Below are 265539 nucleotides of genomic sequence, written 5' to 3'. Positions count from 1 at the left end.
ACCAGGTTGATGATCTTCTCATTCGGGATCTGCGTGGCACTATTACCTTCAGCTTTTCTCTGTGTGCACTGCTCAATGAGGGAGTCAGTGATGTCTCGGATGTTGTTCTGAGAAGGGACAAGTGATACTGAGTAAGAACCCACGGTGGTATGAGCAAACGAGAATCTCCTTCAACGCCCACTACCCCATTGATTTTGCAAGCTAAGAAAACGAGCTAGCCATTGGCAGCAAGAAGACAAGTAACTTATTCATACCAAGCAGGAACTCATCTCTGCAGCAGGTGAGGCTCTCTTGAGCTCTTACCTTATCGTATGTCTCATAGTGCTCTTCCACAGCAGTCTTCAACAATTTCATGAATCTCTTGTTGAAATCCAGAAACAAATCCATGCTGCGGCTGGGGAGGAACCGGAGCAGCGGGATGAAGTCGGAGGGGTTCCCAACTGCAGTCGCGTCCCCAAACTGTTCAGCCACGTTCACCACGCTGAGCAGCTCCTCATTGTTGTGGTCGTAGCGTTTGCCAAAGCACATGGCACAGATGACGTTGGCCACCGACACCACCATGTAGCGGTAGGGGTCAAAGCTCTGCTTCTCCTCCATCAGCTGCAGGAGCTTGGTGACCAGGTAGCTGGCCTCGGAGGAGACGTGCTCCTCCAGGAGGCAGGTGGAGGAGGCCGTGGGGCTGGTGGCAATGGAGAAATTCTTCAGGGCGTTCTGTGCCAGCTTCCTGCGGGCTTTCCACACTTCGCCCGAGTCAGTGCTGAAGGCCAGGCTCTGTCCATCCGTAACGTGTCGGAAGCTGGGCAGATCGGGGCGCCCCATGAAGTCTTCTGCTTGCCTCACCAAGGCTTGCTTGATGGTTTCCAGCCCGCTGAGCACCACCACGGGCTGGGAGCCGATGGTTACCTCCATCACGTCCCCGTATTTGCGGCTCATCTGAGTGAGCACCAGGTGGGGGTTCTTCCTCAGCTCCAGCACGCTGCCCAGCAATGGGAGCCCACGGGGTCCCGGGGGGCTCCGCAGCCCCTTGGGTATGCGCTGCTGGTGGGTCTGGGTCAGCAGCAGGAGCACGCAGAAAGTGGCAGCTGCCACCAGCACCTCGGTGGCCGAGATGAGACCTGGGCTGCCCACCTGCACCATCACTTCTTCTGGCCCCATTGCCACCTGGAGGGAATGAAGGGGGAAGCGTGGTGTTAAAGTCGGGACTTGCAGGAGACACTTTAAACAGAGTAGAGAGCTGGAGAGAGATTTGGGAGAGACATTCCATGAGTTTCTTATGCTGACATAAATGCTGTCTCGATCCTACCTCCGTGTTCAGAGCCACCCGCACGCAGTCCTACCTGCAGGTCCTTGCAGCTGGGCAGAGAGAGGCAGAGGCCGTCCAGACCCTGCAACCACGCAGGATCCTCTCCGACTGCTGCCCAGCTCTGCCACGGGGTTTTATACGCACGTTCTTGGGTGCTTATCTGATGATCACATCAGTCAGGACTCGAAGGGTGGCTACCTATTAACAGAGGGGCTGTGTCCACCTGGAACAACTGTAGATATGCAAGCAGACGCTCTCCAGCTCTGGGATGGTCCAGAGCACAAGCCCTTCGAGCAGGGCACATGTGTCCCCATGCTATCGGTGGCGGGACCTCTGGCCTCGGGTTAACCATTGGCCAGGGTTGCGTGAGAAGTGGCTGGCGCGCTTCCCCTGGAGCACGGAGAGGAGTGGCAGGGCAAGGGGAGCTGCCAAGATAGGGCAGGGGACAGGGGCAAGGCTGGGGGGATCCCAGAGGGCTCGTCCCCCCCCCCATGTATGCCTCAGTGGGGCCACGTCGCATCCCTCCTCAGGGCCGTGCACAGGGCAGCAGGGAGGATGATGAAGTGGGACAAACTTTGGGGTTCTGGCCTCAGCTTTCATCCGGTCCTTAGAAAGTGTGGTGTGAATTTTACCCAGGTACAAGCTGAGCTAATGTTTAATAAAGGCTTTCAACATCTGGCCTGAGCGGGATCGTTAATAGCAACGCCTTGGGCTCATTAACGCTTGGCAAGAACAGTTACAAAACCCCCGCTGCTAAAAGCCGGCCCCGTAATTACACGCGCTAATGACGGGCACCGCGCAGGCATCCCAGCCCGCAGATGCCTCCCAGCCCCACGCGGGGAAGGTGCTGGTCATCACACGGGAGATGAGCTCAGACAGACGGGAAGCGCTGAGAAACGAGGCGGGGGGGGAAGGGAGGGATGTCACTGCACGGAAACGCAGACGGGGCGAGAGGATCCGAGCGCTGCGGGACGGGCGCGGGTACTCGTGGGTGATCCGTGTGCCTTGCACCCTGCCACCGTGTGATGTCTCCAAGTGGGGACACTCGCGGTGGCACTGCTGAGCCCTGCTCTGCCCTGGGGACACGGCTGGCACCGAGCCCCGTTACCCCCGACGGCGCCGGGGAGGTGGGGGGGGGGGCCTGATCCTGCACGGCCCCGGCGCCGCCCTGACCCCGGGCCGGGCTCCTGGACGTGAGGCCACCGCCCTGGCCCTTTAATAGCCATTTCCCACCCACACACCCATAGCGTGACAGAGAGTGACCGTCCCACGTTTTTCCCGGCCCCTTCGCACGCGATGTCCCCAAGGGCCTGGGGGTGGGTCCCCTTTGTGTCATCCCCCCCCCCCCAAAATAGCAACTCTCTCCTCCCCGCGGCCCCATGCTGTTCCCTCACCACCTCCTCCCCTCCTCACCTCCCCACCCCCCCGTGCCCCCTGGGGCAGAGGGGCACCGGAGGGCACGGTCGCTTCTCACGCGAACCTGGCCAATCTTTAACTGGGACTCGCCGGCCGGGAGCCCCGCGACGTGGGTCTCGTGGGGCAGCCACGCGTCCGGCCCCGAGGGCAAAGCGTGGGGAAGGGGATGGATCCGGGACCCCCACCTCGGAGAGGCGCGGCCGGCGGCGCGGAGCTCAGTGTGAGGAGGGGGTTCCGGCCGTCCCGCGTGTTCGCGGAGCCGCGTGGGGCTGCGGCTCCTTTAAGAACCTCCCCGGTAGCGTGACTGCGGGGACCGGGGCGGTGCAGGTTCCCAAACCTCCCTCCCGCTTCGCACGCGATGTCCCCCCCACAGCCTTCCTCATGGGACCTCCGGATCCCCCGCCCGGTGATCCCGCAACCGCCCGTGGCGCCGCGAACGCCCTCCGCGCCGTGCCGCCACGGCACCCCCCGCCCCGTCGGGGCTACCCGGCAGATGTCCCCCCCGCAAACCCAGGAGGGGTCCCGTGGAGGGAGGGGGGGGGTGGGATGGGGGGGAACTGTTCAAAAGTTTGGCCGCCGCAGTTCAGCTTCGGGTCACGTGATGGGAGGTGCCCCGGCCAATGGCAGCGGGAGGCGATGCATATAAAGCAGGCACGGAGGGACAGCGGGTACCTGGTGGCAGGATCGGGCCCCCGTGGGACAGCAGCACCCGGAGGTGAGTGCTCCCATCCCCAACCCTCCAGCATCCCACCTGCAGCCATCGCTTTTGGGGCAGCAAGGGGGTCCTGGTGGCTTGTGTGGGGCCACTGTCACCCCACAGTCCCATGCCCTAACATCTGGTGGAGGACCCTCCCTTCCATCAGCACTTTCTCCTCCCCAGGTTCACTTCCAGATGGCAGTGGAGCCGCAGGCAGCCATGGCGCAGGGGGGCAGCCCAGGTCTCATCTCGGCCACCGAGGTGCTGGTGGCAGCTGCCACTTTCTGCGTGCTCCTGCTGCTGACCCAGACCCGCCGGCAGCACGTACCCAAGGGGCTGCAGAGCCCCCCGGGACCCCGTGGGCTCCCATTGCTGGGCAGCGTGCTGGAGCTGAGGAAGGACCCCCACCTGGTGCTCACTCGGATGAGCCGCAAATACGGGGACGTGATGCAGGTGACCATCGGCTCCCGGCCCGTGGTGGTGCTCAGCGGGCTGGAAACCATCAAGCAAGCCTTGGTGAGGCAAGCAGAAGACTTCATGGGGCGCCCCGATCTGCCCAGCTTTAAGTATGTTTCTGACGGCCTCAGCCTGGCCTTCAGCACTGACTCAGGGGATGCGTGGAAAGCCCGCAGGAAGCTGGCACAGAACGCCCTGAAGATCTTCTCCATCGCTGCCAGCCCCACGGCCTCCTCCACCTGCCTCCTGGAGGAGCACGTCTCCTCCGAGGCCAGCTACCTGGTCACCAAGTTCCTGCAGGTGATGGAGAAGAAGCAGAGCTTTGATCCCAATAGGTACCTGATGGTGTCGGTGGCCAACGTCATCTGTGCCATATGCTTTGGCAAGCGCTACGACCACGATGACCAGGAGCTGCTCAGCGTGGTGAACATGAGCAATGAGTTTGGGGACGTGCTTGCTTCTGGCAACCCCTCCGACTTCATCCCGCTGCTCCGGTTCCTCCCCAACCGCACCATGGCTACCTTTAAGGACGTCAACACTCGTTTCAATGCCTTCATACAGAAAATCGTCCAGAACCATTACACCACCTTTGACAAGGTAAGAGTTTGGGTGCTGCTCTGCGGCAAACCTTTCCCTTGCTTTGCTGCTCCACTGCTCCTTCTCTTTGTCGTGATCCCATTCATTAACACCACTGAAAGAAGGCACAGAATTCAAGCTTTTGCTCTGCTTTCTGCCTGAAAAACTGAGCTGCTATGGAAGAAACCCATGTCCAATTCAGCCACTTGCAGGATGTGGTAGGGCTTATGGAGCTGCTGATTTTGCTCTAGCACATCCCCAGTTCTCCTCACCCTTTGGGTTGGCATTATTAACTACCTAGGATCACACAATTGGAAGGGACCCACAAGGATCATGGAGCCCAACTCCTGGCCCCACACAGGACCACCCAAAATTCAAACCATACCATCTCACTGCTCCTTGCTTCCCTACAGGCATTCACTGCCTCGTTTTCCCCATCCCATGTGTCCTGATGTCTCTGACCCTCTGGCTCTTCCCAGGATCACATTCGAGATGTCACAGATTCGTTGATTGGGCACTGCCAGGAGAAGAAGACAGGGGAAGATGTCCAAGACCAACCCTCTGATGAGAGCATCATTGCCGTGGTCAACGACCTCTTTGGGGCAGGTGAGGGCATGTCCGTGGGTGCAGCCCCATCTGCTGCTGGCAGATGGGATTGAAGCCTGGGGTTTTGGAGGGACCATGGGGTTCAGAGAAGATGGCTTTCCAGCAGTGGCTGGTGGTGGAACTGCTCCAAGGCAAATACTGGCTGCATGTCACCAGCCAAAGCACTGAGAGTACTGAGATCTGCAAATATCCTCTCACTTGTCTTCTTCTGGCATCTAAATGCTTTTCTTTTGTGCTTATCCAGGCTTTGATACTGTGTCAACCACCCTGTCCTGGTGCCTGATGTATGCTGCTTTGTACCCTCACATCCAGAAGAGGATTCAGGCAGAGCTAGGTGAGTTCCTCAGCCTGATTCCTCAGGCCTGAGACCTTCATCGAGGGCAGGCTCCAACCAGCTCGTCCTGCCCACACCCCACAGATCAGACCATAGGGCAGGAGAGGAGACCACGGCTGTCTGACCGAGGCACGCTGCCCAACACAGAGGCCTTCATCCTGGAGGTGTTCCGGCACTCCTCCTTCCTGCCCTTCACCATCCCACACAGGTAAGCACTGTTTGGGTTTTGTTCTTTTGGAGGTCACAGTGAAGCTGTGGGTCTCCTGTCAACTTCTTTCCCCCCCATGTTTCTTTCAGTGCAACGAAAGACACTGTGCTGAATGGCTATTACATCCCCAAGAACACCTGCGTGTTTGTCAACCAGTGGCAGGTGAACCACGACGAGTGAGTACACCAAAGCTTTGCTATCTGTGTGCAGCAGGCTTGCTTGGCACAAGGATCACTTAGATCCATCCTCACAACTGCATGCTGAAGCTGAACGGGTCATGAAGGCAACGTGTTGGCTGACAGATGCAGAAGGGGGTTCCCAGACCAGGTGTCAGAAGCTCTGTGCTACATGGGAACGTGTTTCCCCATATCCAAGCAGCAGTCCCTTGTCCGAGGTGCTGGGAAATCCCACAGAGCAGCCAGACTGGGACAGGCTCAGGAGGTTTTGCAGGGAGGATGCTGGAGGAGAAATCCCTCAGGTTCCCATCCTTCCTTCCTGATTCCTGTGCTCCTGTTTCAGCTGAAATGGGTGTCCTGGAATGACGTGCCCTGTTCAGTCATCCCCGTTATCTGTGCAGGCAAACACAATGAGAGTTCAAAGTGGAGGTTTCAGTGGGTTGAGCTGACAGGGGCTGACGTGCAGCTGGCACTCTGGATCAGGAACAGAAACTCAGCAGAGGGCCACTGCTTTAGGATGGGGAAAATGAGGCCTTTGTCTGCTGGCCCCAACACCTTGCTCAGGTCTCTCCTTTCTGCCGCAGGAGGATCTGGAAGGACCCCTCCTCCTTCAAGCCTGAGCGCTTCCTTAATGCATCTGGCACTGAAATCAACAGGACGGCGAGCGACAAGGTGTTGATCTTTGGCTTGGGGAAGAGGCGGTGCATCGGGGAGTCCATCGGGCGCTGGGAGGTCTTCCTCTTCCTGGCCACCATCCTGCAGCAGCTGGAGGTCAGCATAGACCCCAGCCAGCAGGTGGACAGCACCCCTGAGTACAGGCTGACCATGAAGTACAAGAGGTGCGAGTGCTTCCAGATGAAGAAGCGCTTCCCCACCAAGAGCTCTGCATGAGGAGGGGGGGAGAGAGCCAAGCCTGGCAGGGCCGAGGGCCCACACTCCTTGCATAGAGTTGCTCCCATTGCCACAATGCTTTGCTGCACATCCCTGGTCCATGCTCAGGGCAAGTGTCCTGAACTGTCTTCATGCAGAGAATCTCTCAGCATTGGCAATTTGCTGGTGACAGCCTTGCTACTAGAAATGCATTACAGCTGTCGTGCTGCTCACACATGAAGGAATTAGCTGTCCTCCTAACGAGAAGCCCCCTAGGAAACACCAAATGAATGAAAATAAGGGACACAAAGCAATAAAAGGCGCGGGAAAACACTTCTGGCTTCCAGACTATGCATTTGCTGCTTTTTGTTTGTTTGTTTTTATAGGTTTTTTTTTTTTTTGCAATAGATTTATGCATTATGACAAATAAAAAGAAGGGTTTGAGGACTGCAGGGCAAATCCTCCTGGACAATGGAGCATCAGTACCTGCTTTCTGTGTCCTGCATAGGGCTAAAAACTGTTTTCTAAGCTAATAAATATATGAACGTTTCTTGCATTTTGCTGATCTCAGTCCCCAGAGAGGTGGGAACATGAATCACGGCTCCAGCCTTAAAGGCTTGGCTGAATCTGGGTTTTTCCTACGGGGAACAGAATTAAGTGTTCACACTGACGGGAGCTTTGCTGTCCTGGTGGGCACTGGATCATGGAAGCATTAAGGCTGGAAAAGAGCACTCAAGTCCAACTCCAGCCCATCTCACCGTGCCCACTGACCACGTCCCTCAGTGTCAGACCTCCACGGCTCTTGAACATCTCCTTGCGGATCCTCAGGTCCGATCGACCACCGCCAGCGACTCCAGGCACCTCCGAAGGTGCGATGGAGGCGGTGACGTAGAAGCACTACAGCCACTCAGAACGACGAGCGTGCACTGCGCATGCGCCGTCCGTCGCTTAAACCAAGGCTGCGGAGCTCGGTACCACCGCGCATGCGCCTAGCGCGCTCTATCTCCTCCACTCATCTCTATGGTCGCCCGTCGGCGGCGGGAGCGGCGCTGTCGGGCGGGACAGGAAGTGACGTAATCCGGACGGCGCTGAGGCGTGGGGGGCGGCAGTGGCGGGGCGGGCGGCGATCGGCAGCTGCAGGTGAGGCGGGGCCGGGCTTCGGGGGCCCGGTGCGGGCTGGGCCTCGTTCGGTGCCGCTCTCAGTCGTTGCCGTCGCGCTGAGTCCTTCCCGGAGCCGTTCTGTAGCGTGGAGGGGTGGCTGCGGAGCGCCAGGCCTGCGGGGCCGGGAGTGGGGCCTAGGGCTCCGCGGGCCGCCGCTCGGTGCTCCCGGGCCGTGAGCCCTGCGGGGGGTTCTGCCCGGGGCGGCTGGGCCGGGCCGCTCTCCTCCTGTACCTCTAGGGTCCTCTCATTGCCAGCTCGTCTCTGGGGCAGGCGGGTCTTGTGCCTTCATTCTTCCATGAGCGCACCCAGCGGTTCATCCCGTGCCGCGGGGCTTTGCGAGCGCGGGTTGCTTGGTGTTCTGTATTACTTGGAGGAATGCGAGGTATCACTGACGTGCACCTGAACAGGTGGGGGAGTGGGAGGTGTCTGCTGGTTGTGGAGGGAGAATGTTAGACTGGAAGTTTGCCTTTCTGTGCTTGTGTCAACAAACAAGCGTGCTCACGTTTCTCACGTGTGATTGAGTAATTCATTGACTAGACATGGATTGCCTTCTTTACAAATGGTGTGCCCGTAAAGTATGAGAGTGAGGGCATCTGAGATCAGGAGTTCTCTAAGTTTGCTTGCAAACATGGTGATGCTTTTGTAGAGAGGGACTGCCTCCTTGGAAAGGATCCTTTCAAGGTGGTGATGTGTACCGAGCTCTTTGACTCCTTTACAAAAAGTATGAGAAGCTGAGAAAGGAGGAGCTGGACTCAGTTCTTGTGGTTCCCTTCTAACCTGAGATATTCTATGAGCAAAATGCTGGTTTTGTTGCAGATGCTCTGGGGTGTGTTATCTGTGTTTTGGAAGTGCTTTTTGTTGGCTGTCACCTTGGAATCCAGGCTTTGTTATCGTGGGTTAATATAAATACACAGAAATGAAAAAGCAATGAGGCTGTAAAATTCACAGCGTGGCGACCAGGTCTGGAGTTTGCTTCCCTATGAAGCATCCCACTTTAAATCTCCTAAAAACTCCTGGAAATGGGATTGTTTTTTTTCTTTTTTTTTTCTATTATTTTTTCCTGGTATCATGTGTATGTCCTCACTGTTTCTCATGGTTTTCTTCTTTCTGTCTCTTTTCTTTTTTGGGAAGCTCAGAACAGAAAGGAGAGAATTAAAGCACCTCTTAAAAATGTGGGATGTATTGATGTTAATCTCCCTAGGCTACGTCCTGAACTTTCTTCCTTCATGTTTTTTAGCACGTGACCCATAACCTGAGCAAATATCCCATAGAGGAAGGCAGATGTGTGCAGTGGTTAGTTTCTCCTGTGTGCCTGTCAGCTTTGTGACGGCAGCGAGACTGTCATCTTCATGTGGTGTTTGTCTGGAGAATAAAGTCTGGGATCAAAGGATGCGTTCAGCTGCTTCAAAGTGTGCTGATGCAAGTTCAGTCAAGCATCAGAACTGAGAGGGAGTTAGGTGGGACTGAAGGTGTAACCATGCAGCACATGTTTGTGTTTCCTGTGTTGTAGAAGTGCAGCTGCTGGAAAGCTGTGCAACTTTGTTTATGGTGGTAACCCTCCTGGCCCTGGGGACGGTGAGGAATTTTGTTCTGCACTTCAGTGTTGTTTTCTTTACCTGTCTTTTCCCTTAAAGGTGTTGGGTTTGGTTTCTGCACGCGAAGATCAGTGTTCTCACCAGTTCATACAAACTGTTCTCCTTGTTGTTTGTACAGAGGGAAGATAAATTCCCTGTTTGAAGCCACAGGGAGAATGTACACGGGCAAAACTGGATGCTAAACACAGTAATTGAAAGTTGTTTGTTGCAAAATCTGCTACAAAATGATTTCTTCAATTATGCAAAGGGTGATGTGGTTAAAGTCAGGCTACTCGGTAGGGCCCTGTCCTGAGGTTTATGCACTGGGTGTGATCCTCAGTGTCCACGTAGATGTTATTTCCAGCTCACAAAGAGGAGAGAAGCCCATGAAGCCAGAGCCTGGGTGGGAGCCAGCGTGTGGGGTGGGGGGTGCGATTGATGCTGATTCAGGTTGTCGTGTCCGTGTCTCCTCACAGCCAGGCCTGTGTCTCTTTGCAGCAATCGTGCACCAGAAATATGGCTACGGACTGGCTTGGGAGCATTGTGTCAATTAATTGTGGAGAAAGCTTGGGAGTCTACCAAGGGCGAGTGTCTGCTGTGGATCAGGTCAGCCAGACCATCTCTCTCACACGGCCCTTCCACAATGGGGTCAAGTGCCTCGTGCCAGAAGTCACTTTCAGGTTAGTGTCTGTCCCAGTGCCTCCTTTGTCTTTCCCAGGTGAGGGTTGGATGGGTGCTTTGGTTTGTTTTTCCTTAGAAGAGGCTCTTTGCCTTAAATCTTCCTGCTGCTTCTAAGCATCTTTGGATGAGTGGTGCTCCTGATGTTTCTGCTAGTTTGTGTCCAGGAGATTATTTTCTAGCTCTGTATGTATTGTGTATACCTGTTCTGCTCAATTTCTGTGTAGCTGTGGAGTTGGCTCACTCTTTAAAACTGCCCTCAGTTTGTATAATACACTTCAATAAAGTGTGGCGAGAGAGCAGTTAAAACTATTGCCACAGTACTATTGAATTGCACACAATTTTTCAAATCCAGCACCACCTCCTTTGTCTCTCCCTCATGTTCTTTCATCCTTGTAGGCAGGAGTTTTGCAGCAGGATGCTGGATGGGTGCAGCAGTGTGGCCATTCTCATGTGCTCCTTTCCACCAGCTCCTGGTAGCACTGGGGTCAGGAAAAGAACAAATAAATGTTGTTGTCACTGGATATTTTCTTGTTTCTGGTGCAGCTTTCATGATACAGAAGTGAAGTCTCCAAGTCACTGAGTCACTTTAAGTAAGATTAAGCACCGACATCAAGAGATCAGTGATTTTTTAATTTTTTTTTTCCCTGAAGAACTTGGATTTTGGAGGAGGAGATGGGTCATTGTCCTGTGTTTTTCCAGGAGATGTGTGAAAGTCTTCAGCAAGCACTTGCTAATTTTATGCTGTTAGTTTTGCATCCCATTTGGACACGTGCTTATTAAGTTTGAAATTGAAGACTCTAGCTTCTAATTTATGTCTTCAATTGGTTCAGATGGAGGTCTGTGTAACCACTTCTTCTTTGTTTTCTTTTGGCTCACACTGCTACGTTAGTTATATCATCCTCCTCCTGAAACAGCAAGTGCCAACTATGTCCAAGTGTGAATTGCACGAATTTAATGATAGCTTTATGTAGATATGGATTAAAAACAGCTCCCAGGCTGAGGATTGTTATCTAGAAACAGTTAAGTAAATATACAGTTTTGGAACGATCTGTGCTGGTTGCCTTTTTTTTTTTTTGCTTGATTGATTTCTCTTTAAGCTGGAAACAGAACCTCCTGAACAAAATCCGGGTGCAGTATAGAAATACTGAGGGTTTTATTTGCAATGAATGTTTTGATGTCTGGAATGTAGCCTCTTTGTCTGAGTATTAAATCCTTTTTTTCCCCCTCATATTTTCATCAGTAATGGCACCTGGAGAAACCCCTCACTAGTCCCCTGTACGATGTTGGTGGGTTTTGTTTGTAAAAGTAACTGGAATGCTGGATTTCTGAATGACTGGTTTTCTTTTCTTGTTGTTGTTTTTTATTTTTTTAGGGCAGGTGACATTACTGAGCTGAAAATTCTGGAGATTCCAGGGCCAGGGGACAGCAGGCAGTGTGGGGACCTGCAGCAGTCAGAAACAGGCATCCCTGGGGTTGGCTGCCAAGTGGGACCCAGCCAGAATGGCACTGGGAAGATGTTAAAGAAGCCCTTCTCCAGCAGTGCCCCGCAGAGCATCCCGAGGAGGACAGACATGAAGAATCAGGATATTATCATCTCCCCACAGCAGCAGTGCTCCAAGAGCTATATGGATCGGCACATGGAAACACTGACTCAGTCCAAAGGCTTTCGTCGTAGGCACAATTCTTGTGAGTATGTGTGTTCACCTGTGACTTTCCTTCTTGCCTGGGTTACCACTGCAACACGTGCCCTTGTTCGGCAAGAATATTTGAAACACAAGTTCTGCTCACTTGTTTTTATACTTGTGTTGCTGCCTGAAGGTCTGGGGAAGGGCAGGGTAGATGGTGAGGAGGGACTTAAGCTGTGCTTTGAAGTATTGCAAGTATGGATCGTCCATAAGTCTTGCACTTGTCTTAAGTTCCTTCGTGGTAGTGGTATGAATGTTCATGAAGCCACAGCTCTGTCCGTTTTAGCACTTGATCAGCTAAAAATCAAGAGCAGGATGGTTTCCTTGGCTTCTGCAGGGTATTCCACGTGGAGAACCCAGGGCAGTGTTTGTGTGCTGCAGACCAGCAGGTTGGGAGGGTTGCTGTGGAGCTTGTGATGTTTTTATTGGCCCATAAAGGCTGGTATGATCTCTTCTTACCCTTCTCTATCTGCTGGTGTGAGGTTAGAGGTTGGATTGAGAATAGGAGTGAACGCTGTAGGTATTTGGGGGACAACAGGGAAAGGACGTGTTTGGGCACACACAACCAGTGCTGAAGAACACAGCTGCTTCTCCTTATGGCATCCAGCCCTGTGGGCTGGCGTTAGAACAGCTTTTAAGAGGATGCTGTGAAATGTGAAGAGATTTTTATATTTTTGTTTGTCAACTGCAGTACAATTCTGCCATGTTTTACTGTTGTTTAAGCCTGTCTTTGTTCAGTCTGAAGAACAGCCTGTGTATTCTGCTTCATCAGCATCAAACGTTGCAAAAGATGGGACTGGATAATGCTGGTTAGAATTATTTCCTCACTCCTGTTATCTTTCCTTATTGAAAATGGCCCAAAAGACAGCCTCAGTTTTTCCTCTAGAAAGAACCAGAAACCAATTATGATGTGAAGCTCTTCTAGTTAAAGCATGTATAACCGTAGCTTGTTACAACATTGCCCTACGAGTAATCACAAATGTTTTTTGCTGTGTTGTTAAAAACACAAATTAACACGCTGTAATGAGAATGATGTAAAGATAGCACAGCACAAGAGATGCACTAGAGTTGGATATGTTCTTTCTTTTTTTTTTCTTTTAGAAAAGAAAGAAACCCAAGGTGGGCAGGGCCAATTAAACAGGGACATCAAAGGCAATATGTTGTCTGGAGAGGTTCCTGGACCTCTGAAGTCTACCTTCCCCTCACCAACAGCTCTGTTATTTTCTGAAACTGTTGTAACTCCTTGGTTTTCTGCTAGTTTAATCAGGTTTACAAGGTTTAACAGATTTGATTTTCTTGGAAGGACCACTTCTTAAGTTTTGTATTCACTAATTAATTCACTGATTGCTAAACAGTTAGTGGGAGGAGGAAGCCAGAATACCATGAGTGGAAGGCATGTGCTCCTTAATGAGCTAGCCATCTTCTGTTTTCCTTCTATCCCTAGTTATCTGCAGTAACTCCTGCTTTTAGTCTCACTGGACAGAGCCTGTGGCCTGATCACCTCGTGTAACAGCATCTGGTAGGTCTGGGGTGAGCAGTGAGGGCTTCAAACTGCTTCAACCCTCTCCTCCCCTCCCAAGAGCTTGGCAGAGGGTTGAGTTTTCTTTTTAAAACAGGTTGAGCAAGGTGCTAGGAGTAAACTGTTGTCTGCTTGGCTTTGTTTTCAGTTCAGTGAGGGAGAAAATTGCACTCTTAGCCTCTGGAATGTTAGTTGGAGAGCAGGCCAAATGATATATGCATCTCTCTGTGGTGGGATGGGGAAGGTGCTGGCCACACTAAGCAAGGCACGGATGGGCTGCAGTGACGTCTAGCACTGAAGCTGTGCCATGTCCATGCTTAATACAGCTCAGAGTCGGCCTTTTGCTGCCCTTTAGTGCACTAAATCAGGGACAGAATTCTGCCTTTGGAGGCCTTATGTGGCAGCAGTTGATAAGCACTGAGCAGCAGCACAGACTGCACAGCAGGGCTGCTGCTGCTGAGAGCTCCTGCAAGGGTCTGCCAGGAAGGCAGCCAACTTACTAGAGACTTTACATTTGCTTGTATGCTATACATAAAAGGGTTTTTTTTTTGTTTTTTTTTTTCCTGAGGCAGACCAAAAGCCTGGGAAGTATTGTTTGTCTTCAGAGGGAGGTGTTTTTCTGCGCAATGTCAAGCTGCCAACTTGATGTGTAGACGTGTGCTGTTCTCCTTGGTATGCTGCACACATATGCACGCAGAGCAGAGGCTCTGAGGGTGGTTCTGAAAAGAGCTGAGCTGAGTTGCTGTGGTTGATTGGCAGAGGATGGTATCAGGCTGTGGAAGCAAGCAGAGCTGTGAATAGCAGCTTTCGGAAAAGGGCTTGGGATAGTGTCACACCAGTGTCCTGGAAGGCACTTGGTATTTCTGTTAGCTCGAGCTTTCCCTTTCCTCCCCTTTGCCCAGTTTTTAGGCTCATTTAGGTAGGAGGCCTCTGCGACTCCTGTTAGTGGGTGGTTGTGCAGTCTATGAGAAGACAGCCTGTTGTGGGGTCAGCAGTTTTTCAGGGCTGGCATCTATCGGTGTGGATTAGAGAGCTGCCCAGCACAATGCTGGCACGTCTCGTTTTGATGAGGTATGGTCTTGGCTCCCATTCACTGTATCTGCAGGGGAGCCCGGGGAGCTTTCCAGCCATTGTTCTTGCAGTTTTTCTAATGCAGTTTTTCATTCAGTCAGCGTTTACACGCTGCTCGCATCAGCTGCCCCTGTCCCCTGGATCTACTGCACGCAGGGCTGCCCATCCCCACCGTTTGCTTTTTGGGTCAGCTGAGGGTAGGGGAGAGTTGTTCAGAGGAAAACCTGGCAGTGAGTGTAAGAACTCTTGTTGGGTAACAGGCCCAGACCGAGCTGCCATAACATCTGATATTCACACAAGAAGTGGGCTTGTTTTCTCACCGTGTTCAGTGCAACCTCTTGTTTATGTGAACTATGAGTCTCTTGATAATGGCTTTGACCTGTAGCCAGAGAAACATCTGGAGACTTTGCCTGTTGAGTTGGCCTGGATTTTTGTTTCTTGCTGTGCTGTTAGCAGCAGTGTTGGGTGCAGTGTCTGCCAGCTCCACACCAAGTGTATACAGTTTTGGAGCGATTTGTGTGTCAGCTTCAGTTTGGGAATCCTTCCTCTGGGGCAGAGAGTGAAAATTGTGTTAGTAAAAGCTTTCTCTTAAAACTGTGCATGGTGAATAACTGATTGCAGCTTGCATACTGGAATTCTTGCTAGGAAGCCTTGGCTTTTCCCTCTAAGTTATGTTGTTTCCAGGAATTCTTAAATTCTGCTCACTGCCCTTGAGTGGCTTCATGACAAAAGATATATTCCAGTAGTTTGTTCTCACTCTGTTATAAACGAGCTGTTGAGCCTCCAGCAGCTTGAAAATGAGTCTGAAGGTGAGCTACCTGCCTTAATTAGTAATAACATCAATTGTTACTGAGACTCTAGAAATAGAAAGTGTTGACAAAGTGTGGTGCTGCTGACAGCACCACGCAGTGTTGCTAGTTTCAGTTGCTCCAGTGTTTCACGCTGACCATTGCACTGATAACTGTGGCTTTGTAGTGGCTTTGTGCTATAGTTAGAGGTATGGTGAGGTTAGAACAAACCCTGCAGGCAAGTTAGCTGTGTTGCTGCAGGGACCTTATCTGTCTAACTCTGTGCTTGTAGGGTTGCTTGGAGGGATAGCTGTTTGTAGACTGGTATAAGCTGAGCATTCAGGCTGTTGCCCCAAGACCTAACCCGCAAACAGCCAAGTTTGTGCTTTAGGGAAAATGGTCCTTGGAGGGAGATGATTTTGCAGGGAATTAAGACTCCACCAAACCTTTGGATTTACAAGTAACTTCTGGACATTGTGAAGGCTTTGCCTGTTGAAAGTCTGTGGGTTGTTCTGTAAATATCCATAAATATTCTGAAGGTTTTTTCCTCACTAATTGTCAGTAATGTGTAGATCAAAAAAGAAACGTTTGCTGCTTTTGAATTTCTGGATGTGTTTGTCAAGGGGCAGATGTGTGCACCAAAGAGCACACTTTGTCATCTTCGTAACCTGGTGGTAATTTGTTTTGGTGTTATCAGACAGATTCTGTCTGTGTAGTCACTTGTATAAATTGTACTCAAGGGTGATTATCTTAAAATACTAGAGATGTTTGTCAAAGCAAGCTGTTACGGTGTAGTATCTGTTTCTCTATCTGTTAAACATTGTAGGTGATAACTGTGACTGCTGGAATTGGCCTGAAATATTTTCTAGTAGTCACAGATATAACGATGGATGTAACTAACAGATGAATGTTGTCTGGACATAGCTACATGTGAGTGATGTGCGTGATGTATAGGAGAACAAAGTGGGGTATGTTGACCTTGTCATTTTGTGTGGCTTTGTACCCTCCATCAGAATGAGAAGTTTTCTGTCAGCCTCACTTCAGAGAAATCAGGCTTTCACAATTACGATTGGAAAGAAGTCTGCTTAAACATGCAAGACAGTGAGTAAATAGAGTAATGTGGTGTGGATAAGGGAATGGAAATGCTGCTGTTGGTGGTAAATGAGAGGAGAAAGCAGTACTTCACATTCAGGGTTTTAAGCTCTCCTTTAAAGATCATTAGTAGGTGGCCAGCCTAGTTTGGAAGAAAACAACTTGTATTAGCTTCTGAAATTTAGGAAAACTAGTCTTGGGTCACATGCCTGCATGAACATGAGGAATAGAATAGAAGGGATAAGATAGTCCTAGGCCAGGGCTCTCTTGTTATCTTATCACTAACGTAACACTATCTTGAATTAAATGAGGAGAAATGCTTGGTTTACATACTGTGGTCAAGCTTGTCTTTCTAGTCTTGCCAAAGGAAAGTCCCTGGAAGTCTTTGTCCCGGTGCTTTCTCTTCTGTTTTCTGTTAGCTTATCTCGGCATGAGTAATACCAAAGATGAGGTCTGCAGGTGCTTTGAGAAATGAGCATCTCCTGGGTCAGTAGACTCCAAACACGAGCTCTCCTTTCTTACAAACCTTGCTTCTGTCTTTGTTTAGGGTCATCCAGCAGCCGCCATCCGAACCAGGTGACTCCAAAGAAGAGCGGGCTGAAAAACGGGCAGATGAAGAGCAAAGACGACGAGTGCTTTGGGGATGACATTGATGAAATCCCAGACACAGATTTTGATTTTGAAGGGAACCTGGCCCTTTTTGACAAGGCAGCCGTGTTTGAAGAGATTGAGACTTACGAGAGGAGGAGTGGCACTCGTTCCCGTGGGACCCCAAATGAAAAACCAGCTCGCTATCGGCACGATGAGAACATCCTGGAATCAGAGCCCATAGTCTACAGACGGATTGTCGTACCCCACAACGCTAACAAAGAATTCTGCACGGGTATGCCAGGTCCCTTCACGATAAGGGTGCAAGCTCTGCAGCTTTGCTGGGCTGCATCTGGTGGATCGTTTGCCCCTAAGGGTATCTGTCAGCTTAGCGTGATACGTTGACTGATGAAAGGTTGGAACTGTGTCTTGTGTCTGTGCAGCCTTTGTTTGCAATGTTTCTGAGGTCAGAAATATTGAGGTAGGGCAACGAGGTGAGTTTTCTGCAGTGAGGAGCAAAACTGAAGGTTGGATTTGGATTAGAAAGAACGGGAACTGAAGAGGATCCACTTGAATCCTGACTTTGATGGCAGCCGTGTCATAAATCCTAGCTTTCTTGGTAGAAGACAGGAGATTTCAAGTGTTTTTAATGCTGTTTGGGTTGTAGTTAATACATTTCTGTGTGGTTATGAGGAATTTTAAATGTCATTAGCATAAAAAGAAACAGCTCTGGCTCTCCCCATCTCTAATTCCCAACAAATGGCTTTTTATGTGGGCTTTAATTCCTCCCTGGTGTCTGATGTGCGGTCCTTGCTGCTGTGAAATAGGCTCTTGGATAGAGGTGAGGCTAGCATGATTAGCTGTCTGCCTGCAGGGGGGCAGCACTCCTGAAGTCTAAATGCAGAGAATGATTCCTGAGTTCCTAATCAACATCTGTGGGGAGGAGCAGAATTGCTCCTCATCTCCTGCTCACTGGTATTTTGTTTGTTATTTTGGCCAAGCGCCAAGGGTGATTTCTTGAGGAGCTGCTAATGTATTTGTCAATTGGGGATCTTTATATACATATGTGTCCGTGGAGCATAATGTTTGACTTAATGCTACACTTAGCCTCAAACTCTGTAACATTAGCCTACCTGTGAACTGTCTTCAGTTTGCAAGTGCTCAAAAAGTACACAAAACGTAGGAGTGAAGGAGCTTTGGCACCCCAGGGATGCTTTTCCACATCAGAATAAGATCATGCCAGATCTCTTTGCAGAGAGACACTAAATAGCTGTATCCCAGCAGTCTGTGCTCAGGTCCTTGGCCTGTTGTTCTTTCTCTGCCCAGAATTACTCCATCTGGGGTGTGAAAGGCTTGTCGGAAGGAAGCTGATTCATTTGCAATGATTTGCTGCTTTTCTGTAGGAAAATGTCATTTTTCTTACTGGTTCTGCTACACAGTGATCTCTTAGTTTTCCTTTTGTGGTATCCATCTTCCTGTTGATCTGCTATCTTTGACAACTTTAAGACTTCCTGAAGCCCGAGTGGTAGTTCGGTATTAATAGCTTCTGATGCCTCTTTTTCTTCTGCTTGGTTTAACCAATAACATGTGAACTCTGTGCAAGCTTTCAGTATCACTACAGCACCCTGTGGCTTGAAGCTCCCTATTGGCTGTGCTTTGTGTGAATAAGCACTTCTTCCTTTGTGTGAGGATTTTAAAGTTTGTTATCTGTCAGTTCATCTCCCAGCTGGCTTATTTTGGAAGAGACAGAGCCTTTACGTGTGTCTAGACTGAAACAAAAGCTAACCAATTGTTAGAGAAGCACTGCTGATAGGTTTTTCTAGAAGCATAATTCCTGGGGGTGAAAACTGTTGTGCTGCAACCAGCAAGCTTCAGCATGGAAATTCAGGGGGTGGAAACGAAATAATTTGCTGAACTCCATTGTTCTTTCCTATGGAAACTCTTGGCACCCTGTTTGCAGCATGCAGAAGGGAGCAGCCCTGTGAAAGCACTGCTGTTTTGTTCTGCCTCTTGGCAAGTCTGCAGAGGGAGAGTGGTGACCCTCTCCCTGTAGCTGCAGGGTCTTGCTAGCCTCATTAGCTGCTGCTGGGTGATTAGTCTCCGGAATGGAGTTCTGGATCTGTTTGGAAGAAAAGTTGTCATGTTACACAACAGGTATTGCCAACTACAACTCCCTTTCCACTGTGCTGTGTGGGGCACGTTCGCAGCCTTGCTAGTGGTACTGTGCATCTTGAGGTATTTTCCCCACAGAGGACAGTTTTCTTTGTGTTAGCTGAGGAAGTTTACTTTTGCTTGGGAAATGCTATCAGCTAGCTAGCAAAAGCTTTTGTAAACAGTTGTAAGTTGCCTGCTGTTCCTGGCTTTCCGTCGAGTGCTTTTTGCAGTGAGAAGGACAGAAGGGTGTTCAGTATGCTTGCAGCAATGATGGGCTGTCACTTGATGAAATCTGGATTTCTTTGTTTAGCAGCTGAAAGGGGGATGCTAAGCTACAGTGACTCAAAAAGCAGTAGTGCTGCAGTCAGCTCTGAGTGCCAGGAGCCCCAAATGCCATTATTTGATGTATCTGTGATAAGACTTTTCTGCTTCTGAATTTTCTTTTTAGAATTGTACCTGGACTCCTGAAGGGTTCTTTATTCACATAAAGCACTCTAGCTGTTTGCAAGAAGCACTTTCTAGCTGTAGAAGTACTTCAGCTTTTCTTTTTTCCCTTGGCCAGCCTTGAAGATGGTTGTCTTAAGAGCTCTGGCTGCTATAATAGCACAAAGTGATGCTGGTGGTGATTGGCAGGGAGCTAAATATCCAGCCCTTGTCACTGATCTGACTCTGGGAACTGGAATGTGTGGAAGAGGCAGCAAGTATCACAGAGGCGAACTGGTGGAGGGCATCTGCCCAGTGTTCTGGAGCTGAAGGGAAAGGATTATGGTGGAGGAAGTAGGGAATGAAGGTCAGGATCTGATCCAAACAAAAATGAAAACCCAAAGGTTATAGCTTGTTGGTTCTTTGTTGCTAAATAGTGTCCATTCCTGGAGCTCCACAGGTGAATCACTCCTGAATACTTAATAGTTGCCAGCTCCAGGGAATAAAGAGTAATTGATCTGAATGCTTACTATTATATGATGCTTAAATAGGGAAGTGCAACTATTCAACAGAAACCTGCCTCCCTGGAAGGGCAGGTTCCTGATCTTTTCTGTTAGGTGTAAGCTGTCTTCTTCCAAAGCTGTCTGGCTAGAGCTGAAATGCCCATTGGTGTGGACCTGTTTTTGTTCCACCTACAGGCTGTCAGCATCAGAGCTAGCTGTGTTCAAACAGCAGTGTTTTGGGATTGGGTTTTTCAGCAGTATTCACAAAGCCAATAATCTGCTGATATGTTGGAGCCTAGAGACATTTGTGGTAGAGTGGAGGATGCTGGTTCATCATCATTGACTGTTTAATAATCTCAATCATATCTGTGTCTCTAAATGGTTTCTTTTTGCAGTTCATCTCTTCTTTCCTCTTACCTTTAATTACATGCCACCTGCATACCATGGGTTTCAGTTCATGATGATTAAACTGGATGATTAATATCTCCCTTGTTTGGCCTGTGGCCATCAAACTAGGCTGACATTTCCCACGTGTCACGGCACCTTACCTTCTTTTCACACTGAGCAGGGGTTGTAGATGGATGCAGTAGGCTTGTAGCTGAAGTCTGGCTTTGTGAGCAGTGGGTATTGCTGAGACAGCACGCAAAGATGAGCAAAGAGGAGGGCTGTGTGCCAGATAGATGAGGTATTCCTTTCTTTCCCTGCAGTATGAGTGAGGCATTTATTTCTTTGTGCTTTCCCTACCCAGACTTCAAACTTGTCCTGTAAGGAACTCCTTTTCCATGCAGGAAGGAGATTAGGAAAGAAAACACGCTTCAGAGCAAATCAAGGCAGCAAGCTGAGCTTATGTGCCAGGGTCACACTGCAGAACTGAGGCTGTGTTCATTGTGGCTCATGACAGTGTAGCTTTTCTGTGCCACGTCCTTGGCTGACTCTTCTCTATAGGTTTCATCACTTCAGCCTGTGAATAACTGCCTTGCAGCTGTTGTGTGTGCTGAATGTTTGTGGGAACTTTGAGGAGTGCGCAAATGAAGTTCACCTCATACAACTGCAGGCGAAAAGAAAGGGCTCACAGGGAAAGGTTCTCTGTCCACCTGACAGTTTTCTTGCCCAGCCAGAGTGAATTGTGCGTTAGTACTGGGAGAAACAGATGGGAGCTTCATTCAAAGCTCCTGCAGAATTTGTCTCAAAACATAATGATTACTTTAAAAGCAATGATAATAATCTGGCCCTTAAGGTTGTTTTTGGAATAACGTGTAGGGCACGTAACTGTGTTTTCCTGAGTCTGCAGGCAGGTGGCTCCAGCTTTACACCCTTCAAAAGGCAGCAGGCAAGTTAGTAATATCCAACCCCCCTCGAGTGGGTGCATGTTACGTCCACTGCAGGTAACTGTTCTTGAGCACGAGCTGGGCAGTGTTGGACCCTGCTGCTCTTTACTGCTGGAGGGAAAGAGCTTTTCAAGAGACCCAAAGGCTAGTCTTATGTCATCAGTTCACGCAACTTGTTTTTAATTCTTCTGACAGCTGAGGAGCATCTGTCAGGGTAAAAGATGGAGTCTTCCTCGTTGAGCATCTCTTCTTGCCATCTCTGTTGTTCTGTCCAGCTGAAAATACAGGCATGGGACTTCTTCAGCAACGTAGCTCTGGGCTTGTTGGGGGACATCTTCTTTTGATAACTTCGGGACAGTCAGCTCATTCTTCCTGCTGGTGTGGGGTGTTTTCTCCTCCAAGCAGTGTGCATGTAGCATGGCTTAGGGAAGCTGGAGGAGGTATCTTGTCTGCAGTTGTCGTGCACTGGACAGTGTGCCCTGTACGCTGAACTTCATGTTTAATCAGGCTTCAGCAATCCTCTGCGTGTCACAGAACTGTTCAGGCTTTATCTGCCCTTTTTCTTTTCCAGGCAGCTGTAGAATACATTTATTTAATATTAAACGGCCTGAGCTAATTTCTTTTATTACCTTCATTACCAAACAATAAAGACGCACTGTCCAACCCAAACATAATTAAAGTTGGCAGGAGTTCAGTTCTCTTGCAGTAGTGTTATTGTTTGTGGGTTTACCCATCGCCTCCTTGATTGCTTTCTGTCAGAGTTTATTTAACTCCCTCGGCCTGGTTCTGATAAGCCAGTTGAACTGGTCGGACCTTGCGTGAGTGTGAAGAAGGGAAGTTCTCTTGGCATTGGAGTCTGCCCCTGAGAGGGAGCAATTAGGGCAAAGTATAGCCCAAGCCAAGTGCTAAACATGAGTTCATCCTGTGCCAGCAATTCCCTTTGCGTTAACCCACTGGGCACTGGCTGTTGTCTTGCTGATGGCAGAGGTGTGCTTCTGAAGCCTTGCGTTCTGAAGGAAGTGATTGAGAGAGGTGTAAGTGTTTGAAGAGGAGGCACTGGCAATAGCCATGCTGCACTGGATAGATAAGGAATGTGAGCTGGCTGTGCCACCCACCTGCTTTGAGGAGTTGGTGCTGTGTTTAGCAGGAGCTCTGGGAGTCACATGCTCCGTGTTAGCAGAGGATGTGGCTTGCCCCATGTGCAGCGACATCCTGACCTCGGGTCACTCGTTCCAAGTCCTCCCTCGAGCTTGAAAAACAAGACCTGATGATGAAGCAGGAATTGGAAAGGGATTGAACCTTGCGTGACTGTGGAGGCTGAGAGGGTGTGTGAACACGGGGCAGGTGCGTGACGAGTGGGACAGGCGTAGTGTTATTAGTGGCTGATGACTCCAAACGTTTGGCAGCTGCTATCAGGACTCCAAAATGACTTTGTGCATGCTCCCATGTGCACTGCGTGTAATAAAAGATCATTAGCAGAGGTACTTTAATGGGCTGTTAGCATGCAAGGTCAAGTGCTCGAACACGTTTGGTCCATCTGTGCCTGCAGGGCTGGTGAGCTGGGAGATGAAAGTCATAGGGATTCAGCCCAGCATCCAGTGTGATCTGCTCTGCAGGATGTGCTGCAGCCTTTTGCTGCTCTTACAGGAACACACCTGTGCTCTGAAAATCTCAGGATATGCAAAACCTGCTATTTCCGTTGTGCCTTGGCTTAGTGGTTTGCGTCTGGCACCCTGGGGAAATACAGCAGTACAAACGACAGTTCTTAGCAATTAAAACACACTGCTTTTCTCATTTGAATGTTGCAGTGGCTTGTTATAACTGGTCCTTATGCTGTTTTCTGCTCAAGCCTGTGAGTAACTGTTAGATTTCCTTTCTGAGCGGATGTGCACGCCATTGCTGCTCTGTTTTGAGCTGGTACTGCTGCCGACCGTTTGTGCTAGGCCTTCAGCATTTCTTAGCTTTTCTTACTGAGACCTCAACGTGGAAATCCTGCAAGGAATTCCCAGCAAAGCAAGTCTGCAGGGAGATGGAAACGTTCTGCCTTCTCTTCTCCTCTAAACAGTTTGCATTGCTGGGGCATAGTAGCTCTAATGTGGTTCTGCTGGGGTTGCTTGTCTGGCTTGGAGCAGTGCTGGTGAGTGAGCTGAGCAGAAGGCAGCGAGCTCTTCTTGCTGTGCTTCAGCTGTGTCCCTCCTGCACAGGGAGGGAGTTGAACTGTATCCCTGCACGGGGAGGGAGTATGTGGTGATAGAATGAGGGGAAATGTCCACAAACTGAAGTATGGGAAGTTCTGCACAAATGGGAACTTCTTCCCAGTGCAGTGATGGAGCACTGGAGCTGCACAGAGAGGTGGTGAAGTCTCCTTCTCTGGAGACGTTCAAGACTCCCCTGGGCATCTACCTGTGCAGCCTGGGCTAGGGAGCTGCTTTGTCAGGGGGGTTGGACTCAGTGATCTCTAGAGGTCCCTTCCAACCCCTACAGTCCTGTGAGGTGTGCTGCTCCTGAGCTGGGAGGTGGTTTAATATCCCCAGGGCTTGCAGGAGCACGTGTGCAAGCAGAAGAGCTTGTATCTCTGATCCTGCATAGGGCTAATTATCAAGCACAGACCAAAGAGGATGCAGTTATAGAGCTGTGGAGCAAAGCTAGAAGACAGAGTCTGGTTTCTGTGGCCAAATGTATTTGAGGTTATCTTGCTGGCAGTTACAGCAATTTTCTCACCTGATGTTTATGTCTTGTACTTCTTTCTCCACGTGCCTCGAGTAGCTATTTCTAATTTTCTCTGCTGCTCAGCACACCATCAAATGATGGCTGTGGCAGCCCATAGCTGCCTTTCTGTGGCAAGAAATCCTCTCTATTTCCAGAGGAGTATTTCCAGAGGAGTTTACTGCAGGGTTCTTTCTGCAAAGCCAGCCTCAGATCTTCCTGCTTGGAAAAGGAAGTGAACTGGCCTGAAGAGTTATTCAGGTTTGTTTGTCTTTCACCTGCTGATTCCATGTAAGCCTGCTGTGGAAGCGAGCGGGACTGATGGTGTAGCTGCCTGCTGCAGGCGCTGTTCTCATTGCTAACAAAACCTCTCTTGTTTGTTTTTCCCATGATCCACATGCTGGAGCATTTCCTGGCTCGCAGACCAGGCTGTCAAATGTCTGAGAAGAATTTTTTTCTATAGACTCTGCTCTTTCAGCTGCATCATTCCCTCGCTGCTCCAATGTATTCAGTGTCTGAAGGCAGATGGTGTGACACGGCACCACTGAGGCAGTGGGGACACTTAGGTGGCAAAAGGGGGGTGGCTTGCTGTGTTGTGGTGTGTGCACTGGAGCTAGGGAGCCAGCTGCAGGGAAGTGTAGTGCATCTGAGCGTTCATGGTGGGAGTATCTGGTTTACTGCCTCTCTTGTGGCTGAGAGGAGGCTGCCTCTGCTACTGACACTGTAGGGATAACTGTTCTGAGCAGACTAGCAACTGGCTGAGTGAGGAAAGTGTGTTCAGGATTGGAGACTTCCAGTATCCCTTCTCAGAGCCTGGGGATAAATCAGTTCACTGCAGCAGCTGGTGTGCTGCCCTTTGGGGTAATAGTTGCAGTGACTGCCAACAGAGAGCTGGCAAGATGCGATGCTCTCTGAAGGAACCTGGATTTTTGGGCTGAGCGGCCCTTCATAACAACTACCAGGGCTGTCAGGGAGAAAACAAGCAAAAAGTTTCTAGTTATGTTTTCCTCTTTTTTTTCTTCATTTTTTTTTTTTTTAAGCTTTCTCTCCTTATTTCTTCCTTAATTCCAGACTCCGGGCTGGTGGTGCCCAGCGTGTCCTATGAACTTCACAAAAAGCTGCTGTCAGTTGCTGAAAAGCACGGGCTGACCCTGGAGAGGAGGCTGGAGATGACGGGAGTGTGTGCAAGCCAGATGGCCCTGAGCCTGCTTGGGGGACCCAACAGGTAATGCTCATCCTGTCCACCTCTGCTGGGAGTTTGCCCTCTCTAAGATCTTGTCTCTGGGACCTTCTTCCTCTAAATAGGGACAAGTAAAAGAGGCTGAGAGCTTGCTTTTGAGGAGGACGTGATGTAGGTGCTTGCTATCAGTGGTCCTGCAGTCGGAGACAGCTGCCACCTGTCTTCTCTCCTTGAAAGGAAAACCTCATCCAGATGCCAGGCAGAGCTTCTTCATCAGCATTTCCAGCAGTCATGCAGACAGGTGTGAGGCTCAGGCTTCTGAAGTGGAGCCCTTACAGTAGCTTTTTTCTTTTTTCTTTCCTTTTCTAGGAAAGCACCAATTGAACATACCACCTCAGGTGAATGACTTGCTAAGATAAGGGCTTGTTTTTGGCTCTGTGTCCCAGCACCCGAAGTGTAATTTGGGTCAGAGACAAAGCAGAGCTGATGTTTTTCTTTCCATTTAATGGGCATTTTCTCAGGGAACTTAGCTTCCCACGAATGTAACCCAAGGCTGTTTAAACTGTTCCTGAATTTCTAATGAGCTGCCCCTTTATGGAAGTAGCTGAGCCTTTGCTTTGTTGTTAATACACATTTACAGTTTAACGATAGCAATAAAAAGTGGGCTAATGAAAGCAGAGTGCTGTTCTGCTCTTTGCAAGGCTGAGCTAGCTTTTGGACAACTAAGCTGAGAACATTTGCCCTTTTGAAAGGCCTCATTTGGTAGCAGGTTTGGAGTGCATTTGCCACTCTTTGCACAAATATACATGCTGACCTCTTTTTTCAAAGTGGTCTGCTCCTTGCCTGCGCTTAACATCGCTACTGATGTGACCAGGTAATTGCACATGCATTCTTATGTTGCTAGTAGAATGTCCAGATGATTCATTCTTGAAACAGAAGGCTCTGTGCAGGAGTGATTTACTTGCATTCCAGGACCTGACGGCTTGATTTAAAGCAGTGAGTGGTGACCTACTGGGCAGTGTTGACCCTCTCAGCTGAAAAACCCACTGTATGACTCACTTATCACTTATGCTGGCTTTGGAGCACTTATTTTTCACAAATTAAGCTATTAAACTATTGTGGTTTACACAGCATTGCCCTGCAGAATCATAGGGCCAGAGGGGAAAAAAGGCCTTCTAAAAGTAAAGTCGCACTGAATTCAGGCTTGCTGCAAGAGCAGTGGAAATGTTCCCTGCTTAGAAAGCACAAGTTGGCTGCGTGATGAGCCAGGGCAGGCTGGCACCAGCTCTCTGCTGTGGATGTAAAGAGATCTTGAAGGGAACCTGTAAGCGGAGCAGCTCTCTGCTGTCAGCCCTGCAAAAAGGTGTGGGTTCCTTTCTGTTCAGAGAAAGCGGAAGTCTTGCAAAACACCTGTTGATTTGCATCTTACTGACTTTTATTTTTGTGTTTTTTTTTTTTCCCCTTGCAGTACAAAGTTAGAAGACTTTGGGGTTCATTACCATTCCCCTTTTGTCTCCCTCTAGGCTGAACCCAAAAAACGTGCATCAGCGGCCCACGGTAGCCCTGCTGTGTGGCCCCCACGTGAAGGGGGCCCAGGGCATCAGCTGCGGACGGCACCTCTCCAACCACGACGTCCACGTCATCCTTTTTCTGCCCAACTTCGTCAAGATGCTGGAGTCCATTACCAACGAGCTGAACCTCTTCAGCAAGACGCAAGGCCAGCAGGTGTCCAGCGTCAAAGGTAAGTCAGGAGCAGCGCAGCTTGCAGCTCTCTGTGCTGCTCGGTTTCGAGCTGCCTGCCCGTGCCTGTAGCACCATCTAGCGGCATCCAGAAGCGTGCCTGGAGGCCGGTGGGTCGGCGGAGGCTGGAGAGGGCTGACAGTGGAGCAGTTGTGCTGGTACACGTTTCCGGTCTGAACCAACACAGAAGCTGCTGTGTGAAGCTGAGTCAGACCAGCCATTCTCTTAGGATAACTGCCTGCCTTGTTCAGCACACTGAAACTACAAGTAAATGAGCATCCAAACTGCTGTTTTGCGCCGTGCACACAGCCTTGCTGAGCTAGCTTTCAGAGCTCAGATCTTTGCTTACTCTAGAGCACACTGATCCTCTGCCCTCAGTTGTGAGAGAGCTTGTTTGTTTTTGTTGTTTCACCAGCACCTTTCTCAGACGTAGTTAATTTAAACTTTTTGGGAGCGACAAGTGCTCCAATTCTCACACTGCACAGTATATTGTGCTGTGGTTGTGGTGGCAGGGCTGCGTGCCTGTTAGAAAGCAGCAGTCCTCACACCAGGTGCTTTGTGAAGAGGTAATGCAGCAGGGGCAGTGTGACTGACAGTGCTCAGTGGGGCAGGCAAACAAACTGCTGTTCAGTAGGTATTCTCCAGAACAAAATGCTCTTTATTCAGCATGCAGACTGGAAGAATCTCCATTTTTAACGGAGAAAGAGAGGTCCCCTGCTTTCCTCAGCTGCCTGGACTGGAGATCCAGCTCAGTGGTGCCATCTGAGGGCTGTTGCAGCAAGTTACAAAGCTTTAAAATACTGATGGTGTCTTCTGCAGAAGGACAGCAGTAATAACCTGTGAGTCCAGGCTGCGTGCAACAAGACTGAGAGTACTGGAGACGAAAATGGGAAAGCCTCTGCAGGCAGCACAGCGTGAGGAGGGAAGGCACTGAGCCTTAGCTTGAGGTATTAGTCTGCTCCTTGCTGCTCACAGTGCTTGTGTTTCTTTCAGATCTCCCAGACACCCCTGTTGACCTAGTGATCAACTGCCTGGATTGTCACGAAAATGCCTTTTTGAGAGATCAGCCTTGGTACAAAGCAGTTGTGGACTGGGCCAACCAGAACCGGGCACCTGTCCTCAGCATAGACCCTCCCATAAGTGAAATGGAGCAGGGCATCGATGCCAAGTGGTCGCTGGCCTTGGGTCTGCCCCTGCCCCTGGGTGAGAGGGCAGGGCGTGTGTACCTCTGTGACATTGGCATTCCCCAGAAGGTCTTTCAGGAAGTGGGAATAAACTACCACTCACCCTTCGGCTGCAAATTTGTCATCCCCCTACACTCCACTTAGAGCCATGGAGACCTGAAGGAAAAGAAGTTCTGTCAGATAAGCTGTCCAGTGGAACCTGACTGGTAAACAGGCGACTCTAGCCTTAAGGATGTGAAGTTCTGGAGAGTTTCCTTCCAGAAGAAATATTATATTAAAAAAAAAAAAGTCATAAAATGAAACGAAAAGAAGGAAGCAAATGTAACTGCAAAGCTGTTTTCATTCTCTTGTGCCATTGTAAGAAGGAACACAGAGAAAAGTGGTATCTGTCCCTTGCAGGGGCAGCAGTTGCTGCCCAGACCTGCCAGGGGACTGTTTAACGTTGAGATGTGCACAGAAATGTTTTGGTACAAGTGATGGGTGGTGTTGAGACTTGGGATGCATTTCCCAGTCCTTCTGGGCAGACAGACCCAGCAAGGTGTCCTGGTGGGAGCAGCACCCTTGGGTTGTGTAGAAATAGCTTTGTTTTTCTTTTTCTTTTGCTGTTGTAGTGGGAGGGTGGATTTGATTTTTGTTCTGTTGGATTCCCCCTCCCCATTCTTTGCTCAGTAACACCAGGAGGGAGTTCCCTCATCAGAAATGGTGTCAGGAGCCAGAAGCTCTCAGGCAGCATGTGCTCCAGGAGCACCGATGTCCTCAGCTAGGCCTTATTTGCTTATGTATTCTGTTGGCTGTTTGTTTGTTTGGGGGAATAAGGTGTGTTATGGTAAAGAACTTTTCCAGAGCGTTGTTGTTTTTTCTGTTTTTTCCCTCCTTATTTCTGGCACAGTGAGTAACTGAACTGGGGGAAGCAGGGCAGCACTGCTCTGGCTCTGTGCTGTATGGTGCAGGTGATGTGTGGATGTACCCCCACCTCTGCCCTTGGTGTTTCTGGTATCCTTCCTATGCTCTGTGTGATCTGAGACTTCAGTCAGGCATCTGGCCGTTCCCTTTGGGCACAAAGTCTGTGCGTGAGGGTGGGTGTATGTGCACCTGTGTCGTGGCAGCTGGGAACCCATTGCTTTCCTGGCCTTCAGGAGTGCCCCTGAGGGTCACAGTGAGCTGCACAGCCAGTAGTGACAGGTGGGCTGCAACAGTCCTGTGAATACGCAGAGGGGAGGAATGGGTGTGGAGTCTGTGCCCACTGGGGACCTGGAGTGAGGGTCAGTTCTGGCTGAGGTGACACAGGAGACACCAGGCAGATGCCCTGTTCCCACAGAGGGGTCCTTGGCTCCCTTGCTGCTTGCTCCTCCTTCTCCCAGGGCCTTACCTGCCATGCAAGCTTTTCAGGCAACTGTGGAGGACTTCAGAGCTTCACATGGTGCCTTTTCTCCAGGGCAGGTGGGTTCTGTGAGAAGCTGAAGCACGAGGACGGCTGCCCTGTGTGTGGAAGCAGTTCTAGCTGTGCTGTAGCTGTGCTCATCCTGCCCGCTGCACGTTGGCCCCCGTGTGCTGTGCCTTTACAGATCAGACACTTCTTTTTACCTTCCGTCTGCACAGAACAGAGGCTGAGTGTATCAGGAGAGGTGAAGGTAAAAGGCTTTGCTGGTCGAAAGGAAGCAGATGAGGAATTAACTTGCCAGGAAGTGCAGATCTGATGCTGAATGTGGGGAAAGCAGACTTCAGGCCTCCCCTGGGGGTCTGCTTCTGGGGGCATTGAGGTCCATCAGTGATAACCATTTCTGAAGAGCGCAGGAGCGGGTGATTCCCAAGTGGCAGAAATCAAAGTGAGGTAGAAGGCTGGCTTGGCTCTGAGCAGGGATCTTTTCTGGAGCTTAAGGGGTAGAAGAAGGAAAGTGTGTGGCCACTGGAAGCAAGCTCAGGAGATATGTGAGTGCTACAGAGATGCTGCCCACCATTTGTGCAGCCTTAGCTCAACTAGAGCTGACGTTGGCCAGTACTGTGGGGATGACAGAAAGGGCTTCTTAAAATATGTTAACAGTAGAAGGAAATCCAAGAAATAACATGGGTTCGTTACTTGATAAGGATGGTTGCCTCACAAATGGGAGCACAGATGTTACCTGTATCTTCAACACTGATGATGTGCTCTGGGACCTCCGGAGCCCTCACTTGGAGGACTGTGACTGCAGGAACAACAAACTCCCAGCAAACCCCCAGAATAGTGTGGGATTTGCTACTCCAGATGGATCCCTAGAAGACTGGGACCCAATGGGATTCATCCCAGGATATCCCAAGAGCTGTCCAATGTCACCATGAGACACTTCATGTAAATCGTTTCTGGATTTCAGCAAAGCTTTTGGTGCTGTCTCTGGCAGCATCTCACAAAGTGCCTGGCGTACAGCTAGGCCGGTGTGTGGTGTGATGGGTGAGTGGTTGGCTGATGGGCTGGGCTCAAAGGGTTGGCAGGAATTGGGGTTATGGCAGGGCTCTGTTTGGGGTCTAAGGGAATGGTGTTGGGTTGTGTCAGGGAAGGGGCAGGTGGGGGTTAGGATGAGGGTCTGCACCTGCAGAGCTCACGGAGTGTTTGGACAGTGCCCTTAAAGGTAGGGTGAGATTTTTGGGTGTGCTGGGCCCAACAATCCTTGTGGCACCCTTCCAACTTGGGATGTTCTGTGATTCTAAGCCCTGTGTGACAGGGGGAACACTTGCCATATCTACCTCAGCAGGATGAAGGACTCTGCTCTCTTGGACCCTGGTTCCCTCAGGCTTCTTTTGCCTCCAAGGGCAAGGCTATTGTGCTGGGACTGAGCTTTGCTCAGAGCACTGACAGTTCCCAGGTTGTCCTGGCCTGGAGGAAGGGCTGAGCTGAAGCACCTGCCCCTCCTCAGGAGCACCTGCTTCAGCTGGTTCTGTAATAGCACTTCACAGGCTGTGGTTCTGACTCAGCTGCGTGGGGAAGGGGCAGCAGTGGCTCTTGGAAAAGCAGAGAAGCCTTGCACTTGTGTTTCTTATTTCCTCACTGGTTTCAGCTAGAGCTCATCTTTACCTGTAGAGCAGCATCTGAGTTAAAAGGGTGGGCAGTAGTTCCCTGGCTGTTGGTTTAGTACTTCCTTAGGCTTAGTCTGCCCTGTATTTTCAGTTCCCTTGTTCAAGAGTTTTGGTAACAGAACCTCTGTTTAAATTTCTGCTTTTCTTGTCTCCTCTGGGCTGGCTATTAAACTGTAGATTGTACACGCAGAGCAGTAGTAGTGCGGAAACATTCGAGGCTTAATCCTGGGCTCCTTTCCTGCTGCTGTGCCAGTGGCTGAAGCTAAATGCCCAGCAGGGCACTGAGCCAGGTGAGGACAGCTCAGCAGGGATGGCAGCAGGGCTCAGGCCTGCACTCACTGCTGCACGGCATCAGGGAGCACCGAGGCCCATGCAGCAAAAACCCCCTCACCTTTAAGCAAAAACTAAAGTGGGTAGTGCTATGTAACGGGGCATGAGCCCCCAGCTGTGGAAGAGGATTTCCTTTTCCTACTTGTGCAGTGTTCAGGGCACGACGGGGGCTCTGGGGCTGTGTGCTGCACTGTTAACCTTCACACTGCACTCGCTTTCTGGAAATGAGAGCACAGCTGGATGCTTGGCTGTACTTTCAGATACAAAGGTTTATTTGAGGAAGGAAGTACAGGTCTCACCTGCCTGAAATGCATCTTCCTTGCAGGTGTGTGCTGGAGCACTCTGCAAGACGCAGGAGGGCTGGGTCCCTCGGTTTCCTCCTTCCCTCACACTACCATTGCAACTCAAAGAATGCAACACCTTTTTTTTGTTTGTTTTCAGTGCGTTTGAGATACGTTTCTACCTTCACAACCATCATAGGAACTGTCTGTGAGTGCTGCTGTGGTCCATGTGCTGATCACTGCACTATGTCACTGCTCTATTCCGTTGGTGACCTATGTTTGTTAATGACTCATTCCTGCTGCTACTGCAGGATGCCCTGAAATAAAGTGCAGCTATTCACGTGTGCTATTCACTTGTCTGCTGTACTGCTGCAGCCTAATACTCCTGGTGGAACAAGCCTCCCTGCTGCACTCCACGGTTCAGAGACAAGGGCAGAGTGCAGGGTGAGTTCAGTGTGCCAACTCTCACTTTTTCCCCCTCCATGAGAGGAAACTGCCCTGCTTCGTTTCCTCTTTTTCAACAGCTCCAGGCTCTTCGAGGGGGGAGAAAAAGAAACCTGGAGTAAGAGAGCCCTGCACCTGCCTACAAGGGAAGTACCAAACAATAAGAAACACTTTATTTTAACTTTACAACATATAAATAGACAAATCTGTGCTTTCTGCTTTAGCTTTTTCATCACCTCCCCAACCCAGGGTTCATGTCACAGTGCCCCTCTGAACTCCTGAGAGCACTGCTTCCCTATGTACAGATCTAGCAGGCATCACCCCCTCCCCTGCTGTCATCTGCTCAGGTCCCGGCTGGTGCCACGACCGCACAGCATCCTTTCCTCTGCAGACAGGCCAGCAAAGAAGGGATGCAGGAGGGCTTCTGAAAACGTGATCCTCCGGGAAGGGTCAAACTCCAGCATCCTCCTAATCAAGTCAAAGAGTTGTGCGTGCTCCAGAGAGTCGTGCAGCATGTATGTCTGAAACAGAAGGGCGGGTGAGGCAGATGTAGATTCCAGTGCAAGGAGGGAGCAGACAGCAGCCCCTAGTTCTGAGACATAGAGCAAGGCTATGGCTGTCACCACCGCATCAAGTCTGGGGCTCTGTACCTCCTGCCCTTCCCCCAGTGCAGATCCCAGGAAGGGATGCCCACAGGGGCTCAGCAGCACCTACCCGCAGTGGCTTGCAGTTCTCCTGGACGTATCTCCCATCAGACGTGTTCTCATCCCATACCAGGTTCCCTTTGTGAAAGTATTTCTGCTTCCTGGAGAGAAGGAAAGAGGTGTTCAGTAAGGCTGCGTGGGTGAGCCCTGGGTGCATCCCCCAAACAGAGCAAGAACAGTGAGACCTGAAGACAGGACTCCATTTTCCCTAAAGCCTGAGGTCAGGCTCAAAACCAAAACTCGACAGAGTTTCCCATGCTTACACCTCCAGAGACAAAGCCTGGTGCATGAAAACAGCTGGTGTCCTGACTCCTCAGCCACCTGCTGTGGGAGCTGAGGTATGGGCTCCTACCGAGTCCTGTGGATCATATGAGATGGAATGGGCCCAAGGATCTTCTCCATCATCACAAGGTGTTCACGATTCTCATGGGTCTGCAGAGAGAAAAAAAAGCAACGGCGTATTGCTTCAGATCGTGGAGATCTGATGATGAAAGGTCTGTCTGCTACACGAGCACAGGGTAAGAGAAGCCTCAGTCTGGAATCTGAGAATCACCCTGGTTGGAAAAGACCTCCAAGATCATCCACTAAACCATGTCCCTCAGTACAGCAGTGTGCAGGCCCCATCCCTCCCTGCTCCTCTCGCTTCCCCAAGTCTTCACAGGCACAGTGAAGAAACCAAAAGCGGGCTGAAGCACATCCTTCGAGCAAGTCACGAGTACTCAAATTCTGAGTTTTCCTGTGCCAGTTTTAGTGCCCAGTCTGCCTTTCCCCTCGATCCTAAGTTCTAGCCTGTTTAGACACTAAGGATGTTTACTTTGGCCAGAGGGTGGTGACCTTAGCAAGAGTCATACCTGGAAGAGCGTGAAGCCACGGTAATACTCAAACAAAATGCAGCCGGTACTCCAGACATCGCACGGCTGTGCCCAGCCCAGCTCTGCAAAGAGAATAAAGCTAGCTTTGTGCTCCCAGCACACCCACTGGCTTTGCACTAGCTCCTGCATGGAGCTGAGGCTCCCGCAGCCCCGGCAGCACTCACCAAGGATCACCTCTGGGGGACGGTAGTGCCGGGTAGCCACGATAGTGGTGTGGTGCTCGTGATCGAAGGTGGCACTTCCAAAGTCTGCCACGCGGATGCTCGTGTTCCGGATGGATTTCTCCTCGCAGCTCTGCAAGCAAACAAGTCCTCAGTGCTTTTGATAGCTATCAGAGGATTGAGGTGGGCTTTCGGAGTCCCTAGAACTGCCCAGACCGCACTTAATCAGAACGATTACAGCTACGAAGCTCAGAGCTATTTACATCTCGTGTCACTGCTACAGAAAGCTGCTCAACTGCTGCTGCGGATTGAAGCCACTGAAACAGTGCCTTAAGGCTCTTAAAAGACACGGGAGAAAGAGACAACTTCCAATCTGTTCTTGCTGAACAGACTCTGCGGGACATGTACAGAACAGGGAAGATCTGATTTCTGCAGGGAGGGAGAGGCAGGCTGTTCCTGGTCTAGTCACTCCTTTTCAGACATAGCTCACCTTTTTCTCATTGTACAGAGTATCAAAGTCGGAGTTGACAAACAAGATGTTTTCTGGCTTGAGGTCAGTGTGAGTCAGCTGGTTGTCATGTAGAACTGTACAGGTGGGGAAGAGGAGAGAAAAAACATGTAAGAACCACACACTAAAGCACTCACAGGGCTCTGCCATCAGAGCACCAAGTCCAGTCACGTACTGGACATCTTCCTGTAAGCCAACTCCTCTCCTCCCTCCCAAAGCCCATTATGATGAGGCATGCAGCCTAGCTGTGGACTGAGAATGTCTGATAGAAAAGGCACAGAAGAGCTTACAGTGCTCTCCTCCATTCCTATCAGAAGGAAAAGAAAGCAAATTTCAAGACCACCACTCCATTCCTGCTTTGCTGTCCACAGAAATCAGTATCTTTCTTGCAAGGCTCAGCTAAGGAGCTAGAATTAGTCACGTAGTGGACAAAAGCCAAACCAGCAGGAGGACAAACAGCTGCTGGCAGCTCTGGAGGCCGGCCCTGTGTAACTCACATTTCAAGGCATGGCAGAGCTGGTAGGCCATGTGCCGGATCTGAGGGAGAGGGTATGGCTGGAAATTGTTCTCCTTCAGGAACTCAAAAGTGTTCTTGCCGAGAAGTTCAAAGGCGATGCACATGTGGCCGTGGAAGTTGAACCAGTCTGACATCAGGACACACAAGCTACGCACAGAAGACGACACGAGGATTAAGCATCGTTCAGAGACTTGACAGAACAGTAACTCTCCCAGCTGGTGCTAAGGAAAAGCTCTGAGCCAGCTGACTTGGAAGCACAAGAATGCTATGAGTACACACCCCTTCCCCACTGTGCTCAACCACCTTTACATAAAGATCCCTAATACTGCAGCTCTCGAGTCAGAGTTCAGTTGTGGTTCACTTTGCCTCACCATAACCTAGCGTGTCAGCTGTTAGGATCTCAATAAACAAGTTGCTCCAGAACATGGAGGCATGAGGCAGGTTTCCCCTGACAGGAGGGAAGCAGCAGGCGCTGCGCTCTTACAATTTGTTGTCCTTGTCCTTCTCTTTGATTTTCTTCAGGACGTTGATTTCCAGCCTGGCCGCCTCGCGGTACTTCCCAACATTTTTTATGATTTTCAGCGCCACCTGTGATTTGCCTCTGTAAGAGAAGAGGCAAAGGAGTCAGAACAAGAGCTGTTACTGCCTGCTACATGTGTTCTTCAGAGCCCCGCAGCAGCCCTTAGGGCCACACTGAGACACACAGACAGGCACGGGAAGGAGACAGCAAGCTTGGGATGAGTGACAGCGCACAAGAACCAACGGGGTCGCTGGGTAAGAGATTAGGTGTTCTGTCCTTGCCCCAGCCTTGACAAGTGGTTAAATACCCACAGAAATCTGAAGTGAAAGGCCGAAGTAACACCCGAAAGAGAGCTTCAGCAAGCTCTGCAAATACGCCACGTCCTGATCCAGCAGTCCCTAAGGTCACTGCCACTCCAGCACACACCCCAGCTGTGCCACGGAGCTCTGGGCAGGCAGGAGATCCCAGCAGCTCTGTGCTAAGCTGACTCTGGGGCTCAGAGCCAGATGAGAGGTTGGGAAGAGATCAGGGTCAAGTGTAATCACAGGAGAGGACAAAAAAAGAAGCGCCCTGGCACATTAAGAGGCCGCTTCCCCATCTGGCCAGCCCAGCCCTGGAGTTCCCTGCTTTTCTTTGTAGGGCAGTAGAGCAGCCTGTGCTGAAGCTCTCAGCTGCTGAACAGCGCGTTACAGCATTAATCTCACCACCTTCACAGCATCTGGGTTTGCTGCAGAGACGTTTGGAAGTGAAAGCCACCTACCTGGCGTGGTCTACGCACTCCACGACTTTGCCAAAAGTGCCTTCGCCAAGGCTGCCCACAATCTCATCTAGGAGAGAAAACAGGAGCGGGTGTGAACTTGAGGAGCACGGTGAGGGCTGAGGTCCTGCAAATCACAGCCATAAAGCATCAAAACAAAAACGTCTCTGGCTGCTACGCTCATTAAAACTCAAAGCAGCTATCGCCTGCCTCAGGACATTTACTGGTCAGTCCATTTATAAGCAGTAAACACTAGGAGACCCCTCCAGTACAGTAAGAGAGATCTCGTCTAACACGGGGATAGAAAGTAGAGGTAAAGTTTTACGAAAGGTGGCTGTACATCGCTCTTGAAGCCAATCGCCGATCCTGCACACCAGGTGGCCTTCCTTGTCATCTTCCACGCTCCTGCTGCGCTTACTGCTCTGCGGGCTTCTCTGTACGCACCGCCCCCCGCAGCGGCGTACGACCAAGCGCGCACAGCGGGCGGTTCCAAGTGGCAGATTGGGTTGTCATTCAAAGGTGGAGACGACGGTGCGTCGGTGGTTGGATTTTCCAGATCCCAGCATTTCATAAGGCACACAGCATATATAACGATAGGGATATTGCAAGGGACACGTCAAGACACAAACTAACTTCAAAAACAGAAAAGTAATCAACAGCTACAGGTACGTCAAGAAAAATCTCATTAGCTGCAGCGGCTCTAAGCAGGGAAAGGCCCCCTCTTATCTGCAGGGAGCTCCAGGCACCGGCTCGGGACTCGCACAGAGGAGCAGCGTCCTCAGGAGCACCAGAGGAGGCCCCAGAGGCACAAGGAGGAGGAGGGCTTTGCCAGAAGAACTTCATTTTTCTCTGCTGGCAAACAAGCTGGACAGGCTGTCCAGTAGAAACCAGAGTAGCAGTCGTCCCCCACGCAGCCTGCTCTCTTACACCTGGGCTGCCAGGTCACCAGCTCCACAGAGCATCCTGCCACTGCTCGACAGAACCAACGAGGCTGATCCTCCACCTCTACACCCGACCGGCTGCAAGCACATCTAGCGTTGCTCTTTTTTCCTCACGGTGCAATTTTAAGCCTGGAAGAACTTTAGGAACAGATCAAATGAATCCCCAGGGTGTGTTTCACTCCAGGTGTCCACTAAGGGTACGAGGTCACGTTCACCCCTGCTACTGCTAGCTTCTACTGGACAGCCAGCCAAACGTTCCCAGGAGGACCAGGGTCCGCAAGGAGAGCTGTCCTAATTCCTGACCTTTTCCATTTAGCCTCAAACACGGAAACAAAGCTCTACGTTTCCATGCCTGGGCTTCTATCAGGCTTGTCTTCTCTACCCCTTACCCCCCACTCCCATTCCAAAATGAGAAGCTACGGACCCCCAAAGGTACGCTGAAACAGAGAAGGGGGTAGAGAGGAGAGAGGACAGTTGAGAGAACTGTGAGACTTGAAAGGATTCAGATCACACCAACCCAAACCTGCACACTGGATCACCGCACACAAACCACACTGGGACATCTTATTCACAGCCCTGGCTTTTTCTAAGGCAAAAATTAAAAAGTCAGTGGGAAAGGAGTGAAAGGAGGAAAGCAACAGACCACCAGGAGTTCCAAGCCATGCAGATATTCACTATAGCTGCAGGGATCTGGTCTCGGTCACTTCATCGTAATCGTAGTTAAAAGCAACAAACGTGCACGATGGAAACTTCCCTCAGTGGACAGAAGTGAGGCAGACGTGGAGTCTGATACCTCACAGCACTTCCAAGACATTCAGGGGACAATCCTCCCTACCCCGTGCCAAATACTTCCACCTAATCCTCACAACGTCTCAGGAAGGAACACCTGTTCCATCAGAACTGGGGTGGAAAGCAGCAACGTTTTCAAAGCAAGGGAAGTCTGAGGACAGCTGCGTGGAGCCGGGCAGAGAGGACACGGGGATTCTCGGAGGGTGCAGGGCTCTGCTAAGCACGGTGGGACAGGGGTTAATAACCAAGGGCTAACAGCTCAGAAGAACAAGGCTCGGTACAGCTGGCTGACCTCGTTCGGAGCGGGATGCTGGCACTGACCCAAACCGACGTGCCCTCACGGGGTGCTCCGTACCACCACTGCATACCAAAACCCCCCAAGAGAAACGTGGACGCGCAGAAGTGAGGCCCCTGCTGCGAGTAAAGCCACACAGCTGTCAGCACGCAGCAGTCCAGCCGGCCTGGAGCCAGGGCTGCTCTGTCACAGCGTCACGTGTGTGCCACCTGAAGCCTTTGCTCATGCCCTCCCCTGGCTGTGGAGAGCACAGCTTGGTCTCCACACATATTACAGCTAAAGGGGCTGGGCTAGGAACAAAAAAACCCAAGAGCTACAAACGCTCCTGGCTTCACAAGACACAATTCTAGGGACTACAGACTGCACGTGATCAAAACAAACACAAAAATGGGATTAGAGGTACTCACCCAGAGTGTTCGCAGCTAGAAAGGGGGAAGCATGGTTAACACCTGACCAATCCTGAGCTCGTTCTGGATGTTACTCACCGAGGAGGCACTGCTACAAGACCTGGTCCTGCGTTTCCGGCAGCGGTGCTGGTGCTTCCTGTCGCGGTACTGCTCTCTGCCGCGGGATCGCCGCCAGCTCCGCGCGCGGGTCGAGCAATAGTCGGCGTCCAAGGACGGGCTCCGCTCTTCGAACCTGTAGGCGTCGCTGTCCCGCCGGTCTCTGTATCTCCTGTGGTAGGGCATCCTGTCATGGCTGCAGCACAGAGGACATCTGTCAGGCTGGAAAAGCATCGTAACAGTACCCCCCCCCAACCAGCAAACCAACGCAGCAAGCCATCACCAAGAGACGGAGGAGCGTGTGGGCCCTGCTCTGCTGCTACCCCTGCCTCTAGCCACAGCCAAGGCCCGCAAGCACGTAAGGGTGCTTCACATTCAGGCCTCCTGCACCCCAGCTGCTACGGCAGGTCTGACCAAGCAGCTTCCACTCAAGCCCTGCTTCCCACGCGTGCCAAACCACGATTCAGGCAGGCGCTGCTGCTCAGAGACATCCGAGCACGTTGGCAGTGACAAACATGAACGTTTTGGGCACGCATGTGGCCACACTGCTGCCATGTCACGCACCCAGCTGACAGCAACCACGGTGGTGGGTCACCCCGTCTCGGAGCGAGGACAGAACATCCCTCCGTCCACAAGGACAGCGACCGCTACCCAAAATCCCTCTGAGAGCTCCAACTGCACCTCAGGGCTCAGAAATCCCGACCCAAAGGGGAGCGGGCAACCTGCAGGAGCGGACCCATGCCTGAGGACACCGGGCCCGGAAGCTTTTCCCGTGGACGCTCCTCCCTTAGCCGGCCTTTCAGGCACGTTCAGGTTCACGTTGCCCGGGCGCCCGGAACCAGGGTGGGCAGGAGAAACGCCGCTTTCAAGTGCGCTCGTCTCAGCGCGGCTCAACGCCGGACCCGCTCCGCTCCTCACCTCCTGGATCGCGACCTCCTCGGCAGGTCCCTGCGGGGCGGGCAGCGAGCATGGCCCTCGTCGGCCCTGCTCCGGGAGCGCTTCCTCTTCCAGCGCGGGCCCCAGCAGGCGCCGTGCTCCGGGGAGCGGTACCTCTTGCAGTGGTGCATCTGCGGGCGAAAGGGGTTCGCTCAGCCCCCGCCGCGGCCCTCCGTCCTCCCACAGCCGTCGGACCGCCCCCGGGCCCCGCTAACCCGGCCCTCGGAGCTCTCAGCTCTCCTCGGGAGGGGTTCTCCCGCCCCCCCGGAGCCGTTAAGCCGCCCCCGGCCGCGCCGCGCCGCTCACCGCCGCCTCGAGCCCTCAACGTTCGGCGGGTGCGGCCCGGCTCGGCCCAGCAGCGCCTCGCTCCCGCTCTACCCCCACTTCCACTTCCGCCTCTAGCCCCGCCCCCTTCCGCTCCTCTCTAGCCGCCCCTCTCTATGGTCCGGAGGTTAACCCCTTGCGCGTCGCGGGGGAAATGGCGACTTCCTACTGCCTCCTACGGCCTCCTGCGGGCGCGGGCAGGAACGCCTCGGGGTGGGCGTCTGCTGCTCAGGGTGACGGCATCCCCCCCCCCTCCCGCGGAGGCGGCTCTGAGCCAGCTTTTGGCGGCTGAGCGCTGGAGGACCCCTCCCACGGGGGGATTTTGGGGGTGAAACCCCGTGAGGGTGCGCGCCCCATCCCAGGGCCCGACCCCCCCGCCCCGCAAAGACGCAGCTGGGTCACCGTGTGAAGAGGTAGAAGTTTATTGGAATATAAACATTCAGATAACGTGTAAGATAGAAAAAACCCAACAACAACATATACAGACACTTGTTGGAAGGAGACGTTGAGGTATTTATCCACCGCCTAGGCTATCACATTTCTTTTTTTTTTTTTTTATTTACTTAGGTTTTTTTTGTGTTTTTTTTTTTTTTTTAAACTTTTAAATAGGTAAGAAAACGAGTAGCAAAGGCTGCTGCCGCTGTTCGGTGACGACGCTGTGACCCAAATCCCTCCGGAGCGCCGCGTCCCAGTGCCCTCCTGGAGCCGGGAGTGGGGCAGCGCTCCCATCCCGCGGCCCCTTCTCACCCTTATTATTTATTTATCTTTTTTAATATATATATATATTTATTTTTGGCTGCTCGCTTTGAAACTTTCGCTGGTCTGGAGTTGGAAGAGAATTGAGACGCGCCCGAGGAACAGTCCTACCCGCAGCACCAAAACCCTGAGTACTATACAATCGCACGCGCTGAGTGAAATGAATGGGAGCCGGGGGCTCGGCCGGCTCCACCCGCTCCTCCGCCCTCCCTCTGCTGCTGGTTTCTAGAGCCCCGTCCCCACAGCCCGGCAGCTCAGCAGGGGACCCGGACACACGGGGGAAGCCGAGTGCCGGTGTCAAACCCGGGCCTGGGGGGGGTTACTCTTCACAGTCTGAACGCCGACCCCCGGCGGCGGCCGGGGACCGGGTTACGGTTGCAGCTTATTTTACTGAGGTATCTGTTACGCATCCCGACTTGGTTCTTTCCCTGAATTGGATACAGAACGATCTGTTAGTCCCTGTCTAGTTCCAGTCTAGTCGTGTAAAGCTTATCAACATTAATACTCTAGTAGTGTCGAAGCTGTTTAGCAGTTCAGTGATTCGAGTGCCTTTCTGTGCAAGAGAACACAACGTTAGCATGTGATACATAAGCAAAAAACACCCATGACTAACCTCTGCTCCCCAGGACCAGAGAAGAAAGCACGAGGAAAAGCAAAAAGTCCCCCAGTCCCACTCTCAGGAAACAGCCCCCACACCCAACCCCCATCTCCGAAAAAATAAAAAGAAACAAAAAGGGGAAATTAAAAAAAAAAACAACAAAAAACAAGAACAATCTGAACGACGTCAGCGTGGGGGATCCCCTCCGAGTGGACACGGTGAAATGCTTTGGGTCTGAGTGAAGAGCAGCTCCGCTTCCCCAGCACGCTGCTGCCCCCACAGCACGGACAGCACAACCCACCCCAGGACCGCCTCAGCCCTCCCCCCCAGGGTGGGCAGCGCTGAGCGAGCCCTGTGGCATAAGCTGACCCCCAGGGAGCACGGGCAGCAGCTGAGAGCAGCCCTGAGCCACAGCCCGGGGGGCAGGAGGGCCTTGGCCAAGGGTGCTGCTCCGCTGCCCCGTCCCAAAGCATTTTCCTGCGGGTTTCAGCACGTCTGTAGTGTGAGCAGGGCTCTGAGGAGTGGGAGAGGGAGTCCAACGTGAAGGACGCATCCTCTGGCCCAGCGGGCACCCGTGCCCTCCTTTCCCACCTCCAGCAGTGCTGTGCTACGCGCGTGCCCTGGGACGGGGCCGTCTCCCTGCCAGCCTAAACGATGGGGGAAGCCACTGCTCCTCAATTGTCTTTGGTGCTACGATGAACAAATAATAAAGCCACGTATTAAAAAAATAATAATAAACCAACGCAAAACAACGGCCGACCAACCGGGCGATAAGATATGCCAACACTTCCTGAAGAGGTTAAAAAAACAACCCGCAAAACAAACGGACAGACAAACCAACAACAGCAACAACAACAAAATCCAAACCAACCCCCAACAATAAGTACATATCTGAGGTATTTCATCTGCTCAAAAAACCTGACTGGGGCCCGGGAGGATGGAGAGGACGTCACCAGGGCAGGAGGGGAGGAGCTCGGCTCTGCTCTGCGGGATGGGGAATGTGTGGGGCAGAGTGAGGCCAGCTGGGCAGCAGCTCGTGGGCAGCCCCTGCTTGCTTTGTGTGGGGGGGGTGGAAGGGAGAGGGCGAGGAAGGGTTTGATTCCTCTGCTTCCCTATAGGTCTGGGCTGACGGAGCTTGGGAGACAAGGTCGAGGTGTTTAAAACTCGGCTGAAAGCAATGGCAGTAGGGAACAGGCCAGCACCAGCCAGGAGGACGGAGCAGCTGATGGAGAGGGCTTTTCTGCGTCTGTGGGTCAAGCGCAGCGGTGAGAAGGTCCTTCCCAGGTGGCCAAGACCGCAGAGAGAGGGGGAAGGAGGCTCATCGCATCTCAGGGACTGTGAGCAAGGACCGTGCAGCCCGAGGGGAGGACAGACGAGCACTGGGCTGTACAGAGCCCGAGGAAGAGAAGCGAGGAAGCTCTCCTGGCACGAGCCATGGGAGGAGAGGGGCGAGGCAGCCTGCGGGCTGCTCCGATTGTCAGCAAAGCGAGCCGTGCCGTGGCTCGAGGAGAACCCCGTTTCCCTGCCCCGATGCCAGCTCCTTCCACCTGCCTTGGTGACGTCTCAGCCATCTCTCCGCCCGCCGATCCCTGATTGAAAAACGCCAGGTGTGCCCCCCCCCCCCCCCCGAGAGGAACACAGCAAACCCCGGGAGGAGGAGGAAGAAAACAGAAGTGAAAGGGAGGAAGAAAGGGGAGAAGAAAGAAAAAGGCCGGACAAACAGGCGATGAAGAAAAAAAACTTGCTGGCATGGAAAGGTTTCAGCATCGTCATCGTGCCGTTGGCCAACCACCAAGCAGGTTCCTTGAGATGAGGTAATCTGTGCGACTCCTTCCCGGCTCGCTCCCCGCTGCGAGCAGAGAGGAAGAGCTGCCGGAGGCCAGTGTGAGACAGCAAGCTCGGCCGTCCATCAGAGAGACCAGCTAGTGGAGGGCTCTGCGCTGGGGGTTCCCCGCGATGAGGTAGGGCTGGGGGAGCAGTGGGAGCTGCTGCTGCTGCTGCACGAGCTCTGGGAGCCCGCGAGGAGGTGGACGACTGGCTTCTGGGCAAAGAGCACGCCTGCAGGGCACACAGAGGTAAGGGGGAGTTATGGGGATGCAGGGGGGGAGCAGCAGAAGGCGGCTGATGCAGCCCCGAAGGCTTTGTCCTCGTAGAAGGAGGCCTTGGAGGCAGATCAGAGTCAACGCTGACGTGGAAAGAAAAGCTGTATAAAAACCCTCCTCAAGAGCAGAAGGATAACAGTCCTTCGTGCTAGCACCAGACACAAAGCCCCTCCCCTGTATGAGCTGCACTTCTCACCACGTCCCATTTCCACACCTAGGAGCCATCAGCAGAACCCTTCTTGGGGACGGCTCAAGGGCACACTGACCACAGCAGAAAGGGAATGACATCACAGCAACAGCCCTTGTACAAACAGGGAATCGCCACCAAACAGTGCTCGAGAGGATTCCTCCATGTCAAAAACGCCACCGCCGGAGGGAAAAGGCATTCATTTTGCCTACCCAGCACCAAAGAAAGGGAAAAACCCATCCCCTGCTGAAATCTCCAAGCTGGACAAGCTGCGTGCTGTGCTCTGGTAAACGAGCACCTGGGGGTGTGCCACCCTCCCCACGTCCTGCAGCGTGCTCCCAGCCTGGCTGCCCACAGCCCCCGGGCAGCAGCCCCTCCTCACCAGCATAAATGGTGCCGTTAATCTCCACCGACATGTTGATGCTCCCGATGCCATTAGGTGACAAATTCAGCGCCGCCGCCGCCGCCGAGTCGGGTTTGTCTTCTTTCAAGAAAAGAAACACAGAGTTAAGGGAGCGAGAGGGCAACCATCCCACTTCAGCTCCAACGTGCTGCTGACGTTGTCCCTTTGATGAGGAAACCCCCCCCGTGACGTCTTATGAAGGCCTCCACGTGCTGAGGCGTGAACTGTGATCCCACTGCTGCCTGCAAAGCCCCTTGGGCCGAATTAACAACCCCTACCCAGAGAGAGCAGCCTGCGTGGGTGCTGAAGGTGGCCCTGCTCTTCTTCAGGGCCCCTTCCCCGGGGTGGGGACTCTGAGGGAGCTGCTTCCCATTTCCAGTCTGCTGGGGACTTCCCCCCCTCTCCTGAGCAGTGCCCAGCTTGCCTGGCCTTGCATCTTCATCTCACTGTACAATGAATAGGGGCCCCAGACCTTTAATTTGAACAGATCAAAAGCTTCTGGAACTGAAATCTTCCGAGGCTTTGCTGCTCAGCGAAGTGCAGCCCCCAGGACAGGTGAGGCAGCCACGGTATTTAATCAGCTTCTGCAGGCACTCTATAACAGCACTGATTCCTACAGCGTGACCTTTACGGGGTGACACCCCTTTCACAGAGCGCTCCAGGAGTGCACTTCCCAGGCCATGAATGCTGCTTACACCCGACCTCCTAACCCAGCCCTGCCTGCAGTTCCTTGCCTGCAGCACATGCTGGCAGACAGCACCTGACTGGCTAAAAGCTCAGGGATGCGTAGGGCCCCCTGCAGATCACCTTACCCTTGCCATTGATTTTGATCTTCATGGGGATCTGCCGTGCCATGCTGAAGAGGTTGCGCTGCAGGGCCTGCTGGACGAGCCGCTGCTCCTCCTCTGTCATCCGTGACACCTTCTTCTCCGGTGGCTCCCCAGCCTCCAGCCTCTCCCGCAGCTGCTCCAGGGTGGCTGTTCTTGCTGCCACCGTTGCCTGCTGGCTAGCCAAGCTCACTGGCACAGCAATACGATTTGGCATCGACACGGTCAAGGGCACGCCGTCACCTAGGGGGGGGGAAACATCGTTCACATCCCTCCCCTGAAGCAACTACACCGAGACTCATCCGAAGGAAATAAAGGAAGGAAGCGTGGTGTGCTGCCCTCACACAGCTCACCTTTTCTGACGGCTGCTGCTGGAGACACACAAGGGTTGCTGGTCCCGCTGCCCGGCGCGACGCCGATGATGGGGAAGCGGATCTTTGGGGGGGACAGGAGGGAAGGAGGCCCCGTGGTGGTGGGTGAGTAGCTGAACAAAGAGGAGCTGTAGCTGGGCCGTCTGCCTTCCCTCCTGTTGCCATCGATGGCGGCCTGAAGCTCGGCAGGAGAACTGAGGGATTTCTTCTCGCATTCGTAGGCATACAGGTACTTCATATACCTGGGAGAGGGGCGAGCACAGGCAGAGTCAAGCAGGTTTCTCACCAGACCTCTGCAGATCTGCAGCCTTTGTGTGCAGTGCTCGGTGCTGTGAGCGAGTTTGGGTGTGAGGTGCAGCTCTCACAGCTCTCAGCTGACCCCGAGCTTTAGGGAAGCACGTGGTTACACACTGCAACACCCAGAGGCAGTGAAGAATAGTCCCAAATGCCTTTACAACTGACTAAAATTATGAGAAGTTGGAACTCGGATCAGAGTGCTTCCATGCAAGGAAGGATAATGCAGGGGTTACTCTGTGCTACTGGGCAGCACCAGACTTTACAACTTCTGCTGCATTCTGGCACACAGATTTGCAGGGAACGCTGCATACCAAAGGCTCTAGAAACAGCAGGCAGCTTCCCTCCCCAGGACTCAACTAATAACTAAGAGTAACAGTAACTGAGGGGTAAGAGCTCTCAAGCAGCCCCCTCTCCCTGCTCCCCGTGCCAAGAGAGACAGAGCAACCTCAGCCTCCATCCCGCAGTGCCCAGCTCCTGCTCCCACCTCTCTGCTGTCAGACCCTCTGGACTCACTGGGTTCGAAGCGTGAACGCGGCACTGGTGATGGAGGTGGGCAGGTTAAGGCCTTTGGTGATCTCCCTCCAGATCTTCTTATTGATGATTTCCACCAGCCCTCCCTTCTCGGTCACCAGTTTGTAGAGCATGTAGAGATCCAGGATCTGCTTTGCCATGATGGGGATCCTGTTGATGGGAGTTCCTGCAAGGGAAGAAAACAAGGAGAGAGAGAAAATGAGGCTGAGAAGACTGGCAGGTCGGGGCTATTGATCTTCTTTCTAATAGGAAATGCAGGCAACTCTATTTGTAGCCTGACTCGAGGCCTCTCTATGGGCGAGTAAATGAGCCAGAGAAGTGTAGCTACATGGCACGTCCTTTTCATGAAGAATCCTTTCCTGTAGGCAAAGCAATTATCAGACAAATAATAACCTGCAGCTACGAGCGGCTGCTAAAATAGAAGAGGGGAAGTAGGGACCATTCAATCCCAGTGGTGAGGGAGTGGTCCGGAGGAATCATTTGTTACGAGCTCCCAGGGCTGCCTCAGATAAAATCTGTATAGCTGCTGCTCAGGAAGGGGCTGAGCTCGAGCTGAGCTGCTCGTGCACTGGGATTCTGCTCCCTCACCCCCAGTGCTGTGCGGGCAGAGCGATAGGAAACACCAGCATGCATTTCCCCCCTGTCCTCCCTCACAAGCATGGGGTGCTCTGCTCTCACTGAGCACTGAGCACCTCCATCCTCCCTGTCCTCCTCCCTGCAGCAGCTCTGGGATGCGTCCCTCCCACCCACCCAGCTGTGGGATCCCCACTTGTCGCAGGGCGGACGTTGAGGAAGGGACAGGACAAGGGACCAACGCTGATGGAGCGATCCTCAAGCGTAGCAAACACTGTCCCGGATCAAAGAGCAGTCCACCCGAGGTCAGCATCTTGCTGCCACAACAGCAGCAGCCGTAATGGACAATTATGGGATGCCCAACCCACAGGGGAGGCTTTTGCCACCGCTCATCAGCCGGCATTCGGTTAACGCCCCGGAGCAGAGCGGTTTATGGCCCTTATAAATGGGTTTTATTCGGTTTAGTGAAAAGGAGTTCAGCCAGCTCTGCAGATGTCCTTATTAGACACGTAAGTGCAACCTTTTTTGTCCTTTTTGAAGCCTACGACTCATCAGCTCACGGCACCGATTCCCACAGGTTAACGAGACGCCGGATGGAAGGACTCCCTCAGCTTCAGAGGGCAGCCCTCCATTTCACGACGACTCCATCAGGCAACATAAAGAGCAGCCCGGCCGGGCCGGCCTGCACGATCCCTCACTTCACATCCCTCACTTCACATCTCTCACGTCCTCCTTTATTTGCCTTCTGTCTAAACAATCCCCTCCATCAGCCACAAACCGCAAGCAGATCCTCTTCCTGCGTTTCAAATCCCAGCTCCGTGGGGGAGGGAGGACGTTTCCCAGTCGTTTAGGTCTGGCTCCATCCAGCCCGGCCCAAAGCAATCCTCCCGTTGCTGTGCTTTCCCCTCTGCCTCCATTTTGTCTCCTCCGTGCGTTAAGAGATTGCAGCCCGGTAGCGGTGTCATTTCAGACACGCAGAGGCGATCACGTTACCAGCACAAAGTCATCACTCATCAGCTGAGCCGCAGGACCCGGCACACCCAGCCCACCCCAAAGGCGAGAGAGGGGAAATGTTTATTTTGAAGGACTCCAGAAAGAGCCGGGAGCACTTCTTCCCCCATCTGCAGTCCCCTCTGTCAGCTTCTGCCCCAGCAAGGAAGGGTTGGGGGCACCAACCTCGGCACTGCTGGGGCTCCAGACCCCACGAGCTCACTGTATTCCACATCAACTTGGTTCGCTGTGTAGGATCCGAGTGCAAAAGCTGCTCATAGAGCCCCCTCCTCCCACAGCCCGGCGAGAAAGTCTTTATTGGAAACCCCTGGTGCTCCAACAGGAAAGGCTGCAAAACAAGTACCATGGGAGCAGGGGATGCTGAAGGCCAGCGGATCCTTTCACAGGCGGCCGCGAGGCTTGTCAGGGGCCATGATGGATTACTGTCATCTGGCAGCATCAGGATTAATGATCTGGAGGTCAGAGGGGAGAATTCCAAAGGGAAAGGTCAGCAGCCGGGGGCACAGTGGAAGACTTGTTGCCTTTTGATGGCAAACTCATTTTACTGTACTTTCCAGCTTCCCTCTACCCCGCCGGCTCAGCTCAAGAGGCTCTGAGTCCTCTTAGCACAACCCAACCACACCAGCATGGGGCACCCCTGGAAGGAATCAGCTGCAGGGGGGGACACAGTCTGCTCCCACTGGAAAAGGGCCGATGAGCAGCTGATATGCATGGGAGACCAAGAAGAGAGGGCTCAGACAGGTGTATCTGCTCTGCTGGGCTTGGAGATGGGAGACAGCCCCAGGGTATGAGGCTGCTGCCTCCAGACAAGCACCCTGCTAACAAAGGGGGGCTAAATGCCCCAGTGGTGACACGGAAAGGAAAAGAGGGTGTCATCCCAAAGGGGCTGGGTTTTCTGAAAGGAAAGGCAGCTGTAACTACGATTTGGATTTCTGGAGTAAGGAGTTTCCCTGGAGGAAGCCTGACTGTAGCTATAAACATCTCTGTCCTTCAAGGGAAGTAAGCAGCCCCTCCTGCCAAGCTGTTTCGCCCCTTTCAAAAGCTGCCTCTGTTTCAGGCAGACATAACAGGAGCCTACAGGGTGTACACGGATTGACTCGAATGCCCCGACGCTTGACAGGCTGAACGAGAACCTGATTTTCACCTTCCAAGAGCTCTTCAGGAAGAGACAGAAGATGTGAGCCCTGGATGACCTCGGAACGACTGTTCTGACATCTTCTGGCAGGCAGTACCTGAGGAAGAGGTGTTGAGCAGCCAGCACGTGTGGGCTCTGCTCTGCTGACAGCTACAGCCTAGTGCTGGAGCTCAGCCTTCCCTTTTATCTAAAAGGACCCCCACATTGCACCAAAGCCTTTCCCACCCACCCAAGCTCCATTCCCGAGGTGGCTTTTCCCCGCTCCTCATCCTGTCTTCACCAGACTTCAGATTCATACCAAAATCTGAACAGGCAGATGATGCTGAAAGGAAACTGTCAGCTCAGAGAGGTCGGACTGGATGATCCTGCTGATTCTCTGACTCTAACAGGCTCACAGAAGGTAAGTCCCCTCTCCTGCAGCTGAGCCATGCCCACTGCAGGGAGTTCCCCACCATCGAGCAGCCTAAGCCACGACTTGTCCTGCAAGCAGGAGACAAAGAGCAGTTAATTATACCCAGCCTGGAGCAGTACTCTTTCAATCACCTGCTCCAATGTACTTTGAGCGAGTCCATTTTTAGGTAAGGAACAAAGGAGGAAAGGCTCAAATGTTTATTCAGCAACATCTGAAGCTATATGGTGCGTGAACAGGCACAGTTCCTTTGCCTCAAAGCTCTATTTGTTGCTTTGAGTCCATCCTACTGGCCAACCCCCAATGAAAAGAAGAAGGAAAGGCACACAGAAGGGAAACAAGCTCTCCCTGCCCGTGCCACGCTGATATAATCTCCCTCCCCCAAAACTCATGGCATTGCCACAGCGGGCATTCGCACCTCCCAGTGGGAATGTCAACACCTGATCTGCAAGCCTGCAGACCATTAGACACTGCTATCAAAGCGGGAGCCAGGATAGAGGGTAATTAATCATGCTCTATTTGACAGGAGGCCCACTTCTTATCTGCACCCCTCGAAACACCATCAGTTTCTGCTTCCCTCCTCAATAAGTGAGGCTGACAGCAGCTCCTTATCAGATTTCAGCTGCTGAACTGGAGGCAGCCTAACTGGCATCCCATGCCCCTGCTGTATTCACCAAGGCTCCGGCCACATTAACCTTCCCCACTTCTCCATCCCAGATCTGGGATCCCACGGAGATTTATGCTCCTGTGCTGAGCTCGGCTGCTACTGGTACAGCTGGCTCCAATCTATCCATGAGAACAAATTTCTTCCCCAGATGTTGCACAGCCATGGTGGTGGCTTTGAACCCCGCAGACCAACTCAGTGAGGCAGAGAGGAGTTATAGTGGGGGAAATAGGGGCAGCTGGGGAAAACGGAGGTGGGTCAGACAGCCAGCACCTGGAGCATCTTCACGCTGAGCAGTCCCACCTTCTTCCATCCAGCTGCATATCTACAGGGTCATCTCTTCTGTGCTGAAACACCTCTGCTGGGCAACTGCTCGAGCTCATCAATCATTGCAGAAATAGGCTGTCAGATTTAGGGGGGAGGCCAGGAACACCCAAGAACCAAGTACCTGTATAAAGACGAGCTCTGGGGAGCTGGGATTTGAGACACAAACATGCAGTCTTTGAGAAGCTGGGGAAAGTGTTACAGTTTGACATCTCAATCTTCAGGGGAAGGAGGAACACCTTTGGCTCCATCCTTTGGTTCTGTACAGCCAGGGGTTCACAGATCCCCAAAGGGGAAGAGCTGGGGTGGGCTGGCACCAGGTTAACAAGCTGCAGAAGGAGCCACACCAGGCAACAGCAGCCCATCACTACAAACAGAACAAAAGTCTTGGCACAAGAAAAACAACAACAACAACAAAAAAAACCATAAGAGGACTGAATTTGCTTCTTATGAGGTGCTGTTTACAAATTCTAAGTTATCCTGAGTTTTGCTCTAGTGAAATCCCCCCAGAATAGCTCACGTGGGTCAGGAGCCCACAGCCCTGCTACGGCCACGCAAGGAACCCCTGCGTGGATCCAACACGAGGGATACGTATCCCTCAGGTTGGATATTAGGAAGCATTCCTCCTCCAAAAGAGTGGTCACAGGCACTGGAATGGGCTGCCCAGGGAGCTGCTGGAGCCACCAACCCTGGAGGCATTCAAGAATGTGGCACTGAGGGATGTGGTTTAGTGGGAAATACTGGTGGTTGGTGAATGGTTGGACTGGATGGCCTCAGAGGTCCTTCCCAACCTTAGTGACTTTGGAGAATTTCAGTCACCCAAGCCTGGCACAAAGCATTCCCTGCGATGGTCTTCTGTGTGCTGCAGAGGAATTTCAACTACAACACCAGCTCCCCCTAAAACTCAAGGATGAAAAGGTCCTTTAAAGGATGTACAGAGCAGTTTTGCCCATGCACAAACAGAAGAAGTCGGCCCAGCTGACCTAGAGCATTCAGATCAGAGCTCTGCAGATGCTGCAGCTGAGTTTGGTGCAGTGCATCGAGTGAGAATTTTCCACTGCAGAACATCAGCTGCTATTTAGGGAAGCATTTGCTGTGGCTCAGCATTAAGCAGGTAGCAGGAACAAAGGGCGCTGAGAATTTGTGTACTGATGTCTCATTTACAGAACTACGTCGCTTAATTCGGATTCCAAGATCTCTTCTCCAGAGGATGAAAAGAAGCAGCCTGCAAAACTGAATCAGCAGAGCGAAGAGTATTCCCTGGGCAAACATTTCATAAACTCCACTTGGCCCAGAGATAAAAGAATCCATCAGTAAAATGCTTTTGTCAATGGCCTGGATGTGTTGTATTTCCACATCTAAAATTGTGCGGACAGCAGACAACAGCAGGAAAACATTAAAACCACACAGCTGGATTCACAAAGCCTCTTCTATGTACATCTACATTAAAAAAGAAAAACCCCAACAGAATGGTCAAGCCATCCGGGAAAAGCAAGGTCATGCAGAAACCTTGAACAGAATTAGTCGAGCTGTATAATCAGAGATGTTTTACGAGGTCTTCACAAAGGCAGAGCTTCAAGTGAGCAGAACAGCTTCCCCTGACAGCGTGTCCCTTCCCCAGACCTGTTCCCAAGTGGGGTTTCTCACGTGATCAGTGGTCCCAGGGATGAAGCCCCACTGCGCTGGTTCCCTCCTGATCAGCTCAGCTTCAATATCTGGGGACAGAACCTACATATCACAGGGTTGACATCTACGTTTTTCTGCTCCTTGTCTTATCACACAGACATAAAAGAGGCAAAAATTGGTTTCAGAGTGCGTTCACAGGGTAAGAAAAGCCTGAAAGTGCTTTTCCACCCTTGGTGCTTGCCACCTTCTCACTCCAGCCAGACTTGTGCCCACCTGGCAGTCTGGAGTACAGTCCAAAGCACAACCACTCCTTTTGGAGGGCTGTGATATCGAAAAATGTGTTTGATGTGGCTGGGGGACCCACGCCCTGAGCACAAAAAGCTGATCCTGCACTGGAAATGCACAGATTCACAATACCTTTTATACCACGTGCATTTCAGAAACGTTGCCAAGTGATCAGCCACGGAGGAGGGAAGCCACTGCTGAAGCTGCTTCTCTTCACCTGAGGACAGAGAGCCTTCAGTGTGAGGCTGCAGAAGTGCTGAGGAAGGCACTGATGCAGCCCCCATCCCACTGAGCTGCACCTCCTCACCCCCTCTGCCCCTGCAATCCCAGGCAGGGTGAGGCCCGTGCACCTCGGCACACAGCAGCAACAAAGGAAGACTTACAGCTCCCCTCTCATCTCCCTCTTCCATCATTATTGCTGCTGAAGGGCCATTTTATCACTTGCAGCTGTGGTCATTCAGCGACAACCTGCTGTGCTCAGAGGCAGATGAGACCTGCACATTTGATCTGCATTAAGCCTGTTTCATGGCTTCGCTTTTCTGGGTACATTCCAAACAGCAGCACCAACAAGCAAACCTTTTCATCCCTCCAGCTGCTTGGGGGCTCCCGAAATCTGCCCTTTATCTTTCAGTTCAGCCACCCGAGCTGCCTTCTCTGTCAGCCCCAAACAAGGGACACTCCTCTGGAGGACAGCAGAACCCCCATCTTTACACACCAGCACTGTTTATTAGCAGAGCTGCTTTCAGACACAAGGTGCAAATAAAGCAGCTCTTCACACATACCAGCTAAGAAACACAGCACTTTGCTCTTGGGTGCAATGAGGCCTCGGCATTGCTCATTTTGGAGGGCTCTCAGAACAAGGCAGCTGTTCAGCCTGGTTTGTTTTAGGATGCTTGCTTGGCATGTAAAGGAAGGGGAGGAGAAATAAAGCCTTAACAGCACTTTGGGATAACTTTGCTGCAGATTTCTGAATGCAGCAGAATATAAGCTCACTCCCTGCAGTATTTCCAGACCCCCGGCAGCTCTCTGTGTCACCCCCACGTGTGGTGCAGCTCTTACGTTTCATTTCCAGCCCACTCATGAGAGAGAAAACAAGGGAGCTTCCACAAAACAAATACACTTGGAAATGCCCAGATGATTAAAAGCTCAACTCCTCCAGCGACCAGCTGGTGACAAGCTCAGCCCCTGCATAGGGAAGGTGTCAATTATAAATAATTAAAAGGTAATAGGAAAGAGATACTAAAGTATTAAGCAGATTTCTCTCTGGGCATTTGGTGGTTTCTATTGCTGCCAGTCACACCCTTCAGATTGTCTTGTATGTCAGCCATCCTCCCAGCCCTTACTTTATTATGTGAGCTCAGGTTAATGTTTGCAAGGAAACTAATGAAGCCTGCCTACGGCTCTGCACACCAAAGCCAGAAACATCACCAAAACCCATCTCCAAATCCTGAACGGCTTGGAAGCAAAAGATCCATGAGCTTTTTGGAATGAGATAATACAGAAAGGTCATCTGTCAGCTCCAGCTGTGCCAGGAGAGAAGGACACAGGCACGAAGAGCACGTGCAATAGCTGTGCCTGGATCTGCCCTTTGGGAGAGCCCTTCTGCTTGTGGGCTAGCCATCCACAGAAGGGGATGCAACCTTCAGAAGACCAGCTGCAAATAAGACTCCAGCTCCAGTCCAGCATCAGATAATAGTTTTTTCACACTTACTTCCCAAACTCAGCAAACTTTCTGGAAACAATAAAAACGGACCATTACACAATTCAGTGCTCCGTGTCAGGAGAAATCTTTGTTGGACGAGTTTGACTGGCTCGGCACGTCTGGAGAGGCAAAGGAAATGGCTCTGCAAAAGGATTTACCAGGAATTCACACACAGGTGATCCATGTTTCCGTGCACAGACACATCCTCCCAGGACAGCAGTAACAGGCCACCAGCCCACCTGAGGGTCCCCAACAAGACTCAGTGCTGTCCCTTCACACAGGCAGGGCCACACACGCTTGGGGCACTGACACGTACTGAGAACCATAGGACATTTCAACCAATAGAAGATTCTGAACCACTGACAAAGTTGATGATAAAACCACAAGAACAGGGCTGTCCTCAGCTTCAGGTTCTTTGTTTTATACGACACCACACTTCTATGCACTTCTACCAAGAACACTTTGTCATGAGGTGGATAGTTAAGAGAACAGGCGGTTCAGATAGTATGGTAGTCAGGATGTAGAATGAGAAAGATAATCATGGTGCGAGGGAATAATTGAAAAGGGATGCCAGGCTCCACCCCTTCTGGTCACACAGGTGCATTGCCTTCACCTGTGCTCCTGCAGCTGACTCAGTGCTCGCCTCAGGTTCAGGCCGTGATTCAACAGTTCCCATACAGGAGGGAACCAAAGTTTGAGGGTAGGAAGACTTCAGATAGCTCAGCTGAGCTGTTTCACACATGCACTGCCATCCCTGGAACCAGGAGAGACGCAAGGTGCTGACACCACCAGAAGGAATGTGAGAACTTCTTTGAGCAGTCTGCTCCTGCACTCAATGACACAGGTTTACTACGTGGAAAAGTGGCACGTTGTGAATCTAAAGGAAAACTTGGCTTCGTCTTCCTTTTTTTATTTTTTTCCTCAAGGCCTCAGATTGTGAACTCTATCTGGTGTGTGAACGCCTTCAACACTCAGCTTCCACACTCTGAAGCAGAACACGAGGTGTGTGACAGTGCCATCTGATTCTGTGGTGCCTCTTATTCTTGAAGGGGAGATCAGAGAACCCCCAGTGATACTCAGTCCTTGTCAAACTGGGTTTGTCGGGGCACCTTTGGTATTAGGTAGCAGTGGTGGAAGAGAAATAGCATCTGTGAAATTTAATTTCAGGGCAGAAGAATTCTCTCCTACCGAGCTCCTGATTTTCCAAAGTAAATATCCCAAGACTTAATATCCCCTGCCCTTCCACCTGCTCTGCAAGTTCAAGGCCCAGATTTGTTCTTTCAAATGCAGGAGGAAAGAATTCAGATTGCAGCAGTAATGCCCATTTTACTGAATTGAGTTCATATAAAAGCTCACTCACCCCTCTTCTGCATGAAGATGAAGAGGTCATCCAGGAACTCTTTCCGTTCAGGGTCACTATCCAGTTCATAAAGCTGTTGGGGGGAAATAAAAATGAAGGCACAATCCACAAGGAGATGGATAAAGTGACCACATTACGCTCCTCCAATGGGTCATCTGGTGTTTGTTCTGGGGAACACAAGGCAACCACAGGCAAGAAAGGATAGAGCTTTCCTGGAACTAGTATAATGCCTGGCAGGAAAAGCTCCTCTGAAATAAAGCCAGAAAGCCTCGATCTGAATAATCAGCCTGGCACCACTTTGCTGCAGAAATCATCTTGCCAAATCATTTTGCTTCAAAACCCAAGCACTTCCATCAGTTCCTTAGGAGGCTTATTCCAAATGAGAGGAACCATAGGCTGGCATTATCTATTGACTTTTCAGAAGGGGCAGGCACAAGAGTCATCTCCTGCACAGAAAATCCAATGCTCCCTTTATGAGGCCTCGAGGTGACAAGCTGGAAGGACTGTGGACAGCACTGTGAGATGATACTGCACGGGACAGAAGACAACACTGTAGGAAAAGCACCTTCTTGCAAGCATGGAGGAAGATTTTGTATAACTGCATGCAGTTTTTTTTGCTAGCTGTAGCTACTCTTGTGGAGCAGATCAACAAAAAAGCCAAGATTCACCAGGTGAATTATAGAGAAACTGAAATACACCAATGTATTTCAGTTTCTCTATAAGGGCTGCTAGCTACTCAGTACTCATCTAGCCCCAAAAATGAGGGGCTTCTTGGGTTCATTTCCTGTGGAGCTCTGCGCTTTCTCACACGCTGAGCTGTGGGAAGAAAACACACCACTGTACTTGCAGAGCAATTAGCTGCACCCTTTCAGAAAGTCAGCTCAGTTCAAAATGAATTCCTTGAGCTGATGTGACACATTGCTGCCACATTCAGATCTATTACCACAGTGCTAATCAGGCTCAAGAAACAAAATACTCTTCTCCCAGCCAGAGAAAGTACTGACTGAGATTTAAGGTGTTAGAAGTGCAGTTATAAAGGCTGAGCTCAAACTACATTCCAGCGATCAGAGGCAAACTAGCCCAGCTCTGCAGGCTTTCTGAGCAACAGGGAGGGCTCAATAGCCACTTTCTGCCACAGAACAGGGAAAGAGCACCCCCAGTCCCTCCCTCCCCCAATCCCCATGATCAGACTGACCTTGGCAAAGTCTCGTGAAATTTCTCTTCCTCGGCATCCATCACCTTCATCACTCCAGTTCACACTGCCGTTCTGGAAGCAGAAAGAAACAGAATGTTGAAAGAGCAGCTTGGGAAAGGCTTGGTGGACAACTCCAGAGAGCTTTCCAATGTGCATTTATGGGCATGAGTGTATGCAAAGGCAGGTAAAGGCTCAGGCACCCACACTCAACCCACAGCGGAGATCAAACAAACACTGAACAGAGGCACTGCTTTGGCTCTCCACATCCCCCTTTCTACCCAGTGCACACTGTGAAAGCCTCTGGTGACAGACACAGGTGTTGCCCAGCTATCCCTGCTCACACAGAACTGCCCCCTGTTATGCTCAGAGATGCCCTTCTGGCCTCTTCTTGCCTGCCCAGAAAGCAAAAACCTGAGCATGCCATAGAGAAGTAGGGAGATAACACAATGGGAATGCTTCATCCCATCCCACACCCTTACTCCTGGAAGCCTCTGAATATGAACTTCTCACAGAGAAATGGCGATCCAGCTTTGCTGGGTTAAGTTGCATTCTTCTCGGGCATTAGAAGGATTACTCTAGTTTGGCTTGTTCTGCTTGGTAATTCATCATCACCCTGAAACCAGGGCCAGGGCAGACCAGCAGAGGAAGGCTCTGGCCGATATGGCAGGACTGAGAACTTAAGAATGATCCTGAAAGCTGTCCAAGCAGCTTTAAACTATAAACTTCATATAATATGTGCTCCAAAGCCCCTTGAGGGAAGAGCATGGCCAATTGCACCTGGCAAAGAAGCTTAGCCTGTCCCCTATCCCGACGCATGCACAGCATCCTAAAACAAAACGAGCCACAGGTTCCAGCACAAAAATGCAGGTAAATTGCAGGGGCAGTCCAGTACCTGAAATCTTGGGAGCCATCTGCTTGAGACACATACACTGAATCAGAAAGATGAATAGCTCTCGTCAAGGCCGGGCAAAGCCACATCTCCCCCTTCAAAAAACACTGCAGTGAGCTGCCCTAATGCCTGCTGATTTAGTTTTAGCCAGTAATTCCTGCTGGAAAGTCAATTATCCAGCGAGTCCCATCAACTGAAAGATATTTAATGGGGGATTATTGCCACTTCTGTTATGTCAGCTGTTTATTACAGCAGATCAATTCCCAGCCCTCACTAGGAAGAGATCCGAGGACCATTTTTGTTCATGGGAGGATTCATCTGCATGTCCTTTGCTGGCAGAGATTAAAAACACTGGGTTTTTTGCTAATTATGGTAACATCCAGCTGCTCCTAGAACCCCGCCACCTTAATGCAGACCAACAAACCCACGGTAAGAGAAGAAGAGGCGAGCCAGCAGTCACTGTGCATCCCCAGCTGAGACAAAATTGAGACAAAACGGTTTCAGAGGGCTGAGCTGCTCTCTACTCAAGCATGCACATGGTCACAGGTTCAGAGGGCAATCCCACCTGTAGTGTTAAGGGCTACACGGGGTGCTCCAAGGGGCCAAGCTCTCATTTCCATTGGGATCTCAGGTCGTGCTGAGAGCTTATTCCATGACATTTAGGATGGGGACAGAGAAGGGATGGGAGCTTAAAGGAGACAATTCCCTGCTGCCGGTGGGTTTGAACTTGGTAGAACTTCAGAACTTTGCGTGGGATTACAAGACCCTTCAGAAGCTATTTGGCTCGTTTGCTTTGAGCAGTGGGTAATTAGCATAAGCCACGAGGTTGAGTGCTGATACACAAAATGAGCAGGACGCGTGCCCCTTACTTTCTGCATCCTCATTGCCTGAGAGCACATGCTAATGCTCATCATGAGCTGACTAGTGAAAGGAGCTTAAAGCTAGCCAAAGCCACTCACATTCTGCCATATGTCCAGAAAATTGCTCGAGATGGATATCACCTGGCATGACACCGAGTGCAGCGAGGTGAGACACGGTGGACAGCACTGGCATTTCCTCCTGTGACAGCTGGGACAGTTTGAAGGCAGGTTGCTGCCCCACATTAAGCTATCAGGAGAGATAAGGTGAGTGCTCCTCGCCCACCCTGGCATCAATCAGCATGGAGACAACCCGGCTGCCTTCCTACCCATCTGCTCCAGTACCTCCAGTCCTTCCACCTTGAAGCACTGCTGTCACAGGCTTAAATGGGTTAAAAGCACTCTCCCTGCAGTTATGTTGCTTTTAATACAGGCTAGAAAATGCTTCTGCCCCTCTCCACGCACAGCTCTGGGCTGCCAAGCCCCCCACGCTGCAGTTGGGACAGGTTTCAGAGCGTGGTGGCAGAGCAGCCAAACACTGGGCCAGCATGAAATGTCAGCTCAGCAGCCAGGGAATAAAGCCCTATTTATTCAGAGAGCAGTGTAAGCACAGGCAGACACTTTCCAAGGCCTCAGCTTTCATCTTGAGGATTCTGCATGCTGAAACCTTCAGGTCTGTGCAAAGCCTACAATCAAAGATCCTAAATAGGAGCAGGGCTCGGGGCAGAGACCTGAGCACAGCCACGCACGTCAGTCCCTACAGAGCCACGGGAAGGTACAGATGGAAGAGGGGCTCCATTTGTAGCATAAAACACATTTTGCACAGCAACAGAGCCTTCGTATCACACTTTGGTATCACGCTTCCTCTCCATTCTGCCTAGGAAAACAAAGTCACCCTTTGCCGAGAAGCCCTCCTCCGTCAGAGCAGCAGGAACAGGAGAAATCAATATATCCTCACAAGTCATTAAAAGACCTTTGTATAAGCCAGGCAATAGTAGCAGGAAGGAAAAAGCACTGCTCAGAGAGGCAGTTCATTCCCTAGGGAGAGCCCTGCCTCTCCTTCCACTGCTTCGCATCGAGGGAATTTGCTCATGTTTGACAAACAGCCATTTCCATCACACTTGCATCACAGCAGGCAGGATTGATCCCAAGTTTCTTGCAGGAAAAGGCAGCAGGAGCAGCCCTGGTGCACGAGCTTGCTGTCCTCGCAGAGCACCCCGCTCCTGGAGCTGGCCTGGGGCCACGCGGCGCTCCCCAAGAGCCTGCAGCCCTGCCTTCAGAAGCAATTATATCTGCAGCTATTTTAGGATTACTCCCCAACCACCTGGAATATCTTATTAGAGGGAAGCTCAGATGTCCACAGCGATTTTTGTTTCCAATCCCACATTCAAAAGCCAAGGTTTAACCCCTTCCTTCGAAGCCAGAGCTAGCGAGCAGATGAAATGGGAGCAACAAATGCTTTCCCACTTCATCCAGCACATTCCTTCGAGGGCAAAGTCCTTGAAAGCAAGCAGCCTGAGCTCCTGCTGTAGGACAGACACTCTCACATGTACCACCAAACACCATGCTCGGAGTATCGGGGCTCGCAGAACAGCTCAGCTCAGCCTACCAACGTTAATTAAACCACAGAGAACCTGCTGCACATGTAAAAGGAGAGAAAACCACCTGGAATGTAACACTAAGTCGTTGTGCACCTCCCTTGCTGCAGACCCGACACGGCTTTCAGGCCAGAGATCTGCTGAAATACCCACTCAGGGACTAGGCCAAATGTGGTGGGGAAAAAGAAAGCCCCTCCCCTACCCCCTGGGTTAACTGAAAGCACTGAGTCAATGAAAAGGTACAGGGGCAGCAATTTCAGGATTATCAGGGAATCCACAGAAATTCCTTTTGTGGGCAGAGTTAAGCCTTAGGAAGTGAAACAGATGCTGTTATAAAGAAAACTGTTGTACTACAAAACACTGATAAGATCGGGACTACTGCCCTGAGCTGCAAGTTCTCCAGCACGGAGAACCAGGGTGTAATTACTGCAGGCACAGGCTGCCTGGCAAAGCCCAGCTGGAACTGGAGCAAGCCCTTCCCACTGCTAATAACAGCTCAATTCAGCATCAGAGATTGCTTCTGAAAACATTTTAGCGATTCCAGGAATGGCACGGAGGATGGCAAAGCGGGGAAAGGAAAGACAAAGGAAGAATGGATGGAAGGGACCAAATCACCCCTTTACAAAGTTCCCTTTGTGCTCCCAAAACCTATAAAGCAGCAACACAGTTCCTCGCAAAACAGGAATTCACTTCCTCACCCGAGAGGAAGAGTGGGGCTCTTTGTGAACGACTCCAGCTCACGAATGCTCAGAGGAATTAACTAAAACCTAAGTGATAAAGTGACAAGAAGAGCTGTTCAGCACTACGTGGCCAAGGGAAGAGAAATTCTCACTGCCACGAGAGATCCTCAGGTTCACCACGAAGTGAGAAAACAGAAGTATGGGAGAACAACACATAGCAACTATTCCTAAAGATAAATATAGCGCCTGAACGGATCCTAAAACCAGTTATATCGTCCCCAGGATATAAATGAGCTCCCTGCCCTGCTGCCAAATAGAGCACAGCTGCTGCTGTGCATCCTAGCCTTGATGAACGCCACGGAACTGCCCTGTGAGATGAAGATCAGGGGCAATGCTCTGATGCAAGCTGTTCATCAGCTGCTGCCAGGAATGGAGAAGGCATGGGACACCCTTTCCCACTTACCTGCCAATCTAAGCAGGATGTAACTTTGCACCTCTTCCAAGTGTGTCCCCTCGAGTCGAGCTAGGATCAGCAATTAACTCCTGGACACAGAGAGGAAACATCCCCACTCACACCCCACCTCAGCTCTCCACAAAACCAGCCTCCAAGCCCCACATCTCAGCACCTTTATAGCCTGGGAGCTGTTTCTCTACAGCAATTCAAACAGACACGTGAGACTCCTTTCCAAGGCCGGCCACAGAAAAGGCCTTCCCCATTGATTTACACACAGCTCCATTTTCGTTCTGAGTACAGACATCCAGGAACAACTCATTTTGCGTGGCAGCACTGGAAGAAGGCCCTAAATCTTCAGTCACTGGCTGCAAACACCCAAGAAACCGAACATTTAACGCTGTCTGCTATTGAAGGAGACTCCATCCACCCCATCACAGAAAAGCAGTGCCCCTCATAAATGAAACATTCAACCCTGGATATTCCAGATCACCAAGAGGCGAGATGTGCTCTGTCTGAGATTCGACTTCTCTGTTCCTGGACCTTCACCCCCCTCTGGATTAATGAGTATCTCCTGAGCAAGACCTCGAGACGCACAACACTTGAGGCACATAGTTAAGGTTATGGAATCTCAGCCACTCGCTCAGTCCTAGAGCCTAGAGCAAAAGCCAAGCAATTATTTTAAGCTGACTTATCTTAATAAACGCCGTGACCTCTGTAAAAGTTTAGGTCAGGATTTTCAGGAGCGACCGGTGATTTCTGAAATCCGAACACGAGCCGACCCTAAAAGGAACAGACCACTGGGGAAACCAGCTGCTTGCTCTGCAGCGACTTACCTTGCTGCATTTAGGGAGGCGTGAAATGTCAGCTGATGCCTGAAAACCACGGCTTTGTTTTTACATTCCGAGGAGGAATGCAGGCACTAATGCGAGTGCTGTAATAGCAGCCTTGCAAAATGACCCGTGCTAGTGTTGCACGCCTGCCCCAAGGTGGGAAGGAGTCGGAGCGAGCAGCAGTGAGGCAGAGGCCCCAGCCCTGCCCCGCTCTCCGGGGTAACCAGAGCCACTGCCAAGCAATGTGAGAGCCTGCGGGATGAGGACCCCCACCCCACCATCTGCTACAAGCAACGTTTGCACCCGTGGAATTAAAAGCTCGTTTTTCTTCAGGGACAGACAACGTTCACAGCGGCCTTTTCGAGGAGGGCTGGGGCTGGACCTGTGTGAGCCTTGAGCAGGGGAAGGAGGGAGCTGAGCACACCCCCTGCTCGCCTTTCTGGAGTGGCTCCACTCCCTCGGTGTTTTGTGCTGATGGGATTCCCACCGCCCCTGTGTCATAAGCTGAGCCAGCTCTTTTGTCTGCCGGCTTGTTCTACAATTATTTACTTGGCCGTCCGGGAGTGAACAGAGCCTGACTTCAGCCCTCTGCCACTTTCCACTTTTTTTGCTGTTTTCACACATTCCGGGCAGTCTCCCAGCCTTATGCTTTCAAGATGCACTCTTCTCCAGTACGTGACTTTTTAGGAGAACGATTCACACTTGGAAGAAGCAGCAGGAGTGACTTTCTCCACTCTGCAAGCACACCACACACGCTCCCAGGCCAGGTCTAACTGGGAGCAGCACACACTGACTGGTCGTCAGCCTCCAGCCTCAGCACAAGCTTGAAAAAACAACTCAGGAATCATCTGGAAAATAAAGCAGGGGGGGGGGGCACAGGCACAATTTTGCTGCCCGAGTCAATCACTTTGATCAAAGACAGAAGAAAAAGCCCCCTGTCTTCAATGTATGCGCTTCAAATGCAATAAAAAACCTGAAGCAGGGCAGAATTCAACAGACTGTCTGCAGATGGGTGCACATTTTGTGTGTCATCCCCCCCCCCGGCCCAACAGCCACGGCAGCCCCCCGGCCCCTCTCGTCCCTCCCCCACTCTGATCCCATATACTGCAGTTAAATTTTTACTCCCTGGTATGCAGACTCCGCTGGTGAATGCAAACAAGTTTGATCTGCAATATTTACCCTCCTCAAGGTGAATATACTTCACCAGCATCATTAATACTGCCAGCCTCAGTATCAGCTCACTGTGCATCAGTTGTGTAAGGGCTGCTTGAACAATATTGTTACACTACTCCACATCTGCTGAGGGCAGATCTAGCATGCTTAGAGTCATTTGTCTTCCTGAACAGGGCAGGCATGCTAGGAGCCAAGCCTACCCGCTACGATTCACAGGACCCTCACAAGACAGGCGAGCAGTGCAACAAAGCACAATGACATACTTGTTGGCATCCGCCACGCCAGCAGTAAAAACAGCCACAAACCAATTCCAAGTTTATCTTTCAGACTGAGCCCCTAAGACCAGAGCCCTGCCCACCCTCCTCCGCCCAGAAAGAGGAAGCTTTTGTCAGCCATTACAATCCTGCAGATTCTGAAGCAGTTTCTGCGGCAACTGACCAACGTATCGCCCTCATTTTCCTACATCAGTGCAAACAAACTCCTCTTTCAGAGCAGCTCTTCAAGAAAACGTGGAAGCAGCTGGGTGCCTGTGCACCAGGATGCTCAGCCAGCACGCTCTGCAGCCACCAGTGCCCTTCACCTGCCACAAACATCCGTCTTGGAACAAGTCAACCAATGCAGGAACCTGCAGGCTGCAGAAAGAGTGGGGAGAAGAAGCACTTGGGGAGGGCTTTAGCAGCCTCTCCTCAAGGCCCTACCCGACAAACCCTGAGTGTGCAAGCTTTCAAACATTTATAGCCACCAAGGAGCAGCTCCAGCCTCTACACAGGGTTCACAAGAAAAACAGATCCCTTTTTGCCCATACAAACGTCTCTGGAAATCTGATCAAGTTAGCTCTGTAAAAACACACGAAACAAACGCTGTATTAACTGAAATACCTATTTCTAACAAAGGAAAGAATTATTGATCTCCTCCTTGCTACCCATAACACAACACTAGCCAGAAATCCAGCCGAAGTGACTGCAACCAGAAGCTTACACAAAGGGGTGACACAAAGTGTAGGTGAAATAGCTTGAGAGAGATCGCCAGGCAAACGTCTGCACAAAAGAACACCAGGCTCGCTCTGAATGGCAGTGAGACTGAAGACAAATGGGAGAAAAATCACAGCCCTCCCTCCACCTGTCCACACAGGCTCTTATAGATTCAGGCTGATTTATTATTAGCTAGAAACCCATGTCTGTAAAGCAAGCTGAGCACCTGAGACCTCTTTTTATGAGAAAACCTGGAAGAGAACACCAGAGAAGTCCACACATGCTCACTTCTCGCCTCTTTTCTAAGGCATTTCCAAATAGCCAACGCTTGTAACGGGCCACCAGGCTACGGAAATGCTCAGTCTGGCTGCAGACAGCCACTCGTATTACGAAGGAAATAAGGTTAGCACCGACCTGTTTGAGCTGCTCGTCCAATCTCCAGTTCTGGCGTCCAGACGGGGAGCTGGCATATGGCTGCTTAGTAGTGTCCTTACCCTGTTCTTCTTTGCCCTGCTGCCCCCGCTGGTGCCCCGAGGCCGGAATAGGATTAGAGGTAGAGGCCACTCTTTGGTTGTGGTGGGCAACTTTGGGAGCGTGAAAATACTTGAGAGCAGAGCAGGATTCTTTTCCAGTCACGTCAGCACCGTCCTCAAGATCTCCTCCTTCCAACCCCGTTTCCTCTTCCTCGTCATCTTCCTCCTCTTCCTCGTCCTCCTCTTCCTCTTCTGGCTCCGAATTCATGCTGCTCTGATCGAAAGCTCGCGTGGCCCCGGCTGCGGGTGGGCCTCTGGCCAAGGAACCAACAGCGGAGCCGCCCGCTGCCCTGCCAGATGTGGCTGCCAGCACGGCCTGCTGCACAGCCAGCTGCTGCGTGTAGAGCAGCTGGGCTTCTCTCATCTGCCTCTGCTGTCTCTCTCTGGAATCCATCTGCAGAGGAGCCTGCTGCTTCTGCTGCTGCTTCTGCAGCTGCTCGACCACAGCTTCCAGCTTCATCCCGCAGTTTGCATGGCTGGGAAAAGAGGGGGGTGGCTTTGGCTTTATCAGGATGGGTTCAAGCCCCGACCTTGGGAGATTGGCTGAATCTGAAAGATAGACAAATATTTGTCCGTATGAATATAAAATGCTTTCATCTTTTCCCCAGGAAGAGGATAAATAGAGTGCAAAGCCAATACTCTTTCCTGTGCAGGAGACCGTGAAACAATCAGCTTCATGTTTAACAGCCTCAGGCTCCAACTTGCATTCAATTTTCAGACTGTTTAATTGTATTTTCAAGCTGAACACATTTGCTATAACCTCACTATCGTATACCCCAAAGACAGCATCTGAAAATGCCTCGTCCCCATCCCGGCAGCTCATTTGCTGTCAGAATCCTCTTGTGCTAAGCTATTACTTATGAAATACTGGGTTTAACTGTAGGGTTTGCTCCTTCTGAAAACACTACCTTAAAAGGAGATAGCTGGGGTGATAATCTTGACCATATTTCCATTAAGAAACGTGCAAGGCCATCGCATACCACTCATCTCTGAATCCTTTTATTTCACTACTTTACTACGCTCACGATGCTTCTGATGTCTTAAATACTATTTTTAGCCACTGCTTTTCCCAAGGAGAGAGAGACAAGAGTGAAGGAGAGATCGCGGCAGCCTGAAACAGAGAAGCACAGAGCAGATCCTGCCCCTGGTTCCAGAGCTGCCAGAGCCCCCTGAGCCCTGCCAGAGGTTGCCTTTCAATTTTCCCAGCCAAAGGACCCCCAGATCTTTGTTGCGAGGCAGGACCAGGCTGCTCCTGGGCAAACACCACCGAAACACAGCACAGGGAGTGGCACAGCTCTGCTCTACAGCTCCCAGCCAGATGACTATGCCTTTATCACCAAACACTGAGAGCGGCCCATGCCTGCAGGACCTGCTGACAAAGATGGTCTTCAGGTTTGTTGTTTTTTTAACGTAAGGAGATGCTTGGCGGATCTCCCTCACTGCCCTTCAAGGTTTGTGGGTATCAAAATACAGCTGGGTGGGAGAAACAAAGGCAGGCAAACCACAAACAAGCCAGGGAGCCTCCTGGCCACCTCCCCCTGCGCTGTTTACAGCTAGCACCATGTCAGGCCAACCCAAACCAAGCACCTGAAAAAGACACTGCTCTGCTAACATCCATTTTCAAAACGGGTACACTTCTTAAAACAAATACACCAGCAGATGCCTATTGAGAAGCTTCCAGCCTCCCTTCAGTAACGTAAAGGCTTCTCCCAGGTGCTCTGAGGGATTGTTAAACTCATTCCTGTGCCACACGGCAGCTCCCTGACATGTCTGCATTTTTATCTCGTTCACAGCGCGACAGCTTGTGAATGCAACAACAGAGAGTGGATTAGCAGCGACAACGCATTACCCGGCAGCTGAACACGACCTTAGGCTTCTCAGGCACAATGCAGCACCTGGCCCAACCCCACGCTCACTCCCAGCAAAGCCACCAGGCGCGTGTTGCAAGAGGAACCATAAAGGGGGTGCAGCCCGGGTGCCTCATGGTAACGCGTGAGCCGAGCCTGGGCGAGCAAACACAGCTCGCGTGAAGCACGCCCTGGTATGCGGCCGCCCTGCGCGTCCCCGACCCGTGACAGGTTGCAGCAAGATTTATGCAGAAACGAGGGCTCGGAACCCTGCACCAAGCCGGAGTCCGGATGGGGAAACACACCCTAAACAATGGCTAAGTTATAGGGGAAAGCAGGCACCTCTAAGCCGAGGGGGAGACGCGACTCTGGAAATAAATAAACGGGAGGAAGCCGGGGAGGGCTATGGCGCGGCAGCATCGCGAGCTTTCACGCCCCATTTGAGGCTATTTGCCGACTTCCCGGCCCTCGGCGGGCCGAGGTGGGGGTGCCTACTTTTCAGGCCCCGGCACTCCGCCCTTTGTGGGGGCTCGGAGCGCTTGAATCACAGCCCCTCACCAGAGGGACCTGCCCGCGGGCCAACAAAGCCGGGGAACGGTCAACGAGCCCAGGGCACCCAAAACCCCGGATCCGATCCCCCCCAGAACAACCGCGATAAGCCGGGGCCGAGCAGCCCCACACAGCCACCGCGCACCAACGGCGCCCGGCCCCGCTCCGCGCTACCCGGAGACCTTCAGAGCCCAACGGCCGCAGCCCTCCACCTCCGTACCCCTCTTACCGCCCTCAAGACCCTCCCAACATCCCGGTGAGGCTCGGGACCGTTACCTGCGGTGAGCCTCGGGCGCGGCGGCCGCCTCGGCTCTGCCCGCAGCGCAGCTCAGCCGCTGCCCGCCCCGGGCCGCCCCGCCTCAGCCCGAACGGAAACGGCGCGCGGGAGGCGGTGCCTAGTAACGGAAGCGCTCGCCTCACTTCCGGGTCCAGACCCAGCAACAGAAAGGAAGGGCGCAGCCGGAAATGGAAAGAAAGAGGAGGGCGCGAGGGTGTAACGACAGCCAGTGAAATAGCGAGGCAAGCTGCCGCTTCCGGTTCCGGGGAGATAAAAGAGGGAGCGTGGGGTGGGGCCGGGCACTTGCGAGTGAGACAGCAGTCCGGTGGCGGCGGCGGTGGTGTGGTGCAGGTGAGGGCTGAGGTGGGCTCGGGCCTCGGCGTTGTTCTTCGCGTTCTTGCTGCTCTCTTCGCTCCTTTTAGCATTGGGAGCGTGAGAGGGGATGCTCTGAGCTGGGGTCGCCCTTTGTTCCCTCGGGTGTGGAGGGAGGGGCTGCGTCGCGTCCATGAGGGGAGGGAGGTGGCGGAGGGCCCGCTGCCCCTGGCGTCCCTTCCCTAAAGGAGGGGGATGGTGACTTATGGCTACGCGCTGTTCCTTTGTCTCTCATTCCTTTAGGAGCACGTTCCCAAATCAACGCAGTGCCTTTCCTAGTGTGATGTCTCTATCTCCAGTGCGTGGGGGTGGGTGTCAGGCCCCTCGCTCGATGTGACCTCCTCTTTGTCCTCTCTCACCACAGGCCCAATCATGGCAGATGAGGAAATTGCTGCCCTGGTGGTGGACAATGGCTCTGGTATGTGCAAGGCAGGCTTTGCTGGGGATGATGCTCCCCGGGCTGTGTTTCCTTCCATTGTGGGACGCCCCCGGCATCAAGGTGTCATGGTGGGTATGGGGCAGAAGGACAGCTATGTGGGAGATGAGGCCCAGAGCAAGAGGGGCATCCTGACCCTGAAGTACCCTATTGAACATGGCATTGTCACCAACTGGGACGACATGGAGAAGATCTGGCACCATACCTTTTACAATGAGTTGCGTGTTGCTCCAGAGGAGCACCCTGTCTTGCTCACCGAGGCCCCGCTGAACCCTAAGGCCAATCGGGAGAAGATGACCCAGATCATGTTTGAGACCTTCAACACCCCAGCTATGTATGTGGCCATCCAGGCTGTGCTGTCCCTCTATGCCTCTGGTCGTACTACCGGCATTGTCATGGACTCTGGGGATGGTGTCACTCACACAGTGCCCATCTATGAGGGCTATGCTCTGCCCCACGCCATCCTGCGTCTGGACTTGGCTGGCCGTGACCTGACTGACTACCTCATGAAGATCCTGACTGAGCGAGGTTACAGCTTCACCACCACGGCTGAGAGGGAGATAGTCCGTGATATCAAGGAGAAGCTGTGCTATGTTGCTCTAGACTTTGAGCAGGAGATGGCAACAGCTGCCTCATCCTCCTCCCTGGAGAAAAGCTACGAGCTGCCAGATGGGCAGGTGATCACCATTGGGAACGAGCGCTTCCGATGCCCTGAGGCCATCTTCCAACCCTCCTTCCTGGGCATGGAGTCCTGCGGCATCCATGAGACCACCTTCAACTCCATCATGAAGTGTGACGTGGACATCCGGAAGGATCTGTATGCCAACACTGTGCTGTCTGGGGGTACCACCATGTACCCTGGCATCGCTGACAGGATGCAGAAGGAGATCACAGCCCTAGCACCCAGCACCATGAAGATCAAGATCATTGCTCCGCCAGAGCGCAAGTATTCTGTCTGGATTGGCGGCTCCATCTTGGCCTCCCTCTCCACCTTCCAGCAGATGTGGATCAGCAAGCAGGAGTATGATGAGTCTGGCCCTTCCATCGTCCATCGCAAGTGCTTCTAGAGGGGCTGCTGGCAGTCACCTGGGGCGGCCCCACAGTGGGGCAGGCATGGGAGGAGGTGTTGCAGTCTTGTCCTTGGGAGCTCTCCCTTCAGCTTGGACCAGTATTATGACTGTTACTTATTTTACATTCTAATTTGTTGAGGTACTGAGTAGTAACATACAGTGTGTATTTTAACGGCCTTGCTCCAGTTTGGACCAGTTTGTGACTAGCTTTTTAGTGGAGAGGAATGGCAGCCTGCTGGCTGTGGTTCTGGGGCAGAAAGTAGGTGAGGAGTTGTTCACATTTCCTATGTAACACTAACAGGATGACACTAAAGTAGGTTTGTCACCTTTAGGTTTGTCACAACTGACTCGTTTGTAGGAAAACAAATAAACTTAGGCTTAAAAATGTAAGACTCTTTCTTGCTTTCTTTCAGGGTGGGTATGCTGCAAGGATTTGTGCGTATGAGGTCAGACTCAGCTCTGGACTTGAACTGTCTGCTTAGGAGTTCAAAACTGAAGGAAACAAACTGGATGACCCAGAGCGAACTGTGCAGTGTCACTGTGTGAACTGGCTGCATGCAGACCATTTTAAGAACTGTTAGGGAGGAAAAACTTGACTGGCATGCAGCTCTTGCAGCCCTTCTGTACTTTCATGGTAACTTGGCTTTATTTAGAACCTCTTTCCTGTCAGAAAAGTTAGCATGCTGGCACAGGTTTTGTGATGAGAGGAGCCTCTCCTTTTTTGGGAGAGGGTGACAAGATGCGGCAGCAAGTATTTCCAGAGCTTGCTATGGCAAGTTTGTGGTGTCCTACAGAGCTCCTCCTCGATAGGAAGAGCTGGGGAAGGACAGCGGGCTCTGGTTTGAGTGGTGACAGCTCACGTGCTTGCAGCTGTTGGTATGGGAGTTGAAGGGGAGGTGTCCCCGTGGGCTGCTGTCCCTATGGACAGGCTAGCTGGGAGCTTTGCAGCCTCTATTATTTTTACTTTTTGCTGGGCTCCTTCCCGGAGCGGCTCACCCACCCTCGCTCGTTCCCACCGGCAGCAAGTGATGCGGAGCTGCCGCGTCCCGCCTTTAAGCCCTCAGCCGGCCGCCCATTGGCTGGTTGTGCCACCTCATCCGCGAGCCGGCCAATCGGCGGCTTCCTCTTACACCCGCACCAAGCGGACTCCATTTCCCGATGCGCACCGCGCGTGGAGGCGCACTTCCGTTTCCGTCGCGGCGATGCCGGAAGAGGCTCAGTGAGGGGAGGCCTGGCCGGGCCGTGCGGGCCTCGCTCCGCTCCCGGGGAGACGTGGCGGCCGCCTCTCTGCGGCTCGAGGTGTGTGCGTGAGGGGCTGAGCGCTCGCGTGGGAGCCTGGGGAGCGTCGCCGTGCGTTGCTCAGGGCACCCCGGCGAGTGCGGGGCCTGCGGTTCCTGAGGCGCCCGGAGGGCTGCGTCACCGCGCGTTGTTTCCCTCCCTTTCCAGGCCTCCTGGGACCTGAGGTCGCTTCTGTGACCGGAGATGGCCGTGTCCGAGTGGCACATCGCGGTGAAGCTGGCGGACCAGCCGCTGGCCCCCAAATCTATCTTACGCTTACCAGAGACGGAGCTCGGGGAGTGCCCCCTGGGCGGCTGCAGCATCTCCCATCTCAAGCAGCTGATCACCGGAAAGCTGCAGGAGTCCGTTCCAGACCCCGAGCTCATCGGTAGGTGCACATGTCGTGGCCGGGTCCCGCCTTCCTCTTAGCGCTGCAGCCACGGAGTGTGGCTCTAAGAGAGGGGAGCAGACCCACACTCTGTGAGTCTTTGCCCTGGGGTTTTCCTGTGCTGCCGATCCAGACGTAGGTGGAGCAATATCCCCCAGGTGTCCTCAGTTTTTAAGGATCGTGGTCCTTTCCTGGGTGTGCTGTGTATGTTCATCTTTTTCATAGATCTGATCTACTGTGGCCGTAAACTGAGGGATGACCAGACGCTTGATTTTTATGGCATCCAGTCCGGCTCCACTGTTCACGTCCTGCGCAAGTCCTGGCCCGAACCTGATCAGAAACCAGGTGGGGAGGAGTCTGTGCAGGTTACTTTGTTTGTGAGGAACCACTGCTCTCTTCGATGTGTTTCTAGGAGATTGGTTTGGAGGTGGAACTGATCTGTTTGTTTGCACTCCACTGTTTAAAGCGGTGAATGGACATTACATTTATCTTGCTGATGGCAGAGGTACAGCATGAATCACATCACGATGCAGTGGGAATATCCCTTCCTTAAGTGGCTCTGACCAATCTTAGTGTTACTAGAGAATCAGAAGCAAAGTGTCTCGTTAGTACAGCTAGAGGCTTGCCTGTGCTTGACTACGGAGTAAAAATGTCCAGTTTAGAATTATTTCAGTTAATTTCCTTTTATGCATGTAGGAATATATATTTATACTTTTGTATGCCTGGAAGTTGGGAATGTGGCTGCAGCCCTTAGTGGACAGTTGCTTGTTAAGCTGTAGTAACAGCACTGGGACAGTTGTGGTCTGTATCCTTCCTTTATCAGACCAAGTGAATTCAGGAGAATTAAAGAATCATTGCTGCTACTGCAGCTAGGAAGTGTAAGGAGGGTGTAAAATAGCTAGGGAAGCTGAGAATCACATTTTGAGATCTGTTGTTTTTCTTCTCTCAGAGCCAGTGGACAAGGTGGCGGCAGTACGGGAGTTCCGTGTCCTTCACACAGCCCTGCACAGCAGTCCTGCCTACAGAGATGCAGTGAGTGTGACATTGCCATCTTGATATCTTCTGTCTGACCCCTCTCTGATGAAAGGCTCTTAGTGAAACCTTGCTGCGTGACACTGCTGATGCATCCTGATTTGTGGCAGGTGTTCAAAATGCTGGGGAACAAGGAGTCGCTGGATCAGATCATCGTTGCTACTCCTGGCCTCAGCAGCGACCCGGTTGCTTTGGGTGAGTTCAGGTGTGACTCAGAGAGGGTCTGGAGAAAGCCAGATAAGGGTGGCTTTAAAATAAAGCAAATACTTAAATGTAAGTTAAACACTGAACACTTTTTGAAAGTGTTTAGTTCCTGACATGTAGGGTGTGATCTCAGTCTCCTGCAGCCATGTGGGGTGAGCTGGGTGCTAGGCTTGATCCTGCCTTTAAATAGAGCTTTCTGCACTGGAGCACAGCCTGTGGGATCTGCTGGGAAAGCCCTGTGTCCTGGGAGGGTGGCTGTGATTTAGTCTATCTAAGAAGGCGCAAAAGGTTTCTGAGAACAATAATGGAGTATTTATGGTGTCCTTTCATGACTCATTTCCTGAAAAACACATAATTTGTTCTTTTTCCCATGGTTGGACTGGCTCCTGTGTGTCTTGTATCCTGTCTCTTATTGGTCGTGTTTCCTGGTCACTCTCAGGAGTCTTGCAGGACAAGGATCTCTTCTCAGTGTTTGCAGACCCCAACATGTTGGACACGTAAGTTCACATAAGCTGGCACAGTGACTAAGTGGTTCCTTTGTTGTAATATTCTGTAGGCCACTTCCCTCTGAGTGGGAAAAAGCATTCTGCTGTTGACTGCCAATACAGGTACACCAGGACAGACAGACATCTGGGGAGGAACTGTTCTTCCTCAGCAGCAGAAAAGAGGGAGCTGATGCTTTGTTAGGCACCTGTTGACTTAGTGGAAGGCAGGCTCATCCTTGCCTCCAGATTTGGTAGCTCTCAGCTCTGTGAGAGCATGTGGGAGATACGTATGATGGGAGGGCCAACATGGAGTTGAGGAGGAGCCCTGGTTTGTTTGGCCCTGTAGGGTGGTGCTCATGACTGGATAGCTAAAAGCAGTTATAAGGTGGAGATAGTGTTGGCTCAACTAGTGGGGACAGCTCTGCCATTTCTGCTGTAAGCTCTTTGCTAGCATCAAGCCACTCCTTGCTTAGTTTCTCTGTGTACACGAGTTTTTCTTCCACTCTTCCTCTCCAGGCTAATTCCTGCTCACCCTGCGCTTGTGAATGCCATTGTCCTCGTCCTGCATTCGGTGGCAGGCAGCACCCCACTCCCAGCCCCTGAGACCTCCTCCCGTGGAATGTCCTCTGGCTCCTACCGTGACATGCCAGGTATGTTCAGCCTGCAGCCACACGGATGTGGGGGGACCTGCAGAGATGGTGTGCTGCAGAACCTGCTACAGACAAAACTGGGCTGAAAAGGAAGAGAGGTCTGGGTACCTGAGCTGGGAATGTGCTTTGAGTTTTGATAGATTGCATTGAAAGAGGCTTGCCTGGTGCAGTTCAACCTCAGGGCCTCTCCCAGCTGCACGTGTGTCACCACTGTCGGTAGCAGATTGCTGTGGCCTCTGTTGTGCATAATTGTTGGGCCTGAACTGTCTTCTGTTGACCTGTTGCAAGTGAACTTGTTGGTGCTGAGCTTGGCTGTGTGACCAGACTCTCCAGAGGTTCTCATCTGGTGCCCGGATGCCTTTCTGCCAGCATCTGGTGTTCTGCATCTGCTGAGTCTTCTTTCTCTTGCAGGTGGTTTTCTGTTTGAAGGTCTTTCTGATGATGAGGATGACTTTCACCAGGTAATTCCGGGTTGGATTGGCTGTGACAGCTGTTTTGGATTTGCAGTAATGGTTTTAACTTTGTAGCTCTCAAAGACTCTAAAGGTTTTCTGTATAATCTCAGCAGCAACATGAGCATCTATGGCTCATTAGGAGCTCATTAAGATACTGTATTAATAATTGTGGTGTGCTTGAGTACTGTGCATGTTAGGTTCTTTCTGAGTGCTGAAATAGTCACAGCAGAAGAAGGAAGCAAAGCTCAGTAGCACTTGCCATTGAAGCAGACACCTTTTGTATTCAAACTGATGCAGAACCAGAGTTGTGCATAACTGATGTTCTGTTATTTCAGCAGAGGGCACTCCAGTTACAGAGCAATGCCTAATAGGCAGGTGTTTCTTTTTAAAAGCTCAGTCTTTGAGTTTCAAGAACTGCAGGGAAGGGATCCTTAGCAGTAAGCACACAAGCCAGATGTCAGTGGGATGTGGCCACTGACACCAGAGCTCTGTTTTCTCCATGCAGAGTGCAAGATCGACACCATCCAGCAGCACTTCTGGTTCCCGCCCGGCTTCCCTCGGTTACTCTGGGGCTGCTGGACCACGACCCATTACCCAGAGTGAGCTGGCAACTGCACTGGCACTGGCCAGCACCCCAGAGAGCAGCTCTCACACACCAACCCCTGGTACCCAGGTACAGCACCAGCTGGGGGTGTCCTCCTGCCCTGTAGAGCCAGCACTTGACTGAGTGCAAGCCTTGTGTGGACCCAGGTTTCAGCTGCAAGTGCTCTTCTGAGCTTTATCCAACTTGTCTCCTGCACTAGGGTCACTCCTCTGGGACTTCCCCTATGTCATCCAGTGTCCAGTCAGGAACACCCATCACCAATGACCTCTTCAGCCAGGCCTTGCAGCATGCCCTGCAGGCCTCGGGGCAGCCCAGTCTGCAGGTCAGTGTCTTGGCCTCTTTTGGGAACCTTTGAAAGCTCCTTATCACACTGCAGAGTGGAGATGGCTCTTCCAGCTACCTCCTGTGGCAGGACATTAAGCTGGAAGGGCTGTCGCTGATGAAGAGCTTTCTTTGGGAAGCATGATGGATGTGTGCAGAAGGACTGGGTGGAGATGGGAGAGACGGGCTGGTGGGTTTAGGGTGCTATCAGCAAGACTTCAAGCTTTCAAGACCTGTTTGCACGTTTAGAATTGCACTTGTGAGCTAGAGATATGAGAGAAATCAGCATGGTAGAGCAGGCTTTGGAGAAGGTTGGTTTTTTTTACTGCTTGGACTCTCGTACCTACCCTTAGCTTCTTTTGTTTCTTGTCTGTAGAGCCAGTGGCAGCCACAGCTTCAGCAACTGCGAGACATGGGCATACATGATGATGAGCTAAGTCTCCGGGCCCTGCAGGCTACTGGAGGGGACATTCAGGCTGCCTTGGAGCTCATCTTTGCTGGTGGGGCTCCCTAGCTCTGGGCAGGAGGGGCTGGACTGCTGTGTGGCACTGATATTCCTCGGTCTGAGGCTTGACCCCAGAGCTCTCTGGGGGATGGAGCAGCTGAGGTGGCTGCTCCTGTCCGTACAGGTGGGTTGTGTGTTCCTGTTTGAGAGCATGGGGCTAGCTGAGGACGTTTCCTCCAGCTCTTGTGCTCTCTCTTCAGCCTTCTCCCCCTTCTGGCCACCTCAGAGCTTTGCTCAGCTCAGAGGAAAACGCAGCTCTTGTGTTCTGGAAAGATGTAGCACGGTTCTTCAGTCTTAGATCTGGTGATGTACTGTTGCTGTTTCATTCCTGCCCACCTGGTGTGCCTCAGGCTATCTCCTTTTGCTGTTGTGGTCCCCCTGTGTTTGGCTGTATTAAATGGACTCTGTTCACTTGCCTGTTGTTTGGGTTGTGATCCGTGCTGTCTTAGATTCCAAATCTGCGAGGCAGTGCATGCTTGTTGCATCGTGGAGCCTGGAGAACATGGCCTGCCTGTTGTAGGACTGTTATTTCAGCAGAGGGCACTCTTCTTACAGAGCAAGATGCTGGCTACGTCCATGAGCTGCCAGAAGACCACTGTGGGGAGTGAAACTGATCTGCCCAGCCTTCCTCCTTTAGTTAGGCCTCTAAAGAACTCATTGTGCTATAGACCTTTGCTGAGAAGGTGTCCCGAAGAGCATCGCGTCTCCTTTTCAGCAGAAATGTTTGTATATTCCATTGTCTCGGGCAAGGCCAACGCAGTGCTGCAAGAACAAAGGTGCAGGAGTTCACGGCCACCACGAGGTGACAGTAGAATTATGACAGGCGCAAGACAGGGTCGAGGCAGGTGCTGAAGATTGCAGGGTGCTGCCTGTGACTCAGTGGGAGAGGTGCATTGTTTCTCATGCAGTGGGCTGGTCTGTTGGGGTTGTAGATAATATTTTCCAAGGTGTCTTCTAATTCTGGGTGCCATGTTTGAAGTTCCCTTCCCAGGAGCTGCCTCCAAAGGCAATCAAATGCACTTGCCTGTAATTAAGTCGGTGCGAACTGGGAGAAATTGGAGCCAGAGGTAGACCTGGCGTCACTCTGAATGTACCATTGAGACTGACAGAGCATGAAAATGGGAGCTGGTTTGCCTGAAATGCCACCACGTGATGCTAGGGAAGCTCAGAGCAGAAAATGGTCCCTTACCTTCAGGCTACCTGTGTTCCCCTCTAATTCCTTTCAAAGCACAACTGTTGTCTGCTGATACGATCTCAGCTGTCGCACAGCAAATGCTGGATTGTTCTCTCCAGGATGGCTTATTGACTGATAGAGTTTAATCCTGTCTAGAGGATTACGGCTCCCAGGAGGGAAGGGACTGTTTGTTTTTATTATTCAATATGTGGGGGATGAGATGTGATGAGTATCAGGCATCTCGTGGCTTTCCTAACTTGATACACTCTTCCTGGTTCCTGCCCTCATTACCTGCTTTGGAAACTCGTTCCAGATGATGACAGTCATTTTATACGTACAGAAACTGATTACTTTATTCCCATCCCTGCTCCTTACTTTGCTGGGGATGGGTAGCATATGCAGAGCACCCTCCCTCCCGTTCCTGCTGCGGAGACGAGCCGTGCTGCCAGCCCTCAATCCTCCCAAGGCTAACTGAGGATTAGCTGTATCGCAGATGTCGTGGCGATGTTGGAGCTGGGAGCCGCAAAGCTCCCTCAGACCTGCATGGGGCTGGCAGGGCTTGCTTTGGGACTGCTTGCTTGCCTGCGCCCTGTCAAGCCTCAGCTCAGTCTGGGAAGGGCTTGGGGCTGTCGGTGTCCCCAGATGGTCTTTCTTTTATCTTCCCTTGCTCTTATAATTTGATCACTTTGACTAATGCGTTGTCTTAAGTATCTTTTTTTTTCCATTATACGGGTTACTTCTGCTTCTCCCTGTGTTCCCAGAGAGTTGAGAATTGGCTGGACACTTTCCACGGAGAGAATTTCTATTTCTTTCACAAATTAAGTTACTTGGCTTAGAGTACCACATCAGACACATTCTTTGAAGCAGCTATAGCAGAGAAGAACTTGGCACTGATGTTGTTCACAACGCGATTGATGCGTGCGCTTCACTTCCCTCATCTCGCCTGTCTTTGCCTAGAATAGACGTGTTCAGCAAGCAGGCAAATTTAGAGCTGTGGGGAAGGGGGGAGAGGCTCTGCCTGGTCCCTGCAGCGCTCGTGATGGGGGAGGAGGAAGGGAAACTTTGATGCAGGAGGCTCTTGGAGGAGACATGCCATACAGCAGCTAGGTGAGCGCTGCTGTAATTGCTGAGCACCTCCTGCCTCTGTGCTTTGAGATGAAAGCCATGCTGTGTGCTCAGCCTCTTGTCTGAGCCTGTCCTGCTTCTTAATAGCCACTGGTGGAGCCTGTATCCAAAGCCAGCTATCAAAAAAGAACTGGAATAACTGCAGAATGCTGATGTTCATCTCTTAGAAAGTGGTTTTAGTTCAGACACTAAACTGCCAGTGGCTGGAGCACAACAAATTCTGTTTTTTAGGAGCAAACTGTGCTGTCTCACTTTCCTAATCCCTAGAGTCCTGCTTTAATGTCACTGCTCTGACACCTTTCCTCCTGTACCACCTTTCATCACCACATCTGTGCTTGGGTTAGAGGTGCATCCACTTTGCTGGGGCTCAGCACGTCTGCATCCTGCTTGTGTACCTAACCTCTGTCACGCACCAGCCGAGCATCTGTGGCCTGAGCATCATCCCTGCTGTGCTGCAGGAGCAGATGGAAGCTGTTTGCTGAAAACATTTGGCCGACCCGTTAGGGAGGGTGGAGGTCAGGCCATGGTCCCTGACGTAGGTTCTTTTCTGGGACTTTCTGCTTCTGACTTCAAAGAAATGCCTGGTTCAGTTCCCTCTTTGCCTCTAATGGAAGTGACAAGGGAAGCGGTAACAGTGGGTGTTTTCAGCTCTAACAGTAGCAGCTGTTTGGTGCTCCCATGTTTTGGTAATCTTGTTATTTGTTCTGGTGCTTGACCATCAATGCTGGAGTGTCACACACACGTGCAGGGGCTGGGATCAGCTCTTCACCACATGTGCCCTTCTTTGGCCTGCTTTGGCCACCTTCGTGGCTTTTCCACCACCTGCCTTGTTTCTCTTTGCCTGAGCCAGTCCTGAGCTGACTGTCCCTGTGGGTTCCAAGTGCTGTCATGGGAGGAAAATTTTCCAGCAAGAAGGTGAAATAGAGACAACAAAATCTCCCAGACTTCTGCTATACCCCAGCCCATGTGATGCCCAACTTCGTCTTCGTCTGCTTTCACAATGATGCTGGAGCCTTCCCACGTGTGAAGTGAACACAGCAAGATCCCTTCCAGGAGCAGAAATGCACATTTAAGGTATTAAGTGTTTCTGTGCTGACATCATGCTTGGGTGGTTTGTTGGATCAGATCTTAAACCTCCAGAGTTTGGAACTCTTCAGCTTTTCTGGCTTAATATGACTAGTTCTGGGTTGAATTACACTCACCCTTCCATTTTTCAGAATAAATCTTCCTTGCTCCTCAGTCCGAACAGGCTGAGTGTCCACTGCTTGCTGGGCTTATGTAGAACTGTGCTGCTAAAGGAACCCAATAACCAAATCCATGCCCAGCACCTTAAACCAGTCTCACCACCTTACCCTGTTCTATACACAAAGAGCTGTGCAGGGTCATACCTTATCCAGACTGCTCCCAGAGTATTTTTTCTGCCCATGGGACGTGTGGTGGTCTTAAATGAGTGTTTACTGCTTGCCATAGTCTCCTGACTCACTGATGCTGAGCCTTAGTGATGTGTCATGCTAGGAGCTGGAGCTGGAGGTTATTCCTAGTTGTGTGTGTCTGTCTGTTGTCCTCCCCACACCTAGATGCAGTGTGGGGTGTGTGCTTTGCCCCCCACAACTACACTGACGCAGAGTGTCACTGAGGGTGAGTTTCTCCAGTGCTGCTTTGCTCAGGATGCCTCATCTCCTGCACTGCTTTTGAGGGAGGGAATAACTTTGAGCACCCAGGCAGGAAACATTCATGTTTAAACAGCAGCAGGAAACTTGTCTATCAAATGCCTTGTGTACTGACGTTATTTATACAGGGCTTGGTAGTTTCCTGCTTGTTTTCAGCTTTGTTCTCAGTGACACTGAGGGGCCAGGAAATACATAATGGGCTGTAGCTTTTCTTCTTGAGTTAGCTTTGTGTTGTATGGGTAAGCTCAACAGCCTCGTGGAGGGGCAGGCAGGACATGGTGGCTGCCACAAGCTTTTATCGTGGATGCCCTTGGCTGTAACGAACTCCTGGTCTCCTTCTTTCTTAGGCAAAATTTCCAGGAAGAAAGGAAAGTTGTACTGATGCTGGGACCTCCTGGTCAGGAATCAGGTAAGAGTCAAGGCAGGTGACAGGGCACAGCTGACCCACGTGCCTGTGAAGAAGTGAGAGTCAGTCCCTTTCGTAGCATGAGTCAGCAGCTTCCTTTAAGAATGGCAGCTTAAGGTGGGGAGCAGTGCGGTTTTGAGCCTGTTTTAGTGAAAGCACAAATGGCCTGGAAATGGCATACCATGAAAAAATACTGCCTAATGTCTTCTTCCAGTTTTTAACTACTGGTAATTGTAGATCTGCTTCAGAAGGACACTTGGCTTTGGTAAAAGGTACAGTAGATAGAGTGGAACTGATGCATCCTTTGATGCCAAGACAGTGACTGAGTTACTGGTTTTGAACTTGAAGCTCCTTGGCTCAAGTCCTTTTGAACTGAGCCTGGTAACTTAAAAAAAATAAAATACAAAAAAAAACCTCCAGCTGAACAACATCAAAATTCCTTAGTAGTAATAATAATTATTATAAAATAGAAGAATCCCTATCAGGATGAGCCAAGGCTTTCTGAGGGGTGTTTCTGGGCATGATCTTTCTAGCTGACTTCTGGGTGTTCCAGGCTGCCAGCAAACGAAGTGGTTCTCCTGAAATCGTTTTGAGACTTCTCTTTTCCCTTCTACTTAAATAAATGCCTTGCTGATTTAAAAGCATGATCCACCAAGTTCTGCAGGGTGCATTAGCTCAGGTATTGAGTTTGAGGGAGAAGCTGGAGAGCAGTGGGATTTCACTGCAGGTCTGATAAAAGCATCAAATGGGCTGTGGAGGATCAGCACGTGTCCTCCTGTGATGGCCCACAGCATAAGAGCAGAGTGAGTGGAGAAAGGTGCGCACCAGTAGATTTCTCAATTGATCTGAGGCTCGGGGAGTTTCAGAGACAGAAATGGGGGTGTAAACAGATCCCACTAGGCTTATTTTATTTGTTTTTGGTAAACTGAGAGATTGCCGTGGTCACTGAAGCGACAACAGGTGAGAGCCTAGTCAGCCAGGAATGAAAATGGGTATTTAATCTTAGAGATTAGCAGAAACTGTTGGTAGTGACAGCAGAGCTCTGTAATCCCTCAGCATGTCACCTCAGCATCCTGTAGGGCAGCCTAGGAACTGTTTACCTCTGCTAATTGGTTTATTTGCAAACCCAGTTTCGGGGAAGGGAGGTGTGCTGGCTGTCCTGCTTTGGTGTGTTGCTGGCTGAGGTGCAACTCCCTGTGATGAAACGTTTCAGAACTTTCCCAAAGGATATGCAGTTAGGTGTAACTCAGTCATCCCGTGGATCCCGTCAGCTGGCAGGGCAATTCACGTCCGTTTATTCTTCTACCTCGTTTTCTTCCTCTACCCTTCCTTCCTTCGTCCCCAATGATGCGGTGCCGCGTCGGCTTCCTGCAGTTGCTTTCCCAAACGAGCTGTGTGGAAGCTTGGTGGAGACTCACCAACCAGGAAGCAGATGATGAATTCTCTGCGAGGTGGGGCAGATGGGAAGCAGGGGGGCACAGGCACTCTTCCCTTTCGCAAACGTTGACAGGTCGCTTTTGATGAGTCAGGCAGGTCAAGCATGTGGTGGGAACCCAAGCTGCTCCCACTCTCCTGCTGGAAGAGATGGCAGATTTCCCGTGTCTGGAGAGAGAAAGCAGAGCCTTCGTGCCACCAGACAGGCTCTGAGTTTAGAGCCGACGGCAGCACCGACACTTACCTTCTGCGTCACTTGGCCCAGGGCTGTCTAGCAGAGGCCAAGATAGGAAGGAGGATCATGCGATAGAACATCTTGGAGATCTCTCCATTCCTGGCAAGGCAGAAATCAATGTTTAGAAGTTCTCGAACACCAGAAGGTCAACTTAATATTTTTGAAGTAGTGTACTTTTCTGAGCAGCCTCCACATATCCTGTCTTCCTGATCAACACTGCTGCTGTTTTTCCAGCAGTGGTTTGAAGCGATTTCTTGAAGGCCGGGTGAATTTACATTGATTCCTCATGTGTAAACGAAAAATGTAGACTTTAAACATCAACACATATTACAGTAAGGGCTGGGGGAGCAGATTAGAGAGCGGGAACCTTAACTTGTGTGTAACTAGAGGATGTTGTGGGTTTAACATAAAGCTGTCTGGTAAGCTTGTGTATGGGGTGGTGAGTGACCCTTTCAGAGCAGAAGTGGGAATTGCTTGCCAACTGCTGAAACAGAGCCGTTCCTTCAGGAGAGCACATGGCACCACTGAGCAGAAATCCAGGCTGTGCCGGGAAGTGGAGGAGCACAGTGTTCAGGAACAGAAACATCAAGAGTTCCAGGTAAGCCCAACAGTCTGGCCATCAAGGCCCTTCGAAGAAGACAGAGCCATTAATATTTCAGTCTGCTGCTTTTATGGTGGAAGCCCAGCAACCTCAACAAAGCCACTTGTTTATTTTGATTTGAATTTCCTTCCAAATGGGAAGGGCTGTGCATTGTGTCAGTGTATTTACTGTCTGGTGTGACCTCGCCTTGAACGCTGTGTACAGTTCTGTGCTCCACAATGTAAAGAGGATGTTAAGGTCCTTGAAAGGGTCCAGAGGAGAGCAGCACAGCTGGTAGAAGGGTGTGGAGGTATGCCCTAGTAGAGTAGATGCTGAGGGCACCTGGATTGCCTAGTTTGGAGAAAAAGAGGCCTAGAGGGTGAGCTTTATTCTCTGTATCTCCCTGAGGAGGGGAAGTAAGTGGTTAGGTCACCATGTGTAATGGCACAGAGCTGCACTGGAGGAGATTGAGTGGGCATTAGGAGAGATTTCTTTACCATGAGGGCTATGAAACACTGGAACAGGTGTCCTGGGGAGGTGGTGGATGCCCTGTGCCTGTCAGTGTTCAAGAAGCATTTGGGTGATGCCCTCAATAATGTTTCAACTTTTGGTTAGACCAGAAGTCAGACTGTTGGATTTCATCTTTGAAGATCCCTTCCAACTGAACCGTTCTTGAGGCTTTTATGAGCTCTGCCAAAATCCATGTCCGAGGGGCATACACAGTCTTGGTAATCTGTGCTTGAGATGTGTATCTCATTCTGCTTCCTTTCATGCTCTGTCAGCGAGTTCTTACTGAGCTGCTTATCAACAGCACTGCTTGTTGATGTGGTTAGCATTCAGTCAGCTAGCTGCCTGACAAGTGTGTGCCTTTCCAGCTGAGCTCTGCTCAGGGGCTAGCTGAGGTAGGGCCTCTGCAAGCTGCTGGGGTCATCAAACAGCATCTTGAAGCAGTTGGCATGGAGTGTTCTGCCTGGGTGAGCCACTGGGATTTCTTCAGCAGGGAAACCTGTGCTACAGAAGAGAAGACACATGCCAGCAAGGGGATGTAGCTCTGCTGCTGGCTTCCTTTGGCAGGTGAAAGGAGTAGAGTCATAGAATGGTATGGATTGGAAGGGACCCTGAGGATCATCAAGTTCCAACCCCTCTGCCACAGCCAGGGACACCACGTAGGTATATTAAAGATGTCCTGGGCACATGATTACTTCTCTGGCTGATTTAAAAGTCCCGAGGGTGGCAATTGTCATGTGGGGTCATCTTTTCCTTTTGGTGACCTTTTCTCAGCCATAGATTTGGATGAGGTGTCCTTCAGCATTGTGGCACAGCTGAGAGCAGGGGGTATAGCAACAGATCAGCCCCCTGATCAAGGCCAGCTTGAAGAGCTGATGGAGGGTGGGCTTGGGTGAAAACGACATGCTTGGAGAGTGTGAAGCAATGGCAGCCACTTCAGGGCTGCAGCTTTGGAAGGTTGCCCCATTGGTGACCACCACAGTGCAATGAAATGTAAGCTTTGGGGTGGGGGGGGGCGGGGGAAATGTATTGAAATTGGAATGTGGCAGCTTGCTGTTAAATTATTACATTTGCTTCCTCTCAAGCTCAGTTGGTCTGAGAGCTAAGAGATCTGTAGATCAGCACCACACCCTGTTTCTGTCATCTCAGATTGCATGCTTGTGAATACCTGCTTCCAAAGGAAAGAGCAGCTGTGGCCTTCCAGGTTTCCACAGTGGTTATTTACGTTGTGTCCCAGCACCATGGGACATGGCTCTGTTCTGCAGCAGGGTCTCTGTGCCAAAACAGGCAGCCCAGAAGTCCCAATCTCATCCAGGGAGGGGCTGTGGAAACACAAGTGCACTGACAGTCTGGTGAACATCCTCAGCCCTTTGTGCCGTGTTCAAAAAGGTCCTCCTTTGTACTTCTCTGAAGTACATGGCTGATAACTGCCAAAGATAGAGATGCATCTGGTGAGTTTCTAGAAGAGGTGACACAACAGAGGGAAGATCTCACATATCTTTCACAAGGATAAGAGTGTTCAAGTGATGCTTATGCTGGTTTCTCTTGATGGCAAGATTTCTGTGGAAGATATGTCTGCATCCTAAGCCACACCACCTACGGAATGTTTTCTGGGTCATCCTGAGTACAAATAATGAGTTCTTGTGTGTTGTGTACCCGCATACCTTCTCTCCTCTAATGGGCCTGTTAAGATGCCAACAAAAACTGAGAGGTTTCATATAACAGATTGCTTGGATGCTTGTGGCCAGGGCATCTTATCTGAAGTAGTGAGTAAAACTGATCCTTTTGAGGAAAATCTTCTGCTTTCTGGTTTTTACAGGGTTCTTCGGGGAAGCTCCCTTCTGAGCTATTTTGGATCTGGGTGCTATGATCTGGCAAGACAGGAGAGAGCTGAGCAATGCAGGGGAAGGAGCATGAATCAAGCACCCGGAATCTGATCTCATTTATGCATTCTGGAGGCAGTGTGTGGCTGAGCTGGTTTAGAGAAGATCCCACATAAACAAACTTGCAGAGATGCTTGTCTGCTTTTGGGGTGTGTGCATGCATACTCAACACAGAGCAGTTGTGGCTGTATTCAGGGCACAGCTCCATGCTCAGCACTCCTTGCAAACCGATTCAGAGCTGGATTGACCCCAAAGTCAGCTTTGCAATCCCCTTTGCACTTCTCTATGCTTAATGTTCAACAAGGAGCAGCCAAGCACGTGGCATGCTTGTGTTCCACCACTTTTCTCATTTGCTGTGGGCTCCTTTGGTGAGCTGACCTGCGGACTCTGTATTTAGTGGTATGTGACCTCCTGGAGCCCGGGTGTGTGATGGGGCTGACACTATCAGCTGTGCATTTGGATCTGGTGCAGTTTACCTCCAGGACCCTTTACTTTGGGGATTTATCAGCCTTCTCCCATCTCCAGACAGGAAGCCCTGGTAGAAGAGGCACAGTATAGGGATGCTTGGTAAAGTGATGCTCTGCAAACCATCTGCTGAGTCTCCTGCTTAGTACAGGTGAATCTTAATTCAGGACTGCAGCATGGTTGTGCTCACAGGGTGGCCCAACCTGGCCTGGGAAATGGGCTGGTACCCCAAACTGAATGCTTCTAGGCTCCTGGGGGAGTTTGAAGCTGAATATTACATACAAAAGCATTGTCTTTTAGCTGTAAGTGGAAAAAGAGAGAGGCTAACAGCACATGGTAAGCTGTGTTAGGAGCGGGTAAAATGGGAACAACAAAAGGATTTACAGTTTTAATAAGGCAGAAACTCTCCCAGTTGATCTCTGATCAGAACCACTGGGTGACATTGTTGAGAATGGGAGCTGAACACTCATTTCCCAGCCCACCAACCGTGTGGGATTGTAAAAGACAAAGCAGATAATAACGTGTGCAACTTCGATAGGGTAGCCTAAATTTGGGGCAGGTGCATGATGCTGGGACTCCATTTATTAAGGAGCCAGTGTGGGTTGTGTGGATTTGGCTGTTGGCTGATGAAGGACGTTTCTTTTTCACTCCTGACTGCTGGAAAGAGCTTTAATGGACTACAAGTTCTTCTCTGACCTATGCTGCCAGAAGGCAAATGATGACAGGGTTGGCTGAGGGCACCGGGGCATCTAGAGAAATAGTCAACCTTTGTGGTGGAGCAGTGATCAGGAATCCCCATGTCTGAAACTGAGATACCAGAGATGATGTGTATGCCGTCCGCTCATTACCCAAGCACGTATTTGGTCAAAGAGAGAGATGAAACCCCTCGTCTGGGGTTGGTGGGAAATTCCTGCGGGTCCTTAAAATTCACAAAGCTGCCCTCTCATTGATTTTTTTGCTTCCTCCAGGATCCCCCCTCCGCAGTGCCACCATTCGGCTCCTTGGGGCTGCTTCAGTACTAACTTTGAAGAGCACAGCTGCCTCTCTCGTCCTTGCGAGTTCCCGCTGGGGCTCTCCTATTCCGCTCACGTCCGACCTCGCTTTCCTTGCTCGTGATTCCCTGCTCTTCTCATTAACAAACCTCACGGTGCTTCACAAAGGCTCCAGCCCTTCCTGGCCTCCCCCCGCGGAGAGCTGGGGGTCTGGCGAAGCCAAGTGACTTTGTGAGCGTCGGGGGTGGGTGTGCTTCCAGCATCCCTGCCTTCCGTGGGATGCGAGCGTCTCAGGGAAGGGAAATGGGTGCGCTGTGGCTCTGAGTGGATCTTGTAAGCTAACTCTCACGTTGCATTCGTAGCTGTGTGATTGCAGGCGACAGTCAGAGCGGTCAGGTGAAGAACGGTGAACGTAAAACAAGCAGCGTTGAGCCGTCATGCCTCGGGTATCTGTATCAGGAAGGGCACCGGTCTCGCAGTGATGAATTTGAGGGTCACTTTGTGTGTGATTAGGACTGGCCCTTTGCTGTGATCTCCCTGGGGCAGTAGCAGGGAAGGGGCTGGCACATGGCATTCGCTGCTGCCTTGCTGCATTCTCCCAATGGCAGAGCCGTCCTCTGCAGCGAGCTGTTCTCGCTGTGGTTAGCAGAGTGTGGCTTCCTGAGCTGCACGCAGCCTGAGAGCAAGACACGCTGCTGAGAAGTCTTTGCCTTCCTTGGTCTGCTTGTGTTTTCGTACACGCAGGTGCATTTTCATTCCGGTTTATATCAAGCTAAGCATTCCTCCTTCACCCTTCAGTGGGTTCATTTGCTAGCTTTGGTCCAGCTGCAGCTTTTCTTACAGAGATGAATGAAGCCATCAGACGCCCACCCTTCACTTGCAGAAGTTGAGGTGGAGGAGAAAGGGGGAAAAAAAGAAGAAAAAAAAAAAGAAATGCAGAGGTATACGGTAGTGGGGTGTATCTGTTCTGCAGACCCCGCCTTCGCTCTTCTCATTGGCTCTGCGTATAAGGCAAGCAATGCGGCTACCAGCCGCACAGGGCTGGGATCGCGGCTCTCTGCAGCACTGGCAATGGGCAGCAGGTCTCTGCTCGCCCTCCTGGTGGCCCTGGGTGCCTGCCAGCTGGGCACGTGGGCAGCAGGGCCCTCCAAGGTGAACCCCAGGATCGTCGTCACTCCCCGAGGTGAGTGCGAGCTGCTCCAGCGCTGCCGCTTTGCCCCTCTTCCCTTTTATCCCTTCTGTCTCTTCAGGGAGGACTTTTTGGCTCTCGTTAAATCGAGCCCAAGTCCCTGTGAGCTCTGGAGAGGCTTCTGGTGACCTCGATGGCTCTCGTTGAATTCTTTAGAGCCTTCTTCCTGCCGAATTCCCTTTGCATTCTGTGAGCGTTGCTCCGATCTGGCTGTATTAGCAGCGCCCACAAAGCTGCATCCAGAAGCAGGCAAGTGTAAGCTTTAACTCATGGGGAAAAAAAGCAGAAGTGCATTTGCATAAAACAGCTAATTTGCTAATGAACCTGATGTACTCAGCTGCACATGGGTTCTCTACCTAAATATTTATACAGCGTAACTATTCTCAGAGGGAAAATACGTACTGCTGCAATGGCACGGGGTTTAGCAGATAGGATCCGAGCAGAAACTGAACAAAGGGCTGTTCTGGAGGAGGAGGCTGGTGTGGAGAGCTGAAAAGAGCAGGGTAATGCTTGCTGGTTCTGTCATGTGCCTTCCCAAGCTTTCTGAGGCATACCCTCCAGGGATGCTTTAACAAAAGACCCCAGTGGTTATGGTGTTTGTGTAACCCCGGGGCTCTGCCGAGCTGCTCTGCAGTACAACAGCTCCACTGTGCCGACAACTTCAGAGGACGTGGATTTCCCTGCTTTATTCCACGCCATCTGTTGTTCTTCGGCCTGACGCTGCTTGGAGATGAGGGACAGCAGCAGAGGGAAGGGTGATGTCTGTGTGACCGGCAAGCCAAGGGCTGGCATGGAGCGTGGCTGAGGGCTGCTGCCACAAAACTAATGACTTACTAACTTTATCCCCTGGCAAACAAAGCAGCTGAGACATCGGTGCAGCAGTGGGAAGGAAGGTGTAGGATGGGGTCATGCTTTTCAGGGTAGAAACTTCCCCTTTCCTATTTAAAGGAAGGGAGAAAGTTGCGCTGCTGGTGCGTGGTGTGATGGCAGTGCATGTCCTGGAATAGACCTGCACTGAGAAGGAGGAGCAGGCTTGAGTTGTTGCATTTCCAGCCGTTCCTATGTGCTTGGTGCACACATGCCATATAGTCATTTGGCCTTTCAGTGCATCTGTGTCAGATGGTGGCTTTCTTAACTTGAAACAGCGAGGATCTGGCACTGAGAAACACGAAAGCCAATTAGTGCTAGGATGCTGAGAGAGGGGGAATCAGCTTGTGCTTCTCTCTTTACTGATTTTTTCATTTTTATTTTTTGGAGGAGGAAAAGGCCATGATTTCAGCGAGGGAGCCGTGCAGGCAGCTGCGAAGCAGGCTCATCGTAAGGCTGTGTCCTGCTGCACACACTGCATTTGCTCAGCATGACCCCTGCCCTTTGGGAAGTGGGTCTGCTCGGGGTGAGGCTGAGATGTGGCCGCGGGTGGGTGAAGAAGCAGGGCAGAGGGTTAAGGAGGGTGGGGTGAGGGGGGTGAGTGTGTGTGTAGCAGCCAGCACTGAGCCCTCTTCAACTTCCCAGTGCTCCCAGCACAGCAAAAGGCAAACACAGCAGTGTGAGCAACCTGCAGGGCAGCACACTGAGCAGTGCCTTGGCGGCGGTGAGGGTGCTGCACTCGCAGGGTTTTGTTCCCAGCTCTGGGTGGAGAGGAGCAGAGTGATGGTTGGGCTCCTCTTGCATTGCTGATGCTCTGAGTGGTGCAGCCTCAGCCCTGGGCTGCACGGGAGCTGCCGGCTCTTTAGCTCATTACATTTCTTACACGCCGCAGCCCATCGCTAGCGCCAGGTGTGACAGCTTCAAAGACACCTAGAAATGTTAGGACGCTGCAGGAGAATGGAGAAATTCCCTCCAGGAGAGAAGAGTAAGTGTGCAGCATCCGTCCTCAGGCTGCAGCCCTGGGGGAGAGGAGGGAGGTGGCAGTGGGAGAAGCTGCTGCCCTTTCATTTCTCAACCCCTGCCTTGCCGCCCTCATTGACACTCCCAGCAAATATAGGGAGAGCCCTGGCCTCACTGCGGGCAGGAAAACTGCTTTGCTGTTTCCCCCTGTGGCCCTCAAATGTCCAATTGTCTCAGTGAGAGATAGGTGAGGTGACATTGTGCGCTATCAGCAGAAAAAAGGCTGCTGGCTTCTGTGGCACGATCCAGAGCTCTGATGTGGAGACAAAGAAACAGCCTTGGTGATGGGAGCTGCCTGGCTTTAAGTGATTTTGCAGTCCTGGGGACTTGGACTTGCAGCACTGGGCTGTGGCTGGAACAAAGTGTTCTGCAGGTCTGCTTTTGTCCTCTTTCTGAACTCAACATGCATAAACCCAGTCCTGAGGCCTCAGACAGGGCAGCTGCTCTGCCTGTACTTTTCATCCCGGATTCAGGAAGGGGTGAGGAGGGGTACATTGTCCCCATACTGCAGCGTTTAGCAGCAGAGGCAGCGGGGGGGGATCCCAGGAGCTCCCCCTGTGCAGCTGGCTGTCTCTTGCCTGGTGCTGGGTAAGCAGTTATTTGGAGGCACGTCTGACTCTGCAGGCTTTCTTCCCCTTAGAGAAAGGGCAGAGCAAAGGGCTGAGCTCAGCTCTTGTCCACTGGTCATGTCCAGAGTGCTTAAGATCCTTTTTACTGATGAGGACCTTGGGCCTCCTTCCCGCATCAGATGAGCTGAGGTCTCTCTTGGTTATTCCTCTACCTCCTGACCTGATGAAGGACTATGGTAAATGATGGGGACTGTGGTAAATGGTGAATTCCTGATTTGTTGTAGCTTGCAGGGGGAAGCCTGGGCTGGTGTGGAGACAAACGTATCAACCTTGCACGCTATGTTCTTGATAATATCTCCTTTGATTTATTCTTCCTGTCCTTCTACCCAAACACTGGCTGGCTGGGCGCTACTTTGCAAAGGTGCCTTCCAGTCCCACACCGAGCTTTGCTGGCTCAGCTTGGGTTAGGACAGAGCCTGACAGTTTAATTATTCCCCTTTGACTGACAGATGATGCTAACGGGGGGGATGAGAGCTGGAGGGGTCCACTTCTGAGTCAGCGTGCATCTCACAGGAGGTGAGCGGGTTTTGCAGGGGAAGAGAAGGATTATACACTTGACCCTCAGCTGCCCTAAATGTGTAAACTGGCCCGGGGGGGAGGATGGGGGAACAGTTAGAAATGGTGATTCCTGGAAAATTCCCACACTGCCTTTGGGAACCCCTGGGCTCTGCTGAGCTGAGCTGTCTCTGCGTGGCCCTGAGAAATGGTGTGAAGGGAAGAGCTGGTGCTGGTGATGCCACAGACCCAAGGGTGTGAAGCATCTCGTAGGGCAGTTCTAAATGCAGCTCTCACAGCATCAGCATCTCCAGGGGAAAGCTTCTTGCTTTCCCAGCAGTGCTGTTTTCTTCTGCAGACGGCTCGTTTTCGCACGGTGGGTGCTGCTGGTATCCTGAGATGTTGGTTGAAAATATTTCTTGCTCTGCACAGATTGAAAAAGCAAAACAAACCAAACAAACCGAGCGAGTGAATCACAGCCACCTCTTGTTACAAGAGCGTGACACAAAAATAACAGGCGTGGGGGAACTAGGAAAAGTTGTGGCCACTTCAGTGCTACGCAGAGCTGGGAAAGGGGCAGATGAGGAGTGCTGACCAGCTCTGTGTCAGTTCTCGGGCAGATTCAGGGCTAGAATTAAGGAAAATTGGGCTGGGAGGACGTTCTGGCGGTGATGTAGTCCTGCCCGGTGCCTTGAGGCAGGATGAATTCAATCTCAACCTGCGTACGTGATGCTTTTTAAAGCAGCTTGTATCCAGAAAAAGGCCTGGAAAGGAAGAAATAGCTCATTGTGTGGCCAGCTCTCTCCAGTGGAGCTGCATCCCATGGTGTGTGGCTATTCCTGGTTGCTCTAGAAATAGGACGTTGTCCTCCTGTTCAATGCCTTTCACTCCCAGCTCCACCCAGTGTAGTAGGCTGCGTCTCGTGTGTGGTGGGACAGAAGTGCTGTCAGGCTGCTGAGCATCCTCTGCCGTTGCTGAGTTTCAGAGCAGCTTAAATCTGCAGCAGGAGGCTTTGTACAGCTCTTAACGTATTTAATATCGCTGCTGAAGGAGCTCTGGATCTCTAGTGCTATATAGATACCCGGTCCCAGATCTGAACCCTATCATCTTGCAGCTTCCTGTAGCTCTGACTCCACTTAGTCTGGGTTTAATTTTTTACTTATCTTACTGATGATGTGTGTGGTGGGAGGGAGAGAGGAGCAGGTGCTCAGGGAGCTGGGGGAGTTTTCCGGGTGAATGCATAGATACTGCCAAGCAGACAAAACCGTGGCTGTGGGCTGAGGATGGACGTGTGAAAAGTAGATATTGTGGATGTTTTGGTGATGGAGGTGAGCAGAAAGGGGCTGCTCTGCCAGCCTGCGTGGCTGAGACCCAGCTGACATTCATTGCAGGGGTGGGAACCTACAGCAGCAGGGCCGAGGGACACCAAGAGCAGGGTCCCTGTGCTGTGTGCTCCTTCTCATCTGCTTTGTGCAGGGAGCTGAATCTTTGTCCTTGCTCTGGAGCCTACATCTCTGTATCTGAGGGCACAGCTTGTGGCATCTCCTCACCTAGGGCAGGAGCTTGGGGTGGCAGAACAAAGCTCCGCAGCCTGAAGGGGATGCTCTGTTGCTGCGGGCTGCAGTGCTGTTACCAGCAGCTGGGAGATGGCTGCCAATTAATGGAAGAGGTAAAGTGGCTGTTCGCTGGTGCGTGCACACAGAGGTGCTTGTGATGATCTTTATCCCGGAAGGCTTTTTGTGATAACCAACCTCTGGAAGCTGATTTCCCTACAGGGAGGGGCAGCTGGGCTCTTAGATAGAGCTCTCCTGCTAAAAGCATCCTTTTGTTCCAGTTATTCTCGAGACCACGTCATGAAATTCCATAACCACAGGGCAAAGTTCCCCAGCTTCCAGCAGGAACGCAGCACAGTTTGGGACTGTTATTACAGAGAACAGCTTTGGGGAGTGAACAAAACCTGGCTCTATATTTAGCACCTGCAATCCGTGGGGTGCAGGCAGTTGAGGGAGGGAAGCATCCCTGCTTGATGTCTGTCCTTGCCTCTTGTAGCCGCCTCCCGGGGCACTCGGGATATCAGATTGGCTCAGAGGTAACGGGCTGCAGAATGTGGGGAGGGGGACATGCAGAAGGGGCTGGGGCATGGCAATAATTCATTGGCACGCCTCCTTCCCGCTGCCTCAGCATAAAGCGCCGCAGTGCCTGTCATGTAGTCATTTTGTGCTTAATTAAGAGGAGCCTGCCTTGCCTGGCTCAAGGCTTCTGAGGGCTGTGCGTTGCTGGCAGAAAGCTGGCGGAGGGCAGGAGCTTTGAATGCGAGGCTCGTTTCAGGTTAGGGGTCTCTCTCCTTTTATTGGAGGTTGGCCCGCTGCCTGCTCCAGTTCGGCAGCCCCAGGGAGGGGAAGGCGACTGTGTGGCTTACAGAAAGGCTTTGGAGCAGGTGCACCCCTGCCTGGCAGCTGCATCACCCAACGAAAAGCCTTTTCCTCTTTCTGCCCTTGCTCACCTCTGTGCTCAATAGCGCTGCCGAGATGCTTACCAGAAACTGGAAATCTGCTGTCTTTAGGGCCGTGTTCAGAAATCGCATTGGGCTGGTCCCCTCGTTAGCACAGCCCTTTGGGGCAGTTAACGTGGGCTGAGAGCTTCTGCAGGAACAAAGCACTTCATTTCCTCCGTGTTCTCTCTCCTCTCGATGGCATCAGTACCTCGAGGGCAGGCACCCAAGCATCCCATGATTTGCAGGGTCTTGGGGAGTCTGCCAAAGAGAAGGAGAGCAGCGGGGTGTGCTGGCAGCTGGGAATGCTCTTAGAATCATGCCGTATAATAGCTTAGGTTGGAGGGCATCTTCAACATCGTTTGTTTCCAACCCCCTGCTGCAGGCTGGCTGCCCCCCAGCTCAGGCTGCCCAGGGCCCATCCATGGCCTCGAGCACCTCCAGGGATGGGGCACCCACAGCTCGGGGCAGCAGTGCCGACACCTCACCACCTCTGAAGAAAGAATTTCTCCCTCACATCTCCTCTCTTTTAGTTTAAAGCCATTCCCCCCCTTGTCCTGTCTGCTCCTGTAAGAAGTCGGTCTCCTGCAGCAGAGAGGAGGGAGGTGTTAAGGAATAAGAATAGGGCTTGCTGCTGCTTGGGGGCTGTCTGAAATGGTTGGAGAAGGCTGTGAGCAGAGCTGAGTGCTGCTCATTTCCAAACTGCCTTGGGGGAGAGGCAGGATGAGAAATACCAAAAAGAGATCCGCCGCTGACTCGCTCTTGAAATAAGACACACGACGGGTGGGTTTGAGTAAACGTGGGCTTCCCAGCTGCACAGCTCCCTCTGTGCTTTCACACGTCTCTTGTGGGTGCAGCAGCTTCCTGCAAACACCCCGACCCCTTTGCAGACGTTTGAGGCTGCACATCCCCCCGTTACTTTCCAACCCACCACAAGGTGCCTTCGCTGCTGGGCTTAGGGGTTCACTCTGTCAAGTGTGATGGCCACAGATGGAAAACTAAGAGGCAGAGCAGCACGGTGTGAGCCCTCACTCTCCTTTGTGCTGCTTTCTGGAACCAAACTGCAATGTTTCCTACAGGAGGGAAGGCATGGAAAAATACTGTCAGGGCTTTTACAACCTCAGGCTGATGAGAAAGCACTTCATCTCCACTGGAAACTATTTTAGTTATGCTCTCCTTTCCAGGCACGTGCCTGATTTTGAGCTGGCTAAAGCAAAGGCAACGTGTTGTGGCTGTAATCTTGCTGGCCCATACCTGGCCAGTGCCCTTCTCTGTCCCAGAAAAGCACGAGGTATGCAGGAGTTGACCTCAATGGCATTGGTCTGACCTGTTTTTCTGGCCCCTGCCCTTTCCACACCACTCTCAGGCTCCAGCTGTCAATACTATCAGTGGTGCTGGGAGGAGGGAGAGGGGAAATGAGAGCGGGGCTGCAACTGCACTGCAGTGGTCCCCAAGAGAGAGAGAGCACAGAAGGATTTAAAGAGCAGGAAACACGTGTGGCCATGTCTGGTCCTGCTTCAGCAGAAGGCTACATTTTTAGCCCATCAGCTGCCTGCGTTCTGCTGCTGCTTCCCTGTAGCTCTGGAGTATTTTGGGAGACGGGGTAGGGAGTGCAAGCATCCTGAGAATGTATGTGGGGAGGGGAAGGCGGGCAGCACAAACTGCTTTTGCAATGCCTGCGGGGGGGAGGGGAGCTCTGAGGGTCCTCATCTTTCTGTTTTGCTTTCTTTTTTGAGAAATGGCTGATGTTGGAGCACAGGTTGAGCTGAAGTCCCAGAAAGCTGTCAGGCTAAGATCCTAAGGAGTGGGCTGCCTCACCAGCCTCGCCGGTTGTGACAACAGAAGCTGCTGTCTTTGGGTCACATCATGCGCAAAGTCACGGGGGAAGGAAAACCTAATCATGTAGTGGCTACTGCTGCTGTCCATAGGCATACTAACTCCTTCCAAACACCTCTACTTTGGAATTTATAGAGCCTCTAAAAATACAGCTTGGCTTCCTGCAGAGGCACTGGGAAAAGCAGAGCAGGGAGACGGGATGAGTTTGGTCAGTTCCTTCTCCCTGGTGCGAGAGAGTACACCGGGCTTGGATTGAATCCCACTCCCTGCCATTAAAGGAGAGCCATCAACGTGCCAAGTGCTGCTCATCATATGGATGTCAGTGAGAGGAGCTGGCTGTGATACTTCCTGATGCAAGGTGTGAGTAGTGCCTGAGCTGTGTCCGGGGTTGCTCAGCCCCGACTCACAGTCATGCTGTGAAACAGGTATTGGAGTTGCTGCTCCCCATGCTGCCAGCTGCGAGCCATGTATGGCTTTCCCTCCTGTGTCAGAGCCAAACCCTGTTTGTCCGACAGAGGTGGTGACGTACACGAGGTCATGGTGTGTTCAGTCTGCTCCAGGAGGAACAGATAACACCTGACAGGCAGGGGAAGCAAGGTGTGGTTGGAAAAGAAGGGAAGTGGAGAAGGAAGTGATGTGTGTGTGATTCTGGCAGGAGTGAGCTCGGTGTCAGACCTTACAGGCATGGTGCTCTCGCTCCTGGCTGTGTCAGTGCCATTCCCAAAGGGCAGAAGATCCCTATTGCTTTCTCTTTCCATTTGATTCAAGCTTTGTTTCAGTTCTTTGTCGGAAAATGCCATCATCAGAGCAGACTTGAACAACCCATTCTGTTTTAGGACAGCTCTGGAGCTCAAGAACAACACTCTCAGGCGTGCAGTCTCATTTTTAGGTCATCCTGTGTGGAGCCAGGGCTTGGGCTCGATGATCCTTATGGATCCCTTCTAACTCAGCATATCTTATGATTCTACTCTTATGAGTCTAACACGGTCCTCTCTGAGCAACTGTGAGTCCTAGACCCACAAAACCCCACGTGCTACCCACGCTCCAAGCTGTGCAAACCAGTGCCCCAGCATTTGGGCTCTAGCTACTGATGGCTCCAATGGCCTTCCTGCATCACACAGCAGTGAGGTGGGGTGCAGCATAGCTGAGTCAGCCCCCGAGCTGGGAATAAAGCGACTGTGCTGCGATTGCCTATAACGAGCCCACACACCCACACGGCTTCCCTAGCTGGAGCACTGCGAGCATCTGCTTGGAGATGAGGGCTGCAGGCTTGCTTCTTCCCATGCCCACAGCCACAGCTTGAGCTCTTGGCTCCTGCATCCATAGGTCCTCCAGCTCTTCCTCCAAAGCACAACGTGCCCACGCTGTGCCTGGTCAGCTCGAAGCAGAGTTTATTTAGGGTGGGTCTCATCTGAAGCATCCTCCCTGGTCCTTTCCCTCCTCCTCCATTACCTCACCCCTCATGCATCCCTGCGAGATGTGCTGGGCTCGCTCCCTCTCCCTCGTTTTTTATTACTATTATTCTTCAGTCTGCCTTGGCATTCCCCCTCTCGCAGGCAAAGCACAAAGCTGCTCTTTCTCCTATTCATTCCTCCGGCCTCGGGTTAGCATTTCAATTGACAATCCCGCCATTGATTTGCGTGCTGTCGGTTGGCTTTACATTAAATGCCAGGCGGAGAGACTTCACAGATTTAGCAGAGCTCTGGAAAGTTGCCTGGTGATTTTTCAAGCTCTGGGCTTGCTTCTCGTTGTCCCCTTCTTTGGGGACATGCTCTGGGCACCGTGCTTTGCCCTTAGCCTTTGGATGCCCCCGGCCTTGTCATCCTCTCTCTTAGAGCCATTTATACCCCAAACCACTGAGCTCAAACCCCAGCACTTTGGGGCAGAGCGAGGGCTGAATGCACCCAAGCACCTGCTCACAGAAACTCCTTTGCGAAGCTCCCTTCCAACCCAAATCAGTGCCCAACTATCTGGACTGTGGCGTGTATCTGGATTGTGTATTCCCAGCTCAGTGATTCAGTGCAGCCCCTGGGGAGCAGTAGAATAAATAGCATGTTGACGCCGACCAAATTATTGTTTTGGGCTTGTTTGTTTCCTGCCATTTGAGGAGAAGCATGTCCTTGCAAGGAACCAGGTTGGCACAGTGCTCGGGGACTGACCAGAACTTATGAAAGTGTTGTGAAAGCAAAACCACCCCAAACCCTCAAAGCAAAACCAAAGGTATCGTGATTGCAGAGGCATGTGTGTGCAGAAGGGCAGAGCTGGGGAGAGAATTGGGGAACAACAAGTATTCTTGTGGATCAGCAGCAGACACTGGGCTGGAGGTTTGTAGGAAAGTGCAAAGTGTGCTGAAGTGCAGCCAGAGCTGCCTGGGGTGGGTGTAGCTGGACTGGCAGCCTTCCTGCTTGTGGGGTCCAGAGTGCTGAAGCCCTCCTGCCACTGCCCCATGTGTCAAAGAGATGGGCTGGAAGGTGGTATAGGCCTCCTTGCTGTGTGCCTCCTGCTCATCTCTGCAGGGCTGCGTCCCGGGTGGCTGCAGGAGCCAGGCTACCCTACTGACCCCATTCCTCGCCCCGTGGAGGTGTGTGAGCAGCAGATGGGATCAAGAGAAAAACCTCAAACACTTGCCTCTGCAGGATCTTGGCAGGAGCCCCCGTGCTGTGTGCTCTGGGTAGAGAAAGCACTGGGCTGCTTGAAGATTGTCCTCTGCCTGTCCTGCCAAGTGGCCCTATAAACAGATAGGGACACGTGCTGCTGATTTATTGCCTGCCTGTGCAGGCAGCCAGCTCCTAAGGCAGACACAACCTTTGTCTGCAAGCTGTGAGCAGCAGCTCTTGGTAGGAGAGGCTCTCCTCTTTGGTAAAGGGAAAAGAGAAAGATGGAAAGGGAGAGCATTCCTGTGCAGAGGTCAGTCCTCATCTGATGCTATTCCCTGCATGTGGGACGAGGCAGATTCCAGCAGCATGGGACCTGGCACGGCTGCTCTGAGCTGCCAGGTGTGGTTGCAGCATCCTGGGCTGGTGCAAAGCTGCTGGGAGGGAGAAGAGGGCACGGGGTGGGGGTGTGCACACAGCTCTGCTCCCCGCCCTGCACCGCTGCATCCTCCCACACCTGAGCTGGCAGTGCAGAGAGGGGAAGGGGGGGTGAGTAGGAACTGGAAAGGCATGAAGGTGAAAGAGGAAGGAAAGAAGGGAAGGACAAGCAGTCCTTCCTCTCAGCTGGGCTCAGGAAGCTTCCCATTTGCAGCAACCAGTTGTGACACCAGGGCTCAGGTCTTGCAGCTCGCTTTTTGGCCACCCTGGGGACATGCAGCCCCGAGTATTGCAGTTTTACGTGCTTCCTTTCCCCTCTGACATCCAGGCTTTGGCCTGGGGGCTGCGTTTCCCAGGCTGACAGCTTCTGGTAGTGACTCTGAACACCATCCATCCCACCTCCTGTCCTTGGGGCCAGGACAAGAGCACAGCTCAGAGCCTGGGAGCTGCCTTCCCTGCCTGCCTGGCACCGTCCCATACAACCCTGTGTCCTTGCTTTTCTCATCGCTCATGCCAAGGATGCAGAAGGGAGTCAGTCAGCCTGAACTGGCTGCGGCTGCTCTGCAGTGGGCTGCACTTTTCCTAATGAATGTCTTTTCTGTGCTGTTCCTAGGTGAGAGGGAGTATAGGTTTCCCAGGAATGAGAAGTACCCGGTGTTCTACCATGAAACAAACAGCTCAAGCATCTACGTCGGGGGAGAGGGAATACTTTACTACTATAACTTTGCAACTACTGAGACCTACCTGGTAAGCATGCTCTGCTCACTGGTTTAAGCCCACAGCTGCATAAGGAAGCATTCAGTGTTTGTCTCACAGCCCAGGTGTTTGATACTTGGTACCTTTGCCACCAGCAAAGTCCAGGCTGAAAGTGTCCATTCTATGCCCAACCTGTCCTGTCCACCAACAACATCTGTATGTTTGGTGCCTGCAGCAAAGGGAAGTGTCTTGCCCTAACTGCAGGTGGGTTCTTTCCAGGCTGTGATCTTCCTGGGGTCTTTATTGCCCCATGGCTAGGATTGCCACATGGAGGACGTGTTCTGTAGCTTGGAAAGGGATGCTTAGACTCAGGTTACTGTGGAGTAGCTGTGTTCCCATCCCCTTCCATCATCACTGACCAGGCTGCCTCTTTTCAAAAACATCAGGCTTTGAATCAGCCTAGCACTGAGTTAAAACAACAGGAAAACCCTGAGGCAGTTAGCTTTCACATTCTTGTTCTCCTCAAACAAACCAGTCCCTACAGTTTATTCCCAGAAATATCCCTTGGTTTTGAGGAACAGTGGGGTTTGTGTGTCTGTCTTTGGGTATCCCCTGCTGAATGCTCACTCCTTGCAACAGCAGACCCTCTCCCAGAATCCTTTGGGGAGCAACCCAGGCTGTGCTTGGTGCTTCAGCTCTGCATCCCCCCTTCTCCACATCACCCCCAAGGGCTGAGAGACCCAGTCCTGCCACTCCCCAAGGGCCTTCACCTGGGGAAGAGGGCTGAGCTGCTGTGTTTATGGCCTTCTAACTGATGGGCTTGCTTTGCTTCTTGCTAAGACAGCAGCTAAGTATGTGGCACGTGAGGTTGAGCCCTTATTAGCTGTCTTTGAGAGGGGAGCTATTAAAGTGTACCTCTTTCTCTTTTACACCAGGTAGAGTTCCCTGTGGAAAATGAAGCCCAGTGTTTGAAGCCTGGGAGCCCGGTAGGTCCTACCTGTGGAAGAACAGCATATGTGGGTTGGAGGGCTCAGGCTGGAGGGCTGCTCCTCTGATTTTAACACCGATGGAAAAGCTGGCAAGCCATATAGCAGAGTGCTGATAGCACTGGAGCTGCAGGGCTGGGGTCTGCCTTTCACAGCTGCTCACAATCCTCTTCTTTCTCTTGCAGGAGGACAATAAAAATTTCATCACCTTAATAGCAAAGCATGGAAATAAGATGTTAGTGTGTGGGACCGGTGCTTGTGATCCCACCTGCTGGCACTTGGTAAGCTGGAGATCCTCTGCCCTGCTTTTCATGGTGTCTTCTCCACTGTGGGGGATGCAGCATCGTTTCGGAGCGGGCCTAAAGCTGAAACAGAGCTCAGGGGTCCTTGTTGCCCCCATAACAGCTGAAATCACAGACTGAGGGGTGTGAAGGGAGCAGAGCAAAGCACTTTTGTATCCCGCTGCCTCTGTAAAATTGTGCCCCAGTCTGCTCTCCCCCTCAGAGTGCTCTGAAATGCTGGCTCCCTCAGGCAGCTTATCATGACAGCATGGGACAGCCCCCACAAGCAGAGGTCCTTAGAAGCCAGGGGTGACCCCAGTCACCTCTGTGCTCTTTTGCCTTGGGGGGGGACTTGGGCACCTGCTTCTCCCACCCTCCTTGCCTTGCCCTGAACTGATTGCATTTCTCAGGGGCCGTTTCTCTCCTTCCCCAGACAGAGAAGGAGAAGGACTCTCCACAGGATGGCAGAGGCCTTGCTCCTTTCACTCCTGATACAAATTCCCTCGTCATCGTTGACTGTAAGTCTGGCTGCTCACATGTTTTGGGTTGCAGTGCTGCTGGTGATCTTGTTGTCCTGCTAGGACAGAGTATGGCACGAGGTTGTTTGTTCCTGTCCTGGAGAGGGGGTTGAATCTCTGTGCAGGAGAGGGTAGAGTGCAGTGGGAATGACATCATTCTCAAGTAACTGCACTGCTGTGGACCTGGTAGAGGGGGAGATGAGGCTCCCTTCCAGAGGCAGAACAGTAGTTATCCCTGCTGCTCTGTAAGCAAAAGGCTTGAGAGTGTTCCCTTAAGAGTCCTCCAAGCCCACTCAATCCTATGCAGGTACATCTGGGTTTTTTTGACCAGTATCCACCATCTGTGAGTCCCCTTCACCTGACCACGTGCCTAGATACCTCTTGGTTCTTGCTTTTACGCTCACAAATCCTTCTGCCCCTTCTGGAAACATCTAATTGCAAATGAGCCTCCCTCTCCCACAGATCCTAACATCTACTCCACCATCAAGAAAAGCCAGCAGAATGGCAAGATACCCCGTTTCCGACGAGTGAAAGGGGATGGAGAGCTCTACACAAGTGACACGGTGATGCAGAGTGAGTACAGGAGCACGGGATCGGCTGCCTTGCCCCACCAAGCAGCTTCATCTGGGGTCTGTCCCCCATGGTGTGGCAGGGAGAGACCCAGCAGCTCTCGGGGGGGAATTTCACACTCCTTGCTTCTGCAGCAAGACAACTGGCATGTGTTCCTCTTACTCAGGGGGAGGAAGGAGGGGATGGGGAAATGGAGAGAAATGGGCAGCAAGTCCCATGTCAGATGCTTGTTGTGTAAAGGTGCCCATCAGCTGGCGAGCAATGGTGGAAACAGGAAGAACAACTTCCATTCTGGGTAGTGACTCTTTCCAAATCCCCAGCCGGGTCATGACCGTGCAGCAGGAAGCTGTTGGGCTGCTAATGGGGGAAAGAACCCTCTTCAGATTCTGTAACCTTACTGCGCTGCCTTCCCCTAAGCCTCTCTGGGAAGATAATTGAACCCCCCTGACCAAAGACAAAAATCCAAATGACACCAAGCAGGACAGCAGGAAAAAACCCAAAACACCCAGAGCAGTGGGGTTGATTCCATGATGACACAGGACTCCCTGCCAAGGGGCCACCATATAACGATGCCCTGAGGGACCGTACTGGTGCTGGGGATGCCCTTTGTGGCAGCAGTGTATTAATGGGAAAAACATGACTGGGTTTTCCACACTGAACACAAACAATGAGGCAGCTTGCTCACTGAGGGAGCCAAGGCTTCACTGGGCTCTGAGGATTTGCCCTGCAAGGAAACTGGTGTGTGGTGGAGAGAAAGGAAAGGGAACCCATGGGAACATGGTGCATGAAGAGCTGTCTTTAGTGTGCTGTGACTGGTCAGGTACAGAGGAAGGCCTTAGAGCTGTCCTTTGCCCGGACCCACCAACTTCTGAAAGGTACATATTCAGGCTAAGGTTTTCTGACTGCTTTCTTCCCTTTCCAGACCCTCAGTTTGTCAAAGCCACCACATTAAGGCACGAGGAGCCTTACCAGGACAAGATTTACTACTTCTTCCGTGAGGATAACCCAGATAAGAGTCCTGAGGCACCCAGAAACATCTCCCGAGTGGCCCAGCTGTGTAAGGTACCCTGGGGACAGTGTATGGCAGGGAGGCAACAGTGTCACAGGGGTGGCAAATGGTTGTGCCAGCTCATCTGGTATTGTCAGCACACGAGTTGGCCCCTCTGGCTCCCTCTAGCCATGTCCTTTAGCCTTCCTGTCCTTGGGCTCCCATCCTGCTTGCAGGGAAGACAGCACTGTCCTATCGTGCTGGGATGTTAGAGATGTACAAGAGTTGCAAATATATCTCTGGAACAGTCCCCAGTTCTCCTCCTAAGGTGCCATACAGAACGGACTTTGTGTTGTTCTCTACTAAGCCCTGACTCCCTGTTTTCTCTCCACCCTAGGAAGACAAAGGTGGAACCAGTTCACTCTCTGCTTCCAAGTGGACCACCTTCCTGAAGGCCAGCTTGATTTGTGTCGACCCGGCCACCAAGGGCAACTTCAACTGGCTGCAGGATGTCTTCTTTGTCCCTGCAAGTAACTGGAGGGACTCCAAAGTCTACGGACTCTTCACGAACACCTGGTAAGGGTCTTTGTGAAACAGTGGATGCCTGTCCCATGGGCCGAGTCCTTTCCTTCAGCCCTTTGTTCTCTCTGGCAGGAACATGGGTGGAAAACAGCCAGAATGGACATGGGCAGCAAAGGTGCGACACGCAGCTGTGCCCCAGCCATGCCCTGGGCAGTGGCCACTGTCTCCCTGACCCTGTCTTTGTCTTGTTGCCCACAGGGGAAGCTCTGCTGTTTGTGTCTATTCTTTTGGAGACATTGACAATGTGTTTCGGACATCAAAGCTCAAAGGCTATAATGGTCCCAACCCGGAGATCAAGCCTGGGCAGGTGAGTGAATGATGAAAGACAGCCATGTGAAGCAGAGAGGCCTCCTGGGGTCCCTGCTCTGCTCTGTCAGAGGAGCTGGGGCAGGTGAGGGTCCCAAACAGCCACCTGAGAGCGGGGTGCTGGTCTCAGGCAGGACGTGGCCACCATGGGAGGGATCTGAGCTTCGTTACTGGAAACACGAGGAGGCTGGACAAAGTCCAACACCTTCATGGAAATAGAGGGGACCGAGGCTCTTTTGGACTTGACAAACAGGCCCCAGCTCTCACTTGAAGTTGAGGACAAAGCCTCTCATTGTGTTTGCTAACACTGAATTTTTGCCCGCACCGCTCTGCGGCCCAACCCTCCAACTCATGGTGCACAACTGACCTGAAAGCAAACAGCAGTGTGGGGAGAGGCTGTTCAAGGCTGGTGGGAAATGGCAGGGTCTGAATCTTCTAAGCTGAAACTTTTGCAGTCGGAGAAAGGCTGTTGGGCTGCCAGGTGTGCAGATAAGGTGTTTGCTGTGTGTTTTCCAACCTGCTTTTATGATCCCGTGTACCTGCACAGCAGCCAGCAGGCTCTTCCCAGTGGCAGGAGGCTCTGGGCTCAGCTGCACCGTGTTGATGATCCCGCAGGGATCTGCCTTCCTCTGACACAGTGCCTTTTGTTCCCTCTCGGTGCAGTGTGTTCCCTCTGGGCAGCACACCCCAAGTGAGACCTTCAAGATAGCTGACAGCCACCCAGAGGTAGAGGAGAGGGTGGAGCCCCTCGCTCCCACCAGGAGCCCCTTATTCCACAACAAGCACCGCTACCAGAAGATCGGGGTGCACGAGGTCTCTGCGAGTGATGGACACCGGTACACCGTGCTTTATCTGGCAACAGGTACTGGGAACCTGTGGGGTACCCTGGCTGCTTTCCCCTCAGCAGGAAAGTGAGACCCCAGAGCTACGCTGCTGTCAGCTTGACATCTGTCTGTCAATCGGACAATCTGCCAAGTCCCCGCAGAGCTAAATGCATCCAGAAGGCTGAAAGCAGACTGCCAGCTCATGAGATTTATGCTCTTGGGCAGCTTCAGCCTATAGAAAGTCTCAGGCTGTGTGGTTTTAGGGCAGAAGAGGGGTAGCAAGGCCCTCCCCAGATGATCACAGCCACTGGTGCTTCCTGCTGGTCCCACGCCAAGCCTGAGGTTTTGCTGGAGGCAAACGAGACAGCAGAGCAAAAGTCCTGTCCTCCATGTGAAGCTGGAGGGCTCAGTTGGAAGGGCTGCCTGGTTTCTCATGTGCTGTAGCTACTCAGTGCCCCTGCCCAGGTGTGTGGAAGGTTTTCCCTATGCCAGTGCTCTCCTTCCTGCCTTGTTGCCCTGTCTCACTCCCTCAAGCTGTACTGGTTTGTTTTTTTCCATCTGCTGGGGCTTGTTTACTGGCATGGAAAAGATGCAGACAAATCTTGGTGGCCTGGGTTGGAGCCCATGCACGCTCTTTTTGTTCTTATCTTGCTAAAAGCTTGAGCTAAATGTAGCTAATGCCTTCCAGACTCTGCAAGGGAGTTCTCTTTATGCTGCAGGGCTTGGCAGGACAGCTTCCCACCCATGCTGCAGTGGGTGTGGAGACACCTGGGGTGAGAGGAAAGGTGATGCTTTTCCCTGCCTGACCGTTCCTGGGGACCTGCCTCGCCTCCCCTGGCTGCACTGGGGAGGGGAGCAGCTACCTGGGAAAGGGAAACGATGAGAAAGCAAAGTGAGAGTAAGTGGTGAGATTCCTGATGCTCGCTCCGCCACGAGGAGAATTGCCGAGTTTGTGAGCTGTTGGTTTTTCTTACCAAAAAGAAATGGTGCAGCTGAGCAAAGGGGGCTTGGCCAGGCCTCGAGGGGAAGTCAGTTCTTCGTGGCTCTTGGCTGGGAGAGTGACAAAGCTCTGCTCTAGGAGTTACTGAAGGGTGATTTCCTAAGAAAATAATGCTGAAAAAGGTTCCAGTCTCCCCTGGGTGGCTGGTTTCAGGGGCACAGTTGTATCTGGCTCTGCAGAGTGGTATTGTGTGTTGCGGCAAGGGCTGAACTCACAGAGCTGGTTCTCTGCCTGGTTTCCCCACTCCTGGCTCCAGACCCTCTGCTTTGCCTTCATCAGGGCTCTCCTGTTTTGCTTTCCAGACAAGGGATCCATCCACAAGGTAGTGGAGCTGCCAGGAGGAGTGCATAACATCATGGAGCTCCAGGTCTTCTCGAAGAAGGACCCGATCCAGACCATGATCCTGGACCACGAGAGGGTAGGTCCGCAGAAAATAAACCAGTGGTCGGGTCTGTAGTTGTAAAAGCAAGCAGGAGGAAGGGACAAGGCACTTAAATACCAGCTCCTAGGCATGGAAGTAGCCCCCGGATGGGTTTGTGGGGGGAGTCCCCACAGCTGGGCCAGTGTCCTGGGTCACATCCCAGCACAGAGTTCTGCTTCCCCTGCAGATTCCCTCTCCTTTTCTGGCCTCGCTGGCAGATGAACTGTCAGACAACGCCAGTGCTCCATCCTGGGGGTGAAAACATTGCTGGCACCGATGGAGCAAATTTATTTATACCTAGGGCTGGTGAGGGAAGATAGAGAGCAAACAACATGTGACTGCACTGCCTGGAGAGCTCCCAGCCCTGCTGGTGGAATCCAAGCCGGCATCGCAGCGACTAAAAGCTGTGGGAGCATTTCTCCGGGGAAGCGCTAGACGTTGGCGAGGCGGCAGTGGGACAGGGTGCCGGGGGGGATCAGCCCTTCTGCTTTCCTCCCCGCAGGCGATGCTGTACGTGGGCTCAACGAGGAAAGTCGTGGAGATAGCCATGGACATGTGCGGGGTGTACCGGAACAACTGCGAGAGCTGCCTGCTGGCCAGGGACCCGTACTGCGGGTGGGCCGGCGGCCGCTGTCAGTCGGTTTATGGACACCGGTACGTGGTGCTGGCAGCTCGCTGCTTCTCCGTCCAGTTCAGCTGGATGGTTTGGCTTGGGAAACATCTTCAGCGTTCCCTTTCCTGGTTTTGAGACCGTGTTCCCGTCAGAGGCAGATCCCGTTGTGTCCAGGCAGTGCTGAGTGCCCTTCACAGCAGCTGCACCTCTTTGGGTGCTCTGCAGCACCCCTGCTGTGGTGGGGGGGAGAGATCAGTGGGTGCCTGAGCACCCTTTTCCCCTTAGAAGTGTGCACAGCTTCATTGCAAACACTGGTCCGTTCGCTTGCTCTCATACATGGGAATTAAGGTCTGCTGCTCGTGATGCCGTTCGAACTTTCTGATCCACTGCAGTCTCTATGGGCAGTTCCTCCTGTAGCTCCAAAGTGCCCCTTTCCTGTGGCACTGCGTTGCTAATGCTTGTTCCCATCTGCCAGGGAGGTGCGCCAGAACCTGGACCTGGAGCCGTGGCAGGGAAGGTGCCAGAAGGGTGAAGTCAAGGAAGGTATGCCAGGGGATTGAGCCATGCGAGGCAGGGTGACTGATTCTCAAGTGTCTGGGAGAGCTGTTACTACTCAGTCCTGGTGAACTCATTATGACTGTGTTTCCACTGAGACACCACACACAGAGCTCAGCTCAGAGCTATGCAGCGTGTTTGCTAAGTAAATACGAGGCATGAGCAGAATATTCGTCAGCCCTTTCGGTATGCAGTGCCATCATCGATACTCATGGCACCTTGACACAGATATCCCTTGGATAGGGGTGGCCTCAGTGACCCTGCCCAGCCTGTGCTGTGTATTGGGAAATCTCTTGCCTCCCACCCTCAGACATGCAGTCTGGCTGCTGTGCAAACATACTCAGCTCACAACTAGGCCTCCGTGTCCAAGGAGCTGTCAGCGCATCTGGAAACTTCTCCAGTGCTGTAAACAATCTTGCTTGGCCTCGTTCCCCCTCTGTGGTACTGTGAGGTCTTCTGAGCTGGCTGAGGAGGTTCAGACTATCGGGTGGTGTCCAGGGAGAAGGGTCCCATGGGCTGTCACTGGGTGTTGCCCTGCCATTATCATTAAATGGCCGTGTGGCGTGTCCCTGTCAACCCACCTGATCTTCCCTGTGGGTCTGGGGGGGCAGTGCGTGGCTCCTGGGGACACCTGTCTCATCCCACCCTTCCCAACCTCTTCCAGCAGACATCTACCAGAACATCACCGTCGTCCCCGTCGTCCCTTTCTCTCGCTACTACCTCAACTGTCCCGTCGAGTCCCACTATGCCACCTACAACTGGTACCACAACGACACCCTCATCAAGACGTGCAACAACACCCACCCACAGCCGGACTGCTTCTACTTCATCCAGAACGTGAGCCACACTCACTATGGCCACTACATCTGCGTCTCGGAGGAGGACGGCTTCAGGCAGGCTCTGGTGAAGGAGCACCTGGTGAACCAGCTCAGGTTCATGTCACAGAAGGGCCGGGCCACCATGACTTTTGCCTCTTGGCTGCAGCTGCTGCTCATGGTGGCGTTGGTGGAGCTCTTCCACTGAGCACGACGTGGCCACGTGCCCACCGTCCCGGCTGCTGCCACTCTTCCTGCACTTAACGTGGGGCGAGGCTCTTGCTCTCAGTCACTCCTTGGGCACTAACCTTCGACGGTCCCCAACGGGGGCCTGGCTCTGGGGCAGCAACTCTTCCATCTTCGGCCTCGGTGAAAAAGTCGGTGTGAGGAAGAGGCAGCTCCGGGGCCAGGTGGAGCAGGGCTTGGGGTCTGGGGTGTCCTGTCACACTGGGGACGTTTGCTGTACCCACGGGTGCAGAAGGACTTCAGCCTGCCCCCAGGCAGCTCCGTACTGGTGGTCCTGAGCTCGCACCAGGTGCAGACTTTGTTCAGGGGACTATGCAGATGTGCATGCACTGATCCTCAGGGCACGACGGCTCCTCTCTTTGGGAACGTGCATGAGATGAAGAGGAGGAGCCAGCCCTTGGCCTTTCAAACTGGTTGGCCTGTGCTTCTCTCCAGGATGTTGGTGGCTAAGAGGTGGCGAGCAGCTGGGACTCTCCTGGCGTCACTCGTGGGTCCCGTTCTGCTCTGAAAGGGTTTTGTTGTTGGTTCACAGAGGGCTGTGACGTGGGAGGGCAATGGGGAGCTAGCACTGGCAACCTGCAGGGAAGGGAAGGCACAAAGTTAGCGTTTTGCATGGAAAAGACTTGGAGGATGACTTAGCTGTAGATTTGGGGTGTGGGGAAAGACAGACCAAAGGGCCCTAAGATTTACCAGAGACTGGAAGGAGAAGGTGGGAGCCCCAGGAGGCCTTGGTGGGGGGGACATGAAACGCACAAATCCGCGCAGGCAGCTAGGGGCATCGCTCTGCGGGCAGCCCTGCTCCCAGTGCCCCTTTCCCACCGAGGGAGGGACTGGGCTTCTTCAGGGAAAGAGGAGCCAGGCTGTGGGTCTCCGTGCTCCACCTTCCCCCCCCCAGGAGCCACGTGAGGAGACAGGGAAGGGCCAGCACCCCCCCACCCCAGGCTCTGAGGCCTCCAAGCAAGATGAAACTGTGAAATACGGGATGCCGTCCCTGTGCCTACGTGCAAAGGGCGATCCCACACCTTGTCCGAGCCCTCCCCTGCCCTGTTGACTGCTGGAGCCCCCCCCAGCCCGGTGGGCAGAGTGCTGGGCAGGCTGTGCCGCCGGCCGAGCCCCGGGGTCTTTGGGCAAAGTGGAGGGGGAGGTGTAGGCAGAGCAGAGCTTCCGACTGCACTACGTTCCCACCCGACCCCCAGAGCCTAGCGTAGAGCTTCTTACATCTCTTCTCAAAGCACTTTAACTTTGTCAACTAACGAATACCTATTTATTATCAACGAGCAGTCACTGTACTTGTCTAATTCTCTAGCGTGGTTGAAAGCGGGCTCAGAGCAGAGAAAGGAGGGAAACAGAACTCAAAACAGCTACCAAATACAAAAAAACAAACCCTTTCCGAGCTGTGACCAAAGTGAGAATGTGATCATTGAAATAAAGAGTGGACAAGAGCACGTGGGCTCTGTGCTTCTTACTGGGCACGGTGTCCCTCCCCATCCCCGGCACTGTTCAGCCCTCCTCATTTCCCATGTTTGCTGCGGCCTTTCCTGCTCCCGTTGCTCAAAACGTCTCAGACCTTGTGAACGCTTTGAATGTCTTGGAGAAGAAGAAATTATGGCAGGATGTGGGCTCCGGGCTCCCCACATGGGCTGTGCTGGTGAGAATAGAGCTGCCAGGCACCCGTGGGTGCCGAGCTGCTGTGGCTGTGGCTGGAAGCCGCCTGCCTCCACATCAGGAGTGGCTTTTCCCAACCAGAATGTCTCAGGACCCTTTCTCCAGAGCCTCAAAAGGGGTTGAGGTCGCAGCATCGTTTCAGAGCTGTGTTTTAGGGCTTTTTGCCACGTGGTTCTCACCCCTGGACTCCTTTCCACGGGTCGGAGTGGGAAATACTTGGGAATTACCATCGCCCCAGTCACGGCTCGGTGTGGAAGGCTCCCCTGCCCTCTCTCTTCCTTTTCTCTCGTTCTGGGGTTTGGCAGCAGACGTCCCAGCAGCACCATCTGCGACGCCAGCACCCTGATGTAGGGAAGGAGAAGCGAGCCCGAGCTAAAAGGAGAAGTGTGAAGGCAGAAGGAAGGCGGGGACGGCCGAGAGAGAGAAACGAGAGCTGCAACACCGCCCTTTGGCTTTCACGTTCTTTGCCCTTCCCCACGGTCACGGAGCAAAGGGATGAAAGAGGGAGAACAAAAAAATCATTGAGCTTTTTCCTTCCCCCCCCCCCCACAAACCACCGGTTGTTTCCTCCGTGCCCCACGAGCAGAAAGCTGCTGGCTTGCTGAGAAAACACGTGGGGAGAGACTCGCCCCGGCTATGGCACATTGTTCCCCTCGGTTATTTCGGGGAGGTTTATTTGAATGTGGGTGGGTTTGCAGGAAGGCCGGGCACCGCGTCTCACTGCCGGCTTCCTGCCGTGCTATTGAAGGGCGGACGGATGCTGCCCATCCGGGACAAAAGATTGTGGGGTTTTCTCTCGTGTAGGGGCGTGGGATGGGGCTGGTGCCTGCTGAGGTGGTGGCTGCAGAGATTGTTTGTGCTGTGACCTCGGGCTCGCTGCAGACAATAGACCCAGGAAATCCTGCAAAGGTGAGGTGAGAAACCCTGCACAACCCGGCTCTGACTGCATGCCCTGGGCTGTGATGTGCACAGACCCAGAGGGACGGACTGCATACCTTTGGGTCCCAGGGATGCCACCTGAACCACTGAATCCCTTTGGGTACCACCTGCACTGACAGCATCCCTTTTGGGTACCATCTGCATCCACAGCATCCCTTTGTGTACCACCTGAACCTATAGCACCCCTTCAGGTACCTGAGAAACCACCTGTGCCTACAAGAAGTAAAAAGCCCATCAGAAAATGCTTCTCCCATTGACTTCAGGTCAGGGTATGGGTTGCAGGTTTGGAGTAGGGCAGTGATTCTACTTCCCCTATGATAAATCATGGCTCCCCCAGCGCTGGTTACTCCAGACCCCTGGGTGACAGTGGGGTTTTTCCACGCAGCTGGGTTTTGTGGGCTGTGTGGGCTTGAGGGTTTCACCCCCAAAACTGGGGTTTTCCCAGCATCTCCCGGCTGTGTAAAGTGTGATTTTGGGGGGAAGTGTGATGGGGTGGTCCTGAGTCATCCTGCTCATCGGGACACAGAGTGTAGGAAGCCCCGTGGGTGGAAACTGGCAGTGTAATGCCCATGTCGTGCTGGAAGCATCCTATGTAAGTGTCATGGGGAGGAACCCCTTTGGCAAGGGGTCCCACTTCTCATCATCAATGCCACTTCTCATCATCAAAACACACAGTGACAGCCCCGTCCCCTTAGGGGAAGCACCTCCGTGCTTTCCAGCCCCCTATTTGTCGCAAACACCCCAAACCACTGCATTTCCCGCACACAAATGTCACACAAAATGGGAACTGATCGTCCAAATGGCAAAGGGACAGTTTTTGGAGGGCCCATGGCGACCCGACGACGCGCGTCGGGGATGGGGACAGCTCGCCGTGCTGGTGGCAGTGGATGGGGCGGGTGCGCCCCCCTCTGCCCAACGCTGTGCTCAGCGGTTCTGCTCCTCGAGTGGAAGAAACAGAGCCCGAATAAAACTAAAACTCTAAAATATCAGTTAAGTCCCTGCTTCGGGAGCTCAGCAAATCGACGTCGGGTGACTGCTGCCAGCTGTCTGTCACCCCAGGAACCTCTCGGGGCCACCTCTGTAGGCTGTGCCCTGCTGGGGGGGGGTGTGTGTGGGGGGGGGGGGGTGGAATCAGCAGCCCCGCAAGCACATGCATCATTTATTTTGCAGGAAAAGCAAAACATTTTGAAGCCGGGGAAGCTTGTTTTGCTGTTGGAATGGCTTTTACTGGGGGTTGCACGGGGTGCCGACCAACGGCCTCGCGTCAGTGCGGGGCAGGAGCACGCTCCCCGAGTGCTGTCCCCCAAAGCAAGGCCACCCCGTCCCCCCATCCCAACCCTTTTTTGGGGCATTTCGCCAGCACTCGGCCCCCGTGACGTGCTGGAGGCGGGCAAGAGCTCCTCGCCTTGAGCTCAGGATTCAGGGATAAGAGCGAGGTCGCCCCAGCCGTGCGCTTGCCCTGCTCCCATGCTCGCCAGGGCTGCACCCGTAGTGGGCAGCTTTCAGGCATGCCGCTGTGCTGGAGGGATCCCAGCCCTCACGGGGGTCCACTGCCCATTGTCCAGCCCCCCAGGAGCTCGGCCCTTCGATCAGGTGCCGGGTGAATGGCGAGCGGGCTGGCTCAACCTGTACCGCTTCTGGCAGGAGGGCGGCTTCCACAACGTGCACAACATCATGGCCAGCAAGTTCCAGCGCTTCGGGCCCATCTACAGGTGGGGATACTGGGGGGAGAAGGGAGCTAAGGGGATGCCGAGCTGCCTCGGGGCCGTGGGGATGGGGAGGTGCGGGGTCCCTCCTCAGCTCACCCTTGTGGGGTCGTGACCGGGAGCAAAGTGGGGATTTGGGGAGGAGGAGGTGTCCCGAAGTTTGTGGGAGGTGGGGTAGGAGGATTTACAGTGCTTCAGGATGAAATCTGATTGTCTTCTGGACCTTGAATGGTGGTAGGGAGAAGCTGGGTGTCTACGAGAGCGTGAATATCATCAGCCCCCGCGACGCAGCCACGCTCTTCAAGTCGGAGGGGATGCTGCCTGAGCGCTTCAGCGTGCCCCCATGGGTGGCATACCGTGACTACCGCAACAAACCCTACGGCGTGCTCCTCAAGTGAGTGGGAACCCAAAACAACCACCCAAACCATCCCCAACAGGATCCCCGACAACGGTCCCACCAGCCACACTGTCCTGAGTGGGAAGCCCAAAAGCAAGAGCCCAGGGCTCCCTCACCACCCTCGTTGTCCCCAGGGTGTACCCCAAAGATGAGACCACTGGGCTCCATCTCCACCTGCATCGTCCCCAGTGGGAACCTCAAAGATGAGATCCCAGGATTCCACCATTGCCCACATTGTCCCCAATGGGAACCCCAAAACCAAGACCCCGTGGCCCTATAACCCCATGCACTGGGGATGGTGGGAAGCCGCAGCACAAGCAGGGGGATGGGAATGTGGGATGGGGACGACACCCTTGGGGACACCTCTGACCCTCGCGTGTGTCCCGCAGGACAGGGGAGGCCTGGCGCTCGGACCGCCTGACCCTGAACAAGGAGGTGCTGTCGCCGCAGGTGGTGGACAGCTTCGTGCCCCTGCTGAACCAGGTGAGCGAGGACTTTGTGAGGCGGGCACAGGCACAGGCCCAGAAGAGCGGCTGGGAGCGCTGGACGGCCGACTTCAGCCACGAGCTCTTCCGCTTTGCCCTGGAGTGTGAGTTTGCCCCCCCAAAAAAAAACCCCAAAATACATCTGGGATGGGGTGGTGGTGCCACCTTCCCCCTGACCACAGCTTTAGGGGTGCTCCTCCCCCAAAGATCTGAAGTCTTCAGGGAAGTCCTCTCCCCAAACAAGTAGGGAACAACTCAACATCTGATGATAGAATATCATTTTATGGCCAACCCTACTCAACCATGACGCCAAGATCCTCTCCGCTGGTCATAGCGGAGGGCACGCGGTGGGGATCCTGATGGGTGCCACGTTGCAGCTGTGTGCCACGTGCTCTATGGGGAACGCCTGGGGCTGCTGCAGGACTTTGTGGACCCGGAGGCACAGCAGTTCATCGATGCCGTCACCCTCATGTTCCACACCACCTCGCCCATGCTCTACGTGCCGCCCGCCCTGCTCCGCCACCTCAACGCCAAGACGTGGCGCGACCACGTGCACGCCTGGGATGCCATCTTCACACAGGGTGAGTGCTCTTCCTCTGCACCTCTCATGGGCTGTCCGTTGGGAACGGGAGCCTTAAGAGCTCATCTTCATCTCACATGCATAGAGACCTTCTCCCAGGTTCAGCTGCCCATCTTGGGGTCAGTGGGGCTGCTGTAGGGCTGCTAAATCTAGGAAGGCCATGCGGAGCTTGTAGGGTGGAGAGGTGGTGAGCATCCCATCAAGAGGAGCAGCAGACTCAGGGAGATGGTGGCACTTGGGACAAGCAGCATTCAGGAGGACAGGAATGGGGGCCAGCTGGTTTGGGGGCCAGCTGTCTCCCACCTGCCTTACCCACCCAGCCAGTTTTCAGTCCCAGTCTAAAGGACAGGCAGCTTTACTGGAAAAGCCACCGATTCGTGGCAGCAATGTACTAAGGTGCCATTCATTTGTCACCCTCATGGTGGCACTAAGACTTGGCAGATCGGATTTATGATGGGACATGGAGAGCTTAGAAAATCTTGGTCATCATAAAGATCTTTTCCAACCTGTACGGAAAGCCCCTTCCAACCCAGATGATCCTACAACTCATGGAATCACCCCAGCCCCAAAGCCCCACGGTGTCGGGCAGCACGCCGGCACTCAGCACCATGCCCCTGTATTTCCTCAGCTGACAAATGCATCCAAAACGTTTACCGGGACATCCGACTGCAACGCAGAAGCACCAAGGAGCACACGGGCATCCTCTTCAGCCTCCTGATGCAGGACAAGCTGCCCCTGGATGACATCAAGGCCAGCGTCACCGAGATGATGGCGGGAGGAGTGGACACGGTCAGCACTGGGCAGGGTGTGGGAGGTGGGAATGGGACAGTGCGTGGTGCTGAGCCCAGCTCTGCCCTGCTGCAGACTTCCATGACTCTGCAATGGGCCATGCTGGAGCTGGCACGGTCCCCAGGCATCCAGGAGCGGCTGCGGGAGGAGGTGCTGGCGGCCAAGCGGGAGGCACAGGGGGACAGGGTGAAGATGCTGAAGAGCATCCGACTGCTCAAAGCCACCATCAAGGAGACGCTCAGGTAGCCAGGAGGCAGCGGGCTGTGGGAGAGCACTCAGCTCCTTCTTCTCCCCGATTTCCTGCACGGGAAACCGGTGAGATGGATACCCCATGTGACAGTGGGATGCAGATGTCCCACACCCAGGTGACCCAATCCAACCCGCAGGCTGCACCCGGTGGCGGTGACGCTGCAGAGGTACACCACAAAGGAGGTCATCCTGCAGGACTACCGCATCCCCCCCAAGGTGAATCCTGGGCTATGGGGTGAGATGGGAAACTCCTCAGGCCCTTCCTCAGCCCCTTCCCTTTGTGCTGGGCTCTGAGCACAGCTGGCAGACAGATGTGGAGCACTGATGGGTGGCTGTGGGTTGGATGTGACCCTAGGGTTGATCCTTCTCCCCCAGACCCTGGTGCAGGTTGGTCTCTACGCCATGGGCCGAGACCCTGAGGTCTTCCCCAAGCCGGAGCAGTTCAACCCTGAGCGCTGGCTGACGACGGGCTCCAAGCACTTCAAGGGGCTGAGCTTTGGATTTGGGCCACGGCAGTGCCTGGGTCGCCGCATCGCCGAGCTGGAGATGCAGCTCTTCCTCATGCACGTGAGCACTGGGTTCTGGGGTGGGGTGGGTCGTGGAATCATCTGGGTTAGAAATGACTTTCCATTTGAGCTGGAGAAGACCTTCAAGATCAACCAAGATCCCCCAAGATCACCAAGCCCAACTGTTGACTTATCCAGCACTAAACCCTATCCCTAATTACCGCAGCCTTAGTGCCTCAGTCACAACCCTTAGTGCCACAGCCACGTGGCCCTAAATGCCATACCCATGTGCACTAGTGCCACATCCACGTCCCTTACTTTCATGCTGGAAGAGACCAGGGGCATCTCCATCCCCACCGTCCCCCATTTGCTTTCCCTTCCTCCCAACCCAGATCCTGGAGAACTTCAAGATTGAAACCAAGCGGGCAGTGGAAGTTGGGACCAAGTTCGACCTCATCCTTGTCCCAGACAAACCCATCTACCTGACACTCCGGCCCCTCCAGCACCAGCAGTGACACCCAGTGTCCCCAGATGGTCCCAGCTCGGGGACACGTCCATCAGCTCAGTACATGGAGCCCTGGCTCCAGCCCTGCTTCTGCCATGGGGGAGATGGTTGTCCCCTTCCCATTTTGCTTTGCCTCTGTTTTGCTCTGTGATTTCTGCACCAAAAGCAGCAGATCCTTGTTGCAAGCATGAATGTCTGGATGTCTCTGGGTGTCTCTGGCATCCTGCCCCGGGGAGACACCCTAGGGCAGCGGGTCCAGGGTCCGGGGTCTCCTGGGAGGGAAGGTGGGGTCTGGGAACCGTTTCTGGTGGGAGATATGAACACTTCTCAGGGTCTACAGTCCCACTCCGAGCTTTTCTTTCCTCATATCTTCTGGGGAATTTGAAGCAAAACCCACAGAATCTGGGTGGGGCCATCCCCAGCAGCTGCCAGCCCCACTGCAGGGTGTCCCCAACCCCACAGGATGCTCACCAGGGTGGTGGCATGCAGAAGGTGTGGGACTGAGCCCCCGAAGCCATGGTCCTGCTCCAGAAGCCTAGTGCCCAGCTCCTGCTTCTCCCGTGCCCATCTCCTAGCCGCCTCTTCCAGCTGCAAGGCACCACAATTAGGCTGCTCCAGGAGGGTACCCCTGAATCTCCCCCAAATCTGGGGGTGCTGGCGATGCCCACCTGCCTCTCCATCGCTCGCCCACGGGCTTGTGCCTCCTCTAGCTTGGCCAGGAGGGACAGCTTCTCTGTACCAACGAAGGTGTCCTGTGGGGGCCGTGGGGTGCTGGGGGGCGATGGGAAGTGTGGGGGCCTTGCCAGTTCCTCCCGCAGCTGGCGGTTCTCAGCCAACAGCAGGGCATGCAGCTCCATAGCTGGGGTTTCACCTGCAGGACGGAAATAGGAGGTCACAGGGGATGGGGTGTCTTCCATCCCCTCTGCACAGTCCCCGTGGTCCCTATGGGGTGGAAGGACAGGCAGGACAGATGCCCACCCGCTGGCTTCTCAGCACTCCTGGAGAGCTTCTCCTGCAGCATCCGCTCCATCACCCTGATCACCTGCAGGAGGGAACAGGAGTGCCCCCGTGTCTCCAAGGAGTGGGGACAGCTCATGGCAGTGGCACTCACAGAGGTGGGAAGGGGCTATGGGTCCCGCTGGCTCCCAATGCTCGGTGCCCCCACCCGCATCCCCAGCCCAGCTCTACTCACCTTCTCCTGCTGCCTCACCATCTCCTCCAGGCCCTTTGTCCTGGCCACCTCCTTCTGACACCGCCGCAGGGCAGCTTGCTGCTGCTGGTGGGCTTGCTGGAGCAGCACCAGCTCCTTCTCCTGGTCGTTCTTCTGCAGGAAGGAAAGGGAAAACCCCCAGGGACAGCGAGAAGGGTTGGGGGGGTCCTAGAGGTCCTGCTGGATGGCCCCAGGCTTCCACCTCATTCCCTCCCCATCCCCATCCCAGTACCCGGATCAGCTCATTCTGCAGCCGCTGCACGCGGTCCCTCAGCCGCCGCATCTCTGCTGTGCTGGACACCAGTTCTCCCTTCAGGGTGGCTGCAAGAGCCCATCCTCAGCACACAGCGGACAGCACAGTCCCCTCCACTGCACTAAGGAGAGGAGTCTCCTGCTGTCTGCCCTTCCCCAGCACGCACCCAGCCGGTCCAGGACCTCTTCCCGTGTCATGACATCCACGTCCTCATCAGTGAGCAGAGCATGGCCTGGCTCCTGACGCCCAGCCAGGCTGTGCCGTAGGTGTCCATTCTCCACCTCCAGGCTGGTGACACGCTGCTGCAGGGACATGAGGTCACCTGCCATACGTCTCAGTGCCAGGCGGTACCTGCTCACCTCCTGTCAGCACAGAGCACATGGATGGCACCCTGCCACCAGTGCAGGCTATGGCACATCCAGGATTTTTGCAACATCTCTTCTCCATCCAACCACCCACCCACCCACCCACCCATCCACCCACCCACCCATCCACCCACCCATCCATCCATCCATCCATCCATCCATCCATCCATCCATCCATCCATCCATCCATCCATCCATCCATCCATCCATCACTATCTCTATCCATCCACTCTTCCTTCCTTTTTCCCTTCCTTTTTCTTTCCTTTTTCCTTCCCTTCCCTTCCCTCTCACTCTCCCCTTCCTCATCCATCCTCCTCCAGTCCTCCACCCTTCCCCCCTCCTGCCTTCCACCCTTCTCTTCCATCCTGCACCCCCAAGCCTCCTCTTCCCCACCCACCACCTCTCCCTGCACCCCACAACCCCAGCAAGTCCTCCTGCAGCCTCCGCCTCATTTCCCTTTCCCTTCTTCTCACCCCCACGAGGGAAAATCAACTCTCCCACTCCTAAGGGCTGCAGAATTGCTAGAGCTGGGCTCAACCTCAAGCTTCCCTTTCCCTGCCTGTCATCCTCTGGGCTGGGGTCCATCATCTATGAGGGAAGCACTGTCGCTGGGGTATGTTTTAATGGACAGCATTGGCACTGGAGGGACAGATCAGGAGCAGGGATTTTCCCTTCCTGCTCCTCCTGCTTGGCCTCTCCCCGTGGCTGAGCAGGAGGACGAGGATGAGGATGATGCAGCTGTGGCCGTGGGATCAAGGGCAGCACGTGGCCCTATTCGGGTGGGGGGGGCCCTCCCAAGTTTGGATTTGTCTGGGTGGGCAAATAGCTTTGGGAGGACAGCATGAAGCTGCTGCATTTGCAGGAGCATCCCAATCCTCAACCTGCCCTCTGTTTGCAGCCCCTTGATAGGAAGTGATGGGTCTTTGGATGACAAGTTCATTTTTAGGGGGGAAGGGGGGGGAAGAACCTCTTTGTCCCATGACACTAGTGGGTGCTGAAAGGAAAATAATTGGCAGAGGGAGTGCGTGTTAGGAGGCAGCTGAACCTCCTGAATCCCTGCCAAAGCTCAGCCTTGAGGATGTCCTTCTGCAGCAGCCATGGGGGGGAGGGAAGGGGGGGGTCCAGCAGCACCGGGCAGCCTTGGGGTGCCAACGAGGCAAGGCCCTGCTCCTTGCATGGAGGAGGGATGCCAGCAGCTCTGTGCTGAGACCCATCCCCCCCCTCGGGTAGCAGGATCCTGGTGGTGTCACCGCTCACCCGCTCCTGGGGCACATCCTGGGACCTGTGGGCAGAGAGCAGGGGGAAACCGGGGGGTAACTCCCAGCTGGGACGCAGGGGACCCCCCCCCGCCCCCCCGCAGCATCGCTGTGTGCCCCATACCTCTGCTGCGTCCTGGGCAGGATGCTGGACACGGCGTCCACGGGCGGCAGGGCCACGGTGTCCCGGTGGAGCTGCGAGGGGACATCAGGGCCGGCGGTCTGTGTCGGCCCCGCTGAGCCGTGCAGCAAAGCGGGGAGCGGCCGCCACCTCCCCCGGGGGCTGTCCCCAACCTGGGGACCTGCGGGTGCCACCGGAGCGGGTGTGTGCGGTGCTGGTGGCATCTCTGCTGTCACCACAACACAACGCTGCCCTGCTCTTAGCAACCCGGCTGGGCTCCCTCCTGCGGCAGCACTGGACGTGTTCAGGGCTAAAATGCCGCAGTTTGTCCACAAAAGCCACCAAGCTCGGCTCGATGGCTGTCACCCCTCCCCCCCCCGCGCCCCCCCATGGAGCCACCCAGGTCCCCGTCCCAAGCCCCCTCTGCCTTATCTCCCTCTCCCAGCACGCAGGCAATCTGGTGGCAGGTCCCTTTGGTGCTGCCACCTCATTTCCATGCCTTGGATCTCAGCGCGCTCCATTAACTTCTGAGGGCTGCGACCCGCTCAGATCCACAGGCAGCAACACTGGGGTGGGCTGAAGCAGAGCTGGGATCACATCCCCAGGTGGAATCTGTGGGGTTTTCAAGCAGAGGATGGACCCATGCTTTGCTCCAGCAAGGGACATTTGCGTCCCATCTCTGCGTCCCCCCCGGCTCAGCAAACAACAAAAGCCAGTGTGGGTCAATGGAGACCCCTCAGTGCCTCATCCTGGAGTATGAATTTTTCATCACAGAGCTATAGGAAGCATGCAATTATCCTCTCCATCAATAATGCACGGCGACCGGAGACCCTTCCCCAACCTCTGAGCATCTCCCCCTGCCACCACCCACGTCCCCGTTTGTTCACCCCAGCACCCTGGCCTGTCCCACTAACAGCCAGCAACGGGGATGGGGAGCTCCCACAGCCCACACCAGGACCTCAGGGGGAGGGCAGAGTTAAGGGTATTTGCTCTCCTTTTCCCCTGTACACGCTTCCTGCCGTGCACACACACGTCTCTCCTTCCCGCAGGGGTCTGGGATGAAAGGCTGCGCAGCCACATCTGAAAGCACACAGGCTTTGAAACTCCCGCTGATTTTGAGTTTCTTTTCTTGCTTTTCCCCCTTCTTTTCCCCATCATTTACAATCCTCTGAAGCTTTCCCTGCGCGCCACGCCGTCCCCACACGCCTTTCATCCACCCCTCCCTCCCGCACCCCCTCCTTACTCCCTCCTTCCCCTGTTGGCTTAGGCCGAGTTTTGTGTTCTCTTCCCTCTTTTTATTTTGTATAGATTTACTTAACAAATTGCTCCGAGTTGCTTTGATTCCCCCATTCTGCTGGCATCGATTCCTCCCTTGGCTCTCACTCTCATCCCTACGCTCCCTGCAGGCTGAGGATGCCTCAACTCATGTCACTTGTGATCCCAGAGCTCACAGAGCTGTACTCTCCCCCCCCCTCCCCCCCCATCCCAACTCCGCCGTTGTTCTGACGAGGGGATAAGTGCAGATTTGCTTCTTATCGGAGCGAAATTGCTGCGGCGACTTAGGGAGATTAGAGGGGAAATTCCACTGTTTTCCTTTCTTTTCGGGAGTGAAAGCTCCTTGAAGCCTTCAGGAGGGAATTTCTCCTGTTCCCAGAGCTCAGAGCCTGACTCAGTTTCCCCACGCAGAGGAGCAGAGCTGCGTGGCTCTGCTGGTGTGGATGAGGCACTGAATCTGATTGAACCCAGGCTGAACTCGGGATCCGGGATGGAAAGGAGGAAGGAGGTGGGGAGGGGGGGTTAGCCTAATCATTGCTATTCAATTTGGGAGTTAATTGGATCGGATCGAAGGCGTTCATCTGAGCCGAGCCCCATTTAGAGAGGACGTCGGCTCCTGCTCTGGGCTGATAAGGCTGCGGAAGTGACGATCCCACGGCGAGGACCCCAACCCTCCCCCCCCATCCCCCACCTCCCACGAATCATATACGTGCATCCAGGAGGTGAGCACGGAGTGGCAATGGAAGGAGCTGCCCCACACCGCTCCTTTGGGGGCACTCCGGAGCATGGGGGGGGGGGGGGCAAGCTGGGGTCCCATCCCATCTATCTTCCTGTTTGCTGACGTATCGACCCCCATGTGCTGACACAGCTCGGCGGGGGCATCGATCCATCAACACCCGCAGCCCGGAGCTGTGCACTGGCGGTATGTTTTCTCAGCCGGGTCGGAGTCGGTCCCAGAGGGATGCGGGGAGCGGGGCTGGCACTAGGTGGCACTCGGGCTGCGGGACCGGCAGGGCCAGGGCAGCTCCGGCAGCTCCTGCAGCATCCTCACCCTTTGCTGCACCCTCACGCCCCGCAGCATCCTTTCACCTTGCAGCCCCAGCCCCACGCTGCGAGCCCAGAGCACGCACCTCCTTGTCTGGGCCCTGCATTGCTTTCCTTTCCCCCTGCCCCGCCGTAATTAAGGCATCCAAGGTGAGCCCCCCCCCCCCGGCACGCACAAGCCGGGGTTTGATCTCGGGGAGCAGCGGCGGGGAAGTGACAGCACTGTGATCAGCGCGGCCGCGCCGTCGGGGCTGTCATGTCACTGCCACCGCACGCACGCCCCATTAGTAGGGTGTCAGCCCCCATCGGCGGGGCTGTCAGCAGACGGCTGTGAGCCCCCAGCGCTTCGGCAGCACCCGATCCGGCCCCCTCCCTCCGTGCGGGGTGGGCTGGAAGCAGCCCCCGCCCTCCCCGCTGCCTTTAAGGCAGCACCCCGTTAGGTTGGGTGGGAATCGCTATAAAATGCCATAAAACTCAGTGGGTCGGAGGGAAAAATAAATAGCTTTTCTTCCTTTTGATTTGATGATATTTTTCTTTTCTTTATTGCTAATTCCCTTTCTGTTTCTTTCAACCTAAATTGCAGCCCTCCCCCCACCCACTGCAACACCCCCATTCCCTTGCAGCACACCCACCCTTTGCAGCCCTCCATTCTATAATGCACCCCCACCTCTTGCCACGCTCCCACCCCTTGCAGCACTCTCACTCTTTGCAATACTCCCACCCCCTGCAGCTCACAACGAGGATCCTTCCGAGCCTTCAAGATGCAGAATTCCTGCAGCAAGACCTCCAATTTACCCTGAGCATCCCCCCAGGACCTTTTCAGCCCCCCCCCCCCCCACCTCCCCCCGGCTATTGAACGAGCAGTGCAGAACTGTAAGGACCTGTTATGGCAAAGGCAGCTGGCTGCGGTGCGGGGAGGTATTAGCACCACGAGGGTTGGGTTTGAATCCCCCCCGTCGCCCCATTGATCAATACAAAGGGCTGGAAGGAGGAGAGCAGCTGCTTTTTTTTTTTTTCTCCTTTCCTCCGCAGCCGAAAAGTGGGAGATGGAGGTGCCTGGGGTCTAAAACCTAATGCAGCGATAATAGGGGAGAATTCGCTAAATGGATTCGGGATGAAGCGAGGAGATGGAAAACAGCGCGGGCGCGTATTGCCACGGGGGTGATGCTACAGAGCCAGGCGAGCTCTGCTTTTTTTTTTGGGGGGTGGGGGGAGCCCAGGGCAGCGGTGCCAGACTCTGCCGGCGGCCTTAATGTGATTTCCCTGCCCTCATTTCCCCTGCCCCGCTCCCGCCAGGCTGGCTGTGATGGACTCGCCGCTAATCCGGTTACGGGGGAAGTCGCCGCTAATGGAGGGAGCGAAAGGAGCTGCGCTTTGGGTATAGGGCTTTGGGTATAGAGCTTTGGGTAGAGGGCCGCGGAGCACCCCGGGGACCGTGCCCAACCGACTCGCCCTTCCAGTCCCCCCCCCCCTCCTGGAGGAGAGCAATCAGCCTCCATGCGGAGCGCTCCGTGCTCCCCAAAGCTCCAACAGCATCAGAAGCCCCGCAAGGACTGGAATCATGCAAAATGCAACAGTTTAGGGTCCTCCTGCAATTACCGGGGCCGGCGTCCAGCTGCTGCCCGGCCTTAGCTCGCTGCGCGGAGCGTGCTCTTAATTCAATTAGCGCTGCCCCGACCGCTCCCTCGGGGCCGGTGGGCGGCAGGCGACCAATTCCCCTTAACGAAGACGTTTGGCTGCTTCTGCACGGTTCTCCGTGCAGGAAAGGTGTGTGTTTGTGTGGGATGACGGTCAAAGCATCACCGCGGCGCAAGGAGACAGCGCGGCCCCGAAAAACCATTTACACTCGAGGGCTGGCGGTGCGTCAGGCACCGGTCCGCGCCTCGATGGCAGCAATTACATAAATTAAGCAGGTTAAGCAGCCTGTTGAGTTGGCAAAATAACAAGCGCTGGGTTATTCCTTTTCCTTCCCGACGCTGGGACCGCCGCGGGTTTGGGATGGACGTGCTGCAGCGGCAGCCGATGGAGCCGCAATGAACCAGCGAGGATGGCTAATAAATAGGGAGCGGCAAATAAAAAGAGGTGTTCGGTAACGAGGGCCATTAATCACGAGGGGTGATTAATTGACCCCCCCGGGGTTAATATCTCTACGTGCGCTTCGGGAGCACGCATCCCGCACCCGTGTGCCCTGCGAGAAAACACAGCCCGGGTGGGAAGGGAAGGAGGAAGAAGGAAGGAAGTAAGGAGGAAGAAGAAGAAGAAGAAGAAGAAGGGGAACCGCGTGGCCCCGTTTGTGCGGAGCAGGCTTAATTTTCCGTCCCCAGACTTTGCCCCCTCCATTCGCTAACGCGTTCCGGCCCAGCCTTTGATTTCTTTGTCTCGGATCTTTTGTTCCCGTTTATTCTCCGCGAGGGGACCTCCCCCGGCCGAGCATCCCGCGTTGGGCCGCACATATGGTCAGGGTTTATTTAACTGCGATCCGGATCAAAAGCCCGGCCGATCCGAAGCAGCCCGGTGGTTTTTGTTCCCTCCACCCAGCAATTCCCGAGGAGAGAGGGTGGGGAAGGTGGGGGGGGGTGGAAAGGGAGAGAGGATGGGCTCCCAGATCAAAACAATAATCAGCTAAATGAATTCCGCAGCATTTTCCCGCATGACTGCGAGTGATAATTTAGTGCAGCAGCCAGCTGGAAGCAAAAGGATTAATTCTGCACTTAGTGACACCCCTGTGAATAATTCATCAGACGCAGACCCCTTTTTGCTGACCCCCCCAAGGCCGGCAGCAGGGCTCCCCGGGGAGGGGGCAATGAAATCACCAGAAATTAACTTTATGGATATTAGGGTAGGTTGTTGGGTTTTGTTTTTTTTTTTCCTTTTTCAAAGGGGCTCAGGGCCACCACAGCCATCAGATAGATGGCTCGGGGCTGAGGGTGAGTGGGGTTCTCCCCATTTCCCCAGTGCTGACACACTTTCCCTTAGGGTCTCGGGTGAGGGCACAAATGGTGAACCGCCTCGAGCCAACCTACACTTAATACGGGAAGTTTGGGGGCTTTGCCATGGGATGGGATCGTTGCTGCACACTGTGTTGCTGTGCCAAGGGGTTCTCCCAGCCCGTCCCCATGCTGCTGAGACCCAAGGCTTGGGGTGTGCATGCAGTGCTCCGGGCAGTGCGGGCCCCCTGCAGGGCGTCAGAGCTGATGCTCTGATGCAGGCAGACGGCTTGGCACAGCCCTGCAGCCTGGGAGGAGGAGGAGAAAGAGGAGGAAGGGGCAGCCTTCGTCTACCGTGGTGCAGCCTTAAAGGCTGGCACGAGCGGAGATGGAGATAGCCAAGGAGGACGGGCTCAGCTGGGCAAGGAGGGGGTTAACCAGATGGGCACACATCCCCCTGCTCTTCGCGACCTTCCCCCCTCCCCAAATAAGCGAGGTGTCTGCTGCTGGAGGTGAGCACATTGTGCACAGACGCTGATGGGAAGGGACAGGCGCGGTGACACGCCGCGCTGGGCCACCGAGTGCCATCAGCACCTGCGCTCCTCCCAGCCCCGCATCCCCAGCACCCCGCGTGGGAGCGGGCTGGGGTGAGAAACCAACAATTATTGCAATGAATGAAAAGCACCGGCGGGTTTGATGGGAAATCGCAGCCTGGCGGGTGTCTCGGCGTTCGGCCAGCATCCACTAAGTCATATTTTATTTATGGGTTCCCCCGAACGCGTCGGTTCGCTTCTCAGACACGGAAAAAATAAAAACACGTAGGACGGGGAGAGCCACGTCCCCCTCGGGTGCTCCCAAACCCACACCCATCACTCAAAGCATCCCGTTTCCCCAGCAACCAGGGGTCGGGAAGCACTGAGTGAGTTTTGTTAGGTGTCCCGCTCTTTCTTTCGGGTCTCCGTCCCCGTGGATGTGGCACCCGTCCGGTGCCCCGTGGCACGGCCCTGTGCGCGCTCCCACGAGCCCCTCCTTTCTCTCGGCTCTGCCCCCTCCCCTCAGCTCCACAAGTTGACAAGCGCAAAGCGGTGCTTTTTACCGACAAAAAAAAAAAAAAAAGAAAAAGAAAAAAAGAAAGGAGCTGATGGAAAGCAAAACCGCCCTCTCTTTATGCTGCCATCAAGTCCTTCCCTTCCCCCAGCCAGACGCGAGGCACCAGCCTTAACTCCTGCTTGGCCGACCCTGGGCTCGGCCCCAGATAGCGCTTTCCGATGGGAGAATCGTTGGTTGGGACGTTTTGGGGAGCCCCTTCCCTTTGGGTGAACGGGAATAAGGGGATTTGGGATGCTCAGCCCCCACATCCCACCTGCTGGGCTCTTTGGGATGGGTGAGCGCCGAACACCTGACCCCGGCGTGCGCAGCCCCTTTTATCCAAAGGGCTATTGAGGGCTCCAGAGGCTAATTAACAGCAGTATTGATGAGGGGGCTGCCGGGAAGAGAGGAGATTGAATGTTAACGACCGCCGTCATTAAAGCCTGCGCGTAACAAGGCTGAGCAATAATTACCGCAGCCATAGGGGCTGCAGGCCCGGGTAATGCTTTGTTAGTGCCGTTTCCACCCTTGTGGCACGTCTTCCACATCAGGGCTGGTTTGGGGTGAATCCTCCTGCTTTGGGCACCTGTCTGCAGGAGCATCCATTGCTCACACCCTGACTTGGATGGGGACCAAGGAGGCTGAAGCCAAAAGTGCCACAAATGCCCCGTTGGTGGGACACAGCAGTGGGAAAGTGGCTGGAGGTGGCCAGATCTCCCTGTCTTCTTGTCAATGGGGTCGGTGGTCTCTCACTGTCCCATTGCAGCAGAGATGAGTTTAGCAGCCCCTTGCTGCTCCACTGCTGATGGGGCTGGTGGACCCTTGCTGCTCTGCGGCACCAGGGATGGATTTGGTGGCCTCTCATTGAAGCACGGATGGGTTTGGTGGCCTCTTGCTGCCCCATTCCAGAAGGGATATGTTCTCCACGTTCCTCTTGCTTCTCCCTTTTGGGGTGGCTGCGGCCGGCAGAGCCCACCTGTGGGATGTGGAGCTGAGCTGGGCAGCCTGGGAATTTACATGGGGCTGCAGGAAAATCAGCTCTCCAGTAATGAGCTCTATGGGGGATTGCTCCACCAGCAACGTGCTCGGCGTCCGAATGAAGCCAGGCCTGGGAGGAGGAGGAGGAGGAGGAGGAGGAGGAGGGTGAGAACTGCCTGCTCCGGGCCCCCTTCATTATAGACTTGCCTAAGGATGAGAGCATTCAAGAGCTGTAAAGTGGAGGGGAAAAAAAACCTTCCCAATGGAAGGGGCAGGGCTGTCTGCTGCCGGGGAACTCAGCAGCATTCAGCAGCGACCTTGAGTTTCTTCTCTCCCTGCTGAAGTGCAGAAAGGAAGAAGCACGGGGCTTTTCAGCCCGCATCCCGCTCCAATGGCAGCAGGCTTTGTGCCGCTAATTGCCCCGCACCCGCCAAGGTCGGCCCTGCGGCACGGTGATGTGCACGTGGGACAGGGTGGGAGCAGAGCAGTCCTGGGCACAGAGCATCCCAAACCCGTGCGAGCGGGGTTATCCCCATCCCTTTGCCACCACAATACAGGGGTGATGCTCCGGGTGGAGCCACCAGCTCCTTCCCATGCGGATAAACCCACAGAGGCACTCTGCCCTCTCAAAGCGAGCACCCTGACAAACAATCAGCGATTCCCTTCTGCCTTGCCTCCCTCACTATGGTTACTAAAAGGCCCCTCATGTGTCCTGCATCCCGAATCCCCCCCCCCCAACCCAACCCACTCCATCACTCCCCCGTTACCATGGCGATGCTGTGATGGAGCGGCACCGGGATGGAGATGGAGAGACGCGCCAACCTGCACCAACCCTCACGCTGGCGTTTAGGATATTGATGTTTAAATCTCCCGAGATTATCTAGGGGTAATTGGTTTATGGAAATAGAGACAACTTCTCCTGCCTGGGACTTACCAGGGCTGGTTGGGGGGTGGGGGGGAGTGGGAAGAAGCGGGCATGGAGGGGCCACATGGCTCAGTGTTTCTGCACAACAGCACACAGCAAGCAACAGTTTGCTCACAGAGCAGAGCCCCACAAAGCTGCTCCGGGCTCTTTGTGTAATCCCAAGCAGATAACCCAGGTGTTCCAGCCCCACAGCATCGCTGCACCCACCAGGTGCTGCCGTGGGGAAGATCCCCCAGCAAAATTTCAGCCCTCGCATCCTGCCCCAGAGCAGAGGGCTCTCCCCTCCCAACCCAAAGCTCAGCCGCCTAATTGCTTCCCCTGGCACATGCATTATGCAGTTCTCCTTGCCCGGGCGTCTTGTTTTATTTATCAAAAAGCTCTTTTATTTATTATGATGTCATCCCAAAACCCAAGCTGCCTTGCCCAGCGGATGCTTTTGACATCATTTTTGGCTTTCGATATTATGCACGCTCACTTCCCAGTGCACCACGTGTGGATTTACATCCCGGAGAGGAGCTCCCAGAGAGGTTCTCCCCTGGAAAAACACACTGTGGCCCCAAAGAATGCCTTATCCCACTAGACAGGGAAAAAAGTGATGACAGGTGGGTGATGGAGGCAACAGTACCCGCAGCTCCAGCGCGGCCCCACAGACCCTAACGGTGTGGGGAAGTCACCCCATTTTCCCCCCACATATTGTGTTTACATGGGCTTGGCAGGCATTGGGATTCCAGCCCGGCCCGTGGAGGAGGGGAGAAGCAGCCCCCCCATCCACACACGCACCCAATTAATTCACACCAGCTGATGCGACGAGGCGCTGAGAGGCTGCAAGCTGCTCCTCATGGCAAGAGGGACCGTCCCTCTGCTGCTTCACACCCAGGGCATGTGAGAGACATCCCCCCCCCCCCCCCCGTCCCCGTCCCCGTATCCCCGGTGCTTATAATGCACTGTAACATTTCCCTCCACCCTGCGGGCTGCTCACAGCCTTTGCGTGCAGATCCCAGCTGACACGTGGCTTCACCTCCCCGGTCCCTAATGAGGGGCTGCCTTGTCCTACCCTCACCCCCCCCCCCCCCCCATGCCAGCACCCCACTGTGAGCACGGCGCTGGCTTCAGCAGGGTGAAACCAAAGGACTCCCCATGGCAAGCAACCCCTCGTCTGCTCTTTTCACTGCCCAAAGGCACACAGGGCACGAGGCAGCACCTGAAAGAGAGAGCTCAGAGAGCATGGAGAGCGACTGGTGTCTGTTTTTGGGGCCATTTTCTCATGTTTTCCCTTTTTTTTTTCCCCTGCTCTGGATAACAGGTTATCCCAGTGCACATCTCCGCTGCCAACGCCTGCACATATTCTCCTGGAAAATCTATTGTATCGTACCTCTAAGCAACGGTTGCGGGGTGATAATTAGCAGTGGGTTTTAATAGGAAAAAAAAAAAATCACAAATGGTACAGCTCAGCAAAGCTCAGCACGGTGACAAGATGACTTAAAATAGCAGGTGTGAGCCATGCCAGGCTCTTCAAGCAGCACAGTGCCAGCCCCTGCCCCAGTGAGCCACCCTACAGCACCCAGCTTGGTCATCTGGAATGGGATTGTGGTTGGTGGGGTTTGCAACCTGAGGCTCTGGAGCTGGAGCATCACTGACTCCATGGCCCTGAATCCCTGAGTGGCTCAGGGACGGGATGGAGGGGCTGATGCTCACACGGGATGCTGCAAAGTGGGGAGGTGTGCCAGTGGTGTGGTGCAGAACGGGGTCCTGCGTTCAGCGTGGTCTGGGCTCCCCCGGAGCAGTGATTTATGAGCAGCTATTGGATGGCACAGCTTTATCCGCCTCCGGAGACCCCATAAAACAACAGTGGGAAGATAGACTGGGGCTGGTGCGAGCCCTCCTCCCCGATGGCTCCCCAGGCTCCTTTCAGCACGTTGCGAGGCATAAAGCTTTAACTGAGCACTGCTGTTTATGGCAATGGAGTTGCAGCGTGGCACAAGTGGGGTCGGGCACCATGTGGGGCTGTGGGGGTCCTGACCCCCCACAAAGTCACCGTTCTGCAGCCTATGTCACCCATCCCCTGCCCTCTGCAGCACGGAGGGATGGGAGGAGTGGATCTGGAGGGGGGGGAATCACGCAACCTTGACCCCGGTGCCACCCATCCCCGGCCCTTCCCGCTTCCTGCACCGCAGCAGGCAGCTAATCACATTTGGGGCTGCGAAATCTCATTTAGGCTCTATTAATGCCGAGTTGCATGGCACAGGCCCCGGCCTGTCTCCGATGAGTGCAGCAGGGAAGGCAATGCAGCTCCGGAATGAGCTCGGGGAGGAGGCCAAACCCAATTAATCCTGGGGGGAGAGATGGAAAGGAGTCCTCCTCCCACGTGCAGAGGGCATCCCTGGCCCAACGGAGCCCGGCAGCGCCGCTTCCTTCATTACCCACTGCCATTTTGCATCGGTGATGTCGCCTCAGGGGGACCCTGAAGGTGCTCATTAGAGATCACAGGGCTGTTTGGGCCCCCCCCCCCCCCTTCCCATCGCAGCCCTTTTCCAGGACAATCCCTGCCCCAGGCTTTGGGGATCCCTATAGGCCAACGTTTGCAGAAGCCATTTGGTTCCATTCCTGCGGCACAACTCCCAATTCACCTGGCACATGATGAGCGTGCTGGCAGCCCAGCCTCCCTCCCGCCCCATTAGGGGAGCTTTACACTTGCTATATTTGTCAGCGCCACGCGCGCGATTTCCTTCCCCTCTTCCTCTTTAAAACAGAGCCATTTTTTCTCTTTAACCCCATTTGCTTCTCTCATAAAGGCAGCCGTGCTGACAGTTAAAGGCACACAATGAGTGAAATTGCAGGAATTAGTGCTGGCAGACGCTGCTCGCTCCCGCACGAGGCGCTTCCCAAAGGGTTCATGCTTTGAGATGAGCAAATCGCAGGCCCGTTATCCCCACTGAGCCCCCGCCTCAAGCTCTTTGCTCCATTTGAGCTGAGAAAACACATATTGCTGCTCTGCTTGTACCAGATTCCTGACCTCATCTCAATCTCTACAAATGCAAGCAGGGTTTTGGCACCAAGAAACCCCCCCCAGCAGCCCAAGCACCCCAACGTATCACTTCCATACCATATTGGAATCAGAAAATCTCCCCCCTTCCATGCTTCAAAACCCATTTTGGAGATGAGGGGTCCAACCCTTGGGCTCCCCGGGAGTGGAACTCAGTGTGTGGGATGCTCAACGAGGGATGCCGAGCGTGGGATGTTGGGTGCGGGATACGGAACGTTGGGTGTGGGACACGCAATGCTAGGTGTGGGCTGCAGAGCCTCCAGAGGATGCCTTGAAGTCCCCAATGAACCCATCATCCTGACAGCCTTTCAAAGGCCGACAAATTGCTCGCCGGAGCGGCGTCATTCATCGCCCTGCCGGCAAAGTTTGTTTTTTCAGCCTCATTGGGTTTCCAGTGAATGGAGCAGCTCGCGGCCGTTCTCTTCAGCCCGGCGGTGGGATGACCCTGGCTGTCACCACGATGAGTGACACAAGGTGGCCAGGGCACAGACGGGAGACACGCGCCATCCATCACCCACTAACAGAGAGCTCAGCCCCAGCCAGGGGAAGACAGAAGCTTTTATCAGCAAGGAAAGCTTTCATCTACCGCTCAGCGAGATGGGACACGTGGCGTGCGCATCCACATCCCAGCTGCCCTGCCATCAGTGGGCAGAACTGACACAACTGTGGCCCCTAAAGCGGCTCCCAGGGGCCATATGCATGGGGAGGGAGGGCTGTGATCCCCGTGCCCTGAGAGCAACAGATTGCTGCAGCAGGATGGGCACCCGGCTGCCAGCTGGCCTGGCAACACACTTCCATGGGCTGGCAACCAGCTCTGCCTGCCAAGGAGAGCTCCGAAAGCTGGCATCTCCCCATGACTGGGTGGGAGGAGGCATCCCTGGGGGTGATGCGATAAGATTTGTACTCACCCAGCCCGACCGCTCACCCGTGTCATCGAGCTCGTGCCACACGGATGGCTGGAAATGCCCAGGCTGGGAGCGTGCAGCGAGCTGCCATGCCTGAGCCCTGGGACAATTAGGGACCGTCTGGCTCTGCAACGTGCTCGAGGTGCCTGAGCAGGCAGCAGAGCCTCTCACTTCGTGCCGAGGAATACATTAGCCACAGGTTGAGGGGAGATGAGAAAATTGTTCTCGCCGTGCCTTGGCCTTTTGGGAGGAGCTCAGCTCCCATCCATCAGCTCCTCTGGGTGATGAGGACACCAGCAAGGCGCTCCCCTTCCCACCCCCAGCTCCCTTCTGCCCAAAACGCTCAGCCCTGCCATAAGGATGATTTCAAGGGGAAAACAAGGCACCAGGAGAGGCCACCGCCCCCCCCCTTACCCTGCAAAGAGCAAAGGGCTCTGGCATTACCCCATCCCCTCCCTGCAGTCAGCTCTCCCCCGCCTCTCAGCTTCTAATTTTTAAATAAAACCCATCTCGGCAAATGCCTGCATGCTGACATCAGCAGCAGGTGATTGATCGCTGCTGAGTGCTGCATTCCCCCCAGGGGCCCCACAGCGAGGGGGGATTGCATCGGTGCTGCCTCAAGCCCCCATCCCACTCCTGTCCCTATCGATTGCCATCGCCTTTTCTGTCTAGACGTGTGCTGAGCAAACTCAATCAAGCCTCACTAATTACAGGTTCTGCCCAGTAAGTATTCCACTAATTGGGGTGGGAGGGCAAGGTGTTGGGATTTTGGGGCAGCCATGGGGATGGCTTTTGGGACTGCCATGGGGACAGCCATTGAGACCACCATGGAACAACCTTTGGGACAGCCTTGGGACGCAAGCAGAATGCTGGGAGGACCTCAGATCACAGGACCTGGCCCCATCTGCGTTTCAGCTTCCACGAGAGATGTTTTCACAGGTGTGAACCGCCCCTAGCAGAGATGTGCTCCCAGTGGGATGCCCCTTGGGCAGGGCCCATCCGCTTCCCTTTGTTTGCACAGCTTTTAGCAGCACGCCGCAGAGGTGCAGCCTGCAGCTTTACTAACGCTGACAGTTTCCAGAAGTCTCCATCTGAGCTGGGAGATGAAGTGTTCAAGATTTACAACCCCACATGCCAGCGGCTGGTATTTCACGAGCTGCTCACTGACACCATGCCCGGCTCCTCCAACCACAGGGCTGCGTTTTGGGGCTAAAACCCCAAAGTTTGGTGCCTCGTTTCCCACTCCCCACAGTGAGGTGATGGCCTAGGAATGGAGACTGGGACAAGAGGCACTGAGGTGGCTGTGTCCCATCACCGATGGCCCTAGCGTCCCAACCCAAGGTCTCAGCATCTCCTCCATGCCCCGTACTAACCTGTACTTCCCAAGTGCTTGGGTCCGAGCTGGATCCCGGCAAGGAGAGGTGGAAGCTCAGTGGTGGCTCCGAGGAAGAGGAGGAGGAGGAAGGCTGCTCACCCACTGAGTGACCCCGCAGCTCTGAGGAGCTGAGCACAGGGTCAGCCTGCGGCACCTGGGGATGAGGAGAGGACTTGGAGGGGCACCCCCACACAGCCAGAATCAACCCCAGCACTCATTATTTCAGATTTAATCATCCCCTAACCCCACACCTCCTCATAGCCCAAACCTTATAAAACAATAATAATAAGCATTACACAATAAATTCCTCCTATTACCAAACACTCCTGGAGCTCCAGCTGCAGCTGATGGGGACCAGGTGCTCCCAGTCTGCTGGGGGGGGGGGGGTTCTGCTTCTACAGGGTGCTGCTGCAAGGGCTTGTGTGAGGGGCTTTGGAGTGGCCTAAGGGGGTCACAGCTTTGCTGCAGGTCCCGTGCTCGGAAGGGAAATAGGGTGATGTGAGCTGAGGAATCATAGAATGGCTTGGGTTGGAAGGGACCTCAAGATCAAGTACCAACCTCCCACCTCTGACCCCAACGTTCCCTACCTCAGTGGGCAGCGAGTGGTAGGCAGACTCAGGTGAGTGCAAGGGGACATCAGGAAACAGCCCAGCTGGGGATGCGGGTGATGGGGCTGCGCCTGCTGCTCGGTGTCCCCTCTCCTGGGCATGGGGTGACAGCACTGGGGACGTCACAGGAGGTGACCGGTGCTCACGCAGGGCAGCAGTGAAGGCCAGGCGGCCGCAGTGCATGGCTGGCTGCTCGCTGCCTGCCCGCAGCAGGGCCAGCACCGCGCTGTAGTGATACCAGTCCTCATCCTGCCCTGCCAAGAGCTTCACACGTGGTTGGTCAGGCCGAGGGTAGATGGCAAAGAAGGCTTTGCCCACCCTCCTCCTCCTCAGTGGGGTCCCAGGGCAATGCAAGGCCTCGATGCGGAGCCGCACGTCGTGGTTCTTGTCGTTCTTGCAAAAACCTGATGGGAGTGCTGGGTCAAGCCTTGATGTCCCTTCCACAGCACTACTGCAGGAGCCTGCTCTGGTGCTTTGGAGATGAACTCAGGCTCAGCAGTTCACTGTAGAAGCAAAGGTCTGGACATGCTAAGGGGAAGGTTTCCAAGCCTTGGATCCCCCTTTGCCACGAGCCTATCCCTGGCCCAGAGGACACCATAGGGTTCCCCCTTTGCACAAGCCCATCCCTGGGGCAAGGGGTACTGTATGGGTACTGTTGAGCCACGTCCTGAACCACCTGAGGTGAGCACTGAGTCAGCCACAGGAGCACAGGTGAAGGCAATTCAGTGTGACTAGAAGGGGTGGAGTCTGGCTCCACCTCTCCCAGACCCCATTTAAGGACTGACTGCCACTGGGGAAAGATCTCTTTCTGGAGTTTGCTCCCTTTGGAGTTTTTTCACTGTGAGCCTGGGACATGGGCGAGCATTTCACCTCTTTCCAGTTATTCCCTTCCTCAGTGGTAATCTTTCTGGTTATACATCCGGACTACCGTACTATTTTGAACTGTTTATTCTGTTAACTATACAGGTGCCATGGGGTTCCCCTTTTGCCACAAGCCCCATCCCTAGGGCAGGGGACACTGTAGGGTCTCCTGCTACGAGCCCATCCCCATGGCATCCAGCATCTCACCTCTGGGCAGGGTGAAGGTGAACTTCCTCCTCCGGAAGGTGCAGATCTCCCCTAGGTGACTTTGCAGCACGGTGTCGGTGGTGCCAGCACTGGTGGGCACGCTGTCCCCATCCCCAATGCGCAGTCGGACACTGGTCCCACTGTCCTGCAGCAGTGGGTTCTCCACGGCGAGCCGCAGAGCGTAGCGGCCGCACTGGTTGAACTGGGCACTCAGCACCTCGAACTCGAAATCCAGTGCCTTGTCCTCTGCTCGGAGCCGCCAGCGCTGCAGGCTGGCAGGAATACGGGACTCGCCGGCCATGGGGATGAGGATCCTGAAGGTAGGGAGCTCCCGGAGCCCTGCAGCTAGCCCTGGGCTTGTGTCAGAGCTGAGCAGGCTCTGCTGGTGCTCCCACCTTTTTCCAGCAGAAAAACGCCTCGGGGTGCCCCTGGGTATGCGTAGGCTTCACATCTTGGCAGGCTGCTTTCAAAGGCGATGCAATGAAAGAAGAATCCTTGCCCCTGGTGCTGTGGGGAGATGCTGAGGGCTTTCCTTTCCCTCCCCAGGCAAGGACGGGGGCTCTGAGCTCTGGTTTGTTTGCAAGGGAACCAGGTAACGGCAAAGCGGTGGCTGCCTTCCAGCTAACAGCCCAGGATATCCAGGACTGCCTGTACAACAGAGCTGTGTGTGCTGGGTATGGAGGGCTCCTCTGGCCCTTTGCCCTGCAAACCCCAGGATGGGGAGATGGGAGCCCACCAGATCCAGTGAGGCAATCCTGTTCCTCCTGCTTCTTGGTCCCCATAGCAATGAGACCCTGGTGCCAAACCAGAGGCTGTCTCTTGGCTCATCCCCAAGGTAAGTTTTCAAGTGGGCTTGTGCATGGAAGTGACTCCCCATTGGGTTGTGTGACCCAAGGGAGGGGAACAGGGTGAGCACCAGGGATGAGAGGTGCCTGGACTTGCAGCTGGACTGCAGTTTAGGGCTGGAAGCTGTCTGCAGGTGGGATGGGAGCATTTGGGGGAGATGCTTTCCCTCTGCGCTGCTCTCCTCCAGCTCAGCACCATCACAAGGGTTGCTCTTCCCATACAGCAACTGGAGCTGAGCAGCCAGGGCTCAGCCCACTGGGGGGTATTTTGGGACTGAGCTCACGGGATGCTGGGCAGGGAGCTGGAGCTCTGAGTCCCTAGCCCTGTCACATCACATTCCCTGATCCCCATTGAAAATAGCACGTTCCCACAGCCTTTGGGATGCTTCCACTGAAACATGAGCCGGGGCTGCTCTAGCAGATGTCCCTTCTCCGAGACAGCCCGGCCATCCATACAAAAAAAACCTGCATTCCAGCTCTTCAAGCTTGAAACAACACAGCTATCCTGGGGAGTGGGCAGGGAACTCAGCAGTATGTGGGACCCCAGGGCTGGAGGCTTTGCTTGTTTGATGGCATGGGAAAGCGGGCACCTGTGGGGTGCCAGCCCCAAATCACCACCTCCCTGAATCCCTTTGGAGGTCCCTTGGTATTGGTTTATTTTTTACTCCTCATCTAGGGGGGAAAAAGTAAGTATTGGGGTTTGGGCTCGTCGTGCTGATACCCAGCACAACCCCATTGGATGCATTGCAGTGAGCATCCTGGGGAGGGTGGGGGAATGGGGCAGGATCCGGGGGTCCCAGGCACTGGGTAGGGTTTAATGCAGCAACAAGGCATGAAAATGAGACATCTCTGCCTGTAGCCCTAATCAGCCTGCCTAATTTCCTCCCTGCCTTGTGCAAACACATTACGGAGACACCTCTAATGATGGCAGCACCATCAAAGAGCAATTTTCCCGTAATTTCACCCAAGGCACAGTTTACTCAGGCAGCATTTCCCAGCTGCACCAGAGGCACACGTGCAGCCTCCATCATCCCACAGCAGCACGGGGGGGGGGGCGGGGGGGGGGGGGAATGGTGAACAGGTGCACGTGGCATGGCAAGCCCCTGTGCTCCTCCTCATAACAGCCCTGGGGGGATGGGAGGGGGACCCTCAGCTCTTGGATCCCGGCCGTGAGGCTTTGGCTAAAAATTAAGCGGAATCCTTCCACGCTGATTAATTTTCCCTTTGCTCCCTTGTCACGTGCCGGGGTTATTGGGGTGCTGCGAGCTGCTGTCCCGTGAGCTTGGTGGCTCCTGGGGGAGGTGGGGAGCACAGGCTGGATGAGGAGGGAAGAAAGGGATGAGCCAAATCCCACTCTTCCCCAGAGCGAGGTGTTCGGGAACCCCTCACCGCTGTGCTGGAATGCGACAAACATTCCGGTGGGAGCTCTGGGACGGTCACCTTTGTGCTGGTGGCCCTCTGTCTCACCCATCACCCCAACCCCAGGCTGCCTCACCCTGCCCGTTTCCAGCCCCGACACGATGCAGGATTGCACAGCGTCCAGCCCTTGGGCAGCCCCCGGGAGGACGCCTGCAGAAAACAGAGATGTCTGCAGCATCTTGGGTGGGCTGGCACAGCGCGGGGGCCCATTGTGCTCCCATTGCCCCCCCCCCTCCAGCTGCCAGCACAGGGGCTGGGGGAGGATGAAGGAAGCTGAGGGATGAAGGAGGCTGGCTCCGTTGCCTCCCCTCCCCGGGTAATCAAAGGGGGGAGCGCGGCACGGGGTTGGTTGCTTTTCATTTCCTAAACCCCAGGGTGGCCCCGAGCCAAGGCCTCCTCGCCATGGAGGGGATAAAGTTCCCGACGCCGCCGCCGCCTCTCCGGTGCGCTGAACTTTGTCTGCGGGATTGCACGGCCGCCACACCACGCTGATGCTCTGAGCCCCCGCATGGCCGTGCCCGTCCTCTAACCGAGCCGTGGGTCGGGAGCAGGTAACTTTTTTTTTGGGGGGGGAGGGGAGGGAGGGTCTTCTTTGGGTGGTTTGGCAAAGTTTGGGTGCTTGAATCCTTCCGAGCCGAGCGCTCGAGTGTGAGCGTTTGCGTAAGGAGCCCAAACCCCTCCAGTGGCCTTAAAACCAGCATCTCTCAGCCATCAGCAGGGCTCTGGGGGCTCTGCCCTCACCCCCCACCCCGGGTGCTGCTGCAGAGTGCTTGGCTGAAAACTCACAGCTTTTCCCCTCCGCTGCTCCCTGCATGAGCTGAGCGCAGCAGGTGCTGCTGTGCCTGCAGGGTTTCAAAGCCAAGAGGGGCAGGAGCTTCAAAATACTCCCCCCCCCCCCCAAGGCCAATTTACTTCTGAGCTAAACTGCCTGTACTTCTAAACACCGGGCTTCTGGGTCCTTGGTGAGCAAAGCTGATGGTCTCCAGGGTGGGTCGGCCCATGGATAAAAGGGGAGCACAGAGCTGGGGGACCCCATTGGGATGGTGGGTGTCGACAGGAGGGGATTTGGGACCTGTTGGATGTTGGGACCTGTCGGATGCGGCTGGCTTTGTGCCGACTGTTGGGATGGAAAACCATCTCTGCAGACCCCCATCTGTGCCCCACTGCTGGCGCAGCCCCCTGCCCTCCCCCTGCCCTGACAGGGGCTTTCCAGGGAGGATGAGGATGTGGGTCAGGGTGTCCTTGGTGACCCCAAGGAGGGCTGACTCAACCCCTCACTTCTCGGACGCGGGGGCTGAGCGGGGGCTTCCCGCAGGCTCCAGCCTTCGTCCATCAAACCCCTCCGTGTCCACGAGTTGGGAAAGAGATGGAAAACAAGCAATGGGGGAAAGCTGCCCTATTCCAGAAAGAGGATTAAAGTCTTCGAGCAGCTCTGGCAGCTGCTAAATCCCTCTGTAGGACCGAGCATCTCTCTCAGTTGTCCCCGTTGGGTGTCCTCCGGGGCCACCTCCCCGTGGGGACACGCGGCTCCTCCAGCCTCTCCTGCTTGGCAATTGAATTAGAGGAGATCTCACTTAAACAACTCCCCCCCGGCCCAAGCGCTCCCTGAACAATTGTGAAATGAGATCTTTATCATTTTTATTAAAAGCTGTACACAAGGCCTTGCCATTATCCCCGATAGGAGGAGGAAAGGGAGCTGGGGGGGGGGGGGGGAAGGGGGGAATTCCCTTATGGCTCCCCCTCCTCTGTTTAATTCATAGCAGTGGGATGCAAAAGCTCCCTGGAGAGTGATGGATGGTGGGAAATGAAGAATATGAAGGAGCTTTATTGAAGCCATCAATCCCTGTGACATTGTGGCGATCAAAGGCCCGGGCTGTTTGGGCAGGGGTTAGGTGGAGTAGCAAAGGCATCAGGTTTCGGGTAGAGGAGAGCTGGTGGGGTGGGATTTTGGCATGCTTGGCTCTGCCCATCCCATGGTGGCAACACCTCTGAGGCTGCTTCCTCCTGGCACCCTTTTGTCACCAGAGTTGGCCGAGCTGCTGTTACCCTGCTGCTGGGAGGGTGAGCTCGGAGGTGGCCCTGTAAAATGTGCAGTGCCATTTGGGGATGAGATCTTTCACCTGGAAGGCTGCAGCACTTTGACTCTGCGGGAGGGGACCCTCCAGGAGAGGAAAGTGTCTCCCCCAGGACTTGTGAGATGTTTGCGTGCTCTATGGGCTCCTTCTACCTTGTTAGGAGTGCTACATTCCTGGGAGGTGAGGTCAGAGCTGCTTCCCCATGCAGGCAAAACCAAGGGATGCCCGGGGAGTCGATGCTCCGGGGTGGGCTCCGGGGATCCGAGATCCCCATGGGGAGTGGGACCCTCACCCAGAGCAGATGGGAAGCACCAAGAGGATATCAACCCACGCCTTTGGAGCTGCTGAGCAGGGTGTTGGGAGTTCCTATGGAGCAGCTCTCAGCCCCACGGTCAGTTTGGTGACACCCTGGGCTGACACATGGGGATCGTGTTACTTCACTTAGGGTGAAGCCTTTGGGGAAGGGAAGGCTTCCTTCAGCTCTGCTGGTGCTCTGCTGATGGGGTGTACTTCAACTCTTTGGGTGCACTCAGCATCCTTGGGGCACAGGGACTGTACCAATGACGGCAATGAGCTGAGTCACAGAGCTGCAGGACAGCAAGGGAGGGTGTGGGGCAGCTGGGCCAAAATCATCAACACTGTGCAAAAAGGGAAAACAACAGAGGGAGGGAGGAACAAATCCTTGTAGCGTTTGGCACCAGGGCGAGCCATCCCTCACGATGAGATCGCTTTGGCTGGAGGCAGGTGCTGGGGCTCGCAGAGCCTGGTGGCCAAGGGACACAGGGGACACGAGCCACTCACCCATTTCATTCCTCCTTCACCCACACCCCCTGAACGTGACCCTTGTGCTGGTTCTGCAGCCCTTCACGTGGCCGCTGTGAAGCAACCCAAACAAAGGCTGTGTCTCTATCAGCGGTGAGGGTGGGGATGGGTGGGAGCACCCTGGCAGAATAAAGCCTCTGGGCTGCTTGCCTCCTGCCCCGTATTCCCAAGGGGACTTCCTCCCCCAGGCCCACCTCTCTACCTCCACCTTGACTCAGTAGGAAGAAGGTGCTCATGGCAGCCAACGGCTCCGGGGCCGCTCACGGCTCGCTGCTGGATAACAGCTTTGGGGATGACCTGGTGTCCGACTGGTACATCTATGAGACAGCAGAGCCAGCTGCTCCGCAGGATGAGTAAGTGCTGCGTGTTCCCCGTGCGGGTGCCACCTCCTCCTCTTGTCCCCCACGGACAGACACAGCTCATTGCATGAGTGGTTCCCTCATCCCAGTGATCTGCTCTGTAACGAAGCAGTGTCCCAGCCAACCCATCTGTTGAAGGTATCTAATCCTAAGGGCGTGCAGGAGAGCCTGGTGGGGTCTAGCCCAGCTGTTTTGGTGTCCCCTGATGATGCTGCGTCCCATACAGACCCCAAAAGCTCAGGATTTGATGCTGGTGAAACCTGAGTGTTTTGGAGCTGGAGCTACCCTCGAAGCTGCAATATCTGGGGCAGCAGGAACTGTCTGGTCTGTCCAAGGACAGCTGTTAGCAGAGGGAGAAAGGAAACCACAGAGCTCTTCTGGCAGCAGCCTGTCCTTAAAGCCTTCCTTGGCTGGTGGGGTAACTTTGGACATTTGCTGCCTGAACAAATCCTAAAGGGGAGCACATGGTCCGGGAAGGCCCTGGCGCCTACGGGGCCGCTCCCTGCTCTTATCTCTTGAGCTCAACCATAAAACTCATCTCGCAGGGTGACCTCAGCCCTGCTATCAGGGCTGTGTAGCAACGCTCCTTGAAGGTCTTGCACCGCTGCTGCCGCCATCCATGCACGCATGGAGCATCACCTCACTATCTCCCTTTCAGGACGCGGTATAACCCCAAACATTTTCCTCCTCTCTCCAGCATGTTTCCCAGCACCATCCCGGACTGCGACCCCACCATTTCCCCCAGGCTGTACCACACCTGTATGGCACCCATCTCTGTAAGTACCCATGCCAGGCCATGGGCTGCCTGCCCATTCAGGCCACACACAACCTGCTCCCACGTGGTTCTGCGTGGATGTCAGCGTGCTTTCCCTCTCCTGGCAGCTGGCCGTGCTGCTGGGCTTGTCCTTGCTGGTGAAACGCAGGCGTCTCCACCGGGGCTGCTGGAATGGCATCCCTGGGCTGCTCAGGTACCATGTCCCAGCGTCCCCATCGCCCTGCCCAGCTGGCATGGATCACGCCAGCTGCAGGCTGCCATATGTGGAGTGATGGGATGTCAGGCTTGTTTCTGCCTCACAGCCCAGCTAACTTCCTGGAGGAGGAGGGCAACCGAGGGCTGGTGGCCGCGGTGTTTGGCATCCTCTTCTCCTCGCTGTGCGTGCTGGTGCTGGATGCTGACCCTCTGCCGTTCATCACCCACTCCTCCCAGCACAGCAGGGGTAAGGTGGGCACCGACCCGGCCTCACGTGCAGCACTGTCTGGGCAACCCGTTCACTCTGGTCCCTGCTGAGGGCTCCTGCCCCCTCTGCTCCCTCTCCCCTGCAGAGTACTGGAAGATCCTGGCCTTGCTCTATTACCCCGCCTTCTACTACCCCTTGGCTGCCTGTGCTACCGTGGGGCATAGGGCCAGCTACCTGCTGGGCTGCCTGCTCTCCTGGTGCCACTGCGTGGTCCATGTCTGGCAGAAGGTGGACTGTCCCCAGTCGCCAAAGGTACACGTGACAACGTCCCACCACCGGGGTGGGCTGCTGGTGTGGCTTTGTCACCTCCCTGAAGGGGTGGCATTGAGATGTCAGTGCTCAGGTTGGGAACCCTGGGCTCGGTAGGGTCCGAACTGTGACAGATGCGCTTGTCTCCAGATATATAGGTATTACTCCATGCTCTCTTATGTCCCCATCATCCTCTGCCTCGTGGTCTTAAGTCTCTGGTACCCAGCCCTGCTGATAAGGAGCTTCACAGGGAAGGAGGAGACCACAGATAAGGAGGTAATGAAGGTCCATGAGGTGGTGGGAGCACAGGGGAGTCCCAGATGGGGCTGCAAGAACTGGGGTGCTCCCAGTGTTCCCAGTTTGGTTCCCGTCACCCTGCTGGCCCTCTGAAGGCAATGTTGCACACATGGGATGTAGCTCTGTTTATCTTGGTGGATTTGAAGAGGGGAAAATCCATCTTTGGAGTAAACTCCTTAGTGCAAGAGGCTTACGGCATCAATGGGTCCCATTCAGGCCGGACTGGGGTCGCCTTGTGTTCCCGGCAGGCAGCTGTAATCCCCAGCCCTTTTGGAAATGCCGGGCTTTGCTGGGTGAAGGAGAGGAGAAAACCTTCAAAAACAGCACTCGGCCCCGGCGTGGACCGAAGTGACCCCACTGTGGGCTGGGGTTGGGGGGGGGGAGCGGGCGATTTACTGCTGCTTTGCTGAAGGTTACAGGGAGAGGCTATTACAAGAAGTACCTCAAGGCCGTGCTGTCCAGGCGGCTGCAGAAGGGGAGGTAAGGGCAGACTGGGGATGGGGACAGCATCAGTGGAGCAGAAATAGCCTCATAGCCCTGGTTTTAACAGTAAAATAAAATACAAACCACGCTTGTCACCTCTTCCTTCCCCTTGCAGCTCCCCGAAGCTAGAGGAGAGCCTCCTGTCCCGGCTCCGTGCCTATCTGTGCTCCTACATCTACACACCTGAGGAAGGTAGGGCGTGCTCCCCGTGCGGCAGAAGCTCTGCAAACAGTCTGCATCCCCAGGGATGGCAAATGCCTTCCTTGGCTCCGGCCCCGAAGCATCTGTGCCATAGCAGCTGCTGCCTGGCACGTGCACAAACTGTTGCAGTTTGGGGTGGGGGGAGCTGGGGGCCGGGGCCCCCGTGGGGCAAAGGATGGAGTGGGGCCACTGGTGAGGGAGCACAAGGATTTAGGGGTTTGCAGGAAGGAAAACCCCTGTTTGTAGCTGGCTTCTCCCATTCACAGGTTTCCAGCTACCACTGAAGCTCATCCTGTCCATAACCACGTCGGTCATCGCTGTCTACCAGGTGACAGGGTTGGCCTGGTGGCATGGGGAGGCCGTGTCGTGAGTGGGGCAAGAGGGCCACCGCCATGTGCCATGGGGGCAGTTTGGCTTTGGGGATGGTATTAGCGTGCCTCGAGGTATTACCATCCTTTGGCTCAGCCTCGGCCCCCAGCACTGTGCTCGTAGGGCTCAGCCACCTTTAAGTCTTTAAGCCAACGCGGTGGCTCACGCGGCACAGCTCTGTTGCAGGTGGCCCTGCTGCTGCTGGTGGCCTTCGTCCCCACCATCCAGATCGTGCGGGCAGGCATGACCAAGGACGTGGTGGTGCTGCTGGTGCAGTTCGGGCTGGTGCCCTCGGAGAACCCAGGCATGCCAGGGGACATGGAGAAGGAGCTCAGCACCGTCAAGCACTACCTGTGGTCCCTGGAAGGTGGGTGGGGAGAGCATCCCAAATTTTGGAGTTCTCAAACCCAGATCCACCCTCCTGGAAGGAGGAGACAAACGCAGCTCGTGCCCAAGCCTGGTGCCGTGCCAGGGCTCCCTGAGCAGCTGCCTCCTGCCCAAGCTCCGCGCTGCAGATGCCGCTCCTTGGGCAGGCTTGGAGATGTGCTGGAATCGAGCAGATGGCCCCCGCTGCTGAGCAGGCACCCGGTAACTGAAAGCCCTGCGTGGGGCTGGCAGGGTGCCCCCTCCTCCATGGGGTGTTTGGGTGGCATTTCCAGAGTCACCAAGCCTTTCTCGTCCTCTTTACCTTTGCTTTCCTGCCCCGTTTCCATCTATCCAAGCAGACCTCCTTCTCCTTTCTTGCTTCCCACTGCACGGCATCCCAGCACGTTCTGCATGACTCGCTTGCTGCTCCAGCAGGGAGCTAACCCAGAGAGCATTCCCCTTACCATTTGTGTGGGGAACATTACCCTGCTGCCCCCCAATGGGGTGAAAAAGTTTCCCCTCATGTTGCAAAAGGGATGGCAAGGAAAACTGAGGCATGGTGCACTACTCAGGGATCTGTACACACAGCACCTATCCCTGTGTGGTGCTCCCTGGGAAATGCCTGCAGAGGGACAAAACCCCAGCTCCCTTAGGGACAAAACCCTAGCTCCTTGTCCTCTCCCTGCAGTGTGCTACGTGTGCTCGCTGGTGCTGTGCGGCCTGCTGACCCTTGCCATGCTGCTGAGGACACTGGTGATGCACAGGTAGGACCCTGTGCTCCCTCCATCACCCATGCCGTGTCCCTGTCCTCGTCCCCCAGCCCAGCACTGGCTTCTCTGCCCTGCAGGAACAACCTGAAGGCGCTGTACCAAGGGGCTGTGCTCGATGTCTTCTACAAAGCCCACATCCTCCGTCCATCCCGACAAGCTGTTGTCTGCTGGATGAGCTTTGCCAGCTTCCAGACAGCTTTTACCTGCCTGGGTACTTGTTTCTGGAGGGGGGGCTGCTATGGGGTGAGAAGAGGTGGAGAACCTCATTTCCAAGAGGGGACTTCATATTCAAGCAGCTCTAATCCCCTTTTCTTGCCCCATTTTGCAAAACTCCAGGGCTTTTGTTCATCAACACAATCTGTCCTTCAGCAGGGAGGACCAAATGGTGGAAGAAAAGGGTCTGGAGGGGGGGGGTGGGCATGATGGGGGGGGGGGGAAGTGAGAGCCGCCTTGGCTCCTGCCCAGATTCTTTGATCCACGAAGCTGTCGCGGCATCTTGCACAGAGGCCTGTCAGTCTCCTTCGAGCTCAGTCGTTGCCTCCCAAAATCCTTGCCACGGGGCTGTGAGGTGGGACACAAATCCCGCCCCGGGGCTCACCCCGATGCGATGCCTTGAAGCCCTATTTCCATGCCTCCGAAGCGGAGCAGTCGAGGTGGAGTGCTGCATCCGATAGCATGAGGAGCTGCCGCAGCCGCCGCTCTCGGCGTGATTTATGATTAGAAATCACAGCTCGGGCTGATTTTATGATGAGGCATCACAGCCACAGCCCCCGGAGATGGCTCCTCTCCGTGGGGATAAAGCAGGGCGCGATAAGAGAGGCTGAACTTGTAATTAGATCCCGCACAGAGCATTGTGTGCGGAGCAGGGGAGGCAGGGACGGCTCGTGCTTATTATGGGATTAAAGTGAAAGGCGTGCTCAGAAACAAGCACAGGGGTGGGAAGGAGAACAAGGACGGCTTCTCCTCCCTCCCCCATGACAGCTCTTTTCTCCGTGCCTCCCTCCCAGGTCTCCTCATCCAGCAAGTGATTTTCTTCATCTGCTTTGCTGCCTTCACCTTCCTTGTCGTCATCCCACTGCAGTCCGGCACGAGCTCACACCTCTTCAAAATCGTGAGGAACATGTGGTGAGCGCCCAGGACAACACAGCTGGGTGCCACAGCCAAGGTCATAGTGAGCTATGGGGCAGCTAGTGGGCTCCGGGGATGGTCTCCCCTCCTGCTATCCAACCTTTGATTGGATGACCTCCAGAGGTGGTGGCCTCAAGTTGCACCAGGGGATGTTTGCGTCGGATGTTATGAAATGCTTTGCAGAAAGAGGGGTAATGCGTTGGCACAGGCTGCCCAGGGAGGTGGTGGGGTCACCAAACCAGGAGATGCTCAGGAAAAGGGGTAGATGTCACACTGAGTGACATGGACTAGAGTGACCGCGGGCATGGCTTCATGGCTGGACTGGGCGATCTTGTTGTTCCAACTTTAATGATTCTATGATTCACCTTCTCCTCTGGCCAGGCCCTTCTGGCTGACCCTGGTGGTGGCTGTCATCGTGCAGAACGTGGCAGCTCACTACCAATTCCTCGAGCAGCATCCCCTGCGGAAAGAGCTGACCAACAGGTATGTGAGCTGTATGGAGCAGAGCTGCACAGCAACGCGGGCTTATGGGCTGCCATGTGTCCTCCACCCCAAACCCCCAGGCTCACGCTCCTTTTAAGGAGAGATGGAGACCCTACGTGTGCTGGAGGCAAATCTTGAAGTCCTGACCACACACCAGAAGGGCGTTCACATCTCTCTGTAGGATGGAGCCATCTCAGTCAGGGATGGTGTCGGCCAGGGAGGGAGAGAAGGGCGGGAGGTTTATTTTGGCAGCTTCCTCTGGTAGGGAAGGGCTGTGTTCCCTATCCTAGGCTGTTTGTGTTCCTTATTCTTCCTTCTCCATCCACAGACGAGCTCTCTACATCATCACCTATCTGCTGTTCCCCATCAATGTGCTGGTGGGGGTCCTGGCAGGGGTCTGGAGAATGGTTATCTCTGCCCTCTACAATGCCATCCACTTCTGCCAGTTGGACATCAGCCTGCTGAACCGCGGCGTGGAGACTTTTGACCCAGGTAGGGCACGGGGCAGCCCTGGCATGGGGAGCTCCATCAGCCCTAATGCGGACCTCTGTCAGCACAGGGCCACTTAAGCTCCCAGGGCGGGCATCTAGAGTTCCTCCATCACTTGCTGGGACCAAGGGTAGGTCCAGGTCCTTGTGTTGGCCCCACTGTGAGTTTCCTGTGGGCCATCCCCCAGGTTACCACGCATATTGCCACTACCTGAAGACAGAGGTCAGCCAGTCACACCCACTGATGAGAGCCTTCTGCCTGCTGCTCCTGCAGCCAACGAGACCGCAGGTGCCACCGGAGCCCCAGATGGGGGACCTGGAGGAGGGTGAGTTCCTATAACCAGGCCAGGGTCTCCCAGCTCACGGAACACTCTTCCCACCGCCTTCTCCTTCCAGGCCTCCAACTGATGCACACCAAGAAGTCACCGTCAGGTGGAAGCCGGTGGAAACGGAGCCGAGCACGCTGGTGGTTGGCTTACACTCTCCTCAACAACCCCTCGCTGATGGCCTGCCGAAAAAACGCCCTCTGCGATCCCACAGCCAACGGGGCCCAGCTCGGCCCCCCCAAGCCCTGACCTCCATCCCCTACCTCTTCCCTCCCACCCCATCCCACCTCCCATTGACTTTCCTCCCTGATGGAAGGAGGTTGGGCGCTCCAGTCCCTCTCCAGCAGTGACAGCACTGGTTTGTAGCTCTGGGGCCGTGCGGGTTGCAGAGGTGTTGACACAGCCAAGGTAAATGGGTCTAAGCTAGAGCTGGGAACGGAGGCTTGGTGAGACAAGCTAAACCCTCCAGCCATGCCAGAAGTCCTCTTAGGGTCACTTATGAGATGAGTCCACCGAGGTCCCCTCCACCACCACCATCCCCAGCATCCTCATGGCTTTTTCCCATTTTGTGTGCTCTGTTTTAGGCTGTGGGAGGTTGCAGAGTGGTTTGTTCAGGGCTCCCATAGCTCCCATCCTCCAGTTTAGCCTACTGGGGCTGTTCCTCCCCCTGCTGCCACCTCGTTGTGCTCCAAATTAGCTGTTCTCCAGGACCAGCCAGCCCCAAGCCCATAGAGCAGCATCACAAGTCCCTGGGCCGTGCCGAGCTGGGGAAGAACAATAAACCATATACCTCATTGCTACGCTCGGGGTGTGCTCGCTCTCTTGGTGAGGGTGCAGCACACCTGGGGACACCTGGAGAGGGGACACCGGGACGGCCACAGCGGGGTCTCAGAGCAGCACGGCACAGCCTCCATGCTGCCTGGGGCATAGGGGAAAAGGCGGTGGAAATCCCTGCAACTCTGCAGCTCGGGGCCATGGGTGGAGCTGCCGTTCTGCATCTGTTTACACAGCCTGCGGCTGCCTGGAGATGTCTTGGCTGGGATCGAGGTGAGAGATGACAGGAGGTGGCTTCGCTCTTTGTTTTCTTTCCCCTCCTTTGGCATAATCAGGGTGCCCCGCGGGTGAACTGAACCCTTTGCTGTGGCTTCTTGCCCCTGCAAGCTTGCTGCTTCGCATGCGGCCCTGGTAGGGCTGCAGGCGGGGGTCTGGCTCTGTCCCCACATGTCCCCAGGGCCACCATCCTCTTCCCACCCTCCGTGACATGCCTGAGCCTGCACAAAGTGGGTCAGGGAGCTCCTCTGGTGAAAAAAACCTAGAACACGGATGCGGGGAATGGAAATCTGCCTTTGCTAACAAAAGGGACGTGCTGCCATGGGCACGGAAGGCACCCGAGCGGGGTGGTGGCCCTGCTCCCAGACCCCACACCGTGCATGGGACTGAGCTGCCAGCCCTGTCCCCACACACATGGATGGGAGAACATCAACAGGGTGATGTGGCCATGGGGGTAAGCTGCCTCCAGAACGCAGAAAGGGCCCCATGAGAAGCATCACATCCCACAAAATGAAAGCGAAACTCTGCACAAGACATTGCCCTCCCTCTCCTGCATCACGGCCACTGTGTTTTTTCTGCCTGTAATGGGAACAATATGTGCGAGTAGGGGGTGTGCACCCTGCCTCCATGAAAGAAACCAAACAGGGCTGGAGAGCTTGTGCAGAGGCCCCAGGCTCCGACAGCTGCTTTACAGCTGTTTGCCTCTCTGCTTTCTCCTCCCTGCTTTCTTCTCCCTGCTCCGGTCTGTGAGAGCGAGCTGTGGGGGGCACGGAGGCAGCAGGCTGGTTTACAAAAGGTATTTATTGTGCTTGGTACACGGCTGGCAGCACAGCTTCGGTTACAAGGCTGCAGGAGTCTGCACGGCTCCCGCAGGCGCACGCTAGCAAAAAATGTGAGGGATGCTCGGCGGTCCCACCGTGAGCCCACAGCACCGGGGGCACCGTGTGGATGTCCCGCAGAGGGATGTAAGGCACTCTGGATAATTGGCTTTCTGCAGTCTCTTTGGTCTCCGTTCCCCACTGCTGAAGCTGTGGGGTTGAGCTGTGCAGCTCGGTGGGGCCGACCCGGCCCACGAGTTTGGGCTGGTGGTGAACGAAGGGGAAAACATCTGTGTTACAGCTGTGTGAAGCAATGAGGGTGGCAGGGCCTGGTCCTGGGATGCAAGACACCACGGACAGTCCCCCACCCAACCAGTTCCTTGCAGGAAAGGCTTTGCCTGCTCCTCAAACTGGCCTGATCCATGCCTGGTACTGTGCGCTCTGCACCTCCCCTACCATATCAATCACACACAGAAGCACCGCGCTGCCTCTGCCCCCTACAAGACCCCACTCCAAGGCTGCCTGTCCCTGCAGCAACAGCATGGTGTGGATCTGCCCTACATCACCCAAGCCCGCGTGGAGCTCTCAGCTCCAGCCCTGCCCCCCAAGTATGCAGACCAGCCCTGGGCTCAGCTCTCAGCCACTTTGGCTCCTGCCTGCAGTTCCAAAAGCTCAGCAAACGCGTGGTGCTATGTGAAGATAAATGATACAGAAAGAGGGGTAGCCCCGGCGCCAGTCTCTGCTCCCCTTCACCAGCCCAGCGTGATGCCCAAGGCAAGCAGCAGGGTTGCCAGCCTGACCCGGGGCACAGCTCCTCCAGCCGTGCCCTGCACCTCCCTCGGCACGTGGTAGACAATGACCAGCTTCTCCCCAACACCAATGGGGTCCGTCTCATCGCCCTTGTAGCAGCTCCGTCCCCCCAGGGGGCTCGCATGGGGGTCATCCTGCAGCAGGTCTTCAGCTGGATTCTCCGACCCGGCCAAGGCCACGTTGACCGACACCTCTCTTGTGCCCACGTCGTTGACGGCGATGCAGGTGTAGATGCCTTCATCCTCCTTGCTGAACTTGGGGATGGCCATGGTGCCATTCTTGAAGACCAAGAAGCGCTCCTGACTCTGTTTGACACGCCCAGATGGGGAGGGGCTCCCATCCCGCGCCACGTTGGGCCCATCGATCTCGACGCCTCGCCTGGGGGTCTGGATCCTCCAACGGATCTGGGGCAGGGGGCTGCCTGCCACGCTGCAGTGCAGGCTGAGGGTCAGCCCGTCGGGCAGCACCGTGTTGTCCAGCTTGGACAGATAGGTGAGCTGCACCGACGGGGCCACGCACTGCTGCGCCGGGATGTCGGTCACCGCGCGTCCCCGCAGCCGCCCCGGCGCAGAGCACAGCGTGGAACCGCCCTTGGTGAGGGACACCGAGGTGCTCTCAGCCCAGCGCTTGAGCCAGAAGAGCTTGCAGGAGCAGTTGAAGGGGTTGTTGAAGAGCTGCAGCTGGGACAGCGAGGGCAGTGGGTGGAAGGTGCCATCAGCCAGCGTGGTGAGCTGGTTGTCATTGAGCCACAGCGAGCGCAGCTCCGCCAGCGCCTGGAAGGCGTCCCGGGGCAGCCCGGCCAGCCGGTTGTTGTTCAGCTTGAGGATCTGCAGCCCGCTCAGGTTGCGCAGGTCCTGCCACGGGAAGGTGACCATCTTGTTGTGGCTCAGGTCCAGGTTCTTCAGCTCCACCAGCGTGGCGAAGGCGCCCGGCTCGGCACCGCCAATCTGGTTGTAGCCCAACCACAGCGACTGAACCTCGGGCACCTCGGCGAAGGCGCCGCGCCGCAGCCAGCCGATGCGGTTGGCCGACAGCGTCAGGATGGTGACGTTGGGGGACAGCCCCTGTGGCACCTCGGGCAGCTCCTTGTAGGCACACTCGGCCAGCAGGCGCCCGTTCTTCTTGGTGGAGCAGGAGCAGGGCCCCGGGCAGGCCAGCCCGCGGCACAGCAGCGCGGCGATGCCCAGGCAGCACAGCAGTGGCCCCATCCTTCCTCCTGGGGACAGATAGGGGACATCAGGGTGGCCATGGGAGTAAGCAGCATGGGATCTGTGCGTGCTTGCCAAGCACTAACAGGAATCATCCCTGCGATTATCCGCAGCGGTAATGGGGAATATTTGAAATAATCCCCACTCCGAGCAAGGCACGGGCTATGCCAATAGCTTTTGGCTATCTCCGTGATCCTAAACTATTTCCTTCCCGCTCCAGCTCGTCGACAAAATGTCCCCCTGCCCCAGGGCACTGTTTCCCTGCTCTAGGCATCCTGCATCCCCACGGTTTGAGGATGAAAGCTGTGAGCTCCGCGTTCCGCACTCCGCATTCCGACCTTCCCGCGCCTCTCCTAAAGCGCATCACCACCACCCTCTCTCCCACCCTCAGCCCTTCTCCCCTCGAAGCACCAACTCCGGGCCCCTCAGCCCTCCAACCAGCCGCCTGGGGGCCGCTGGAAGTCCTGACGTGCTTTCGGCTGCCGAGGGCAGAGCTAACTCCTTGCTGGCCTAGAGCTGCGGCCGCAGAGCAGCGCGCAGGCTGCGCTGCGCGGGTCCCACTGCGGAAGCAGTTAACTCAGCGAGGAGCTGGCAGCCAGACCCCCTTTGTCTCGGCTCCGTGCTGCTGCGGGGCAGGAGGGGAAAGGGTGATGGGCACCGAAATGCCGCACAACTATTTGATTATTTTGTAGAAGGGGGAGGGGAAGAGGTGGGAAGGAAGGGGGGGGGGGTGGTGTGAGCCGTGCTGCTGCAACAGGGTGCGCGCAGCGGGCCCCAGCCTGCAGGGAGAAGCCACTACCGGGGGCCTGGCGGCACTAGGGGGTCCCCTTCGGGGTGCTCCGTATGGTGCGTGCGCGGATCGGCCCCGCGCAGGATGGGTGCGCGCACGGATCCGGCCCCGCTCAGCACGGCCGCGCACCGCGGGTCCCCCCGCTCCCCATCCCGCTCCCCCTTCCCCCTCACTCCGGTTCCCGACAGCTCTTCCCGGGGCGGCCGTGGGGGGGCCCGTTCCCTCTCCCCTCCGGCCGGGCCGCGGTAGCCGGGGGCGGTGCGGCGGGCGCATACCAGCGCCGTGAATAACATCCCCCCCCCTCCCCTCCCCGGGCAGCCCCGGCCACCCCTCCTCGTCGCCCCGTCACCGCACCGCTGCTTTTCCGGGGACAGAGCGCCCGTCTCTCCCTGCCGCGGCTCCGGGCTGGCGGCTGAGGCTCTCCCTCGGCCCGCACCCGGCTTCTCCTCCCCCCTCCCGCTCCCCCGGGCCCTTTTGTTTTCCATGGCACCGACCCGCTCCAGCTTCTCGCCTCGCAGAGGACCGCAGAGAGGGAAAAAAAAAGCCATACACACACAGGAGGCCCCTCCTCCCCCCCGCGGCCCCACAGCTCCCGGCCCCAAAGGTCTGGGAGGGGGGAAAAGAGGGAGCAGCGCAAAGAGCTCCCAACCCCGTCCCTTCATCCGGGGGGGGTCGTCCCGGAGCACCGCTCCCAGTTCGGTGGGATACGCATCGGGGTACAAAGCATCCCTTGCTCTGTGCCCTAAGTGTCGTCGTAGTCGCCGCTCTCCCCACCCCCCTCGAACAAAATGGGGCTGCCGAACCCCGCAGGACCACCCCCCCTCACCCCCCCAAGCTCCGTCCTGCGGGGAGCTCCAGCGCTCGGCTGAGTGAGCTGACACAACCGAGGCCGTGAGCAGAGTTAAAAATAGTGCGGGGCGATGGGATTAGCGGGATCGGAGCGGGTCACTGGGGGGCTCGCAGCGGGACCTCCCCGTCCACCTTCGTCCCCGCATGATATCGGGGTCAAACTCACCGAGCTGTGGGGCCGAGCGTCCCAAGCTCGCACTGACCCCCATCTGCCAAACCCCACCCCCCCGCGGGCTGTGACTCCACCGTGGGGTGAGCATCTGATCACCATCACCCACGGGCACGTCCCGCTCCACTCAGGGCGGGTGGCACGGCTACGGGTTAATGCCTTCGGAGTGGACGAGCCACCCCGCTGTGCCCCCGTTAACCCTTTCGGGGCGGCACCGGCCTGGAGAAACGTCTATGGGATGCGGGGAGGGGGAGGGATGCGGAGCTCCGTCCTTGTGCCTGCGGGGACCTGGTGCTAATGAGCACCCTCCCGAAAAGGAGCAAATGCGGGAGCAATCCAGGACCGGGAGGCAGCTCGTTGCCGCGAGATTCCCTGTAGATGCTTTAGGAGGGGAAATCTATTACCCCCTCATTAAAGGGAGGCAGAAATGATTGTTCTTTTGCTGTTCCTCGTGTATTCCTAGGCACGAAACTCAATTAAAGTGTATCCGCAGATGGGGATTTGTCGGTGCGCGGTGGGGTGAGGGGGCTCTCTGCTTTACGCGTGTTTTTAAAAGCCGCTGCAAACACCTGGACTGTCGGAGCAGAGCCTTAACGGAGAGGATTTGGGGGATTCGGGGAGGGGGGGGTGGGGAGACACACCTCCTCCTGCCCCCTCGGTGCTTTGTCTGCCTTCATCCCGTGCCGTAGGAGAAAGATGCAGAGCCAGCAGAGCCGGACTTAAAATAGAAAGCCGCGCTCCGGAGCTGGAGAATCGCGTGGCTGAGGGAGGATGCGGGTGGATGCGGGGTGGGCTCGGGGTGGCTCCCAGTCCGCCGGCAACGGGGGCTGAGGGTTGCTCATCCTCTCCCACCCCCCCCACCATGCCTCTCCCCGGTCCCCTTCACGTGGGCGAGGTCGGCTGCAAGCTCTGCTCCAGATAAGGGAGGCAATCAAAGGCAGCCTTAAATCTTCCCCACGTAATCGTGGGCTTAAATCACTCGTGGGGCGAGAGCAGAGAGCTCCAGGTTCATAAATCCAGCCCGACGGCACCGGGCACCTTCACGGGGTGGGGGACAATTGGGGACCCGGGGCTGCAAAGCGGTGCGGGGATGTGTGGGTATGGGGACGCACACAGCAAGAGCGTGTGCGCGGGGAGGGGACGTGCGTGTGCTTCGCGTGAATTTGTGCTGAGCACACTCACCGTGCTTGTGCAAACAGCAGGCATGCCGCGGCTATCGCTGCTTCTCACCCGCGCGTGCGCTGCGTTTTTAATACGGTGCACGTCTATAGGGCGTTTTAGATGCGTGTGTGTGGATAAATATACCGTGTTCCTGCACGCTCTGTGCGCAGAAATAAGCACGCGTAGGCAGCTTTGCGTCTCTCCCGGAGCTGCAGGGCACAGCACCGGAGGGGGGGGGGGGGGGGGAGGGCACAGGGAGGGGGGTAGGGGGCCCGGCTGCAACCCCCACCACCCCTCCAAACAAGCACGGAGGCGGCTGCACTTTCAATCCCTTTTATTGAATCTTTCACAGACAGAAGGGCGCAGAAAGGCGCCCGCGGCTCTCTCCAGCCCCGGGACTACCCGGGGAGGGGGGGGCGGAGGATGATGGGGGGGGGAGAGGGGGGGGGAGGCGTCCCCTCTCCTCCCTATGGGGCTGGGGGTGGGCATGGACACCGGACCCCGCCCGCCCGCCAGCAGCACGGGCTCGCCTACGGCACAGACACTTGCTACAAAGCTACTCTACCCAACACACATCGACGGGCACCGGGGGAACCGGGGGAGGGGGGAAGGGGGAGGGGAGGGGTTGGGGCGAGGGGGTGTGGGGGGGTAGGTGGTCGGGCCGCCCCCGTAGCCCCGGAGCTGTCCACCCCCGCCGGGTGCTGAACGATGCCGCACCGGGAGCGGCGGGGAGGGCTGAGCACAGGCTCGGAGCCCGGGGAACGGTTTTGGGGAGGGGAGGGGGGTGAGTGGGATTTCGGGTATTTGATTTTCGCCGATCGGCATTTTTGTTTTTATTTGATATATATAATTTTTAATCCTCTTTTCGTTTTTTTTCGTTCTTTTCCTTCAAGCGGACCGAAAATAAGGGCAGAGCCGTGGGTCCGGGAGGGAGGGGGACGGGGAATCGTTGCGCCGCAGCGGCAACGGGGATCGATCTGAATCTAAACGGAAACGAAATTGGGGGATCAACGTCCCCCTCGCCCCCCCCGAACCCGAACCCCTTTCCCTTGGACCTGCCGCCTGGAGGAGGAAGAAGAGGAGAAAGAAGGACGCATGGGGCGGAGGGGGATTTTTTCCATCTCTCCCTGCTCCTTCCACGGAGGAGAAGCGGCAGCCTCCCCGAGGGGCTGGGGGGGCTGGGGGGCAGCGGGGATCGGGGCGGGGGGGGTTATTGGGGTTTCAGCGGGGACGCTGCCGGTAGTTCCCGTTGATCTCCTGGGAGATGGTGACAGCCTCGGCGCCCAGCGGCAGCTTGTCGCTGTACTCGGAGCGCACCTCAAACTCCTCGCCGTTGGCTTTGGACTGCGACTCCGCCATGGAGCTGGCTGCTACGCTCTCCTCCCGCTCCAGCTCCGTGGTCCCCTCGGCTTCTCCCCTCCTCCTCCGCCTGCCTCCTTCGTCATCCTCCTCCTCCTCCTCGTCCTCTTCCTCTGCATCCCCTTCCCCCACCTCGCTGGGGTTGTAATTCTTCTCGGACTCCAGGTAGGAGGCGCGGGGGTCGAAGTCGGCAGCCATGTGCTTCTCCATCTGGTCTGGGTTCTGGGCTTTCATGATCAGCTTGTAGGTTTTGCCCTGGTATTTGGAGAGGAGGTGGCACCACGTGGCACCCATCAGGGGGAGGGTGGCCAGGAGCAGCAGGAAGATGCTCACCACCACAATGATGATGAGAGAGGGGATCTCTTTTTTGGTGGTGAAGACCACTTGGACCTGGCAGTCCTCCCCCAGGTAGGTGAGGCACACCGAGTAGTTGGTGCCGGGCTTCAAGCCCTGGAACCAGTACGAGTTCACTCCTTCCTCGATCTTGGACCACTGCACCAAGGCGTGGCCACGGCTGCTCTCCTGGCACAGGTAGAGCATCCTCAGGTGCACCTTGTCGGGCTGCACGTAGGTGGGCGTCAGCTGCACCCGGGCGTCGCGCTCCGACACATCCAAGGCGATCACGCCCAGGTCGAAGGTGTGCTGCTTGAAGTCACCGCTCTGGTTGAAGGCATGGTTGGAAATGTATCTGCTGGTTGGCATGGAGCCACACTTCTTCTCAAAGGGAGGAAGCTGGAAGGGGACATTTCCATCTCCCGTGGGCTCCATCCCAGCCGCTGAGGATGGTTGGCTCTGCCGGGTGGGGCTGAGGGGTTTGCTTCTGTCATCAGATGTGAGCACGCTGTTCTTCGCTCCCTTGGCTCCAGGCTTCTTGTCACCTGGCTGTGCTTTGGCCCCCGTTGGGTCCCGGCCGGGCTGCAGTGGGTACTTTTGGGATCCAGCCACAGCCACATTGACCGAGGTCTGGTTGCTCCCCATTTCGTTGGTGGCCAGGCAGGTATAGGTGCCCTCTTCCCGCTTGCTCAGGTGAGGAATCACCAGCGTGCCATTCTTGAAGACCAAGAAGCGCTCAGGGTCCTGCCTGGGGGGATCCTTCCCTGTGCTCTCACTGGGGCTGCCGCTGAGCTCCAGGGTCTGGCTGGAGGTGCGGATCTTCCAGCTGATGTCGGGCGGTGGAGTGCCCGTCACGGCGCAGTGCAGCGTCAGGGTGAAGCCATCAAAAAGCTCCGTGGTGTCCAGGTTGGGGTAGTAGGTAAGCTGCACGGAGGGTGAGGTGCACTGTGTGTCGGGGATCTTCCCCACCGGCACCCCACGGAGCTGCTCCGGGAGGCTGCAGGTGATGGACCCCTTCTCCGGGATGGAGATGAGCGTGCTGTCCATCCACTTCTTGAGCCATTGGAGCTTGCAGGAGCACTCGAAGGGGTTGTTGTAGATTTGCAGGTGGGACAGGGAACTGAGCGAGTCGAAGATGCCTTCAGCGAGCGTGGTGAATTTATTGTTGTTGATCCGCAGAGACCGCAGGTCCTTCAGGGTGTGGAAAGCTCCTTGGGGCACCACGGCCATGTGGTTGTTGTTCATCTTGAGCAGCTGGAGGGCGCTGAGGTTGTAGAGGTCCTGCCAGGGGAAGTCCACGATCTGGTTGTGGCTGATGTCAAGGTTCTTCAGCTGCACCAGGATGGCGAAGGCGCCGGGCTCGATGGCTCGGATCTCATTGTGTGCCAGCCAGAGGGACGTCACCTGGGTCACCTCCACGAAGGAGCGCCGCTGCAGCGCCGTGATCTTGTTGGCCGACAGGCTGAGGGTGGTCACGTTGGAGGGCAGCCCGGTGGGCACCACCTGGAGATCCTTGTAGGCGCAGTCGGCGAACTGATGGGCGTACTTATCCACGCAAGCGCAGGGCTCGGGGCACGCCTGAGCTGAGCCCAGCAGGGCTGCCAGCCACAGCCACAGCGCCGGGGCCATGTCCCCTGCCAAGGGACACAGGGGCTGGGTGGGTGCCCACCCCGTTCCCTGCCGCCCGGAGAGAGGTGGCGGGGACTCGCCCCATTGTCTGCGCCCGGCCCCCCGCAGCATCCCCGCCCGCCCCCTCGCTCCTTCTCCTCTCGGCTTTCTTTCTTATTGCTTCTCCTCCCCCAGATCTCGTTTTCTTCCCTATTTTTATTCTATTTTTTCCGATTTCTTTTTTTTCCCCTGTTCTTTCTTTTTTTTTTTCTTCTTCCTCCTTCCACCCTTCTCTCTCCTCTTCACTTTTCTCCCTTCCTTCTCCCTCTACTTTTCCCCTTCGCTATTTCCCCTTTCCCCCGTCTCTCCCCATTTCCCCCCATTTCTCCCCGTTCCTCTTCATTTCACTCCCTTTCCCCCCACTCCCACCCCCAGCCCTACCGCACCGGGAGCTGACCCCGCACCTTACCCGCTCCTAAGTGCCGCTGAGCAACACGCAGCTCTTCTCCCCTCCGCTGCCGCTCCTCCGCATCCTCTTCCCCAGCCCCGTTCCCCGCAGCCCGGAGGCGCCCAGAGGCGACGGTGGGGGGCTCGGCGTGCCGGGGGCACCCCGCACCTCTCCGGTCTCGGAGCTGCGCACCGGAGCGGGGCCGGGCGGGCACTGGGGCTGCGGAGCCGAGAGAGGAGGGAGGAATTAGCATTTCTGCCAGCCTCCCCCTCCGCACGGCCGCCCCCTTCCCATCCCACCACCCACCCACCGCCGCCTCACCAAGCCCCGCAGCCGCTCGCAGAACCCGAAAATAACGCAAAGAAACGCCAAGAAGCCCCCTCCCCGGCGAGCAGCGGTAAAACCCGCAAGCACTCAGCATCAGCTGGTATGAGGTCTCCCCTCCTTCCCTCCCCACCCCGCTCCCGTCGGGGCAAAGTACAGAGCCGGGACGACCTCGCCCTTTGGGAATCGCCCGTGTTCTGGCACCGGTGCTGGAGGAGAGGGGGTGGGGGATGAGTCCAGACCGGCCGCTCCCCGGGGACTGGTCCCCTTTTGCGTAGTCCTGACTGAGTGGGGGGAGCCTTAAACTTGAAGGCAGACGTGTTCCCCCCGACATGGGGGTCTCTTCTCCCGGCCCTGCCCCTCCATGAGAAACACGATGAATAATTGATTTTGTTAGCGGGATCGATTCCTGCCTTCCTCCATCTCTCCCTGTGTTCCTCCATCCTCCCCTGTATCCATCCCTTCATCTCTCCCTGCATCCCTCCTCCACCCACCCCTCTGCCACGGGTCCTCCAGCCCTTGTGGCTCATCCCACTCCTCCTGGGAGCTCCAGGGGTGTGGGCTGTCAACCCGTGGGGCCTCACAAGCAAAGGAACATTCTCACCCCCCTAACCCTCCAAGCTGGGATCCCAGCCCCTCATCCACAGCCCACCCTGATGCCACAGGGATGGCATGCTCCCTGCGGGGGGGCAGCAGTTCAATGGGGCAGAGAGGGAACGAGCCTCACCCTTGTAGGGCCTCCAAGCCCCCCCAGCATGTCCCATCCCGGCACAAGTTTGAACCAGTCCCACCAGCATCCCCACCCTGCCCTGGTGAAGGAAACACGACACGTACCACGACGCTCCCACCCGAGGACGGACTCCGTTTTATTCCCCAGCACCAGCGAGGCCCTGACAACGCTCTTTCAGAAGCAGCAAAGCAGCTTGGGCTGAAAGGACGGCGGCGTGTCACTCCTCCTGCGCCCTGGCAGCAGATGGCCTCGGTGTGGCAGCAGCCAGCCCTGCGTGTGGGGACGGCAGCGGAGCCAAACAGCTGGCCGGGGCAGGGCTGAGAGCATCTCCAGCATCTCTGGCTGCGGTGGGGCCGAGACGTGACTCACTGCTTTCCCATCTCGCTGGCTGGTAGCCCAGCATGCCCTCACCCCCAGCGTGACACTCTCGCAGGCATCAGCAAGCTGCAGCTCGGGGAATTACGGCATCACAGGCTCGGAGTTGAGTTTTATAGGCTTTATTATTATTATTTTTTTTCCTGTGTTGCTCACTCTGAACGCCCAGATTGTCAGCTGGGATCTGGGCTCCAGGGTCAAGACGCGGGGATTTGAGGCTAGCAGGATGCTCTCAGGTGCATTAAAGTAGGTTAAAATGCCACAAGGATGTGGCCAGCACCAAGAGGATGCTTGCTTTCTGCTGCAGCTGCCGCCTGCTTCACTTTGCTAGCTCTTCCCGAGATGCCTTCATTCATCATGCACGAGGAAAAAACCCAAGTGTCCCAGATCTGGCTCCCAGACACATTTAGGGAGCGCTGGAGGCTGCACTCTGTGCTCAAAATGGGTCACAGCTGCACACGGAGGGATGGATGATGCCACTGCGCCTCAGTTTCCCATGGGGGAGAGGGCCTGGAATGAGATCAGAGCTTGGAGTTCTCCTCCAAGAGAAGACAGAGGTGTGGATGCGTGGATGGATGGATATGTGGATGGATGAGTGGGTGGCTGGGTGGGCAGAAGGACAGAGGGATGGGTAGGAGGATAGTTGGATGGAAGGATGGATGGATACATGGATGGATGAACGGATAGGCAAGCAGATGGATGGATGAGTACAGAGATGGATGGAAGGATGGACAGATAATTGGATGGACAGATGGATGAATAGATGCACGGATGGGTACATGGGTGAATAGATGGACAGGTGGGTGGATACATGGACGGATGGATGCATGGATGAGTATAGAGATGGATGAAAGAATGGACAGATAACTGGATGGATGGACGGATGAATAGATGCATGGATGTGTTCATGGATGGCTGGACAGACGGCTTCAGAGCTTTCAGCCTGCTCACACCACCTCAGCCCCAGACAGCTGACTTTTCATGCCCCTAAACATGTGAAAAGCTGTGCTGAGGGCCAGATCCTGGTGTTGACCAATGCAGTGGTTCCCATGGTGCGGGTGGGAGCAGCCTCCCAGCTGGAGGAATCACTGGTTCAGTGAGGGCTTGCTGATTTACAACCCCTAATGTCCGACTGCTGCCTGGAAGAATCTAGGGGAGGAACCCTCCCTATGCTGAGGCACTGGTTGTTTAAGGAAAAGAGCAAGTCCTGGGTTCTTCATCTTTTAGCCACATTTCATCTCCTTTCAGGTCAGGTGAGGGTATCAAGTCTGTGTGCTGGGAGCATGGCTGGGGGTGATATGGTTTTATATCATCCTCCTCCAAATATTTAACAGAACCCCGGCTACCCTATCCTCAGTCTTGGTGGCCCCTGGGATCTAAACCTGTTTTGCTGTGAAGAGATACACATTTAATAGAAACACCTAACCCAGTTAACCTCTTTCAAGCTCGCTGGAGCAAATACTCCCCTGCCTTGGACCTCCCCCCACCCTGGCCATCCAAGCTGAGTGATCTCGCAGGCTATAATCAAATGCAGAGGAACTGGCCCTTTGGCTCTAATTAGTTTTGCATGAGTGTTGGGGGAAGAAATCCATTTTCATAAACAGAAAGGATTTATGCCGCTCTTTCTTGCCTTCCTTTTATTTTTTTTTTCAACCAAGTCCCAAAGCTCTTTGCTGAGGGCTAGCAGGGAGTCGTTTTATGAATGGTTTAGATTGAGCAATGCATTATTAATAACAGCCAATCGGGCAAGCAGCGTATTATATATCATTTCAGGAGCTACGTTTAATTCGGGGGAGTTATTTATTGCTCTCACAAAAGAAAACCCTCTTCTTCTTCATACCTCGGCCTGAAGGTTGGGTGGAAGAGCTTGGGAGTGGGAACTGGTGGCACGTCGGGGGTCCCCTCCCCCCCCAGCTCGGGCTACCCGGGAGCCGGATGAGCGAGTTTAAAGACGGCAAATGCGTCTCCCGCGGACCATTGCCCCCGCTATTGTTTTACAAAGCTTTGATGGGGCCGAGTGACAGCCAACAGATGGGTCCGGCTCTGCGCCCGCCGGGCACAACCCTATAGAGACACTGGAGAATCCCCAGGGCGAGCGAGACGCGGATTCCCCTGCTGCAAAGGGAGGGGCTGTTGGGGGTGGTCCTGGCCAGCCAGGGTGCACGAGTGGGTGCACACGCGTGTGCCACAAAGCGCGTGCCCGAGCGGCTGTACAAAGGGGACATCTGGTGGCGGCTGTCCCGCACTGCGGGGAGAGAGGAGGAAAAAGGGATCGGGATATGGTCTGGAAACAACTTTATTGAATAAAAAGAAACTTCTGCACGAGGATACAAAAGAATAATGATGCAAAAGGAAACGCTGCCGGACGCTCAGCCTGCCAGCAGTGATGCTGCTGCTGGTGGTGGGGCGATGCCAGCAGAGATCCCATCTCACAGCCTCTCCCTGGCTGCCAGGCTGCAGCACCAGAGCTCATAGGCAAGAATTTCATCAGAAAACTGTTTTTTGTTTGTTTGTTTGTTTGTTTGTTTTCCAGATGGGAATAATCTTTCCAGAGATCTCTGTGATAATCTCTATGGGGCAACGGAGGGGCTCGAGCACCGCTGTCTTATGGAAAGAAGCGCTACCAGCGATGGTTGGAGCAGTTCTCCCTGCAGCAGTGTGAGGTTTGTCTTATCTGAGCACAGCCTGAAGCTTACGTAGGAAAAAACAGTTTAAAAAGTGGGGATCCTCCTCCTCCACATCTCCACCTCCATATGTCCAACTCCGTATCTGAGAGGAAGTCCTGCTCCTGTCAAAGCACTGCTGGAGGGTGATACCAAGGACGGTTTCAGGCTCCTATATCGTTTAATCCTTTAATTCATTCTCAGAGCTCGAGCTTGAGATATCTCTGTGTCCAGAGCTGTCCCTCTGACCCTGGGGATGTTGCCAAGTGGATCCCTGGCTCCAGGCAAATCTAAGGGGGCTTTGCTGCCTTCCAGGGCGGGGAGGGAGGTGGGCAGCTCAGCAAGCAGGGTGGTCTGACGTCACGCTCATCACTGTCTCCTCCTCACTGTCCTCCGAGCTGCAGATGATGATGCTGCCATCCTCTGCGGAGGGAATGGGATGGGGATGAAGCTCCAGAGGGCAGAGCCTGGGCTCCTGATTGCTCTCATAATGGAGGACCCCAAAATGACCCACCTGCATCCCGAGTGCGGCTCCTGCTGGCCTTGGAGTGGTGGATGTGGCCGTTGTGGCTCAGTGCAGAGGTGCTGGGCTCCCCTCTGCTGTCCCACTGGCTCGAGCTGGGCTCGCCGACATCCCTCTCCAGCTTCAGCAGCTTGGGTGAGATCTGGCTGCTCCTCTCCACGTGAGAATGGCTCCGCTTGGACCGCGTGGTGGCTTGGGACACCTGCACAGGGGACATCAGGCAACGGGGTGGCTCCTCCGGGTCCCAGAAGCTCCCGATGGGTGCTCCTTACCATGCTCATGCCCATATCAGCGAGGCTGATGGTGAAGGTGGGCACGACGTCCTCGCTGCTGCGCTGTGGGGGCTCCTCCTGCTGTGCAGAGAGCGCAGAGAAACGGTTAAGGGGAAGCTGGGAGTTGCTCTGTGGGATGGGGAAGGCATGCAGAGAGGGGTAGCAAGGAGGGACAGGGCACAGAAGTCTCACCAGGTTGTTCTCCAGGGCCACCTCCACCACGGGGACCGGCTGGGAAGTGCCACCTGCAAGAGAGAGGGCAGGGCAGCAGCCTGTGGTGTGGAAGGAGGGCCGAGGGGCTTTGAAGCCTTCAGGGACACACAGAGAGCGAACGGCACAGCTGTCCCATCATGGGGAACAGTGACGCAGGGTTTGGGCATCACTGTAGGGGGAAGGTGATGAGCACCGTGCGCTCGCCGGCCACCACATCTCACCTTGCAGCCCCTCGATGCGCTTGGCCAGCGCCTGCAGCCTGGTGTGGCACTCGGCGAAGTCCTCGTGCAGCACCAGCTCCCCGACCGCCACCGGCCGCTGCCTCCGCAGCTCCTCCAGCGCATCCTTGACGAAGGGCTGCATGTCCATCACCTCCTGCTCCGTGGCGTACAGCCCCATCTTCTCCACCAGCCTCTCGCCCGCCTCCATCCTCCGCAGCGCGGCCTCCACACGCCTCAGCTCCCCCTCCAGCTCCCGCCGGCCCCGCTCCTGCCTCCTCTCCACCAGCGCCAGCAGCTCCTCCTCCTCGTGCCGGATCAGCCTCACCAGCTGCTCCACGCGCTGCCGCACCGACTCCCGCACCGCTCTCCCCGCCGCCTCCAGCCGTGCCGCCTCCTCCCGCAGCGCCGCGTGCGATGCCTCGAAGCCGCCCCGCTGCCGCTCCAGCTCCTGCCCCAGTGCCGCCAGCTCGTCCCGCCGCCGCTGGATCTCGACGCGGATGTCGCAGTAGAAAGGTGAGTGCTGGGCGTCCAGCAGCGCGCAGGAGCAGCACAGCGGCTTCTCGCACTTCCTGCAGAAGATGCTGGAGAGGAGGAGGAGCGCGATGTTGGGACGGCGTTTCTGTCTCTCCCCCCTCCCCCCCCCCCCCCAGCTATGATTTCCCCTCCTGCAGGGATGCGTTGCTCACCTGGTGACGTGGCCCTGCTCGGTGTGCCCGGGGCTGGAGCAGAAGAGGCTGCACGACTTCTTGGTGCCCTCCAGGAAGCGATGCGCCGACTCGGCCCTCAGCTCCTCCACCTTCCTGGCCTCGTGGCTCCTCTTCTTGAAGAACCACTGGTGGTCCTCAAAGCAGCCCGGGCACAGGAACTCCTCGCACTCCGAGCACCACACGGCCGCCGCCTCCCGTCGGCAGCGGCTGCAGCTCAGCCCCCCATCGTTGATCCGCCGGTAGACGCGCAGCCGGGCCTGCAGGCTGGCAAACAGCACGTTGTCCACGTTGGGGATGCCGTCGGGCTGAGGGATGGGAGCCTGGCACACGGGGCACTGCCCCACGGGTTTGTTCTCGCTCAGGCAGCCCAGGCACAGCGTGTGCAGGCAGGTGAGCAGCTTCAGGTTGGGCGATTCCTGCCGGCAGCCCTCGCACAGCACGAATTGGAAGTCATCCTCCCCCTGCGGCCCGGAGGGTCCAGGAGCGGTGCCTGGCTCCTTGGAGGCAGCGGATGGCCCATCTGGGTGGGAGGAGGAAGAGGGAGAAGTGGGGCTCCCCACAATGGGCTCTGCGCGTTCGGGATGTTGGTTTCCAGGTTACACTTAGGGCACGGGGAGGATCCAAGTGTGCCAATGGATTTTTTCCTTTCACTTTTGCTCCTTCCGGAGCTTGCCGTGGGGGGACACAATGCTCAAATCGTGTCCCCGCCGCACGGCTCCCTAGTCCGGGGTGCTCCCACCAGCCCCGTCCCAAAAACCTCTCACAGCCCCCCCCAGCCCGTCACGGAGCCCCATACAAAGCAGGGTGCTCCTCCTAGCCCATCTCCCCCCCACATTTTCCGTACCTCCCCCCCCCCCCCAGAACAGTTCTGCACCCCAATTGCGCCCCCGTCGCTCCCACCCCACGCGTGCAACCCACCCGCGGAGCCCTCCTCGTGGGGGTCCCACTCTACCTATCCTCCCCCTTCCCTCCCCCCCCCGCCCCCAGCCCACCTCCCCCCGCAGTAAAAAGCGGGGACGGGGGACCCCTTTACCTTCTTGAGGCCCGGGGGTCCGGGGGGTTTCGGGGCTGCCGGGCATGGCGAAGCGCCGGGCCGGGGGCTCTGGTTTCGTTTCTGCAATCCGGAGTGGGGAGGAGGAGGAGCTGGGGGAGGGAGGAAGGCGGGATGATGGGAGGGGGCGGGACGGGACGAGGCCGGGACGGGGCACGGTGCCGCAGGGGTCCCACGTCCTTCTCGCCCCTTTCCTGTCATCCCCCTGCACTGGGAGGGGGATCTCGCGTGGGTTGGGTGCTGCTGGGGGTGGGGGGATGCCGGTACCCACAGGGTGATGTTATGGGGGGGGGGGGGGGATGCAGACACTCACAGGACGATGCTGCGGGGGGGATGCAGACACTCACAGGGCGATGCTGCGGGGGGGATGCAGACACTCACAGGGTACCACCCCCTTTTGTCGGCTGCCGAGATGGAGGAGCGGTGTTTTGTCGGAACGGGAAGGCCGCGTGGAGCGGGATTCGCTGGCAAAAAAATATCTATTTCCCTATTTCCGTGGGGCTGCGGGACCTTCCGGACGCCCCTTCCCCCCCACCGCCCCCCACCCCGAGGTATGTGCGCGGCAGAGAATGCGGTGCTCTCCGAGGCCGAGGGAGCTCTACCAGAGCAGCGCCCGAGCCGGAAAAACTCACCCCGCCGTGAGCCCTGCGTCCCTGTGCCGTCACATCCACATGACGGGTGGACCAGGAAGCGCCGGCAGCTCCCTCCTTCCTCTCCGCAGCATCCTCATCCTCATCTAGGCACCGCAGTGAGGATGAAACCCCTCGGCCCCCGGCCCGGCTGAGGCTCCAGCAAGGAAAACCCGGACAGCGTTGCTTTGTTGCAGCACGGCTGCTGGTTTTTATTCTCCCGGCGTTGCGTGTCTCAGCAGGGAGAGATGTTCAGCAGGTCGGGATATCAGGCTCTTCCCTTGGGGGATTTTGATCGCTTCCAGCAGTCCAGCATCGGGCTGTACGGTGCACAGAAGGGCTTCTTCTCCTTCGGAGCCGAAGCAGATCCGCTGGGGCCGGCCAGGAGTGCTGCAGGTGAGTCCTGAGCGTAGAGTGGAGATGCTGCTGTCCGCTCCTCCGGGGCTTCCTGCAGGGTGCTGTGCTGGCTGGGTGCTCTTACTTGGGGTTTGCTGGTGGGTGCACATTCCCTGTCCCCCTTGCAGACTCCTCCCAGGGCTGGCTGTCGTGGATCTGCCATGGGATCGTCACCTCCTTGGTCTTCCTACTGATGCTCCTCACCTTCCCCATCTCGGCCTGGTTTGCCTTGAAGGTAAGGGAGGAGAGCAGGTGAGGAGCAGGGTGACATCCCGTGCTCTGTGTGCAGGCAGTTCCTGGCGTATTATTGCTCAATGTGTCTCTGTGTCCCATCCCTCCCCCCCCCCCCAGATAGTGCCCACCTATGAGCGGATGATCATCTTCCGCCTGGGCCGCCTCCGTGAGCCGCAGGGCCCCGGCGTGGTGCTGCTGCTGCCCTTCATCGACCACTGGCAGCGTGTGGACTTGAGGACACGGGCTTTCAACGTGCCCCCCTGCAAGGTGAGCATCCCAATAGGCATCCCAAAGAGCCAGAGCCTACCCTCATGGTGAGCCAAGGAGCCCTCGGGCTGGGAGGCTCCCACACTTTGGTCAGTGGATGTTCCCAACTAGAAGCATCTCCAAAACATCAGCCCACATCCAAATGTCATTAACAGCTGGAAGCTCTCATTCAGGGTACCCCAAATGACCCCCTTAGTAAAGAGATGGGAGAGGGGACCATCCCTTGGTCCCATGCACAAGGCTTGGGGTGCAGCGGGGCAGACCCTGACCCCATCTCCCAGCTGATCTCCCGGGACGGCGCGGTGCTCTCCATGGGTGCTGACGTGCAGTTCCGCGTGTGGGACCCCGCGCTGTCCGTGCTGGTGGTGAAGGACCTCGTGGCTGCCACTCGTATGACGGCACAGAGCGCCATGGCCAAGGCCATGGGGAAGAAGAGCCTGCGGGAGATCCAGGGGGAGAAGCTACGCATCGGGGAGCAGCTCCTGGTACCCCTCGCCCCATGTCCCAACCAGCAGCACACTGAGCTGTGGGGTCTGTGGCCTCCCATCACCTCTCTTCCCTTCTCCCTGCAGCTGGACATCAACGATGTGACCAAATCCTGGGGACTGGAGGTGGACCGCGTGGAGCTGACGATGGAGGCGGTGCTGCAGCCCCCCCGGGACGCCCTGCTGGGACCTCTGAGTGCCATACCCCCCGTGCTGGAGGGCCCTCCCCCACAGCTGCCTGCCCACCTCCTCGGCAGCACAGAGGCAGGTAGGAGTGCTGTGCTGCGTGGTGTCCCCGCCGTGTGCCCCATAACCTTTGAGCCCAGGGGCTGTACGAGACAGGAGCCAAAGTCCTGCAGCTAGCACGGCCCCGTGAGCACAGCACAGATAGGATGGAGGTGGCTCAGGTTTGGTGTGGAGAGCTTTTAGGAGGGGTGGGCACGCTGGGAGGTGGCAGCGAGGTTTTTCCTCAGGTGCTCTGAGTCACGGGGATGGGAGGAAGGTGCACGTGTTTGCTCAGGTCCCTGCTCATTCCTAAGAAGGAAAAAAAAAGTGCTTTGTGGTTGTCAGATGTGTCATCCCTTCAGGAATCTCGGCTCCAGGGAGCTGGAGGGGACTGGTGGAGGCTGGGGGGAGGAAGTGCTGCGCTGGTGGGTCCGTGCGGTCCAGCAAACTCATTCTGAAGGTGTCCCCCCATTCCTTCCCTTTGTCCCAGAAGACAGCGTGGGGGCAGTGGGTGAAGTGGACCCCCCCAGGAGGAGGCCCAGTGCAGCCGAGCTGCTCTCAGCTGTGGAGCCTGTCCTCTCTGAGACGCTGGTGAGCCAGGTGGGAGCATCCTACCAGGTGGACATCATCCTGCCCGGTGGTGCCCGCAGCACCTTCTTCATAGACCTCTCCTCAGGTGGGGTCCTGCAGTGGGGTGGGACGGTGTTGGTGCCCTACGGGATGAAAATGTGGGCTCCCAGCTCACTCCTCTCCCTCTCACCCCATCTGTGTCCCACAGGCAGCGGGTGGGCTGGCTGCGGCATGCCCCAGAGCAGCCCTGACGTGGTGCTGGAGGTGGCGGAGGAGGACCTGCAGGAGCTGCTGCTGGGCGAGCTGCGGCCCCTGGCTGCCTACATGAGCGGGAGGCTGAGGGTGCAAGGCGACTTGCAGCTGGCTCTCCGCCTGGAGGAGCTCTTCAAGGCTGTGAAGCTGCACAGATAGAGCACGCGTGTCCCTGTGTGTGCGTCTGTAGGTGGGGGTCAGTGGGGACCTGTGCTCCCTGCGGGGTGATGGGAGGCAGGTGGAGATCTGAGCGGGGTGCAGGAGGTGCTGGCGTTGGTTTGTTTCTGCATGCGTGCTGTGTGAGGTCTGTCTGCGTGGTGTGCGTGGGGGCTGCGTCCAGCCACGTATCCGTAGCTCTTTATTTTGTCAGCTTCCTTTCCATCCCAATAAACACGCCCTGAGGGCAGCGACAGGCTGACGGGTGCTCCCTCCATGCCCTGCTGCACTGAGCCGTGCCTCAGTTTCCCCAGTCCTACCGTCCGCGCGCGGATGCTCAGCACCCAGAGTTTACAGCACCGGCCCAGGGTGGGGGTACCCCATCTGGAGGTGTCCCTCTTCAGCGAAAACCCTTTTAGGGCTGCCACCCCTTTGGTCGTGGTCTGCACTTGGCAGTGGTCCCGTAGTCACCAGTGGGATGAGGATGGAACAATACTGGGATGGAGAGGAGCCACCGTGCAGCCCCGCCCAGGGAAATGCCTTCCGGGCAATAGTCAGCATAGGGCCTGCCCCGGGGAGGAGTCTGCAGCTCCGGGAAACCGAAACTGAGCGGTGGGAGAGGAGGGGGGGGGACTCCTGGGGCTGTACCACGCCATGGCCGGCCTCGAACCCGCGGCCCCGGTGAGCTCCGGCCGACAGCGGGGGGTGGGGGGTGGGGTAGGGCGGGGGGAGGCAGCGGGATGTGCCCCGACGGGGCGGTGGGCACGGGGCTGTGCCGGGACCTGCTGGGGGGGGCTTTCATCCCTTCAGGCACATGGAGTGGGGGCGGTGGGAGTGCGGGGCGTCGGCAGGGAGGGGGGACGGGGTGGCAGGGGGGGCTATGGGTGCACCCCACCCCATCCCCAGCTCGTGGGTGCCACGCTGCCAGCGTGTGCTATGGGGAAGGGGAAGTGCTGAGTGAGATCCAGCACCACGCACGTAGGAAGCGGGCCGCTCACCTGTGCCCAGAACGGGGGTGCTGAAGCTCTGTCCCCTCCCTTCCCCCCACTCCCCCCTCCCCCACCACTCCAAGCCACTGGAGGACGACTTCCAGTTCGTGCTGTGCGAGGGCTGCCGGCAGGAATCGCCCAACCTGAAGCTGCTCACCTGCCTGCACACGCTGTGCCTGGGCTGCCTGAGCGAGAACAAACCCTTGGGGCAGTGCCCCGTGTGCCAGGCTCCCATCCCTCAGCCCGACGGCGTCCCCGGCGTGGACAACGTGCTGTTTGCCAGCCTGCAGGCCCGGCTGCGCGTCTACCGGCGCGTCGTCAGCGGGGCCGGGCTGCTGTGCGACAACTGCGGGAGAGCCAGCGAGTACTGGTGCCTGGAGTGCAAGGAGTTCCTCTGCACCAAGTGCTTCGAGGCCCACCAGCGTTACGTCAAGAGGGAGAACCACGAGGCCAAGAGGGTGCAGGACATCAGGGTGGGATCGCTGCAGGAGTTCCTCGAGGGCACCAGGACGACCGGCAGCTCGTCCTGCCCCATCCCGACCCACCAGAATCAGACTCTAAGGTAGGTGTCCTGGGCTGGGAGCTTCTTGTCGCTGATCTTTGGGCTCAGCGAGGTGGTTCTGCGGTCACGGAATCAGAGGTTCACAGTATGGCACAGGTTGGAAGGGGCCCTCGTTCCCACCCTGCTGTGAGATCAGCTCCCGTCCACAGGCTTGGGCCCCTCCACGCCCCTGCGCAGCTCCTGGCGAGTAACTCCTCACCTTCTCCCCCCCTCACCCCCACAGCATCTACTGCAAGCAGTGCTGCCGAGCGGTGTGCTGCATCTGCGCGCTGCTGGACGCCGCTCACAGCGGGCAGCACTGCGACGTGGGCACGGAGGCACGGCTGCGGCGGGACGAGCTGGCGGCACTGGGGCAGGAGCTGGAGCGGCAGCGGGGCGGCTTCGAGGCGTCGCACGCGGCGCTGCGGGAGGAGGCGGCACGGCTGGAGGCGGCGGGGAGAGCGGTGCGGGAGTCGGTGCGGCAGCGCGTGGAGCAGCTGGTGAGGCTGATCCGGCACGAGGAGGAGGAGCTGCTGGCGCTGGTGGAGAGGAGGCAGGAGCGGGGCCGGCGGGAGCTGGAGGGGGAGCTGAGGCGCGTGGAGGCCGCGCTGCGGAGGATGGAGGCGGGCGAGAGGCTGGTGGAGAAGATGGGGCTGTACGCCACGGAGCAGGAGGTGATGGACATGCAGCCCTTCGTCAAGGATGCGCTGGAGGAGCTGCGGAGGCAGCGGCCGGTGGCGGTCGGGGAGCTGGTGCTGCACGAGGACTTCGCCGAGTGCCACGCCAGGCTGCGGGCGCTGGCCGAGCGCGTCGAGGGGCTGCAAGGTGAGATGTGGGCACGCTGCTCCGTGGGGAGGGGTGGAGGCTGAAAGCTTGGGACCGTGAGCCAGCAGTGGCCAAGAACACCAATGGGATCCTGAGGTGCACTAAAAAGAGCGTGGCCAGCAGGTCAAGGAAGGCGATCCTCCCCCTCTGCTCAGCCCTGGCGTACTGCGTCCAGCTCCGGGCTCCCCGGTACAAAGCAGACAGGGATCTGATGGAAAGAGTCCCGGGGAGGGCTATGAAGATGATAAAGGATGTGGAACACCGCCCTTATGAGGAAAAGCTGAGAGACCTGGGGCTGTTCAGCCTTGAGAAAAGAAGAGGGGATGTGATCCACGTCTATAAATACCTATATGCATACCTGTGCAAGCTGGGCTGGGAGCTGCTTTGGCAGGGGGGTAGGACTCAGTGGTCTCTAGAGGTCCCTTCCAACCCCTACAGTTCAGTGATTCTATGTTTCTGTGGCGGTGATCGCTGCCCTTGCTCTGAGGTCAGGATGCCACACTGCTTTCCTCGCTGGCAGAGCGATGTTGGTCTCGCTCTCTCGGCATGCAGCCAGCCCCCGGCTGCAGCTGTAAGGGGAGAGACAACGGTGCCTTGGGCTGGGGGAGGTGATAGGCATCCGGCAGAGCAGGCAGTGGGCAGGAGGGGTCAGGGACATCCTCTCGAACAAGTGTAGCATGCACGCGTGTCCCTGGGCCCCGGTGTGCAGCCATCCACTGAGCGCTCTGTCCACGCTGTCCTCACTGAGCTCCCTCTCCTGCTCCCTTCAGCCCCGCTCCCCGCGGCACGTCCCACTGTCCCCCAGCAGGACACACCATCCGAGGATGACAGCACCCCAACCCTTGACCTCCAGCCTCAGCCCCACAGCCCAGGAGGAGATGCACCCCCCCTGCTGCCCATCCCCACCACGCAGCAGGATGAAGGAGCAAAGGAAGGCTCAGCATCGCCTCTCGGTGCCGCTGGGGATGCCACGTCTCCCCCCAAGAGCCTTCAGGCCTCCATGGCCACCCTGCAGGAAGATTTTGGCTTTTGGGCCAGGGCACACCTGCAGCACACAGACGAGCTGCTGGGGGTCACCACCTGCCTGCTGCGGGCTCAGTGCAGGCTGAACAAGCACCTGGTGTCCCTGTCCCACGGCGTGCGCACCATGGCCCGCTCCCTCAGTGCCATCGCCTCTTCCATGGGGACAGTGCTGCAGCCAGGACCTCAGGGCCCCCCATCTGTGCACACCTTACAGGACCCGCCAGACCTGAGCTGGCCCTCGCTGCCCTCCAACCTGCTGGGTTTGTTCTGCCCCAGCACCTCGCAGCAGAGTGAAGGGGAGCAGGGTCCTGCGGCATCTCCCCCCGCTGCCAGGCCCCCATCACCCACACCCCCCAGCCCAGTGCTGGAGGAGGAGCAGCCCAGCAGGGGCAAGCGAGACTGGAAGCACACTGCTGGCCTCAGGAAGCGGAGGAAGAAGTGAGGGGAAGCAGCGTGGCCTTTGCGGTGCCACGATGATACTCCAGGAGGATGCCGTGAGGAACGGGCTCCGTCTGCAAACCAGGACACCTGGGAAACCCATGGGAGATCCCTCTAGGGACAAAGCTGCCCGCCTCACCTGCTGTGCCAATAAAGTCCTCCTGGGCTGATCGTTTGTCTTTTACTGGTGTCGCAGCCCAAAAGGGCCCTCCTGAGAGCTTCCTAAATTGCGTCCCACTTCTCTCCATGTTTCAGCATGTCCATGGCCACAGCCCCAGCAGTGCTGGAGAGCACAGGAGTGGTGGGGACATGGGGCTGGTGGGATGGCATGTCCCCAGCTACCGAATCACTGTGCGATGCTACCAATGGCCTTTCCAGCTTGCTGGCACACATGGGCAGCTCTGCTGAGGTCAGCTGGGCGAGCAGGCATTTTACCAGGTCAGACTCACGGCTTGAGTTTGGCCTCTGCAGCGTCTCCCAGTGGGGCTCAGGGCTACCCACAGCTCTGGCATCCCCGTGGCAGCAGAGGGGACGTGGTCCCCGCAGCCACCCGCACCTCCTGCAGGGGGCTTTGCGACACCCATCGCTCTCAGACACCTCCAGCACTGCTCACCCTTCTCATCCCGCTGTGTTCTTGTTCTTTCAGAAGCTGCCCCTGCTCCAGCCACCACGAACAACTCCCACCAGGTGAGATTTGCTCTCTGCTCACACCCCAAGCCCTCCCGAGTCACAGGGTTCCCCACGACATCTCCAAGCACCTCCGTATTTATCTATTGACTCCACCTCTGCCCCCTGCCCCTGTTGGTCCCATCTCAGACCCAGAGTGTGCTATGGACCTGGGTTTGCTCACCAAAGCAAGGTGTGTGGTGGGACCATGCAACATCATGCCTGCCTCGGTGTCGTTGCCTCGAGGTTGTTGCCTTGGGTTCAAACTAGCAGCTTGTGGATCTTCAGCCTTTCCTTTGGACCTGTGTGGTTGTGCTCTGCTGGCAAAGGACATCCCTGGCCATGCAGGGATGCTCACTGGGCTCTGCTTTGCCCACTTAGGTCCCACTGACCTCCACCCCTGCCAAGAGAAGGAAAGACGAAGGCACCATCACGCAGCCATCCCCTGCAAAGATGATAAAGGTTGAGAAGGGTGATGACGAGTGGAGCACACCAGCAGTGCCACAGGAACCAAACAGCTCGCCCCAGCCCCGGCCCAGCTTTTCTGCACCCACTGTGGCTGACCCCAAGGAAGGCAGCTTGCTGAACAGCATGCCGGACAGCAGCGATGAGGTGCACAACTCAGGTAAGCGATGCTCCTGCAGGTGTCAGATGGATTCTGGGGGGTGTCAGCATCCCCAGAGGGTTTTCAAGAGGACACTCACATCCCAGTGCATCATCTTGTTCAGATGGTTGCTCCCCATCCACGCTGCTGGCTGGCCAGGGCACCTCTGCACAGCTGATGATGCTGACAGAGGGTCTGTTGGCCCTTGTGCTCACTGCAGGGTTAGACAGCTCAGTGTCCCAGAGGTGACGTGTTGTTTCTCTCTGGGCAGATGACGACCTTCTCAACTTGGGCAGCGATGAAGAGGACAGCATGGATGAGGAGTTGCTAGTGAGTCAAGATCCTGAGAGCCAAAATACCTCTGTCAAAACCCTTCAGTTCTGTGATAGCCCCATCTTTCCTGTCATCTTAGAGCAGGAAGTTACTTGGGAAGTTTCCAAGTGGGGCACTCCAAGTCCTTCAACATACAGTTTGAATAGATCCCTTTGGTCACTTCCAGGACACACGAGCACCCCAAGCTACTATGCTGGTTCTTCCTGAGACATTTATTAAAAGCCAGTTGTTTTCTCCTCCAGGATCCCAGTCTGCTAGACGATTTCAACGGTATGCTCGAGGACAGCACCAGCAGAGACAGCCCACACCTTCCCATCCACTTCCAGAACACACTGGATGTGGGACAAGGATCCGTGGTCTTCTTTGACCTTAAGATTTGGGGTAAGGCCCTACGTGGGAATGTCTTCTGCAATGAGTGTGCTGTGTTGAAGCTGGCTTAGATTCCCGCGCGTGGCATTGTTGCTGTTGATCTTTTTGGGTGGGCAGAAGTTAAGATGTTTGGTGAGGTAGTGGCACAGGCTGCCCAGGGAGGTAGTGGAGTCACTGTCTCTGGAGGTGTTCAAGAAAAGTATAGATGTGGCATTGTGGGACGTGCTCTAGGGTGGTCACAGGTGTGGAACTGCATGATTTTAGTGGTCCTTCCAACCTTAATGATTTTATGATTCTACGAACTTCAGACATTTCTGCCATAGCCTTGGCGATGTAAAAGAGAGGACAATCTCTTGAGCCCCTAAGAGATTTGCTTTCATGTTTTGAGAACAGGCAGGGGGCTGTTAAAGTCCAAGGGACTCAATGTTTTATTTCCTTGCTGAATAAGAGGCTAATTCTGCCCGTTCTTCCTCTCTCCTTCTCTTTTGCTTTCTCCTCATCCTCTCCAGAAAATGAAATCATTCAGATGGCAGTGGTTGATAAAGAGAAAATACTCTCAGTCCTCATTCAGCCCACGATATGTTTGCCCAACTCGATGGCCAAAACTAATGGTTGTGAGGTGGGCCTGAGGGATCTGCTTGGCCACCTCAGCACCATCCGTAGGCCCATCCTGGCTGCCTTTGGTTTCTGGTCACTGCCCCTTCCCACCCTCCTGAAAAATCTGACGGCCATGGGCAAGAAAGAGGAGTTCTTCTCCACGGTGTATGGCTTTCTGGATGTCCTGCCCCTGATAAAGGAGAAGGTCCCCAAGGAGGAGAGCTGCACGCTGAAGAACTTGGCCAGCAAATTGCTGTGGCGCGACCTCAGCAACTGCAGCACCATGGAAAGCGCCAGTGCCATGATGGACTTGTGTGATGTTCTGGAGATCGACCTGGAGAACAAACCCAGGCAGCTCCTCAGGCCTGCCAAGCTGGAGTCCTTCATGTCCCTGCAGCCTTTGCTGGACAAGAGGCTGCTCAGCTGGCCCTCGGCCCAGACGTTGGCTTCCCACGGCATCGGCCTCCCCGAGCTGCACGCCTGCTTCACGTGTGACCCCGCCGGGGGCCTCCGCAGGATGTGTGCCTTGGTCAATGCCCACCGGCATCCCTTCGAGAAGAAGGTCCGCCACCTCAGCAAGGTCAAGGCTTACTTCCAGCAGCAGCCAGCAGCAGCCAGCAGCGAGGCCTCAGCACACGGCTTGCTGGAGGCCATGAAGATCAAGAAAGACTGCTGAAAGCTATTCCAAGCCAAACCCACTTCATTATCCTGCTTGGTATGCAACCCACTTATGGGGTATGAACGCCCTAAGGGAGCACACAGGATGGTGCTCTCCAAATGCAGTGCCAGCCAGGGCATTGCTTGATGGTCTAATATGCTTAATTGCTCTTTCTGTGTATGCGTGCGGATGAAATACATCGGTTCTCTATTTTGACACCTGCTTCAAGTACGTTGCTTTACTCCCCATTGCCACGTTTGGCCTGGAGAAGAGGAGGCTCAGGGAGACCCTTGTTCAGTACAGCTCCCTGAAAGGAGGCTGGGCAGTGGTGAGCGTCGGCCTCTGCTCCACGTAACAGTGACAGGATGGGAGGTGGTGGCCTCGAGCTGTGCCAGGGGAGGTTCAGGTCGGGTATTAGGAAATATTTCTTCTTTGAAGGAGTGATAATGCATTGGTACAGGCTGGCCAGAGAGGTGGTGGAGTCACTGTCCGCCGAGGTGCTCAAGAACCGTGGAGCTGTCACACTGAGTGACGTGGTCTAGAACAGTCACAGGCGTGGGTTGATGGTAGGACTGGATGATCTTATTGGTCTTCCCAACCTTAATGATTATATGAATCTATGGTACCACCAGGGAAGCACCAAGGGGGCCTGCAGATGCCCCCCACGTGCACGGGCACACAGCCCCAAGCCCTCCTCAGCGTCCTGCTTGCACAAAGCCACATTCAGCCCCAGGTTACACTCCCAGCTCTTGCTCTCCTCCTCAAACCACAGCCTCTAGCACTAGGAAGCTCACAGGGTCACAGCCATGCCCAGAGAGCTTTGGTGCCCCACCTCCAGAGGTGTCCAAGGCCATGGACGGGGCCCTGGGCAGCCTGAGCTGGTGGGGGGCAACAACTCTGTGCAGCAGTGCCAGGGCCTCACCACCCTCTGAATAAAGAATTTCTTACTAACGTCTGACCTCAATTGAGCTTAAAGGCAATCCCCCTTGTCCTATCACTCACTGTTAGACCAATTAATAAGTTGCTTTTGCTTGTAAGCTGCCTTCAAGAACTGGAGGTCGGTAATGAGGTCTCCCCAGAGCCTTCCCTGAGCTAAAAGCAGCCAAGATAACTATCTACACCTGACCTGTAAACATTATCCCCAGTTAGTAAAGATATAAGACATCTCCAGACCTGAATCTGCCCTTAAATACTGGAGGGAGCGGGGGATTATAGCTTGAAATGCTTCAGAGGAAGGTCAAGACTTGTGCCCATCTTTCAGACAGGTCTTGCAGGGTGCATGGTCTGGAGGTGGGACACAGCCCCTTGTAGATCCTGCTCATTACCAGAAAAGACATTAAAAAGAAACGGCACATTTGACACCAGCTCCTCGTCAGCTAATTAACACCATTCCCAGGGGACTGGGTGCTGCCAATTACCTTTGATGGGAGGGAGGGCTACAAAAGGCCCCTGGGCAGCCCCCTACCCCTAATGCTGTGTTCTGTTGGGCAGAATGAGACCCACAAGCAGCCTGGGCTTTGCTCTTTTCTGCTGTCTCCTAGAGATGGGGGCTGCCTACAGCTCTTGGGGCTTTCTCCGAGGGGAGACAGAGCTGTGGGGGGCTCAGTCCTTGGGGCAGCCCCATACCTTCTCCCAGCCCTCCCCATGGGCATGGGTGGATGTGTCCCAGCTCCAGGCTGCGTCCCCACTGCACCCCGTGTCTGTGGGGTGCCAGGAGGCACAGGTGGTGGTCACGGTGCACAGGGACCTCTTTGGCACTGGGCGCCTGGTCCGGGCTGCAGACCTGAGCCTGGGTACAGCTGCCTGCCCGGCCATGGCCCAGAATGCTGCTGAGAACGTGGTGACCTTCGTGGCTGGGCTGCACGAGTGTGGCAGCACCCTCAGGGTAAGGCTGGGGGCCTTGGGTGGGGACTGGCACCTCATGTGCACCTTGGGGTGCTGCACAGCAAGGGATGCTGAACCTCTGGGTGTTTAACTGGAGAGTTCTGGCTGGCTTCTCCCTTTCATTTAGTGGGGTTGGAACTAAACCCATAGGGCTGCCAGCCCTGTAAGTGCTGATTACTTCTCCCCCCTGGGAGAAGCTTGGGGCTCCACACGTGTGGCTGGAGGAGAAGGGATCTTGGTAACTGGGCAATGCAACCCACCTCTCCCCAGGTCACCCCTGAGGCTCTCATCTACAGCACAAGCTTGAATTACAGCCCAGCCCGTGCTGGCAACCCCATCATCATCCGTACAAGCCCTGCTGCGGTTCCCATTGAGTGCCACTACCCAAGGTGAGTCAGTGCAGATGGGCACCGAGCCCTCCCACAGCCACGGAGGATCCTGACCACGAGCATCCCTCCCCAGGAGGAACAACGTGAGCAGCCACGCCGTCCAGCCCACGTGGGCACCCTTCCACTCCACCCTCTCCTCCGAGCAGAAGCTGCTCTTCTCCTTGCGCCTTATGAGCGGTAGGTTTGGGGTGGGGGTCTCCCCTGGCTGTTGGTGCAGGCCTGGCAGCCCTTGAGCCCTCGGGTGGGAGCGGTGGGTGAGGCACTGGAACCACCAAACTTCCATTCCAGATGACTGGAGCACCGAGAGGGCCTCTGCTGTGTTCCAACTGGGAGATGTCCTCCGCGTGCAGGCGGGGGTCAGCGCAGGGGGCCATGCCCCCCTGAGGCTCTTTGTGGACAGCTGCGTGGCCACATCCAGCCCACACGGGGGCTCCTCTCCCCACTATGCGTTCATTGACTTCAACGGGTAAGAGCTGCCCGTGCCCTGGTCTCGGGTCACCTCCCTGTGAGCGTTGGCTCCCAGCCACCCCGCTGAGCTTTGTCTGCACCTAGGTGCATGGTGGACGGGCGGCTGGACGATGCCACCTCGACTTTTATATCCCCGAGGCCTCGGCTAGATGTGCTTCAGTTTGCAGTAGATACGTTCAAGTTTGCAGGAGACTCCAGCAGCCTGGTAACAAATCCTTCCTATAAGCACTGACCCCATTGTTTAGATGGGGTCCAGCCTCAAGCGGTGGGGCGGGGCAATGAAGCTTTGCTGGGCCTGCCTTGAGAAAGTAATCTTGTAGAATCATTTGGGTCAGAAGGGACCCCAAAGGGCCATCACTGCAACCCCTGTGCCATGAACAGGGACAGCCACAGCTCCATCGGGTGCTCAGAGCACCCCCAGCCTGACCTCGGTGTCTGCAGGGACGGGGCAGCACCGCCTCTCCGGGCACCCTGAGCCAGCACCTCACTGCCCTTAGTGCACAGGACTTCCTTACACCCAATCTAAACGTCCCCTCCTGCAGTTTGAATCCACTTCCCCTTGTCCTACCCTAACAGACCACGCTAAAGGGTCTGCCCCCTTCTTCCCCTGTAGTAACATGTGGATGGGGTGTTACCACTTCTGATCTGTGATGCCCTGTGAACCCAGGCTCCCTCTTGGGGAACACTTCTGGGCAAGACAAGCCCCCTTAGGCTGCACTCGATGTTCTGAAAGCAGCAGCAGCATTTGGGGTGCAACAGGGAGATGGTGGTCCTTCCCAGTGCATGGGGAAGCCAAGTGTGCTTCTTTAAGGTGACTGACCCCATAACCCTGCTCCTTGTCCTCTCAGCTTTACATCACCTGCCACCTGAAGGTCTCCCCGGCCAGCCAAGCTCCGGACCCTCAGCACAAAGCTTGCTCCTTCCACAAACCCAGCGGCCTGTGAGTAGCTGGGATGTGCTGCTGGGCTGCCCGCCCTGTGCCCCGAAGCTCAGCGGGGTCCCTGCTGTAGGGCAGGCTGGTGAGCAAGCTCTCTTCCAGCTGGGCACCCGTGGAGGGTATGCGGGCCGTGTGCTCGTGCTGCGAGACACAGAGCTGTGGCACAGCACGTCACTCCCCGCAGCCCCTCGTCCCAACCCATGGGCGCAGAGGGCGATCCCGCAGAGAGCTGGCCCAGGATCCTACAGTGGGAGAAGCAGATGTGATGCTCGGCCCTCTGCTCGTCCACAGCCACCAGCAGCACCCAGCAGGCGGGGTGCCCTCTGCAGGTGGGTGATGGGGATGGGGCGTGGGCCCTGCTCTGCCTTTGAGCACCTTTGCTTTCTCCTCTGCAGGTGCTGGAAGGTATGTGGGGCTGGCTGCTGGATTGGCTGTGCTGCTCCTTGCTGCTCTGGGAGCCCTGGCTGCCTGCCGGGCACGCAGTTATCCCATCTGAGTCATGGTCTCAAGTTTTAGCTTCTCATATCCAGTAAAAAGTAAATTTCCCCTACTGTGGGAGACTTCCTGGGGGCTGAAGGGGGGGGGGCGTTCTGGCTCGTGCTGCCCATCTCATGGGTAAGGGCTGTGGGATGGGGGCCCTTGCTAATGGAGGCTGCAGTGGTGCAGGGAAGGCTTGGCTCTTCCTGGGCTGCAGGGAGACAGGAATTCCAGACCCTGTCCCAAGGACTGTTTATGCATTTCATCCAAGGCTTGCTGCATATAGATATGTATAAACAGTCCTTGGAGCAGGGACTGGAATTTCAGCCCCTGCTTTCCTTTCCCCCCCCCCCACCCCACAAAGGGGCTTTTCCTCTCTGCACTATGGAGCTGGGGCTGTTGCCAGCAGCTGGCAGGGCAGGGTGCTCTTGTCCCAAACCTGAGAGCAGTTGCTCTCTGCCAGGTGTGAACAGAACCCCTGGATTCTGTGAAGGGAAGGAGGGAGGGCTCCTTCCTGTGTTTCTTCTGCCACTCTTGACTTGCTGTACTGTTAGCAAAGCTCTGGCTTGCACCCATGAGTGGCCATTCCCCCCCTGTCCCCTCCTGGGCAGTGGTCCTGGCTGCTTCTTGGCGTGCAGCTTTGTGTTAAAAGCAGGAAGGACCTGTGTTTTCAACATTCCCCTTTGTACAGCAGGGGGGAAAAACGTTGCCTCGGGGCTTGCCCTGGGACTTTTGGTCTCTGCCTCCTCCAGGCTCTGTGCTTGCCCTCTTTGCTGGTCTGCGGCCAAGCCATCTTCTGCTTCCAATAAAGTCAGGACAGAAATCCCCCTTTCCTAAGACAAACAGCTCTGCAACTCTGTGCCTCCATGGGTTTCACCCTGCTCGTTGCACTGGGGCCCCCGAGCTGCCCCCTCCTCACCAGCCAAGGCTCCTGCCCTCGCCCCCGTGCTCCACAGCCGTTGTTTACTGATTCAGCAGTGCCTGCCCCTGTTATCTGCTGTCAGCCTGAGTGCCTTTGACAGACGTCCTCCCAAAGACAGAGGCTGGAATGCCTGGCATTTCTACGCAAGCACCAATCTCAAGGTATCTTAAACACAGAGAAGTCCTGGCCGGGCTCTGTGAGGAGGAGAACCAAAAGGAGGGGGGAAGGACGTGTGCCACAGCATGCTTTTTTGGAGAGTCGCACCAAATCCAGTAGGGTTTTTGGCTGACCAAAACTCCATCTGTTTCCCCAGGGATCAGCTGAGCCCCCTGACTCACTCTGCTGCCCCCCAGCCGAGGGCATCGCGAAGGCTGGGGAAGACATGCAGGCACTGAAAGAATGGGGCTGAGAGCATGTGGGGTTGAGTTTTAAGCAGCCATCCCTTTGCTTTGCAGCCTCAAGGTTTGGTGCTTAGCACAGGCTGTGATGGGGCTGGCTGAGCACGGCTGCACTCGTGCCGCTGGTGAGCAGTGGGATGCGTAAGGTCCCTGCTCGGGATGCTATGGAGGGGTCACAGGGCATCCGGAATGGCTCTGGGCAGGGCTGGGGGTGGCGGGAAGCCCCCAGATCTGACCCCCCCCTCCACATCACCTCCCCCAGGAGCCTTGAAAAGCCCCTTATCGCCTGGCACAAACCTAAACAAGCCGCTCCGTCCCCGTCTCCCCGTCTCCGGCTTCTGCTGAGTTTTCTAAACAATTCCCCCAAAGAGGCTGACGAGGATGTTTTCTCTCGCCTTGAGCAGCCCGGGATGGGGGGTACAGCACCCCGGAAATGACTCTGCCTCCCCATCCCTGCATGCATACCTCACGGGGGGTTGAGGGATATAAAGCACGGCAGAGCTTTCCTAGCTCCTGTGCTGGGCGAGCTGGCAGCAGGCGGGATGCAAGGCGGCTGCGCGGTGGTGCTGGGGCTCCTGTGCTGCTTGGTGACCCGGGGGGACTCCTACACGCCCTGGGACCTCTCCTGGACAGCACGAGGGGACCCCACCGCCTGGTCCTGGGGGGCTGAGGCGAACTCCCGTGCCGTGGCCGGCTCGCACCCGGTGGCCGTGCAGTGCCAGGAGGCACAGCTGGTGGTGACGGTGCACAGGGACCTCTTTGGCACCGGGCGACTCATCAACGCGGCCGACCTGACTCTGGGCCCGGCCGCCTGCAGGCACTCCTCGCTCAGCGCCGCGCACAACACCGTCACCTTCACCGCTGGGCTCCACGAGTGCGGCAGCGTCGTGCAGGTGAGAGCTCTCGTGCCCCGGGGGGGGTGCTTTCAGCTGGAGGCCTTCTGTGTTTTAGCCTTTTATTTCTCCCTTGCGTTTCCCGATGGGAAGAGACGGCTCTGGGCGGGTGGGTGGCAGGGGGAGGTCTTGCTGTCTCGCTGCCAGCTTTGTGCCCTATTCCTCACCAGGTGACACCAGACGCCCTCATCTACCGCACACTCATCAACTACGACCCCAGCCCTGCTAGCAACCCCGTCATCATCCGCACCAACCCCGCCGTCATCCCCATCGAGTGCCACTACCCCAGGTAAAGGCTCTGCATCCTCACCCCCCCCCACTCCCCCCCCCGGTGCCCAGCGGTGTCCTGATGCAGTCGCTTGCCAGGAGGGAGAATGTGAGCAGCAATGCCATCCGGCCCACCTGGTCCCCCTTCAACTCTGCGCTGTCAGCTGAGGAGAGGCTGGTGTTCTCCCTGCGCCTCATGAGCGGTACGTGGGACAGCTGGTGCACGCTGCTCCCATCACCTCCCTCTCTCACCCCCTTGTGTCACTCCCATGCTCTGCAGATGACTGGAGCACGGAGAGACCCTTCACGGGCTTCCAGCTGGGTGACATCCTCAACATCCAGGCTGAGGTCAGCACTGAGAGCCACGTCCCCCTGCGGCTCTTTGTGGACAGCTGCGTGGCCGCCCTGAGCCCTGACGGCGACTCCTCACCCCACTATGCCATCATTGACTTCAACGGGTGAGGCTGGGGGGGGTGGGTTGGTCACTGCGCTTGGGGGGGCCCAGTGGGATACTGACCCCCTCTCCCCTTTGCCTCATGTCCAGGTGCTTAGTGGATGGGAGGGTGGATGACACCAGCTCTGCTTTCATCACGCCCCGGCCTCGGGAAGATGTGCTGCGGTTCAGGATCGACGTCTTCAGGTTCGCAGGGGACACCAGGAACCTGGTAAGGCTGTGTGCTGTGTCCATCCCCAACACCCAGCCTGAGCCAGGCTGTCCCCAGGGAGAGGTCCCCAACGCTTCCCCTGCCCCTCCTGCAGATCTACATCACCTGCCACCTGAAGGTGACCCCAGCAGACCAAGGCCCAGACCCTCAGAACAAGGCTTGCTCCTTCAATAAAGCCAGAAACACGTGAGTATCTGCGGCACAAATCAGGGTGTTTTATGGCTCCCAACTCAGGGGCCAGCACCCAAGTCCCAGAAACGAGATGCAAACTCCTCCAGTGTGGGTTTCCCAATGCACTTCGGGGTCCTTTGGGCAGCCAACAAGTGGGGGTTGCCGGGGGTTTCCCACTCACCACTGACAGTGCTGCCGTCCTGCTCCAGCTGGGTGCCGGTGGAAGGCAGCCGGGATGTCTGCAGCTGCTGCGAGACGGGCAGCTGTGAGCCGCCCGCACTCTCCCGGAGGCTCAACCCCGTGGAGCGATGGCACGGCCGCCGCTTCCGTCGCGATGCCGGTAAGGTCCCGCTGGGCCTGAGGAGACCCGGGCGGGAGGGAGCCCGGCTCACGGCTCCGTCCTTCTCAGGGAAAGAGGTTGCAGCTGATGTGGTCATCGGCCCCGTGCTCCTCTCGGCGGACCCGGGAGCCGTGGGACAGCAGCAGGAGGGCGGTGACGGTGAGTTGCCGTGGCTGTGACTTCGCGGTGCGGCTGCCGCGCCCTGCTCTGACGGCTGGGTTTGGGTTTGCAGGTGCGGCGGTGACGGCGCCCGGCGTGGGGACGGGGCTGGCGTGCGTGGCCGTGGCTGTGGCGCTGGCTGGCGTCGGGGTGGCTGTGGGTATTGCACGCAAGGGCTGCACCCGCGCTTCGGCTGCAGCCTGAGCGTAGACAAGCCGTGAATAAAGCCTGGAAAGGACAAACTGTGCCGTGCCGTCCCTGTGCGCCGCTGGGGCTCTGGGGTAGCAGAGCCCTCCAGCTCCAAGACCGCCTCCAGCCTTCGGGATTGGAGGTTACCCGCAGTGGGATGCCCCGCCAGCGCTTCAGCCCCACCCAGTGTCCAGTTCTGCCCCGGCAGCTCTCCGTGGGGTGTGGTTGGGCGGCGCTGGAGGTGTCCACAGCCTCTGGGCACCACGTTTTAGGGGGACAGCAACTGTTTAAAGCGTCCTGTCTCCTTGCCCCGCTCGGGCTCTGGGGCTCGGAAACCATCCTGGTGCGCGCAGGGCTCTGCTACGCAGCGGAGGGTCCCGGCTGGGATAAATTCCCGACCTCCTCATGCCCCCTTAGCAACCCCGCACGCAAGCACCGAGTTCCCTCCCCTCGCTCTTCACGCCATGTGCGCCTTCATCGCTGTTCCCACTGACGCATCATCAATGGAGCGCCCGGGCACGCAGCTGCCGGAGCAGAGAGCGGCTCCGAGCTGAGCTCCGGGCCGGGAGGAGCTGAACACGGCAGCCCCGGCTCGAAGCAAAGCGGCGCGGGGCTGCGGGCGGAACGCAGCGAACGCGGGGCGGCTCCGCCCGGTGCGCGCGGGAACAGTGCGGACCTGAGTGAGGACTGCGGCGGGAAAGAGGTGGGCGGGGCTTCTGTGGGGGCGGGGCCGGCTGCTGCCGGGTCCCCGTAGCGGTTCCGGGTCGCGGAGGCGGAACCTGCGGGAGCCGAGCGGCAGCGCCATGGTGGGAGCGGGGCCGGTGGTGGGGCGGGGGAGCCCGGGAGGCTCTGCGGGAGCCGCGGGGCTTCGCCGGGCTCTGAGCGCCCCTTTCCTCCGCAGCGGTTCCGGTTCTGCGGGGATCTGGACTGCCCCGACTGGGTGCTGGCCGAGATCAGCGTCCTGGCCCGAATCGTTAAGTGTTCCCCTCCCCCAAATCTCGTCCGCCCCGGAGGCGGGCCTGGCTTTCGGCGGAGCCGGGAACGGTGCTGAGCCTGCTTCTCCCCGCAGTCCTCGGTGAAGCTGAAGTTAATCTGCGCGCAGGTGCTGCGGGAGCTGCTGGGAGAGGCCATCGACGTGAGTGCGGGGCCGGGAACCATGCGAGCTCCCAAGCCTCTGCTGCCGTTATAGTACTGCTCTACTATACAGCGCTCTAGTACCGATGGTGTGAAAGTGGTGTGTAATTAATTTGTACACGTGATTCTGTCCCGCAGTATGAGAAGATCCTGAAGCTGACGTCGGACGCCAAGCTCGGTGAGCCCTGCTGCTGGAGGTGGCTGCCCCCAGGCGTCCATGTGTCGCTTAGCTGAGCTCCCTCCTCCCTGCAGAGTCAGGCGATGTGAAGGCCGCCATTGCTGTCCTCGACTTCATCCTCTCCAGTGCAGCCAAGCACAACGTGGATGGCGAATCCCTGTCCAGCGAGCTGCAGCAGCTGGGACTGCCCAAAGGTGGGGCGTGGCGAGGGGGGAGGGGTCACAGGCAGCCCTGCAGCCACACACCTGCACCAGGGGCTGTCTGTCCCCAGGGCGCCCCCTGGCTGTCTGAGCCCTGCCCCGTTCCCTCCACGCTGGGGTTTGGCAGCCCCAGGGCTGGAGCTGGCAGCAGCAGGCGCTCACTGTTTCTTCCTTCTCGGGCAGAACACGCCACGGGGTTGTGCCGCTCCTACGAGGAGAAGCAGAGCTCTCTGCAGGACAGCCTCAGGGCTGGCAGCCTCCGGCGTGAGTGTCCCACGTGTGCTGCTGGCACGTGACCCTTAGGGGCAAGGTTGGCCCCTGGCAGGGCCCCAGCTGCGGGTTGGCTCAGATGGGCCTGGCCGAGCACTGACGCAGCCCCGCACCGCAGTGAGCCGCCTGGATGCCGTGTCGTGGCGGGTGGATTACACGCTGAGCTCCAGCGAGCTGCAAGAAGTGGGCGAACCACTGGTGCACCTTCTGCTCCGTGTGCAACGTGGGGAGCGCGGGGAGCCCGAGGCCGTGCCCATGGCCGTGTCGGCGGAGAAGTTCCGGGTGCTGCTGGCAGGTGAGGATGGGGTGGAGCCGTGAGGGAGCCCCGTCCCTTTGCTCAGGGCTTTCCAGGCCATCAGAGCGACGCTCCATGCTGCAGCCCCGCGTGGCTTCTCTGTTCCACAGAGCTGAAGCAGGCCCAGGCGCTGATGAAGACCCTCCTCTGAGGACGCGGCCGCGGCGGCGTTGTCTGCTAATAAAGTTTGGGAGCGACGCCCGAGCTCTGTCCGCCCCTTCCTGCCCGCGGGGCCCTCGGCCTGGCAGGCCCAGCGCTGCCGTTGCCATGGCGACGCGAGGCTGCTGCTCCCCTTGAGCGGAAGCGGGGCCAATATCACCGGGCAACGGGGCAGCCAATGGGTGACGAGCGGGGCGGTTCTAAGCAGCGAAGCAGCCAATGGGAGCTGGGGGCGTGCTCCACGCGATGAGGCAGCCAATGGGAGACGGGGAGCGCGTTTCACGTGATACGGCAGCCGACGGCACAGCCAATTAGAGGCGGGCGGGGCGTGTCGCCAAGCGACGCGTCGCGCCGTATCGCTGCCGTGTCGCGGCGGCTGCGTCGCGCTGTCGCGATGCCCGAGTGCCCGGAGCTGCACCTGGCCGGCCGCTACATCAACGAGGCGTGCGGCGGGCTGCTGTTCGAGGGCGGCGTGCAGCGCTCGGCCGTGGGCCGAGGCCCGGAGGTGCCGTTCAGCAGCGAGGCCTACAAGGTGACGGCCGTCTCCCGCGGCAAGGAGCTGCGGCTGACGCTGGCGCCGCTGGGCCCCGGTCCTTCGCAGCCTCTGGTGTTTCGCTTCGGCATGTCGGGCTCGTTCCGGCTGTGCGCGGCCTCCAGCCTGCCCCGCCACGCTCACCTGCGGTTCTTCACCCGCGAGAGCCCCCCCCGCGCCCTCTGCTTCGTGGACCCCCGGCGTTTCGGCACCTGGAGGCTGGGAGAGGCTTGGCAGCCCGACCGCGGGCCCTGCGTCCTGCTGGAGTACGCGGCCTTCAGGTAGGTGCCCGGCGCCCCGTCGTGGGGACGGGGACAGGAGGGAGGCTGGGCGATGCAGGGATGCATGCCCCGTGCTGTGTTTCAGGGAGAACGTGCTGAAGAACCTGGAGGATAAGGCTTTCGACAGGCCCATCTGCGAGGCGCTCTTAAACCAGAAGTATTTCAATGGGATCGGCAATTATCTCCGTGCTGAGATACTGTACAGGTGAGCTGCCACGCCCCCGGGCCCGCAGCGCTGCTTGCCACGCCATCTCTGCCTGCTGGAACCACGCTGGGTCCTGCACTCTTCCAAAGCAAAATGCAGGCTGCTTCAGGCTTGGGTGTAACAGATGGACTCTTTCAGGGCAAAGATCCCTCCCTTTGAAAAGGCTCGAACTGTGCTGGAAGCCCTGAAACAGCAGCAGCAGGTGAGGAGGAAAAGGTGGAGGATGAGTGGTGCTTCCCGAGCTGCTGTGCTCGGGGCCGGGAGCCCCTTCCCTTCAATGCCATTGTGGATTTGGGATCAGCAGTGGTGGCCCAGTTTCAATGCACGTTTGGTACCTTGCAGAGTTCACACAGCCCCTTCCCTCTGTCCCTGCTGCTGCCAGGAGGTGCTTGCTGCTCTGGACGGGTTTTGGGGTGTAACTTCTTACTGTTGCCACCCTCCAGCAGCCAGCCAGGTTTCCTAGCAGAACAGCAGGCGTTTTCCCTTTGTAGCAATGCTTTCACCAAGCTTCTTGTCGTCCTTGCCTTAAACACCCGTGTCAGTGCACATCTGCTCCTCCAGTGGAGCAGCAAGTGAGCACAGCCATTCCATAACAGCACACACGTGGCGTGCAATTGCACGTGGCCATGCTGACAAGCTGGCACGGCTCCTCAGGTACGTGCCTTCAGGTCAAGAGGAAGTGGCAAGGAAAACAAATATCATGCAAGCTTGAAACCTCCGGGGAAGGCTGCACCTGAACCTGTGGCTAGTTTGCTGTCCACGTACTCTAATCTTGTGGCCCCAGGGGAAAATGGGTGGCTGTTTTGAGGAAGTTGAAAAAAAACAACAACAAAACGCAACTTGAGGCTTCTTTTTAGCAAACTGCTGGTGCTCCTGTGTGCTTTTTCACGTCCCTGTAGCTGTGCTAGTAGTACAGCCTACACTGTGGCCTGTGACTGGGCATGTGCCTTGGCAAGAGGGTGAGGGGAGATGCAGGGACGAAGAGATCCCTGTGGGGTAACTGGCAGGTGACTTCTCCATCTCTGCAGGATTCTTCCCTGACACTGAGTAAGAAGCTGAAGCTGAAGCGGGATAACCCAGATCTCCTGGAGCTGTGCCACACGGTGCCCATGGAGGTTGTGGCAGCAGGTGAGGTTTCAGGGCAGGGAGCTGTGGGACAGGGACACCTGGCAGCCCCCAGCCTGGGCTCTGGCTGGAGAGGGTCTCCTCTCCATCCCCTTTGTGGATGAGCAAGGAGCTCATGCATAAACCCAAAGGGAAGTGGTCAGCATGGGCTCACCAAGGGGAGGTCATGCTCAAGCAACCTGGTGGCATTCTACGATGTCATTACTGTCTGGGTGGATGGGGGGAGAGCAGTGGGTGTAGTCTACCTTGATTTCAGCAAGGTCTCCCACAGCATCCTTATAACAAAGCTGAGGAGGTGTGGAATAGATGAGTGGATGGTGAGGCGGGTTGAGAACTGGCTGACTGGCAGAGCTCAGAGGGTTGTGATCAGTGGCAGAGTCTATTTGGAGGCCTGCAGTGTTCCTCAGGGGTCCGGTCCTGTTCAACATCTCCATCAGTGACCTTGATGAGGGGATGGAGTGCACTCTCAGCAAGTCCGCTGATGATACAAAGCTGGGAGGAATGTGCATGGGAACTTCTTCCCAGTGCAGTGACGGAGCACTGGAGCTGCACAGAGAGGTGGTGGAGTCTCCTTCTCTGGAGACGCTCAGGACCCACCTGGACGCCTACCTGTGCAACCTGGGCTGGGAGCTGCTTTGGCAGGGGGTTGGACTCGGTGATCTCTAGAGGTCCCTTCCAATCCCTACAGTTCTTAGATTTCCCTTTCTTCCCTCCTAGACAAAAATCTCTTCGACCCCTTTGACTCGGATAACTATGCTGCCTTCAAGAACTGGCTGCAGTGTTACTTAGTGCCTGGCATGAGCTCCCTGCGGGACCGCAACAACAGGACCATATGGTTCCAGGTAGGATCTGAGGTCTCTGCCTGGGGCTGGGTAACCCTGCTGCTCCTCCACGGGGATAACCTTTCTTTTGTGGGGGCATACATCGTTTGCCTATCCCCCTGTCTTGGCTGTGGGGTGCAGAAGGGTCTCATTGCTGCTATGGGGTGCTTGCTGGTGATCCCTGTAGAACGATGGCATCCCAGTCACTGCTCTGTCACCTTCCTTGCAGGGAGAGCCTGGCCCCATGGCTCCCAAAGGTGAGTGTCCTCCCCTCCACCCACAAGATCTGTGCTTGTTCTGGGAGGGCTGGAGCATGGGGAGGAATCAGTCTGTTCACAGCCAGAGGAGCAGTGTTCTGAAGGCAAGTGCTGTGGTTCCCTGGTTTGTTGGCAGTCCTGTGGCTTCCTGGCAGCACACCAACCTGCCTGTGTGCAGGCTCCTGCACCTGCAGGGTGATTTTCCAGGCCAGCTAACATCCCCTTCCTTGCCTGCAAGGCTCAGAGCAGGAGGACACGCTCTGGGGCTGGGTGTGAACAGAACCTGGTAGCTCACAGTATTGTGAGTAAGGAATGAATCTGTTGGGAGGGGAAGGAAGCGTATCTTGAGCCCTTCTTACACCTGAGTTCCCACTCATCACTCAGGATGGTGTCCCTTGTCCCCCCCCTGCCTAACCGTGCCATGTCCTCTCACAGGTCAGACGTCCCGCAAGAAGCACGCTCACCTGAAGGCAGACCCTGAAGCTCCAACCCCCACAGTATGAAGTTTTGTGGTTGATGCAGCTGCTACTGGGGCTAGAGGCTGGTTCCCTTGCCCTCTCAGGCTGCTCCCCCAGTCACCAAATGATGCGTGAATGTCCACGTTCCCCTCACATGTGTAGGCTTCTGCTGCTAAGCCCTGGTTCTGTCCATCCAGGTCACAACCCGTGCCTCGAAACGGCGTGCTGGGGGTGCAGAGAAACCCCCGAAGCCAGCTGTGAAAGAGGAGGAAGAGAAGGCAGTGCCTGATGGGTCAAAGAGGGGACGTGCCCGTGGGAGGAAGAAAGCAGCTGCTGCGCCAACCTTGTCTGAGCCGGTCAGAGCAAAAAGAAACCGGACATCAGCTCGCAGGGGCAGAGGTGAGGGTGGTGGTCCCTGTGACTTCTGGGTAGCAAAGGGCAGAAGAGCAAGCAGGGTTCTGCAGGGCAGAGCCAGGCACCCCCTTACCTTCTGCCTTCTTGTTTCCCACCCCACCTTCCAGGTGCTGCCCCTGCAGTGTGAGTGCTGGACACTGCCTCTGCAAACATGCGACGCTGCCTCTGCTGTGGGGACACACTGGCCTGGGCTGCCTGGTGCTGCTTTCAGGCATGCCTGCTTGTAGCACTTGTTCCTTGCAGCCTCAGGGATAGGGACAGGCTGGTGCTTCCCCTCCCCTTTCTGTTTTTACATATATTTTTATAACCTTGTCTTATCCCTTTTGAGTGGTTTCAGAATCAAGTTCCTCAGAGGGACCACTGATTGTGCATCGTGTCAGACTCTGATCCTTCCCTATGCCTTCAAGCATATTCCCTCTTCCTTTTTTTTAATTGCTGCCTGGATCGCTGAGAAGGCTGTTTTTAAATAATTAATAAAGTATTTTGTGTAGAAATTGCTGTGACTGCCTTCTTGTGCTAAAGCTAACTCCACCCTGCCCGACCTCTTTCCCACACTGGCTGGAGAAATCCAACCTCCGAAAGTAAAGGCAAGCACTGCTTCCTTAGAGTTTCAGGGGTAAGATCCAAAGAGGAGGACATTGAGAGCAGCAGCAGCTACAATGGAGTGTTCTCATGTAATTTGGTCTTATTTGTGCTCCCTTCTGCCAGGGCAGTGCAGGAGTCAGGAGAAGGAAGGGAACTGAGGGGCAGAAAAGCTTTGTCCTTGCTCCTCTCCAGCCCAGCAAGAGGGCACTGGTGGCCAGGCTCAGTTCCAGGAGGTGACACTGCACTTCCACCAGGTTACCTGATGTGCCATGGAGGAACCTCAGGCTGTGGTTTGAGCTCCCAGCATTGGTCCAGGTTACTATAGCACCAGCATCACTGCCTCAAAACCAGGAGGATGGAGATCACTTGGAACGGCGTGAAGGAAAGCTTCATGCCCTGCTGCTCCACTGGCAGGTGGCCCTCGGCTGCAGGCCGCTCCAGGAGGTCACATCTGGGGGAGAAGACAGCTGGTGAAGCTGAAGTGACTGACCTGAGCCCCCATGCTGCCACCCTGTGTGCACTTACAGCATCGCCTCTTTAACGGGGAGGGAGGTCTGGAGCCAAGTGACAGCCGTGCTGCCATGTGCCTCGTACAGCCGCACCACCACAGCTTCGGGTCTGTCCTCAGCCTTTGCAGACACAACATAGGAAGGAGTTGGCACAGAGAGGTGGGAACACCCCATCCTACACCTCTGTACCTCAGCCAGACCAAAATGATCTCAACTGAGCTGGAACAGAGGGGTCGCTGCAGCCACACGGCCAATCCTGCCTGCCACCCCTCTGCTGGGGAGAAACCAGACCACACTGAACAACAGCAGCTCCAAAACTGCCCCCTCCACCTCCCTTCTTCTGCCCAGGGGACTTGCCTGCTTGACGGTCTCCAGAACAACTGCAGGTGAGCTCAGAGAAAAGGCACTCCAGGCTGGGCACTGTGCAGAGCTGGCCGGGACCGCGTGGAGGGGGAAATTCAAGTTGTAGGCACACTGGATCACACCAGCATCCTGGAAGGAGCCTGCAAAACGAGAACCTCCAGTCAGCCTCCATGCACTGACAACCAGAGGTGGGGGCACCCTGTGCTGCCCTGAGGCTTGCTGGAGCATCCTCTGCCCTGGGTGTCCTCACAAGGTCCAACTCAGCTCATCACTCACCCTGGTGAGGCATCACGGCGTAGGTGAACTGGTGGTGGCCAATATCTGCGGTGGCATCTGGGGACTTCGGTGCTCTCAGCCTAAGGAAAGAGGTGGGTAAGGCTGGATTCCCCCCAGGATCTTCTGTCACTCAGCCCAGAGCACTGTCAGGACAGCTGCCTTCCCCAGCTACTTTGGAACTGGGCCCTGAGGTGCATTCTGGCAACAAACACTAGCCACAGTGTCCCAGAAGCTAAAATCAACCTCTGAATGGTGGTTTCCTGTGAAACTTCTGGCTGACATGCAGAGCTTCTCTTAGCTTTGCATGCATGTGCAACACTGACATTCCACTCCCCCCTCCCCTTAAGTTCCCCATCCTGGAGAGTGTTGTTTTAGCCAGCAATGGAAAAGTTACTTGGTGCAAATGTGGATCTGTGCTCTCTGGAATGATCTGTGAGCATATGTCATTGGAATCACGTTACCTTAGTCAACTTAATTACAGCAGCCAACAAGTTTTAGAAGACAGCCACCCACTTAGGCTAATCCCAGACTATTTCCTTATTAACTACAATCATTTGTGACCAGACTCTGAAGTAGATTTGAACCAGACACCTCAGAAAGCACAAGGACTGCTGCAGCTCCACCCTCACCACAACCCCACTCACAAGGAGAGGCTGAGGACGTTCCTGTGTGCCGACGCCCCGTATTTACTGTCATTCAGCACTGCCACCCCGAAGCCGTGCTCGGAGAGATCCATCCACTTGTGAGCCCACACCTGCAGGGGATACCAAGGGACATATTCATCACACAAAGCTACTGCCAGGGAGAAAAGCAGCCCCTCAAGGGATCAGACCTCCTCTCACCTCAAATCGGGCCCAGTCCCAGGATGTGTTCCAGTGTGTTGGCCGTTGCAAGTGCCCAAACTGGATTTCATAGGTAGCATTTGCACTCCGGACCTGCACGGGGAACTCCACCTTCAGGAACTTGTGAGATTCCTTCCAGTCAACCTAAACACAATAGCAGAAGGGCGTTGTTGTGGGGGGCTGACAGGCAGGAAGTGCACTCATCCTTCCCTGATGTGCAGCAGCCAGATTCCAGCTGGGCTGCACCAGGTACTACGCCAACAGCCACTGAAGCCTGAAAGCAGTCACTCAGGAGACCCCATTCTGAGACTACATTCACAACTGCAGAGGACAACAGGCAGTAGGGGCCTCCAGAGCAGGAGACAAGATGGTGTTCAGCTCTCCAAGGCCCTGTGTGCATGGCTGCCACTAGCCTCACCTGGGTCAAGAAGCGGACGTATGGGCACATGGCATCCAGGATGATCTCTTGGGTTAGGGTGCTGCTTTCCCCAATCTGCAGAGAGAAGCTGGCACTTCCCCGCAGCCCCCCTGCCAGGGTGATTTCCAGAGGCTTCAGCAGCGCTGTCACTGGCTTCCTAGAGACAGGGGTAAAGGCAGAGCTAGTCTCAGCTCAGCAGATCCAGGTTCCCAAATCTCAGCCTCACGCAGCAGATTCTCATTTCTGCTCAGTGAATGCCCCAAGATGGGAGGGGTGCTGAGGTTTGTTGATAGCTAAAACTGAAAAGGAGGTGAGAACTTCAAAACAAAGTCAAAATTTAAGGGCTGCAGGCAGTGTTCCTCTACCTGGTCTCCAAGTGATAATCCATCACGTCCCAGGCATCCCAGTACAGGGGAACATCATCAAAGAGAGCAAACTGGTTGGCACGGCAGCCATCGGCGACTGACTCTCTGGAACCAGACAGAAGAGAGAAAAAGCAGCTTAAGAAGTGGCAGTGGTGAAGGGCTCTCAATGAGGAGAAGGCCTGAGAGAAGTTTCATGAGCCCAGATGCAGGAAGCAGGCGAGAGAATCACCTCTCAGAGTGTGCCAGCCGAAGAGAGGTGAGGCGCCCCAAGGCATCCAGGCAGACTGCAATCACCCCGTTCTCCATGCTAACAGAGCCATCTTCCTGGGAGGAAAGGACAGATTTCACAGACTCATGCCTTCAGGAGCTGAGGGGGTGTGAAGTTCCCAACTGCAGAACCAGTGTGCTGACTTTCTGCACTCTGGATTTCCTATGTTTCTCTCCCACTCAGACTTTGGTGGAGTTACCTCAATCTGAGAACAAATACAGTTATGCTTACCTGCTTGATCACTGTCACAGGCTGAGGGGGCAGCAACGGTTCTCTCACGATAGCGTAGCCCATGCTGGGAGCTGTCACCAGAGCTGGAAAGGACAGAGGTTTTGTTTCAGCATCTTCCCCAGTCCCACCCTTAATTTACGCCGTGCCGCCTTGGCACTCTCACACTGACACCCTCCTCCCTCTTCTTTATCTGTCACTCAGGGACAACCTGAAGTGGGATCAGCCCCAAGAACCACTCTGACAAATCAGTAAACCATCTCCGGGACAGGGAGAAGCAGAATTCTGTGCTGGCTGTCTCTGCCACTGTAAGAAAACCTGATGCAACATGGTACCTCTTGAGTCAGACGTACCTAAAGCCTCTGTTCCAGCTGGCCCAGTCCTGGAGACCACCTCTGTCCGCTCCCAGGGCAAAGTGTTCAGCACAAGAGTGCTCTCAGCACTCCCAGACCTGAGCTGCAGCAGTTCTCCACATAAGGAGTGCAGGGCTTCCTCCTGCAGTTGACGGCCAGTCCTGCGGATCTCTGAGCAAAAATCAGCCCAAATTGGACCCAACCAGCCAGTTTTCTCACATCTGAGAGCTTCAGGTGCTCTTGTGCAAAGTGCATACACTTTAACTGCTTCCAAGCTACAATTACTAATTATTCTTGATATTAACAACCGCTATCTATTAAGTAATTAAGGTTTATGATGGTCCTTATTAACTTTGTTATTGCAATGAGCTATGCCAGTTCAATCAGAAAATTGCTGAGCTACTATAAAGTAAGCAACTGCAATTGCCTGTGGGCAGACAGGAGCAATCTTTAGCTCCCACCTTTGCTGGTGTCTATCCTGGCATGCAACCAGCAAGCAGAGAAGTCAGTAGCTCAGCATGTTTTGCTGATTTCCTGGTTGAATTTGCCCATTTACTGATACGTGCCTGCACACACTGTGCTGTGCAGGTCTGACCCACACTGCCAGGCAGTCTGAAATTGAAACCTCTGCAACTCAGGGTGCTCCAATAGCTAAGTGCCCTCCTAGCCCACCTCCCTGCTCACCTGCATAGTATTGCAGGGCATCTGTAACCACAAGCTGGATGCAGCTGCCTGGTAATACATCATGGAACTGGTTGAGCAGCAATAACCTAGAACAGAAAACAGAAACCCCAGAAGGAAGCAGGGGGGAGCTCTAGATGTGTTCTAGCTTACCAAGCCCTGTTTGCAAGATGGACAAACTTAGTGACTGTTCCCTACGTCCCCATTAGGAAACAATGGGGAGATTTTTTGCATAGCATACTTTAAATCCCCTTACGTTAGGACATGTCAACTGTCATCTTAGTAAACCACAACCATAGGGATTAAGAGCTAACTCTTTTAATCCCTTGGGACTACCAGATATATTACTGCACAAGTTCAGACCAGTTAAAACTGGTCGAAGATTAGTGCAGGCTGGAGATGAAATTTCCAGGCAGCAGAGCAGTAAAGGTTTGGAGCTTCCCCGATGGATTTGGAGTGAAGGTTTGAAGATTCCAACAGGAGAAGCAAGGCACTGAAACTCCTTCCTGTGAAGTTCTCATCAGTTTATGGAAGAAATACTGTTTGCAGAGCAGTCAGTGCTCATGTACTTCCTTACCTCCAGAGCTGCTGGAGCTGGCTAGCAGGATACTGGAACGTGCCACCCTGAGCCACAGCCAAGGTGCTAAGTACTTCCACATCATGGAGTATTCGCTCGCACTCCCGATTCCCCTTCTTTATCTAGTGCCAATCAGGAAGAGAAGGAAAGCTGTTAACAGCAGCAGCAAAAGCACAGATCCAGTGCAGGAAGGCTGGTTACTTGTAGGTGTCATCAGCTGCCATTCTTTTTTGGCCACACACCAACTGGCTTTCAGCTTTACAATCCCCAGCACAAGCCACTGCTTAACCCCCAGGCCAGGCTCCTCTCACCTTTCTCCTCTTCACGTTCTTCATCCACACTCACTCCCTCCCCCACCCCTTCTCCCGCCTCTGCAATTATCAGGGCCCTGCTAAACTGCAGGACATGGCAGTTATTGACCAAGGGGGTTCTGCTGTGCCTTGGCTCCCTTCTCAATCTGGAAGCAAGCCTAAAGACTAACAGCAGATCTGCCTTTAGGAGTGCTAGCTGCAAGGTGGCTCCCAGAACCGAGGTAGAGAGGGCACTACCCGAAGCCTAGAGCCACCTGAGCAGTAGCAAAGAGAACAGCCACCTTCCCTGAGGGTGAGGGAGCCCATACGAGCAGTCACCTGGGCCTGGGTGGTGTATGTGCCGTTGTGCAGCTCGAGGAAGAGCTCTCCCACCCAGGTGCACAGCTGTGATGACTCCTTCTCCAGGACTGAAAACAGACGGGCAGGAGTGGAGATCTGAACCCTGTGGGAGAGAGGTACAAACAGCAATGAGCGAGGAGAGAAGTGCATGACACTGGGGTATCCCTGCCAGAAAGGCATCAGCTCCAGAACCGAAGCTTCAAAAACCCCAACACAGAACTAAAAGGAATGTGCAGGAAGACTCTGCAGACCACCAAAGATTTCTCCACCACCTGGACAAAGCAAAGGAAACCATCACCTCTGAAATCCTCCCATGCTACAAACTGCAGGCAAGAGACAGAGCGGTATGGTGTAAACTAGCTGAGGAGCAGCAGCTGTTTGAGTTGCTGCCAAATAGTTTTTCCCCAGGTCAAACCCAACAGCCCTTTGTTTAATCTACACGTTGTGTACACAGCTGCCTTAGTAGGAGCAATCTGAGCCCATGGAGGCTGTGGCAACTGCTCCGTGCCTGTGGAAAGAGGCAGAAAAGGAGCTCTCCTCTCACCTTGGCAGCCCATCTGTATCACTCATTCTCTTCATCCTGTCCAGCATCTTTTGCGTGGGGCCACCTCCTCCATCTCCAAAGCCAAAAAGGACAGCGCTATGGTTCACACGTCCTTTGTCCTTGTTGTTCTTCACTGTTTTCAGCATCTAGAAGGAGTTTTGGACAGCTGCAGTCTGCTGGTACCCAGCCCCAGCTCTCCTTGCTCCACTCAAGAAAGTCAGCCTTGCCCCTCTTCCCCAGCTCACAAGAATCAGCCATAGACACACGGCAGAGGTCGGCAGCTAACGATCAGGCACCCTAAAGGCCTTCATTTGATACCCCCACTCCCTTCTCTGACAGTGCCCACTCCTAGGAGCCTCAGATCTGTCCCCATGAGGCTGGCATTGCACTTCAGATGCAGGTTTGGCAAGCTCACTTACCTCTTCCACTCGCCCATGCATCCCATAGGAGTCACCAGGAGGGAAATGGGTCAAGACTTGGGACCCATCAATGCCTTCCCAAAAAAAGGTGTGATGCTGCAGACAAGTCAGAGAAACGTACGTTGTCTCTAAGAGCCACAGGCTGCCTAGATGTTAGAACAAACTCCTAGGAGTTCTCATGCCAGCACTGGCAAGTGATCAACTCACCCCTTGCTCAGTGTTTCAAGGCTCCTAAGCTTATCTCCCACAAAAACGTGCACGTGGAGAGCACAGTTCAACCCCATCAGCACAGAATTCATGCACTAGAAGCCCATGCAACTGTGCAAGCCCTTGCACCCACGTCTCCAGAGAAGTGCAGAGGGGAAAGGCACCTCAAAAACCTGGAGGATCCACACTCAGCCTTCCCTTTCTTTCCATGTCACAACTTGTGAGTTTTTGGAAGAAAAGCCTGTATCAGCTGGCTAGAGCTGTGGAACAAACTGGTCCAGCCCTGCAGGCAGACTCCAGCTGCCCCATGTCCACCCCTGGGATGAAGGGAAGCACAACTCACTGGGAAGGCGTTGACCAGATTCCAGCTGAGCTTCTGTGTGAGGAACCGTCTGATCCCACAGCCGCACATCAGCTGGGGTAGCTGGGCTGAGTACCCAAACGTGTCTGGCAGCCAGAACTGGGAGCAGAGGAAGAGAAATACAAGTCACACTAGCCAAACACCACAGCCTGAGATTGTTCGGGGTATCCTGGCTCTAAAACCTTACTGTAGAGGGGACCCAAGACGTGCTAGACAAGGAGCAATTCCAGATATTTCCTTGAGTCCTGCAGGCAACAAAATCAAGGTCTAACCCTGTGCTAACTGGCGGGAGATATGGGTGACTGGATATGCACTCATCACAGCTTCAGTTGCAAAAATCAGGCCTATGTGAGGCATCTAAGAATTATACCTGAAAGGCAAACAGGAGAGAAATCCAGAAGCACAGCAAGAGGTGGAAGTAGAGCACGTGCAAGGAAGGTATGCTGGAGAAGAGCAAGTACCTCTGAACACATCTGGCCAAACTGCTCCTGGAAGAACCGCTGGCCCTGAAGGAACTGCCGCACCATGGACTCCCCACTGGGCATGTTTCCATCCTGGGAGCACAGCACAAGGAGTCAGCATCCTCTCTTGGAACACGTGTACCCAACCGGGCATAGGAAAAGTGTCCAGCCCACTCCCACTGTCACCCTGCTCAGAAAGGATCTGAACACAGCTTGGCAATGCAGAAGGGAGACAGAAAGGTGCGGTGAGCCAGGCTCACCATGCTTCTCACCATTTCCACCCAGGTGCCTCCAACAGGAATGAACTGCCCCTTTGCCACGTAGTCCTGAATCTGGGTGTAGAGTCCAGGGTACCAGCTCCTCACCCACTCGAACTGCTGCGCCTGCCAGAGCACACAAGTCAGCCCCAGCTCCCACCACATTACACCAGTGCTCCTGCTCTCTGTAACCACAAAGGGCCCTGGTCACTGCTGTCTAGTTTGGAGTCACACTGGAGAAGCAGCATGCCACAAGTAGAAGAGCTTCTCAGTGAGCCTGGCACCACCTCTTTGAGCTGCTCAGAGCAAACCACCTCTCTCCTAATCCTCAGGGCTGCCCTGCCAATCCCTGTCCTGCAGGAAGTCCCCCTGGAGATCCCTCAGCTCTCCCATGCAAGAGACAAGCTGGGCTGCAGCTCTGTTGGCTTTCAGAGACTGCTGCATTCCTCAAGCAAAGACCTGGCTCACCCAGTAACCCCGGGCTGCAGGCTGCAGTGACCCCATCCCTCCAATTCAGGACGGAGGGGGCTCACCTGGGAGCAGACAAAGGTGAGCTCCGGGTTGCGCTCCATCAGACGGATAACTGTGACCCAGCTGCGAGCACATTTCCGGACAGTCTCCTCATATGGCCACAGCCAGGCTGTAGGGACAGACACACGGCCCCACCATGGTTATTTCTTGGCACAAGCACTGCCCCTGACTGCCTGGGTAAGGCAGGATCCATTGGGAATGGGCTTTCAAAGATCAACCAGGGAAAATTCAACAGCAAAATGCTGCCCTTTGACCGATGCCTCTGCTGCTTCTCTGCTGCAAATGAAGTCCTCTCCAGGGACTAGAAATTGAGGAGTGATGTCCAACAGGCAGAAAACAGTGGTCTGTGACTCACCTCCCACCAGCAACCCCATCAGTGCTTCTGACACCCCTCCTCCTCACTGCCCCATCAGACCAGTTGTGTGGTAGCACAGAAATCCCTTCTCCCTTCCCTCGGGGCTTGGTAGCCCAGGGACAGCCAGCTCTCCCCTCAGGCAGCAGCAGCACTGCTATCCTGGCCAGTAGAGAGGGAAAGCTGTGCTGCTCTCACCAGAGTCTATGTGACAGTGCCCCATGGCGTGGATGGTGTGCTGGCTCTCGCCATTCCTCTGTCTGAAGATTGCTGCAGCCAGGTCACGGGCAGCAGGGAAGGTGGACGGGTCCTTAACATCACACATGTTCACGATCTGGTTGGCAGCATACAGGGCCTGGAAGCTCCTCTGGTTTTCCTCCCCGAGCAGCTAGGGTTGGGAGGAAGGACAGCTTGACCCTGAGCTCTCCGGCTCTATGCACCAGCATGGATACATCTGCCTAGGGGAGAATCTGCTACCTCCTTCCAACACCTGACTCTGCCAGTAGTTTCAGGCAGACACATCCCTGCTTCACAGATAAAATGTTGTACACATTTCTCTACAGTCAGGTTACATATATATCCAACACCATTCAGCTCTGGCCTTGTTTTGGACCAGGAGGTAGATGCAACAACCACCTGTGGCTTCTCCTTGTTAGGTTTTCTCATACTTCAGACAATGTCAGTTGTGTTAAAGCAGTGGGAGAAAAAAACCACACATATTCCCCTGGGGCCTTCTGGAGGGAGGAGGCAGCTCTTGGGACGTGGAAGAAGGGGATAAAATGTAGAAGTTACAGAAGAAGGTAGAAATGCTGAGAGAAAGAGAATGAGCACACAGACCTGGGCCATGTCCAGCAGTATTTCCAGATCCATCAGCAGCTCGTAGACATCCCTGTTGAAGATGACCAGCTCAGCCTTGCTCAAGGTGAACCTCCTGTCAGGGTCCGGGGGGGCGATCATGGAGCCCTTGCCAGCCCCAAAGAGCCCATTGCAGGCCAGCTCCACGTACAGCATCAGGCTGCAGAGACCAGAAGGAAACCATCAGCAAGCAGATCACAGGCAGCCAGCTGGGAAAGCCCACTCCTACCCCACAGCAGGACTAGCCCAGTCAGAACTCCCAATGGACACACTGTACCCTGATGCAGGTCTGGGTATCTCACAACCTAGTAGTTTCACCACCAGCCTCCCTGAGCAGCACAGTTTGTCCAAGCTGACCACTCACCTGTGGGGCTCTGTCTCCTTCAGGCTGCTTGTCAGTATGTAGCTTGTCTTCTCGCCTTCCACAGTCAAACCCTGAAGGGGAAGGCAGCACGTTTAACCCACATTTATACCCAAAAGCCCGTGACAGAGGGCTTTTACAAGGCTGCTGGACAGACACAAAGCTCTGCTGGACAGAGGGCTGTGGTCCTACGTGCTGTAGCACAGCACTTCCCAAAGAAGCAACAGACCACCAGCAGACCTGGCTGTCAGGACTGATCTTTGGACACAGCCCAAGGACCCTGTGTCTACCACAAAGCACAGTATGCAATCTACAAGAGTCACCCCCCTCTCCCACCCCACACGCCAACCTCTTCGTGTGGAACCAGGAGTGGGACACCATGACCCCCGTGGGTCCCTCTGAATTCGGGATATTCTGCGATTCCATAACTGCCCCTCTCTGCATTGAAGTTTTTCCCATATTTATAAGGACTTCTTAAAGCTGAACCACAGCACCATATGCTTCGGATCTTTTCTTTCATGACCACACTGTCTAGACCTCCAGTTGTTCTTGGCTCTCTCCCACTGGTCCATGCTTTATTTCCCCTCGATAACACAAGTAGACATTACTCTGAGGAACGTATAACAAACAGAAGGGGATTTCTACTGCTCCATTAGAGAGGGCTGAGAGATAACAGCTCTGAAGATAGCAGAGAACCTGGCACAGCTGGCATACACCTGACCCACTCCTCCTTACCTGGACTGGCTGACCATCTCGCCACACCATGCCTTCACCATCGCTCTCCCAGACAAAGTGCACCTCCCGCCCTGCCCATGCTGGGGGGATGCTCAGCTCCACCCTAAACCAGCAGGTCTCCCACCTGGAAGAGAACACACAGCACCTCACCCACTGCTGACACCTTCTCAGAGAGAAGCCTCGTGCCTTCAGAACCTCTGTGGGCAAAGCACAGCAGGGACACCACCCAAGCGCAGCGTGCTCAACTCAACAAAACTATCTGTCTGCTCCCTGTGTGGCTGTCAGTGACCTGGCATCAGGTCAAGGAGGACACAACACCTGCACAGGGCAGTCCTGTGCCACTTAAATGCATTGGGCCTCCCCTTCCAGCAAGCTGCTGACCTGACTCCTCTTTAACCACATGAAACCTCTGGCTCATGGCGCCACTACGGGTTAGAGATGTGGTAGCCAGCCAAAAAAACCAGTCCAGTGGGGTGAAGCTCTCCTCTGAGCAACCTGTAAGGTAAGGAAATCAGAGAGGACTTGCTTCGATACAAAATGATGTAGCTGGTGATACAAAGCTGGGAGGAGTGGCTGACACACCAGAAAGCCGTGCAGATGTTCAGCAAGACCTGGACAGACTGCTAAGCTGGGCAGAGGGGAATGCGATGAGCTTCAGCAAGAGCAAGTGTATGGTCCTGCACCTGGGTAGGAACAGCTGCATGCACCTCTATAGGTTAGGGGCTGACCTGCTGGAAAGGACTTAGGGATTCTGGTGGATAGCTGGCTGATCACGAGCCAGCAGCGTGCCCTTGTGGCCAAGAAGGCCAATGGTAGCACAGGGAGCATCAAGAACAGAGAGGCCAGCAGGTTGAGAGGTGATCCTGCCCTCTACTCTGCCCTGGTGAGGCCTCGTCTGGAGCACTGTCAGGTTCTGGGCTGCTCTGATCAAAAAGCACAGGGATTTTCTTTGTGGTGGAGGGCAACAAGGATGGTTGGGGCTCGGAGCATCTCCTGTACAAGGAAAAGCTCAGAGACCTGGGGCTGTTCAGTCCAGGGAAGAGAAGGCTGAGAGTGATCTCATAACTGTTTATAAATATCTAAAGTGTGGGAGTCAAGGTGATGGAGCCAAGCTCCTTTCAGCAGCGCGTGGCAATAAAACAAGAGTCAATGGGCATCCATACAAACAAGAGGAAGAAATTCTTCACTGTCAGACTGCTGGAACAGGCTGCCCAGAGAGCTGGTGGAGTTTCCTTCTGTGGAGACCCACGTGAACACACACCTGTGCCACCTGCTGTAGGGAATGTGCTTTAGCGGGGAGGTTGGACTTGATCTCCAGAAGCCCTCTCCAAACCCTGGATGCACAGCCCTGATGACACTTCAGGGGCTGCTAGGCAGGCAGCTTCCACTCAAAGCACACGGCAGGGACGGGGACATCGTGTCACCGAGTGTACCGCGACCCCGTACTCACGTGGGCCCAAAGGAGTCCCCCACTCTGGCCGGCCTGAACTCCTGAACGACGGCCTCACGGTAGGGGATCCGCCGTGGGGTTTGGAAGCAGGAGAGCGAGGTGGGCGCGCAGCTGTCCCCATAGAGTCTGCGGACAGACACGGGCGGGACGCGGTGAGGGTGGGGAAGGACACAGGGCGAGCTGGGCTCCCCTTCCCCCCCATCCTTAAGCTCCCCACATGACAACAGCTGCGCCCCACAGGCTGCCCGCCCGAGCCCAGGCCTCTGGGAACTGAGGCGCCTCGGCGCTTCCCTCAGGAGGACACACCGAGCAGGCAGCACCCGGGGAAGGGTCCCCGCTCTCCGCCCACCTGCCCCGCAGGTTGCAGTCGGTGAAGTAGGTGTCGGACACGAACTTGTCGACGCGCTCCAGCGCCGTACGCCGGTGCTTCAGCATGGCGGCGGCGCTACTGCGCATGCGCCCCCGCGCCGCCCGCCCTGTGGCGGCGGGATGCGTCGCGCATGCGCAGAGCGGGTCGGGCCTGCAGGGCGCGCTGAGGCCCACAGGCCTGGCCCAGCTGTTCCAGGCAGCTGGTGCCCCCCTGAGCTCTTCTGGGAGAGCCCCGCTTGGCTGCTGCACGGGTGCTTTCTTAGCAGCTCAGCAGGGCTGTGTCCCTGCTGCCAGGCTGACTGCTGCCCCAGTGGCTCCATGGGGAGCATGGGCACCACGGCTTGCATTGCACGCCTTTGGGCTCACCGTGCAGGGTGGGAAGAAGGATCCGTACACAGCAGTTAGCCCTGATATTTTAATGGAAATACTGCACTACAGTCAAGTTTACAACATTGGTATAGAAATCACAAGGATAGTGGGCTGAGGATCACGTTACAGAATACAAAAAGCAAAAAGGTCAAATAAAAAGAGAAGCCTTGTCGCTAGGGCACAGCCAGGCAGGGCGGGATGCCGGGCGGTGGGAGGCAGCGTGGCATGACACGTGGGCTCGGCTCAGGGTGCTCCCCAAGCCAGGCCTCTGCTGCCCACATGTGTTCACTGAATGGATCACCTTCAGCATACAGAGGAAAAAGGGGTGGGAGGGGGGGGAGAAACCTTTCCAAGGGAACGATAGGGAACTTATTGCTGGCAAACTCTGGGTATTCCCTGCTGGGTGCTTCCCTCTATTTTTCTTTTCTCCATAGGAGGCTCCCGGTCACCACCACAGCCAGACCTGCCTTCTGCACACGGGCTGCCAATGAGCTGGGGCTCTGCCTGCAGCCCTCAGTTCTGCACACCCAGCTCTCTGCTGCAGGAAGGAGACAAGCCTTCAAGCCCAGAGATGCCCGTCAGAGCGTGGTCACGGCCGCAGCAAAGCCACGCTCCCAACCCGGGAAGGAGGGAAGCAGATTTGGGTGCTCAGACTGGCAGCACTGGTTTTGTGCAAGGAAAGCTGCCTCCTTTGAGGAGGAGAGACAGTGCAGTTGTGTCTGTCGTGGCTTACGAAGTCTGTATGTCGACTTCATTTTAAAATCAGAATCTTCCCTGTGTTTAAATATCTGCCAGCGCTAAACCTCTATACTTAAAAAAATATATATCCCATATGTGGATTTCACTAGTGAAATGCACCGAGACCCACCCCGGCCCTGCCCTTCTCTTGCACGCGCACACCGACACACACACAGAGCAGCTCTATCCAATACTGGTTTGGTACTTAGGATGTTTTCTCCAATACTGAGAGGGAAAAATACACAAGCACAATCAACCCCAGCTAAGTAGCTCAGCAACACCTCCCAAAAGCGAAGGTCCTTGGAGCTGGAAGACTAGGTGGATAAAAACTACCCACCGGAACAAAAACCTTACAAAAATTAAAAACTATATCATATATATTTATATATCTCAACAGACTGCTTATACCTCAGTTGTGTGAAGCACAAAACACGCACGCTGCCTCTGCTTTTTCCTCTCAGATTGTGAAGCCAATCGTTAACAGGGTGGGACGTGCTCCCTCTCTCCTCATCCCCCAACGCTGCATGCTGCACGGTGCCTCTCAGAGCAGGGACAGGGCTGTGGATGAGCGAGCGTCTTCCTCCAGTAAGAACAAAGACATCATTTTTATTTACAAAACAAAAACAAAACAAAACAAAAAAAAGGAGAAAAAAGTTTCCACACAAAAGCACTACAATGATAACTCCCTTTGGTAAAAAGTGTAATAAATGTCCTCATAGGTCTGTCTGTCGGTACTAATTCTCAAGCCACCTGGTACTATGGTACACAAGAAGCTAGTACAGTTATGCTAGCACATCAAGCATACTTCCTTTAATTAAAAAAAAAAAAAAGAAAAAAACAAAAAAATTGACAATTTGTACATTTATTTACAAAAAAAGGAGGGGAACATGTTAAAATTGTGTTGTTCTTTGTTGTGTGTGTGTACGTACATGTGTGTGAAAAGCTGGTGCATGGCACTAGGAGAGACTAGTAAACAAGCAGGTACAAAAAAACAGTTCCACTGGCACTAGAAAGGACAGACCAATCTGCACTGGTTGAGTCCAGCATGGGAGGGAGGGGAGGGGAGGGAGGAACCGAGGGTCCGGGGGCCCGTGGGGGAGCCCAGCACCTCTGGGCTGCGGGACACATCCAAGCAAGGAATCTGAAGACCACCGAGGCGGTCAGGTGGTGCACAGCCTCCTCCGTATTTCTCCTCCCTCGCTGCTCAGGCCACCGGGGAATAAAGCCTCAACACTGCTGGTGCGTATGAGCTCGTTGCGTCTCTCCGGGACCGCTCAAGTTCAGGAGGGTCCTTCCCTGCGGGGCGCATGCTGAAGTCCAAGGGCCCGTGGCCAGGGCTCCCAGCAGGTGCTGGGACACCCGCGTTCCTACAGAGGATCCCGCTGGTGACGGCTTGTACCAGCCACGCACTAGTCAAGTGGCCATGTTAACGGAGATACACAGTGAGGGGAGAAAGGCATCTTCCTTGTTTCCTTGATGCGCACGCACACACACACATCTCCCGGGATCTTCCCTGCCCCAGGGCATTTACGGTGCCTTGAATATTGTGCCGTATTTGACGCGGTACTTGTTAATGCTCACAAAGTGCAGGGTCTCTGTGTCACAGGTGGTGGTGCAGGGCACCAAGCCCTCCAAGCCTTCGCCCATTAGCCACTTGCTCGTCTCGGCTGCCATCTCGCGGGTGACGTGCTCCTTGGTCCATTTGTCCACCCAGGCCTGGAACCGCTGGTGCAGCCGCTTGCTCACTCTTTCATGGGACTACAGAAACAAAGAGGTGTTACAGAGAGGTGGCTCGAGCCACAAGCTGCAGCGTAACGCAGGGCAAAGAGGCCAAGACACGAGGCAATGTGGCCACAGGACTTGCAGTGCAGGAGCAGGCCTTTGCTAACGACAGAGGGAAGGTCCTGAGAAAGGCCCACAGGTCTCCTCCCAAGAAGCCTACACCTCTGAGAGTTACAGGACAAAAAGAACTCAGAAAGACCAAGAGATTGTGCCAAGACTAGGCAGCTCTGGCACGGTGCTCTTTTTCTTTCTTTTTTCTTTTTATAATTTAAAACGTATTTTCTTGTACCCTGCCACGCACTCCCATCAGGTTTGCAGTTAAATGTAGCTTCTGCAGTTCCTTCAGCATACTGAAGCTATACCGCACTGTATAACCTGTTGCACTCTGGTTAATGTTTTGTTTTAAATAGATGGCAATAATATTAAAGTCCTTTAAACTTCCAAGCCTAAATAGCCATACTAACTAGAATTTGCTCTTAAAGCTCCCTGGGTTTTCTCCACTGGGCAGAAAGATTCCCACAGGATGAGAACAGCATCAGAGCATTCTGAACACCTAACCAGTTTTCTCCACCCAAATCACTCTTCGGGACCAGGATTTCAAAGCCCCAGGAAAACACCCGTGGTAATCTGCGGAGCTGTGAGCTCCCCTGCTCCCATCCTTGCCACAGAAGCAGTGGTTGTACAGCAGCTGCTCTTTGTGTGTGTGTTTGATGGGGGGAAGGGGGGGCTCTGCCATGCGGGAGCGACCAGAGGACTCCCACTCTCAGTGACTGCACACAGGAAAGGCTGAGGGATGGTACCCAGAAGGACTGGCTGGGACACAGAGAACGTTTGATGCTCTGCACTCTGACTGATTCCTCGCTGTGGAAGCCTGGAAAGAACAGGCCCCCTCAGAAGCACTACAATTGAATGCAGAGGACAGGCCTTCCCTACCACAGGGGGACTACTATGCAGGGAAACTGCCTCCTGGAAGAAATTTGAGGAGGTAACGGTCAAAACCACTGTCCCACCATAATAACACTCTCTGGAGAGAAGGGGGAGAGAAGGGGAGAGGTGAGAGGATGAGCAGAGTAGAAGGTAGGAAGAAAAGCTTACATCTTAGGAACATTCAAGTAGATCTTTGGCATCATGGAAAGATAGAATAGCACACCACCCTCCTGGCAACACGAAGACTGCTAAATGTTACCCTGGGACCCCCCCAGGACATTCCATCTGACTCCCCCCACCTGACTTCTGGAGCAAGAGGTCCCAGGAAATCCCAACTGCCCACCCCAGCCCTTCCGCTCGCTCCTACCTGCTGAGCTCGCAGCAGAGCAGTCCTCCTGTACATGTAATCCTCCGATTTGATCACGTACACCATCTTATAGGAGTTCAGTTTGAATTTACACTCCAGCTTGTCCAAGCTCTCCACGTTCTCCATGGACTTCTTACTGTTTCCCTCCTTCCCTTCCTTCTCCTGCTGCTCCCGACCACGCTGACACTTACGGATCCGCCTCAGATTCCTGCAAACCAGAGAACCCCTCTTGGAATTAGTGCCCACCCTCTAGGATCACTAGGCTGGAGGTAACTGGTGGATCTGCACTGGCCCCTCAAGAACCTGCCAGACAAGTCGCATTAAATTCATTCAGTTTCAGGCCCTTACAACAAGTCACCCCACAGGGTTTATCTGTTTTGGAAACGGCAGCTATTTGCAATCAGTTCCCTGCTCATGAAAAGCACTGGTGTGGCACCCAGTGGTTTTAGGCAGAGGGTAAGTCAAGGCAGGACTGCCAGAAAGCAGTCTGGCAAGTTCCCAGCCCTCACCCTCTCTGCCACCTGCACATCATGCCATCTCTCAGTCACTGGAGAGCAGGAGCCCAGGGTGGACCCACAGGCTTTCAGGACAAGCAGCAGCATGGTACCTCCACACCGCACTGCCAGGGCAACAACTTCTGTAGTGGCATTAAAACACAGGTGACACCAAAGGCCCAGAGCTGTGGGAGAGTGCACCGCTCTGCCCTCCAGGGGACAGACCCACTGGGAAGGGTTCACAGCACAGCTTGGCCACTCACCTGGGCAGGAAGACCGGTTTCTGGGCCAGGTGCTCCCGGAGCTCAGGGGACGTAGAGTCAGAGTTGACGTACCTCTCCACGTAGTCTGACCAGCGCTGGAAGCAAGCACACCACAACATCAGGCACTGCTTTCCCACTGAACCATGCGGGGTGGTAAGGAGGCTAAGCTGCAAGTCACACACACGAGCACCGGGGCACCTCCCTGTATTTCATTCCTACAAAGGCAGGTACAACGCTTCTCTATGTGATTTTTTGGCTTCTCTAATACGAAGTAAACCCAGAAGGATTTACCTACTCATCACTGAAAACTTTACCGTGTCTTGTTGACATTTCTATCTTGTGCTAACAACCAACTGGACATCCTTGTCCAGTGCACCCTCAACCATTACAGCACTGTGGCCAAACTGCTCTTACCTCTGCTTCTACAGGGTCATCAGAGTTCTCCTCCTCAGTGTCCAGCAGTTCAATGGTTAACTGAACTTGGCCTCTGCTCTGGATGAACATCAGCTGCAAAGCCAAAGGCAGAAGGGATTCAGTGAGGTTTCAAACAGGAAAAAAATACACCCGTCCACTTTTCTCTGGGGCAAAGGGACAATAAAGCAGCTTGCATAGTCTTAAGGCCAAAAAAACACGCTTCCTGCACTACTGCCAGCAAAGAGAAAACACTGACAGCGCTGCACACTCTTTGAGGAACAGAAAAATGTTAAAGCTTTTGGAAAAATCCTTCAGTGTTGATTTTGGAGAGGTCCTTCATGAGCCCCCAACTTAAATTCGAGGGGAAAGGAAGAGAAATTATACACACAGGCTTTTCTCCAGAGTGCTGTGCTAGCTCAGAAAGGGCCCGACCACTTCCTGCATCTTAGCAAAGAAGACATGGATTTGATTAGCACAGCACACCACCTTCATTCAGCAGTGCGTACAGCCAGCAATGATTTAATGTCCAGTCAGTATTAGTAGATCTTTCCACAGCCCACAAAGGTGGAAACGCAAGAGAAATGGGAAAGTCTGAGCCAACAAATTCAAATGGGACACAGCGAATCAGTCAACACGAAGTATCGACATCCCTATGTGCTGTTTTGCTCTGCCTGCTGGGATTGATGCATGTTCTGCTGCAGACCAGCACACAGCGTGCTGGAAATACCAGCAGCACGATGTTTCTGGGCACCTGAAGTTTGGGGCACACCACCACAACTTTCCTCTCAACTTTCCAGCTTTTCTGTAGCTCTTGGGTACCTAACCAGTGCTCCATTTCCCAAGGAGTGGCACCTGCTTAGAAAGCAAGCCCCTCCCTGCTTGTTGCTTTCCCACCAAGCTCTCTACCTTGAAGCAGTTCTCCTCCGACATGAGCTGCTCAGCTTTGCGCTGGTAGGTGGCTTCCAGAAGGTTCCGAGAGGACTGTGAAGCCAGGAGGCCTCCCGTGGCCCCGTTGTTGTTCTCCGACAGGTAGAGGTCTGTGACCTGCACGCAGATCTCATCGCTCACTATGTGCTGGAGCTGCCAAAGGGAGAGCAAGGGGAGGGTGTTCGTGAGGGAGCTGCTAAACCCAGGCTGAAAAGAAGAGACCCAACGCCTTTGTGCTCAGTGTCACCTCTTGCAAAAGGTATTTCTCTTTGCCTGAGGCATTCGGGGGAGCTTGCTGTAACACGCAAACCAGTGTGACCTACCAAAATCCCGAGTGCAAAAAGCAGCTGGGAAAGCAAGAATGGCTCCAAAATACTCTTTGGAAGTGGCACCTGGCGGATTCTGGCTTCAAGAAAAGCAGCACATCAGGTTACATGAACATCTCTATTGGCCTGCCTTGTAGGTTTTAGAAATGAAAGCATTTTAGAAATGGATAAGGAGGAACTTGCTGACTGGAGACTGCTACGTGCCCATCAACATACAGTAGCAGGAAACAAAGACATAACCAAGTGCTTAAGCCATAGGGGAAAAAAAAAAAGGAAAAAAAGAAGGTTGTAAAGACATGAGTTTAAGGCTACGTGCTTAGTGACTTCTTCCAGTGGCAATGTAGAAAAAAAAAAACAAAACAGCACTACCTTTTAAATTAAAGGCAAAAATAGAATCAGGTGGCAAAAAGGAAAAAACTACGTGCGGGGAAGGCTGTGAGCAGCAGCAGGGTGGGAAGGGCCGTGCTGTTTTCTGTCTCTGAGGAGAATGGGGAGAGATATAATACCAACTCCTCACTTGGTACAAGCTTAAAATCGGAAATCGTTCAACTGTCTTTTCAATTCAGTTGAGCTCTGGACTGAAACCAAGAACTTGTAAAAAGCTGCTCCAAGGAGGAACGGCCTTTCAAACAATCCCACTCCCTGCCTCTTGCATCTGGTTTTGTTCTTTACGCTACAAAAAAGAGCACAAAGAATTTTTCCCTTGGTCACACGTTCTTCCTACGTGCCCAATAAGAGGACTAGAATGTAACAAGCAGCCTGAGCTGCTCAAGCAGGCAGATAAAAGAAACAAAGCTTTTTAGAAAAGGCACGTGCTGCTCTCATAGCACTGAAGAGAATGAAAGAAGTTATTCAAATGCTATTTAATTCTTTTTTCCAAAAGTTAAAGCAAGATTAGCTCCGCAAACACTTTCAAGTGGAATGCTTATATCCCTATAGCTTCAGGAAAAGAAAGGGAGAACTCCACATGCAGAGAAAGGATGGTCTCGATAATAAATACACCAGAGTTACCTTTCATCACCACTCCTTCAAGCAGGGTTAAGCTGGGTTAAAAAGCACCTGCAATTCAGCAGGTTATCCCCCAGCTGGCACATGTAGGTGACTGACACACCAGAACACACACTTTAGGACACAAGCAGCCTTCCTCCTCTAGCCTGGTGCCCAGCCCAGCCAGCACCCACCTGCCTCACGATGCTCTGGATCAGCTTGTCCATGGTGAAGGCGATATAGGCGTGAATGGTGAACATCTCACGCAGGGAGTCCTCGTACTGCGACGAGTCCATGTTCCCATCCAGGAGGTTGCGCACCATGTCCAGGAACGCTGGGTAGTAGTCCTCCACATCGATGTCCACTGCAGCACAAGAGAGGGAGGGGTGAGCATGGGAATGTCAGGAAGGCCCTTCCCACTCCTCCTAGGAGGGGATGGAGCAAGAGCTGCAGCCTTCACTGGCTCTGCAACATGTCTTACACTTGTCTTTTAAAGACCTTTAAGCCATAGGTACTCCCATAGTCTCTGCCTTTCCAGCAGTAGCCTCCACGAGGCCTTTAGCTCAGAAAGGCTTTTAGAAAGTCTGTCGTTAGGGAACCAAAGGATGCTTTACATATGCAAGTGCAAAATTAAAGCTCTCATTGAAACAACTGTACTGCTCTGCTGGGACTGCCTCTCACCCCACATCTTCCCACCACGATTCCCAGCTGCCCAGAGGCAGTAGAAGAGAAACGCCCACCGTAGCGTCACAGCCCAGCACACACACTGCTAACAGAAGCACCTGTCTGCCCTCAGGGTCACTCACTTGGCTCCTTCAGCCTCAGCTGGATGGCCGGGCTGTCGCTCTTGTCTCGCTTGATGCCCAGCACTTCCCTCTCCCACTCCCTCTCCCGTGTCTCCTCTTCGATCTGCCGCTCGGCCTGGGTGCAGATCCGCAGCAGCCGCAAGCACAGGATCTGATGCAGCCTCATGAAGATGTACCAGTTGCTGTTCACGTAGAAGAGGTTGTAGACCTCGTCCATGCCCCGCAGCTTCTGGGCCGTCGTGTTGTTGAACATCAGCTTGGTTTTGGGAGGACTGCCCCCTACACCGTTGTGCTTTTTCGCAGCTCCAGTAGCTTCGTCCACATCCATTTCCTCTTCTTCCTCCTCTTCCACGTCCGAGAGTTCACCTCGCTGAGCAAACAGCAGGTCTGGAATGAAGTGGTACATGATCTGCTTGATTTTGTACTTGTCCTCCTTCTGGATTCCCGTCTGCCGCTTCACGTGGTGTATGATGAGGGAAGCAGCATCCTCCAGGATCTGCTTGTCTTCATAGGCTAACGAGAGGTGCGGGCCTGTGGGAACCCCAGCATTGTCTTCTGAAGCCTGCTCTTGCCTCTGTAAAGGAGAAACAGGGCACAAATTAGTCCCCCAAGCACCTTCCTCTGCCCACAAACCCTCAGAAAGCTCTCCTGGCGACTCAGACTTCCTCTCTCAATACACCCCCTCGCAACAGAGGAAGCACCAGGCCTCCCTCCCACCGCTGCCAGAAGGCTCTCTGCAACAGATGCCAGAAGTTCACAAACATTCCTCCTGTTTACAAACCTTCCCCACCCTGTTTCTGTTCCAGAAACGGAGCCCACCTGCTACCAGCAGGATGACAGGCCTCCCCAGACGCAAGGAGATATCCCAGCACGGATGGTGCAGCCCTTTCTAAGTGAGCATCCCACTTCCCAACCACGCCAGCACTGAGAGGAAAGGAACTGAAACCACACGTGCAGACTACATAAGCTCGAGGGAAGGAAACTGCTGGTGACCACCTTACCTCATCATAGATGCTTTCAATCTCGTTGAGGAGGCTTTTTGACCTCAGGACCTTGGTATCGTTCTGCTTGAAGTTGATGCCCTGGTGGTCCAAGGACTTCAGGTAATACTTCTCATTCTGCTCTCGCCAGACTTTATTAAATCCTCTCTGGGCTTCTCGCCACTCTTCCTCTTTCATCTTTAACCTTGGATCAAGAAAGCAAAGGTGAGATAAGAGACATAAAGGTCTCACTCTGAGCTTGTAAGGAAAGCCCGGGACCTGGGAAAAAGCAGTCCCACTGAAAGGAGTTTTACAGGAACAGCACTCTGCACACCCTTTGCTGAACAAAGCTCTCTGCACACCTTTGGACACCTGAGCTTCCTGGGAACCTACTCCAGAACTTCAGCTCAGTCTCTCAAGCAAAGCACCGGTGCAGCATGGCCAGGGCAGCTCACAGAACAGTGTCCTGCAGCAGGGTGGGCACACTATGACCTTGCATGTATTGGTGGCAAGGTGGTTTCCCTTCCCAGAGGCAGTAAGCTTCGGGGGGAGGAATATCTCCCTGTGAATGGTGATATAGATGTGTTTTTAAGGAACACTACTATCCAGGAGGATAAGGTCAACACAGAAGGTGTACGCAGCCTCCTCCTTACACATCTCCAAAGGCCTGCAGTCCCCACTCCTTTTTTGTGACAGGGCTGGGTGGGGCTGACTACAGAAAACTAACTGGGGTCTGAGCACGGTGCCTGAGCAGTCGGAGCCCACAGACACACACAGGATGTGGAAAGGGATTGGATTCAGCCCTGAACAATCCACCTAGCTCAGACAGCTTCCTCATCTTACAGCTGCTGCTGCACACAGGCTGGAGAAGAAACAAGCTTCAGAGGAGACAATAAAAGCTCTGCCTCCCCCCAGCTGAGCGTGTGTGTTACAAAAGGTGATTGTTAAAAAACACAGCAACCCATCAGAACGATGGGTGCCTTTCTCAAATTGCACGGGGCAGAAATCAGCTACTCCCACATCAACAGTGCACCTGAGCACAGCCCCCAGGGCACCGTGTCACAGCCATACCTTTTCAGGACAATGGGAACAGCAACAGATGGGTTCTTCCTGAGCCCGTCAATGATGTCGGCTGCTTTGTCTGCATATATCCTCTGCAGGGCCTTGCGGTGGATCACCTCCGAGGTGCCTCCCAGGGTGTTGTCCAGCCTGAACTTGGCCTGCTCCTCAGCAGACAAACGTGAGAGTTTCTTCTGGATGGCCTCAAGGACACGGATCGTTGCCAGGTTGGTCTCCAAGACAACGTCCAGCTGAAGCGAACGGTGCGTTAGGCCCGAGTTGAATAGATAAAACACGATACTTCACGGAGACTAAGACACACCAAGAAGCAAGGAGCTGAGTGTGTTTAACAAGGTGGATTCCAGAACTGGTTTCCACGTTTGGCTGCGCTGAGAGAATCCAATTATATTATCTCTGCAGCCTAGGTAATGGTGCATCAGAATTTAACGTCTACCAGAACGATGCCGTTAAGAAATTACATTTTCCAGATGGGAGTAGAAAACAGTTGACAGTTCCTCTACAAAAGGACGTGACAGATCTGAGCACATTCAGGTAATTTCCAAGCTAACTCCCCATTTCAAGTCAAAAAGTCAATAATTTAACGTCCTGAACATATCATTTCTCAGATTATTACAGGAGAATGCATGTTCTTACAAGTGGGGACTAAGGACGAAAAAAGATGCATTGATTATATGCTGTCCACTGAACAGTTATATCTGGAGTGATGTGAGAAAGAGCTTGGTGCACAGAGCTCGGGGTAGGGGTGGTAGCTTGGAGGGAGACATGGTTACCCCAACGCTGCCTCTTGCTTTCTGAGAATGCAAGCTCTTACACAGAGAACATGAGACAGACAATAAAAACAGACTGTATGAAGTGGCATTAAGGATAGAATTACATCATCAGCTATTCACAGAACCCCAAGGCTCCCAAGGAAAACAACTCACCTCAAAACGCTCATCCTCACACCTGTAGATGTGCTCTTCGTATTGTGTCTTCTTGGAGCTCACAAAAGTGGAGTCTTCAGACCAGGAAGGGAAGGAGACCCAGGTGTCATTCAAAACCTTGCAGCATGGCAGAGAAATACAAGCATCACAGTCAGTCTTGAAATGCTGAGCAGCAAAAATTGCTTCTCCCTTCCAATGCAGAGGATGCCCAGCACCCACAGGGCAACCCCAAACATACAGAGCTGAAACAGCCCAGCGGTATGGAAAACTCATCTGCTGGCAATGTAAGAAAAAACTTGCAAGGGAAGAGAGAGAAAGAGAGGTGAAAGGAGCTTTTCCATTCCATTGGAAGAACTGGCTCACTGTGGTTCACTCATCACACATCTGATTCACCACTGACAGCACCGGGTGCTCGTCATGCTAAACATTGACTGTTGGACACAGTGTGGTTTCTGCCTCCAAACAAGGCTCATTAGGTATATAAATCCATACCCCAGCAACACCTTTCCTCACAAAGATGCTGAGCACCTGCAGTTTTACTGCCTCCCAAAAAGCCACAACAGAACAGAAGATTTTGGCAGGCAATCTTGAAAAAAATCAGGTCTAATTTTCACCAACCTGAAGCCTGAAGAACCGAGTCATTAGATTCTCACAGAAAGAAAAGTTTACAGATGTATCACACAAGACACTTCTGATAGGACTCGGATCAAAAACTTAGAACTCTTTCCTGCCTAGTTTGTTTTCACTATCCTGCCATTATTTCAATTAACCTCGTATCACTGCTCACTGCTTGACTCAATCACCTGCATTCATCCTCACTTCTCAAGGAAAGGAGGCGAAATTGATGTTCCAAAATCTTCTGCCTGTTTGTGCTAGGTGTCCCTGCTGACAGCAGTCCCCTAGGAATGGGGGGCTTCTAATACCAGCAGAGGATCAGGATCAGTCAGCACCATTCCCCTCCGACCAAAAGGTGGTTATGTGAAAGGACACAAGGAGAGCATGTGGTCCTGCTGCACTGTGCAAGGAGGGCAGCTTTGCCTCTAGGCCAACAATGCTCCTTCAGGGAGCCAACCTCCTGATGCAGCACACCAGGTCCCCATGGCTCGCCTCAGCCTTGCAGGGTGAAGGAGAGAAGAGTGAGAGAAATATGCAGGAGAAACTTATCCACAGAAGATGTGCTTTTCTTTTTAGCTCAGACTACAGACAGCTCTGAGCGCAGACTAAGCAGGAGTATGGTGAAAAAGGCAGCAATCACCTTGAATTACATACTCCCTCGCAGAAGTATTTAAACTTCACACCTACTGAGGTTCTTTTTCTTTTTCCCCCAGATGCTCCCCAGTGCCTCATGCAGCTCTTTCCAAAGCACCAGTGGAGAAGAGCAGAGGACAGCCACCAAAGCCCCAAGGGCACTGCATCTTCCAGCCAGCTGCTGGCACCGCCTCAACCCTGGGAAATAAGATCCTGGACCCAATCCACACGTTTGTAAGGGAGCCAAGTGCTCCCTCGTACCTGCACAGCCTTCCTCTGCCACACGGCTGCTGGCTGGGAGCTGCTTACCTCTTTACACAGCGGTGTCCGCCCCGTGCACTTGGGCTGCTGGTAGCTCTTGGGCAAGGCGCGATAGCTGGAGCCCAATCTTTTACAGGAGGCATAATCTATCTCCATGGCAATCCCTTCAGTTGCCCGTTCCTTGGGATACGTCTCCATGTGAACAGACTCCTTATACCCCAGGAAGTTTTTAAACCAAGTGAACAGTTCGGGGAATTTCCTAGAAATAAAAGGAACAAAGTGAAAAAGGAGTGCGACAGAAAGCAGTGAGCAGTGCTGAGCTGTGATACTGAGGCTAGAACCACTTGCAAGAGACAGCAGTTGCCCAAGAAGACCCTCTGATTTACCAGTTTGGTGAGAGGACCTCTGCTCAATCCCACTTCCACCAAGTGGGAAGCGAGTACCCGTCTGTTGGTCAGGTGCTGGACAGCTGCAGTGATACGACAAATCGAACCTGTTACTGGAATCACTGCTCATCTATTGCTTTTCCATTACATGACTGAAGGTAATGTCCGACTTCGGAGTAAGAGAACTGCATGACACCTTTCCCGAGGCAGATATTCACCCTTCCAGCCAGGAGCACAGGCTGATGAGAGGATAATTATTAACAGTGATTTTAGGTGATTAATACAGACTCATTCCGAACAGTACTTGAAGTTATAATTTCTATTTAAACTATGGTACTGATTATCAGGTTTGGTTTCAGGGCAGAATACAGGTGCTGTTTTTCTTTGCTAGTTTTAATGGGTTTGTATAAGCACTCAAACTTCCTTGAGGGGACATTCCCCGTTGTCATTGGACAGGTGAGCTTTTCTTGACGGAAATAATCTATGAGTCCAGAGCAAGAGGCCACAATAGTGTGCTGTGGACTAATTCAAACTACACAGACACGGCTGTGCATCACGACCAGATGTGCTGGGCTTCACTTCTCCCCTCACACAAAGAAACAAGCTCCACTTACCCCAGGAATGGGGAAACTAGCTGCACCAGCTCTGCACGGGAGATCACCTCCTGGTTGAAAATAACCAGGCAGCGAAGGAAGTTTTCGTACGCTTCTGTGCTTCGCAGAGCTTTGCGGACCTTGGGGAAGAAGAGGGAAAAGGGTGAGAGCAGCTCATCCACCAGCACTCTGCATTCAACACTGTGCTTCCCCCACCTATGCAAGACTTTATTGGAGAGGCTCCAGGGAGCCAGAAAAACGAAGGAAGCCATCTCCTTGCTGGTGTGCCTGCCACTCAGTGCATTACCTTGGAGAAGGGAGTTGTAAGCAAGTACAAAACTCCCAGCAGCTGGAGCACAGATGAGCCCAGCTGTGCATGCAGCAGCACAGACCCACCTGGGTGGGAATCAGGGCTAAGAGACCCGTGTCACAGCGAGCACCCCTCTGCATTACAGCTCGAGCCGTCACAGACACAGCGAACTCTGCAGCCCTCAGCACGAGAAAACAGCAATTCATTCCAACACCATTACTTTTCCCACGAGGACAGTTAGCATCTACACATCAAACAGATCTATCACTATTAAGAAATCCTTCAGTACAGTTACAGTTCTGCAGCAGGGACTTCTACGTTTACTCGTGGGAACACCTACGCATCCTTGGAGTGACAGGGTGGTTCTCAGTCACCACCAGCTGGCTTACAGTGTGCTGCACACTGTAGGGAAGCAAGCGTGGCTCTGATGGCAAGCCCTCCTCCCACAGCAGGTGAGAAGCTAGAGAATGACCTCCAGGGAAAAAAAAGACACACGTGTCCATGCAAAGAACACCACCAATCTTTCAAAAAATGCAGTGGATCTGATGCAGAAGTCAGATGATACAGCTGGGGTCAACAAGAGCAATGTTATCAGTGTGGCATATAGATCAGAAACCTCACTGTGACAAAAGAAATCAGGATGCATGCACGCTACAAACATCAATCAGTGACACCAGACAGCTCCCTCAGTCTCACAGCTCACCTTCTCAAAGAACAGAGATTCTGTCCCCACACCATGCTTGCTGGCTTCTGCCAAGGACTGGTCTTTTAAACCAAGCAGCTTCGGTTTCTTCTGTTAAAAATAACACACAAAAAAAGGGCTTTTCAGCAGAGGAAGTCACTGTATTTTGATCACGTATCACCCAAGGGCTTCAGCCTCCAGCCCACACCACTTGCTCTCAGACAGAAGAAGGGTGGCTTTTTCAGAAGGGAGCTCGTCTAAAACGTGGCCCCCACGTTAATGTACTCACCTTTAATTCACACAGAACACCCAACAAAGGTCCCATCCTTTCCTCTCACAAGCTGACTGAAACAATCACTGCTTGTACTACTTCATTTTCTAAGTAGTTTGAAGAATTACCAAAACCCATTTTTTAAAACCATCATTCATCCCGTTCTTAGATTCTTAGACCTCCCTAAAAGCAGTATACTTCTACTTCCCGTACTCCACATCCTCAGAAAAGCTTAAAACTGCCTCCAAACATGTTTTAATCTGCTGCATTTTTAAGAAGAAAGGTGGGAAGGGGAAGGAAGTCACTGGATTTAAACAGCACAGCTAGATGTGGCAATGCTCTTCTTCCCCCGAGACAAACTCAAAACATGAGTAAGCTGAAGAGGACAAGCTCAGCTACAGGAATCATCCCTTCATTGCTGCAAGCACTGAATTGATGAACACTTGATGAACAAGCACAATTTGCTGTAAGTTTTGCTTCAGTTTCCTGGGAAGCACACAGCTGCTGAGCTAGCAGCACGTGCCCTTACCTTCACCGGAGGGGTTGTCCCCGCGCCCGAGTGTCGCCGGATCTGACACCCGTTTTGGTTGGGCCTTTGCTGCTTGTTGTTGAGCTGTGGCTTCTTCACTGTGCCACCATGATCATTTCTCACAGACTCCACTTTCTCTGCAGTCGTCTTGCTTAACAGCTTAGTTAGAAACAAAGCCACGAGATCATCAGAGCTGAGTTTCACCCCATCAGCCAAAAACTACTATGCCTGCTCCTCCCAGCTCTAGGTGACCATTCTACCCTACTGCGGTTATGGAAGTCTTAGAACAACCCTTCCAGGCAAAGGAGTTGTACTTAAAAGAGAAGTTATTGACAGAAAACACGGTCTATCACCCTGAGCCATCATCCAAGCTCGGTAAAAGACCACTCCAAAAAAGCAAGACAGGACAAGCTTGTCGTTCTGAGCAGAGACTCCCCTACAGAAGCACTTCCCTACTTCCAGCCCCAGCCTGCCTCAAGTAGACTCACCACTGAGCTGTTGGCATCTGGCAGGAACTGCCCGAACTCAGAGAGCAGATCCTCCTGGTTCTTGAAGAGGCGAGCCACCTGCGCGTACACCTCCTGCTCCGTCAGCGCCGGCGTGTAGTTGCCCCCGGCCTCCTTGGCATTGCGCTGCTCTTTCTGCCACACAAAGAGAAGGGTCAGACAAAAGGATGTCTGAGCTATTTCAGTGACAAAGGAAAAGAGCCCTCGTACGAAGAATGAAGCTGCAGAGGTCTCAGCATCTCAAGCAAAGGCCGGTGCTAAGCGCCCAGCTGGCTGTGGACTAGGGGGACAATGCTCAAGGAAGTGATTTCTTCACTTTTAACACAGCCAGAGCTCTGCTCAGCTTGCTGACCAGTGCTAAGCAAAGAATTATTTAGACTGGAAAAGAACTATACAGAGAAGCCCAGCAGAAGCCCATAATGCCCACCTCAGCCAGCAAAGAAAGAGGAACGACTCCACCCGGCGCTGCCAAAGCTCACCTGATAGGTATGGAGGATCTCCAGGAAGGCTTTGTAGATGTCTGGCTGTCCCTGGAACCGGTTCTTGATCTTGTTGACGTAGTTGATGGCGTGATTAAACTCGACGGGCTGATTGTTCTGCAGGGATGGTGTGGTTCCCAGAGAGATTGTCACGGGCGTGTGAGGCTGCACGGGTGGTGAGCGCGGGGATGCGTACGGTGGGATCGGGGGGGTCTGCTGGCTGGCAGGAGTGTGAGCCTGCAGCTGTGATGGCTAAGGGGACAAGGAGCCACGTCAGACATGGGCAGACCCTTTGTGCTTCAAATAAAGGCACCTGCATCCCACGTAGATGCCATATCCCGAGGAAGTGAGATGGCTTATAAATGTACCTGGTGCCAGCAGGGATATCTCTGAGCTGGAGGGTCACAGGAGACAGCAGCTGGGCATTTCCCACTACTACACCCAGTCAAGCAGTCTCTACCCATATCCCTGGATGACTTTTGACATGCTTTCTTAAAATACTGGTTTTGTTGCTGGCTGCTCTTTTATTTTATTAACTGCTACTAAATAATTACTCCCACCCCAGGCCTAGCATTATCTTTCACAGACTCAGTGCTTCCTAGTAGTTGTCTAAGCAAAAAACTGCTGTCAAGAGCCAAAACTGAGCTGTCCCATTTCCCAATCAGTGCTTTAAAGATTAACAGAAGCACAAACAGGGGCAGACTGAGCAGAAGAGAGTCGCTATCCAAAGCAAACAAATAAACAAAAATTGGGTAGGCCAGCAGAGAGACCAGAACACCAGCCCCTCCAGCTTGTTCTGAACATCTGTTTCTCTTTACCACTTGCCTTTGACTGAGATCTGACAAGAGACACATCCAGTCACACAAAAACAGAACCAATTTAGGCTCTCTGGAACACTGCAAGTTAGCTGGCCTCTAGTTAAAAATGAAAGTAAGGCAACAGCAAGAGGAAACTGCAGGTCTTTTCAACATGGAGACCAAGAGTACATAGTTAAGAGATTATCCCTTGAAACTGTGGGGATTCTTTCCCTCCTTTGCACATTTGGAGGTTCAAATACATGAGATTTTATATAGATTGAGCTCTTAAAAGCCACCTGTATTACCCTATTCAGTTTTCAGTCCCATACAATACATCTGGTGGATGCAGCATCTGGATTACATCTAAAGCAGAGACCAATTCCCTCTGTTACCGAGAGGTCTCCATTTCAGGCACACTAAGTGACACTTAAGACAACATCGTGGTCATTTTGTTTGAACCCTTGCACTTCAGCTTTGCCAACAACTTCCGTGCCCGTCCAGCTGATGGCTAAACCAGACTACCCTTTCTGTTTGTTTTTGTGCTGCAGCAGCCAGCCAGTCTGAAAACGACATTTTGAGCAATACAGAATCCACCACGTCACTAAAGGAACCCTTCAAAAAAGCTTCACTGCTCCAAGCATTTGGAAACAAGCACACGCCTTCACACTGAGGGCAACGTCTGCGTCACCGCCTCTGCTTCACAAGGAATTTCTTGGGGTTTGGGTTACTCTGAGACAAGAAATCCCATTTAATTCCCCACCTGCACACTGGTGTCAGCTGGAGGCAGCCAGCTCCCCACGCAGGAGCCAGCAAACGCCGCTCACTCGCTCTCACCTTGCTGATTTTGGCGGGTGGTGGCAGCGGCGCTGGCTGTGCTGGTGTTGGGGTCGACTGCGCTGAAGGCTGAGACTGATGCTGGGGCTGAGGCTGAGGCTGGGGCTGCAAGCCATGAGTGGGGATCTGGTGAACCTGCCCCGGTGTCGTCACGTTCACCATATCATTTGTCTGCACCTCGATCTTGTAGCCAGGAGGCAAGAAGGTGTTGAAACCCATAATCAAGTCCGGGTGGCCCTTGAAGAGCTGCGATACGCGGCTGATCACTCCTGGAGTATCAATGCTGAGCAAGGAAGAAAAGCAGAATGTTACCATCTTCTATCTCCCTCCCAGTGGTAACTCAAGCTCTGTGCACGACCATTCTCCCTTAGCATTTCTATCTCGCCATCTGTAACCCACAGATGAACCCACAAAACACAGCAAAACTGGCAAGACCACCAGACAGCCAGGGATGTCAGCTAGCAAGGCTGAACTGCAGCTCTAAGCAGAAACTCTTTTAGTATCAATGAAGAAATGGGTATAAATGAAGTTCTGAAACTCCCAGAACAGATACTCTTAAGTCTCAGAACAGAAAGCACGCAACTGTTTTCACACCACCGTGGGGATGTGCTGCTCTGCAATGGAAGGACAAGAGCTGAGCTTGAGCTCTGCCCACAAACATGCATACAGTGAGAGCAGCCTGAGTGGAAGAAGCAGCACGAAGCGCGTTACCTTTGAGATTTGAATTCCTTCATAATATCCAAGAAGTCATTGTAGACCTGTGGCTGACTGCCAAACTGCAGCTTCACCTGGTCAAGGTATGACAACGCATCCTCCACCTGGAGGCAAAACAGACAGCTTGCACTGGCACAGAAGATTTTATGTCACCTATGTAGCTCAGCAAAACATGTCTTTGAAAGCACAGCTGGTAGGCCTGAGCCAGGAAGGGAAATGAAGGTGATCTTGGTCACCGTAATACCAGCACCACATTACCAGTGTAATACCCACGTCACCACCAGTGATGTGACTGCTAGGATAAACAGAACCAGACTGAGCATTTTTCCTGTATTCGTATGTGGAAATGATTACGGGAGCCTAAGAATAAGCAGAAAGTGGAAATGACATATTTGGAGTAGTAGATGTCTGCCAGGTACACACTTTCTGAAAGCCAGACATTTCAGGTCGACACAGAAGGATTTTGAAAATGGCAGCTTTGGGCAGTAAACAGTTTTATGCCTCAAACAGCAAGAAGTTTATGAACCGTTTGTGTACTACCATCCAATTTCCAGATATACCAAAGGCATAGCCCAGCCTGACATGAGTGCTCTGTGCAGTTTGTCATCAGCTGCACAGGGCCCTCTCCCATGTTGGAAATTAAAGGACAGCAGCAGAGGAAAGGTGAGCAGGGCTGGTCCCAACCCTGCATCTCGGAGGGACTGCCAGCAGTTTCGTTAGGAGAAAGAACTACAAGTTACAAAACCATTTTCAGAGGGAAATGGAAATGAAGCAGAAGGACCTCTTGCTCAGCAAAGCACTGGTTTCCAGCTCAACTGGAAGAGATCTGCCCTGTATGCGGGCGAAAGCACTGATTCACGTGTCTGCCTTCTTCCTAGAGCTGGAAGAAGCTCTTTTCTTAAGGATTTTACAGCACGTAAGCCAAGAACAGAGCCTTCTGCACTCCCACCCTCTGAAGCCATGCATTCAGAGAAGCCCCAAACCTTTTGGCCGTCCCACCCACGTTACCTTGAGCCTCTGGAACTGCTGCTGGCCCTGCACAGGCACAGCTGGGGGGGCTGGGTGTGCGTGGCTCTGCACCACCTGGCTGCTGTGTGGCTGCACCGGGGCGGTGTGGTGGTGGCCGCCGTGCACTGCTGCCAAGGCCGGCCCGTGGCTGCCCGAGCTCTGTGGCACGGCTGACACCTGTGTGAGACATAAAGGACTGTGACTGCCTCATTGCTAGCACAAACGGAAGGAAGAAATGCACAGGGAGAGCAATTCAGACTGAGTCAAGGTTCTCCTCTCTAAAAATGTTGGATGGGATCCTAAAGCCCACCCCCCAGCACATCCTCTGCTGCAGGCTGGTCACGCCCCAGCTCAGGTTGCCCAAGGGCCCATCCACATCCTTATAGGTTCATTAGGTTGGAAAGGACCTACAAGATCATCTAGTCCAACCATCCTCCTATCACTATCCCTACCCAACTACTAAATCAAATCCCTTAGCACCTCATCTAAACGCTTCTTGAACAGTACTAGGGACGGTGCCCCAACCACCTCCCTAGGCAGGCCATCCCAGTGCCTGACCACTCTTCCAGAGAAAAAATGTTTCCTCAGGTCTAATCTAAATCTTCCCTGGCGCAACTTCTGGCCATTCCCTCTTGTCCTGCCATTATTTATCAGGGAGAAGAGGAAAAATCCTTGTCGCCTACAGGGATGGGGCACCCACAGCTCTAGGCAGCAGTCCAGCGCCTCACTATCCTCTGAGTGAAGAATTTCCTCCTTACATCTTACCTCAATCTGCCCTCTTTCTGTTTAAAACCAGCAGCAGAAGCCTCTTCAAACAAGGAGAGGCACTCAACGACATCTTTTCTAACAGCTCAGTTTCCTGAAAGTTTCCATTTTAAATGACAGATTGTTAAGCTTAAGATCACCTAAGATATCCAAAGCCTGTGGCGGAGACACTGCTAGAACAAACCTCCTCCTAGCTCATGAACCACGGAGCAAATCCCTGTGTGCACTTCTCTTAGGATTCAGACTGTGATCTCAATCATTCAAGACAGTGGTGTTCACAAGAAGCCAAACAACACCACATCCCGTGGTCAGGGCCACCTAAGCATCAAAGCTGCCAACCTTCACGAGTTACAAGTGAGACCTACAGAGAAGTTCACTGTCCCATCCTAGCTTTTCTTTTTTTCCCCTAAGTGACCGAAACAAAACCTCGTCCCTAACCCCAACTTCAGCTGTGCAAAAGCAGCGTGTTAAGCGGTTGAATGGCAATGTCTCCCCCAGGACGTGGCAGACCCACCTGGTAGCTGGGAGTTACCGAGTACTGGATCCCCGTGGCAGACTGCATGGTCTCTGAGACCGCCTCATACACCGGCGGAGCCGGGGCGAGCACGCGGTGCTGGTGCTGGAACGCGTCGGTGCTGCTGGTGATACGCCTCTGCTGCGCCGTGTACACGGGTGACTCCTGCTCATCCAATCGCCGCTTCATTCTGAGCTCATGCTCAGGAAGCGCTAAAAAACCTAGTTAAAGGAGAAAAAAAAAAACAACCTTCAGTCTGACTGCTGCCTGGGTAACACGCCAAGCTCCCCCAGAGCACTGCACGGGGCAGCCTAAACCCTTAGCTCATGTAGCACACTGAGGTACTGGGGAAATACACCGAGGTGCTGCCAAAAACACACCCTGCAGCCAGCTCCTCGCCTGGCTCCTCTCACGTGGAGGGAAGGAAGAGTGCTTTGTGCGTGTTCAGTGCTGCTCTGTGAGTTGCACCTTCCAACACCAGCCCCAAAACTTCAGAACCTGCATGCTCCAGGAATTTCTTTAGCTCGTTGTACCTGCCCCAGGTGTGTTTTCGCACAGCTGCACACAAACTACCAGCCCCCCAGGCTCACAGGGAGCAGCATTTAGCTCTGAACAAACTTCCAGTTGTATGCTAATGGCGCCGGGACCCAGCAGAGCAGGCTGGCAGCGAATCCCCAGCACTTTGCATGACAATGCCAGGCCCCGGGCGCCAAGTCTGGGCAAAGCCTTGGTGGCATCCATTTCTAGAAGGCAACTGAAGCCCTGGGCTCTGCCGAGCACTGCACCTGCCCCAGCTCCTGCATCTCGCGGGGAACATGTGCCAGCAAATGCTCCTCAAATCACACTCCTTCCATCCCTGAGGCCCCACTGATCTTCACCTGGTGCGTCCCACGGATTTGCTCGGTTAGGAGGGCAGACTGCGCTACGGTTACAAAGGACTTTGAGTCAAACATTTAGAAAGCCCCAATTCGAATTGCATCACCTGTGATCTTAATTGGGGCGGGAAAAGTAAAGACTGAAAAAAATACAGTATGGTGTGTGGGAGATGGAAAGCAAGACACAAACTTCAGGTTCTGCCCTTCATTAAAAGCATTCACCCGAGGCTCCCAGCTGAACAACGGCTTCACAGAGCAAGCCCCACACTACACAGACCACACGGGGCCTGCATCCCCTCCCTCCCAGCACCACTCCTACCCAAGATATCTTTTCACTTCAGTTGGAGCATTCCTCCACAGGAATACACCCCTCCACAGGAGGACTAAAGCTCCACTCTGCTTTTTCACTTTCCTTTTCCTGGGTTGCAAGTTGTCCCCTTGCAGGAGGGGAGCAAATTGTGCAGGTCTGTCCTCTGACACCTGTTGGAGCCACAACACTCCTGCACACAAATGATGCTTTCAAGAACATGGTGTGAAACCCCACAAGAGAGATTTCAGCCCTTGCAGATGTGAGGCAGCCCTGACATGGACAGGGAAACAGCATAGCTACAGGTCAAGCATTTAATGCGTGCAGGGGCTGCTCAAACGCCCTCAGGAGGCTGTGAATCTCTCTGAATCGCTGAAGAGGAGCTCTCATGCCACAAAAGAGCCAGAGATGTGGAGAAATCCCACAAGGCAGATACCCTTCTGCACATCACCTGCTGTCTGAGCACGTTGAAGGACACCCAAACGCACGGGTCTTTGTACTGACAGCTCTGTTGCTCTCACTTTGAATATTAAGCATATTAAGCGGGAGCACTGAGGGTTTGCTCCCGAGGTGCAAAGGACCCAAAGCTCAGAAGCAGCATGCGTGTGGCTCAGGATCATGGAGCTATGACATCTTAGCTGAGTGCTCACGGCATGCCCTCACCTACACTCTCCCTCCCCACATGCAGCAGTACCTGCAGCCACTCATTACCTTCCCCATGACAGCAGAGCCAGGGGAGCTGGGACAAAGCAGCATGGCACTGAGAGCACACCCACAGCCCCACAGCACGGAACAGCAGCCACAGGACTGTGGATCTGCTCCAGCTTTACCAGCCACGACAGCTTCCCAGTGCCGGAGGAAAGCAGAGCATGGATCGTACATCCCAGAAAGGAGAGTGACTCGCTCGTGTCACGGTTAAGCTCTCGACAGAGGCCGCTGGCCATGAGCACAGTGTGAGCTGTTTCTTACAGCACCTGTTCATAGTAGTGCACACTTAAAAGAAAAGGGATGGCTTTGTTGTTTATACTGCACTTTGCTGGGTTTTTGAAGCAGCCTTCCCATCCCCCATTGCTCAGGAGGCACAGAATCGCACAGCAAGCAGAGTTGGAAGGGACCTCCGGAGATCAGCGAGCCCAACCCCAAGAAGAAAGCGGGGAGGGGAGGTGCTCTCCCTGCTGCCGCCCCAGCTCTGCTCACGGCGCTGGACGGGACAGGGAGGACAAGGGGGAAGATCCAGGCTGGGAGAGCACGGCTTCAGCCGCCAGCTTCCTCCGCACCGCGGGACGAAGGGGGGGGGGGGGGGGCTGAATCCTACAGGTGCTCTGATATTAACGTGCGGGAGCAGCTCGGCGCCGAAAGCTCAGGAAGCGAGCGGAGCGCGAAGACGCGAAAGCAGGAAACGGGAGCTGGGGGTGGGCCGGGCCCAGGGATGTGAGGGCGAGGCGGGGCGAGGCGGGGCGAGGCGGGGCCGAGGCGGCCCCGAGCGGGGGGCGGAGCGGGGGGCGGGAGGCTCCGTCCCGCAGCGCGCCCAGAGCCGCTCGCCCCGCCCGCCGCTCCCGCCATGCCGGGCTCCCCCCGCGCGCACACACACACACACACATATATTATATATCTATACAGACACACGCACGCACGCACACCGGGAGTAAAAGCCCACCCCGGGCCCGGGCCCGGCCCCGCCCCGACGGATGGCTGCCCCCCCCCCAACCTCTCAGCCCCGCGTCTCCCCAACGCCGCCGCTCCCCTTACCTCGAAGCGGCGGCGCCCGGCGGCGGCCCGCTCCCTCCCGGTTGTAGGCCCGGGGTGGGCGAGGCCCCGAGCTCGGCCCGCTGGGAAAGAGAGGGGCGCGGATGAGGTAACCGCCGCTCGGCCGCCGCGGCGGAACGCTGCCCGCTTCTCTGTTCCCCGGGAAATCCCGCCCCTCCCCGCCGCAGGGAGGGGGGGAGCCCCGCGCTGCGATTGGCGAAACTCCGCGTCGCTCAGCGAGCCGGCCAACCGCCGCGCTCGGCCCGCCCCCCTCGCCCGCCCCCATTGGCCGCGGCCGCCAGGAAGGGGATGTGGAGAGGAAGGGGAGGGGAAGCGGGGAGAGAGGGGTGGGGGGGAAGTGAGCGCCCGAGAAAAATGTCCGTACAGCCAGCTGGCCCCGCCCCCTCCCGCCCCCGCAGCCTCCCCATTGGGCGGCGCGTCGGGGATACAACCAATCAACGCGCCGGACAGCGCCGCCGTCACGTCGGGGGGAGGCCACAAGCCACGCCCCCCTCTCCGGGGAGCCCTTTTGTGGAGTGTTTACATCGGGGCAGCGCGGGGCGGCCCGCGGTCCGACGGCGCCCACCGGGCCGCCTCGCACTGCCGCCTTTTGTCCCCCGACCCCCCCCCCACTTCCGGGAGGCAGCACGTGTGGGGGGGCACACAGCGCGCAGCCAATGGCCGCAGGGGGCGTGGCCACGCCCCCCCCCCCCCCCCCTCCTCCTTCCCCGCACTCACATTTACCCACTCCCCCCCCTCCCCATCCCCAGCGAGGGGCCCGGCTGTAACATACCCTAAACGCTCAGCCAGGCGTCCTGAATGGAAAGGGGGAACTCCCCCAGTGCCCCATTGGCCCTGCGAGGCCGTTCGTCAGCACCGCACCGCCCTCCGGGGGCTGAGAAGGCGGGGCGATGGTTAAAAAAAAAAAAAAAAAGAGCCCGAAGTAGTGCTCGCTCCTCATTCTGCTCAGTGTTAAATACCGCGCACGCACACAAAAAGCAAAAAAAGAAACCAACCCCAAAGCTCCTCCCGCCCCGTCCAGCATCATAAAAAAATAAGGATGTACACATTCGAAGAGCTTATTACAGTATAAAGTCCCCAAGGGGGCGGCGCTGCTGGGAACGCGCACCCGAGGGCTCCCACGTACACTCTAGATGGTCCCACCGGTCAAAAACAAAGAGAAATAATACCCCAACCACCCCAACCCTTCTTTTTAGCCCCCCCCTCCCCCCCCCGAGCTTCCTCCTGCCCCGGCTTGGTCTCGAAGTAAGGCACAGTTTGCAGGACAGCCCGGCTCTCAGTGCCCCGGCAGCAGGCCGTGCCGCTGGGCGTGCTCCAGCACCGCGCTGTAACAGAAGTAATACTGCTCGGGGGTCTGGATGCTGAAGGCACGCTGCGTCCTCATGCGCTGCACCGTCTGCTGGATGTCCAGCGTGCCCACGTCCTGCAGCTGCGACAGGCAGATGTCCAGAGCGCAGAGGGTACCTGCGGGCAAGCATCGCCTCAGCCACCATACACACCACCACCACACCACGGCTTTGCCCTCCTGCTGTCCCATCCCCTTACCCGTCCTGCCGATGCCGGCACTGCAGTGCACCACGAGCGGAGGACCCCCGGGGTGGCCCTTGAAACGCGGCCCCAGCGCGCTGACAGCCACGCGCTGCTGCTGCTTCACTGCCCCCAAGAAGTCGATGAGCGTGGCGGCCGAGGAGGGCACGCCGTAATCTGGCCAGCTCAGGTACTGGAAGTGGGAGAGCAGACGCCGTTCCCGGCCCTGGGGAGGAGCAGGGGGGTGAGTGGGATGGGATGGGATGGGATGGGATGGGATGGGATGGGATGGGATGGGATGGGATGGGATGGGATGGGATGGGATGGGATGGGATGGGATGGGATGGGATGGGATGGGATGGGATGGGATGGGATGGGATGGCCCCCATGACGCTGGTGGTGGCCACTGGATACGCACCTCGGTACTGTGGATCTCCAGGATGGTTTTCTTGTAATGGCTGAGGTTCTCCACGCCCAGGTTGGTGATGGTCAGTGCCCCGAAGCGCATCTGGAAATCCTTCTCCAGGGGCCAGTATTGGCCGCATTTCCTCCTGCCCCCCTCCTCCAGCCTGCAGATGGGACATGGTGACAGGGGGATTATGTCCTCCCTGCCAGCATCACACCAGTGCCCTGCGTCCCCCAAGGGCACACAGCATCCCTCTGCAGTGCTCTATAATGGGGACGGCACTGGGGCAGCTTAGGGCAGCAGGGCACTGCCAGCTCTCCTCTGCACCACACAGAGGTGTTTTTGGGGGTGTCTGTGGTGCAAAGCACTGCTCTGCAGCTGGGACTGCACTTGACCCAACAGCAAAAGCACTTGTTTTGCAAAGAAACCCAAGCAGTGCCCCCACCGAGGGCACTCACCGAGTCGTCATCACAATCACCAGGACGTTCTGCTCCCACACCATGCGCCAAAAATCACCATAGGTGTTCTCCAGGGGCCCTGTGGGGACGGACTGCGGTCACCCAGAGGGGCTGGGCAGGACGGGCAGCCCCTGGGAACCCAGAGACACGGGTGGCCCTTACCCTGCGTCCCGATGTACGCATTCCTCTGCTTGTAGCCATCCATGAAGCTGGCGTTGATGTAGTCGGTCAGCTGGGGACAATGACATGGTGTGAGTGCACCACGGGGACGGGATCACCGACATCACGCTCCGAGCAAACAAAATGAGTGAGAACCCAGATGCTGGGTGAAACAGCATGGGACAGCATGGGGGGGAGAGCTCACCTCCGGGCGGCTGTAGGGCTTGGCCAGCTTCACGCGGGTCTGGTCCAGGCAGGGCACGTCCCCATAACGATTCTTCTCCTGGTTGTAGGGCGCCCTGGGGCAGGGACAGGGCAGGGCAGCGAGGCATCCCGAGGCAGCACCCGGGGCTCTGCTGCCATCACTCGGCTGCAGCCCAGAGGAGTGGCATGCACCAGGTCCCCTCCCACCCCATGGGACTCACAAGGAGCAGGCGAAGGTCCCGGCCGGGCTCCGGCGCCGGATGTCCTCGTACTCCTCATAGATGCCACGCTTCTGCTTGCGGCTGACGTGCTCCAGCAGCTCCTGCGGGGTGAGGGCCTTGGGGCCGGGCACGTGGAGCGAGCCGTTGTCGCGGGGTGCCACCAAGGGCACCAGGATAAGCTCATCCAGGGGGTCGGGGTGTCCGTTCTGCTGCGGCAAGAAGCGGCAGTTCCAGCTGAGCGGGTCCAGCTTGAGGCAGCCGCCGAGGGTCTCGGGCAGGCACTCTCGGGGCAGGTGCTCCTTCAGCTCTGACATCTTCACCATCTGCACCTGCGGAGGACAGGGAGGGACGCTCAGCTCAGCCCCCCAGCTCTCAGGCTGCACGCAGCTCTGCCAAGCAGCAGGGATCTTTGAGCACCGAGTTTATCTTCTCCCACGTGGCTCTTTTTTTTTCCCTTTCAAGCTCCCAGCCCCCAGGAGCCCGCAGCCCCCACGCTCACCCTCTCACGCAGCTTCTCCTTCAGCAGCAGGCTGATGATGGAGTAGGGCACGCGGAACCACATGGGTGCTCCCACGATGAACACCTTCTTCAACCGTGCCGGGAAAGCACCCTGCGGACGATGGGGGGGAGCTCGGGGACGGCTCGGCTCCACGCTGCAGGTCTAACCCACGCCTGGCACATCCCCACGGCAGTGACAATCGCTCCCAGCACAGCCCACGCTCCAATCCGCACCGAACGATTTCCGTGCGGCCGGCAGAGGGCTGGGCTCGGCGAGCCAGCGGTGAGGGCGGGAGCAAGGCTTTGCGCCCCAGCTGCTATTTACTGGGAGCTCTTTTTCCGGAGAAGGGAGGAGGCACGAAATGCCAGCACCATTAAAAAATAATTTGCATCTGTTTTCATGAAAGCGCTGCCAGCAGCTGTGCGAGGAATCCAGCGCGTGGGGACAGCTGATCCCCTCCCGCTGCCTGTGCCTCCCCGAGGGGATGGGGCTGTGGATGGCACCCGACCTGCATCCTCCCATCCTACCCCATCCTGCTCCATCCTATTCTATCCCACCCAGTGCCGCTTGCTACCTTCAGCAGGTTGAGGATCTTCTTGCTGAGGTCCAGCTCAAAGTTGGTGTACTGAGAGCCCGCCATGTCGTAGATGAACACCAGCCCGTTCCTCTGCGTCTCGAAACTGGGTGGGGGGAAAGAGCATCACCACCGTGCATGCACCCTGCACCCCCTGGTGACCCCGTGGGAGTCCCCTCTGTGCTCCCAGAGAGACAAAGTGCCCAAAGCTGCCTCTCCCTTACACCTACCCCGTGCCCACCCCGGATCCAATGCCTGTGTCGGCTCAGCCCACAGACGAAGCCCAGCCCCAGGAATGGGGTGCCTGGGCTCTGTGTTCGGGCAGAGCTCCCAGGGTCGGGGCTTTCCAAGGGCCGGAGATCCCCAGCACAGTGACACGAGGCGCACGCAGACGCCTTAAAGATGCCACTGATTTTTGCCATGCCTGGAAGGCTTCTAAACGGGCTGTCATCAATCCTTGGCATGCAAACACAGGGTAAGCGGCTGCTTATAGGCTGCCTGGACAGAGCTAGGCCTCCGTGAAAGCAAAGACAAAGCAGCATCCCGAATGCAAGGCAGTGCTGGAGCACAGGGCTCTGCTCACCTCTCCACGGCCCTGTCCAGCAGGTAGAAGAGCGCCTGGAGCACCACGTGCTGCACGCTGCGGCTGGGGTGGTGCAGCTTGGCCGTGAACAAGGCGATGGAGGCCCCCGAGGGGTCCCGCACGCTCTGTGGGAGAAAGAGAGGTCAGGGCGTGCCCTCAGGCAGCACCGTGCCGCGCCGCGCCGTGCACCCACCAGGATGGTGAACTTGCCGCTGAGCAGCTCCGAGCGCAGCGGCTCCTCGTGCGGCTTCAGCTTCACGATGCCCTCCTTGAGCCGCGTCTCCTGGGGTGGGGACGCGGTGTGACCCCCAGCACGACACGTGGGGACGTGTGACCCCATAACCCCCCCTCCCCCATCCCCGGTACGTACCCGGTAGGAGTGGAAGAGCTCAATGGCCCGCAGGACGTCGAACTTGCGGGCCATGAGGAACTTGACGGCCACGTTCCAGGAGAGAGGGGACACATTGTACTGGCCCGTCCACTTGTTGATCTCTTCCAGGAACTGCTTGGTGGCCTGCAGGACAGAGGGGCGTGCGTGGGGTGAGTGCCTGGGCCGTTCCCGTTAGCATCCCCAAACTCCCCGCGGGCAACTTGCTGCAGGAGAGCTGCGTGGTGTAACACGGGCTACGAGCAAGGCTGGCACCGCGGGCTGACGTTCCGAAGCGATGTCAGATGGGCCAGCATCAGACGTGCCCCAAAACGGATAGCTCCCCACCCCTTTGAGATATACTGAGCAGATATCAGGGGAAAAAAAGCAAAATACTGCGTCACAGCCGTGTCCCAGAACCCCGAGCATTGGGACAGCCCCCCCAACCTTCCCCACCCGCACATCCCAGGGCGATGCTCGGCCGCCAGCCCCGCTCCAGAGCCCAGCAACATCCTCAGGCGGTGACGCACGGCAGGGAGGAAGCCGGGACGTCACGGGAGACGCGGGGCGTGAGAAGAGTGTGCACACAACCCCACGGGCACGGGTGGGGTGGAGGTTGGGGGGGGGGGCGGACCCGTAACGGTGGCGGAGCAGAGCCTGGGCTGCGGATGGAGATGATGAGGCAGGGGGATGCGCAATGAGAGGGAACGGGGATGGCTGGCGGGTGGGGGGGGGGGGAAGCACACAGGGGGCGTGCAGATGGGGCGGATAAGGGGCAGACGGAGGAGCTGCGCTGTGCTTAAAGAGGCTGCGTGGATGCAGGGGGAAAAAAAGCCGCTCCCCGTCTGGGTGTCTGCAGCAGGGGCCGGGACTTACCTGCTCCTCCTCGGCGCTCAGCTCCGCGGCCATGCTGCGGCCGGGCCGGGCGGGCCGTGCTAGGCGGCGGAGCCCATCCCCGGAGCGGCGGCTCTGCGGGCACCCGCCCCTCCCTGGCGGCCGCTCGGCGGCGGCGGCGGCGGCGGCGGCTCCGCCCCGGGGGTGTCCGCGGCGGTGAGCGGGGAGGGAAAAGGCCGAGAAGCGGGGATGGAAGAGAGGATGGGGAAAGGAACGGAGAGATGGGATATAGACGGAGCGAGGAACGGAGACGGAATAAGAGAAAAAGGAGAAACAGAGCTTAAAAAAAAAAAAAGAAAAAGAAGAAAAGAAACGAAACGCAAATCGAATAAATAAATAATAATTAATGATAAAAACGTGTAAGGATCGCAAAGCGTCGGGAAGTTCCGCTCGCCCCGGGAAGCGCAGCTCCGTTCGGTTGGGGGTTGGGCCGGCTCCGCTCCCCGCCCCGCTCCGCTCCGCCCGGCGCTGCCCCGCGGGGGCGGTGGCAGGAAGCGCCCGCAGCCCCCTCCCCGCACCCCGACGGACGGACGGACCGTGGGAGGAGCGGGCAGGAAGCGCTGCGGGGCGGGGGCTGCGGGCACCGGGCTCCGCCGCCCGGGAAGCGACGACCCGGCCCCGCTCGGGATGCGTGGCACCGCCCCGTGGGGGCCGTTCTCGGGCCGGTGGTCCGCAGGCAGGAGCCGGGGACATTTTGTTCCGCCGAGGGCAGCCGGAGGGTTTCACCTAACTCGCAGGAAATGGAAGAAAGGGCAGAGGGAGACGGCTCGGCCCCCGCCCCGCAGCCCCTCTCCAAACACGCGGTCCCCTCCCCGATGGGAACCGTCGCCCGGGGACCGCTTGGAGGAGGCACATCCCGAGCTAGGCTCATCCCGAGGGATGCCCTGCGGCGGCAGCAGCAGCAAGCTGGGGCCGAGCCGAGAAACAGCCCCGCGGAGCCGACCTCGCGTCCCATTGCGCTCCAGCCGCAGTGCTCAGACAGCTCCTGCTGCCCGCGGGTACAGCCCGCAGCCGTGCGGGGTCGGGAGGGGGAAGCAGCCCCCGTGCCCGGAACGGAGTGCTTTCTGGGGGGGAAAACAAGTGTACGAGGACAGGACACGCGTGTCCCCACTATCTGCACACACCAGGTCTGCTCTGCGTTCCTCCTCCCGGGCCCAGCCCCGGAGGCACGGGGAGGAGATAATCCATCTCCATGTCTCCAGGGCTCCTGCTCTGGCCTTCTAACTTCCCCGTCAAAAAACAGAGCAGGGTCAGTGGGCATAATGGTTTCTTCTTTGCTGAAATCGCCCCAGGGACACACGGTGGCCCTGCCTGCAAAGCACATCAGCACACAGGAACAAGCAGGTAGGGCTTAGAGCTCTTCCACACTCAGTGCCACAAACCAGGCTGTTAATCCCTTGGAGAGAGGCACGGCATGCACTCCCCCTTAGGTAACAGAAAGGCACTCAAGGATTTGTATTTCTGAGAAGCCTTTTATTTGGCACAATCAATGGGGAACGTTTGGAGAGTGCCATCGTTCCTTCCCCCCCCCCCTGCAGAGAGCAGCCCGGAGCCAAGGCTGCAGGCTCACACAGAGCAGGGCTGGAGGCAGGGGCACAGAAAGCCCTGCCTGGGGAGCTACCAAAGCCTGCTGCAAACTTTCATTACCAGAAGCAGACCGAGTGCAAAAAAAACCACCTTCCACTGAGAAGGCCTCAGACACACAAGCCTGAGCCACCCACCCTCAGCATCACCCCCTGGGGCAGCGTGGCCAGGCCAGGCAGTGGGGGCTGAGCTGGGAGCCTTGAAGCAAGACACTCCACCTTCACACCCTTTAAACAAAACCATCCTATAATTATTACTTTTGCCTCGCCCCCCTCTTGGGAAGCATGAGTGACAGCGAGAAGCAGAGGACCTTTAGCACCCCCCTTACCCCTCCACTCTGTCACCTCCTCCTAATTCTCCATCTGACTCCCTGCTTCCTCCTGGCTCTGTGCACAGTTAGCTGGCTGAGGGGTGGACAAGTGCTCCAGCTCGTAATGTCCGTTCCTAGCAGCTGCCTCTGCGCCCGGCTGAGCCTTGCCTGCTGCCAGCATTTTACTCTTCTTGTTCTCAATGATCTGCTGGAGCTGATGCCCAGCGTAGTCTGGTTTGGCAGTGAGCGGCGTGGCGGGCACAGTGAGCCCCAGGATGTCAGGCACCATGTATGGCCGGAGCCAGCCCACCAGTGGGGTGCTGCCAGGGGTGTAGTGAGTCTGCTTGTGGTAGAAGAGAAGTCCGTCGACCTGCAGGAGGGAGAGACAGCAGATGAGAAGCTGCTGCAGGTGAATGAGGGAGTGCTGGGCCTCAGCAGAAGGGAAAGAGGAAAGCTGCAGAGCTCCTGTCTTGAAGGATCAGCAACCTCTGGATGGCTTTAAGTCACCCAAGGCAAATGGATTCAGACTGATGTCAGCAGGGACCAGCACTCCTCCTCTGGTTGCTATGATTCCATTCTGCAGAAAAGCCATCCAGCTTCCGAACAAAGCAGCGCACAAAAAGACCATTTTCCAGGATTGGGGTTATTTTAAATAATACATTTGGAGAGTAATTAGTCAGAGCGTGTGACGCCAAGGAGCTCTGCTTCCTAACACTGCTACGCCTCTTTCAGCTTGCTTATGCAAAAGCAATTCTTAATGTTTCCCAAGGGAGAACTTCTCCAGCAATCAATGACAGTTAAGGGCGCTCAGAACTTCGAAGGTTCAGACCCCAACTCTTGTGTTACTATTTCCAAACAGGGCAGTGCTGCAGCCAGCTGACATCTTCCATACTTCCCCACCATGCTCAAGCATTTCCCTCTTCCCCCCCTCCCCGGCCTCTTTTTTTCCCCCAGGGGAGCACTCTGCAAGGTCAGATCCTGCAGCAGATCGACCGGCATCGGAGGCGGTGCTCATTTAGCTTGGCCTCGTGGGCTCTTAAAGGCCATGAGTAAGTGCAGCTGAGTGGGCACAACAGATGAGAAGAGCCCACTTTGGGCTGTCAGATGTGGCCCCAAATGCTCCCAGGCCCTTCCTGCAGCTGCAGCCCCCAGAATGTGCACAGCAGAGCAGCACGTGCATCATACGGAGCCAAGGTGTGGCTGAGAACACAGCGGGCACGTGCCCATCTCTGCTCCTGGGCACCAGCTTCCTGCAGGGCCATGCTGCTTACTGCAATACTAAAGTCCACAGTTTTTGGTCACTGTGAAGAGCCTGCAAAATAACTCCAGAGAAGGGGGGGGGGACATTCCTGTCCTAGGAAAACAGGAAACCAGACCAGTAAACAGCATGAGCTTTGTGAAACTGGCTGGATATCCAAAGTGCAAAACTCCCTCTCCTCATGCCCCAGGAAGACTTGAGGAGCCAGGCTCTGTGCTCCCATGCCACCACCCACTCCTGGGCCTGCACATCCCAGCAGATGCACAGCCCTTCCTGCAGCACCCACAGGAATCTTCCAGTGATATCAGCTTGGGAAGACTCCTGCCTTCTAGAACATTCCAAAAGAGCTTCTCCAAGCTGAGAAAAAACAAAAGATTCTGCCTGGTGGAACGTTAGGTCACATCATCCCTTCCCCTGATTTCTCCTGAGTTACTGCAGTTCCCATATTCTTTCTAGTTATTATCTGAGTTGTTGGGCTAACCTGAGTCACTGCTCCGACACCAGCCACATCAGGACAAGGGCCAAGAGCATCTCTCTAGGACCAGACCTTTTGTGCAACTGGCATGGCATGGTTTCACATTTCACAGCATGCCTTTCCACATGTCAGATGCTGCACAGCATGCCGTCTCCCCCACACCAGTCTCAGACTTTGCCTCTCCCTTGCCTTTCTAGAAACGTGCATGCTGTTTTCCTCTGACCCACTGGTAGCTCTAAAGCTCATAAGATCCCCTCCAAAAAACACTTAAAGTTCAGTGCTGGTCGACTGAGCAAACTTGCTTAGCGTGGTTCATCCCAGGATGCCAGGACCAGGCATAAGAAGATACCTACAACACTGCACGAGCTGTATTTTGCCTCCTGAGAAGTTTGGTTTTGGCTGCCCCGTTGCTGGAAGCTATTCACTGGGATTTCTTGGGCTCCCTCTTGTGGCACATGGTGTGCTTCGTTCCTGGAAACACAGCAGCGTGGTTTCCGTGGGGCCGTCCTTGTGCCAAGCTACACCGTGTTTCTTTTTTTGCTGGGGTCATGCCCTGACATACTGACCAGGGAACCTGGGGACAAAGCACAACTGGAGCACAGCTCCTGCAGTCCCCATGCATTCTGCAGGGGCCTCTCTCTGCAATTTGGGAATCTTCTGCTCCAACTGCAGCACCTAACAGCCCTCAGCCTTTTGTCACAGGGCAGAGGCCTCAGGAAGTCATAAAGCCTTTCTCAGGAGAGACAGAGGCAGGCAGGAGCATGTCATTCAACAAGGCAAGAAGGCATCCCAGGTCTCCTTCAGCTAACGCTCCCCTACCTGTGCTTAGAGCAGGGCCTGGCATGGTCAGCCAGCAGCTGGCACTTGGACTTCCTCTGATGACTGCTCTGGCTTTAAGGAGCAGAAGAAAAAAATAAGTCAGCCCTCACAGCCAAATCAGCCTCCTGCACTTACATTAATCACTAACACGGGCCAGGAGAGCACAAGAGGCACATTTAAATCAGCATGGCTTTTGCACGAGGGCTTGTGACTCACTGCTCACAGCCACTGACTGGCACACCACTGCCTGTCCTGCCCCTTCTTCCTCCCACAGGCCAGAGAGGCCAAGCAGTGCTGCTCCTACAGCTGGAAATGCAAGTGTAGTCCTGCTCAGCTGCCCTCGCTGGGGGAACGGCCACCTCTGCCAGCAGGACCCAAAGGCAGGAGGCTGATGGTTCTGGACCAGAAGCAAAAAGCAGAACTCATACCATTTCTCTCCCTCCCCCCTCCCAAAGAGATCCAGTGGCAGCAGCAGGACAGAGCCATCCAAACTCATCCCAGCCACTTGCCCTAGCACATCTCAGCTGCCCATCGCCATTACCTGAACTCTGCAGAAACTGCTATGAATTTAAACACACTGCTCTGTTTCCTCCCCAGGAGAGGCAGGACAGCTGGATGCACATAGACAGATGGCAGCAGCTTGACTAGGGAGACACAGAGCCTGTGGCAGATGTCAGAGAAAGACACCAGCCTGCCTACCTCACAGACCTCCCAAGAAACCCCACCACATAACAGAGCACACTACAGAGATCCTCTGTGCCCATGCAATCCCACCTGGGGCTGTGAGCAGTACCAGCTTTGACTCTAAAAAGATCAGGCATCCATCATACTGCCACATGAATGTGAGTTTTGCTGCTTCTGGAGGCAATGTGGGCACATGCATCAGCCCTCTCCCCCCTCCCCATGATGGTAAAGACAATCCAAGCACAGGGAACACTGGGATTTAACTCTCACTGACCAGCTGCACTGCATGTTCTCACCTCAAAGGGGAAGTTTGTAGTCAGTACCTCACACAGGCTCTCTGAGGTGCAGGGGAAGTTCTGCAGGCCCACAAACTTGTACTGAGGGAACAACAGAGGGTTAGAAGAGAGAAAAAGCAACAGGATTAAGGACAGGCAAATGAAGTAACAAGATTGGCAGACTCAGGCAGAGAGCACATCATTAAATTGTTGGCCTTCCTGTTGCAGGTTACCAGGGAGTCCAAAAGCATGAATGGGCTCAAAGGAGGAAAAGGGCAACCCTGATGTCTGCTGGGACAGGCAGACCTCTGCTATGATTCTAACAACAATTCCCAAGCAAACTCTGGGTGAGGAAATCAAAGCGACAGGACCAAGTCATTCCCGGGTGCCAGTCATGTCACACTGAAGTGACAGGAAGTGCTTGCATGCAAACTTACAGAAGTCAGCCTTTCCTTCAGAGAGGACTGGGACAGGAGTGGTCTGCTGCTTTACAGATCTCCTTCCAGTAATAGAAAGTGACCTTTACAAGAAAGCCTGAGACTTGTTACAGCCACATTCAGACAGCACAAAAACCTGAGCACCCAGAACAGACTTTTTCAGGTATTTTGCATTTAAGCCATCCCACTTCCAAGTGACCCACCCTGGCATCCTGCTAGGTACAGATGGCAGGGACTGTGCACACAGCTCCCATGTGCTCCCGATACCTTTTCCTCACACATCTCAGGCTGCAGGAAGGACTTTTCAGGGGAGCTGACCCTGAGATGCTCTTTTAACCGAAATAGAAAGTGATGACCTCTTAGCAGGATGCAAAGCAGACAGATGTCTGCTCCAGGCTGCTGGCTCAGCCAAGCAAACCTTTCCACCTAGGAAATGAAAGCTGAAACGACTCCCCACCCTCCACCCCCCCCTCACTAGGTAGCTGTCTTCTGGATATTCTTGTTGGAGTCAGAACAGGATGTTCTCCAAGCATAGATACCTCCGCTGCTGGCACAGGAGTCTCCATCCCCATTAATAATGAATCTGTTCCACCCTCAGGAGCTGCTCTGCTTGCTGTGCCTGAGCACACATGGGTGGCCACACAGCAATCACATCCCTCCTTGCAGGATGCACTCCATAAGCCAGGCTGACAAATCCACTTATGCCTGCCCCCAAAAATCACTTCCTAAACTGCTGTGGGTGCCAGGTCTGACCTCCACACAGGACTTCAAAGACTTCAGTACTATTATTCTTGCTCAATAGGGACTTCAGGGGGCAATGCAGCATCCACCCCTACAACTTCAGGGACTGGCTCGAGCAGGAGACAAGGCTAAAACTTCATGGTCTTTTACCCCTGCTTTGTGAGCCCATGAGACTACCAACCAATAATTCCCATTGTAATCAGGCTGCCAATCAACACCAGCCCTGTAGAAACCACACTGGTTTTCTATTCCAAGTGAAAGCTAAAAACAGTGTGGAAGGTAGCTGATACCCTGCAGCATGATCTCCCTCAGCACTTTGGCTGGAAAGAAAAACCCACATTCATTGACAACATTCAGTGGTTCTATTTACATCCTGAACATGTCAGCCCATTTCACCAGAAGTACGCTTTGAAGCCTGATCTGTAAGGGGAGGGGGAAGAAAAAAAAAGGAGAAAAGCTTCCGCCTGTGAACAAAAGTGCTGAAGCCTGCTGAACAGGAGAGCTTACCCCCCCACCCTCCTCCTCCTCCCAGTACAAAAGAACTTACTGGATTAATCCTGCTTTTCTCTCCTAACCCTTCCTCCTCTTGGATTTTTGAGGAGAGCCAGAAGAATCTGAAGTCAGTCTGAGAAAGGAGACAGAGGCTGAATTACAATCCACCACACATGGCCCATCAGCACCCGAGGGGCTGCAGCTCAGACCTGTGCCTCCATTCCTCCACACTCACAGGACACTTACGAGCTGCAGAACCAAATGATGTGCCATCCTTTGCTGTTTCCCCAAACCACCCCCCAAAAACTGCCACAGCCACTAGTAAAGTCACTGATGAAACACCAGGCTGTGCCCAGCTCCAGCTGCAAAGCAGCTCCCAGAAGCAGGAGCACAAGGGAAGGCAGATGGGAGAGATTCAGTACCTGGCAGTCGTAAACAGGGTGTCCCCTCCAGCACATCACATCCAGGATGTAGTATGTCTGCTCTGCTTCATTGTAGATGCAGTCCAAGATGCAGTACACTGCAGGTACAAACAAGGAGGTCCAGACATGCTCCTCACGCTGCCCAACCCATCAGGCAGGTGCCAGATCAAATATCTCCTGCATTAAGCTCTAGCACTGATGTAAGGCCAAGAGAACCCCTTCTGCTAATAGGGGTTGTGACCACAAAATGCTTTTAGCTCACAGAATCCAACAAGGCTCCAAAGGTACCACCCAAAGCCACATCGCACAAAGGCATATTTCAGGAAATGCATTTATCCATCAGTAACACCTCCTCAAAGGGAGCAAATCAACTGAACAAGGCATCAATAAAGATCACACTGTAAGCAGTTCTGCTGCAGAAAGAAGATGCTGAGGTGTGAGCATTAAACCTCAGTTATCCAGGCAGATAATTAGAAGAAATGTTACCTAGCATAAAGATGCGTGATATTTGAGATCATTAATCCCAGAAATACACGAGCATCCTGAAGCTTACAAAGCCCTGCCACCAAAAGAGGGCACAAGTCTGGGGCCCAGAGTAGCACCACCATGCCTGTGAGTGCACGTTCTCAGAGGGGAAAGCCAGTGTTTCTCTCCTGCCTATCTAGCTACCTGAAAAGCCTTCTCAGAATGTTACCTTTCTCACTTGTTGTATTGTGCCTGTTTCCCCCTGGCAGCAGGGATGGGAACCTGTTGACACAGAAGCCACTCTTGGTATAAGCTGCTGTGGAGCCCTGCAAGAAAACAGGAGACAAAGGAGCATCGTGAATATTCTTGCTGCTCTCCTGCCACAGTAGAGGCTGAACCCACGGTGCTGGAGTGCAGGCTGCCCCCTAGAGCCAGCCACAGCCCACCTGCAGGAAGGATCTGGCTGTGCAGCACAGCTCCCAGCACCCAAATGCCTGCAGCTCACAGGGCACAAGGTGAGTGAAACACATGGGGCAGCCTCGTGTTGGTGGGCACAGTAAGAACACAGAACCCAGGCACAGCTCCTTTACTGGCTTCTAGGACATTCCTGCTGCTGTCTCTTACCCTGGAGGCCACCACCAGGGCCCTCTTCCCAACAGGACACACCACCACGATCCATTCCTGCTCCAGATCCACAGGGACATCGACTAGCCACTCAGAGAGCATCAGCTAGGCAGAAACCCAGAGAAAAAAAGCAGTTAGTGACTCTCCTACAGCCACAGAAAACTCACAGCTCAAGGATAAAGCTGTACAGATAATACAGCCCCTTCAGAAAATCTGCACTGCTCACCACCCCAGATCACAACACCCATCTGCCTTTAACTGAGCTGTGTACCAGACTCTTCCTCCAGGCCTCTCTAGCACACCAGCTGTTGACTGAGCTTCAGACTACAGCAAAGAGCTCACATTCCTCAGCAGGGCATCCTAGGACCCTGGTCCCCACATCAATGAGAACAGAGCAACAGACATCTTCAGAACCCTCAGTGTCTGGCTAGAGCACCTCAGAGACCTCTTGGAACCAACAAGGCACTGAGGCTGAAAAAACTCATCTGCTGACGCTTCCTGCTGGCACAGATACAGGGAGAGATGGAAGCCCTTCACAGTGCAGTGATGGAGCACTGGCACAGACTGCCCAGAGAGGTGGTGGAGCCTTCTTCTCTGGAGATGTTCAGGATCTATCTGGATGCCTTACCTGTGCAACCCAGGCTAGGGAACTGCTTTGGCAGGAAGGTTGGACAAGATGATCTCTAGAGGTCCCTTCTGACCCCTACAGTTCTGTGATTCTGCAAAACCATGAACCAACGGCTGCACAATGGGATTCAAGGCCACAGAACTGCTGGAGCTGGAAGGGACCTCCGAAGACCATCTAGACCGATCCCCCCCGCAATGAACAGGGACACCTACAGGCCGATCAGGGTACTCAGATCCTTCCCTCTTCTCTTACAGCCCCTTTAGTTGCTGAAGGCCGCCTACAGCTCTCCCTCAGAGCCCCCCCTCCCTGGCCCACACAGCCGCGGCTCTCAGCCTGTCTTCGCATGGCCCCCCTTAGTGCTGAGGATCCCCCACGCCGCAGGCCGCCCCTCACCTGGTTGGCGTAGCGCTTGGGCAGCCTCCTGCCCACGTCCACCTCCATCTCCTCCTCCTCCCCGTCGCCATCCTTCTCCCCATCCTCCTCGCTCTCCACGCCGGCCCAGTCTCCCTCAGCCAGCCTGCGGGCATGGTTCACGTAGTCCAACCGCCTCCTGCGGGAAGGAAGCGCGGCTGTGAGCGGGCCCAGCGACCCCGCGACCCCACGGCCCGGCCCGGCCCGGCCCCGCCGCCCGCTCACTCTCTCTGCAGACACAGGAGCCGCCGCCGCCGCTCAGCCTGCCCCAGCCGCTCCCCGCGGCCCTTATATGCACTGAGACGCGGGTGCGGCGCCGCGGGGCTGTTGGGAGCCGCCAAGGCCACGCCGCCCGCCAGCGCCGCGCACAGCTCCTCCATGGCAACGCCCGCCGCGCGCCGCACGCACTTCCGGCCGGCGAGCGGCGAGCGGCACAGCGCCCCCCGTCGGCTTGGAGGACCTCCCCGCGCTACGCCGGGATAGGGGGGGAACCGGGGGAGGGCGGCAGCGGGAGCTCCGGGGCGGCGGCCGGCAGGGGGCGGCGTGCGGCTCCGTGCGTCACGGCGGGAGGGAGCAGCGGGCGGCACGGCGCCGGCACCGGCAGCGAGCGAGCGGCCGTCCCGGTGCGGGTCTGCGGGGAGCGAGGGGAGGGAGGAGGACGAGAAGGAGGAGGAGGAGGAGGAAGAAGGGAACGGGGCGGGGGGTGGGGCGGGGGGGGGACGATAGCAAACTTCCAAAGGTATCCGTCGGCGATCCCTCCGATTCGCCCAGAGGCGCCCGGAGCGGCGCGGCGGCGGCATGGGGCCGGCAGGGTGCTCCCCCGGGCCCCGCGGCCCCGCTCCGGGGGTGCCGGCAGCCCGCGGGGTGCGGGCCCCGCTGCAGTGAAGCGGGAGCGGGGCCGTACCGCACCGCTACCCCTCCTCCGGTGCTCCGGATCGGGGAGGCCGTGCCCGCGGCCATGGCGCTGCGGGGCAGGGCGCTGTACAACTTCCAGAGCGAAAACAAGGAGGAGATCAGCATCCAGGAGAACGAGGAGCTCGTGGTGTTCAGCGAGCGCTCGCTGGACGGTTGGCTGCAGGGCCGGAACAGCCGCGGAGAGACCGGCCTCTTCCCGGCCTCCTACGTGGAGATCGTGCGGCCGCGGGCTGGCTCTGCTTACACCGAGGGCTCCGGCAGCCCTGCCGGCTCGCCCGGCCACCTGCACGGATTCTGCGCGCCGCCCGCCGGCCTCTCGTCCCAAGGCAGCTTTGAGGATGACGATGACGATGATTGGGATGATTGGGACGACTCTTGCACGGTGGTGGAGGAGCCCCGAGGAGCGGCTGGCACCAATGGTCACCCGGCAGCGGGGCAGGAGCCCTATGGGATGCCGCGAGCCAAACCGACGCTGGAGAGGCAGGACAGCGTGGGCTCCTCCAAGAGGGGCAGCGTGGTGGGGAGGAACCTCAACCGCTTCTCCTGCTTCGTGCGCTCGGGCGTGGAGGCCTTCATCCTGGGAGATGTGCCCCTCATGTCCAAGATCGCCGAGGTCTACAGCATCGAGATGGGCTCCAAAGGCCCGCAGTGGCGGGCTAACCCGCATCCCTTCATCTGCTCCGTGGAGGACCCCACCAAGCAGACCAAGTTCAAGGGCATCAAGAGCTACATCTCCTACAAGCTGACCCCCAGCAACTTCAACTCGCCTGTGTACCGGCGCTACAAGCACTTTGACTGGCTCTACAACCGCCTGCTGCACAAGTTCACCGTCATCTCGGTGCCCCACCTGCCCGAGAAGCAGGCCACCGGGCGCTTCGAGGAGGACTTCATCGAGAAGCGCAAGCGGCGTCTGATCCTGTGGATGGAGCACATGACGAGCCACCCCGTCCTGTCACAGTACGAGGGCTTCCAGCACTTCCTCCGCTGCCGCGACGAGAAGCAGTGGAAGCTGGGCAAGCGGCGGGCGGAGAAGGACGAGATGGTGGGAGCCAGCTTCCTGCTCACCATCCAGATCCCCACCGAGCACCAGGACCTGCAGGACGTGGAGGACCGCGTGGATGCCTTCAAAGCCTTCAGCAAGAAGATGGATGACAGCGTCCTGCAGCTGACCAACGTGGCCTCTGAGCTGGTGCGCAAGCACGTGGGGGGGTTCCGCAAGGAGTTCCAGAAGCTGGGCAACGCCTTCCAAGCCATCAGCTACTCCTTCCAGATGGACCCCCCCTATAGCTTAGATGCCCTCAACAATGCCATCTCCCACACGGGCAAGACGTACGAGGCTGTGGGGGAGATGTTTGCCGAGCAGCCCAAGAATGACCTCTTCCTCATGCTGGACACTCTCTCTTTGTACCAGGGGCTCCTCTCCAACTTCCCAGACATCATCCACCTCCAGAAAGGTAAGGGGGTTCCCTTGGAGGGCTGCTACTCCCTTGGGGACAAGGCCAGGCCGGCTCTTTTGTGGTGACCCTGCGCATGGAGTGGGATGGGGATGCTGTGCAGTGATGAGGACAGTGGCTGATGATGGACGTGGGGATGGAGGTAAGGATGGGATAGGGATGGACATGAGGATGAGGACGGGGTAGGGATATAGACCGTCACGTGTGGCAGTGTTCCCTGATCACTCGTGCCCTGGAGGTGCTGCTGGGGCTGCCCCGTCCAGGATCAGGTTTTGGATGTGCTCAGGACAACCAGGGCCAAACTCTGTGAGTAAACCCTCGCAGATTAGAGAGAGGTCAGTGGGTTCAGCAGTTCACTGCCAGGACCAGAGCATCCCGTCTGTCCCAGGGTGTTTGGGGACAAGGGAAAGACCTCTGCTGGGCGCTTTCTCAGGACTGGCCGGCCCTGTGTTTCTGTCCGGGTGTGACGCAAACCCTGGGCTGGGTGTGGGAGCAAGGCCGAAGTCCACACACCCCTCCCAGGCCACAGCAGGGAGGGGACGTCCATGTTGACTGGCAGCTTTGGGGACAGGGGCATTTCCCTGTGGTCCCTGCGTTGCCCCACAAGGAGCACAAGGAGAAGGAGCAGCCCTGGGCTTCCTTGCACTCTCTCCTGACTTTGTTTACCACTGCGGGCTGGATCCCGTCCGGAAGCGAGGCCGCGTGGGCAGAGCGGAAGGCAGGATTTGGCCTCCAACCTTTGCTTCCTCCGGGCTCCTCCTCCTCCTCCTCCTCCTCCTCCTGGACCTCTGGTCCGCGCTGCCATCAGGGGCAGGGAGAGGGAATAAATTCCCAGCGACCGCTGGAGGCCGGATCCTGTTTGCAGACAAACAACCTCAGCGCTGAGGACAGGGAGGAATGCAGGGCTGGAGCCAGGCAGGATTCTTTCGAAACTGAGCTATAAAAATCATTGGAAGGAGGGGAAAAACTGGTGTCAGAGCATCAGCTGCACCTCAGGCGTTCTCCGGGGTGCTGCGGTGCCTGAGGCAGCAGAGTCCTGCCCCACTCTGTCACCCACGGCAGCTGTGGGTTATCAGCCCCACTGTGCTTTGTAACTGTGGGGTGAAGTGCTGCCCTGACTCACCTCTCCCCTGCCTTGCCAGGCGCCTTCGCGAAGGTGAAGGAGAGCCAGCGGATGAGCGACGAGGGCCGGATGGACCAGGAGGAGGCGGACGGGATCCGCAAGCGCTGCCGCGTGGTGGGCTTCGCCCTGCAAGCTGAGATGAACCACTTCCACGAGCGGCGCGTGGCCGACTTCAAGAGGATGATGCAGTCCTACCTGAAGCAGCAGATCATCTTCTACCAGCGTGTCAGCCAGCAGCTGGAGAAGACGCTGCGCATGTACGACAACCTCTAAGGCCGCCCGTCCCGCACCGCTTCCAGCCACAGCCTTGCAGAGCATCTCTGTTTGGGGGGGGGCGGGCTGAGAACGGGTGGGAACTCATGACGCTAGTGACCAAATACCTTTGGGCTTTCCTCCAGCCTGGCTGCAGGACCGAAGTGAGAATGCAGCATTGCAGCTTGCTGGGAGGAGAAATCAAAGCGGTCGACGTTTTGCACACTGACAGTTTTTCTGATGGGGGGGAGGGAAAAAAAAAGAAGAAAAGATCTTTATTTGGAAGAGATTTTTCTTTTTTCCTTTTGGTGTCACGAGATATTTCCAATATTTTCCTTGTTGTTTTTTTTTTCTTCGCAAACATTTTCTGCAGCATTTTTACTGGTTTTTAAATAGACACAGGCGGACGGAAATCTCTTTTCTCAAGCACTGCTGGTGACTGGAAAAAGGGATATAAAAAACGAAAACAACCAAGCCAGCCCACAGCGTTTTCAATAAAAGAAACGTCAGTAGAAACCTCCCCGCTCTGTCCCTGGGATGTTGCTGGGAGGCAGAGCTGCTCCAGGAAGGGCTGTGCGGAGGGGGGGCACAGCGCTGGGCATTCCTGCCGAGCATCCCCGGCAGCAAGCGCGTGGGGCTGGCACGAGGGCTGTGTTTGTGAAGGGAAATGGTTGGGATAAATCACAGCGAGGGAAGTCGGGCCGGCCTGGCCCGGCTCCAGGGTTAAAATTAGCCCCAGCACGCGGGCCGGCGTTGGGATAACTGCGGTGCTGCGAAGGCGGCGGGCTGTGCTCGGCTGTCCCTGACCCCCTCATCCCTCCCCGTGGGGACAGCACGGCGCAGCACAGCCTCGAGGAGGGATGTGCTTCATCCGGCATTGCATTCCCATCCCACCCCATCTCCAGGCTGTCCTATCCCCATCCTGTCCTGTGTCACCCCATCCTCATGCCACCCCATCCGCAGCCTACCCTGCTGCTGTGCTTCCTGTCCCCATCCGTCCTTGGCTCCATCCTTCTCCGTCCCCATCCCGCCCCACTCTGTCCCCAGCCCAAATTGGCCCTACCCCACACTGCTCTCATGCTACCTTGGCTCCACCCTGCCCCAACCCCATCCCACCCCCTTCTCATCTCACCCTGCCTGCATCCCAGACCGGTCTCATCCTTCTCCATTCCCATCCCACCCCGTTCTGTCTTGTCCCCATCTTTCCTTGGCTCCATCCCGTTCCAACCCCATCAAAATTCATCCCAATCCTACCCTGTTCTGATACTTTCCCATCCACCTCCTACACTGACTCCTTGCCACCTTGTTCCCATCCTAACCTGGTCCCATCCCACTATGATCCCATCCTACCCTATCCCTCTTCTACCCCATCCCCACCTTACCTTAGCTCCATCCCACTCCACATATACCCCAGCCTGTTCCCACCCCTGTCCCTATCCCAAGCCATTTCATTTTGGGGTCCCCATCCCATGCCATTCAGCACTGCGATCTCCATCCCAAGCCATTCCCATTTGGAATCCAGATGCTGGGGAGGATGGTGTGGGCTCACAGTTGGGGCTGGGTAGGTGCAGGTACAGAGCCTGCCACCACCATCCCCAGATGTGTGGATGGGGGAACACAAACCCGAGCTTGAGAAGACCCCAAAGAAGCCTTCAAAGTGGGGAAGAGAGCCCAGCAGAGCACACCCACGGCTCCGGGTCCCTATTCCTTCCTCTCTCTGGCCTGAAGGCTGTTGGGAGGAGAACTGCAAAGCATTTGCCAAGCCTCTGCAGCACGAGCGGCGAGGCAGTGATGTCCCCATGCCACTGGCAGCAGTGCCAAGGCCAAGGAACCCGCCGGGCCGGTTGGCAGGGATGGGTTTGGCAGCACCACACAGTGCCGGGAGCACCCGGGTGCAGGGAGCAGGAGCAGGCAGATGCACGTGGGGCTCAGCAGCACCTCGTCATCCCTGCGTGCCTCGCATATTTCGGGAGCGTGTCAGGGCACTGAGCCGGCTGGATGCAGAGGTGTGTGGCCGTTTTTGGGCGTGTTGCTCAGAGCCCATCGTTGCCTGCTGGGCGCCGGGTGTGTGAGCTGGGGATGGGGCCGGTGCTGCCTTGCATGTCAATGCGTGCTGTGCAGCTGGCTGGAATGCTTTGTGCAGTCAGCCCTGCCCGGGGAGGGAGGTTTGTGGCATGCCCGTGTGTGCAGGGAGAGCTGCTGGAGCCTCGAGAGGAACCTGAGCCCAGCTGGGCGTTGCAGGAAACCTGCTGGCCTGCCTATTTGTTTGCATTCAGCAGTGCCTGGAAACCAGCCCCGCAGCCAGGCTGTGGGCCCTGCTCCTGCATGGGGCAAGAGGAGGGCAGGTCACTGTGCCCTGAGTGCTGCTCGGGGCTTTCCACCAGCAAGACTTGGCCCCACAGAAGCACACTCAGCACCCTCCAGGTTGCTGCCTGTCCTCTCCTGACCTCGGTGAGCGGATATTGCGCAGGGGATGGAACTGCAAGGCTCCAAAATAACCCGCCTTGCTTTCAGTGCTCCCGAATGTAGGCCATGTTCCTCCCATTGAATCTCTCGGGGCAAGGCAAGTGCCTGCCCCACAGCACCCACCCCTGCAGCAGAGCTGATACACAGCCAAACACGATGTGGAGCCACAATGACGTGCAAGAGGGAGGCAGGGCCAGCACACCTCTGCTCTGCACAGAGGGCTGCCCTGGATTTAGGGAGCAGCACCGCCCAGCAAGCTGCTGAGCTGCCATCCATCCATCCCTGCACGGGGCTTGGTGGGGGCAGGACCCCCCCAGCACCCAATGGCCATGGGCTGCTCTGACAGCAGAGCAGGAAAACGCTTGCTCATAAACACAGCCAGAAAAGCTGCAAACAGCAAGGCTCACAGCCCCGGGCTGCTGTTTAGGGAGGGTTTGACCCCAGATGAGAGAGGAGTGCTGGGGGAGCATCTCAGTCTGGCTGCAGCGTGCAGAGATCAGGAGAGCACCGTGGCGTGTTGTTGTTGTTGGGTCCCATCCTGAGCTCAGTGCTCAGTTTTTCCTCGGCTCATTCCTATTTAAGTGCTTAGGGGAAAACTTGAGCAAGAGGCCAGGGCTCGGCGCACCGCCTCCAAACGCTGCGCTGCAGCTCACAGCTTGGCAGGGCCCAGGGAAACAGGCTGCACCTCAGGAAAGGCACTTTATTCCGTGCACTCCTACTGGACTGGAGCTTACAGTGGGAAACCAAGCCATACCCACTCCCCCCTCCAGCTTTGTGCTGCTGAGGGCACTCGGCCCAGTGTGCAGCCCCAGCTGCTCTGGGTGTTTGGAGGCAGCACGATGCATCGTGTTCATTTCTCTACTCCGAGCGGGCGGGGGCTCCTTGGATCCCCTTGGCATTGGCCACAGGGTTTTTCCAACCCTCCACTGCAGCTCTGCAGCCTGCTGAGCCCTGGCGGATTTGGGCAGCTCCATCCCGAGCCTGAGGCAGCACAAAGCTGCTCGTCCTTGTCCCCTTCATCCACCTGCACCCTCAGCACCTTGGCCAAACTCAGGTGTCCCCAGCGCGTGCCCAATGGCCGTGCTCCCTGATGGTGTTTTGCCCCACCCCCCCCCACCCACTTGCCCCTCTGCCCGAAGCACTATGGAGACGGGGGGATCGTGGGTGGCCGTGCTGGCAGCCCCCCACCCCCAGGTCCTGCTGTGCCCACGGGATGCCGGCTCCCCTGGAGGAGGAGGAGGTGACGCTCTGGGGGGCTCCCACCGCTCGTGCCCCCACCCTGCGCCCTCACACCCAGTACTGGTTGTTTTTCAGGGCGGGGTTGGATGTCCGGCAGTACTGCAGCAGCTCGGGGTCAGCCGGCACTCCAGGACCCTGAGGCGGTGGAGCAGTGCCCTTCCCCTCCAGGGCGTTGACAGTCGTTAGGGGGATGCCTTGGTTGGGGTCGGTCCTGCGGAATGTCTCCTGCTCCGGCACGGCCCCGTTCTTGGCCTTGGAGGCCGGCGAGCCCTGCACGTGGTGCTTGCCCGTCTTGTTGCGCTTGTGCAGGTAGAAAAGCAGGGGGAGGATGAGGGCCAGCAGCAGGACGATGAGGCAGATGGGGATGATGATGCTGAACATGTTGGACTCGATGAAGCCGAGGAAGGTGCCGCCCTCTCCAGGGTTGGGGCTGGCAGTGGGGGTCACCAAGCCCGTCTCGCTGACATTGGGGCTGCTCTGTGCTGTGCCCTGCGGCTGTGGCACTGGGGATGATACTGCTGGTGGGGCCAGGAGCAGGGTGACACCGTAGGATTTAGAGGCATTGTAGGGCTCGGTGATGTACCCCAGGGACACCAGTGCAGGTGGCACGCCAGCGGCCACCAGCTCAAAGGTAAAGCTGTCACTGTGTGGGTGCTGCTGGTTTGTGTCCCCATCATCCAGCACCTCCAGCCCCACCAGCCCTTGCTCCAGCTCCCTCTGGCTGAAGGATTCAATGGGGACGGCAGGCTGTCCTGGTGCACGGGCCCTCCTGACGAGGCGGCTGCTGTGGGGTGGCTGGTGGAGCCTGAAGATCGGGATGCTGCGGGTGCGGTTGGCCAGCTCGCTGGCGTCCAGAGTGCTGGTATCCAGCAGGGCTGTGGTGCCTCTGGGCCACACGCTGCCCGGCCGTGCTGTCACCAAGGCACGGACGGTGACATTCACCACCCCAGTGCTGTTCATTGTTCGTGACCTGGTGAGGAGCTGGAAGCTGTCCTTGGACGAGGTGAGCTTGGTGAAGGTGAAGGTCACCTCGCCGCGCTCCAGCTGTGCCTGTGAGAAGCCCTGCGCTGGCTTTCTGTTGACCTGCACTTGGCCAAACCTCGGCTCCATGCTGACAGTGTAAAGGGCATCGCCCTCCCCAAGCTGTGGAGCCACGTGCTGGGGAAGCAGCGTGGCCCTATTCAGCTCCTGTGGCACCTCCAGTGGCTCTGCACTGCCCGTGGGCAGCACCACCACCTCCAGTGAGATGTGGGCAGGCGGGTGCCGGCCGTCGGACAGGCTCAGTGCCAGGGACTCCTGAGCACCATGGGCTGCGGTGACCAGCAGCACGTGGCCTGCATTGATGTCCGCCTGCGTGAAGCGCTTGATGGGCACCTGTGGGTTGTGCACGTTGGCCAGGTGTCCGGCCCGGGGGCTGTGCAGCAGGCTGTACACCAGCTCCTCCAGGGAGCTTCGTGGCTCTGCCACGTCCAGGTGCTGCCTGGACAAGGTGATGGTGGAGTTGGGCAGCACCCACAGCGCTCCTTGGTGCTTCAGCACCTGCAGGGGCTTCTGGCTGCTGCTGCTCACTGTCACGTTGAAAGCTTCAGAGATGAGCACCCCTTCCTGGGGGGGACGGATGGAGCGCTGTGCCCGCGGCCGCAGCCAAGCCTTGAAGTGGAATCGGTCCTCTGTGCCACCATTCTCATGGTGTGCATACACCAGGCGCCCAGCAGCCAGGTCTGACTGCAGGAAGAAGGGCTGCGAGCGCTCCAGCGGCGTATCAGCCACCCAGAGCTGTCCGTGCACCGGCAGCTCTGTCACCAGGAAGATGACATCGTGTGCGTCCCGCTCGGGGTCTGGGATCTGGCTCAGGAGGTTGGATGCATCCAGCAGTGAGGTGCTGATCACTGCCCGTTGAGCCTCTACGAGATGGAGACCTGGGGGAAAAGAGGAAAGCCAAAGCTCTGTCAGAGTTGCAAAGCGATTGGGAAAGGAAATGGGATTTGTTAGCTTGGCAAGACAATCGTAGAATCATTAAGGTTGGAAAGACCAATAAGAACATCCAGGCCAACCATGAGCCCATGGCTGTGGTCGCTCTAGACCATGGCACTCAAAGGAGTTATGTGCAGCCAAAGGATAGATGCAATTTGCTGATGTGGGTTGATGCAGTCTCAGTGTCTGCACACATTGTACAGTAATGTCTTTTCCTCCAACAAGCAAGCTCTCCTGAACTTTGCACAACTTCATCCCCTTTCAAGGGGAGTGCTCAAACTTCAGGAGAGTTTGTTTGTCCTTTACTTGTCCCTTCCTTGTCTCCCACATGTTTTCACCTGTATTTCTCCATAGCTGAGTCGAGCGCTGCGGACACTTCGCCTCAAATGAGATCAGCACCAGCAGGATGAAGGAGTCAGAGATGGTGTTGGGAGCAACCACACGGAAGCGGATGGCATCCTGGGTGAGCCAGAAGGGCTTCTGCGGCATCTCGTGCTGGTAGAAAACCATCCCAGAGTCCACCTAGAAGGGCGAAATTCTCACTGATTTCACCTTAATGGCAAAATGAAGTCAGGGGAGGGGGCTGTCAGGGCAGGACCCCGAGCTGTGGGGGTGTTGGAGAGCTGGGCCTGGGCTCCACCTGGGCCTGCGTGAAGTTTCTGACTTCATCCCCGCGTGCAGTGCGTAGCTGCCCCAGGCGTGGTGCCTGCTCGATGCTGTAGTACAGGGCAGCAGGGCCGGCGGGGCTACTGCTCACTGCCTGCAGGTTCTCACTGGTGATGGGCTGCAGGGCACCTGGAAAACACGTTGGGATGAGCATCAGCCCTGCTCCTCTGGGCTCCCTGATGCCGCTGCCCAGAGCCCCACACCCACCTGGGCAGAGGGTGAGGCTCTGCTTCTTGGCCAGGCTGATGAGCTCCTCTCTGTGCGCCCTGATGAGGAAGAAGTGGCCAGGAGACAGGTTCTCACCATCCCACAGGTCAAAGGCGAAGCCTCCATCCAGTGGCCCTGCGGAGAGCACAGAGCTGGGGAACAAGGCAGACCCTATCCTGACACAGGACCGGGGCGCAGTGCCCACCCCAGTGGCACAGAGCATGGGGACAGCTGTACCTTGGTGCACAAAGACGATGTCACCGCTGTCAATTTGCGCTTGTGTGAAGCTCCGCAGCGCCGTGCTGGGCGCTGAGCGCAGCACCACCTTGCCGTTGGCTGGAGGCTGGATGGAGAAGGTGACCTCGGCCGCCGGGCTGTCGTCATCCTCAGCACGCAGGGCTTGGGGGCCGATGGTGGCCGCGGTGCCTTCCCGCAGCTGGGGGGACAGGAGAGGCTGTGATCCCCTGGGACACCCCAGCAGCGCCGCGTGCCTTGCACAGGGAGGCACATCACCCGGACAAGAGCTCCTTGTGCTCTGCTGGGTGATGCACGCATCCCCTGGCCTCTGCCCAAGCCCTCACTGCCCTGCGCCTGTTCCCCAGCACGTTCATGGGGCACGCTGCCCAGGGTCATCCATGCCACTCTGTACCTGCAGCATCAGTGCATGGGGATCAGCCCAAGCACGCAGTGAGCAGGAGGCAGCGATGCGCCTTGTTGCTAATCCCCTGCCATACGCCTGCCTCGCAGACCACGGGATTATTCCTGTCCCAGTGTCGGGTTAGCACAGCTCTTTCCAGCTGGCCTCTCCCCACGCATTTCTTGAGTGGGTGTGGGTACCAGCGCTGAAATTGGATCCACCAGATCCCCCATGGGAGCAGGGAGAGAGGTTGGGAAGTGCAGCTTTGGCGAGGCAGGACAGGACGATTCAGCTGAGCTGAGCGGGGCCGACCCATTTAGCTGCGCCCCACATCCTCCCCGGGTTACTACATCTGGGCTCCCCACTGCTGCCCACACAAACTCTGCACCCGGTGCTGTGTGTGTGCAGCAGGGAAACTGCGTGCGATCTCCGTGCTGGGCCCATGACCTTTACCCGCTGAAGTCATCTCCCAAGAGCACAAACACATGCCCGGCCCCTCCTTGTGCTCAGTGCTCCTACGGGAAGCTGGGATGCGCTCCCTGCTCTGAACCCTCTGAGAACAGAGCTGTGCTGCTGAGAGCATTTTGGGGCCTTTTAGTGCCTTTTGGCAGCTTTGCAGAGTGGTGGCTGGAGGGAATGGGGGATCCCTACTGGCTGGCTGGGAACAAGTGAGGAGGAGGCAAAGTGGGGATTTTGTGGGGGATTTTGGCGCAGCTGGGGCAGATCAGAGCTTAATGCACAACAAAGGGGATTTGCTGGAGGGGCTCAGCGTGCTGGGCTGGGGGTGTGCTGTGTGTGCAAGCAGTGTGTGCACAGCCAGAGATGTGTGCCTGGGGGGGCGGGGTGGTGGTGCTGCCTATGGATGGAGACCCCCAGATTTGAGTAGGCATCCCATCCCCTTCCCTCTGGACAGCTCTGCAGCTCGGAGCTTCCTTCCCAAAATCCTGTGGTTGGGGTGGGTGAGGAAGGCCGGGGATTAGGAGACGGGAAAGGAGTGCCGTGCTACTACCAAGTAATCGGTTATTCCCTAAACTGTACAGCAGGCAGCGGCTGGAGCGGGCGATGCTCCCACCTCGTGGACAACTCCAGCATCGCTAGGGGCGGAGGAGGAGAAGGAGGAGGAGGAGGAGGAGGAGGAGGAGGAGGAAGAGGAGGAGCAGGGAAGGAGCCTCCCCCCACACCATGAACATTACCTGGAGTCCGGCGTTGGTGCGCAGCTGGGGACCCCTGGTGCCGCGGGGGAGGATGGTGATGAAGACTGTCCCCGGCTGGCTCTGCCTCTGGGAGGTCGAGGCGTTGGCCACAAGTGTGAAGCTGTCAGCCTGGGCACGAGGAATGTCCTGCCGGTACTGGATCTGCTGGCTCTGCACCTGTGGGAGGGGGCCGAGTGAAGGAGCAACGATGGGTGTGAGGGTAACTGCTTGTGTATTAGGGAAAATTTCTTCTCCGAAACAGTGGTGGGGTATCGAAACGGGCTGCCCAGGGTGGTGGTGGAGTTACTGTCCCTGGAGGTGTTCAAGAGCCGTGGAGATGTGGCAATGAGGGGTATGGTCAGTGGGCACGGTGAGGGTGGGTTGGACTAAATGATCTTAATGATCTTTTCCAACCTTAATGATTCTATGATTCTATGGGAGGATGCAGGAGCCAGTAGATCTGGGGCATCCCAACCCAAGAGCCATCCAAACCCATCTCAGGTCTTGTGCTGGGCCCCCACCATGCCAGACATGGACCTGGCCACTCCAAACCCCTCCCATGGGCAGATCTCAATGAGAAGAGAAGAGGAAGTGGGAGACAGGAAGAGGAAGAGGAAGAGAAGAAGAGGAGGAAGAGCCCAACCTCCCTCCCCAGTCTCCTAGTGGCACCAGAGCAGGAGCTCAGCTCACCCCCTGGCAATCCTTACCTCTCTCCAGGTGAAGCTGTGCAGCCCCCCATCCTGGGGCCGCTGGTTGTTCAGGATGGTGCCGAAGCGGGGAGGCTGGAGCACCCTGAACTCCATGTCCAGACCTGCAAAGTAGGCACTGGGAATGTTGAGAACAGCTGTGGAGATGGTGGTGGAGCTTCCTCCTGGCACCGTGATGTTGTGGATGTGCAGGGGGATGGTAGCAGGGAGCACAACAAGGCTGACAGCCACCCCCACCAGAGGGTCTGCTCCCCCAGCCGTGACATCCACGACAAAGCGGTCCTGCTCCTCCTCTGGCTTGGAGTGCAGGTAGAGCACTTGGCCGCCGTTGATGTCCTCCTGGGTGAAGGACTGGATGGGGTCCAGGCTGGGTGGCTCATCTGAGTCCTGGCCGTGCTGAACCATCACCAGGAAGCCAGAAACTGGGGGTTTCCTTACCAGGTAGATGATATCCTGGGGTGAGATCTCCTCATGGACCACCTGGTAGTGTGGAAAACACATGACGTTAGCAGGGGCCTGAACCTCATGTCTTCCCCTGGGTAAAGCCTGACATGGACACAAGTCCTTGCTCCATAAAGGTGGGTGTTAGTTGGGGTCCCTGGTTTAGTGGCCAGGGAGGAATGACTGGAGAAGCAATACTCACCAGCAAGTGCTCCTCCTTGATCTCAGCAGCTTCCCCCTGGAAGACCTGTATCTCCTTGTTGTTGACAATGTGCAGGGGGCTGGGGTGAGTGTCCAAGAAGATGGTGATGGCCAGTGCATCCTCTACTGCCACCTCGTTTGCTTCCACGGTGAACTGCAGCTCATCACGGGCATTCCTGCTGCCGTTGTGGTGGTAGGAGATCTCTCCTGCCAGCAGGTCCCTCTGAGAGAAGGCCATGACAGGCTGGTCCCCTCGCAGCACAGTCCCCCACCTCGGTGGGGTAGTAATCAGGAAACGTATCTCGTCATCAGACCTGATGTCCATGTTGGTCTCCAGGCTGAGGACAGAGGAGTCGATGCTCCCTCGGCTCCCTTGGGGGATGGCTAGGCCTGTGTTGTTGACTATTCTGATGTAGGGCTCTGACGCTTGTACCTCAAGCAGGGCAGTGGTTTGGTGGAGGCCATCGGAGACCTGCAGCTGGATCCAGCCCCGGTCTGCTCCAGAATGGACAAAGAGAATCTTTTTCTTCCTCAGGTCGTCCTGGGTGAACCGGTAGAGCTGGTGGTTTCTGTCATCGACAGACACGATGCTGCCAAACAAGATGTCCCTCCTTGCCAGGACCAACTGTGTGTCGGAGAAGCCAGAGTCCTTGTCAGTGAAGGCAATGTCATCTGTAGTCAGCAGGTGCTGCCCATTGCGCACCACGTTGAAGACCTTATTCACCACCTGGACAGGAGTGTGGTCATTGATAGGCTGAATAGAGACCCTGAAAACACCTCTCACCTCCTCTGCCTCAGGCTCAGAGCTACCCTCACCCTGCCTGATGGCCACGAAAGGGATATCATCTTCCAGCGTCTCAGAGTCATCATGCTGGTAGAGAAGCCGGCGGTGGAGGATGTCATCGTTGGTGAACTCTGTGATTTCCTCACTGGAGGGCCAGCCCAGGGATGTAGTCCAAGCCAGCCTGCCATGTGCCGGCCCCTCTATCACTTCATAAATGTAGTCCATGCTGTTCAGGCTCTGCACGAAAAGGTGGTCCTTGGAGATAACAGCCTGCCCGCCTTCGGGCACTGTCAGAAGGACATTGGTCAGGTCGGGTGCATTGGGGTCTCCACCGATGCCGATCGTGTAGGTGTACACAGGGGAGTGCTCCTCGCCAGCACGGACACGGAACTGGAAGCTGTCCTCAGCCTGCTGAGCATTCCTGATGGTTGCGCTGTAGCTCAAATGATTTCTCTGCAGATCATCCTGGGTAAACCCAAAGCCTTCAGTCAGTCTGTTGCCAAGGAGCTCCAGGTTCCCCTTCTTGGGAGCCTGGATGATCACGTAGTGGAAGGGGACTGGGGCAGAGTTTGGGTCTTCCAGCATTGCCTCCAGCTCCCTACTGGTAATGTTTTTGTGCCGCTTGTTCTTCATCTGGAGGGGGACCATGGTCTTCATCTTAATGGTGGCTCTTTTAATACTTATGGTAAAGGTGTTGTTTGGCAAGACCTTCTGTCCCACCTGGACATCAAATCTTAGCTTCTCCACGACATCTTCCTCCCGGTGCTCAGGATCTGTGCTGAAATACTGGATACGCCCTTGTTCCAGGTCTTGCTGATGGAAGGACTCAACTTTTTTCCATTCCCCTCCTACGGTCCCTTGTTTCTGGATCTCACCATACCTGAGGGGCTCTGTGAGGCTGTACAGGATGGCAACCTGCTGCTTCACAGCGTTTGTCTCCACGGACAGGTTGGCCGTGGTGATGCGTGCAGCTTCCCCTTGGGAGACGGCGAGCCCCGTGTTGTTGTGCAAGCGGATGTTAGGCTCTATTGCGAGGATCCTCAGGGTGGCAATGGGGCTCGGCACTGTGCCATCACTCACCTGGAAGGTGAGCTGCAAGTCTGTCCCGCTCTGGTGCACGTAGACCACGTTGCCTGCTTCCAGGTCCCTGCAGGAGAACTCCTCAATGGGCACCCCAGGGTGGAAGTCATACTCCACGTAGCCCTCATCCTGCGGCCCACCATGCAGCTGGAACTCAAGGTCATCGCAGGATGTGTCGTCATCCAGGGCCTGCAGGATGTCCATGGTCAGGTGCTTCCGTGTGTGCTTCAGGATCATCATGTGGTTCCCATGGGGAAAGATCACCTGCGGGGCATCGTTGATAGGGTTGACCATGATGGGCAGCAGGTAGGTCTGCCCTTGCCGCAGGCACTCGGGGATCCCTTGCTGGGCAGTCACTGTCACCTCCAGCATCAGCTGGTCCATGGGGCCCTCGGAGCCATCATGGATGTACCTGACTTTGCGATTCACGATGTCCAGCAAGGTGAACTTCTTTCTGCTCCGGGAGCCAGGGATGTCCAGCTCTAGCTCACCGTGCCTTGGGTCACTGGTGATGCTGAAGAGGATTTGGGACTGCCGGATGCCTGCAAGGCTCAAGTCTACCGTGGGCTGGGCATGTTTCCATTCCACATAGGCCATGCCGCCTTCAGAGACGATGAGAGGGCTGACGTGCAGCAGCCGGCTGACATTGGCAAAGGCAGGTGGGAAGCTGCCATCTGGTTGGCACGGTTCTGCCAGGCCCAGAGCTCCGTGCCAGGCATCAGGTGGCGGCGAGGTGGGCGCCTCGTCCTGCTCGTAAGCCTCCTCATAGTCCCAGTAGTGCTCCTGCCTTCCACAGCCAACTGTGACATCCCTTGTCACCACGGCATCCTGCAGGCTCCTCCGCTGCTGGTTTATGCGCAGGTCCTCCATGCAGCCGACAAATGAGTTGTTGGTCAAGGTCCACACTGAGGTGACAGCAAAGTGGTGCGCCCTGAGCCTTTGCAAAGCTTTGTCATTCATGCCTCCAATGAAGAGGTTTCCCTGGAGGTCCAGGCGGCTGTTGATGCCCCGGTTGGATGTGGATGAGGCGTAGTAGTCAATCAGGATCTCCAGCTTGTGGATGTTGGTGTAGACCTTGACATAATGCTGCTGCTCATCGCTGATGAAGATGTTGTTGTGCAGGACGATGACGCCGTTGCCCTTCTCAACAAACCCTCTCAGGCGCCCATTGGAGATCTCCAGGTAGAAGAAGTCGTTTTCCAGCCCCGCATGGTAGATGAGGGGTGCCTGGGTGATGCTCGTGGTGATCACAAACTCAATGGTCCCCTCCTCCTTCGCCTCCCACGTGGGGAAGGCAACGTAGGACTGCGGCCCCAGGAACCCAAAGGGCTCCTCAGGCTCTGCAGAGAACTGTGCACTGCAGCCTTCCTGCACCTGATGGAAGACCTTGGAGCTGCTGTCGGAGGACAGCGGGGAGAGAACATCCAGACCATTGAATGTCACAGTGTGGAGGCAGCCCCTGAAGGGCGGGCTGATCCCGGCGAGGTACGGCAGGTCAAGGCCGCCTGTCCCACCCGCATAGAGGCCGTGCTGGATGTCCAGCTCCCGCACGGGCCCCGTGATGTCCACAGAGCTGTTGAAGAGGCCATCGATGGCCAGCGTCATCCTGCCGTCCTCCAGCAGCAGCTCCACATCATGCAGAACCAGGTTGTCCAGCTGCAGCTCTGCTGGGGACTGCAGCGTCACCTCCTCCGAGCCCAGGCGCAGCCTGGCCTGTGGGGAAGGAGACACACAGGGGGTCATGGCAATGGTGTGTGGACACATCCCTGGGGGCTTACAGTGTTCTGGTCCCTCCATTCACCTCTGTGTACCTCTGTGGGGTCCTCCATCCCCCAGCCCCTTTCTCCCCACACAGCATCTCCTCCACGTGCTGACTCTTTTCCATCCCCATCCATCCCTACACCCTGCTTCCACGCTGCTTGGGCTGCTTCCAGCCCTCATCAGCCAGGCAGGGAAAAATAGCAGGTTTATATACATTCTATATATAATATAGAAATAGTGAGGGGTGGGTGGGTTCATGTCCCCACAAGCAGCATCCTGGAGCCTCTCTAATAGAGGGTTGGCCAAGGGAGCCCTGAGACGCATGGTCAGCTGCTTGCTCACTCCCTGCCTGGCCTCAGATGTGGTTCGTGGACGCTCCCTGCTCATTTCCTCTGGTGCATGCCAGCACTGTAACCACAAGAGGAAATTGTTCTTCTGTCCTAGTCCCTTCCCACGCCCCGGCTGGGCTTGGTCTGCCGTGGGCTGGTGGAACCCTCCATTTCTCCAGAGCCCTCTGTTCATCCTTTCCCCTTCCTATCCCCCCCACACCTCCCCAAGCAGCGGCTCGCGGGGGCTGACCTGCAGGGTGCCGGCTCGCAGCTGCAGCAGGAGGTGGTCGGGCTGCCCGGCGGCCAGGAAGAGCATCCCGCTGCCCTGCCCGGTGTACAGCTGGAGCCGCAGCCGCACCGTCCGCGAGGCGTCCGCCAGCGGCATCTCCACGAAGCTGTCCCCGAAGAACGAGACTGGCAAGGGAAAGGAGAGGGTTGAAACCCCTGGAAGGATCCCTCCCTGACCTGTGTTTGAGAGTGAGACCCCTTCCAGCAGCCCTCCTTGCGCGCTGTTGGGAGCTGCATCCTCCCCCGACGGCCACACGATGGGGCCCGAAGGCTGCAGCCTCCAGTCTCCCCCTTCTCATCCCGGTCATCTGTGACCCTGCCAACCCCGTGTCCCCACGGAGAGGTGGCCCTGCCCAGGTTTCTGGGTACCAAGCTTCTATGCGTTTCGCAGCGCGGTGCAGAATTTCTTCCATCAGAAGGCAAAGCGATCCATATGAGGCTGCTGCTGGGAAGGGCTCAGTGCCCGTAGCCGTGAGCGTGGCAGGCTCAGGGAGATGACATGTGGCAGTGAGAGGGGACAGCAGTGCTGCTGCAGTGTGTCAGCGGGGTGAGGGCACGCATGTGCACAGTGCCCATGTGCAGAGCACGTGCTGGTGCACCCCACTAGCTCAGCTCCGGGCCTGCAAGAGGATGCAGAGCCCTTAAAGTCCCTTAGACCCTAGAGCTGCTCTCTGAGGGGCAGCCCCATCCTGTGCCCTTTGGGGACACACACACGTCCTTGTCCAGGTGTCTCAAAACACCGCTTGGTACTTTTAGCCCCGGTTTGTTTCAAGGTTTGGGAGAGCAGCATCACCCAGCCGTGCTGTGCAGGGGAGAGGTGGCAGCACGGGAACACCCAGAGCTGCTAACAGCAAGCCAGCACCTCGGGGCTGCCAGCACGTCTTACTCAAGCCTGCTCATTTCCCGGTCCCTGTGCATGCCGTTGGCATGAGCTGCTTTGGCTTCTTCTTCCTCCGGCCCAAGCCAGTGAATCACAGGAGCCCCAGCAGGGCCATTATGGGCTGTCCTCCCCTGACCCGCTCCTGCAGAACCAGCCCCATACAGCCAGCTCCTGGCACCACGTTGCATGCAGAACTTTGCAAAAAGGCTTTTCCCGCTCCTTCTTCATCCCCACCCCTGTGCAGGCACACACGTGTTTGGGCTGCAGGGTCGTGGAGTGCCCGCTGTGTGCTGGTTTCCCTTGTGCTCCCACTGAGTGTCTGCAGCTTCCCCCATCCCGACCAACGTGGTTTCCAGCTGAGCCCTGAGCTCTGCTGTGCAGCAGGATGGGAGGCTTAAAGCAAAGGGCTGAGGCCAACAAACACACCGCCTTGTCCCCAATGGGGGACCCCATCGGAGCAATCCCCGTTCCCAGCTTGCAGTGTCCTGCAGGCGGCCGCAGTCCCGTAGCAAAGCTCACGGAGGCGAGCAGGGCCCCATCACACTTTCCAAGCAGCTGGCCAGCAAATTATAGGCTGCACTGTCTTTTTCTTTTTCTTTTTCTTTTTTTTTTTTTTTGCATTGAAAATAACAAGGAGGAAAGCCAAAAGCCGTGCTCTGAGCAAACCCCCGACGCATGCTGCTCCCGTGGGGCTGGGCGAACAAGCAAGAGCTCTGTGCTCTCTGGGAGCCCGCCCCGGCTGCCGGCCACGTGCTGGCTATGGGATGCTTGGCCAGTTTCCCTGCCCTGTCCCTTCCCCTGGGGCTGTTTTCTGGTGCTTAGGGCATTGCTCACAGCAGCGGGGTGCGTCATTCCCAGGGGGTGTGGGGACCCCGTGTCCACCGGTCCCCTCCGCGGGAAGGATGTTGGGCATGGAAAAAAAGGGAGTGAAACTGCCCTTGGCTGCTCAACAAGGCTTCATTGAGGCCGGCCATGTGTGTGCAGGGAGGGGATGGAATGTGTTAAAGCAGCCCTTTAGCTGCACCCCAGCACCTGAAAGGCTCTCTGTGTGCAGCTCTTCCTGCCGGCCCCGCTGGGTTTTTAGGGTGGGACACCAGGTGGGGAGTGAGGGCTCCTTGTTGCCCCGAACAAGCAGCCCTGTGTGCACGGTGTCCGGCCCAGTGCATTCCTGCTCTGCAGCGTCAGCCTTGGGGCTGGATGACTTTATAAGGTAGCATGCTCCCAGCCCTCCTGCTCTGCCACGGGTGGCCCCGCTGTGTCGGGTGGCATATGGGGCTGCGGGATGGGGCCGTGGGCAGCCAGTGGGAAGAAGCGGTCCCTGCCCGCCCCGCAGCCCTGCTGGGGTGAGGAGAAAGGCTGCATTATGCTGCGCATTCCCTCCGATTTATGGCGCGGTTTTATTTATGGCTGGGGAAGGAAACGAGCAGCCTGCGAGGCAGGCGAACGCAAACAGAGCTCTGCTGGGAGCAGGGGTTGCGGGGCCCCTCCAGGCTCCAACCCCAGTGCTATAGAAATGAGTGGCACGGGGTCTCGAGCATCTGATCCCAATGGGGACATCCGCAGTGCTGGACCTTCAGCGTGCCATCCCCATCTCGATCACAGTGGCTGTGATTGCACCAATCCACCTCTTCCTGCTGCAGGATGGCTGCTGCCACGGAGGGGGGATTCTTCTCCCCACTCCCAGCTCCATCCTCAGGCTGCAAATGCTGCCCCCCCAACCTCACACCAGGGCCACGCGTGCTGCTCCCCGCTCTGCTCCCCGCTCCAGCGCTTTCCAGGCACGGCGGGGATTGCTGGAAGGCACCGACCCAGGGAGGGCTATGGAGACAACACTGATAACGCTGCTGCTCTGGGTGGGGGGGCCCCGCACCGCCCCCGGGGTTGGCTGTGAGATGATCCCTTGGATGAGCTCTGAGCTCTCCCCTGCACATCCCGCTCGCCCCCAGCATCCGCCCCTACCTCCGCCCGCCTTTGCTCGTTCCCAGCTGCGTCCCTGCGCTCCTGCCCTGGCTCCCACACAAAAATGCCGTTCTGCGGCCCACGGACTGCGGGGTCAGGCAGAGCCATGGCCCTGCTCCTGCACAGCTGGAGGGGGGCTGCCTGCGTCCAACCCCACGGTGCTTCGCAGTGATACAGAGCCAGCAGCTCAGCCTCTGCTTCCCCAGTGCTGTTCTGCTGTGACCCGAGCAGCCCGAGAGTTGCTGGTGTGTTCAGGATGCGTGGTGCTGGCATCTGGGCACAGCTGGATGGGGTCTCCAAAGGCCAGAGCGTGCAGCCTCAGCAGAGCACATGCATCTGGCAACACACGCCCTGTGGGCTCATGTCATGCTGCAGATGTGGATCTGTGTATGTGTGTCCACGCGTCTGTGTGTCCTTAAGCCCGTGTGTCTGCTTATCTGTAGGTCCCTGTGTCCTTGTGCCCGTATGTCAGTATCTGTATGTGTGTGTGTGTGTCACTGTGTCTCTGTATTCCTATGTCCCTGTGTCCATGCATCTGTGTGTCCCTCTGTCCATGTGTCTGTACATCCCTTTGTCCTCGTGTCCCCACGGCTGTGTGTCCATGTACCCAGGTGTCCCCGTGTCTGTGCGTCCACCTCTCTATGTGCCCGTGTGTCCATATGTCCATCTGTGAGTACCCGTGTCTGTGTGTCTATACATCCACGTGTCCCTATATTGTTGTGTCCCTATGTTCATGTGTCCCTGTGCCCCTATATCCACGTTTCTATGTCCATTTGTCCTTATGTCCATGCGCCCATGTACTCTTATGTCCCCATGTCCATGTACCCGTGTGTCTCTATATCCACATGCCCCTATGTCCATTTGTCCTTATGTCCCTCTGTCCCTGTGTCCCTATGTGTGTGTATGACTGTGTTCTCGTGTCCCTATGTCTGTGTATCCACATGTCCACGTGTTCATATGTCCCAATGTCCACATGTGTGTCCCTGTGTCCCTACATCTGTGTGTCTGTGCACAGGATGGGGCTGCTCTCCCACTGAGGGGTGCAGGCAAGGGGCTGGCTTGGAGCGCATAATGCTGCGTGCTGATGGATCTGAGGGATGCAGGGAGTTTAGGCCTGGCTGGAAGCGGAAGATTTACTCTGGGAGGAGAGTGTGTGTGTGTGTGTGGGGGGGGGGGAAAGCGGGAGCGTTTGGGGGAAGCGGCGGCAAATGGGGCTTTGTGACGGCCCTGCAGCGTGACTCAGGCTCGCGGCGGCCCCGCTGCCAGCAGAAGTTGGCCTGGAAATATTGTATCAGCCCCAGAGGACGTGGTTTCCAAACCATCCCAAGGCGGGTTTTGTTCTCTCCCCCCTTCTCTTCCCCCCCCCCCCCCCCCCGGCTGCCAGCTCTCCCGGCCCCACCCTACCCATGGACCCACAGCCAGCTCTGCGCTCCCTCTGCCCTCCCGGCTATGCGGGACCCCTCGTGCCCCGATCCCGCACAGCCGGCTCTTGGGGTGCCCCGTGCCCCCCGCCCGGCCGTGTTACCGGAGCGATGCAAACAAACAGCGCTGTGCTGGAGGGCTGCCCGGCGGCCGCGTCCCAGTCTGGCGTGGGACGGAGCGCCTTTGAAGCGCCAGAAGGATGGGATGCATCAGCCAGAGGAGGGCTGCGAGAGCCGCACGGCAACAGCGAGCATGGGGGGGAGATGCTGGAAGCCCTCCTCGCCCCGTTCCCATGCAGACAGAGGCCCCCTCCCTGCCTGGGGTTTCTCAGCCCCACGCCTTTCCCATCTATGAGAAAGCAGGAGTTGTGTTTATAGAGAAAATAACGGCGCGCCTGCCTCTATTTATAGCCGGGTGCTGCGTGGGGCAGCTGGGCCCCCCCGGGAGGCATCACAGCCACCTCGGCCCCACAGCGGAAACGACCCTGCTCCCAGAGGTCCCTGGATGGGAGGAAACCGAGGGATATCACCCCCATGCAATAAATAGAGCACTCCTGGCCGAAGGGAGGGGATGCAGCAAAGTGCCCTGGCTGTGGAAGTGCCCCAGATAGCCAGCAGTGCCCATGCGGTTTCTCCTGGAGGTGTGCACGGCCGTGTGATTAAGGGAGGAAAACAACCATCAGAAAAACAAGGTTTGGGCAAAAGCAGCCCAGGATGCTCCCGTCCCAAACTGACTCACAGCCCATAAAGGCTTCTTTAACAGCCGTGAGTCACAGCGGGGCACGCTGATGGGTGAAGGTTGCCTTCATCCCCTTTGGCACGCAGCACGTGATGCCACCGGGCGGTTCCCCCATGCCATTCTGTGCTGCCATCCATTTTTAGCAGCGCTCTCCTTCCCAGGCATGCTTTCCATCTGTCTGTCTGTCTGTGTGTCTGCCAGGAGTGGACGCTGGGCACACCGTGAGCTATGCCAAGAGCAGGACGCTTCATCACAGCGTAGAGCTCAGGGAGAAGAGGCACAGCCCACCATCCACCTGCCTGAAAGCAGCAGGGCAGCGCATGGCCTTTCTGAGGCCACTTTCCCCAGTGCTGCACGCTGGCAGAAAGCCTTGTTCCTTCTGACAACCTCCTCAGCTGAAACACCCATGGCTGTGCCCATGGCTGTGCCCTTGGCCATGTCAATGGCAGAGCCCATGGCCATGCCCGTGGCTGTACCAGGCCTTGCTCGTGGTTGTACCCATGGCCATGCCCTTGGCCATGTCAACAGCAGTGCCCATGGCTGTGCCCATAGTTTCAGCACACATCCCCACCCAGCACCCAGGGAGCTGTGTTCCCGTGCTACCCGCACCCTAAAGTTGGCTCCTCAAGGCTGAGCTTAACCCCAAGCTGTGATCCTCGAGGAATGCGCTCATTATATATATCTGCCTGCAGCCCTCTGTTGCTAAATATAAGAGTGAGAGGAGAATTTTCCTCCTCATTCCCACGACACCGGTTCGCATTCCCCCCATCAGACTTTTTCCTGTTCTTTCCCATCAGCTGGAAACTTTTCCAGCTGCTCTGAGCAGTGACCTCAGAACATGTGGGGCCTTTGGTGTGAGGGATTTGGAACAAGGAGAGGTTGGGTCTCCAAGCAGCTCTGGGGTGACACCCGTGGGCGCAGGATGGGATGTCCCCGTAGTGACATCAGGGTGACAGAGCCGATGGGACGCTCTGGCCTTTTCAATATGTGGCTGCTGTACGCATGCTGCCCGTTTTGGGCTGGGCACAGTGGGAAATCTGTGCAAAACCTCTTCCCCTCCCAGCCTCGAGGTCTGTGCTGTCTCCGGATCCCTGCCTCCATGCCCTGCCCTCGGGTGGCACTCTGCAGGCTTTGGCTGAGCCCATGGAAGCCTCCGCCAGGCCCAAGCCTGGCAGCGGCCACCCATGGACTCTGGGATGCAGTGGGGGAAGGTTTGCACCCCTGGAGGTGCTGGGCAGCGTGGCAGCTGCTGCTCCCACGAGGTGGGAGTGCTGTCCGGGACCCAAAGGTCAGCACTGGAGGGAAGAAGAGCACTCTGTACATTGACAAAGGGAAATCTTCCACTTCGCTTGCCAGGCGCTGTGATATTTCAGTGCATGGAGGAAAGAAGGAACAAGCCCCGAGGGAGAGGAGCGTGCCCTGGGATGCCACCTGCTCAGCCCCACGCAGCATCCCACGTGTGCCTGTCCCACCCTGTGAAGCCTCCAGCAGGACACAAGACAGCCCCAAGCACCCCGCCCAAAGCAGGCAGCTCCTTGGGCACCTAAGGGTGCTCATGCCACCCGTGCTGGGTGCCCTCCCATGCCAGATCTATTGCCTCCAGAGCACAGCAACCCACAGCGGGCATCAGGACGGGGCTTACCTGCAGCTGGGGGTCCCGCATGGAAGGCAGGGGGCTGGTGGGCCAGCAGCAGCAGCAGCAGCAGTGTGTGGAAATCACCTCGGGGTGCCATGGTGCTCCTGGCCAGAGCTCTCCGCCCGCGCCCGCTCCCAACCGACAGCAACTCCACTACTATATTTAATAAAGTGCAGCGAGGGAGGGACCGGCGGCTCTCCAGCCTGTCAGAAAGGAGGAATTCGCTCGGATTACAAATTTCCCCTCTTAAAGGGCTAGAGGCCTCCTGCTCTGTGGCCCACCCTGCTCTCAAAGCGCCCTTGTTCCTGCTGGGGCGGTGCGAGAGTAGAACAGAAGTGCCTGCCTTGGGGCTGTGTGGTCAAGCTGGCACCCTTGGGTGCTGCTGCCCATGGAAGGGACTGCCAAGGGACTGCAGCAGGACAGGGAGTGCCAGGCGGTGCTTCAAGGCTGAGCACAGCGGCACTGAGCAGAGGCTTTGCTCCCCATTCTGGAGCCTTGGGGTGCCGAGCTGATGGTTCACCTTCGGGTGACACAATGTCCCCACTGAGGTTGTGCGACTGCTTGCCCCCCACTTGTTGGGCTGCACTCTCCATCCTCCCAACTGCAGGGTTCCCACTGAGACCCCGTGAAGCTCACACCTCTCTCTCCCTCCCATCTCAGGTCCCACTCCCCTGGGACGCATCTCACTGATGGGTGATGCTCAGCTCGCTCCCCACTGCATTACTCCCAACCTCGTTAGGGCCCGTGGTGCCACTTTGCTGTCTTTGGTAGAGTCTGCAACACCTTGCAGCTCCGAGTCATCCACAGCCGTAATTAATGTGTTGTTTACTCTTGCTTTCAGATCATTAATAAAGACATTAAATAAACCCGGGATGTGCCATTCTCTCGCTGACTTTTTATGAATAATCGTCAGGGGCTCGCTAAGTTCATTAGCTAATTCTATTTAGTCTGTGGGTTACATATTATCCAGACTTGCTGATTTGTACAGATTCAATTTCACCAAGTATTCCCCTTCCTGCTCTTCATCTCCAGGGCTGCGAGGAGCTCTGCCTTGCTTCACGTTCACTCCATCCTTGCTGTGTGTTCATCCCTCGGGACGGACGGAGAGGAGGACACGATCCCTGCTCATCTCCATTACCTGCGTGTAGCTCAGCGAGCCAGAATTACCTGAACTGAAAGCAACCCTAAAAGGCCATCAGTGCAATGGACGTGCATCCCTGCAATGATCAGGGACCCCCGCAGCTCCGTCGGGTTCTCAGAGCCCCGCCAGCCTGACCTCGGTGTCTGCAAAGTCTGCACGCAGCCCTTGGCTGGGACGTCCCATCCGGTGCTGGCAGCAGCGAGAGCATTCACTGCTGCTGCTTGGAGAAGAGAACCGAGCAAACCCGGCTGGGACGCGGAGCTCCGGTGCCCCCCCGCCGGGACCCGCGGTACCGGGAGGTGGCACCAGCGCTCCGCGGCTGCGGGGACGTCCCCCGGCGGGGACATCAGCTGGGGACGTGGGCAGCCCTCAGGGACGAGGGCTGGGCTGCGTACCTGCGGCTCGGCCCGGCGAGGACGGGAGGGAAACGGTGCGGGAGGGAGAGGTTGCAGGGATTTTGAGGGTTGGAGAGGGATGAGGAA

At 55.6% G+C, this 265539-nt stretch overlaps 26 protein-coding genes across 35 annotated transcripts in view; 14 read left to right on the top strand and 12 right to left on the bottom strand.

Moving 5' to 3' along the window:
• LOC136046834 (cytochrome P450 1A5) overlaps nucleotides 1-1394 on the bottom strand; it is a 2915-nt gene extending 1521 nt beyond the window's left edge. The window contains exons 1-3 of the mRNA XM_065733626.1: nucleotides 1338-1394; nucleotides 304-1161; nucleotides 1-107 (exon numbers count right to left, since the gene is read on the bottom strand). The exon at nucleotides 1-107 is cut by the window's left edge and continues 20 nt beyond it. Coding sequence (XP_065589698.1) covers nucleotides 1-107; nucleotides 304-1155 — 959 coding nt within the window. The 5' untranslated portion in view covers nucleotides 1156-1161; nucleotides 1338-1394. The remainder of the gene's footprint in view (nucleotides 108-303; nucleotides 1162-1337) is intronic.
• Nucleotides 1395-3403: 2009 nt separating this feature from the next.
• Nucleotides 3404-6814, top strand: LOC136046833 (cytochrome P450 1A4). The gene is made up of 7 exons (XM_065733625.1): nucleotides 3404-3434; nucleotides 3600-4469; nucleotides 4928-5054; nucleotides 5299-5388; nucleotides 5473-5596; nucleotides 5686-5772; nucleotides 6357-6814. The coding sequence occupies exons 2-7, from the start codon at nucleotides 3612-3614 to the stop codon at nucleotides 6661-6663; spliced, it is 1593 nt and encodes a 530-aa protein (XP_065589697.1). The 5' UTR covers nucleotides 3404-3434; nucleotides 3600-3611; the 3' UTR covers nucleotides 6664-6814.
• Nucleotides 6815-7720: 906 nt separating this feature from the next.
• Nucleotides 7721-28685, top strand: EDC3 (enhancer of mRNA decapping 3). 3 transcript variants are annotated; one of them, XM_065733621.1, is made up of 7 exons: nucleotides 7721-7782; nucleotides 9876-10057; nucleotides 11431-11744; nucleotides 16761-17096; nucleotides 24987-25140; nucleotides 26619-26836; nucleotides 27829-28685. In XM_065733621.1, the coding sequence occupies exons 2-7, from the start codon at nucleotides 9894-9896 to the stop codon at nucleotides 28161-28163; spliced, it is 1521 nt and encodes a 506-aa protein (XP_065589693.1). In that variant the 5' UTR covers nucleotides 7721-7782; nucleotides 9876-9893; the 3' UTR covers nucleotides 28164-28685. The 3 variants fall into 3 exon arrangements, with proteins under 3 accessions (XP_065589693.1, XP_065589695.1, XP_065589696.1); XM_065733623.1 differs by lacking the exon at nucleotides 7721-7782 and adding an exon at nucleotides 8436-8524; XM_065733624.1 differs by lacking the exon at nucleotides 7721-7782 and having other exon boundaries at nucleotides 9826-10057.
• A 3577-nt stretch (nucleotides 28686-32262) lies between these two features.
• CLK3 (CDC like kinase 3) lies at nucleotides 32263-39950 on the bottom strand. Its single transcript, XM_065733620.1, has 13 exons — nucleotides 39932-39950; nucleotides 39608-39756; nucleotides 38672-38885; nucleotides 36502-36595; nucleotides 36165-36231; nucleotides 35369-35485; nucleotides 34865-35031; nucleotides 34350-34444; nucleotides 33863-33992; nucleotides 33678-33760; nucleotides 33179-33258; nucleotides 32837-32927; nucleotides 32263-32643 (listed from the first exon to the last, which is right to left on the bottom strand). Exons 2-13 carry the CDS (start codon nucleotides 39754-39756, stop codon nucleotides 32458-32460), a joined length of 1473 nt encoding a protein of 490 aa, XP_065589692.1. The 5' UTR covers nucleotides 39932-39950; the 3' UTR covers nucleotides 32263-32457.
• Nucleotides 39951-42488: 2538 nt separating this feature from the next.
• Nucleotides 42489-64861, bottom strand: ARID3B (AT-rich interaction domain 3B). Of its 2 annotated transcripts, none has more exons than XM_065733647.1 (8): nucleotides 64172-64861; nucleotides 56306-56377; nucleotides 55111-55183; nucleotides 46004-46187; nucleotides 45176-45435; nucleotides 44808-45065; nucleotides 43975-44073; nucleotides 42489-43361 (listed from the first exon to the last, which is right to left on the bottom strand). In XM_065733647.1, the coding sequence occupies exons 1-8, from the start codon at nucleotides 64748-64750 to the stop codon at nucleotides 43213-43215; spliced, it is 1674 nt and encodes a 557-aa protein (XP_065589719.1). In that variant the 5' UTR covers nucleotides 64751-64861; the 3' UTR covers nucleotides 42489-43212. The 2 variants fall into 2 exon arrangements, with proteins under 2 accessions (XP_065589719.1, XP_065589718.1); XM_065733646.1 differs by having other exon boundaries at nucleotides 43975-44076; nucleotides 64172-64860.
• Nucleotides 64862-67695: 2834 nt separating this feature from the next.
• Nucleotides 67696-69231, top strand: LOC136046830 (actin, cytoplasmic type 5). Its single transcript, XM_065733619.1, has one exon. It carries the CDS (start codon nucleotides 67708-67710, stop codon nucleotides 68836-68838), a length of 1131 nt encoding a protein of 376 aa, XP_065589691.1. The 5' UTR covers nucleotides 67696-67707; the 3' UTR covers nucleotides 68839-69231.
• A 1076-nt stretch (nucleotides 69232-70307) lies between these two features.
• UBL7 (ubiquitin like 7) lies at nucleotides 70308-75174 on the top strand. The gene is made up of 10 exons (XM_065733649.1): nucleotides 70308-70507; nucleotides 70733-70852; nucleotides 71457-71539; nucleotides 71650-71734; nucleotides 72183-72240; nucleotides 72745-72878; nucleotides 73290-73339; nucleotides 73838-74005; nucleotides 74136-74258; nucleotides 74634-75174. Exons 1-10 carry the CDS (start codon nucleotides 70324-70326, stop codon nucleotides 74769-74771), a joined length of 1143 nt encoding a protein of 380 aa, XP_065589721.1. The 5' UTR covers nucleotides 70308-70323; the 3' UTR covers nucleotides 74772-75174.
• An 88-nt stretch (nucleotides 75175-75262) lies between these two features.
• On the top strand, nucleotides 75263-106270 carry SEMA7A (semaphorin 7A (JohnMiltonHagen blood group)). 3 transcript variants are annotated; one of them, XM_065733645.1, is made up of 16 exons: nucleotides 75263-77043; nucleotides 77912-78135; nucleotides 79079-79140; nucleotides 97406-97539; nucleotides 98424-98474; nucleotides 98660-98755; nucleotides 99189-99273; nucleotides 99736-99846; nucleotides 100766-100905; nucleotides 101229-101407; nucleotides 101612-101720; nucleotides 102383-102581; nucleotides 103846-103961; nucleotides 104467-104618; nucleotides 105053-105120; nucleotides 105797-106270. In XM_065733645.1, the coding sequence occupies exons 3-16, from the start codon at nucleotides 79113-79115 to the stop codon at nucleotides 106153-106155; spliced, it is 1827 nt and encodes a 608-aa protein (XP_065589717.1). In that variant the 5' UTR covers nucleotides 75263-77043; nucleotides 77912-78135; nucleotides 79079-79112; the 3' UTR covers nucleotides 106156-106270. The 3 variants fall into 3 exon arrangements, with proteins under 3 accessions (XP_065589717.1, XP_065589716.1, XP_065589714.1); XM_065733644.1 differs by lacking the exons at nucleotides 75263-77043; nucleotides 77912-78135; nucleotides 79079-79140 and adding an exon at nucleotides 85806-86416 and having other exon boundaries at nucleotides 105800-106270; XM_065733642.1 differs by lacking the exons at nucleotides 75263-77043; nucleotides 77912-78135; nucleotides 79079-79140 and adding an exon at nucleotides 85806-86416.
• Nucleotides 106271-110264: 3994 nt separating this feature from the next.
• Nucleotides 110265-114024, top strand: LOC136047240 (cholesterol side-chain cleavage enzyme, mitochondrial). The gene is made up of 9 exons (XM_065734295.1): nucleotides 110265-110509; nucleotides 110742-110897; nucleotides 111290-111489; nucleotides 111763-111966; nucleotides 112594-112754; nucleotides 112830-112996; nucleotides 113141-113219; nucleotides 113379-113570; nucleotides 113902-114024. The coding sequence occupies exons 1-9, from the start codon at nucleotides 110265-110267 to the stop codon at nucleotides 114022-114024; spliced, it is 1527 nt and encodes a 508-aa protein (XP_065590367.1).
• A 324-nt stretch (nucleotides 114025-114348) lies between these two features.
• CCDC33 (coiled-coil domain containing 33) lies at nucleotides 114349-132757 on the bottom strand. Its single transcript, XM_065734219.1, is given in 12 exon segments — nucleotides 114349-114386; nucleotides 114486-114623; nucleotides 114679-114885; nucleotides 114993-115056; nucleotides 115207-115338; nucleotides 115457-115545; nucleotides 115644-115839; nucleotides 117100-117124; nucleotides 117223-117293; nucleotides 130779-130934; nucleotides 131368-131792; nucleotides 132457-132757. Coding segments are annotated over 12 exon segments (1842 nt in total).
• Nucleotides 132758-137847: 5090 nt separating this feature from the next.
• Nucleotides 137848-145177, top strand: STRA6 (signaling receptor and transporter of retinol STRA6). The gene is made up of 17 exons (XM_065734294.1): nucleotides 137848-137970; nucleotides 138674-138752; nucleotides 138859-138944; nucleotides 139054-139193; nucleotides 139300-139466; nucleotides 139614-139739; nucleotides 140173-140240; nucleotides 140359-140435; nucleotides 140711-140772; nucleotides 141000-141180; nucleotides 141868-141943; nucleotides 142027-142160; nucleotides 142957-143074; nucleotides 143459-143560; nucleotides 143889-144052; nucleotides 144237-144374; nucleotides 144445-145177. The coding sequence occupies exons 1-17, from the start codon at nucleotides 137852-137854 to the stop codon at nucleotides 144621-144623; spliced, it is 2016 nt and encodes a 671-aa protein (XP_065590366.1). The 5' UTR covers nucleotides 137848-137851; the 3' UTR covers nucleotides 144624-145177.
• Nucleotides 145178-146207: 1030 nt separating this feature from the next.
• Nucleotides 146208-149555, bottom strand: ISLR (immunoglobulin superfamily containing leucine rich repeat). Of its 2 annotated transcripts, none has more exons than XM_065733618.1 (2): nucleotides 149545-149555; nucleotides 146208-148268 (listed from the first exon to the last, which is right to left on the bottom strand). In XM_065733618.1, the coding sequence occupies exon 2, from the start codon at nucleotides 148258-148260 to the stop codon at nucleotides 146992-146994; it is 1269 nt and encodes a 422-aa protein (XP_065589690.1). In that variant the 5' UTR covers nucleotides 148261-148268; nucleotides 149545-149555; the 3' UTR covers nucleotides 146208-146991. The 2 variants fall into 2 exon arrangements, with proteins under 2 accessions (XP_065589690.1, XP_065589689.1); XM_065733617.1 differs by lacking the exon at nucleotides 149545-149555 and adding an exon at nucleotides 149405-149475.
• Nucleotides 149556-152097: 2542 nt separating this feature from the next.
• Nucleotides 152098-155182, bottom strand: ISLR2 (immunoglobulin superfamily containing leucine rich repeat 2). The gene is made up of 2 exons (XM_065734293.1): nucleotides 154999-155182; nucleotides 152098-154555 (listed from the first exon to the last, which is right to left on the bottom strand). Exon 2 carries the CDS (start codon nucleotides 154548-154550, stop codon nucleotides 152451-152453), a length of 2100 nt encoding a protein of 699 aa, XP_065590365.1. The 5' UTR covers nucleotides 154551-154555; nucleotides 154999-155182; the 3' UTR covers nucleotides 152098-152450.
• A 3734-nt stretch (nucleotides 155183-158916) lies between these two features.
• On the bottom strand, nucleotides 158917-162084 carry PML (PML nuclear body scaffold). The gene is made up of 7 exons (XM_065734218.1): nucleotides 162039-162084; nucleotides 160985-161525; nucleotides 160299-160879; nucleotides 160057-160109; nucleotides 159865-159945; nucleotides 159584-159794; nucleotides 158917-159492 (listed from the first exon to the last, which is right to left on the bottom strand). Exons 1-7 carry the CDS (start codon nucleotides 162082-162084, stop codon nucleotides 159407-159409), a joined length of 1599 nt encoding a protein of 532 aa, XP_065590290.1. The 3' UTR covers nucleotides 158917-159406.
• A 790-nt stretch (nucleotides 162085-162874) lies between these two features.
• On the top strand, nucleotides 162875-165360 carry STOML1 (stomatin like 1). 2 transcript variants are annotated; one of them, XM_065733615.1, is made up of 7 exons: nucleotides 162875-163081; nucleotides 163210-163316; nucleotides 163433-163582; nucleotides 163864-164067; nucleotides 164155-164335; nucleotides 164786-164968; nucleotides 165071-165360. In XM_065733615.1, the coding sequence occupies exons 1-7, from the start codon at nucleotides 162934-162936 to the stop codon at nucleotides 165271-165273; spliced, it is 1176 nt and encodes a 391-aa protein (XP_065589687.1). In that variant the 5' UTR covers nucleotides 162875-162933; the 3' UTR covers nucleotides 165274-165360. The 2 variants fall into 2 exon arrangements, with proteins under 2 accessions (XP_065589687.1, XP_065589685.1); XM_065733613.1 differs by having other exon boundaries at nucleotides 164783-164968.
• Nucleotides 165361-165371: 11 nt separating this feature from the next.
• On the top strand, nucleotides 165372-172529 carry LOC136046823 (protein PML-like). The gene is made up of 8 exons (XM_065733608.1): nucleotides 165372-165951; nucleotides 166343-166821; nucleotides 167045-167625; nucleotides 169733-169773; nucleotides 170134-170377; nucleotides 170628-170686; nucleotides 170932-171070; nucleotides 171568-172529. Exons 1-8 carry the CDS (start codon nucleotides 165925-165927, stop codon nucleotides 172329-172331), a joined length of 2334 nt encoding a protein of 777 aa, XP_065589680.1. The 5' UTR covers nucleotides 165372-165924; the 3' UTR covers nucleotides 172332-172529.
• Nucleotides 172530-173805: 1276 nt separating this feature from the next.
• On the top strand, nucleotides 173806-176487 carry LOC136046826 (zona pellucida sperm-binding protein 3-like). The gene is made up of 8 exons (XM_065733612.1): nucleotides 173806-174198; nucleotides 174468-174586; nucleotides 174660-174763; nucleotides 174875-175052; nucleotides 175139-175259; nucleotides 175903-175994; nucleotides 176094-176320; nucleotides 176387-176487. The coding sequence occupies exons 1-8, from the start codon at nucleotides 173806-173808 to the stop codon at nucleotides 176485-176487; spliced, it is 1335 nt and encodes a 444-aa protein (XP_065589684.1).
• A 1767-nt stretch (nucleotides 176488-178254) lies between these two features.
• Nucleotides 178255-180516, top strand: LOC136046828 (zona pellucida sperm-binding protein 3). The gene is made up of 9 exons (XM_065733616.1): nucleotides 178255-178681; nucleotides 178852-178970; nucleotides 179048-179151; nucleotides 179229-179406; nucleotides 179493-179613; nucleotides 179708-179799; nucleotides 179994-180124; nucleotides 180194-180283; nucleotides 180357-180516. Exons 1-9 carry the CDS (start codon nucleotides 178331-178333, stop codon nucleotides 180485-180487), a joined length of 1317 nt encoding a protein of 438 aa, XP_065589688.1. The 5' UTR covers nucleotides 178255-178330; the 3' UTR covers nucleotides 180488-180516.
• A 698-nt stretch (nucleotides 180517-181214) lies between these two features.
• On the top strand, nucleotides 181215-182717 carry COMMD4 (COMM domain containing 4). The gene is made up of 8 exons (XM_065734292.1): nucleotides 181215-181278; nucleotides 181374-181445; nucleotides 181542-181607; nucleotides 181745-181784; nucleotides 181859-181978; nucleotides 182168-182248; nucleotides 182373-182549; nucleotides 182660-182717. Exons 1-8 carry the CDS (start codon nucleotides 181276-181278, stop codon nucleotides 182698-182700), a joined length of 600 nt encoding a protein of 199 aa, XP_065590364.1. The 5' UTR covers nucleotides 181215-181275; the 3' UTR covers nucleotides 182701-182717.
• Nucleotides 182718-183042: 325 nt separating this feature from the next.
• Nucleotides 183043-187098, top strand: NEIL1 (nei like DNA glycosylase 1). The gene is made up of 9 exons (XM_065734291.1): nucleotides 183043-183521; nucleotides 183607-183726; nucleotides 183865-183928; nucleotides 184755-184854; nucleotides 185569-185693; nucleotides 185902-185929; nucleotides 186365-186426; nucleotides 186585-186786; nucleotides 186909-187098. The coding sequence occupies exons 1-9, from the start codon at nucleotides 183103-183105 to the stop codon at nucleotides 186926-186928; spliced, it is 1140 nt and encodes a 379-aa protein (XP_065590363.1). The 5' UTR covers nucleotides 183043-183102; the 3' UTR covers nucleotides 186929-187098.
• Nucleotides 187099-187457: 359 nt separating this feature from the next.
• On the bottom strand, nucleotides 187458-199917 carry MAN2C1 (mannosidase alpha class 2C member 1). 3 transcript variants are annotated; one of them, XM_065733606.1, is made up of 26 exons: nucleotides 199799-199917; nucleotides 199450-199575; nucleotides 198000-198123; nucleotides 197268-197338; nucleotides 196886-197063; nucleotides 196247-196436; nucleotides 195699-195805; nucleotides 195181-195291; nucleotides 194909-195001; nucleotides 194430-194546; nucleotides 193880-193975; nucleotides 193461-193606; nucleotides 192896-193019; nucleotides 192267-192388; nucleotides 191693-191778; nucleotides 191009-191179; nucleotides 190659-190741; nucleotides 190389-190483; nucleotides 190160-190264; nucleotides 189795-189951; nucleotides 189377-189520; nucleotides 189179-189288; nucleotides 188535-188614; nucleotides 188253-188398; nucleotides 187912-188015; nucleotides 187458-187837 (listed from the first exon to the last, which is right to left on the bottom strand). In XM_065733606.1, exons 1-26 carry the CDS (start codon nucleotides 199903-199905, stop codon nucleotides 187720-187722), a joined length of 3111 nt encoding a protein of 1036 aa, XP_065589678.1. In that variant the 5' UTR covers nucleotides 199906-199917; the 3' UTR covers nucleotides 187458-187719. The 3 variants fall into 3 exon arrangements, with proteins under 3 accessions (XP_065589678.1, XP_065589676.1, XP_065589675.1); XM_065733604.1 differs by lacking the exons at nucleotides 187458-187837; nucleotides 187912-188015 and having other exon boundaries at nucleotides 188043-188398; XM_065733603.1 differs by lacking the exons at nucleotides 187458-187837; nucleotides 187912-188015; nucleotides 199450-199575 and having other exon boundaries at nucleotides 188043-188398; nucleotides 199799-199885.
• Nucleotides 199918-201713: 1796 nt separating this feature from the next.
• Nucleotides 201714-224175, bottom strand: SIN3A (SIN3 transcription regulator family member A). The gene is made up of 21 exons (XM_065733607.1): nucleotides 224030-224175; nucleotides 221099-221319; nucleotides 219820-219996; nucleotides 218809-218915; nucleotides 218098-218380; nucleotides 216467-216718; nucleotides 215970-216122; nucleotides 215482-215640; nucleotides 214703-214792; nucleotides 213711-213829; nucleotides 212759-212969; nucleotides 211202-211318; nucleotides 210270-210508; nucleotides 209220-209403; nucleotides 208219-208792; nucleotides 207607-207776; nucleotides 206079-206252; nucleotides 205173-205265; nucleotides 204759-204853; nucleotides 204002-204209; nucleotides 201714-202683 (listed from the first exon to the last, which is right to left on the bottom strand). The coding sequence occupies exons 2-21, from the start codon at nucleotides 221285-221287 to the stop codon at nucleotides 202453-202455; spliced, it is 3825 nt and encodes a 1274-aa protein (XP_065589679.1). The 5' UTR covers nucleotides 221288-221319; nucleotides 224030-224175; the 3' UTR covers nucleotides 201714-202452.
• A 1088-nt stretch (nucleotides 224176-225263) lies between these two features.
• PTPN9 (protein tyrosine phosphatase non-receptor type 9) lies at nucleotides 225264-230194 on the bottom strand. Its single transcript, XM_065733602.1, has 13 exons — nucleotides 229922-230194; nucleotides 229049-229192; nucleotides 228872-228961; nucleotides 228679-228803; nucleotides 228096-228201; nucleotides 227522-227632; nucleotides 227023-227351; nucleotides 226803-226896; nucleotides 226601-226670; nucleotides 226439-226517; nucleotides 225993-226143; nucleotides 225593-225800; nucleotides 225264-225511 (listed from the first exon to the last, which is right to left on the bottom strand). The coding sequence occupies exons 1-13, from the start codon at nucleotides 229952-229954 to the stop codon at nucleotides 225324-225326; spliced, it is 1728 nt and encodes a 575-aa protein (XP_065589674.1). The 5' UTR covers nucleotides 229955-230194; the 3' UTR covers nucleotides 225264-225323.
• A 1533-nt stretch (nucleotides 230195-231727) lies between these two features.
• On the bottom strand, nucleotides 231728-239944 carry SNUPN (snurportin 1). The gene is made up of 8 exons (XM_065733601.1): nucleotides 239790-239944; nucleotides 239547-239703; nucleotides 238526-238630; nucleotides 238131-238227; nucleotides 237437-237534; nucleotides 237070-237147; nucleotides 235366-235446; nucleotides 231728-232203 (listed from the first exon to the last, which is right to left on the bottom strand). The coding sequence occupies exons 1-8, from the start codon at nucleotides 239942-239944 to the stop codon at nucleotides 231874-231876; spliced, it is 1101 nt and encodes a 366-aa protein (XP_065589673.1). The 3' UTR covers nucleotides 231728-231873.
• A 320-nt stretch (nucleotides 239945-240264) lies between these two features.
• SNX33 (sorting nexin 33) lies at nucleotides 240265-243567 on the top strand. Its single transcript, XM_065733599.1, has 2 exons — nucleotides 240265-241933; nucleotides 243076-243567. Exons 1-2 carry the CDS (start codon nucleotides 240523-240525, stop codon nucleotides 243327-243329), a joined length of 1665 nt encoding a protein of 554 aa, XP_065589671.1. The 5' UTR covers nucleotides 240265-240522; the 3' UTR covers nucleotides 243330-243567.
• A 2887-nt stretch (nucleotides 243568-246454) lies between these two features.
• Nucleotides 246455-264023, bottom strand: CSPG4 (chondroitin sulfate proteoglycan 4). The gene is made up of 10 exons (XM_065733598.1): nucleotides 263923-264023; nucleotides 257244-257407; nucleotides 253041-256616; nucleotides 252398-252877; nucleotides 251691-251867; nucleotides 250098-250296; nucleotides 249861-249995; nucleotides 249628-249782; nucleotides 249326-249509; nucleotides 246455-248932 (listed from the first exon to the last, which is right to left on the bottom strand). Exons 1-10 carry the CDS (start codon nucleotides 264011-264013, stop codon nucleotides 247062-247064), a joined length of 7032 nt encoding a protein of 2343 aa, XP_065589670.1. The 5' UTR covers nucleotides 264014-264023; the 3' UTR covers nucleotides 246455-247061.
• Between the last annotated feature and the right edge of the window lie 1516 nt (nucleotides 264024-265539).

Source organism: Cyrtonyx montezumae, unplaced genomic scaffold (genome assembly GCF_038088225.1).
Source record: "Cyrtonyx montezumae isolate F1298 unplaced genomic scaffold, pur_monq_1.0 scaffold_17, whole genome shotgun sequence".
NCBI lineage: Eukaryota > Metazoa > Chordata > Aves > Galliformes > Odontophoridae > Cyrtonyx > Cyrtonyx montezumae.
Note: the sequence above shows the minus strand (reverse complement) of the source record. Positions and strands in the feature narration are given on the sequence as shown.

Coding starts and splice junctions, on each gene's coding strand:
- LOC136046833 (XM_065733625.1), top strand. CDS start 3,612: ATGGCAGTGGAGCCGCAGGCAGCCATGGCGCAGGGGGGCAGCCCAGGT. Junction 4,470..4,927: donor ATTACACCACCTTTGACAAG/GTAAGAGTTTGG, acceptor GGCTCTTCCCAG/GATCACATTCGAGATGTCAC. Junction 5,055..5,298: donor CAACGACCTCTTTGGGGCAG/GTGAGGGCATGT, acceptor GTGCTTATCCAG/GCTTTGATACTGTGTCAACC.
- EDC3 (XM_065733621.1), top strand. CDS start 9,894: ATGGCTACGGACTGGCTTGGGAGCATTGTGTCAATTAATTGTGGAGAA. Junction 11,745..16,760: donor TCGTCGTAGGCACAATTCTT/GTGAGTATGTGT, acceptor GTCTTTGTTTAG/GGTCATCCAGCAGCCGCCAT. Junction 26,837..27,828: donor GCAGGTGTCCAGCGTCAAAG/GTAAGTCAGGAG, acceptor TGTTTCTTTCAG/ATCTCCCAGACACCCCTGTT.
- CLK3 (XM_065733620.1), bottom strand. CDS start 39,756: ATGCACCACTGCAAGAGGTACCGCTCCCCGGAGCACGGCGCCTGCTGG. Junction 35,032..35,368: donor AAGGACAAGGACAACAAATT/GTAAGAGCGCAG, acceptor TTCTGTGCGTAG/CTTGTGTGTCCTGATGTCAG. Junction 33,761..33,862: donor TCCCCCAGAGGTGATCCTTG/GTGAGTGCTGCC, acceptor TTCTCTTTGCAG/AGCTGGGCTGGGCACAGCCG.
- ARID3B (XM_065733646.1), bottom strand. CDS start 64,750: ATGAAGCTGGAAGCTGTGGTCGAGCAGCTGCAGAAGCAGCAGCAGAAG. Junction 56,378..64,171: donor TGGACGAGCAGCTCAAACAG/GTCGGTGCTAAC, acceptor TTCTGCTTCCAG/AACGGCAGTGTGAACTGGAG. Junction 43,362..43,974: donor TAACGGCACCATTTATGCTG/GTGAGGAGGGGC, acceptor TGTGCCCTGCAG/GCGTGCTCTTTGCCCAGAAG.
- LOC136046830 (XM_065733619.1), top strand. CDS start 67,708: ATGGCAGATGAGGAAATTGCTGCCCTGGTGGTGGACAATGGCTCTGGT.
- UBL7 (XM_065733649.1), top strand. CDS start 70,324: ATGGCCGTGTCCGAGTGGCACATCGCGGTGAAGCTGGCGGACCAGCCG. Junction 70,853..71,456: donor CGAACCTGATCAGAAACCAG/GTGGGGAGGAGT, acceptor TTCTTCTCTCAG/AGCCAGTGGACAAGGTGGCG. Junction 72,241..72,744: donor GACCCCAACATGTTGGACAC/GTAAGTTCACAT, acceptor CTTCCTCTCCAG/GCTAATTCCTGCTCACCCTG.
- SEMA7A (XM_065733642.1), top strand. CDS start 86,083: ATGAAGCCATCAGACGCCCACCCTTCACTTGCAGAAGTTGAGGTGGAG. Junction 97,540..98,423: donor CAACTACTGAGACCTACCTG/GTAAGCATGCTC, acceptor CTTTTACACCAG/GTAGAGTTCCCTGTGGAAAA. Junction 102,582..103,845: donor CGTGCTTTATCTGGCAACAG/GTACTGGGAACC, acceptor TTTGCTTTCCAG/ACAAGGGATCCATCCACAAG.
- LOC136047240 (XM_065734295.1), top strand. CDS start 110,265: ATGCTCGCCAGGGCTGCACCCGTAGTGGGCAGCTTTCAGGCATGCCGC. Junction 110,898..111,289: donor CCCTACGGCGTGCTCCTCAA/GTGAGTGGGAAC, acceptor TGTGTCCCGCAG/GACAGGGGAGGCCTGGCGCT. Junction 113,571..113,901: donor TGCAGCTCTTCCTCATGCAC/GTGAGCACTGGG, acceptor CTCCCAACCCAG/ATCCTGGAGAACTTCAAGAT.
- STRA6 (XM_065734294.1), top strand. CDS start 137,852: ATGGCAGCCAACGGCTCCGGGGCCGCTCACGGCTCGCTGCTGGATAAC. Junction 141,181..141,867: donor CTACCTGTGGTCCCTGGAAG/GTGGGTGGGGAG, acceptor CTCTCCCTGCAG/TGTGCTACGTGTGCTCGCTG. Junction 142,161..142,956: donor GACAGCTTTTACCTGCCTGG/GTACTTGTTTCT, acceptor CCTCCCTCCCAG/GTCTCCTCATCCAGCAAGTG.
- ISLR (XM_065733618.1), bottom strand. CDS start 148,260: ATGGGGCCACTGCTGTGCTGCCTGGGCATCGCCGCGCTGCTGTGCCGC.
- ISLR2 (XM_065734293.1), bottom strand. CDS start 154,550: ATGGCCCCGGCGCTGTGGCTGTGGCTGGCAGCCCTGCTGGGCTCAGCT.
- PML (XM_065734218.1), bottom strand. CDS start 162,084: ATGCCCGGCAGCCCCGAAACCCCCCGGACCCCCGGGCCTCAAGAAG. Junction 161,526..162,038: donor GACCCCCGGGCCTCAAGAAG/GTAAAGGGGTCC, acceptor CCTCCCACCCAG/ATGGGCCATCCGCTGCCTCC. Junction 159,946..160,056: donor TGGCCCTGGAGAACAACCTG/GTGAGACTTCTG, acceptor CTCTCTGCACAG/CAGGAGGAGCCCCCACAGCG.
- STOML1 (XM_065733613.1), top strand. CDS start 162,934: ATGTTCAGCAGGTCGGGATATCAGGCTCTTCCCTTGGGGGATTTTGAT. Junction 163,082..163,209: donor GCCGGCCAGGAGTGCTGCAG/GTGAGTCCTGAG, acceptor TCCCCCTTGCAG/ACTCCTCCCAGGGCTGGCTG. Junction 164,336..164,782: donor CCTCGGCAGCACAGAGGCAG/GTAGGAGTGCTG, acceptor CCTTTGTCCCAG/AAGACAGCGTGGGGGCAGTG.
- LOC136046823 (XM_065733608.1), top strand. CDS start 165,925: ATGGCCGGCCTCGAACCCGCGGCCCCG. Junction 166,822..167,044: donor CACCAGAATCAGACTCTAAG/GTAGGTGTCCTG, acceptor TCACCCCCACAG/CATCTACTGCAAGCAGTGCT. Junction 170,378..170,627: donor CGATGAGGTGCACAACTCAG/GTAAGCGATGCT, acceptor CTCTCTGGGCAG/ATGACGACCTTCTCAACTTG.
- LOC136046826 (XM_065733612.1), top strand. CDS start 173,806: ATGAGACCCACAAGCAGCCTGGGCTTTGCTCTTTTCTGCTGTCTCCTA. Junction 174,764..174,874: donor CTCCTTGCGCCTTATGAGCG/GTAGGTTTGGGG, acceptor CTTCCATTCCAG/ATGACTGGAGCACCGAGAGG. Junction 176,321..176,386: donor AGGCGGGGTGCCCTCTGCAG/GTGGGTGATGGG, acceptor TCTCCTCTGCAG/GTGCTGGAAGGTATGTGGGG.
- LOC136046828 (XM_065733616.1), top strand. CDS start 178,331: ATGCAAGGCGGCTGCGCGGTGGTGCTGGGGCTCCTGTGCTGCTTGGTG. Junction 178,682..178,851: donor AGTGCGGCAGCGTCGTGCAG/GTGAGAGCTCTC, acceptor ATTCCTCACCAG/GTGACACCAGACGCCCTCAT. Junction 180,125..180,193: donor CCGCTTCCGTCGCGATGCCG/GTAAGGTCCCGC, acceptor CGTCCTTCTCAG/GGAAAGAGGTTGCAGCTGAT.
- COMMD4 (XM_065734292.1), top strand. Junction 181,446..181,541: donor TCAGCGTCCTGGCCCGAATC/GTTAAGTGTTCC, acceptor TTCTCCCCGCAG/TCCTCGGTGAAGCTGAAGTT. Junction 181,608..181,744: donor TGCTGGGAGAGGCCATCGAC/GTGAGTGCGGGG, acceptor TCTGTCCCGCAG/TATGAGAAGATCCTGAAGCT.
- NEIL1 (XM_065734291.1), top strand. CDS start 183,103: ATGCCCGAGTGCCCGGAGCTGCACCTGGCCGGCCGCTACATCAACGAG. Junction 183,727..183,864: donor CGTGCTGAGATACTGTACAG/GTGAGCTGCCAC, acceptor GGACTCTTTCAG/GGCAAAGATCCCTCCCTTTG. Junction 185,930..186,364: donor TGGCCCCATGGCTCCCAAAG/GTGAGTGTCCTC, acceptor GTCCTCTCACAG/GTCAGACGTCCCGCAAGAAG.
- MAN2C1 (XM_065733606.1), bottom strand. CDS start 199,905: ATGCGCAGTAGCGCCGCCGCCATGCTGAAGCACCGGCGTACGGCGCTG. Junction 193,607..193,879: donor TGCATGGGCGAGTGGAAGAG/GTAAGTGAGCTT, acceptor AACTCCTTCTAG/ATGCTGAAAACAGTGAAGAA. Junction 190,265..190,388: donor CGGCTGGCACACTCTGAGAG/GTGATTCTCTCG, acceptor GTCTGGTTCCAG/AGAGTCAGTCGCCGATGGCT.
- SIN3A (XM_065733607.1), bottom strand. CDS start 221,287: ATGAAGCGGCGATTGGATGAGCAGGAGTCACCCGTGTACACGGCGCAG. Junction 216,123..216,466: donor AGATCCTCCATACCTATCAG/GTGAGCTTTGGC, acceptor TTTGTGTGGCAG/AAAGAGCAGCGCAATGCCAA. Junction 205,266..206,078: donor CGGAGGAGAACTGCTTCAAG/GTAGAGAGCTTG, acceptor TTGGCTTTGCAG/CTGATGTTCATCCAGAGCAG.
- PTPN9 (XM_065733602.1), bottom strand. CDS start 229,954: ATGGCCGCGGAGCTGAGCGCCGAGGAGGAGCAG. Junction 229,193..229,921: donor TGAGCGCCGAGGAGGAGCAG/GTAAGTCCCGGC, acceptor TCTGTCCTGCAG/GCCACCAAGCAGTTCCTGGA. Junction 226,671..226,802: donor AGCCCTACAGCCGCCCGGAG/GTGAGCTCTCCC, acceptor CATTGTCCCCAG/CTGACCGACTACATCAACGC.
- SNUPN (XM_065733601.1), bottom strand. CDS start 239,944: ATGGAGGAGCTGTGCGCGGCGCTGGCGGGCGGCGTGGCCTTGGCGGCT. Junction 239,704..239,789: donor CTCCTGTGTCTGCAGAGAGA/GTGAGCGGGCGG, acceptor TCCTTCCCGCAG/GAGGCGGTTGGACTACGTGA. Junction 235,447..237,069: donor AGAAAAGCAGGATTAATCCA/GTAAGTTCTTTT, acceptor TTGTTCCCTCAG/TACAAGTTTGTGGGCCTGCA.
- SNX33 (XM_065733599.1), top strand. CDS start 240,523: ATGGCGCTGCGGGGCAGGGCGCTGTACAACTTCCAGAGCGAAAACAAG. Junction 241,934..243,075: donor CATCATCCACCTCCAGAAAG/GTAAGGGGGTTC, acceptor CTGCCTTGCCAG/GCGCCTTCGCGAAGGTGAAG.
- CSPG4 (XM_065733598.1), bottom strand. CDS start 264,013: ATGGCACCCCGAGGTGATTTCCACACACTGCTGCTGCTGCTGCTGCTG. Junction 256,617..257,243: donor TGCGAGCCGGCACCCTGCAG/GTCAGCCCCCGC, acceptor CCTTCCCCACAG/GCCAGGCTGCGCCTGGGCTC. Junction 249,510..249,627: donor GAAACTTCACGCAGGCCCAG/GTGGAGCCCAGG, acceptor TCGCCCTTCTAG/GTGGACTCTGGGATGGTTTT.